Source organism: Orcinus orca, chromosome 11 (assembly GCF_937001465.1).
Source record: "Orcinus orca chromosome 11, mOrcOrc1.1, whole genome shotgun sequence".
In the NCBI taxonomy this organism is placed as follows: Eukaryota; Metazoa; Chordata; class Mammalia; order Artiodactyla; family Delphinidae; genus Orcinus; species Orcinus orca.
This window is the reverse complement of record NC_064569.1, coordinates 52,169,593-52,379,546: the sequence shown is the minus strand read 5'-3', so window position 1 is coordinate 52,379,546 and position 209,954 is coordinate 52,169,593. Positions and strand designations below refer to the sequence as shown.

The 209,954-nt window shown below is 40.9% G+C and overlaps 1 long non-coding RNA gene across 3 annotated transcripts; it reads left to right on the top strand.

The window, feature by feature from the left end:
• The first annotated feature begins 74,639 nt into the window (after positions 1 to 74,639).
• On the top strand, positions 74,640 to 207,624 carry LOC117203956 (uncharacterized). 3 transcript variants are annotated; one of them, XR_007469984.1, is made up of 6 exons: positions 74,640 to 74,756; positions 167,893 to 167,985; positions 176,058 to 176,210; positions 183,491 to 183,730; positions 185,757 to 185,864; positions 206,609 to 207,624. It is a non-coding gene; the product is annotated as an uncharacterized LOC117203956 (long non-coding RNA). The 3 variants fall into 3 exon arrangements; XR_007469985.1 differs by lacking the exon at positions 206,609 to 207,624 and adding an exon at positions 189,872 to 191,355 and having other exon boundaries at positions 183,494 to 183,730; XR_004486936.2 differs by lacking the exon at positions 206,609 to 207,624 and adding an exon at positions 189,872 to 191,355.
• Positions 207,625 to 209,954: the final 2,330 nt, after the last annotated feature.

Below are 209,954 nucleotides of genomic sequence, written 5' to 3'. Positions count from 1 at the left end.
AGACGGCTGCAGAGCCAGGAAAACACTGGCCTGGTGGGATGGCTGAAAGCTTTCCTGTTTCTTCACGGGAGAGAGCATGTCCTTTCTCTTTAAGAGAATTCACTTATTTTTCAGTTCTGCTCAGCCACTCAGAACAGCCCCTCTCTTCCCCACCCTGATTAAAACTGGCCAGTTTTAGCAAAAACTCATTTTTCAAAATAAAACTATGGTACACATTCAAAAAATGAGCTTCTTCGACAGTTGTTTCTCATTAAAATTCTTACCTTAAGGATTCAAAACATGATTTCACAGCCCAGCCTCTCCCCCACCGATCTCAAAATCCACTAAAGGCTCGGATGCCTGACATCATTTTACATAAAGACAAATACGCTGTGTTTTCCACAAGCAGTGAAAGTGAGAAGTACGCCTGTGGTGAGAAGGTGGAGGTTAGGCTCTTCCATAAAGAAAAGGCTGTGCGTGCAGAGTAGGAGAGAAGAGCGGCCATTGCTCCAGTCTGTCTCTGGGAACCTGGCTATTAGGCAGATTCAAGCAGTTACGAAAAGCATGAAGAATTCAGAAGTAAGCAAAACTTTTCATATCGAAATCACAGGGACTGCAACACTGCCCCCCGCCCCCCAAAAGCCGTTTAGATGTCCAGGAGCATCATGTTTTGCAGCAAAACAGAAGTTCCATGCGCACCAGCTTTTAAAGGGAGGCACAATATTGACGTCTCAGATGTTAGTTAGATGGACTGCTGAAGGTTGTTCTGTTTCTCAGTGACGATGCCCGGATGTATCCCTCTCACCCGTGTTGGGTTCTTTGGCACTGATGACTGAAAGAGTGATACCAGGATTCCTGGGACAGCACTGCTGAGGGAGGCTTCTGTATGAACACTACAGAGAATGTAAGATTGCCAGGTTTCCTAAGTGCTAAGAGAAAGTAGGGGAAGGGAGAGACTTGGGAAATGGTACAGTGCCAAGACCAACCTTGCTCTTTTCAGTGGTGCTCTCCAGAGGATGTGATCTCAAAGGCATCATTTAGGCTTTGGGGACCAACCAATCCCAAAGGATGCCTTAGGATTAGAGGAGAACAGTTTTCAAAGCCATGTTTGCCAAGGCATCAACAAACTTAAGTCCTATGACTTAAGGTTTCAGAAAATTTCAGCCTACAATCCAAGAGGAGAATATGTTCAACTCTTTTTTAAAAAATTGAAGTATAGTTGATTCACAATGTTTCAGGTGTACAGCAAAGTGATTCAGTTATAACACATATATATACATTCTTTCTCGGATTCTTTTCCCTTATAGGTTATTACAAGATATTGAACATAGCTCCCTGTGCTATGCCGTAGGTCCTTGTTCATTATTTTATGTATAGTAGTGTGTATCTGTTAATCCCCAATTCCTATTTTTCCCTCCCCCTCATTTCCCCTTTGGTAACCATAAGTTAGTTTTCTATGTCTGCGAGTCTATGTCTGTTTTGTAAATAAGTTCATTTGTATCATTTTTTTTGGATTCAATATGTAAGTGATATCATATATTTGTCTCTCTCTGTTCGGCTCTTGATAATGTGGAATTTTCTGGTAGTGCTTTTCACCAGAATCTTCTTAGTTTTTTTTTTTCTTTTTTCTAGTTCATGTGGATGCTTTTTGGTCAGAATCATTCAGTCTCTGCAGCTTCAGGGCTAACAAAAGCTCATGAAAATAGCCCCCACCAAGGTCCTTGCATCTATTGCAAGACCATACTTGTCGGTCGCTTTCTCTCTCCTGTTTCTGATAAAAATTTCACATTGCCACATGGTTCTGGTGGAAGAGGCCTGAGAGGCAATGGTAATAGGCTTCCCTTAGACTGGACTAGCTGTTTTATTTGCACAATGCACCTTGTCTGTCTTCAAAGTCTTGTGGAAATTAACGATTTGATTTTGGTTTTGACTAGTATATTTACTCCTTTTGTCTCCAAACATTTCCACAACTGAGCTGAATTTATGATTCAGTATGAAACTGACCACTTGCTTACCTGGGTCTTAGACATAAGATCAGTTCTCAAAGCCTTGGAATGACTTAAATGCCCATTCAGCTAATAGGATGAGAGTTAAACCTTTAGACCCATGATTTTATATTCACTCCAGACTCCATGGAGTCCCAGAACCTCACACTTTAATTTACCTTTCATCTTAAGTCAATTCTGGCACTTCCAGAAACTACCACAAGTTCTGATATCTCCCAACTGGTAATTCCTATACAGAATGAAATATGTTAGGGCTTCCCTGGTGGCACAGTGGTTAAGAATCCGCCTGCCAATGCAGGGGACATGGGTTTGAGCCCTGGTCCGGGAAGATCCCACATGCCGCAGAGCAACTAAGCCCATGTGCCACAACTACTGAGCCTGCGCTCTAGAGCCCGCGAGCCACAACTACTGAGCCCGTGTGCCACAACTGCTGAAGCCTGTGTGCCTAGAGCCCATGCTCTGCAAGAAGAGAAGCCACCACAATGAGAAGCCTGCACATCGCAACGAAGAGTAGTTGCTCGCTGCAACTAGAGAAAGCCCACACGAAGCAACGAAGACCCGATGCAGCCAAAAATAAATTAAATTTATTAAAAAAAAAAAAGAAATATGTTAGAAAAATAGGTAAAATCTCTTATAGCTAGACGGATATCAGTTGGCTGGACGTATGGCAGCTCAAAAGTACAAGCTAATCCTTCTATAATGTGGTGGTAACCTGAGAAGTAAGCCCTCTCTCCTGGTTCAAATTTTCATTTGGATGGTGGACTCACTTTAAAGTTTTTATTTGTGAAGGCCTTAAGACTTTACTTCCTTACTTGGAGGGGACTTGGCAGGCGATAAATCTAGGTTTATATAGGTTTTCTTCAAGTGATGTTTAAAAATTATATGACTTGACTCGAGTCAAGTTTAAGGTCTCCTGTCTTTAAAGATTTTCCCTCCGGAGATCAATGTCTTCAGCCTCTCCACCACTGAGATGCCGTTGCTTTGTGTTGCCTTATTTGCACACCCGAAGGCAACTGGTGACTTAACAGGTGACAAGACCATCTCAGATGCAGCTTCCGTTTTTGTGGTTGACTTTTTATAGTTCTTATATCCCAGCTGACTTAAATGTATTTTTGCTTCAGTTAATACCACCAATTCCTCTAGCAAATATATATTGGGAACCCAATTTAGTAAGAACAGCAAACATTACTGAGCATTTACTATATTCCAGGCACTGCTGTAAGAGCTTTACAGATATTTTTTTGCGTTCAATCCTTTTGACATCCCTGTGATATAGTTTTATTATTCATTTATAAGTGAATACATGAAAAAACCCAAGAGGTTAAGTAACTTGCCTCTGCAGGTTGTTAATAAGTGTCAGAGAGATGTGAACCCAGGCAGTCTGACTTCAGAGCCTCGACATTTAATCCCTACCCTATAATACTTGCAGCCATACAGACAATCAATAAAGGTATGAAAGAAAATAAAGCATGATCATTCCTGTACTTTTCACTCCCTCCTCCCTGCCCACTACCATCTAGGTCAGATTCCTGAGGGCAGTGCACCCACTCCTAACATCTGTGCTCAAACACTGGTCCTGTATGCTGAGTGCCATCTGTATCCAAATCTGACTGCATTCTTCAAGCAGTTTTATCTCTCCTCCCACCCGCCCCTCCCTGCCTTCCGAAGCCATGCTAGCTCACTTCTGTCTCCTCTTTCTTTGACCTTATTACAACTAATCAGACACTACCAGCAACATTGTTAGCTCCTTGAGGGTAGGGTTTCACGCGTGTTACTTCCTTTATATTCTCTAGGTTAGATAGAGCAGCCAAGCTGCTTCTACAAAGCACCTTCAAATCCACCTCCAGCACCTAGCAGTTTCTTCTGTTTGGCTACCCTACTGTTTTTCTTTTCTTCCTCTTCCTCATTTGTCTCCTCCTCCCCCCTCAACATTATAAAAGTAATATCCATATACTCATTGTATCTCTTCATTGTTTCTGATGAGAGGTCAGCCTTCATTTGTCTCATCATTCCTCTGAATATGATTTGTTTTCTTTATTTCTCTGGCTGTTTTTTGCTTTGTTTTGGGTTTTCAGCAGTTTGACTATGATGTGCTGAAATGTGGTTTTCCTTGTACTTATTGGCGTTTGCAGAGCTTCTTGGATTTGGAGGTCAATTTTTTTGTTTGTTTATATGGCTTTTTAAAACCAAATTTGGGGAATTTGGGGCTATTACTTCCTCAAATATTTTTTCTACTGCATTTTTCTTTATTGGAGTATAGTTGCTTTACAATGTTGTGTTAGTTTCTGCTGTACAGCAAATTGAATCAGCCACACACATACATATATCCCCTCTTCCTTGGATTTCTTTCCCACTTAGGTCACCACAGAGCATTGAGTAGAGGTCCCAGTGCTATACAGTCAGTTCTCATTAGTTATCTATTTTACACATAGTAGTGTATACATGTCAGTCGCAATCTCCCAGTCCATCCCATCACCTCCCCCCTTGGTATCCATATGTTTGTTCTCTACATCTGTGTCTCTATTTCTGCTTTGCAAATAAGTTCATCTATACCATTTTTCTAGATTCCACATATATGTGTTAACATATGATATTTGTTTTTCTCTTTCTGACTCACTTCACTCTGTATGACAGTCTTTAGCCCACATCTCTGCATATGGCACAATTTCGTTCCTTTTCACGGCTGAGTAATATTCCACTGTATATATGTACCACATCGTCTTTATCCATTCTTCTGCTGATGGACACTTAGGTAGTCTCCATGTCCTGGCTATTGTAAATAGTGCTGTAATGAACATTGGGGTGCATGTATCAGTTTGAATTATGGATTTCTCTGGGTACATGCCCACGAGTGGAATTGTTGACCCTGAATAGCCAAAGCAATCTTGAGAAAGAAAAACGGAGCTGGAGGAATCAGCCTCCCTGACTTCAGACTATACTACAAAGCTACAGTAATCAAGACAGTATGGTACTGGCCCAAAAACAGAAATATAGATCAGTGGTATAGGATAGAAAGCCCAGAGATAAACCCATGCACCTATGGCCACCTAATGTACAGTAAAGGAGGCAAAAATATATAATGAAGAAAAGACATCCTCTTCAATAAGTGGTGTTGGGAAAACGGGACAGCTACATATAAAAGAATGAAATTAGAACACTCCCTCACACCATATACAAAAATAAACTCAAAATGGATTAAAGAGCTAAATGTAAGGCTAGACACTATCAAACTCTTAGAGGAAAACATAGGAAGAACACTGTTTGACGTGAATCACAGCAAGATCTTTTTTGACCCACCTCCTAGAGTAATGAAAATAAAAACAAAAGTAAACAAATGGGACCTAATGAAAGTTAAAAGCTTTTGCACAGCAAAGGAACCATAAACACGATGAAAAGACAACCCTCAGAATGGGAGGAAATATTTGCAAATGAAGCAACTGACAAGTGGTTAATCTCCAAAATATACAAACAGCTCATGCAGCTCAATATAAAAACAAACAACCCAATCAAAAAATGGGTGGAAGACCTAATTAGACATTTCTCCAAAGAAGACATAAAGATGGCCAACGAGCGCATGAAAGGATGCTCAACATCACTAATTATTAGAGAAACGCAAATCAAAACTGCAATGAGGTATCACCTCACACCGGTCAGAATGGCCATCATTACAAAATCTACAAACAATAAATGCTGGAGAGGGTGTGGAGCAAAGGGAACCCTCTTACACTGTTGGTGGGAATGTAAATTGATACAGCCACTATGGAGAACAGTATGGAGGTTCCTTTAAAAATCTGCTCCATTCTTTCTCTCCTCTTTCTGAGACTCCAACACATACATTAGGCTGCTTGAAATTTTGCTACCACTCACTTTTTAAAAACTGTTTTTCTCTTTGTTCTATGGATTAAATAATTTCTATTGATCTGTACTTAGGTTTACTGGCCTTTGTTCTACAGACTCCAGTGTCCTGTTAAACCAATTCAACGAGTTTTCCATTATAGATATTATAATTTTCAGTTCTAGAATTTCCATTTATTTCTTTGTTACCAGCTATCTCCTGATAATTCCCATCTATTCTGTCATTATGTCTATCATTTCCTAAGTTCTTAGACATATTAATTATCACTGCTTTATAAAGTCCTTGTCACCTAATTCGTCATCTGAGGAATCTCAGTATCTATTTCTATTGACTGCTTCTTTTCTTTGACTATGAGTCACATTTTCCAACTTCTTTGCACACTTTGCTCAGTAGATTTTTATTATAATCTGGACAACTTAGATGATCAGTCATAGGGAGACTAGAATAGGTTGTCTTCCTTTAAAAGACATCTATATACTTTTTTTAAAAAGCACGTATTTATTATTTATTTATTTTGGCTGCATTGGGTCTTTGTTGCTGCACACGGGCATTCTCTAGTTGCGGTGAGTGGGGGCTACTCTTCATTGCAGTGCACAGGCTTCTCATTGCGGTGGCTTCTCTTGTTGTGAAGCACAGGGTCTAGGTGTGCAGGCTTCAGTAGTTGTGGCACGTGGGCTCAGTAGTTGTGGCTCGCGGGCTCTAGAGAGCAGGCTCAGTAGTTGCGGTGCACAGGCTCAGTTGCTCCGCAGCATGTGGGATCTCCCCGACCAGGGATCGAACCCATGTCCCCTGCATTGGCAGGTGGATTTGTATTCACTGCACCACCAGGGAAATCCCAATATACTTATTTAAAAATGCATTTGAAAGTACAGGGGAAAAGAAATTATCAATTTGTTCATAGGCCAATGTAAACATTTTAAAAATAACTATTCATCTAGCAGACAGTGTCTTCCATCATTCTACCATAAGTCACTCTCAAGAGCTGGTTTCTTTATGTTGCTGGAAACATACTCAAATGGAACTGACTCCACGTTGCTTGTTAAAAAGATAAATGAACAAATGAATTGTAGTTGTAAATTCCAGGGAAAGACTTGAAGAAAGGTTAGAATTTGGAAAAGGTTATGCTAGGCACATGGGGCATAAATGCGTATACTCAACAATAAGTTCCATATCTTCTTGACACTATCAAGAAATAGTGTTCTTATTTCATCCTTTTCCACTACCCTGTTGACAGCATTCAGAAAAGATATAATATGTTCATAGATCTCCCTTTCATGGGTTTCTTGCCACTTTACTTAGTCTTCTAAACTGCCGTCAACTATTGCCTTATTCCAGGATCTGACCCAAATCCTTTGCTTTCAGGGATCGGGGGCACAGCACTTGAAATAAAGATAGAAAGGTGGTTTACTATGACAGCTACCCTTCAGCTTAATTCCTGTGTTCTTCCTGCCCTGCTTCAGCGCTGCTGTCACCCTCCTTGACTTGAGTGGACTGTCTGATGTCTTAAAAAAGTAAATTTCTGCATTTCTAGTTCTGTGAGCAGTGGGTCACCGTGGGAACAGCCTAAAATGGCAGCCCTAGTTTACCGGCAACTTCTTAACTGAGTCCAGTTTTTAAATTCTTCTTCTCCACTAAGCCCATTTTCAGTCCCACCACCCTACCCCATTCCTTGCCCCTGTTTTTCCTTCCTTTTAAGAGCAAACAGAGCCTGCCAGTCAAAAGTCCTGAAGTCCTATACATCTTGGACCCTTCTAAGCCTTCAGGCCTCTATGCCTTCTGGGAGGTGAAATGGGAATAGCTAGAACATGAGATTAGACCAGACATTTGGTTTTAATATTTAAATGCTGGGATCATGTTTTATGGAAGATGCTTAGTTAAGTATCCACTACCCCCCTTTCTTCCTTGCTAACAGAACTCTATTTGCCTTGTGTTGGCAGTGTGTTCAGTCCCAGGCTTTGGCTCATAATTGTGATGGTAATGCTCACCTCCTTTGCAGCTAGTTGTGGTCATTTTCCCAATTCTGACCAGTGAGATGATAGGAAATCTGTTATAGTGGGATGTTGTGGGAAAATGTTTGCTTTTCTCAAAAGAATAGTCATGTGGGCATTGACCCTTCCTTCTTCTACCCTGCATTGAATATGAATGTGCCGGGAGAACGAGCAGCTCTGTGACACTGAGGAAAAGCCAGGGATGAGCAGAGATGCCATAGAATCTGTCCCAGCAGGTATCTCCCTCAAGCTTCTTATAACTTGGAAAAAAATATTTGTTTGAGTCACTGGTCATCAGGTTTTATTTGTTGTTTTATTTTTTATTTATTTATTTTTGCAGTACGCGGGCCTCTCACTGCTGTAGCCTCTCCTGTTGCGGAGCACGGGCTCCGGATGCGCAGGCTCAGCGGCCATGGCTCACGGGCCCAGCCGCTCCGTGGCATGTGGGATCTTCCTGGACTGGGGCACGAACCTGCGGACCCTGAATCGGCAGGCGGACTCTCAACCACTGCGCCACCAGGGAAGCCCTGTTGTTTTATTTTTGTTTCTTTGTTTTTTGTAGCTGAAGCATTCCAAATTGATAGGTTTGGGGGATTTTTTTCTTTCTTATTCTAATAGGAAAAAACACAACTCCATAGCGGAAATGAAAAGAACAGTGGAAGAAAATACAGATCAGTGTAAGAAGTGCCTGTTTCAAAACACCTAAAGCCTGTGGTTGATAGAGGGCGCTATGATCTGAATGTTTGCGTCCCCTTAAAATTCATATACTGAAGCCTAATGCCCAGTGTGACAGTATTGGGAGGTGGGAAATTTGAATGATGATTAGGTCATGAAGGTGGAGTCCTAATGAGTTGGATTGGTGCCCTTATAAAAGAAGCTCTAGGCAGCTCTCATGCCCTTTCCACCACATGAGGACACAGCAAAAAGGTACCATCTATGAAGAAATGAGCTCTCACCAGACACCGAATCTGCCAGTGACTTGATCTTGGACTTCCCAGGTTCCAGAACAGGGAGAAATAAATGTTTGTTGTTTATAAACCAGCCAGTTATAGTGTTTTGTTATAGCAGCCCCAAAGGACTAAGACAGAGAATATTGTTTTAAAGTTACAATACTGTATTTTAGATTTTTCCCCTTCAGGCTATTTTTTTTCTGGAACACTTCATTCATTCATTCGTTCATTCATGCATTCAGCAAACATTTACTGAGCCCCGCTATTTGGCTTTCACTAGGATAGGTACTGGGGGTACAAAAATTAGATGAACAACAAAACCTCTTCTGTCCTCACGGAGCTCAGACTAGTAGGGGAGACACAAAAGTAAAGCAGCGTGATTAGTAGGGGAGGGAAGAACAAACATAACAAGCTGAGAGAACTGTACGTACAGAGGTTCAGAGATAAACTGGCCTATGGAATATTAGTGATGAGTGAGAAGTTCTGTGTAGAACTTGCAGGATTGAGCGACTGGAAATAAAGTTGACATACTGAGCAGGGCTAGGTGCAAAACCCTTGATTGCCAAACTTTATAATTTGGTGAAGCCTACGGGCAATAAACTGTAGGTAATCTAAACCTTTTTTAGATTTTGTCATATTTTAAAGTTGTTGGGTTGACATGGTCAGATTTCCTTTGTAGGAAAATTGATGGGAGTTTAGAAGACTAACTAAAGTGAAAAGAAATCTGTGAAAGGGAGTGCCACCATCTGTGTGCTACCATCACAGAAAGTTCTGTTCAACGATGCTGGTTAAATGTTTTAAAAGACTTGAATGAGGAATCAGGGAAATATAAATTTAAATGACAGTCCATTTCATATCTGTGAGATTAGGGAAAAAATGGAAAAAGCCTGATAATACCAAGTGTTGCTGGGGATGTGGGAAAGGGGGGCGTCTGACACGCTGTTAATAATCAAGTACACGGTTATAAGCACTTTGAAGAACAATTTGACCCCATCTAGTAAAGATGAAGCTATGTAACCCTACAACCCAGCAATTTAATTTTTAGGGACAAAAGTAAGAGAAACATTCTCAAGCAAACAAGGAGCCCAACCAGTACAAGGACATCGCTACAACAGTCTTTCTAACAGGAAAAAAAAATATCCTCTAAATACCCAAATTGGAGGATAAGTAAGTAAATTCTGGACTCTTCATTTAATGGAAAACTATGCAGCGGTTAAAATAAAGAGCTCCATGTCTCAAAATGAATATATCTCAGAAGTTTATTGTTGGACTTCCCTGGTGGCGCAGTGGTTAAGAATCCGCCTGCCAATGCAGGGGACACGGGTTCGAGCCCTGGTCCGGGAAGATCCCACATGTTGCGGAGCAACTAAGCAGGTGCGCCACAACTACTGAGCCTGTGCTCTAGAGACGGTGAGCCACAACTAGTGAGCCCATGTGCCGCAACTGCTGAAGCCTGCGCGCCTAGAGCCCGTCCTCCGAAATAAGAGAAGCCACCCCAATGAGAAGCCCGTGCACCTCAAGGAAGAGTAGCACCTGCTCGCCACAACTAGAGAAAGCCCGCGCGCAGCAACGAAGACCCAACACAGCCAAGAACAAACAAACAAATAAATAAATTTATTTAAAAAAAGAACTTTAGGGCTTCCCTGGTGGCGCAGTGGTTGAAAGTCCGCCTGCCGATGCAGGGGACACGGGTTCGTGACCCGGTCCGGGAAGATCCCACATGCCGCGGAGCAGCTAGGCCCATGAGCCATGGCTGCTGAGTCTGCGCGTGCGGAGCCTGTGCTCCGCAACCGGAGAGACCACAACAGTGAGAGGCCCACGTACTGCAAAAAAGAAAAAAAAAAAAGAACTTTAAAAATAATTTTTAAAAAAGTCTATTGTTGAATGAAAAATTTTGTCTATATTGTAAACAATATGCAGGGGGGTATACTGTGTTTGTTAATTCCCTGGCATAGGGTTATTCTGCACACTGCCTCCATGCTGCCACCAATTTCTCTAAAAAGCTAATCTGGTTATGTGAACCCTTGCACTTTCTTTAAATGGTTAAAAGTTCTCTCACTGAAAAAAATATACGTTGTCATTTTCCACATTTGAACAATCTCTGTCCAGTTAAGTCTTGTGTTCTCAGCTCAGCATTTATGTAGTTTGAAGGTGGGTCAGAAAAGTAATAAAGACAATGCAAAGTTGGAGAATGTTACATAATAAGGAATGTTGGCATTGTTATCCTGGAAAACAATATGAACTTAAGGTGTACAATGATGGTTTGAGGGCTTCTGTGTTTTCACTTAGATGTGCAGGATCTGTCTGGTTTAGCCTTGAAGATTTAAGTCTAAACTGTTTCTTTCAGTGGATCTGAAATGATTCTGGGATTCCCTCCCCCACCCTCCTTTTCTTTCTCTCCTTCTCTTTTCTCTTCTTGGAAAGCTTTATATAACAATGTTAGGAAAGCTTCAGGTGAAAAGCTGATTCAGTTGAATTCAACATGATTAAAGGCACAGCTACTATTTATTTACCAAGCCCTGTACTAGGGTCTGGAGACATCGAACTGAGTATCACAAACCTACCCTCAAAAATCTCAGAGTCTAGTTGAATAAAGATCAATATAAACTAGTCATTGTACCCCTGCAAGATTAATGCCAAAATAGACTACTTCAGCGTCTTTATTCTATGCAAAATAGCCTTTATAGAGTCAAGGAGAAGAATGGCTGTAAAGGAATCTCGGTCACTGCGACCACCCAGGTGGTGCCAGAGCTGGAAGTAGCCCTCCTCCCCCAGCACCCGCCAGCAATGCGGCTCAGGACGAATCAGCTTTTCAGGAGCGCAGAGAGCAACGGAAAAGGCGGCCAAATCTTCCAGGCAGAAGCAATTCCGATCCGAGGATTAGAGCCTATCAGTGAGGGGTGACCGAACTGGAGGGAGGATAGAAGGAAGGAAATAGGGCTTAAGCTCCGAGGGAGACTCTCTCAGGAGACAGGGTCAGGCACCAAGCCGCCGCCTTCGTCGGAAAGCTTCCACCCGCGCGGGGCTCTCGCGGCTGGGCTGCGGCCTGGCTGGGACCCCGCGCCCGCCCGGCTCCAGCCCGCGCCCCGACAGCCCGCGATTTGAGTCGCCCAGAGGAGGAACTCCAGCGGCCAGGCCTCCTTTGAAGTCTCGGCAGCCGAAGGGAAGGGAGATGGATGACACGGGGGACAGGGCCGGGGCGGAGGGGCCCTGCCCGGTTCCCACGATCGATCGGCCAGCTCGAGGGGCCGATGCAGGGTGCGGGCTGGTCCTAGCGTAGGACGTGGAGTGGGTGTGCACACGTGTGCGGAGCTGCGCGGGGAGAGGAGCCGGCCGAGCGCACGTGAGAGAGGAGGCCTGGTGGACTCTGGCTAGGGGCTCGGGGTCAGCTACCAGGAGTGTGGGCGGGACCGAAGGCTGGCGGGGAGGCGGCCGAGGAGCCGCGAACACTACGCCCCTCTTTCAGGGTGGCAGGCGGAATCCCTGCCCCTTCCCGGGCGGCCTGGGGCACGTCGGTGGAAGGAGACTCGGCAGGAATGAGGTTCCGTTTAACCTAGCAGCGCAGGAAGAGCTATTAACTTGTCACTGGCATCTGCTCATTCTTAAAAGAAAAAACCCCGCGAGCCAGGGGACCCCCAGGAGGGAGCGCTGGGGGCGTGGCCGTCGCCCCCTCTGCTCTCAGGGGTTGTTTCCAAAGCTCGCCCGGCCCCGCCCATCAGCTCGACCCCGCCCGCTCAGACTGCGCGGCGTCGGCCAGCGAGCCAATGGGAAGCTCTCAACCTCCAGCCCTGGCTGCAAATCACCGCAGGAAGTGTTAGGCTCGCCTCAGCCCCAGACAAAATCGATTACTTTTCTCCCCTCCTTGGTCCGACTGGGAACCCGAGAAGAACTCGGGTGGATACCTGTCGGTCTGCACTCGGGCCAGGAGAACTAGAGCTGATGGCTCCGGGGGCTCGGGAGGTCTGCTACTTACCTCTTCCTCCAGCCTTGCCGACACGAATAATAACGCGCCCAGTTTGAGGCTCGGAGAGAGGCTCATTAACTAGACACAATAAAGGCTCTCCTGGAGAGGAAGGCGGTCTTCTCAGATCCCGACCCCAGATTATTTCCGATGGGGGTCATCGGATAAATCCACAGGTCACATCTGTTCAAAGGGACCTATTAAAATATTTGTTGACCTAGAGTGAGAGTTACATCTGAGAGGGCGTGTGTGTGTGTAAAATTGGAGGATGCACCCCACCCACCTGCTAAAATGCACACAATGAGAGGATATGAAGGGGTCTTAAATAACTACCAGTTCAAATTCCCCTTCTCCCCCAGTCTTTATGTTTGAATAGTCTCCGCGTGCAAGGTAGAACTTTGGGTTGCAAGGTAGTTGGGAATTCCTAAGATTTAGTGGTTAAGAAAAGCTTTGAAATGGGGGAAATATTACACTGAAAAAATTTGAGCAGCGAAACCAAAAGATGGGAGGGAGGGAGATAACAAAATAGATAATAGAAGACGCTTTAAAAAATATCATCTGTATTCTTCAAGCTCAATAGGCATTCCTAGAGACCTCGGCTTTCTGTGGCTGATTCAGAGCTCAAATCTTTGTCCTTAGGGAGCTGCAGATAAGGGTGTTTTTCTTAGCACTTACATTATATATTTATGTGCTCTTTTGGCTTATTATCTGTTTTCCTTGGTACAACATAAACTCCCCAAAGGCAGGCGGCAATTTTGTTTGTTCGGTCATTGCTGAATCCTCAGTGCCTCTGTGTGTGGACATAGTAGGCACTCAGTAAATGTTTTTCGAATGACAGTTCTCCTAACTTGTCTCTCTGACATCTGTCACCCTCCTTCATTCATCCTTTGAGCTGCCATCAGGGTGATTTGCAAATCCAAATCTTCTCTCCTTGCAGAGGCACATCATGAGGTCCAATCTCCTTAGCATGTATTGCATAACTGTTGCCCAAAGGCCACCCAGCCACCAAGTGGCAGAGCTGAAATTCAAATCTGGCTCTGACTGACTTCAAGCATCCAAACTCTTCAAAAGTGTATTTTTCTTCTTCTTTTTTCCAGAAACATGGGGACTCTTTGGGCTTCCAACACAATGGGCTGTTTCACACTTCTGTGCTTTGACATATGCTGTTCCATCTGCCAGCAATGTTCTTCCACTTCTTCTTTATTCACCTTGTAGCTCCTACTCATCTTTCAAGACCCAACCCAAATGTCACTACCTTTGAACCTTCACTGATCCATCGACCTGAATGAATCGCTCTGTTAGCTGTCCAACCAAAATACTTTACACTGTTTCTGTTTTTGCATTATCGCTCAATGTTGTAATTATTTATTTACTTTTTTTTTATTTACTTTTTTCATCCACACAGTGAGTATTCAATCAATGACTATTGAATATTTTAGATACTTAAGAGTCCAGTTTTGATTAACTATACTTGAGATGGATGGATAGGACGTTAAAAATTAGTTTCTTTACCAGCCTAATCTTCAGCTTAGCTGCTCCTAAGTCTCTCTAGACTCATAACTTAATTGCCTAGTTAGAGAATTTAGAAAGTGTAGCATTTAGGAGTTACCTTCAGCTGCTAATGACCGAGGCCAGAAATAACATTTGCCAAAACATGACAGAAATTTTTTTTCTCTTGCAGAGACAGTCCAGGGCTAGTATGGTGGCTTCACAGCCATCAGTGACTCTTTTTACATTTTTGTTCAGTGGTGTGAACACACTGATTTGCTTCTGCAACTTTAGTAGAAGGATGATGACAAACTTAGCATTTGTTCAGTTGTTTTCAAAACCCTATGAATCTGTACTCTTTGATCCAAAAGTAATACCAACACTCTGGGCTCTTGCCAGAGAGAAGAATCTTAATTTTAAGTTATTTGGCTCAGCTGAGAGAAGTGATATATGGGGAAGGCTGCCCAGTGGATATGTTATTTAGTGTTTAAAGTGAACCCTCAAATACTGAATTATATTAGCTTAGTCTGCAAAGACTCCCCTTCACTCAAGTCTTGATTTTTATGGAAGGTTATTACAAGAAGATTTTTACAAGCCACCACCATTCATAGTAGGTTGCTTCCATTCCCCAGATTGTTTCATGGTCCATGACGGACACTGGAGCTGTAGCCATCACATCTTTTTTTTAAAGACAGGAAGAAGGAGAAAGGGACATTAGAATCACAGAACAGCTATATAAAGTTCTGTAGATCCTTGGTGCCTCTTGGACTAGATTCTACAAGCTTCTCCTACCACAACACAGCTGGTTAACACTGACTATAATTGGATTAAAGCATTTTGCTACCTGTAGTGGTTATTTTAAAGATTGCTGCAAATCCTTTGCTACTCTTCCCATTGGGTGGTAAAGTGCATGTCCACTTCATGCAAATCTGGGTAACCTTGTTTTGACTAATTAAGTATGGCAGAAGTGATGCTCTGTGACTTTCAAAATTAGATCATAAGAGGCCGTGGAGCATCCCTCTGGCTCTCCCGAGAGGTTTGCTCTAGGTTAAGCCAGTTGCTATAGAAGAAGTCTGAATATCCTGAGACTGCTATGCTGGAGAGGCCACGTGTAGTCACCATTGGTAGCCCCAGCTGAGCTCTCAACTGAGAAGCAACACCATTGGCCTACCTGTGTTGGATGTCCCAACTGACATGTCAGTGTGACCACAGGAGAAACTCCAGGGCAGAACCGCCCAGCTGAGCCATGCCCAAATTCCTGACCGACAGAATTGTGAGCAAACTAAAATGGCAGTGCTAAGCTGTTGGGTTTGGGGGTTATTTGTTCACAATAACAGATAGCTGAAACACGACCGGACTGTTCCGATTGAGGTGTGCCAGTCTTTACCAAAGTATTTCAAACAACCCCTCTGGTAGGATCCTGTTCACACTCCTAATGATGTATCAGCAGCTCTTTGTATCTCACCGATTATAAATCCAACCATATTTTTGCATAGTTCCTCCAAAACTTTTTCCAGTTTTCTGTATTTCTGAGGCTCTCAGCCTGACAGTTTACCTAAGGAACAAGTAGGTTACGGATGCAACTGCCCTTCCTTAATGTTCAATGATATATTACCTATCTCCTTCGGGAGAAAGTTGCCTAGAACCATGTAAGATGGTTTACAGGTTTCACTGACTCTTCATTTTGTGGATAAGAACTGGTTATGAGTCACATGGCATGATTTCAACATAGATTATTAGTTAGTCATGATCTTTTTAAAAAGTTCTCCTTAAAGTCACTATGCTACATAAGTCAGTCACAAAAGTACACATACTGTGTGATTCCATTTATATGAGGAGGTACAATAGTCAAATTCATAGAGACAGAAAGTAAAGTGGTGGTTACCAGGGACTGGGGAAGAGAGAAATGGGAAGTTAGTGTTTAATGAAACAATTTCATGTGGAGAAGATGGAAAACTTCTGGCAAATGATGGTGGTGATGGTTGCACAACACTAAACTGTACACTGAAAAATGGTTAAATGATAAATTTTATATTATATACATTTTGCCACAATAAAAAAAATTCAAAATAATTCTCCATTCCAACACCCCCTATAAAAATCAAGACAAGCAGTAACAGTCTCCTGACAGATCAGATAACAATCCTTTGAGGGGTATAAAACAGGATGATCTCCCTTGTCCTTTAAAAGACTCCCTGCCATGGTAAATAGGAAGAGAAACCTTTTCCTCTGGTCTGATGGCATTGTTTTATTATCAAGAACCAAAAGTGGCCGCAAAAAAAAAAGGTGGTTGCAGTATCTAACACCTGTCAAAAATAACAGCCTAACCAACTATAATAAAATTAAAGTCCTCGTTTGTGGGAGCTATTCTCAACTCATTCAATTTCATTTTGCAATGAACTTATTCTGGAGTCTCGTCAGAAAGCCTCGTCATTCAGTCAGAGGTACTCTGGGAGTCCTACTGATGTTTTCCTCCAGCCACTGTGGGTGATTAGGAAACACCAGCTTTGAAATTTTTTCCATGCCAAAACAGTATGGAGCTCCAGGGACGCAATTAAACATTTGTTCAAGTGCTGGAGCATGTTCAAAGCAACTTCCTAAGGAAAATTTTGGCTCACCCTTGAGGTGCCACTGCAGCCTACCTCTGAGGAAACCTGGGGTGGTCTTCATCAGTGTGAACACACTGATTTGCTTCTGCAACTTTAGTAGAAGGATGATGACAAACTTAGCATTTGTTCAGTTGTTTTCCAAACCCTATGGATCTGTACTCTATGATCCCAAAGTAATACCAACACCCTGGGCTCTTGCCAGAGAGAAGAATCTTAATTTTAAGTTATTTGGCTCAGCTGAGAGAAGTGATATATGGGGAAGGCTGCCCAGTGGGTATGTTATTTAGTGTTTAAAGTGAACCCCCAGGGCTTCGCTGGTGACGCAGTGGTTAAGAATCCGCCTGCCAATGCAGGGGACACGGGTTCGAGTCCTGGTCCAGGAAGATCCCACATGCTGCGGAGCAACTAAGCCCATGCACCACAACTACTGAGCCTGTGCTCTAGAGGCCCTGTGCCACAACTACTGAAGCCCGCATGCCTAGAGCCCATGCTTCGCCACAACAGAAGCCACCGCAATGAGAAGCCCGCGCACTGCAACGAAGAGTAGCCCCCGCTCTCTGCAGCTAGAGAAAAGCCCACGCAGCAACGAAGACCCAACGCAGCCAAAAATAAATAAATTAATTAAAAAAATAAAGTGAACCCCCAAATTCTGAGTTATATTAGCTTAGTCTGCAAAGACTCCCCTTCACTCAAGTCTTGATTTTTATGGAAGGCTATTACAAGAAAGAGGGCTGTGATAGCCTCTTTTCTTTTCTATAAAAGTACTGTTAGGACACTTCCTGTTACGTCCCTTGGTGCCCTTTATGATACTCCACATAGGAAATTTCTTTTAAAATTTAATTTCATTTGAAAATAGTCATTCTTTGCACTTTTCAACAGCAAGATCGGTATCAGGGTTTTTCTCTCTTTACCTTGGCTGCTGAGAAGCTCAGAACCAAATCTGAAGCTTGATTTTAATAATCATGTTCACTCTTAGGGTTGCCTTATTTCAAGTTTCCATTTTTTTCCCTGGTTTTCTATTTTGATTTTACCAATTTATTTGAAATGGGGGTGTTTTCAGTTGTAGACCACCCAGATTCTTTTTGGAAAGAAATAATAAGTAAAACGTACTTAGCTCATAACTCTTAACTCCCTTTGATTGTGTCACCTCAGCTCAGCCTCAATTTACAGGGATTAACCCTCAAAACGAGTGCTTAAGAAACTTAAGGGAAGAAGGTGACGACTTAAGGCTGGTAGGAGGAAACATACCGAAGGTTCTAGAAGAGGCGATCTGTATGCTAAATCCACATCAGAGACTTTCTTAGAGGGAAATGACCTTCAGTGAATTCCTTCACTTACTTGGAGCCCAAGACAGAACTGAAGTTTGGCCAGACTCAGTTTAATAAAGGACTATCCCTCAGCTGGGAGTAATCCTGCCTCCACTGAATTCCCTAGTACTTTATTTGGAGCCTATCTTGAGGCATTTACACTTTCTACCCCTTGTTACTGTCTAAACTTTCTTCCTGTCACTAGACTGGATGATCCATGTGGGTAGGAGCCCTGCATTTATTCATATTTTATCACTTTCCCAATTCTTTCTGAACCCTCCTACCAGAAGAGGTTTGTCCAAATATTCCTTGAATGAAAAATCACTCACTCACTCATGAAGTGATGTTCTTTCAAAAGTTGCTCTGTGTGTGTTATTCACTCTTGGGAATCTGCTGCACAGGTTTGTCCCTTTATCTGTAGTGTCAAACACTGGCTCTTTGCCCAGACAGGATACCAAGATCTAAGAAGCATGTGACATTCCTGGCATTGCTTTGCTCTCCAATGATGGTCGGCCATAAGGTTTCTGATAAGTAAATGGATGTCTCAGTCGGTCCTTTCTATTCCTTCCCCAAATTATCCTGATCATTAATTACACTTTCCAAAATTACTAGGCTTATTTGTCTCGAATGATGGCAATTAGACTTTGGAATACATTCCTAGAAGAAGATGCAATTGAAAAACGAATTTGTATGAGTATGCCATTTGTGATTTTCTTACCAGGGATGAGTTTTTAAAAAATACTAAATAGAAATCTGCTCTAAAGAGATGTTAGCCAACTTCTAATCCGAAGTGCAAAAAAAAAAAAAAAAAATCTAGTGGCTGAATTCTTGCCAGGGAAGGAGGGCAGCGGGATGAATTAATAAAGGAAAGTCTGACAAGCCAACCTGTAAGAAAGCACATAGGCATAATGTTATGTTTGTGGGCGGAGGCTGCCGTTCATTACTATTCCTTAGGTATCCTGAATGACCCACGGCTCGGCTTTTGTACTTAGAATAGCTTTTGGGGGACGTCCTCCCCCTCCCGCAGAATCGCAGTTAGCAGCAGCTCGCCGCTGCCCGCTCCCCGCCCCACCGGGTCGCGGGCCAGGCTGCGGCGCCGGTAAAGCCGAGCCCGCGCTCCCCGGGACCGCCCGGCCGCTCGACCGCCCCGACCCCCAGCCGCGCGCGCTCGCGGTCTCCGGCGATCGGGACGCGCCGCCGGAGCCCCTCCGCCAGCTGCCGGCTTCCGGGGGTCTTCCGCCCCGCGGAAGTCGCGCCCGGGAGCAACCAACGTTTCCATCCCGAGGGCAGTGTTGGGAACCCGCGGACACCATTTCCGGCCTCAGAGGGACCGGCGTCGAGCACGGGGGCGGTTGCTCCCCGAAGATGCGCCCCGGGCGCCCACCTAGGGTGTCCTCGCGGTGACGTCGGCTCCCAGGTCTGCGGCGCGCAAGTGCCCACGACCCGGGCGGAGCGAGGGGTGTTCAATTTCTCCCTCCTCGCGGGCGTCCAGGTCCCGGGGTTCCTCTCAGCCACGCGCCGATGCAGGGCGCTTTGACTTTCACCAATTAGGGGCACGTTTAGAGCCGGCATGAGCGTTTAAAATAATAACAATGATAATAACTATTATATTAATTAATTAGTATAATTAATATATTAATATTAATAATAATTATTTTAAGCGTTTCGAAGAGGGAGGGGCCGGAGTGAAAGTGGAGGGTAGGAGGGGAGAAGTGTTAAAATCTCTACCAGACCACGAGAACTCTTAACTGGTTACGAGTTTGTGACAGTTTATTGGCTTTCCCCAAATATCCTCAGATTAGCCTGACAGCTCCTTCCCTAAAAATACCGAGTAAAAGCCCCCGACTCGGGAGCAGTTAAACGGTGTCACTGAATCCAATCTCAGAGCGATTACAGAGTTAATTCACATAATAAGCAAATCATAGAGTTGACAGATTATTATATGAACACGGACAAATTGTTACATAAAATATTTTAATACTGATTGTTTTATTAGTAATGTTAAGCCTCTTCATGGCTGTTTCTGTTTCTCAGGACTGACATGTTAAACAATGCTCCCTGCTAAATAAATAAATCAAAACGGTGTGAACTGTCTCCGTCATTTAACTGTACACTTTCATTAACATTATTAACAAGATTATTGATAATTCTACTGGATATTTAACCCGTATAAGGTTTTTCAGTAGCAAATGTTACCCACAGAGGAAAAAAAAATGCCAGCTTAAAGTGGACTTGAATAACATCCAGGTGTGAAACAGATCTTTTTGATGTTTAAAGATAACATTAAGGGTTCTTGTATCCTTAGACTATTATGATTTTCCAGTGCACATGCTCCAGCTCTTAAAATCAATTTCAATTATTAATGACAACAACAACAAAAAAGCACAAGGGGTGTAATCATAAGTCAAAACTTAGAAAAATGTTTTGCCTAGCAAAGAAAGGGGAAATGTAATTTATATTTCATTTTATCAAAGAAAGCTCTGTGCAGTTTACTTAGTGCTGTATAATTATGATTTCTAGTTTTAATAGAGACACGTGCATATAAAATCAAAATGATTAATAGGTATTTTGCTGATAAAAAGAAACACAGCAACTCAATCTTTTACATTTCAAGTAAAGCTTCATTGACAAGGAACATTTTAGCTAATGAAAAGTCTTTAAGAACTTAAGTGGGGTGTTATATATCACAGAAGTAAGTGAAAAGTCAAATTTTAAATTCAGCTGGGGTTATCACTTTCTCTCAGAAACTGGAATCTTACCTATAAAATGAAGTGAACTTGGGGAAGGGGTGAAGAAATTGGAAAGAAGAAGAAGGAAACTAAAGAAATTTTAGCTTATGAACATCATAAATACATCAGTAAATCATATACATCTTTTTCTTGTAAAGAATAAACAAAAGGACAACAGTAAAACTTGTTAAAATTTCGTGCAACACAAAGGAAGTGTTCAAGCAACACCATCTATACTGTCCTATCATTCTCTTTCTGGGCACTAATTTAACCAAAAATATGTTTCCTAGTAAAAGGAGCAAGAAATCCAGAGAGACATCACTGAAAAGTGTTGTTTCTTAGGGGGCAGCTTTGCACATTGCAGTATTAGTAGCCTTGAAGGTACTAACTATGGCATGAGGTGGTCATTAGACCAAAAGTCAAATTTGCCTGTATGTTTTAGACAATGGGAACTGGAAGTATTTCAGAGAAGAGCACCACCAGGACTAGAAATTTAAGTTACATCAATTGGAAATATTAAAGGAGTTAAGTTTAAATCCCTGGTAAGGGAAGATTTAGGATGACCAATAATCATATTCAGTTATCTAAGTGTTATCCTAAGGGCACTGGAGTTGGGACATACTAAAAATTTTAGTGAGAAGAAATGAGACTTCAGTGGCAATGGGAGAAATGGGTATTAGTATCTGAAGACTTTCCTAATCTTAAAGTTACTGAACAGTAACAAGTCACTAAGCAATGCATTCCTACGGAGCTATAGCTCAACTACCTGTTTAATGTACCTTAACGTTTAGAATCTTCTAGACTAGCTGGTTAAGAAAGCTGAACTTGGGAGGTCCTTCTGGTCGTTCATTGTGAAGTTCTACATAAAAATAAAACTTGTGCCAAAATATTTCATTAAAATATTATTTTTTTATTGGAGTATATTTGCTTTACAATGTTAGTTTCTACTGTACAGCAAAGTGAATCAGCTATACGTATACATATATTCCCTCTTTTTTGGATTTCCTTCCCAGTTAGGTCACGACAGAACACTGACTAGAGGTCCCTGTGCTATACAGTAGGTTCTCATTAGTAATCTATTTTATACATAGTATTAATAGTGTATATATGTCAATTCCCATCTCCCAATCCATCCCACCCCCCTCTTCCCCCTTGGTATCCATATGTTTGTTCTCTACGCCTGTGTCTCTATTTCTGCTTTGCAAATAAGATCATCTATACCATCTTTCTAGATTCCACATATATGCGTTATTTTATGATATATTTTTTTCTCTTTCTGACTTACTTCACTCTGTATGACAGTCTCTAGGTCCATCCACGTCTCTACAAATGACCCAATTTCGTTCCTAAGTAATATTCCATTGTATATATGTACCACACCTTCTTTTTCCATTCCTCTGTTGATGGACATTTAGGTTGCTTCCATGTCCTGGCTATTGTAAATAGTGTTGCAATGAACATTGGGGTGCATGTGTCTTTTTTTTTTTTTTTTTTGAGGTACGCGGGCCTCTCACTGTTGTGGCCTCTCCAGTTGCGGAGCACAGGCTCCGGACGCGCAGGCTCAGCGGCCATGGCTCACGGGGCCAGCCGCCCCGCGGCATGTGGGATCTTCCCGGACCGGGGCACGAACCCTTGTCCCCTGCATCGGCAGGCGGACTCTCAACCATTGCGCCACCAGGGAAGCCCACATGTGCCTTTCTGAATTATGGTTTTCTCTGGGTATATGCCCAGTAGTGGGATTGCTGGGTCATATGGAATTCTATTTTTAGTTTTTTAAGGAACCTCCATACTGTTCTCCATAGTGGTTGTATAAATTTACATTCCCACCAACAGTGCAAGAGGATTCCCTTTTCTCCACACCCTCTCCAGCATTTATTGTTTATAGATTTTGAAATGATGGCCATTCTTACTGGTGTGAGGTGATACCTCATTGTAGTTTTGGTTTGCATTTCTCTAATAATTAGTGATGTTGTGCATCTTTTCATGTGTTTGTTGGTCATCTGTATGTCTTCTTTGGAGAAATGTCTATTTAGGTCTTCCTCCCATTTTTTGATTGGGTTGTTTGTTTTTTGACATTGAGCTGTATGAGCTGCTTGTATATTTTGGAGATTAATCCTTTGTCAGTTGCTTCATTTGCAAATATTTTCTCCCATTCTGAAGGCTGTCTTTTCACCTTGTTTATGGGTTCCTTTGTTGTGCAAAAGCTTTTAAGTTTCATTAGGTCCCATTTGTTTATTTTTGTTTTTATTTTCATTACTCTAGGAGGTGGGTCAAAAAGATCTTGCTGTGATTTATGTCAAAGAGTGTTCTGCCTATGTTTTCCTCTAAGAGTTTGATAGTGTCTGGCCTTACATTTAGGTCTTTAATCCATTTCGTGTTTATTTTTGTGTATGGTATTAGGGAGTGTTCTAATTTCATTCTTTTACATGTAGCTGTCCAGTTTTCCCAGCACCACTTATTGAAGAGGCTGTCTTTTCTTCATTGTATATTCTTGCCTCCTTTGTCATAGATTAGTTGACCATAGCTTCATATTATTTTTGATGATAGGTTCCTCCTTTGTCATTTTTCCCCCTGTATTCCTACAATTTATTTGAATTTTTATAAGAATAATTATCTACTAGCTTGGACTGACTGCATAAACTCACTGAGTCTCATTTTCTTCCACTATGGTAATAATTCCTATCTCACAAGTTGTCTTGATGATCAAATATGATAATGAAGTAAATTCATGTTTAAAAAGGGTAATTAATATTAAAAGAAACTCCCTACATATTTATATTATGGGTGATGACTTTCTATATTTTTTTCTTGCTGTATTTGGTTGCCTTTTTCCCAAGTGGTTAAAAGATCAAGAGCACAGTTGTCTTTCCTTGTTAGTTGTTTTAGCTGTAATTACAATTTTTTTTTTTTCTTTTGAGAAGTTAAATGAATACCCTAGTGGAGACCTACCTTTATTTAGCATGCCTTAAGGAACAAATTCACCATTAACGGTGAATATCAGAATTCCCTATCGTGGGTCCCAGTGACCTACCCCTGATACAGTGAGTCATGAAGTCCAAGGGTGGGATACAGAAATCCTAGTTTGAAAATGCTCCAAGAAACAAGATGCATGCCCCCAAATCTGAGAACCCCTGTCCCAAGAGTTAAATTCATTGCCTTCTGTCTATAGCCAGATATGCCAGTCATGTTTGTATATTGAGACCACAGAATGATTCTAGCTTATGGCTGTCATCTTCACTCCCTAGCCTTCAGGGAGACTGCAGAGAGCTGATGTCCTCTGTCACTTGTGAGCTAATCTGGCTCACACTCCTTCAAATTCAAAAGGGCTCATAAATGATTGGGTCTCCTAGAGACCTCAGAGCCTAAACTTTAGGATGGGCTTAGAATTTGCATCCATCTCTTTTGACAGTGATCGATGTGTTCTTAATTCTCATGGAATAACAGGTGTCAATTGTGTCTGCCCTGAGCAAACATGGATATAGGGTCAGCCTACCAAACTTAGACCAGACTTTCCGGAATCAGCCTGGAAGCATCAGAAAAATCTCAGCAAACCCTCCGTAACCAAGGGGCATATCCAATCTCCTTCCTTCCCCCACCCCCAGATCCTGACTCAGAGCTGAAAAACAGGACTTAGGATGCTTTGGGGGGATCGAGAGTGGCCCTGGAATCCAGTCTGGTAGTCCTAAAAAGAGGAATATCTTCCCTGGGGACTCCCCTTTCATCATTCTGTTGGTTGCCAGACAACCGAGAAATGTCATGAGGGTAAGTGTGTCCTGGGGCTCCTGAGCTTCTAAGTCCATGGCCGGCCGTTGTGCACAGCTCCTCCCAGGCAGAGCTCCTCCTGTCGCTGCTGGTGAAATGCAACTTCTCTCTCCATTTGCTGATCACTTCCTCATTTCCCAGTTTTCCCTGAAAAGCTCAAATGTTTTACAGGCCTAATACAATTAACCTTCCCAGATTCTTTCTCTTTCTCTAGGACTTTGTAGTTATGGAATTGCATTAATCTTTTGTTTCCATTCTTTCCTATCTGTTGACGTTTTCTTCTCTTTACTTTCCTCTTTTCTATATTATTCTTTCTATCTGGATGCTATGACAGGAAGCCTGACTAGAGGAAGGCCAAAATTAACATATGAGGACCAGATTGAATGACTAAGAGACAAGGAGATGGTTGAAAACCTTGATGGAGTTTAAAAGATCCTTTAGGAATAGGTATTCAGGTTAAAAAAGCAGAGGAAGAACATTGGAATCTCAGTGTTACTTTTGAAAATGTAAGGATTTGTGGTGTGTGTATGTGTGTCACCACAGAATTTATCTTTCCTGAATTCTGAGAGCAGCCAGGAGACTGTAAATAAGCAACATCAATCCCAGCACTTATTTTTGATCATTCAGTGTCAGCAGCAGAGGCGAGAAAATACAAAGTCTGTTGTGTTTTGTAATTTTATTTAAGGACCAAATAACAAGAGGGAGAACGTTCAGTGGTCTCTCATTTAATCTTTATGAAATTTGTTGCTGAAGCTCTTTTCTTAGAACTATTTTAACCTTTTCATATGTATATATTTTCAGTTCCCTGCTGCGCTGCTTCTCTATGTCTTATAAGGTAATCCATGAATTTCTCCTCCATTTCTACAGATGAGAAAACTGAACCACCTTTATTTGTAATCCATTTCTGAATTCTCACTAAAGCATGAACCCCTGGACATTATCACAACACTAAACTCCTTGCAAATTACTTCTACCCTTTGACTGAAAAAAGAATGAAAGGAGTCTTAGAAAAATAAGGTTAGCATTTCTAGAAGAACGGCATGAACATTTCATGTAATACAATGTGAAGGCAGGAAAGACCACACCACTGTGGACATCACCGCCATACACAAAACACTTGCCGTTTTTATCAAGCTATTCCACAAATTTGGCTTAGTTGGGGGCAAATTCTTGCCCTTTTCAAGGTGAAAGGGAACGATCAAGTTAAAACCATAAAAAATTCCATAGTTTCAGCTTTTGTTTTTAGGATTATTGGAGCTTGAAATAATGAGTTCCAAAATCAAGGGTGCAAATTCTAAGAAAACCAAAACCAAACTAAAAATAATGGAAACAAAGAAGAGGTTCATCGAACACTACAGCAAGCCACTTCTCCAGTTTTGCAGTTTCACTCCCCTGGAACTTTAAGATTTTACATAGTTATATATCTAGTAAAGGTAAAATCATTCATCTAAGAAAGAATTGTATAATATTAAGAAATGTACAAGAAAACAGTTGACTATCTTACTGAACCAAATGTGAATGTTCAAAGTTTGATCAGATCTCTTACTAAAATTCATTACATTTTTAGAACTATACATCTATGAAAGCTTTTCCAGGAGAGAAGTTTATATTGTAAAACATTTCATAAAAACAAAGAAACAAACACAACTCTGACCTTTGAAATTACCATGGAAAAGAAATCCAAAATATTGACATAAACTGAGAAACATACTTGGGAATTTAAAAGTTGTTCCTTCTTTGCTTATCGGCTCGCTCCACTTAAATTAACAATGAATGAAATACACTCTGCCTTTTTCCTCAATTAACTTTCCATTCATTTACAAATACAGTGGGCCTGGGCCCTGGAATTAGATCTTGCATTCTTCTTCTTTTTTTTTTTTTTTTCTCTTAAAGCAAAATCATGTAAATTTTATTTGCCAAATAATATGAGTAAAAGTTTTCTAAACAGATATTAGATCTTTCATTCTTAAGTCTGTGAAAGTTGTTAAACTAATCAAAGAAACAAAACAAGATGTGAAATAGCTCCAAGGAATTAAGGCTGTTCCCTTAAGGTAGAGATGATGTCTCATCACCTACAGTCCTACAAATCCTTGGCATTCTCCAAAAAGTGAAGATTCCCAAATTTAATTTCCCTCTTAACTGACAGTTAACAAATCCCATAAAAAAAGTTAACTGGTAACCACAGGAGGGAGAGAAGGGATGGAGGGAGGGGGGTGTGCATCGGAGCATCAGATTTGGAAGGAGTTAGAGAGCTTTGTGTCCCCATCTATTTCTTCTGTTTGTAAGGAAGGAACGGTTGTTAATGAAGATCAGACAACGTTAGAAACCAAAATCTCTGTTTGTAGGGTCAAACAACTCGTGGGCCTTTTAAATATTTAAAAAACAAAACAAGTTGCACAATCAATGTTATGCTTTAAATAACCTACTTAAATAATCTGAGATGTTTCAGATTTCATTCCACGAAGTAAAATGAAATCCAGAGACATAAGTTTTCATCAAACAATTTGATATGTTTGTAACATATATATACACTCACAAACAATAAGCACATACACAGACGTCTGACTTTCAAGGTTTTAAGATTACATGCACCTGAGTCATTAAATTAGAGGAAGTGCTACAGGTCTGTTTTAATAGAACATGAAATAAAATCTTTATATACTTCAAGGGGTTAGGATTACTAGCATAGAAATGGGTAAATAAAAGCTTAAATCTCCTCTGATCACACTATGTCATCATTCTAAAGGCTCTACGCGTTTTCCCTGGAGAGTTAGTAGAGTAGACCATAAGCCCTTCCTGGAACCATGGGTGTCCCAGTATAATAAAGACAGAGCGGCCTGAGGGGAAACCATGCTTGGCTATTGTAACCACGCTATTTATCACAATAATGAAACTCTGTCGAAAGCAGTGGTCAGGATGATGCATTGCATGGCCGAATCATAAAGCATGGTTACCACCAGTACTGAAAAATCTCAAGACTTTGGCCACCTCACAGATGGGCTTGATGTTTGTCCTCTGTGATAGAACCTCTGCACTCCATCAACTGTGTTTATGATATTGCAATTCTCCCTTGTTGTAGATGTCAGGTCAATATACTTGCAATTTTAGGCAATAATTTTTTTTTTTTTTGCGGTACGCGGGGCTCTCACTGTTGTGGCCTCTCCCGTTGCGGAGCACAGGCTCCGGGCGCGCAGACTCAGCGGCCATGGCTCACGGACCCAGCAGCCCCGCGGCATGTGGGATCCTCCCGGACCGGGACACGAACCCGTGTCCCCTGCATCGGCAGGCTGACTCTCAACCACTGCGCCACCAGGGAAGCCCTAGACAATAATTTTAACTTATGCAGTTGACATCTTTGCTCAGTTTAGATTTGTGGGCTGGACCATAGGACTTTCCAGGTGACTGAGTGCCCTCCCTGTCGCTGACCATAGATGGATTTTAATCATAGATTTCAAATACAGCCAGCGGAATACAGAGGGTGTGAGGCCCAGGACCAGATGCACCTCCTGACTCCATAATACCTGCTACAGTCCTTCCCCTTTGCCTCTCTAAATTATTCTTTAGGTCTAGCTTTGCTGTCCCAGAGCTGTGATTTTAAAGATGCTATAGTGTCTTTTCAACTTCCTCCTTTACCTTGTGCCTATCACCTCCACCTTTTTGCCAAGGATTGACATAGGACAGCTTCCTACACTGAAAGAGGGTTTAATGTACAAATAGCTTTCAGTGAGTTAGCATTTAATTGTAATTCACACTATAATGTAAATGACCTGCACAGAATCCTTTCAGTGTCTGAAAAAGAGAAACAGCATAATGTTAATAGGTGCAGGCATTGTCACGAGCATTTCACAAGTCCTTCATTTACAAGGCCATCCCCATTAAACCACAGCTATCCTCATTTTACAGCTGAAGACAGTGAGGTTTAGAGAAGTGTGAGGAAATTGTTTAAGGGTTACTATAGGACAGAGCCAGGCTTCACCCACATCCACCTGATAGAAAATTTTAAGCATTCAGCTCTACTACCTGAAGGAATTTAGCAGTTTGGCCTAGGCCTTTGTTCTCAGCCTCATCGCAGATTGACCCACAGGCATATCACCATTATGCCAATCCTTTATTTCACCAATATCTCTTTTATTGTTTCCCTAAATGCCACCACCTCCCTTCTCATCCTCTGTCTTGTCTGTGAGAACCACCTGTAAGCTCCATTTAGAATCTCTTTACCCAGACTTGTGGACTTTATTCCAGAAGATTGATTTCTTCCCTTTAATTCAAGGTTCTTTTGTTTTAATTGAAGTAGAGTTGATTTACAATGTTTCAGGTGTATAGCAAAGTGATTCAATTACACATATACATTTTTTTTCAGATTCTTTTCCATTACAGGTTATTACAAGATATTGAATATAGTTCCCTGTGCTATATGGTAGGTCCTTGCTGTTTACCTATTTTATATACAGTAGTGTGTACCTGTTAATTCCAAATTCCTAATTTAGCCCTCCCCTTCTCTTTCCCCTTTGGTAACCATAAGTTTGTTTGCTATGTCTGTGAGTCTATTTCTGTTTTATAAATAAGCTCATCTGTGTCATTTTTTTAGATTCCACATACAAGTGATACCATATGATATTTGTCTTTCTCTGCCTGACTTACTTCACTTAGTATGATAATCTCTAGGTCCATCCATGTTGCCACAAATGGCATTATTTCATTCTTTTTAATGGCTGAGTAATATTCCATTGTGTGTGTATATATATATATATACTACATCTTCTTTATCCATTCATCTGTCGTTGGACATTTAGGTTGTGTCCATGAATTGGCTATTGTGAATAGTGCTGCTTTGTATTTCAGGGTTCTTAACCTAGGATCTAAGAAAAAAACTTCTGGGGGTAAGGGGCATTAGGATAGGCAAAAGCCTTGAAATTGTAATTTTTCATGTATATAAACAAGTACATTTTTTCAGGAGAAGGAGGGTTCATGGTTTTCATCAGGTTCTCAAGGAATCTGTGACCACAAAATATGAAAACCATGGCTTGATTCAATTTCCAGTGTATAGAGGTGAGAGAGAATGAATTTGCCTAGAAAGTGGAGTTTGGGTGACATCAGAGTAGCGCAAGAAGAATTTACTTTGAACTTCACAAATATGCCTGATATGTTCTATATGCTCTGTTGTAAAAGTTTTACCCACTGCCCGCTATTTGTTATGGAACTTAGCTCACCGCTCAAAAATCAGTCCTCAAGAGAGGCAAATGTTGGTAGAAAGGAAAGTTGCTTTTAATCAGAATGCCAGCAATCTGGGGAGATGGTGGACTCAGTGTCCCCCAGAAACCACCTCTGAAGATTCTGCTCGGCCATGAAAGTTTTTAAAGGCGAAAAGGGAAGTAATCTCAGTTAGCCATTGAGATGGGGGTCAGAGTCATTGCCATCTGCCACTGTATGCAGGCTTGTCAACTTCTTGGGATTTTCCTTTAGATGCTATCTTGTTCACACAATTTGTTCCTGAGATTACTGAAGGGGAAGATAGGGAAGAGATCTGCTCAGCTGTTAATTACTTATTTTTCATTTCTAATTCTTTGGTCTATGGAAAGAACCAACAGGTTAGGCAAGGTATTGTGTGACCAAGAGATTTGAATGGTGCGCTAAGTCCGCAGATGAGTAGAGCATGGGGGTGCCTGGTTTAAGGTTAGTGACAAGACAAAGGGATGCCTCCTGTAGAGAGCTCTTTCCTGCCGGAAGCTGCTTACATATTTAGTTCTGCACGTCTTATATGTGGAGCATGCAGTAGGCATTCTTGATGCACCACATTCCCAGCTGGTCCTTGGTGGAAGGGGTTCTTGGTTTCAGACTTGACTGCTAGAGCGACAGTGCCCCTGAGCTTCTGGGATGCTCAATAAACATTTGAGGAAAGTGGGAGAGATGGTGACAAGAGTGGTAAAGTGTGTCTGGTAACTATGAACTATGAAACTCCTTGGGTTCCTGGAGACTCTTCAATAGCCTCGCATTTTATGGTGTGGTTTACTGGGTCATGCAAGGTGAAATTATAAACTGCTGTGTGATGAGACCCAATGCTTTTGATCATGATTAAAGTGTTAGGAGAGTTGAACATAAGTGAGATTTAATGCAATTTAAGGAAGGTATTTAGCGGTGAGTGGATAAATAGAAAAAGTTTAAGAGGAAAAGTGTACTTTTCAAAAGAGAACATACTCAAATGCAAGGAAAGGAAAGGCTAATGACGAATGATGACAATCCTAATTACTAATAGTTCTAATTACTATTTGGGTGTTAGTAGTTAAAAGGTTGTAACCACCCAATAACTATGTTTTCTCATTGATGGAGAACACAATGAAATCTTTAAGGAAAATAATTTCCTTCTGAAAAATCATGGTTGTAGATCTGGAGGTGTGGCGGGGAGATGGAGAGAGGAGAGAATCAGAAATGGTAGTAGCCTTGTTCTTTTTTACTAAAAGTAAATGAACAGGTCCAACGTGGTTTAACACATGCAAGTAAAGCCTCTAGGAGCTGCACTGAAGATGTCAAGGAGCATTGTGACATCTTGCTGGGGAGGCTTTGGGAAGCAGCTGGGCTGGGTCCAAGCAGACGGTCCCAAGCAGACGAAGGAGAGTCAAATTGGGAGGGACGAGGATGCACCATTAAAAGTCCTAAAAAGGAAAGACAGAGAGGATGCCAGGAGACCACGTGTGGGGCATCTTCTGTGACCCCCTCGGGAGCAGGCAGCACAGAGAAGAAAGCTGGACTCGGAGGTGGGTCTTGATCACAAATAAACTGGAAAGAATCTTCAGGATTAAGTTAAAAGAAGACATTCAGCACATGGGAGAGACTAAATGGTTCTTTTAAACCCTGGCTAAGGCCACAAGACAACAGGAAACTGTAGTATTAGTCCTTAGTTATATATGGTTTGCATTACCAAATTCTCTGGACACACAAAAGTCATACAAACTCCTTGTAAAATACATTTCACAGTGTGTACAAAACTATACAGAATTATATAAATTCCGGATACAAACTATAGCATAAAAGTCTTTCCTGATCCCATTACTTTTTCCAGAGGCAACCAGTGTTAATAGTTCTATATGCATCAAACACTCACATACACATATGCACACAATTTTTTTGTATATATGCCTGTGTATTCTGTGATTTACTAAACAGTGTACTACAATCTTCTCACCATTTTAACTCATAAAGATCTGCCTCATGCTATTAATGGTTACAGATGATTTTGAAGTATCAAATATTGTAATTTATTTAGCCATGTCCCCTTGCCAATCCCGTCTTTAGCAGAAATCTCTCAAATGCCCTTTCATTCATTTATTCATTCATTCGTTGGATTCTGAACATCCGCAATCAGTATGGCTTCACGTCAAACATATGGTTAGTACAAAGATGTAAAATCCATGCTTTTTACACTCAATACTTAAAATCAAGTGGAGGAGATAAGAACCTAGTTGTATTAATCTAGCCGTAAAATATAAGACAGTTTAAAGCCACATTAAATCCTTTCTGCTCTAGGCAAAGTATTAGTAGGAAGGGAGTCAACGTAAACAAACAAATAACCAATTTGCAGCACTGTATTCATGCTGCACGGGGAGTATAAACTAAGAGCGTCGGGAGTTCAGAAGAGGGAGAGATGGCTTCCAGCAGGGCTTTCCTGCTCCCGTCCCCTCCACGCAGCCCCGCCAGATCAGTCTTCCCGCAGCAGCACTTCGATCATGCCACTGCTCTTCTCATAAACCTCCCGTGACCCTCCATGGCCTGGCCTTTCTTCCCATTTGCTGCAGAAATTACTTCATCCATGTCGCTGTACCATTAGAATGGAGGTCATTGTCATAGGGTTGAAAGCAACCCAGAGTTGTTCCAAGACCTGAGTGTGAAACCTGCTTCTGTCACTTCTCAGCTAGGTGACCTTGGGTAATCCATGCAACTTCCCCAGATTCAGCTTCTTCCTTTGTCGACTGTTGATATGGCCCATCTCATGGGTTTGGTATAAGAATTAAATGAGATAAGGTGGGTGAAATTTCTTTGTTAACCATCGAGTGTGAGTACAAGATATATACGCATATGTGATATACAGATTTGCAAAAAAAAATCATGTATTTATAAATATGGCTAGTACTTCTGTATGATATGTCTAAAGGAAGCTTTGATATTTGGTTTAGACTCTGAAGGATTGATGGGATTTTGAGAGGAGAATGGGGGAATGGCATGAGAGTATGTAAAGAGGTTGGAAGGCCCACAGTGTGTTCGGGGAACAGCAAGTCATGACCGGCTCAAGTGTGAGGTTTACCCAGAAGAGAGCAGGAACTCACGTTGGAAAGAACTGGGATCAGCTCTTGTGGAGGTTCCCAAGGGCTGGGCCACGAGAGGTTTCTGAGCAGAGGAGCGATGTGATCAGTGTTCTGCGGGATGGATCGACAGGAGGGTGGTTAGAGGGAGAGAGGATTGCTGAAAGACTATGGTTAGGCCAGGTGGCCAAAAATAAGCTACTGAGCCAGGATTCTGGCAGAGGAAATGGAGAGGAAGAGATAAGTTAGTGAGATTGCTGTGAAATCATTGGCTGGATTCTTCTTGGTCATTGATTGTACTCTGGGGCGGAGGGAGAAAGATGGATGAAGGAGGTTTTAAGCTTGATGGTGATCTGGGGTTGGGAAATGGGGCCGCTGAACAACAGAGAAAATAGAAAATGTAGCCAGCAGTGATAACTGACCTAGCCAGGGAGGCAGCCGCCTAGGGGCTAGGTAATGCCCCCCAGTTTCTCCCAAACCTCACTGATTCAGAAACCCGATTGAAGCATACATTTGCATTCTCTGTGAACACAAAGTGTACCCAGATAATTAATAGTGAAAACTAGACTTGGGGAGACTCTTAAATCTTAAAGGAACAAACAGTTTTCTAGAACCCACTTATTAGAAACAATTGACTTGATGATTATAATTTATTCTCAACTGTCTCTTCTATTCATGAAAGAGTTTCCTTCAAAGGATTTGGCTTAGAAACTTTATTAATCATGTTTCAATGACGGTATATCCTTAAAAGGAATCCAGATGCATTTCTCTACAAATAGTCTTCAATTCAGACATTTTACCAGTTCAAACCCACTTTGATTTCTAATATGTTTGAATAAATAAGGCTATGCTGCAAAGCTAATCTATTTCCTGAGGATTTGAGAAATAACTTGGAAATCAATTGTGAAGCACTATTTTCTGGGAAAACCCAATACTCTGTAGCCAGATGTCTCCTAAAACACTATAACCAAGAAATATCCTTCATCTGCATTATTCACCAAAGGAAACAGGAATTTCTCCCCATTGTCAAAACTAATAGAAATTTCTCTATTTTATGTGGGTTTACTCCATTTCGTCTTGTGATCTACTATTATCTATACTGAAAGCAGCAATGAAATATAGTTCACCATAAAAATAAGTCACTGAAGTATAAATGAGACCTTGTCATGCAAATAGATTTTCACGTTGGGACAGTAACCAACACAGGGAAAATCAATGGTATAATTCCCAGACGTTAAAAAATGCACAACTTCATATTGTCTCATTTATTCCAAAGACCTATATATTTTGAATTTTATTTATTTATTTATTTTTGGCTGCGTTGAGTGTTCATTGCTTCGTGCGGGCTTTCTCTAGCTGCAGCGAGCAGGGGCTACTCCTCATTGTGGTGCGCGGGCTTCTCATTGCGCTGGCTTCTCTTGTTGCAGAGCACGGGCTCTAGGCGCGCGGGCTTCAGTGGTTGTGACTCACTGGCTTAGTTGCTCCGCGGCATGTGGGATCTTCCCAGACCAGGACTCAAACCCATGAACCCCTGCATTGGCAGGCGGACTCTCAACCACTGCGTCACCAGGGAAGCCCTAGAGACCTATATATTTTAAAGAACTGACTAGAATTTTTGGTGATTTTTATACTTGAAATTATATAATGGACCTTCTTGAAAAGTTACCAACAGGGAATTCCCTGGTGGTCCAGTGGTTAGGACTCTGTGCTTTCACTGTCGAGGGCCGGGTTCGATTCCTGGTCTGGGAACTAAGATCCCACAAGCTGCGCAGCACAGCCAAAAAAAAAAAAAAAAAACCCAAAGAAAAAACAACTTACCGGGCTTCCCTGGTGGCGCAGTGGTTGAGAGTCCGCCTGCCGATGCAGGGGACACGGGTTCGTGCCCCGGTCCGGGAAGATCCCACATGCTGCGGAGCGGAGCAGCTGGGCCCGTGAGCCATGGCCGCTGAGCCTGTGTGTCCGGAGCCTGTGCTCTGCAACGGGAGAGACCACAACAGTGAGAGGCCCGCGTAGCGCAAAAAAAAAAAAACCAACTTACCAACATAATTAGAAATAATACTTTCAGATCTTAAAACACTATATAGTGGGAGGTGGTTATTGGATTCAAAAGTACTTCTGCTGAGGGAAGTAAAAGAAAACACTTTGGAAACAATTGTTCAATGCATGTAATGGAGTGTCAAGAAATTGATAGGTTTTTTGATCAGTTCATTTCTAGCAGCCACTGATGCTAATATCTAGTGTCTTTTTTTTTTTTTTTTTGTGGTACGCGGGCCTCTCACTGCTGTGGCCTCTCCCGTTGCGGAGCACAGGCTCCGGACGCGCAGGCTCAGCGGCCATGGCTCACGGGCCTAGCCGCTCCGCGGCATGTGGGATCTTCCCGGACCGGGGCACGAACCCATGTCCCCTGCATCGGCAGGCGGACTCTCAACCACTGCGCCACCAGGGAAGCCCTTTTTTCTTTTTTTTTTTTGAGAAAAAGTATTCACTGTAGAAGTCTAGTGAAGGCGGCAGAGGACATAGAAACATTGGAATGAATGTGTGGCCAGTAAGTAAGAGCCATAGAGGTCTCTATCTTTACTCCATATGGTCTGAAGTGAGTCTGATGGGATTTCAGATCATGGCCCGAGATAGCCCAGGATTGTGCAAAGCTGCTGAATGAAAACTCCAAACTTCTGAATCAAAACCTCAGATTCAGGCCAAGCTGGCTGAGAGGTTTGCTGCCTCCAGTCCTAAACTAGATAGGTGCACATTTCAAATGAACCTGAGATGAATTCTGGTTTCAGGTGGAAATCAAGTGAAACTCAGTTTCAGCTGTGCTTCTCTGTAAACTTAGGGTGAGAATCCACATAAGCCAGAAATATGTGCTCTTTCCCAATGTCTTGTGAACCTCACACAACAGAAAACACGAAACCTCCAGCCACTCAAGTTAAAGACGTTTTTGTAAAAGGCATGCTTTTGTCTTGTACAAAAGTATAACCCACAGCCATGTTACTTCAATGGGTTGGGGGCTTCGGGATTCCTGAAACAAAGGATGAAAGTATTAATGTTCTGGACATGTTTCATATGGATACCTGGCATAGATCCCCAACTCATCCTGAAATAATACTTTATGCTGGTAGCTTTGAACCAAAACTAAGTATGCTGGGTAGACAGTCTTCATAATCCTCTGGCTGGCAGGATACATAGTCTCCCATTTCATGGACAGAGAAGTCAAGAGGGCCAAAATTCTGGATTACTGATTTTCAGGCCCAGGATTACATAACCACAAGTCATTTAACACAGAAAATGAAGATGTGCTACCTATTACTTGGCCCTTTCCATACCTGTCCCATCCACACCATCTCTTTAAAAGATGAAGATAGAATGAAATAGAAATGAAGAAAACAATAGCAAAGATCAATAAAACTAAAAGCTGGTTCTTTGAGAAGATAAACAAAATCTATAAACCTTTAGCCAGACTCATCAAGAAAAAAAGGGAGCGGATGCAAATCAGCAAAATTAGAAATGAAAAAGGAGAACTTACAGCTGATACCATAGAAATACAAAGGACCATAAGAGACTACTACAAGCAACTCTATGCCAATAAAATGGACAACCGGGATGAAATGGTCAAATTCTTAGAAAAGTACAACCTTTCAAGACTGAACCAAGAAGAAATAGAAAATATGAACAGACCAATCACAAGTAATGCAATTGAAACTGTTATTAAAAATCTTCCAACAAACAAAAGTCCAGGACCAGATGGTTTCACAGGTGAATTCTATCAAACATTTAGAGAAGAGCTAACACCTATCCTTCTCAAACTCTTCCAAAAAATTGCAGAGGGTGGAACACTCCCAAACTCATTCTACGAGGCTACTATTACCCTGATACCAAAACCAGACAAAGATATCACAAAAAAAGAAAATTACAGACCAATATCACTGATGAATATAGATGCAAAAATCCCCAACAAAATACTAGCAAACAGAATCCAACAACACATTAAAAGGATCATACACCATGATCAAGTGGGATTTATCACAGGGATGCAAGGATTCTTCATAAACGCAAATCAATCAGTGTGATACACCATATTAACAAATTGAAGAATAAAAACCGTATGATCATCGCAATAGATGCAAGTAAAGTTTTTGACAAAATTCAACACCCATTTATGATAAAAACTCTCCAGAAAATGGGTGAAGAGGGAAACTACGTCAACATAATAAAGGCCATATATGACAAACTCACAGCAAACATTATTCTCAATGGTGAAAAACTGAAAGCATTTCCTCTAAGATCAGGAACAAGACAAGGATGTCCACTCCTGCCACTATTATTCAACATAGTTTTGGACGTCCTAGCCACAGCAATCAGGGAAGAAAAAGAAATAAAAGGAATACAAATCGGAAAAGAAGAAGTAAAACTGTCACTGTTTGCAGATGACACGATTCTATACATAGAAGATCCTAAAGATGTCACCAGAGAACTACTAGAGCTAATCAATGAATTTGGTAAATTTGCAGGATACAAAATTAATACACAGAAATCTCTTGCATTCCTATACACTAACAACAAAAGGGCAGAAACAGAAATTAAGGAAACCATCCCATTTACCACTGCAACGAAAAGAATAAAATACTTAGGAATAAACCTACCTAAGAAGGCAAAATACCTGTACGCAGAAAACTATAAGACACGCTTGAAAGAAAACAAAGATGACACAAACAGATGGAGAGATATACCATGTTCTTGGATTGGAAGAATCAATATTGTGAAAATGATGATACTACCCAAAGCAATCTACAGATTCAGTGCAATCCCTATCAAATTACTAATGGCATTTTTTACAGAACTAGAACAAAAAATTTTACAATTTGTATGGAAACACAAAAGACCCTGAATGTCAAACCAATCTTGAGAAAGAGAAAAGGAGCTGGAGGAATCAGGCTCCCTGACTTCAGACTATACTACAAAGTTACAGCAATCAAGACAGTATGGTCCTGGCACAAAAACAGAAATATAGATCAGTGGAGCAAGATAGAAAGCCCAGAGATAAACCCACGCACCTATGGTCAACTAATCTATGATAAAAGGAGGCAAAAATTTACAGGGGAAAAAAGACAGCCTCTTCAATAAGTGGTGCTGGGAAAACTGGACAGCTACATGTAAAAGAATGAAACTAGAACCCTCCCTAACACCATACACAAAAATAAACTCAAAATGGATTAAAGACCTAAATGTAAGGCCAGACACTATCAAACTCTTAGAGGAAAACATAGGCAGAACACTCTTTGACATAAATCGCAGCAAGATCTTTTTTGACCCACCTCCTACAGTAATGAAAATAAAAACAAAAGTAAACAAATGGGACCTAATGAAACTTAAAAACTGTTGCACAACAAAGGAACCCATAGACAAGGTGAAAAGACAACCTTCAGAATGGGAGAAAATATTTGCAAATGAAGCAACTGATGAAGGTTTAATCTCCAAAATATACAAGCAGCTCATATAGCTCAATGTCAAAAAAACAAACAACCCAATCAAAAGTGGGAGGAAGACCTAGACAGAAATAGACATTTCTCCAAAGAAGACATACAGATGGCCAAGAGGCACATGAAAAGATGCTCAGCATCACTAATTATTAGAGAAATGCAAATCAAAACTACAGTGAGGTATCACCTCACACCAGTCTGAATGGCCATCATCAAAAAAATCTACAAACAATAAATGCTGGAGAGGGTGTGGAGAAAAGGGAACCCTCTTGCACTGTTGGTGGGAATGTAAATTGATACAGCCACTATGGAGAACAGTATGGAGGTTCCTTAAAAAACTAAAAGTAGAGCTACCATATGATCATGCAATCCCACTCCTGAGCATACACCCTAAGAAAACCATAATTCAAAGAGACACATGCACCCCAATGTTCATTGCAACACTATTTACAATAGCCAGGTCATGGAAGCAACCAAAACTTCCATCAACAGAGGAATGGATAAAGAAGATGTGGTACATATATACAGTGGAATATTACTCAGCCATAAAAAAATGAAACTGGGTCATTTACAGAGACGTGGATGGACCTAGAGACTGTCATATAGAGTGCAGTAAGTCAGAAAGGGAAAAACATATATCATACATTAATGCATGTATGTGGAATCTAGAAAAATGGTATAGATGATCTTATTTGCAAAGCAGAAATAGAGACACAGATGTAGAGAACAGATGTATAAATATCAAGGGGAAAGGAGTGGGGTGGGAGGAACTGGGAGATGGGGATTGACACATATACATATTGATACTATGTATAAAATAGACAACTGATGGGAACATACTGTATAGCACAGGGAACTCTACCTAATGCACTGTGGTAACCTAAATGGGAGGGAAGTCCAACAGGGAGGGGATATCTGTATGTGTATGGCTGATTCATTTTGTTGTATAGTGGAGGTTAACACAACATTGTAAAGCAACCATATTCCAATAAAAATTAATTTTAAAAATTAAAATAAAAAAGATGAAGATAATATGAGTTTGTAACTTCTAATAACGTTGTGAGTTCCCACCACTCAAGAAGGAGAGACTGAATTGGGGGAAGTAACTGGGAAAATGGCTGTTGGAAACAGAATTTCCCCTGGGGAGGCAAGAGAGGTCTGCTGTGACACAGAATGGGGAGACAGGCAGAGAAGGGGACAGCCCTCTGGGGCAGGGGAACTTCATTAACGTGAAGTTCAAAAACTTCATCAACAGCACCCTGGATGTCGGCTCAGAATGGCTTACTGAACATCAGCTACTGCATGTGTGTGTGTGTGTGTGTGTGTGTACATGCGTTCACGTGTGTATAAAAAAGTTAAAGAGAGGAAAGCAATCACATTGCTGTGACAGAGATGGGAAGAGAATAAACTATAGCAGCTACAATAATTGGATCCTAAGGATAATTCAGGAGTCACTTGAGATGTTGGTGTGGATGGAGAGCAAGTGGGAAAAAGCTGGGGTTCCAACAAAGTTACAAGTGCTGGTCCCAATCAAACAGCAGTTGTCCCAACCTTTAGTTTGTTGCCATTATGATTCATATCCTTTGCTTTTTACCCTCTCAGGCTAAGTGGCCTGGCCAACACCATAGCATGACGTGTATCACTCTCCCCGACCTATCCCACTAGTGTGTCCTTCATTGAAACAGGTTTTGTGAGAATTTGAACAAAGGCAGAGCTAGAGATAAGCTTGTATCATTTAAGAATTGGTGTATAATAAAACTATAGGGAAAAAGCATAAATGTGAGGGAAGTTTTAAGTATTCCAAAAATGCAGACAAATAGCTGACAATGCCATTAAATTCTTTCATATCTATTTGCAACTGTCCGAAGAGTCTTTTTTTTCTAATGATTCATCAGAAAATGCAAAGTTGGACTGAAAATTACCAGCAACAATAATATTATATGAAATGACTACGAAAAAGATAATATGAAATATGAAAATATCGTTTGGTGTTTAAGCAGATAATTTCTTAGAACCAAAGGACAAGATGAAGACCATGTCTCCTACTTGTTTTTCTGGATGACAAAAACATATTCAGAGGTTTTGAACTTGAAATTTTAAATGCAAAACTAAAAATATTTTGGTCGCATTTAAAAATGTTCAATTCTCATTAATAAGATGTATGCAAAGTCTTAATACAAAGTGAAGTTGAGGTAAACAAATAACCAGTGGCTACATTTAATATCTCTTTGGACATCTGTTTGGACCACTTTTGTGCATTTTCCATATTTTTTAGCCAAAAACTTAATGAATTCAGGAAACAAATTATCTACAGATTATTTACAGAAAAATGTAAAGATATGCTCTGAACATGAAGAGGCTAACATTTTTGTTGTTTTTGTTCCTAACATGGGGCTCATCAAGTTGTATTTCAGCTTCCGGGCTTTGGTCAGATTCTCATTCTTGAACTTGGAAATTTTACATAATAAAATTAAACAACAATCGACCAAAATAGGATGTCACATACTTTTGGAAAAAAATTCATTCCAATCTATGGAGAAGACCAGAGTGATATAGTTTTAACATAATGTAGTTTATTCCTAAAAACTAAGGGTCTTGGACTTCCCTGGTGGCACAGTGGTTAAGAGGCTGCCTGCCAATGCGCGGGACATGGGTTCGAGCCCTGGTCTGGGAAGATCCTACATGCCGCAGAGCAACTAAAGCCCATGAGCCACAACTGCTGAGCCTGCGTGCCACAGCTACTGAAGCCCACGCACCTAGAACCCATGCTCCGCAAAAAGAGAAGCCACCACAATGAGAAGTCCGCACACCGCAACAAAGAGTAGCCCCCCATCGCCGCAACTAGAGAAAGCCCACGCGCAGCAGCGAAGACCCAATGCAGCCAAAAATAAATAAATAAATTTATTTTAAAAAAAAAAGAAAGACTAAGGGTCTTTTTTGAATAAAACAGACTTGAGCCAATTCCTAATATTGTGTGTGCTTGAAAGTCATGAACATAACATGTCTATTGTTCAAACATTTACCTCTTTGGTGATAACTTTTCACTTTCCAATCTCCTCTTCCCTCCTCATCTTATTGCCCTTCCTTTACCTCTGTCCCACACAAATCTATCCAAATGGGGGAGTGGTTTTTTTTTTTTTTTTAACCATAAAACACTTTGCCTACTACCATCTATTGACTTTTGGTTTTCATTCCACACTCCTGTATGAATAATCAACTAAACAATGCCTCCAATGTAACCTCGATGAAATCGACATACGGATTGGCCTCGCTTCATTTTAAAGGTAGAGGCAGTTTCCCACATATCTATTTTCAGGTAAATGGCTCAGATTCCCTCCTAGGGTTCACAGAAAACTCTTAGTAACATCTGATGTGTTTGAACTTTACAGTGGCGAGGCAAACAAAGAAACTTGATTCTTCTTAAGGTGGATCTATTTCTATAAAAAGTAACCATTATAAATTAGAAATGTTGGAAATAAAATGAAAACTACATGCTGATTTAATCCTAGGCTCTTGGTAACTGGTCAGCTCCTGAACATCTTCAAACAGTTCCCTTAAACATGTTGGGGTCAGCCTACAAACACTGAGCCCTTTATGGGACACCAAAACTCAGACTTGGAGTAAATAATGATCAGAAAACAACTCTCCAACCCTAACCTCTAGCCCTATATCCCTCCCTGCACTGTCCTCCCTATGCAGTGGAAATTGAATACAAAATTTATATCATCAACTCAAGATGAAATCATCCCCTTACCACTTTACTAACTTACTTACATTTTAACCTCTTTGACATCTTACAATCAATGGTCTCATAATCAGTGTTGGCCAGGTAGAAGTTCTGACATAACCGTCATTGCTTTTGTTCCCATAACCTTGAATTTGGTTGACATTTTGGAAACATGACTGGATAACTGCAACCCTTCAATATTTAAGTCAACAAACTCTTAAAAGATAATTTGAGGAAGAAACATGAATTCTGGCTGTTGTCTGAAAACCTTCCTTTGATCTGGTGAGATCAAGCAATAACCAGCCTTTGCAGAAATGGGTGTCTATGACTTGAAGGAAAATCCCATAGAGAATAGTGGAGCACTCTTGTGCAGCAAACACAACATTTTGATAGCACAGAGAGCAACGCTGTGTGTGGAGAAAAATTCTGAATCAAAAAATGATGGAAGGGCTTCCCTGGTGGCGCAGTGGTTGAGAGTCCGCCTGCCGATGCGGGGGACACGGGTTCGTGCCCCGGTCCGGGAGGATCCCACATGCCGCGGAGCGGCTGGGCCCGTGAGCCATGGCCGCTGAGCCTGCGCGTCCGGAGCCTGTGCTCCGCAGCGGGAGAGGCCACAACAGTGAGAGGCCCGCGTACCACAAAAAAAAAAACCAAAACAAAACAAAACAAAAAAAATTATACCTGAAATGTTGGTTAGTCTTATAATCAGTGTTATCTCAGATTTGATGAAATAGAAACACATTCTATTCTTTGTGGAGGGAAAAGAAAAGAGGGAGGGAGTGGATATAGAGGAAAAGGAGAGATTTCTCGTGACTAGGAGGACTCTTCTATTGCTTCTTGCTATGTAGAGGTACAAAGCTGAAACTAGCCACTGGTTCAGTCTAAAGATAGCAGACTAGAACTTTGCACAGGATTAAAACAAGTGTGCCAAACACCTTCAAAGTAAGAAAATATAAGGAGGAGGCAAACCAGTGTTATTTATTTTATGACCTTTCTGTTGACCATCAACACTTGGTATTCCTGCAACGTGTTTCTTGGCAATTTGCAGCTATAGGCTGATGAACCTTTGATCCTGTGAGGCTGGTAGTTTGTTTTTACTTCCACTTTCCATTTCTACAAAAAATGAAGCCAACCAGTGCCTCCTGTAAGAATTGAGTCAAGCTATCGACTGTTGAGAAAGAACTGTAGTCCTCTGCTTCTGCCACTAGACAGTGTACTCTCTCTATATTCAAGGCACTGACAATGCTGTATTTCCTTAACCCTGAGAAACTGGCTATCTAATAGAAAAGGTAGCCTTATAAATAACTAAACACTAAGTGTAGATGGACTAGCTAATATTTACTACAGATCATATCTGGGATGTACTCAGTGTCTTAAGTGCTTGTCTCCTCTGGATTTATTCCAAGAGTAAGAGAGAGAAGATTCCCAGGAGGAACATTGCATTCTTTTGGCTCACTATTTTTTCTTGGGAAATGAATGATCTAAATTGCAGATGAATTCATTGACTCTCCAAGCTGTAGGCACTAGCTCCCTCACTCACACCACAGGAATCCAAAAGCAGAACTCCCTTGTCTTCTGGAATGTTGGAAAAATAGAAAGAGATATGGAGCTCCTTATAGTTATTTTTGAAGTAAACAATTGACACATATTTATAAATAGAACTACTGAGGTATAATGGAAAGAATAAGGTTTTGATGCCAGATCTGGGTTAGCACCAAAACTGTGTGATCTCGGGCAGATTACCAAACCCCTCTGAGCCTGATTTCATAATCTGCATCATGGGAAGCTTACAGGAGATAAATTAATCACTGGCTTGTAGTAGAAGCTCAATAAATGTTCATTTCTGTGAAAGAGAATGACTACTGGTATCATTACTTTATAAATCACCTCTTCTTAGCATGTGTGTTATTGTAAATAATGCTACAATGAACATTTTTGTGCACAAATCTTTGTCTAATTCTCCAATTTTTTTCTTAAAATATGTTTTGATCAGTGAAATCATGAGATCAAGGGTATAAACATTTTTAAAACAAATTATATCCATGCCTTTTCAGAAAGTTTATGTCTTTTTATTTTTATTTTATTTATTTTTGGCCGTGTTGGGTCTTCGTTGCTGCCTGCAGACTTTCTCTAGTTGCGGCGAGCAGGGGCTACTCTTTGTTGCGGTGCATGGGCTTCTCATTGTGGTGGCTTCTCTAGTTGCGGATCAACTTCTCTAGGCACGTGGGCTTCAGTAGTTGTGGCTTGCGGGCTCTAGAGCACAGGATCAGTAGTTGTGGTGCATGGGCTTATTGCTCTGAGGCATGTGGGATCTTTCCAGACCAGGGCTCGAACCTGTGTCCCCTGCATTGGCAGGCAGATTCTTATCAACTGCGTCACTAGGGCAGCCCAGAAAAGTTATATTTTTTTTACTGAGTAGGAGAATGCCTTTCTCACCTATACCTCATGGGCATTACATTTAATTTTTCTTGTTTAATGGTATCTTTTACCTTACCTTTGTTTTAGTTAGCATTTTTTGATTACTTATGAAATTGAACTTTATTATTTATTAATTATTTGTATCAATAACACTTTTTCATGAAATACTGATTTGTGATGATTCATTTCTCATATAAGTTTTCATGCATACTAGAGTCTGATTCTGAATCAGCTATGTCTTCCAGTGCTATGTCTTTCCTATCTTGTAACAATGTCACACTGTTTCAATTATCATAGCTTTACTCCAAATTTGAATATGTTTTGAAAAGCCTTAAGACCACTGAGCTCAAAAATAGCAAGGCATGGTAAGATGCTGGGGAAAAAGCAAAAAGAGAAAAAAGAGACCTAGGCAGAGATAAAATGTTGGGAAGCCTCAACAAACTTCCCAAAGACTTGCATAAGGCTTGAAATAAGATTTGGAAAGTCCCTTAAATCCATTAAGGATCATGATAGAGATGAAAAAGATGGGTAGGGGGGTAGCTTTTCTCTGTACCCTGATCACAGCCTCAATGACCAGATGATAGGTGAAGAGTGGATCCCTTTGTGTATGCATTCAGTTTTCCAAATTGATATTTTATTCACCTGCAAATGAGATCACATCACTTTTTTGTTTGGAAATTTCCAATCACCTAACCGTCACGTAAGAGTGAAAACTACACTTCCAAGGCATTGAATGGCCTGGTCCTTGCTGTTCTATGCAGCCCTATCTCCCTCAAAGCCTTCCCCCTTCTGATGGCAGGAGAGGATCTGAATTCCCTGGGTAACCATCCCCCTTCCTTCTGTTCTCCTGATTTTTTTCCTCTGACAAATCCCCATAGTCCTTTACATTTCAGTTCAAATAGAATCTCCTTAATCAACTCTTTCCAGCCTCTTTCAGCTGCTCTCTTTTGTACTTTCTTCATCTTTCCATCACAGCAATGACTTTATTTTAAGGATATACACTCCTTGGGGGCAATGACCATGTTGTTTTCATCTTTGAATCCCTGGCATCTAGCATGGTTCCTGGCACAGAATGAGTGACTAATAAAAAGTTCTCAAATACATGAGACCAGATTGGATCTCGGATGCCATGTAAGAGATACAGCCCCCTTTTTCCCCTCCTGAGAAATACTCCAGAGTTAGAAATGAAACACAACTCTGTACAAATTTTTTCAATATTAGTCTTTTGAATTTGTTTATTTGCTATTGCCAGAAGGGCATACTTGAAGATTTTTCTCCATCCACCTTATTGAGGGATGTGTAATGATTGTAAAGCTCTTTTTGTAGAGAGGAAGCACGTGGCTGGGATAAATGTGGCTAATCTGAAGAAGAGGAGCGATATCTCTGAAAAAGCACCCCCATCATCCAAAGAAGGGAACTCGCAAATCCGCCCACTCACTCATCAAAAACCAAGTAGGACAAAAACTATCAGCACCTTCTAACCACAAGACTAAATTATAAACTTCCAGCTGCCAAGCCTCGCTTCAGATAATGCTCTTATTTCTGGCTTTTCCAGAATTTTCCAGCTCTGACACACATCTCAATTTTAGTGCTAAACAATAAAGCACATCTTAAGGCCACAACTGAACAAAAACCCCTGCTGGCCTCAAAGTCCAGTGCTTCTGGGGACAATCCCTGGGAAGTGGGCTAGACAGGAAGCAAAGCTACCTCTCACTTTCACAAGTTGTAACAGCCTTCCAGATCGTGTCTGTGGTCAATGACTGGCCAGAACTGGCCAGCCTCCAACAGGCTTGTTTAGACTACTTGATGAGTTGACACAAGCAACGACTCTTTCCAGTGCTATTAGTGTCTGAACATTAACGAGCAAGTGTTCAGTGAGACTATTAAAGAGAAAGGGCATTTTAATCTTTGTTTTGGAAGTGAGCCCTCCAAGTAAACCCGTGGTGAGGGAACCCTTCTGAGCCAGTGACTGGATGGCAGCAGCGGTTGACAGGAGATGGGCTGAGTCATCGCTGCCCAAGGATCCTCCGCTCAGGGACCGGGAAGAAGGGAGGGGACCGCCCCAGCCCACCACCCTGAGAGAAAGAAAATGCTAAATACACCATATGATGAATTGTCAGCACTCTGTCAGCAATACTATACGTTTAAATTCCAAGCCAATGGTTCACAAAGGAGTCCCTTATCTTTCCTAACTGCAAAATAAACAAACCTCCAGGAGAGAGGGTTTCTCACCTTACAAAGGAACCCTTGCAATTTAGAGACTGCTAGGATGGTATTTAAAATTATGGTTCTGGGAACTGGTGTGGTTCCCAGGTGTGTTACCCTGTCAATGACAATCTCAACTGAAAGTGTAGAGATGGTGGCAAGAATGTGACACACGAGGCTGTATCTGTCTCTAAGAGTGGGCATTCCAAGCCAAAACAAAGGCAAATGTTTCACGCGCGAAGGAGAAACATGTGCTGATCTTTGCTTCTTTTTTTCTTGTTCTTTTGTCAGCAAACACAAAAGCAGAGAATCATAAAACTTAGAGTTTAAAGGGAACTTAGAGGTTTTCTGATCTAAGATCAGTCTGTTTTGCATATTATTAAGCTGGAGAGTTCAGCTAATGAGGGCTCTAATCATACTTTTCATCAAATAGTAATAACCATTTAAATTTCTCCCTCGGGACTTATAAAACTAGAAAGAGAAAAGTTGAATATCTCTGCATCCATAAGTATGAATCAAGAATCATTGGTAGGGGATTCCCTGGTGGCGCAGTGGTTGAGAATCTGCCTGCCGATGCAGGGGACACGGGTTCGAGCCCTGGTCTGGGAAGATCCCACATGCCGCGGAGCAACTAGGCCCGTGAGCCACAACTACTGAGCCTGCGCGTCTGAAGCCTGTGCTCCGCAACAAGAGAGGCCGCGATAGTGAGAGGCACGCGCACCGCGATGAAGAGTAGCCCCCGCTTGCCACAACTAGAGAAAGCCCTCGCACAGAAATGAAGACCCAACACAGCAAAAATAAATAAATAAATAAATAAATAAATAAACTCCTACCCCTAACATCTTCAAAGAAAAAAAAAAAAGAATCATTGGTAGGATCTATGACACTTCTACTGAGTACGCTTCGGTGTTTATTTTTAATCATTCTTATGCAGAATTTCCAAGCAGCAAGAAATTACTGACTGTTCCACAAAATCTCTTTTCTTCTAACCATTCGGTTAACTGAGTCCATCATCAATTTGGTTTGTATAACAGGGGCTGAAATGAAAAACAGAGAGTTTTAACTTCAGACTCTCTCATGTTTAATAAAAGTGTTTGAAAATGGGAGAGAGTGAGAAATAAAACCATCACATAATATTCAAGCTGAAGAGGATGAGAAATCGGACCTGTGTATCCTTTAATCCTCCCCCTCCATCACTGAGGAAACTATAAACACTGGATTGTGAGAGCCCACTCAAATAGTAATCTTGGAGAACAGCAAAAGAAAAGAATGGTTACAGCCTGAATTATGTTAGTGATTACAATCAGCACCTGCAAGCCTGCTGCAACTATTTCTATGTCGACAATGTTAGAAATGATGGAAGATTGGTGCCCATTTTCAGGATGAGGTATATATGCTGGTGATGACTTAAGGTTGTCATAGAAAGTAACCACAGCTGTCTTTTGCTTCATTTATCTGTTTCTTTCATGCAAACTATATATTTTAGAAAGTAATTGCCTCTGTCTTATTCCAAATTTGGAAGTAGAACTTTAAACCACCGGCCTCCTATTCAAATATATGTTTTTCACTTTGGTAGGCTGAATAATGCCCCCCCCAAAATACCCAGGTCCTGATTCCTAGAAACTGTGAGAGGTACCTTGTACGATAAAAGGGACTTTGCAGATCTAAGTTCAGGTTCTTGAGATGGGGAGGTGATCTGGGATTATCTTGGTGGGTTCTAAATACAATCACAAGTATACTTATAAGGGGGAGACTTGATTATAAAGAAGAAGGAAAAGGTAATGTGACCACTGAAACAAAAGTCCAGACTGTTGACTTTGAAGATGGAGGAAGGGGTCGTGAGCCAAGGAAAGCAGAGTGCAATTCCAGAAACTGGAAAAAGCAAGGAAACAGATTCTTCCTTAGAGCCTTCAGAGGGCATGAACCCTGCTGACACCTTGGTTTCCACCCAGAAAAACCATTTTGGGCTTCCCAGCTTCCAGAACTGAAAGAGAATAAATTTCTCTTATTTTAGGTCACTGAGTTTGTGGTAATTTGTTACAGCAGCCATAGGAAACTAATACAGTCACCTTTCCTTATTAAACAGGCTTTGTGGGAGTTCTCTGGTGGCACAGTGGTTAAGAATCCACCTGTCAATGCAGGGGACACAGGTTCGAGCCCTGGTCGGTGATCCCACATGCCGCTGAGCAACAAAGACCGTGTGCCACAACTACTGAGCCTGTGTTCTTGAGCCCCCAAGCCACAACTACTGAGCCCGCGAGCCACAGCTACTGAAGCCCGCGTGCCTAGAGCCCGTGCTCCGCAACAAGAGAAGCCACCGCAATGAGAAGCCCCGTGCACCGCAACGAAGAGTAGCCCCCGCTCGCTGCAACTAGAGAAAGCCCGCGCACAGCCACAAAGACCCAATGCAGCCAAAAATTTAAAAACGAGACAAAATAAAACAGGCTTTGTAAATCACTCACAAAATCAACATTTTTTTTTCCCTTAGAATTATAGCTGATGTATATGGAAAACCTGGGCTGTTGAAGAAGTTGCACAATGCAATACTCTGCCCCTTTAAAATTGGTCATCTTTGGAAAGACACTTTTGCTCAACTATTTTTTGGCTTGCAACTTATAGCTTGTATAACTCCAAATAAATATTATATATTTCTAAAATTAGAATATTTTTGACATAATTTTATTTAACCCTTCGTTTCTATTACTCAATATTTAAAATTTCCAGTTTGGGCCTATTGTTCCTTTTAAAGCAATTTGCCTTTACAAAACACAGTATTTTCCCCCCCTTCTGAGAAATTAAATGAGAAATGGTGGCAGTCTATGTTGAAACATTTGTCCTTTAAATTATTTAAAAATCTCCGGAATAATCACATTTTAAACATCTGAAATGGCATAGGACCATTAAGGGTATGACTAGTAAGGAAGTGATTCTGGAGAGAGGAATTGTAGAGAGATGACACTGATGATCTACATACTTCATTGTCAAGCCTGTTTTTGAGTATGGACCCTCTCCCTCCTGGCACACTAATATTTAGCTATGACACCTTTATGAAAATACTTTCACTGCTTGTCATACTTTTATCTTATGTGATCTCATTAATTCAATCAACACTTGTTGATTAGTACCAGGCAATGTGCATGATAACAGGGAGATAGTGTTAAAAGAAGACCCAGGTCCTTGCCCTCATGGAGCTTATATTCTCATCTCAAATCAAGTTTAAATTCTTTATCACCAATCTTTAGCAAATCTCCAATGCTATGAATTTCTCTTTCCTTTCTATCCAAGGACATACCAGCTTCTCAATAAATTGGTAAAAGAAGTAATGCTCTCTACATATGAAAGGTTACAGAATTTATGGAGTTTGGAATCTCATATAGAGAGCATACTCTTTTCCTTCCTTATTGGATTTACAGTTATTCTCTTAGCCTCTATACCCCACCTGTCTACCAATTCATCCTCAAATAATCCTTCACCTGAGTGCACTTTGAAACCCAAGGAGGAGTCAAAAGAAAAAAAGAAAAGGAAAGAAAAAACAAAAGGGGGAAAAAAAAGAAAGAAAACATTTGGGAAAAACAAACAAACAAAAAAACAACCCAAAGAGTCAACTCTTGGGAGTGTGAGTGAATGTGTTGGCCAGGAGTTTATGAGGACAAGGCTATGAGATTTCAAGGCAAGGGAGACCAGAAACGGGAGAACCGCACATCTTCTGTCCTATGGTTTGCTACAGAATGCTATGTCATCAGTCAGTGGTAACAAGAGACATTAACTGAACACCTACTTTGCTGTAGGTACTCTGCTCAGCACTGGAGTTGAGGTGAAGATTTCCCATCTTCAAGGAGCTCACAGACCATGAATTTAATGAGTACCTGCACGATAGTATTGTTTCCTCTTAATTACCATAACTCAAGAGGATGATAAAAGAGAAGGTCACATGAATGTGTGAAACGGTAAGAAACTCTTTATGTCTCTTTATGCTTGGTGGATTGTAATAAGGCCCACATTAGCAGGGTCCAAATGTTATCAGCTGGTTATTAATCCCATTGTTATATCATTTGTTGTTTCTTGTCTTGGTGAAAAGTACTGCTCAGAACCAACCATCACCTGTGCTTTTCTGCTATGTGCATTGTGTAGTAATTTTATAAGTGAACATGAAAGGGTGATGGTGGATGGGGAAGCATGGGTATTGGGAGTTGAAGTATCTATGTTACAATCCCAGTTCTGCTATTTGCTAACTCTGTGACTTTATACAGATTTCTTAATTTCTCCCTATCTTCATCTGTAAAGGTAGAGATAATATCTCTTCATAGTGATTTTAAAAAAGGATCAAATTAGATAACAGATAAGGAATATATCGAACCAAACCCAGGCACCATTGCCCTAGGAGGAGAGACAGGACATAATAGTGCCATGTTGGAATTGGGTCACAACCACGAGCTGGGATTTTTTTAGAGGGCTGACATTCAGCTGATGGGCACTGGTTCTGCTAGAGTTGTCGCTTATAGCTGGGGTCCATTTTGATTTGTTGGTGTTTGTACTAGACTGGCTATAAAATATTCTGAATTTCACTTTTGCCTTGCAGGAAGCTCTTTCAAGGATAAAACTACTTGTTAGTCTGTTGACTCTAGAGCAGTTGAAAACAACCTTACAGAGGTCAGAGCTCCCTTTTTATAATAATTCCCTTTATTATTCTAAAATAATTTTTTTTTATTATTCTGTACAAGAAATATAGAAAAATTAAGGAGGAAAAGTACAAATGGATACTCGAATAAACCTAGTGTTAGGGTGAGTAATAACAGTATATGTGTTTACATATAATAATAAAAAGAAAACTAATCTTAATTTAAGTAAGGGGAAATGTCAAGAAGATATACAGAGTCGAAGTGCAGAAAATGAAGTCCAATACTCTTACAAATGAGCTGGGTTCTGTTTATAAGTATAATGTCAAAATGATTCCCAATTTATGACATGGATTAGGATAATAACACTATCTTACTAGACATGTATTCAGTCTCTAGGATTTTAAAAATCCTTGGAGGCTGTGTTTTGTTTTTTCTTTTTTTTTTTTTTTTCCCGGTACGTGGGCCTCTCACTGCTGTGGCCTCTCCCGCTGCGGAGCACAGGCTCCAGACGCGCAGGCTCAGCGGCCATGGCCCACGGGCCCAGCCGTTCCACGGCATGTGGGATCCTCCCGGACCGGGGCACGAACCCACGTCCCCTGCATCGGCAGGCGGACTCTCAACCACTGCGCCACCAGGGAAGCCCCGAGGCTGTATTTTTTGATGGATGGTGCAGAATAGAAGGTTTGGGAAAGGGAACTATAGTTCAAGAGGTTGTTGAGAAGTTGTGTGGTGGTACAACTCTGGGGACAAGGTCAGAGTCAGACTGAAAAACATCAAACACCCCCCGCCCAAATTAGCAAGTACTTCCAAAACATAATTTTCACAACATAGATTTCTTATTATATTGCCTCCAAATTTTTGAATATGAAATATTATAAACCAGCCCTTTTTTTAATGGACCTCAATCTGATCTCTATGTTTTGCGTGTCTCTGCTCATATAATGTTTGAATGTTAAATTCATTAAAAATACATCTCAGATATCTTTTATTACAATTTTTGGTGACATCTACAGATGTAGACTGAAACAGGTTTGTTGTATGGGCTGTTGAAGACCTTGAACAGCATTGTGATTGGTGACACGACTTCTCAAAACGACAAACAACACTTACTAACCTTCTGAACCAAACAAAGGACCTTCTTCCTTTGATTTAGATGGTCTGTTGCTTTGCTGGAAAGTCAGTGTCTATTAAAACTGTTCAAAAATTCTCTATATAAAGTAGCATTAGGTTCCAGGCTGAGATAATTATAAACAAATTACTCACTTATTTGACTATTTGCTGGGATATTTAAAAGCTGTACAAAGCTCAGCTTCTTCATTGAGCAGACTGTCCCCTGCCCTGGGAGACCTCTAGCATGCCTGCTTCATCAACTGCTAGAAGTATACCCTAATCATTGTGAAAACAAAAAATACCTCCACAGATTTCCAAAATGCCCTCTAGGGGGAGGTACCACCTCTGTTGAGAATCAATGATCCAGATCTGTGAACTTGCAAGTATGAGGATGGCCGTTCTCACGTAGCCTCTGAACACATACTTTCCCCTTTGTTTCTGTGTTGCATTATCCAGGCAATCCTATGTGATATTTCCAATTTTAATGACAAATGAACTATAGAATAATTAAAATATTTCTTAAGGTAACACTTGGCTAGAAGTCCAATTTGGTTGGACCCTGTTTTTAGTCTTTCTGTATAACACACAGGATGTGGTCCAGTGAGGGAGGTGCTTCACAAGTTATAGATCAGAACATGAGCATTAGTAGAGACGGGTGAGGGCTGTAGACCTCTTGATGCTGGGATTTGGCTTTTTCATCTCTTCATCAACTAGGACAATGCCTGGCCTGTGATAGCTGCCACTGTTCCTTTCCGTTGGGTCCGTGTTGAACGCGGTATGCTGCCACACCTGTTGCAATGCAAGGTAGAGGAAATAGGGACAGTGTCAGAGCTTGGCATCACACTCATCCGTTAGGAAGGATGGTCATTTGTGGGAACTGGTACCTGAGGGGCACACCAGGCTCAGTCTTAATCCTGGAGCTTGTGAGCCCAGGGGATGTGTGAGGTGGGTGGGAAGGGAGAGGAGTGAGAAAGCACAGTTCAAGATGAGGTTCTAAAGGCTGTGGTGTGGGGCAGAGTAACCAAGAGTCTTGGGACAACACCTAGGCAAGCAGGAAAGCTACACTGCTGGTTCACATCCCCAATAGCTGGGCTGAGACCCTGGGGTGAGACTCTTGGTCCTCCTGAGAGGGCCTTCAGGAACACAGTACAGCACAGGGGCTCTGGCACCAGCTTGGAGTTTAGGATCATGTCCCAGGTCTCAGGGAAGTAAGCAGGGCAACCGGCTGGATATTTCAAAACAGAGTCAAAGGAAGAGTCCCAGTTCGATAGCCTGAAGGGGAGCGTGAGATGGCCTGAAGAATTGGGGTGGGATGAGTTGTGCTGGGGGATGTTGTGGACGACCAGGGGCCACGGTCTCAAGTCTCGGGTATGATTGATGGCAAACGTGAGTTTAGGAGCAATGTGGTGGGACAGAGTCTGCCACCGGGCCCTGTGAGTGGAGCAAGGCATGTTGAGATACTTTCCAATGAAAGAGAACCTGAGGGTGTCCTGGAAAGTAGGGTCAGGCTGGTCTCAGCTTGGAAAGACTGGATGAGGCAGAAGGAAGGGAAACTAACTGGGTGGGTGGTAGAAGTGAGGTGAGGTAGGCAGCATCATTTTTCAAGTGTACATTTGAATGAGGTGATGTATTTTGACGTATAATGTACTGTGAGGTGCGTGAATTATGGTTAGTTTTAACTATATAAGTAAATCACAGGAACTTACTAAGAAAGGCTTAATTCTTAGTGCCCCAACCAGAGGGCAAGCAGACCAAAATTTCCAGGTTAATTTTCAGTCACTAAATGTTGGGGAAAGGTCTAAAGTCTTCCAGATGGAATGTAACTTGAAGTGGGAAGCAGGAAGGAGGGAGAAGTGTGTGCCATTTCTCACCTTGACTTTACATCTGTTATTAGTTTCTTATTTCCCTGAGATACTAGCCTTGCCTCCACAAAAAACGATCCCTTCTCCCTTCCCGTAGCAAAAAGAAGGCAGTAATATAAATGTGAGGCTTTTTTGTTTCTAAACCTATCAATAGGATTGATTTTATTTGAGCATCAGTTATCTTAAGTTTCAAGATTGTCTTATCCTGAGCCAAACAGCGACTGCTTATGTAGAAACAAAGATCACATCACCGCTTAATGATGACATTGAACGGGGTGCGATGACAACACATTTCACTCTAAACAGGAATCTCAGCGTTAATAGTTTTCATGTTATTGAAACCTCAAAACTTTTTAGCCACACGGCCTTGTATTATGGATCCTTGGTCCACATTACTCCTGAGCTGGATCCAGTGGGAACGACAAGTAGTTATTTCAACCTAACATTTTGTGTAGATCAAAACAAAGAATCAAAGAGAATCGTTTAAAACAACAGACAGCAAATAAAGTAGAAGAAATTTGAGACAAGATATCTGTCTCAGGGTCTAGTAAGCTGTGCTGATTCAAGAAAAATATCTTCACACCTTTGTTGGTCCATTCGTGGGTCAGATTTAGAAGCAGTAAATTTAAGTTCTGGGGTGTTTACAAAGCAAAGATGAGATTTCTCACCGTCATCCTTCAGAGTCATCAAATAGCTATGGACAAGGATCTATGACAAGATGCTGGGAACCTAATAAAATAGCTGCTAAGGGCCAGATCACGCACCTGGATGATAACTAGTGAAACATTGTTGCCACCCTGTAAGTATCAGTCCTTGCTGTTTCCCAAGTCCTTTTTTCGTAATTTTAAAGTTAGGTTAACCTACAGGAGCAAGTAAGCCTTCCCCGCTTAATAAGAACCATGATTGGCCCTACGGTGAAAAGATCCTGACCATGTTGGATAAATTAAGCCTATCATTGCTATTTTGCAAGTAGACGGCATTGTCTTCTCCTTACCTAGAACACCGTCTTCACACCCTCCACTGATCTAAACAGCATGCCTCAGGCCTAGTGAAAGTCATTCATCATCCTAGAGCCTGACACTCACTGAAGCTCCCTACAGTCCTGAGAGTCTCAGCTACATAATTCAACCTGTGTTTCTTTGGGGTTTTCTTTCTTTCTTTCTTTTTCTTGATGCATGGTATTGCTTCCAGTGTTAATCCTGCCTCTTCCACCAGAGCACTTCACTTATTCCCTTAAGGCGAGTTTCATGTGGTAAGCATCTTTTGCCTTCAACTGGTACAGAAATGAGTTACTATTTTTGGCAAAACGAGTTTAAGACTTACAAAGCACTTTCCTGTATATTTTTCTTTAATCCTCATGATAATTCAGTGAGATGATACTATCATTATCATCATTTTATAGACGAGGAAACAGACTCACACAGGGCAAATTACTGGCCTGGGATCACACCCTTAGGGAATGGTGAGACTAGAATTGAACTCAGTACTCTGGATTCTAAATCGTTGGCAATTTCCACTCTGTAGATGGCCCCTTCCTAACAGGGTGCTCAGTGGACCTAGAATGTTCTTATAGAATAATTCTGTTATACAAGGGTGGGCAGGGGCATGCTTATGATTCTTGTGGTTTACAAGATGGAATTTAGTTTGTGAATATTCAAACATTTTAAAGGTTCATGCTTGTAAGAACTTTAAATGCATCGATACTGTGGGAGGAGATTGATGTGAATTTCACTTCCATAACTGCCTGGAGCCATGTAGCTTTATACCTATATGTAGATATGTACTGTATATGTTCAGTTCTTCTTCTTCTTTTTTTTTTTTTACTAATTAAATAACTTAATTTTGAAATTAAAAATTTCATATGGTTGATCACCTTCACTCATTTAACCCATCCCCAAACCCCCTTATCCTCTGGTAACCTCCAATATGTTCTCTGTATCTATGAGTTTGTTTTTGTTTTATTTATTTTTTGTTTTGTTTTTTAGATTCCACATATGAGTGAAATCACGTGGTATTTTTTTCTGTCTCCACCTGACTTAGTTCACTTAGCATAATACCTTCAAGGTTCATCCATGTTGTCACAAACGGCAGGATTTCATTCTTTTTTTATGGCTGACAGCATTCCATTGAATATCTTTATCCATTCATCCATCGATGGACACACAGGTTGTTTCCATATCTTGGCTACTATAAATATGCCACAGTGAACATAGGAGTGCACATATCTTTTTGAATTAAGTATTAAGTGTTTTTGTGTTCTTCGGATAGATACTAAGAAGTGTAATAGCTGGGTCATATGGTAGTTCTAGTCTTAAATTTTTGAGGAATCATCATACTGTTTTTCCATAGTGACTAAACAAATTTATGGTCCCACCAACAGAGTACAAGGGCTCCCTTTTCTCCACATCCGCCCCAACATTTGTTATTCCTTGTCTTTTCATAATAACCATTCTAACAATTGTCAGGGGATATGTCTTTTGTTTTGCATTTCCCTAATAATTAGTGATGTTGAGCATATTTTCTTGTGCCTATTGACCATCTGTATGTCTTCTTTGGAAAATTATCTATTTAGATCCTCTGCCCATTTTTAAATCGGGTTGTTTTATTGTTGTTGAGTTGTATGAGCTCTTGGTATATTTTGGGTATTAACACTTTATCAGATATATGATTTGTAAATATCTTTTCCCATTCAGTAGGTTGCCTTTTTGTTTTGATGATGGTTTGTTTCACCGTGTAGAAGTTTTTAGTTTAAGTCCTATTTGTTTATTTTTGCTTTTGTTTCCCTTTGGAGTCAGATCCTCAAAACTATCACTAACACCAATGTCAATGAGATTACCACCTCTGTGTTCTTCTAGGAATTTTATGGTTTCAGGTCTTACAGTCAAGTCTTTAATCCATTTTGAGTTAATTTTTGTGTATGATGTAAGATAGTAGTCTAGTTTCATTCTTCTGCATGTGGCTGTCCAGTTTCCCCAGTGCTATTTATTGAAGAGATTATCCTTTCTCCATTGTGTATTTGTTGCCCCTTTATTGTAAATTAATTGTCCATATGTTTGTGGGTTTATTTCAGGGCTCTCAATTCTGCTCCATTGATCTGTGGGTCTGTTTTTGTGCTAATAGCATACCGTTTGGATTACTGTAGCTTTGTGTAGTATAGTTTGAAATCGGGGAGCATGAGACCTCCAGCTTTGTTTTCCTTTTTCAAGATTGTTTTGGCTATTCAAGATCTTTTGTGGTTCTATACAAATTTTAGAATTATTTTTTCTAGTTCTTTGAAATATGCCATTCAAATTTTGACAGGGTTTGCATTAAGTCTGTAGATTGTTTTGGGCAATATAAACATTTTAACAATATTAATTATTCCAAACCAGGAACAAGGAATAGCTTTCCATTTATTTGTGTCTTTTTCAATTTCAAGTTTAGTTCTTTATTCCACATTAAATTTCTTTTTTAAGTATGGTGTGAGGCAGGGATTCAGTTTATTTTTCCATTTGGAAGGCCAGTTGTTCCAACACTATTTGATGAGTAATCCATCACTTTCATTGATCATCAGTACCATTTCTACACTCATCAAGTTTCCATGTAGGTTTTTGATTATGGACTTCTTATTTTGATCCATTAGTTTGTCTATCCCTGTGCTAATGACTTTATAGCTCCTTAATATTTTAGGGAAAATTCCTTAGTCTTAAAAATCATTGTGACTCTTCTTGGCTTTTTGTTCTTCTAGGCCCTTAACCAGTTTGTTAAGTTTCACAAAAAATCCTTTTGGATGTTGATTATAATCACATTGAATTTATATATGTACTATACCCATATTAGAGAAAATTCAAAAGCAGAAAGAACAAAGTCTCACAATATTAGCACCCTAACACCATCACTCATGGATACATATATATTCATGCATGTGCTTCTTGTGTATTTCCCACTAGAATGTTTCCTCCCTGAGAACCAGGACTTTGCATGGCTTGTATTGCAGCAATACTGTTGCCTGGAAAAGTGCCCAGCACATAGTAGATACTCACTCATTTGTAGAATAAATAAATAAATAAATAAATAAATAAATGTAGGTGCATTTTCTTATCATCTTTTTTTTCATTACTGCGTCTTTAAGTAGTTTTAAAACCTTTAACAGAGGAATTCGATTTTTTTTTCCATGTAGATTTGTGAAGAATAAGACATTATTCTAAGAAGACATATTTCCCATAATGTGTTGCACAGACATTAGACCAGCAGGATGCTGTGGGAAAAGAGAGCTCAGTGGGCAAACATGTTTGAGAAATGCCTCGTGCAATACTTGTCTCTTAGAGTCACCATGACATAGCCAGATACAGATACAGATACACATGGTATAGATACACAGTTATATATTCTACTTCTGAGGAGTTTCTCAGGAAGACAGTTTGCTTCTTTCAGAAATAAGTTAATCAGCTGTGAGGCCTTAGTAGTAAAATAATTAGGTCACATAGCCAGGAGCACATTGATAGATGATAGATAGGTAGATAGATAGATGCAGGTATGGGTATAACCAGAGTATATAGCATATTTCAAATGTAAATAGAGATATAGATGATACAAATATAGGTATATGCAAATAGAGACATAGACACAAATATAAGTTATATAGCTTATTCTTTCCTATTTGAATGAATGTAATTTAACGAATGCACATTAATAACAGCAAATCCTTACTTTCATCTTGATTTATTTTTCCAAAATATATTTTGGCTGTTATATAAATGAAACTGAAGGAATGGCTAAGATTCACATTAAGATTACAGACTTCTTCCCTTACATGCTAATTTGAGTTGTAAGTTTAGAGAATAACTGATTTGGAAGACTACTCAACGGCTTGTGCCCTGCTGGCTCCCCAGCCTGGAGTGTTCTTGCCACAAATTTCCAAGGCACAATGTTAGTCTCATCTACTCAGAGAGGCCTTCTTGAGCACTCTGACCAGGAGAGTGGACCAACCCCGAACTCTCTCTAATACTCTGCTTTGTTTTATTCTCTTACATTTGTCATTCCTCCTCCCTTCCTTCCTTCCTTCTTTCCTTCCCTCCTTCCTTCCCTCTTTCTTCTTTTTCCACTGTCTTTGTCTCCAAGGGGCTGGAACTTCATTTACATTATAGTGTTTTCAGTGCCTAGAATATTGCCTGGCACAGAGTAGGTATTCAAAATATCTTTGTTACAAGGGTAAATGGATAAATGAATTAAAGTTCACCCAGTTTAACTCACCAGGTAATGAGAATTTTGTGATCCTCCAATATGAAGAGGAAACCACAGTTTTTTGAACTCCAACCATATTGCAGGCACTGTGCTGGGAACTGCTGGAATATCATTCAACAAAATCATACGTGTGAAATGGAACTGTTCTCATGTTTCTTTAACTGAATTTAATTTCTATCTGGGGCCCTTATTTTGTTGGGCAGCAGGAACTTTATCTTCATCTATTTGGAATTCCATGCCCCTTTCTTTGGGGTTGTGCCTACATTTCCAAGATTGACATGTGTGAGTGTGGAAACCAGGTTCTGGTGTTATCAGTTCTCCGTGCTGGGATCTGACGAAGCATCCTATTTTCTGTGTGGTCCTTGTCTTTTGTCCAGTCAGGTCCATTCAGGTGTGACCCTCTCAGCTAATTCCTGACAATCTGAGCACGTGGCCAGGCTGAGATGTGGGAAACTCTGCTTCCTTGCTTCTTTCAGCTACCTGAGACCACTGTCCTTCATCTGAGAAGAGAAGGACGATGCAGATGGCACTCAAGGGAACGTTTAGGAAACAAGCAGAGGAAAAGGTGCTCCATTAGATCCTTAGAAATGATCAAGAGATATGAGGACAGAATGGCATCATGGGAACCAAAGAAAGAGAGGATTTTTGTAAAAGTGAAAGTGGTCAACAGCATCAGACACCAAGAAAAATCAGTTGAAACGGTGAAAAAGAGGCCCTAGGATCATGTCTATGCGGTGCCCAAACAATGATTGAAAAAAAGAGAGAGAGTGAAAAGAAACATTAGCTAATATATGGTAAAACACGGACAAAACATTTGTTTGGACTCTTTTTCCTTATGGAAAAGTTTTGCCGTTATTCTATACAAATACAATGAATGAACACTGGTCAAAGGTGACTTTCCAGTCGTAAGATCGCTGACTATGGGGATGTTCACTGGCTCTGTCTCCTCAGCCTTTAATTTAACTAACTTGGCATACTTGAAAAATATTTTGTATTCCATCCTTAGATTGTCAGTGACCTTTTGATATGGTCAGTTGCTCATTTTCTTTCCGCCCGCCCCCCAAAGAGAAAGGTTTTGTAGAGGCATTATACAGAACAGCTGCTTGAAACATGCATAGGCCAGTTTACATTAGGCTGTTTTTTCTAGAGAAAGTCATAGTTTAAACAAATGGTTGTGTCTATTTTAATCATTTTTGCCCTCTTTTGAAGTGTTTTTTCAAGCATAAGTTTTTTTTTTTAGAATAGAGTTTTGCATTATAAATTAGTCTGCTCTGTCATGTCCCTTTTAAACACAGCTGTTACTACAATATAAACAGAGTTTTTAAAATGTAGATAAACAGTTATAAGAGGAAGAGTTTCAGGTGTTTTTAACACATGGTCAGTTTTTGCTTACTTGAATTCTGTGGTTTGAAAGTTGAATTCAAAATACACTTTTGATTTCACAGATGTCAGGCTATTCAATACAGCTGTTCACGGATGCCCTAAAAGGCATCTTAATTTCACAGTCATTACAATTTGATAGTATCATATTTTTGAAGTCATACTGGTAGTAAACGTAAGATGAATATGGAAATTTTATAATGGTACACTACATAGTACCCTTTTGAGGCATAAAAGTGGAATGGAAAAAATATCTAGTGGCCCAAAGCTAAAATATGAAAGGATTTTGTGTGACCAACCCAACAATGTGAAATATATAGTAAATTTTAGTATCTTGGAAGGAATGATAGTCTTAGTAAAAGAGTCCTTATTCTTCAGTGGAATGATCTTATACCTATAGTCTAAGAATTTTTGCCTAAGCCTACACCTTGAAATGTGAAAAATTAGGCACTGTTTGAACATAAAGCTGATCTAAGTTTATTATTTAACAAATTTCAAAAAACGGGACCTGGGTACAGCAATGAGTCTAATATTTCCCGAACACCAAACTAGGTCTTCTAGGTACACAAGAAACACAAGCATTTGAAACTGAGAGAGTATTAGAACTAGAACATTTCAATGATTTTTGGCGGTATGGTGACAATATATTTGAAATCAATACTTCCATGAAATATCTGGAAATCTACTATCAAAATATTCTAATGGATGTTTATGGATATCATTGTATAAATTATTATCCCAAACTCCTCGATTCATTGTTTATCTGTAATAACATGACATATTACTTGAGTGATAAATTTAGGGACCACAATATTTTAGATGATTATTTGGAAAATGTTCTCCCAGGCAATGTCACATAAAGTAAAAATTAGAGTAAATTAATTTATATCTAAAATGTAGTCTAGTTAGAAAGTGGCATTCATTTGAACATCCAAGAAAAACATACACAATTTCTACCCATATTGTTCCCAAACCACCATGTCTGAGTTATGGATCTTAGGGAGGAAGCCATGTTACTAAACCTAATTACTCTGTGTTTGCTTGGAAAAATAGTTAAGTGATTATTTCGCTATATCACACAACCCAACATGACCTCATTTTCAACCAAAAAACATCTGATTTGATCCACAGCCTTCTGCAGTACTGCATAATTAGACACCTTATCCATCAAGGTGCAAGGAAACCTTGGTAAAGAGTAAAACAAGAATTTTCATGTGTTAAGTTATACAGTAGAGGGAGTCCCGTGAATATAATACATACATGCTGATATTGCCAAAGAAAAGTCAATTAAAAATTGTATGCACTCTAAGAGTTACAAAACTCGAAACGTGCTGTGTAATTCAGGTCAAATAGCCCTTGAGTACAGGTATTCATGAAAATTAGGCTTCATTTATTAGAGTTTTCATCTTTAAGAGCTTTTAAGACTTTTCCTAAGTGAATTTTGGAACTGATCTAAAAAGTATAAACAACATTTTTTCTTCATCAGAATGTTCAGAACATGTTTGTATGTATGAACACACATATTGTGTATTTATAAGTAGTGCCATGTTTGGAATCTTAAATTTTCCCCTAAAATTTGATCAAATACCTGATCCTTTAATGTTTTTACCTCCAGTGTACATAATTATGTTTCAAGGTAAATTGAATTGACTCCCTTAAAATAAGAGAGAACTTGGATTTCTTCCAAAACGCCACCTCTTATTTTTATTCTCTGTGATGGCTGTCCCTTATACCTCCCTAGTCATATAAGTGAAGGTTAAGACCAAGATGTTTTGCCAAATCTTTTCCCTTTATTTCTCTGTTTTGTTCAGCCTCACACTGTACAATTGACATGGAGAATCTTGCCAAATACAAGTAACAGTAACTCTATAGACTACATTAATTATGGGCCCTAAAGAACTTTGAATAGTGCTTAGAAACTTGTGATCAAGGAAAGCTGTTAATATCTTCATAGGTTCTTCATTTACTTGTTTATATTTTAAAAAACATGCTCCTCTGGGGTTTATTTTGCCTATTACTATAGCCCATTGATAGAATTAGTATAAAATATGTAGTCAAATGTTATTTTATAAACATAATACAAAAGGACCCACCCAACATATAAGTCACTTCTTTACTAGTTAAGAAGAAAGAACTAGTGAGATGTTGAAAAATTTAGGCAAGGTGTTAAATCGCTGCTGAAAATGTAGACTCTTCTGAGTGGATAGTTAACTATTCTACTGGAGAAGCTATCTTACTGGTGGACTTTCCTGTTTCTTTTAAATATTCTTAATATGACCCTGGAAAGGGCTCTCCTTAGGTCAAACGTTGAAATGTAAAGTGATGAAGAGATGATTGAGTTGACTATTATGAAACCTTCACTCTTCATTACTTTAGCATAACACAGCCTAATGCCAATATAATCTTTCCTACCAGATATGAAGGGTACGTACGGAATGATGAAAAGAAAATGATTTCGTTTACTATCTTAATCATATTTTCTGTTTTGATTTCTTTATTGTTAATTTCCTTTATTCCAACAACAACAAAAAAAGTCTGTACGAAGTAGAGAGGAGTAATTTATAAGTATGGTGCTAGCCATTGCCCCTTTTGTAAAGGAAGCCCAAGGAACTCTAGGGAATGTAATCCGGTAAGTGTTTTATACCTTATCACTTCCCTACATTTTTGACCAGCTTCCTCTTGCCCTGGTCCCTTTCCTAAATGCCCCATGGTCCTCCCTTTTCACTTTCTCCAGTAGCTTTGTCCAAGATTACCTAGTGACCTTGCTAGCCTTTCCTCTAATTCTTTTTTGCTCCTCAGTCAATACATTTCTTGGAGATTTATCAGATAGTCCTATCCCCTTGAGGGAAAATGCTGGGTTCCCACTGGAGGCTTTGTGGCACTGAATAAATTCCTTGACAGTGGCAGTGTCCTGGTCAAAGGATGAAATAATTTACACGCTCACCAAATAAAGCACAAATGTCCCTTGGGTACAACCCCAGCTCAAAAAGTTTTCCTGCCCCATGCACCACACCATTTCCATTGAGCAGCCAAGTATTTAAAATTATATATATATATATATATGTTTTATTAAAGTTTCTAACCATCAGTTGTGGTTTTAAGTGACAGAAAAATCAAATTCAATCTTGCATGCACGATAAGAGAAATTTATTGGTTCAGGTAATTGAAAAGCCTGGGAGTAGGTCTGGCTTCAAGTGCGACCTGATTTAGTGACTGAAATGATGTCATTGGGATCTTTGAGTCTTAGTTTTGCCTTTTCTCTGTTAGCTTCAGGCTCCAGAGCTTCAAGCTCCATATTCACTGATACAAATTGAGAGGAAAACTCAGTACTTCCTTGCGGTTCCCACTGAAATCCCAGAATTCATTGTTATTAGATCAATTTGAGACAAATCTGTGAACCCATAGCTGTAGTTAGGGAGAAGCAGTTCCATTGATAGACAATGCCTGGGTCACAAGTTCCAGTCCTGGGGTGGGGAATAGAGACCATCCAATCACGTCGTCTGAGAGTAGAAGACAGGTGGTTCCCCAAAGCAAGTTCTGGTACTGTTTCCAAGAAAGAGAGATGAAAAAAAAAAAAAAAAGAAAAGAAAAGAAAGGGAGATGAACACTGGGCAGTATTATCTTCTCAACTCTAGGCAAAGACACAGACTGTCCTAACCTGTTCTCAAGGTGGGCTTTCATTTGGCTCCAGGAAAAATGAGGCCATGTTCAAGGAACATAAAAATCAGGTGTGAACATCCAAATGGACACTAAAATATCTAATTCAATAGCAGGTTATTTTAAATATTTAAGCAATATTTGTGTCCTAGATCAGTTCCTTCTCTTTAATTTCCCATTTTTGTAAGGAAAACCACCTCCTCTTAGTGTTCCAGGCCCAAATGGTCCAGGGCTGGGACCAGGGTGGGTGAAGAGAGTGAAGGGAGGCACTTGCCCGAGATGCCAAATTTAAAGAGTCCTAGGGGGCTTCCCTGGTGGCGCAGTGGTTAAGAATCCACCTGTCAATGCGGGGGACACGGGTTCGAGCCCTGGTCCAGGAAGATCCCACATGCTGCGGAGCATCTAAGCCCATGCGCCACAACTACTGAACCTGCGCTCTAGGGCCCGTGTGCCCCAACTACTGAGCCCACGCACTGCAACTACTCAAGCCTGCACGCCTAGAGCCCATGCTCCACAACAAGAGAAGGCACCACAATGAGAAAACGCACAGACCCCAACGAAGAGTAGCCCCCGCTCCCCACAACTAGAGAAAGCTAGTGTGCAGAACGAAGACCCAACGCAGCCAAAAATAAATAAATTAGTAAACAGATGTAAGAAAACTCAGTGTAGTAGGCTAAAAATTAGCCCCCCTGCCCTGCCCCCACCAAATCCACATCTAATCTCTGGAACCTATGAATGGCAAAGACTTTGCAGATATGATTAAGTTAAGGATCATGAGATGGGGATATTATCTGGGGTTATCTGGGTGAGCCCTAAATGTAATTAATTATAGATGTCCTTACAAGAGAGAGGCAGAGGGAGATTTTACACAGGAAGAAGAAGTGAGGGTAGTGTGACTACATGGTAGAGATGGAAGTGATGCAGCCACAAACCAAGGAATGCTCACAGCCACCAGAAGCTGGAAGAGGCAAGGAATGGATTATCCCCTAGAGCCTCCGGAGGGACTGTGGTCCTGCAGACACCTTGATTTCAGACTTCCGGCCTCCACAATTGTGATAGAATAAATGTCTGTTGTTTTAAGCCACTAAATGTATAGTATTTTGTTACAGCAGCCACAAGAAAATAATGCACTCTGTGATCGAGATAAATATTTTAATGAAATATTTCTTTTTAAACATCAAAATTAATGCAAAAAAATCCATGGTAAACAAAATATGAAAACTTTAAACAAATATGGGCTATCTTTGGAGTAATCCTTACTTCTTTTGCTCCCTTACTCCCTACAGCCAATCATTTGATTACTCCTGTGGTCTGTGCCACTGTAATTTCTCTTGACTTGCTGTTTTGCTCATCTTTCCATGGAGGCCACTTTTCCGGCTCAAATGCCCATGATATCTCACTGTCATGATGTCAACAAACAGTAATCTGCTTTGCCTGTCTCTGCTTTCTCCTCCTTTCTAATCCATCTCATTCCAGATAGATTTTTCCTAAAACATATATTTGGTCATGTCCTTCTATTTTTTAAAAAATCTTTAATGGGTTATCAAAGCCCTTGGAAACCAGCTTTCCAGTCTCATCTAACACGTTTCCTTTCCACATAGCCTTAGTTACCCAAATACACCCTGCTCTTTTCTAGCCGGCTATCTTTGTTCATGCACTTTCCTTATATTTCTCATCTATTTATGTTTTATAGACACTGTGGCGTAAGCCTTAAAATTAAGGTCCAATATTATGTGCTGTCTTGACATTTGGCAAAATTGGAAGGACTTCAAATGGTCCAACTGCAAATTCCCTTTCCCACCCTGCTTCTGCAGCTAAGGTCTCATAGGCGAACAACCCTCCTCATTAGGGGGATCACGTATAGCTCCTGTTTATCCCCAAGTAGCAGTTTTCAGATCCCTACCAGCCTGCAGGATTATTCAAACAAGCCAATTGTATTCTCCTGTGGAATAGGGGATACCCCACCCTCTTGATACTACAAAGATTGCTTCCCACAGGCTCTGCTTTTCTCTGTTTCTAAATGCAACCCCTGGCATGCAGTGTCCCCCTCCCCCAGGTGGTGAGTAGCTGTGATTAATGAACTGCTATCCATGTCATCTGTCCAGTGTTGGGTGTTGTGTGTTCAGCCATCCCCATAACCCTAGGGCAGGAATCCCTCCCTCACCAATGAGGTGAATTGGAGGTGATTAAAACAGAGATTCCTGTACAGATCCCAATATACCATTTACTATCTTTGTGACTTAAGGAAAATGAAAAGAACGGGAGAATCATTTTAAAATTTAACAAATTATGAGCATTACTACCTCATTTTAAAATTTAACAAATTATGAGCATTACTACCTCATTTTAAAGTTTAAAAAAAGGCTGCCAAGGACCAGCTTCAAGGTTCAAAGTACTGGGACTTTGTCACCCCATAGTGGGTGACATAACGGTCAGAAGTTCAGGCTCTGGAGTCAATTTTCCTGGGTTCAAATTGTGGCTCTACCTCTTACTAGCTGTGCAATCCTGGTCAGGTTTCTTAATCTTCCTAAGCTCTAGTTTCCTCAAGAATCGGGACAATGATTATATCTACTTTCAGTGTTGTTGTATTGTCCGCATAAAGGAGATAATCTATGGAAAAGCCCTGTCACAGTCCCTAGCACATAAGTGCTTAGTAGATATTAGTTTTTATTATTATTCATATTATAGCATGAGCCAGGGCAATAGATGTACGTTTGGCTCTGCTACTGAGATCATAATTTAGTTTCAAACAATGAAGCCTCAAGAGGCTCCTGGAGTCCTTGATCCTACAGTTTCATGTCTGCCATTTTATATATGTTGTCTTTGGAACAAAAGTGACTTTTCTAAGAATTCTATCACACAGACTGCAGGGTTCACGTTGCCCTGGATAGAATGCCACCCTATTGATTGAGCCCTCACCTTTCACGCTTTTTGATGCTATTGGAAGAGACTATCCTCAAATTAATCCTAAGGATTATCCAGGTGATCATTCCAGCCCTTTTATCGGGGCTCCCTGCTTGACACCTTGCAAATGTATTTGGGCAAGTGATGTGCAGGGGTGAGAGGCGGGGAACAGTTTACATTCACACAGCAGCATATGTCTTTCTCCCACATGATTTTCTCCCATACAGGGACTAGAATAGAGACATCTTTACATACTAGTCAGATTTCTGTGTGTTGTATTTTGCCAAGTGCCAGACACTCTAGGTAAATGAGATTATATTCCGTGTTTTGCAAAGTCATTTCGAATTAAACAACTTTGATTCGGATTTCTCAGACTGCATCCCAGAACACTGTCTGGTTAAACATGTTTTTGTTTCCTTTTAGTCTCTGGGTGTCATTCCATAAATATTGCTTTTTAACTAATCTTTCTTCAGGATTCCATTACTGTCCCCAACAGCACTGGGGTTTACAACAGCCTTGGAGTTCATCTCACCTTATAGCCTAGGGTAAATAAAACTTCTGAAAAAACAAGTAGGAAGATGGTTGATATCATCCATTCATCATGAAGGAGGGAACATTGCCTGAGAGCTTCCATCTCCCAGATTTAGTTTCAGATCCTGGTGTTGCTAGCGATCTGTTTGGTTTTGGTTCTTTTGAACTTTTGTTGTTGTTGTTGTTTTGTTTTGTTTTGTTTTGTTTGCGGTACGCGGGTCTCTCCCTGCTGTGGCCTCTCCCGTCGTGGAGCACAGGCTCCGGACGCGCAGGCTCAGCGGCCATGGCTCATGGGCCCAGCCGCTCCGCGGCATGTGGGATCTTCCCGGACTGGGGCACGAACCCATGTCCCCTGCATCGGCAGGCGGACTCTCAACCACTGCGCCACCAGGGAAGCCCTCTTTTGAACTTTTAATTTCTGCTTTGGCAAACCCTCCATGGCACTTCTGGCTTCCTCTCTTTTTCTTTCCTCCATTAAAAAAAAAAATCCCAAAGAAACAGACTTGGATGGTGGGTGACCCAGGTATTGTATGGATGGTTGTTAGTTGTGGTGGGGCAAGGAAGGGGCAGAAAGGGAAGAAAAGTGTTGTCAGGAATAAGGAAAATATAATGGGTGTAATTGTTCCCTTCCTATTTCACTTCTGTGTAATCTTTTGAATTTTTATTTTTAAATTTAAAACAATTTTAATTTAAAAAATTTAAAAATTTCAATTAAATAATTTTAATTAAAAATTTCTAATTAAATTTATTTATTGAAGTATATTTGATTTACAATGTTGTGTTAGTATACAGCAGAGTGATACGGTTATATGCAGTATATATACATATATATTTTTTCATATTTTTTCACTGTGATTTATTACATGATATTGAATATAGTTCCCTGTGCTATACAGTAGGACCTTGTTGTCTATCAATTTTATATATAGTAGTTTGTATCTGCTAATCCCAAATCCTTTTTTCTGAAATTAATTAATTAATTTATTTATTTATTTTTGGCTGCATTTGGTCTTTGTAGCTGTGTGCCGGCTTTCTCTAGTTGCAGCGAGTGGAGGCTACTCTTTGCTGTGGTGCGCGGGCTTCTCATTGCAGTGGCTTCTCTTGTTGCGGACCACAGGCTCTAGGCATGTGGGCTTCAGTAGTTGTGGCCCGTGGGCTTTAAAGCACAGGCTCAGCAGTTGTGGCGCATGGGGTTAGTTGCTCCACGGCATGTGGGATCTTCCTGGACCAGGGCTCGAACCCGTGTCCCCTGCATGGCAGGCGGATTCTTAACCACTGTGCCACCAGGGAAGCCCCAAACCCTTTTTTTAAGTTAATTATTCTTTATACAGCAGGTTCTTATTACTTATCTATTTTATACATATTAGTGTATATATGTCCAACCCCATCTCCCAATACATCCCACCACCATCACCCCCCGCCCCCCTGCTTTCCCTCTTTGGTGTCCATATATCTGTTCTCTACACCTGTGTCTCTATTTCTGCCTTGCAAACGGGTTCATCTGTACCATTTTTCTAGATTCCATATATATGCGTTAATATACGATATTTGTTTTTCTCTTTCTGACTTACTTCACTCTGTATGACAGTCTCTTGGTCCATTCACATCGCTACAAATGACCCAATTTTGTTCCTTTTTATGGCTGAGTAATATTCCATTGTATATATGTACCACATCTTCTTTATCCATTTGTCTGTCGATGGGCATTTAGGTTGCTTCCAGGACATGGCTATTGTAAATGGTGCTGCAATGAACGTTGAGGTGATTGTGTCTTTTTGAATTATGGTTTTCTGTGGGTATATGCCCAGTAGTGGGATTGCTGGGTCATATGGCAATTCTATTTTTAGTTTTTCAAGGAACCTCCATACTGTTCTCCATAATGGCTGTATCAATTTACATTCTCACCAACAGGGCAAGAGGGTTCCCTTTTCTCCACACCCTCTCCAGCATTTATTGTTTGCAGATTTTCTGATGATGCCCATTCTAACTGGTGTGAGGTGATACACACTTTGCAGTTTTGATTTGCGTTTCTGTAATGATTAGTGATGTTGAGCATCTTTTCATGTGCCTCTTGGCCATCTGTATGTCTTCTTTAGAGAAATGTCAATTTAGGTCTTCTGCCCAATTTTGAATTGGATTGTTTGTTTTTTTAATATTGAGCTGCATGAGCTGTTTATATATTTTGAAGATTAATCCTTTGTCTGTTGATTTGCTTGCAAATATTTTCTCCCATTCTGAGGGTTGTCTTTTTGCCTTGTTTATCATTTCCTTTGCTGTGCAAAAGCTTTGAAGTATCATTAAGTCCCATTTGTTTATTTTTCTTTTTATTTCCACTATGCTAGGTGGTGGGTCAAAAAAAGATCTTGCTGTGATTTATGTCAAAGAGTGTTCTTCCTATGTTTTCCACTAAGATTTTATAGTGTCCAGTCTTACATTTAGGTCTTTAATCCATTTTGAGTTTATTTTTGTGTATGGTCTTAGGGAGTGTTCTAATTTCATTCCTTTATGTGTAGCGGTCCAGTTTTCCCAGCACCACTTATTGAAGAGACTGTATTTTCTCCATTGTATACCTTGCCTCCATTGTCATAGATTAGTTGACCATAGGTGCGTGGGTTTATCTCTGGGCTTTCTATCCTGTTCCATTGATCTATATTTCTGTTTTTGTGCCAGTACCATATTGTCTTGTTTACTGTAGCTTTGTAGTATAGTCTGAAGTCAGGGAGCCTGATTCCTACAGCTCCATTTTTTTCCCTCAAGATTGCTTTGGCTATTCTGGGTCTTTTGTGTCTCCATACAAATTTTAAGATTTTTGTGTTCTAGTTCTGTAAAAAATGCCACTAGTGATTTGATAGGGATTGCATTGAATCTGTAGATTGCTTTGGGTAGTATAGTCATTTTCACAATATTGATCCTACCAAGCCAAGAACATGGTATACCTCTCCATCTGTTTGTGCCATCTTTGATTTCTTTCATCAGTATCTTATAGTTTTCTGAGTACAGGTCTTTTACCTCCTTAGGTAGGTTTATTCCTAGGTATTTTATTCTTTTTGTTGCACTGGTGAATGAGATTGTTTCCTTAATTTCTCTTTCAGATTTTTCATCGTTAGTGTATAGCAATGCAAGGGATTTCTGTGCATTAGTTTTGTATCCTGCAACTTTACCAAATTCATTGATAGCTCTAGTAGTTTTCTGGTGGCATTCTTAGGATTATCTCTGTATAGTATCATGTCATCTGCAAACAGTGACAGTTTTACTTCTTCTTTTCCAAATTGTATTCCTTTTAATTCTTTTAGAATTCTTTCTAGGACTTCCAAAACTATGTTGAATAATAGTGGCAAGAAAGGACATCCTTGTCTTGTTCCTGATCTTAGAGGAAATGCTTTCAGTTTTTCACCATTGAGAATGATGTTTGCTGTGGGTTGGTCGTATATGGCCTTTATATTTCATTGAGGTAGGTTCCCTCTATGCCCACTTTCTGGAGAGTTTTTATCATAAATCGGTGTTGAATGTTGTCAAAAGTTTTTTCTGTGTCTATTGCGATGATCATATGGTTTTTATTCTTCAATTTGTTAATATGGTGTATCATATTGATTGATTTATGTATATTGAAGAATCTTTGCATCCCTGTGATAAAACCCACTTGATCATGATGTATGATCCTTTTAATGTGTTGTTGGATTCTGTTTGCTAGTATTTTGTTGAGGATTTTTTGTATCTATATTCATCAGTGATATTGGTCTGTAATTTACTTCTTTTTTTGGTAGTATCTTAGTCTGGTTTTGGTATCAGGGTGATGGTGACCTTGTAGAATGAGCGTGGGAGTGTTCATTCCACTGCAATTTTTTGGAAGAGTTTGAGAGGGTTGTGTGTTAGCTCTTCTCTAAATGTTTGATAGAATTCACCTGTGAAGCCATCGGGTCCCAAACTTTTGTTTGTTGGAAGATTTTTAATAACAGATTCAATTGCATTACTTGTGATTGGTCTGTTCATATTTTCTTTTTCATCCTGGTTCAGTCTTGGAAGGTTATACCTTTCTAAGAATTTGTCCATTTCTTCCAGGTTGTCCATTTTATTGGCATAGAGTTGCTTGTAGTAGTCTCTTATGATGCTTTGTATCTCTGTGGTGTCCGTTGTAACCTCTTCTTTTTCATTTCTAATTTTATTGATTTGAGTGTTCTCCCTTTTTTTCTTCATGAGTCTGGCTAATGGTTTGTCAATTTTGTTTATCTTCTCAAAGAATCAACTTGTAGTTTTATTGATTTTTCTATTGTTTTCTTTGTTTCTTTCATTTATTTCTGCTCTGATCTTTATGACTTCTTTCCTTCTACTAACTTTGGGTTTTGTTTGTTCTTTTTGCTCTAGTTCCTTTAGGTGTAAGGTTAGATTGTTTGTTTACGGTTTTTCTTGTTTCTTGAGGTAGGATTGTATTGGTATAAACTTCCCTCTGAGAACTGCTTTTGCTGCATCCCATAGGTTTTGGATCATCGTGTTTTCATTGCCATTTGTCTCTAGGTATTTTTTGATTTCCTCTTTGATTTCTTCAGTTATCTCTTGGTTATTTAGTAACGTATTGTGTGGCCTCCATGTGTTTGTGTTTTTTAAGTTTTTTCACCTGTAATTGCTTTCTAACCTCATAGCATTGTGGTCAGAAAAATGCTTGATATGATTTCAATTTTATTAAATTTACTGAGGCTTGATTTGTGACCCAAGTTGTGATCTCTCCTTGAGAACATCCTGTGTGCACTTGAGAAGAAAGTGTAATCTGCTGTTTTTGGATGGAATGTCCTATAAATATCAATTAAATCTATGTGGTCTATTGTGTCACTTAAAGCTTGTGTTTCCTTATTAATTTTCTGTCTGAATGATCTTTCCATTGGTGTAAGTGAGGTGTTAAAGTCCCCCACTATTATTGTGTTACTGTCAATTTCCTCTCTTATAGCTGTTAGCATTTGCCTTATGTATTGAGGCACTCCTATGTTGGGTGCGTATATATTTATAATTGTTATATCTTCTTCTTGGATTGATCCCTTGATCATTATGTAGTGTCCTTCCTTGTCTCTTGTAACAGTCTTTATTTTAAAGTCTATTTTATCTGATATGAGTATTGCTACTCCAGCTTTCTTTTGATTTCCATTTGCATGTAATACCTTTTTCCATCCCCTCACTTTCAGTCTGTATGTGTCCCAGGTCTGAAGTGGGTCTCTTGTAGACAGCATATATATGGGTCTTGTTTTTGTATCCATTCGGCGAATCTGCGTCTTTTGGCTGGACCATTTAACACATTCACTTTTAAGGTAATTATTGATGTGTGTGTTCCTATTACCATTTTCTTAATTGTTTTGGGTTTGTGTTTGTAGGTCCTTTTCTACTCTTGTGTTTCCCACTTAGAGAAGTTCCTTTCGCTTTGTTGTAGAGCTGATTTGGTGGTGCTGAATTCTCTTAGCTGTTGCTTGTCTGTAAGGCTTTTGATTTCTCCATTGAATCTGAATGAGATCCTTGCTGGGTAGAGTAATCTTGGTTGTAGGTTCTTCCCTTTCATCACTTTAAATATATCATTCCACTCCCTCTGGCTTGTAGAGTTTCTGCTGAGAAATCAGCTGTTAACCTATGGGAGTTCCCTTGTATGTTATTTGTTGTTTTTCCCTTGCTGCTTTTAGTAACTTTTCTTCGGCTTTAATTTTTGTCAATTTGATTACTATGTGTCTTGGCATGTTTCTCCTTGGGTTTTTCCTGCCTGGGACTCTCTGTGCTTCCTGGATTTGGGTGGCTATTTCCTTTCCCATGTTAGGGTCGTTTTCAACTGTAATCTCTTCAAATATTTTCTCAGGTCCTTTCTCTCTCTCTTCTCCTTCTGGGACCCCTATTATGCGAATGCTGGTGCATTTTATGTTGTCCCAGAGGTCTCTTAGGCTGTCTTCCTTCTTTTCATTCTTTTCTTTTTATTCTATCCTGCAGCAGGGAATTCCTCCATTCTGTCTTCCAGGTCACTTAGCCATTCTTCTGCCTCAGTTATTCTGCTGTTGTTTCCGTCTAGTGTATTTTTTATTTCAGTTATTGTATTGTTTGTCTCTGATTATTTGTTCTTTAATTCTTCTAGGTGTTTGTTCTTTATTTTTCTAGTTCTTTGTTAAACATTTATTGCATCTTCTCTATCTTTGCCTCCATTCTTTTTTCCGAGGTTCTGGATCATCTTCCCTATCATATTAAGAATTCTTTTTCTGGAAAGTTGCCTATCTCCATTTCATTTAGTTGTTTTGCTGGGGTCTTATCTTGTTCCTTCATCTGGTACATAGTCCTCTGCCTTTTCATGTTGTCTGTTTCTGTGAATGTGGTCTTTGTTCCACAGGCTGCAGGACTGTATTTCTTCTTGCTTCTGCTGTCTGCCCTCTGGTGGATGAGGCTATCTAAGCAGCTTGTGCAAGATTCCTGATGGGAGGGACTGGTCGTGGGTAGAGCTGGGTGTTGCTCTGGTAGGCAGAGCTCATAAAACTTAATCCACTTGTTTACTTATAGGTGGGTCTGAGTTCCCTCCCTGTTTGTTGTTTGGCCTGAGCAACCCAGCACAGGAGCCCACAGGCTCCTTGGTGGGGCTAATGACGGACTCTGGGAGGACTCATGCCAAGTACTTCCCAGAACTTCTGCTGCCAGTGTCCTCATCCCTGCAGTGAGCCACAGCCACCTTCGCCTCTGCAGGAGACCCACCAAAACTAGCAGGTAGGTCTGGTTCAGTCTCCTATGGGGTCACTGCTTCTTGTCCCTGGGTCCTCATGCACACACTACTTTGTGTGTACCCTCCAAGAGTGGAGTCCCTCTTTCCCTCAGTCTTATCAAAGTCCTGCAATCAAATCCCGCTAGCCTTCAAAGTCTGATTCTCTGGGAATTCCTCCTCCTGTTTCTGGACCTCCAGGTTGGGAAGCCTGACGTGGGGCTCAGAACATTCACTCCAGTGGGTGGACTTCTGTGGTATAATTGTTCTCCAATTTGTGAGTCACCCACCCTGTGGTTATGAGATTTGATTTCATTGTGATTGTGTCCCTCATACCATCTCATTGTGGCTTCTCCTTTGTCTTTGGATGTCGGGTATCTTTTTTGGTGAGTTCCAGTGTTCTCCTGCCGATGATTGTTCAGCAGTTAGTTGTGATTCTGGTGTCCTCACAAGAGGGAGTGATCACACGTCCCTATACTCCACTGTCTTGAACCAATCTCCCAAACTCTTAATTTATCTCTCCCCACCCCCTTAACCCTTTGGTAACCATAAGTATATTTTCTATGTCTGTGAGTCTGTTTCTGTTTTTTAAATAAGTTCATTTGTATCATATTTTAGATTCCATATATAAGTGATATCATATGGTATTTGTCTTTCTGTCTGACTTACTTCACTTAGCATTATCTTCTCTAGGTCCATCCGTGTTGCTACAAATGGCATTATTTCATTCTTTTCTGATGGCTGAATAGTATTCCATTGTATATATATATCACATCTTCTTTATTCATTCATCTGTTGATGGATATTTAGGTTGCTACCATGTCTTGGCTATTGTGAATAGTGCTGCTATGAATATTGGGGTACATGTATCTTTTTGAATTAGCATTTTCTGCCCAGGTGTGGGATTGCTGGATTATATGGCAGCTCTATTTTTAGTTTTTAAAGGAACCTCCATACTGTTTTCTATAGTGGCTGTACCAATTTACATTCCCATCAACAGTGTAGGAGGGTTCCCTTTTCTCCACACCCTCCCCACCATTTGTTATTTGTAGACATTTTAATGATGGTCATTCTGCCTGGTATTAGGTGATACCTCAATGTAGTTTTGATTTGCATTTCTCTAATAATTAGTGATGTTGAGCATCTGTTCTTGTGCCTATTTTCCATCTGTATGTCTTCTTTGGAGAAAATGTCTATTTAGGTCTTCTGCCCAATTTTTGATTGGGTTGTTTGTTTTTTGTTATTGGGTTGTGTGAGCTGTTTGCATATTTTGGAAATTATGCCCTTGTTGGTCGCAAAGGTTTGCAAACATTTTCTCCCAGTCTTTAGGTTGTCTTTTTACTTTGTTGATGGCTTCCTTTGCTGTGCAAACTCATATAAGTTTGATTAGGTCCCATTTGTTGATTTTTGCCTTTATTTCTATTGCCTTGGGAAACTGACCTAAGAAAACGTTGCTATGATTTATGTCAGAGAATGTTTTGCCTATGTTCTCTTCTAGGAGTTTTATGGTGTCTTGTCTTATATTCAAGTCTTTAAGCCATTTTGTGTTTATTTTTGTGTATGGTGTGAGAGAGTTTTCTATCTTCATTGATTTACATGTGGGTATACAGCTTTCCCAACACCACTTGCTGAAGAGACTGTCTTTTCTCCATTGTATATTCTTGCCTCCTTTATTAAAAATGCACCTGAAACTAACACAACATTGTAAATCAACTATCTCCAATAAAAAAATTTAAAAAAAAGATTAATTGACCGTAGGTGTGTGTGTTTAATTCTGGGCTCTCTATTCTGTTCCATTGATCCATATTCTGCTTTTATGCAAATACCATGCTGTTTTGATTACTGTAGCTTTATAGTATTGTCTGAAGTCTGGGAGGATTATGCCTCCAGCTTTGTTATTTTTCCTCAGGCCTGTTTTGGCAATTCTGTCTTTTATTGTTCCATATAAATTTTAGGATTATTTGTTCTAGTTCTGTGAAAAATGTCATGGGTAATTTGATAGGGATCACATTAAATCTGTAGACTGCTTTGAGTATTGTGGCCATTTTAACAACATTAATTCTTCCAATCCAAGAGCATGGGATATATTTCCATTTCTTTGAATCATCTTCAATTTCCTTTTAACAATGTTTTATAGTTCTCAGCATATAAGTCTTTCACCTCCTTGGTCAGGTTTATTCCTAAGTATTTTATTTTTTTGGATGTGGTTTTAAAAGGGATTTTTTTTTTTTTTTTACTCTTCAGTGTAATCTTAATTCCAGGCTAGGGATCAATATGTATTTGGTTTATTCCTAAGTATTTTATTTTTTTGGATGTGGTTTTAAAAGGGATTTTTTTTTTTACTCTTCAGTGTAATCTTAATTCCTGGCTAGGGATCAATATGTATTTGGTGAGTTAATGCTTATACTTATTGTGGTCTCCTTAATGTAGCTGTGGGGCATTGTTAAGAAGCAGAAAATGTGGAAAATGTACATACCTTCTTCTCAACAGCTGAGAATATGTATGAAAAGATATATGAGGGTATATTTCTCAGACCTACTTCATTTGTAGAGAGAGAGAACACAAAATTCCACACTCTTAGCAACCTGACCCCTGGGCAAACAGGAACAAACACAAGATAATGTGTAATAAGTGAGGGTTACAGTGCCGGCTGGCAGCCTTCACACCACAGAAGGCCCTACTGTCTGCCTTCTGGGCTTTAGTGGGAAAATTCTCATGCAGGGAAATTTGCACAATGCACCAGCAAGAAAGACATCACTAAATAATTTCAAGAAACATAGAATTTTATCCACCTGAGGACTGGTCTTGTCATGAGGCCAATGTTTTGGCATCAACAGTTCCTACCAGCTGTGCAGGATGATGTACCATGGACATCTGTTGTTTTTGCCTGCAGAGAATCTAGCTCCTCTTCTTCTGGTACAAGCACCTCCATTTCCATTTGGGAAATCATCCAACGACTCTCACATGCAGGATAGGCAAGACCAGTACTTGATCTGCCAAGGAGTGGGAACAAGAGCCAAACTAGGACTCTCCTATTTTTCCTCCTAGGAATGTGACTATTGAATGGAGTGATGCAATAAAGGGAAAAGATCAGAGTGTTAGTTCATCCTGACTTAGTGCCCTGACTGTCCATTGACACTTGTTACCTGAATATTCAGAGCCACTCTAGTGTGTGTCCTTTCTAAAGCCAGGGGTAGCAGATTTCCGCTTAATTCTAGGAGCAACCAACCTCAAACACTTTTAATAATCCCTTTATTACTTAAATTTTCCAGAGTCAGTGTCCTTGCAACTGAAGAACCTGAGGGAGTCCTCACAGGACAAAAGGAGGGGCAAGGGACTGGGAGTCAGACTTGGCTCTGTCCTAAAATAGTCTATTAACCCAGAGGGGTCCCTTAGTCTTTCTTCATCATAAGCCCCAGTCTCTTCATCATTAGATTAAATCATTAGGTTAGATGATTCTAAGGTCCATTTATCTAAAATGTTCCTGAATTCTAGGTTATTTTAAAAAAAAACAACAACAGTCTTTACAGAGTTGTATTCATTTGTAAACATAATTTATTGAGCTCCTGTTGTGCTAGTCATTGGGGATACAGGAATGACCTTGGGATAGAGAGGTAATATTCTAGTGCAGGAGATAAACTATAACACAGTAAGCAAGTAAAATCATTACAGACTGTGAGAAGTTCTTTGCCAGCAACAAACAAGTTGATGAGACAGAGAATCAGTGGGGAAAGCCAGTTGGGAGAGCACGGCCAGGGAAGCCTCTCTGAGGAGGTGAACTGGAATGGAAACTAAAAGATGTGAAGAGGTGGGGAAAAGCACATTCTAGGTAGAGAGAAAAACAAGTGCTCAAGCCTGGGGTTAGGAAAGGGGACTTGTTCCTAGAGGACAGTGAGGAGTAGGAGAATGGTAGGAAAGAGATTGCAGAGGGAGGGGGACCGAGACCAGGCAGGACCTCGTGGGCCAAGGAAAAGAATTTGCATTTTACCTTAAAAAGTCCAGTGTCTGGGCTTCCCTGGTGGCGCAGTGATTGAGAATCTGCCTGCCAATGCAGGGGACACAGGTTCGAGCCCTGGTCTGGGAAGATCCCACATGCCGCGGAGCAACTGGGCCTGTGAGCCACAACTACTGAGCCTGCGCGTCTGGAGCCTGTGCTCCGCAACAAGAGAGGCCAAGATAGTGAGAGGCCTGCGCACTGTGATGAAGAGTGGCCCCCGCTTGCCGCAACTAGAGAAAGCCCTGGCACAGAAACGAAGACCCAACACAGCCAAAAATAAATAAATAAATAATTTTATTTTTTTAAAAAAAACCAAACAAACTAGATAAGATTACAGAAAGCAAAAATTAAAAAAAAAATCCAATGTCTATATCAAGGGGATCTCTTTGGATGCTCTGTGGGGTTTTGAATGCCACAGGAGAGGAGCAAGATGAGTTAGGAAGTTATTGCAGTTGTCTAGGTGGGCAAGGATTGTGGCTTAGACTAAAAAGGTGTGAAGATGGAGAAATGGGTGGATTTGAGATAATTTTAGAAAAAACACCCAGAGGACTTGGTGGTGAGGAGGTTGAGGAAAAGAGAAGACTCTAAAAAGACTCTTAAACGTCTGGCTGGACCATGTGGGTGGAGATGTTACCCTTTATCAAAATAGAAGAACCAGGGAAGCAAGCATTATGGTGTATATAGTGGTGGGGGGTTCACTTTGCACATATGAGAAGTTTGATATCCTTATTAGATACCTGGTGGAGCTGTCACACAGGAAGTTGACTATAAGTATCTGGAGCTCAAGGGAGGTTGGAGATAAATATTTGAATATCAGCCACATAAAGATTGTGTTCATAGATGCAATTCCTTAGAGGAGAACTATCAATAGGGAAGAGGGCTGAAGACCAAAACCTGAGACTCTCCAACATTAGAGATCAAGTAACAAATGAGATTGTAGCCAAGAAGAGTGAGAACAAGTGACCAGTGCGGGTGGAGGAGAGGGATGAAACCCAAGAGAGTGTGGTGTGATAGAAGCTGAGAGTAGAGAGTGTTTCATGAAGGAGAGAGAATGGTCAACTGTGTTCAGTGCTTGTGAATGTCTTAGGAGCATGGACTTAGCAACATGGAAGCCATTGGTGACAGTGACTGGGACAGTTTTAGTAAAGTGGTAGGAATGGAAGATAGACTGGAATGCATTGAATACTGAATGAATGGGAGGTGACTAAAGTGCTGACAGCTTGTTTAGAAGTCTTTTGAGAAAGTTTGCTCTGAAAGGAAACAGAGAAATGGGGCAACGGTTGAATAGTTGAATGGAGGGTTGTTAGAGGATGATGCTAACATAGCCCAATGAAAACGATTCAGTAAAGAGAAAGAGATTGCTGGTGCACAAAAGCTGTAATAGCTGGCCAAGAAATGTCCCTAGGAAGGGGAGAGGAGATGGTATGGTATCTGAGCACAAATGAAGGGACTTCTTACTTTTTTTAGGTATAGAGATGATTCTTCTATAAAAGCAGGGGAAATACTTAAAAGGCAGATATGTGTGTAAATACCTAAGCCACCCATCAGAATGCTAAGGAGTTTCTTTTCTCAGTAAAGTATGAGATACCAATGCTTGGGTGGTAGAAATAAGGGGAGGTTTGAGGCAACTGGAGAAAGTATTAAATTTTAACTCAAAGAGTAAGAAAGCGGGCTTCCCTGGTGGCGCAGTGGTTGAGAGTCCGCCTGCCGATGCAGGGGACATGGGTTCATGCCCCGGTCCGGGAGGATCCCACATGCCGCGGAGCAGCTAGGCCCGTGAGCCATGGCCGCTGAGCCTGCGCGTCCGGAGCCTGTGCTCCGCAACTGGAGAGGCCACAACAGTGAGAGGCCCGCGTACCACCAAAAAAAAAAAAAAAAAGAGCAAGAAAGCAAGTTACAGAGCAAATAAATTAGAACTATTGGGCAGTGGCTTGGGGATTTGGGATGTGCGGTCATGATTTTAAAATAGGTCCTGTTGGTGGGATCTCATCTGGCAACATGGCAACATGGGTTCATTCACAGAGATGGAAGAGAGTTAGGTTTAAGTAAGGTTATTTTTGGTTTTTTCTGTGTTTTGCTTTGCTTTGCTTTATTTTATTTCTTTCTTTCTTTTGCGGTACGTGGGCCTCTCACTGTTGTGGCCTCTCCCGTTGCGGAGCACAGGCTCTGGACGCGCAGGCTCAGCAGCCATGGCTCACGGGCCCAGCCGCTCCACGGCATGTGGGATCTTCCCGGACCGGGACACGAACCCGTGTCCCCTGCATCGGCAGGCGGACTCTCAACCACTGCGCCACCAGGGAAGCCTGCTTTATTTTAATCAGAAGAGTATGATGAAGGTGAAAGAAGGGAGTTGAGGGTGTTTTTAAGTGATACACAGTGGAATCTAAATTGAATAAAGGAGGGAAGTGAAGATATGAAGGACTGTGAATAGTGCACCAGTTGTAGGATAAATGAACAGTAAAAAAGAGGTGGGATCACTGAAGTAGAAAATTGTTGCAGGGGGAGGCGTCAGAGTAAGTGAGCTGGAAGGGTAGGAGGTAGGGACTCAGGGAATGGGTTTTTTAAAATCCAGGTTTTGGAGGAGGCATGTTGGGTTACAGGACTTGCAGTGAGGGTGGGGTGGAGCACACAGGCAATGAGCAAAGTGCTCTTGTATACCTTGTGCTACTTGATTTTTAGTTGGGTTCACCTGGTGAGATTTAGGCCTACTTTCTAAACCCTAAAGCGATCAGCCCAAATTCCAAACCTAACATTGTTTTGAGAGTGTCAGATTAAGCTGGGGCTGGGTGTGTTCAGACAGGGATGTATTTTGCTGCCAATAGTAGGAAACTCAACCAACAGTGGCTTAAACAACTAGATAATTATCTTCCTAAGAGCCTAAGAGCTTTGTAGAGAGGTGACTACTAGCCTTGGTTTAGGGCCTCTGCAATGTAAAAGCCAGGGTTTGTGATTCTTTGGGCCTTTTCCTCTTGGATACAAGGTGGCTGCTGCATCTTCACGTATCACAATTTCTGGGTCCATTCTCTGCTGAGACCAGGTGGAACCATTTCAGATTCCAGGAAGAGGATGGAAGAAGAGTCATTCTGGACAGTCACCAGGGTCTATAGATTATTATTATTATTATTGTTATTATTATTATTTGGAACTGTTATATGAGTGCAAATGAGTATGAAACTAAAAATATTTTTAATCTGTCATCAGATGTTTCCCTTCTCCCACTCCTACCCGTCTCCCCAAAAGATTTGTATATAGACACGCACACTAGATTTATCAGAAATCTATAATTTGGCTCTCTTTGGGCAAAGAAACTACTCTACGCTTATTGCTGAGATTCTAGATATAAATGTAGAACTACAGACAAAGAAATATGGGTTTCACCTACAAGGATTTTCCAGCCATTTCTGCAACCCCACCTTAGGCAACCTCCTCCCACCACCCATAACTCTTGAAGAATATCAAGTTTCTTATTGGAAGCAGATGGGATGTCTTCAGGAGTTGACACCTCTATGTCAATGACTTAAAGTTTAAGTGCTTGGGCATCTGTGGAATTCTGAACTGAATGAATGGAAATGGCTAATGAATGGAAAGTAATTAAAATTCCCTACATAAAACAGTAACCACCCAACTTCAGAGGGGTTACTTAGCCATTTTCAGTTCTTCTAATCTTGCTTATCTAAATAAAAATCACGGCTAGCTATTCTATATTCTAAGTTGTTTGATCTTTGGCATTTATTGTTTTAGACATATTTGATTTTTTTGTTATTTAGAAATATTTTATGTCTTAATTCTTTCCTGCGTTAGGACTTCATGAACATCCATTATGAGAATATCTTACCGGTGAAATTAGCACTCAAATTACTAAGGTGTGTGCCTTCAGTTGAAAGGATGGCATCCATGTACCTACATGCCTTCTGTTAGTAATTGCTACATATGAAATCTACTCTGTGCAGAATTTTAAAAGAAAAGCATAAATGACCCTGAAAATCAAATCCCCAGAAGGGTCAGAATAGCAAGAGTCCCTACCAGCACTGGGGTTTAAAAAACTGTTAATTTACGGTTTCACTGAAGTGAATTTCAGTGGCTCTACACTTTTGTGTCTGATGCTCTCCTGATCTGGCCATCTTGTAATTGTTACTCTGAAAAGTGCTCTTAAACTGCTGCTTTCCTAACTTAACTATGTCCCCACTTTCTATTTTAGAAAAAAAAAAAAAAAAAAAGGAAAGAAAGAAACAAGAAGAGCCATAAAAACAATGGGCAAGTTAAAGATACATTTACTTTTGACCTTGATGTTGACCAGCAAAGATTCTAATTATTTTCTTGTACCTAAAGGGGAAGGGAGGCCTCTCTGATTTATAGTACACTTAACTTAGTAACACTGCTATCTCAAAGTACTATAGATCAGGTCACCATCAGTATTGTCATTCTCATAAATAATGACAAAGTCTTCTGAAATTGCTGAAATATATGCCCATAATTTCACTTTGATCTCTTTTTCTTTAAGACATGCATGACAACATCTACTTTATGCACCATCATTCAAAGGGAAAATAAAAGACTTCAAGGAGTTTATAATGGAGTGACCCACCACGTGGGCAGGATTTATAAGCTAATATGGAAATTCTCCATGAGCATCCAGACTCATATTCCCATTCATTGGTGTGTGTCCAGTCTAACGATGTTGGAATGTGTTTAAGTTTCCCTCACATCCAAAGGTGCAATGGACGATTTCCATGCTGGCTGAGATGCCATCGACTTCGCCCTTTCCCATAGTTACCTTAATTTTTAACTATAGGGACTGATTGAGTGGCTCAGGACTTTAATTTAGAAAGATGGGGGGATTGAGCTTTTGGGGTAGAACAGGGATATGGATGGTGGTTCAGAAATCTAGAAACTGGATGTTAATATACAACTGAGTAAAATTTACTGATCACCTAGTTTAGGCTAGGTGCTATTCTAAACACCACACAAGACAAACTCTTCTTGCATTCTTATGGCTCCTCATCTCTTGGAGACTTTCCCAAGGCTTGAAAGAACTAAGAAGGTGCAGGAAGGAAGAGAAAAGACTAGTACCTAATGAAAGAAAAGATTCTTGATGTTGCTTTTCTTATCCTTTGACTAAAGGAATTGCAAAGGTTATCACACTAGTAGGTCAACAGCAAAACCACACTTTTAAACTACTAATTGCTCTATACAAGATGCAGGTGTCTCTAACAAAGTTTTTAGACTACTAGAAACAGTTATCACCCTAGAAGACTAATAGGTCCAGCTTTGTTGACAAGCCATTGGAACTATTACCAGGTGTTTAGTGCTGTCTTTGAGTTGAGCAGCTCAAAACCTAGCACACGCAGGAAAGTGTTAATAACTCTTCCACGCTTGGTTCGCATGCCAGATTGGGAGGTGAAAGACTCTGATCCTTTCCATTCATATTAATTCAATTCAGTAATGTCCAATTCATTTAAAATGAATTAAGACATGACTTTGCTTTAGGTGTTTGGAAACTACTTCATACCCAGTCTATCCACTAAATCCAGGTCTAGCTGACTTCCTACTGGGTTTTTCCACATGACTATCTCACAGGCACCTAAAACTCAACATCTTCAGATTTTGTTCTCCGAAACGCTCCTTGTTCTATGTTCCCTGTTGCAGGGAGTAGAGCATTGTCATCTCAAATTGCCAAACCTGAAAAACGGGCATCTCCCTGTCCTTCAACCCTTCATCCAATCAATGCATTCACTCACTGTGAACATGTACAAAGAGGTCGTATCCCAGCCACGGGGATGCAGCAGTGCATAAAACAGATAAAATTCCCTACCCGCAAGGAGCTTAAATTCTAGTTGGGGGCAGACAATAAATATAATAAATCTAAGAAGGTGGTAAGATTGATGGAGAAAATAAAGTGAGGTGAGTGGGGAGTACTGGCTCTAAATTTTTCTAAATATTTGGTCAGGTGACTTTGAGAAAAGATCTGAGGGTGGTGAGGAAAAAAAGCAAGTGAGTATCTGGGATGGGAGGATTACAAGGAGAGAGCATGGTGGAGCAAAAGACCTTGAGGCAGGAACACACATGCTGGAGGAATAGTCAAGAGACCAGATGGCTGGATCTGTGAGCAGAGGGAGACGAGTCCACAGGAGAACTGGGGACTAGATCATGCAGGGCCTCAGAGGTAAAAACTTTGTCTTTTACTCTTGAGCGACGTGGGACGTCATCAGTGTGGTTTGAGTTGAGGAGTAGAACATGATCTGATACACATTTTTAATGAATCTTTCTGTGTAACTGATTGTAACACATTGAATGAAAACGAATCTGTGAGTCCATTGTGAAAGTCAAAAGAAGAAAGAGGAAGGAGAAGGGGGGGAAGAGGAAGAGGAGAGGAAGAAGGGCAAGAGGATGAATCAGGGAGGAAGAAAAAGGAAAAAATAAGGAAGGCAATGTTTTAACTAAAATGTCTGCTAAAAAATGAGTGGGAGTATTTTGAAATCACCATTTCCCAACTTCCACTATAATAAATAATCTAGGAAGGGTTATCCATAGATCCTAAAATCAGTGGGTAAAATGTTGTGGATAAGGTATTTGGAAGGTGCCAGAATAGCACCCCACAACTTTTGACTAATTACAGAAAGGAAAATGTACTTTCCTAATGGAGAGCTCTGGCAGGTCACCACGTTAACCAAGTGATCAAACTGCATCGCTAATATTAGGACAACCTGACATTATCTGCCTCTTGATATGATGCAATATGAAGTACATGACATCATCTATGAGGAAACTGACAAATTCAGAATGTGTGAGACATTCTTGATGGAAAAATGAATGTCATTTTTAAAAAAGCAGGAGGACGGTTCTAGATTAAGAGAGATTAAAAAGATAAATGAATATGTGAAACTGATTGGATCCTGGATCAGAAAAAAAAAAAAGAACTGTAAAAGACATTTTATATTCTATTTTTTCAACTTTTCTATATGCTTGAAAAGTTTCAAATAAGAAGTTGACAGGATAAAGTCTTATCGTTCTGGCTGCTCTGTAGAGAATAGACTGCAGGGGGCAGGGGAAGAAGCAGGGAGACAGGTTAGGAAGTTGTTTTTTGTTTGTTTTTGCGGTACGCGGGCCTCTCACTGCTGTGGCCTCTCTCGTTGCGGAGCACAGGCTCCAGACGCGCAGGCTCAGCGGCCATGGCTCACGGGCCCAGCTGCTCCGCAGCATGTGGGATCTTCCCGGACTGGGGCACGAACCCGTGTCCCCTGCCCCGGAAGGCGGACTCTCAACCACTGCGCCACCAGGGGAGCCCATAGGAAGTTATTATACTAATCCAGGAGAAAAAGATGACGCCTTAGATCAGGGTGGTAGCAGTGGAGGTGCTGGGAAGTGGTCAGATTCTTCATAAATTTTGAAGGTAAAGCTACGTGGATGTGCCGATGGAATGAATGTGAAATAAATACACATAGTCAAGAATTACGTCGAAGCTTTAGATCCAAGAAACCAAAAATGAAACTGAGGTTACCAAAAACGGAGAGGGCTGCAGGTAAAAGAGGTTTCAGGGGAGGGCTCACGTTCAGATTGGAGTGTGTGAAGTTTGCTGTCTGCACTGGACATCCAAGCGGAGATGCTACATAGACCATTGAATATTCAAGTCTAGAGTTCAGAGAAGTGTGAGCTGACGTTATGAATTTGGGTATCATCACAGGTTGGTTGAGATTGCCAAGGGAGTGAATGTATCCAGAAAAAAAAAAAAGAGGACCAAGGATTGTGCCCTTGGGGTTGGGCAGGGAATCGGGCTCCAACTTCGAGAGTCTGAGCACCAGGACCCTAAATCACAGCCCAGAGTCCATCAGCAGGTCCTATCTCCTGTTTCCTTCACCTACTCTCCATTCCCACTGAGCTTACTTTCATTTGGGCTTAATGCCATTTTCCCTTTGGCTTATCAAGATAGGCTCCTGACTAATCGGCTTACCTACAAGCTTACTTTGCCCTCATCTAATCTCTCCTTAACACCTCTGCAAGTCGTGTCCTGTCACCCCTCTGCTGAAAGCTTTCAGGGCTCCTCCTGGATACCAGGAGAAAGTTATCAGGCTCCTTAAGACCTAGCTCCTGCCTTCCCTCCCTGACCTCATCCCTTACATGTTCCCTAGGCTCCTTAAGACCTAGCTCCTGCCTTCCCTCCCTGACCTCATCCCTTACATGTTCCCTAGGCTCCTTAAGACCTAGCTCCTGCCTTCCCTCCCTGACCTCATCCCTTACATGTTCCCTAGGCTCCTTAAGACCTAGCTCCTGCCTTCCCTCCCTGACCTCATCCCTTACATGTTCCCTAGTAGTGTTCACAATCTGTGCTTCAGCCATGCTGAACTGATCTTTTAAGAGCCATCTTCTCTCCTGATGTCTTGCCTTTAGACATGCCTTCTCATAGGTTTTGTCATTTACTCACTTTGTGTGTTTCCCCCACCACCTCTAAGCTTCTTGAGGTCAGAGGCCTCACCTTAATTCCTCTCTCCCTATCTCAGTAAGTGGGACACACTTATTTATCCAACAAATATTCATTGAATAAATGAATAAATAAAGATTTGCCTTTAGGAACGCTGAAGTTGAAGTTGGTGGCATGTCCGTAGTCTGGAAAAAAGAACTCAAATGTTTATTGTATACCGACTGCTATGGTCTGAATATTTGTGTCCCCCAAATTAATATGTTGACATCTAATCCCAATGTATGGATGGTATTTGGAGGTGGGGCCCTTGGGAGGTGATTAGGTCGTGAGTGTGGAACCCTCATAAATAGCATTAGTGTCCTTCTAAAAAAAGAGCCCCAAGAGAGCTCTCTCACCCTGCCGTGTGGTATTATAGCAAGAAGGTGGCTGTCTATGAACCAGGAAGCAGGTTATCCCCAGATACTGAATCTGCTGGTGCCTTCATCTTGGACTTGCCAGGCTCCAGAACTGTGAGAAATAAATGTCCTTTGTTTATAGGCTACGTGGTCTATGGTGTTTTGTTATAGCAGCCTCAATGGACTAAGACATCTACTTTACTTAGACCAAAAAGAGGGCATTGCAAGTCTTTTAAAATAAGAATTACAAACGAGTCTAGACCAGTTTAATTATAATCTTGTCAAAGGTTGGGAAGAGACGATCTCAGTAAAGTCCATTTCAAAGCCCTGATTGCATGTTTCCGGTGTTTCTCCCTCCATAATAAAACTCTGAGCAGCTGGGTGCCACATTACTGAATTTGAAAAGCTACACTATGTTGATCCATAGCAAAAGAGTCTGAGTCAGGTGATGATCCAACCATCAGTCATAGGAAACATGAGGCACTGAAAATTTAGTATAAAACCCCAAACCCACAAAAACTAGCCACAGTTTCCTATCACAGGGGATGTGACTCATATCTCAGCAGGGGTACACGTACCTTATTACAGTCACAAAAGAAAATGTTTCTCAAACAAACTTTATCCCCCCCAAAATCATTTGCACAGAGCAGTAATTTGGTGAAAATCTTTTGAAACTTACAAAGTAATTTATTTCTTTGTGGTTGGCGCATATTGCTAGGCTTGGTTCTTACCACAATGACTCTTAATTTAGGGAACAAGATGATGGGCAATTAATCCTTTAACCATATTCAGCTGAATCTAGAGTCCAATGGAGGATGGATGGAAAGAAAAAGCCCTTGGCTAACCTAACCTCTGGACCTCCCAGGAAGTACTCCCACACTCTAGGGATGCCCCCACCAATGCCCATAGCCAAGAGTTCCTAAACTAGCCATCTCAGTCCCAAGTGGACTCTTATAAGTGCACTGCTTTTCTTGGTTGTGGACAAGGGAGAGATGCAAGGGAGGGAAGTGTCGCTGAGAGAAAGAAAGAGAGAGAGAGATCACAAAAGTACATCTGAATTTATAGCAAAGAACTTTTTCTTAATACGTCTTTAAAGTTGCAGTACAGAGTTGATGATTTTGTTCGTAAATAAAGAATAAGAGGAATGAATGAGTGGGTAGCATGGAGACCTCAATTATGCAACCACTCAATTATTCAGCATTAATTCATTACATGTCTATCATATGCCAGAGATTTAATAACAAAAGAACTAAAACATGAGCCATACCCTAGAGAGAGCCAGGATGCAGTGCGTTAGAATATGAAACAGAGAAAGGAATTCCAGGCAGAGGGAACAATATATGCAAAAGCCAAGAGGTAAAAACAGCATTGTTTGACTCCCACTGAGGGGTCACAGCAAGTTATATTCTCACTGCTTTGACCCTGAGGATGTTTTGAGGCTGAAGTTATACCAAAAATAAAGAAAAGAAAAAAAAAAAAGCCTTTAAATGGAAATGGTAACAACATTAATGCATTTTTGTCAAAAAAGCATTTTCTGCAGTAATTTTCCTTAATCAGTTAAACCATTTCCAGTTACTTTTTTCCATTTTAAATTTTATTTACATTTTCTTGGAGATCAATTCTTTCTTCTTTGGACCGATATTTACAAAACTCGATTAATCAATCAGCACTTTGATCATAATAAGTCTATGGATTCCAGTTTTTGCTAGGAAAAGAGAGAGAGAGAGAGAATTACTTCAATAAGGACAACATCCCTGGAGCAAGTTTTGTAAATCTAAATTTTACTGAGTATCTTTCTATTTGTTGTTTTATTTTTTTTTTTAAGATTTGTTTTTGATGTGGACCATTTTTAAAGTCCTTATTGAATATGTTACAATATTGCTTCTGTTTTATGTTTTGGTTCTTTGGCTGTGAGACATGTGGGATCTTAGCTCCCTGACCAGGGATCAGACCTGCACCACGGGCATTGGAAGGTGAAGTCTTAACCATTGGATTGCCAGGGAAGTTCCTGTTGTTTTAATTTGTGTCAGTTATTTCTATTAATAATATTATTCAGAAATGGAATAAAATACATATCCAGACATTGCTGGTTAATCAACCAGAAAAACGGAGAGAAATTCCTTTAAATAGTCTGGAGTCGCACTATTACATTGGTCTTCGAATTTTTTGATAAACCTATCTTCATTAACAGTCTGTGCTACTTTAGGTCCAAACAACGAATGATAAATGTTGGAGACAAAATGTCCTGCTTCAGATAGAGCCCATCTGTGACGTGTCATATCCCTGCTTCTTCTACCTCCAGATTAACCCATGGACCAACAATGGAATGCCAGATTGCCATTTGGGAAACTTATAATCCCCTAGAACATAATCACCCAATTAAACAGCATAGACTGCTGTCAAAAGGATTCTTGAAGACCACATCAGTCACCATTCAGTCTTAAACTAGGCATTCCGTTTTTCCTTGGTTCTCTGGATTTGATCTCTAAACTCCAGGTGCCATTTAAGTCAGTACCTTCCTGTGTTAAAACTTTCTGTGTCAAATTCAGCCCTTCCTTAGCATATACTCTGTTCAAGCTGTTTTAGTTAATTTATTTCCCAGGTAACAGCTGTACTATTTATTTTATTTTATTTTATTTTTAACATCTTTATTGGAGTATAATTGCTTTACAAGTGTGTGTTAGCTTCTGCTTTATAACAAAGTGAATCAGCTATACATATACATATACCTCCATATCTCCTCCCTCTTGCATCTCCCTCCCACCCTCCGTATCCCACCCCTCTAGGTGGTCACAAAGCACCGAGCTGATCACCCTGTGCTATGCAGCTGCTTCCCACTAGCTATCTATTTTACATTTGGTAGTGTATATATGTCCATGCCACTCTCTCACTTTGTCCCAGTTTACCCTTCCCCCTCGCTGTGTCCTCAAGTCTATTCTCTACGTCTGCGTCTTTATTCCTGTCTTGCCCCTAGGATCTTCAGAACTTTTTTTTTTTTTGATTCCATATATATGTGTTAGAATATGGTATTTATTTTTCTCTTTCTGACTAACTTCACTCTGTATGACAGTCTCTAAGTCCATCCACCTCACTACAAATAACGCAATTTCATTTCTTTTTATGGCTGAGTAATATTCCATCATATATATGTGCCACATCTTCTTTATCCATTCATCTGTCCATGGACACTTAGGTTGCTTCCATGTCCTGGCTATTGTAAATAGAACTGCAATGAACATTGTGATACCTGACTCTTTTTGAATTATGGTTTACTCAGGGTATATGCCCAGTAGGGGGATTGCTGGGTCATATGGTAGTCCTATTTTTAGTTTTTTAAGGAACCTCCATACTATTCTCCATAGTGGCTGTATCAGTTTACATTCCCACCAACAGTGCAGGAGAGTTCCATTTTCTCCACACCCTCTCCAGCATTTATTGTTTGTAGATTTTTTGATGATGGCCATTCTGACCAGTGTGAGGTGATACGTCATTGTAGTTTTGATTTACATTTCTCTAATGATTAGTGATGTTGAGCATCCTTTCATGTGTTTGTTGGTAATCTGTATATCTTCTTTGGAAAAATGTCTATTTAGGTCTTCTGCCCATTTTTGGATTGGTTTATTTGTTTCTTTGATATTGAGCTGCATGAGCTGCTTGTATATTTTGGAGATGAATCCTTTGTCAGTTGCTCCATTTGCAAATATTTTCTCCCATTCTGAGGGTTGTCTTTTCGTCTTGTTTATGGTTTACTTTGCTGTGCAAAAGCTTTTAAGTTTCATTAGGTCCCATTTTTTAATTTTAGTTTTTATTTCCATTTCTCTAGGAGGTGGGTCGAAAAGGATCTTACTGTGATGTATGTCATAGAGTGTTCTGCCTATGTTGTCCTCTAAGAGTTTTATAGTGTCTGGCCTTACATTTAGGTCTTTAATCCATTTTGAGTTTATTTTTGTGTATGGTCTTAGGGAGTGTTCTAGTTTCATTCTTTTACTTGTAGCTGTCCAGTTTTCCAGGCACCACTTATTGAAGAGGCTGTCTTTTCTTCATTGTATATTCTTGCCTCCTTTATCAAAAATAAGGTGACCATAGGTGCCTGGGTTTATCTCTGGGCTTTCTATCCTGTTCCATTGATCTATAGTTCTGTTTTTGTGCCAGTACCATACTGTCTTGATTACTGTAGATTTGTAGTATAGTCTCAAGTCAGGGAGCCTGATTCCTCCAGCTTTGTTTTCCTTTCTCAAGATTGCTTTGGCTATTTGGGGTCTTTTGTGTTTCCATACAAATTGTGAAATTTTTTGTTCTAGTACTGTGAAAATTCCCATTGGTAGTTTGATAGGGACTGCATTGAATCTGTAGATTGCTTTGGGTAGTATAGTCATTTTCACAATGTTGATTCTTCCAATCCAAGAACATGGTATATCTCTCCATCTGTTTGTATCATCTTTAATTTCTTTCAATAGTGTCTTATAGTTTTCTGTATACAGGTATTGTGTCTCCTCGGGTAGGTTTATTCCTAGGTGTTTTATTCTTTTTGTTGCAGTGACAAATGGGAGTGTTTCCTTAATTTCTCTTTCAGATTTTTCATCATAAGTGTATAGGAATGCAAGAGATTTCTGTGCATTAATTTTGTATCCTGCTACTTTACCAAATTCATTGATTAGCTCTAGTAGTTTTCTGGTAGCATCTTTAGGATTCTCTATGTTTAGTGTCATGTCATCTGCAAAGTGACAGCTTTACTTCTTTTCTGATTTGGATTCCTTTTATTTCTTTTTCTTCTCTGATTGCTGTGGCTAAAACTTCCAAAACAACGTTGAATAATAGTGGTGAGAGTGGACAACCTTGGCTTGTTCCTGATCTTAGAGGAAATGGTTTCAGTTTTTCATCATTGAGAAAAATGTTGGCTGTGGGTTAGTCATATATGGCCTTTATTATGTTAAGGTAAGTTCCCTGTATGCCTACTTTCTGGAGGGTTTTTATCATAAATGGGTGTTGAATTTTGTCAAAAGTTTTTCTGCATCTCTTGAGATGATCATATGGTTTTTCTCCATCAATTTATTTATATGTTGTATCACATTGAATGATTTGTGCATATTGAAGAATCCTTGCATTCCTGGATTCTTCCCACTTGATCATGGTGTTTGATCCTTTTAATGTGCTGTTGGATTCTGTTTGTTAGTATTTTGTTGAGGATTTTTGCATCTATGTTTATCAGTGATATTGGGATGTAGTTTTCTTTCTTAGTGACATCTTTGTCTGGTTTTGGTATGATGGCCTCGTAGAATGAGTTTGGGGGTGTTCCTCCCTCTGCTATATTTTGGAAGAGCTTGAGAAGGATAGGTGTTAGCTCTTCTCTAAATGTTTGATAGAATTTGCCAGTGAAGCCATTTGGTCCTGGGCTTTTGTTTATTGGAAGATTTTTAATCACAGTCTCAATTTCAGTGCTTGTGATTGGTCTATTTTCTATTTCTTACTGGTTCAGTCTCGGGAGGTGGTGCTTTTCTAAGATTTTGTCCATTTTTACCAGCTTGTGCATTTTATTGACATATAGGTGCTTATAGTAATTTCTCAGGATCCTTTGTATTTCTGCTGTGTCAATTGTTACTTTTCCTTTTTCATTTCTAATTCTATTGATTTGAGTCTTCTCCCTTTTTTTTCTTGATGAGTCTGGCTAATGGTCTGTCAATTTTGTTTATCTTCTCAAAGAACTAGCTTTTAGTTTTATTGATCTTTGCTATCATTTCCTTCATTTCTTTTTCATTTATATCTGATTTGATCTTTATAATTTGTTTCCTTATGCTAACTTTGGGGTTTTTTGTTCTTCTTTCTCTAATTTATTTAGGTGTAAGCTTAGGTTGTTTATTTGAGATGTATCTTATTTCTTAAGGTAGGATTGTATTGCTATAAACTTCCCTCTTAGAACTGCTTTTGCTGCATCCCACAGGTTTTGGGTCATCATGTTTTCATTGCCATTTGTTTCTAGGTATTTTTGGATTTCCTCTTTGATTTCCTCAGTGATCACTTGGTTATTAAATAGTGAATTGTTTAGCCTCCATGTGTTTGTATTTTTTACAGACTTTTTCCTGTAATTGATATCTAGTCTCATAGCATTATGGTCAGAAAAGATACTTGATACGATTTTAATTTTCATACATTTACCAAGGGTTGATTTGTGACCCAAGATATGACCTATCTTGGAGAATGTTCCAAGAGCACTTGAGAAGAAATGTATTCTGTTGTTTTTGGATGGAATGTCCTATAAATATCAATTAAGTCCATCTTGTTTAATGTATCATTTAAAGCTTGTGTTTCCTTATTTATTTTCATTTTGGATGATCTGTCCATTGGTGAAAGTGGGGTGTTAAATTCCCCTACTCTGATTGTATTGCTATCAATTTCCCCTTTTGTGGCTGTTAGCATTTGCCTTATGTATTGAGGTGCTCCTATGTTGGGTGCATAAATATTTACAGTTGTTATATCTTCTTCTTGGATTGATCCCTTGATCATTATGTAGTGTCCTTCTTTGTCTCTTGTAATAGTCTTTATTTTAAAGTCTATTTTTTCTGATATGAGAATTGCTATTCCAGCTTTCTTTTGATTTCCATTTGAATGGGATATCTTTTTCCATCCCCTCACTTTCAGTCTGTATGTGTCCCTAGGTGTGAAGTGGGTCTCTTGGAGATAGCATATATATGGGTCTTGTTTTTGTATCCATTCAGGCAGTCTGTCTTTTGGTTGGAGCATTTAATCCATTTACATTTAAGGTATTTATCAATATGTATGTTCCTATTACCATTTTCTTAATTGTTTGGGGTTTGTTATTGTACATCTTTTCCTTCTCTTGTGTTTTCTGCCTAGAGAAGTTCCTTTTGCATTTGTTGTAGAGCTGTTTTGGTGGTGCTGAATTCTCTTGGCTTTTGCTTGTCTGTAAAGGTTTTAATTTCTCTGTCAAATCTGAATGAGATCCTTGCTGGGCAGAGTAATCTTCATTGTAGGTTTTTCCCTTTCATCAGTTTAAATATGTCCTGCTACTCGCTTCTGGCTTGCAGAGTTTCTGCTGAAAGATCAGCTGTTAAACTTATGGGAATTCCCTTGTCTGCTCTTTGTTGCTTTTCCCTTGCTGCTTTTAATATTTTTTCTTTGTATTTAATTTTTGATAGTTTGATTCATATGTGTCTTGGCATGTTTCTCCTTGGATTTATCCTGTATGGGCCTCTCTGCGCTTCCTGGATTTGATTGACTACTTCCTTTCCCATACTAGAAAAGTTTTCAACTATAATCTCTTCAAATATTTTCTCAGTTCATTTCGCTTTCTCTTCTTCTTCTGGGACCCCTACAATTTGAATGTTGGTGCATTTAATATTGTCCCAGAGGTCTCTAAGACTGCCCTCAATTGTTCTCATTCTTTTTTCTTTATTCTGCTCTGCAGTAGTTATTTCCACTATTTTATCTTCCATGTCACTTATCCGTTCTTTTGCCTCAGTTATTCTGCTATTGATTCCTTCTAGAGAATTTTAAATTTCATTTATTTGTTTTTCATCACTGTTTCTTTGCTCTTTAGTTTTTCTCGGTCCTTGTTAAATGTTTCTTGTATTTTCTCCATTCTATTTCCAAGATTTTGGATCATCTTTACTATAATTACTCTGAATTTTTTTCAGGTAGACTGCCTATTTCCTCTTCATTTATTTGGTCTGGTGGGTTTTTACCTTGCTCCTTCATCTGCTGTGTCTTTCTCTGTCTTCTCATGTTGCTTAACTTACTTTGTTTGGGGTCTCCTTTTCACAGGCTGCAGGTTCGTAGTTCCCGTTGTTTTTGGTGTCTGTCCCCAGTGGCTAAGGTTGGTTCAGTGGGTTGTGTAGGCTTCCTGGTGGAGGGGCCTACTGCCTGTGTTCTGGTGGATGAGGTTGGATCTTGTCTTTCTGGTGGGCAGAACCATGTCCGGTGGTGTGTTTTGGGGTGTCTGCGACCTTATTATGATTTTAGGCAGCCTCTCTGCTAATGGGTGGGGTTGTGCTTCTGTCTTGCTAGTTGTTTGGCATAGGGTGTCCACCACTGTAGTTTGCTTTTTTTTGAGTGGAGCTGGGTCTTAGTGTTGAGATGGAGAACTCTGGGAGAGCTTTCACCATTTCATATTATGTGGAGCCAGGAGGCCCTTGGTGGACCAATGTCCTGAACTCGGCTGTCCCACCTCAGAGGCACAGGCCTGACACCCGGCTGGAGTACCGAGAGAGAGAGAGAGAGAGGGAGAGAGAGACAGACAGACAGAAAGAAAGAAAGAAAGAAAGAAAGAGAGAGAGAGAGAGAGAGAGAGAAAGAAAGAAAGAAAGAAAGAAAGAAAGGAAGGAAGGAAGGAAGAAAGAAGGCAAGAAGGAAGGAAGGAAAGAAGAAAGAAAAATAAATAAATAGAAATAAAGTTATTAAAATTAAAAAGTAATAAAAAAAAAGAAAGAAGAGAGCAACCAAACCAAAGAACAAATCCACCGATGATAAAAAAGTGCAAAAACTATACTAGAAAAACAAAAACAAAACGGACAGGCAGAACCCAGGACAAGTGGTAAAAGCAAAGCTATACAGACAAAATCACACAAAGAAGCATACACATACACACTCACAAAAAGAGGAAAAGAAAAAAAAAACTCTCTCTATATTTTTTTATAAAAAGGAAGACAGCAACCAATTCAATAAACAAATCTACCAGTGATAATAAACTCTAAATACTAAACTAAGATAAACATAAAACCAGAAACCAGTCAGTCATATAAAACAAACCCCAAAGTCCACTGCCTCAGTTTTGGAATGACTCATTGTCTGTTCAGGTATTCCACAGGTGCAGGGTACATCAAGTTGATTGTGGAGATTTAATCCGCTGCTCCTGAGGCTGCTGGGAGAAATTTCCCTTTCTCTTCTTTGTTCTCACAGCTCATGGGGTTCAGCTTTGGATTGGCCCCACCTCCACGTGTAGGTCGCCTGAAGGCGTCTGTTCCCACTCAGGACGGGGTTAAAGGAGCAGCTGATTAGGGGGCTCTGGGTCACTGAGGCCTGGGGGAGAGGGGTATTGAATGTGGTGTGAGCCTGTGGCCCGCATGAAGTTGCACCAGCCTGAGGTGTGCCATGGTTCTCCCAGGGAAGTTGTTCCTGGATCATGGGACCCTGGCAGTGGTGGGCTGCACAGACTCCTGGGAGGGGAGGTGTGGATAGTGACCTGTGCTTGCACACAGGCTTCTTTGTGGCTGCAGCAGTAGCCTTAGCCTTTCATGACAGTCTCTGGTGTCTGCACTGATAGCCACGGCTCGCGCCCATCTCTGGAGCTCGTTTAGGCAGTGCTCTGAATCCCCTCTCCTCACACCCCAAAACAATGGTCTCTTGCCTGTTAGGCAGTTCCAGACTTTTTCCCGGACTCCCTCCCGGCTAGCTGTGGTGCACTAGCCCCCTTCAGGCTGTGTTCACTCAGCCAACCCCAGTCCTCTCCCTGAGATCTGACCTTCGAAGCCCACGTCTCAGCTCCCAGCCCCCACCCACCCCGGCGGGTGAGCAGACAAGCCTCTCAGGCTGGTGAGTGCTGGTTGGCAACGATCCTCTGTGCGGGAATCTCTCTGCTTTGCCCTCTGCACCCCTGTTGCTGCGCTTTCCTTCGTGGCTCCAAAGTTTCCCCCCTGCCCCCCGCCACCCCCCGTCTCTGCCAGTGAAGGGGCTTCCTAGTGTGTGGAAACTTTTCCTCCTTCACAGCTCCCTCCCAGTGGTGCAGGTCCCGTCCCTATTCTTTGTCTCTGTTTTTCCTTTTCTTCTTTTGCCCTACCCAGGTACGTGGGGAGTTTCTAGCCTTTTGGCAAGTCTGAGGTCTTCTGCCAGCGTTCAGTAGGTGTTCTGTAGGAGTTGCTCCACGTGTAGATGTATTTCTGATGTGTTTGTGGGGAGGAAGGTGATCTCTGTGTCCTACTCCTCAGCCATCTTGAAGGTCTCCTCCAGCTGTACTATTTTAAAAATAGAATTGACACTCTTCAGAAGCTTTATATAATTTATGATTTTTTTAAATAGGAGAGATCTTTTTTGCTTTCATCATTTCAAGGATTATCACCTTCATATAAGATTAAATTTTCATAGACCAGATCTCCTAACAGTTAGCACTCTGATTAGTTATTAGTCATTAAGAAAGACTTTCAATGAAGTGAAGTACCCTTGCCTAATGTGAATCTGTAGCTCATAAAATGGTGGTTCGATATGTCAGGATTTTATTTTATATATATTTTATAATATATTTGTATTTGCTCTTACTAGATAATCAGTCTAGTGTTAGAAGTCCAATTGATTATATTTTCACATAGAATTCTTGACATAAGGACAGTCTCATGCCTCCATGTTGGTGTCATATGAGGAGGAAAACATCTTCAGAATTCATTAGAGTTTTTCTCCTAATTGCATTTAAAGATACATTTCAGGCATCTCTTGCTCTCTTAGACATTGCTGCTTTCTTGCACACGCCACACCATGTACCAAATGCCTTGAGATTGGTGGCCTCTGATGCAGAAAGGGCTAAGGGCTTACGGTTAATTAGTCTAACAAAAATACTTCATATAACTTCCTTTTGTTAATAGTCTCCATTTAAACAAACAAAAAAAATCAAACTTTCATCTTCCAAGTTTTGTTAGAATTTATCTAAATGGACTTGAAACCCCTAGGAAGTTGATGCCTCAGGAACTGGAGCAACAGTGAGGATGCCCATGTGGCAGTGGCTTCTTGCTGGGCAGTGGTGAGGTCTTGGGAGGCAAAGGCCCAAAACCTGAAACCTGAGCAGAGGTCCCTTGTGATTCCAAATAAAAAGCCATTACTGGGCCCAAATAGCCAAAACAATTTCGAAAAAGAAGAGCAAAGTTAGAGGACTCACACTTCCTGATTTCAAAACATATTTAAAAGAGACAGTAAGAAGTTCTGGGAGGTGCTCCTTGGTGTGAGCCTTCCCATAGTCCACCTTTAGCCCCACCAAAGGACCTGTAGGCTTCAGTGCTTGGTTGCCTCAGGCCAAACAACCAAAAGGGAGGGAATTCAGCCCCACCCATAAGCAGACAAGCAGATAAAAGTTTTACTGAGCTCTGCCCACCAAAGCAACACCCAGCTCTACCCACCACCAGTCCCTCCCATCAGGAAGCTTGCACAAGCCTCTTAGATAGCCTCATTCATCAGAGAGCAGACAGCAGAAGCAAGAGTAACTACAATTCTGCAGCCTGTGGAACGAAAACCACATTCACAGAAAGATAGACAAAATGAAAAGGCAGAGGACTGTGTACCAGATGAAGGAACAGGATAAAACCCCAGAAAAACAACTAAATGAAGTGGAGATAGGCAACCTTCCAGAAAGAGAATTCAGAATAATGATAGTGAAGATGTTCCAGGACCTCGGAAAAAGAATGGAGGTAAAGATCAAGAAGATGCAAGAAATGTTTAACAAAGACCTAGAAGAATTAAGGAACAAATAATCAGAGATGAACAATACAATAACTGAAATGAAAAGTACACTACAAGGAAGCAATAGCAGAATAACTGAGTCAGAAGAATGGATAAGTGACCTGGAAGACAGAATGGTGGAATTCACTGCTGTGGAACAGAATAAAGAAAAAAGAATGAAAAGAAATGAAGACAGCATAAGAGACCTCTGGGACAACATTAAATGCACCAACATTTGCATTATAGGGATCCCAGAAGAAGAGAGAAAGGACCCGAGAAAATATTTGTAGAGATTATAGTCGAAAACTTCCCTAACATGGGAAAGGAAATAGCCACCCGAGTCCAGGAAGCACAGAGAGTCCCCGGAAGGATGAACCCAAGGAAAAACATGCCAAGCACATAGTAATCAAATAGACAAAAATTAAAGAGAAAAAAAAAAAAATTATTGAAAGCAACAAGGGGTTAAATGACAAATAACATACAAGGAAACTCCCATAAGGTTAACAGCTGATTTCTCAGCAGAAACTCTACAAGCCAGAAGGGAGTGGCACAATATATTTAAACTGGTGAAAGGGGAGAACCTACAACCAAGATTACCCAGCAAGGATCTCATTCAGATTCGATGGAGAAATCAAAAGCTTTACAGACAAGCAAAAGCTAAGAGAATTCAGCACCACCCAACCAGCTCTACAACAAATGCACAAGGAACTTTTCTAAGTAGGAAACATAGGGCTTACCTGGTGGCGCAGTGGTTGAGAGTCCACCTGCCGATGCAGGGGACACGGGTTCATGCCCCGGTCTGGGAAGATCCCACATGCCTCGGAGCTGGGCCTGTGAGCCATGGCCGCTGGGCCTGCACATTCAGAGCCTGTGCTCCACAACGGGGAGGCCACAACAGTGAGAGTCCTGCGTACCGCAACAACAACAACAACAAAAATCTGTGTTCAGAAAACTATAAGACACTGATGAAAGTAATCAAAGATGACACAAACAGTTGGAGAGATATACCATGTTCTTGGATTGCAAGAATAAATATTGTGAAAATGACTGTACTATCCAAAGCAATCTACAGATTCAATGCAGTCCCTATCAAATTACCAATGGCAGTTTTTACACACCTAGAGCAAAAAATCTTAAAATTTGTATGGGGACATTAAAGACCCTGAAAAGCCAAGCAATCTTGAGGGAAAAAAATGGAGCTAGAGGAATCAGGCTCCTTGACTTCAGACTATACTACAAAGCTACAGTAATCAAGACAATATGGTACTGGCAGAAAAACAGAAATATAGATCAATGGAACAGGATAGAAAGCCCAGAGATAAACCCATGCACCCATGGTCAACTAATCTATGACAAAGGAGGCAAGGATATACAATGGAGAAAAGACAGTCTCTTCAATAGGTGGGGCTGGGAAAACTGGACAGCTACATGTAAAAGGATGAAATTAGACACTCCCTAACACTATACACAAAAATAAACTCAAAATAGATTAGAGACCTAAATGTAAGACCGGACACTATAAAACTCTTAGAGGAAAACATAGGAAGAACATTCTTTGACATAAATCACAGCAAGAACTTTTTTGACCCACCTCTTAGAGTAATGGAAATAAAAACAAGAATAAACAAATGGGACCTAATGAAACTTCAAAGCTTTTGCACAGCAAAGGAAATGATAAATAAGACAAAACGACAACCCTCAGAAAGGGAGAAATTATTTGCAAACGAATCAACGGACAAAGGATTAATCTCTAAAATATGTAGACAGCTCATGCAGCTCAATATTAGAAAAACAAACAACCCAATGAAAAAATGGGCAGAAGACCTAAATAGACATTTCTCCAAAGAAGACATACAGATGGCCAAGAGGCAGGTGGAAAGCTGGTCAACATCACTAAGTATTAGAGAAATGCAAATCAAAACTACAATGAGGTATCACTTCACACTAGTTAGAATGGGCATCACCAGAAAATCTGCAAACAACAAACGCTGGAGTAGGTGTGGAGAAAAAGGAACCTTCTTGCACTGTTGGTGGGAATGTAAATTGATACAGCCATTATGGAGAACAGTATGGACATTCCCTAAAAAACTAAAAATAGAATTGCCATATGACGCAGCAAACCCACTACTGGGCATATACCCAGAGAAAGCCATAATTCAAAAAGACACATGCATCCCAATGTTCATTGCAACACTATTTACAATAGCCAAGTCCTGGAAACGACCTAAATGCTCATTGACAGACAAATGGATAAAGATGTGGTACATATATACAATGGAATATTAGCCATAAAAAGGAACGAAATTGGGTCATTTGTAGCGACATGGATGGACCTAGAGACTGTCATACAAAGTGAAGTAAGTGAGAAAGAGAATAACAAATATCGTATATTAACGCATATATGTGGAATCTAGAAAAATGGTACAGATGAACCGGTGTGCAAGGCGGAAATACAGACACAGATGTAGAGCACAAACATATGCACACCAAGGGGGGAATGCAAGGGAGGGGAGTGGTGGTTGGATGAATTGGGAGATTGGCATGGACATATATACACTGTGTATAATATACATAACTAATAAGAACCTGCTGTATAAAAAATAAATAATTAAAAAAAAAGAAACCCTTAGGAAGTAAAAGGGGGCAGAGAAATGAGTTGATAATTCTCCGCATCACACAGCATGGCTGTACCTGCACTTTAAAGGCATTTCATATTTACAGAGCTAAAGGATAGGTTGCTATCTGTATCTTAATTAGAAATTTGAGCAGTGACATCTTTCAAAATATACTATCTTACAGTTTGTATCGACACTAGGAATTTCAATGTTGTATGTTCCCTTTTTGCTACAGAAGGAGGTTTTCACTGATGATTCTTCTGGGAGCAAAAATTGCAGAGTTTTTGCAGAGGTGACTTTGGCATTATATAGACAATTGTGTGTGTGTGTGTGTGTGTGTGTGAGTGTTGGGAGACAGAGTGTAGGGTCGTGGTGAGGAAATGGAGGATGGTTCTTATTTCTTCTCCTTTTGTGCTGTGCTGGCCCAGGCAGTAACCTGACTGTCTACAAGTCATCTTTTATGTGCAAGGCTCTGAAGGGCAACAAGAGTATTTGCAGTTCATGCGCATGTGAGTTGGAAAGGAGCAGCAGGCAGTCAACACAGCATTAGAAGTTGTAGCACTCTATAAGCTATTGTAGCAAACACTATGAAATAGCATTTTGATAATAGCTCATTTTCATTGGCTGCAGCAAAGGTTCAATGAGTAAATGGCTCTAGAGAAACAGGAAATTCTTCAACCTAAAATCAATTTAGTCAAGATGTCTGCATGGGCACAGGCTCCCCACAAGTTAATAGCAGCTACTTCTGAACAAAAATATTTTTCAAAAGGGAGAAGGAGCGAGCTCTGCTTTATTTCAGGCTCAAGCAAATGCCAGGTTTTTTTTTTTAATAAATAAACTTTTAATTTTAGAATAATTTTAGATTTACAGAAAAGTTTCAAAGCTAGTCTAGAGAGTTCCCTTGTACTCTATGCCTGGTTTCCCCTATTCTTAACATTTTACATTAGTAATGGTACATTTGTCCTAATCAATTAACCAATAATCATGCATTATTATTAATTAAAGTCTGTACTTTATTCAGTATTCCTTAGTTTATACCCAATGTCCTTTCTCTGTTCCAGGGTCTCACCTGGTATACTATATTAAATGTACTTGTCACATCTCCTTAGGCATCTCTTGTCTGTGACCGTCTCTCAGACTTTCCCTATGTTTGATGACCTTGACAGTTTTGAGGAGTACTGGTCATGTATTTTATAGAATGTCCTCAATTGGGATTTGTCTAATATTTTCCTCATGAAACCTGGAGTTACCAGGTTTGAGGAGGAAGACCATTCAAGGTAGAGTATCACTTCCATTCCATCACATCAAAAGTCTGAACATGTACCTTATCACTGTTGATGTTTTACCTTGATCACCTGGCTAAGGTAGAGTTTGTCAGGTTTCTCCACTATAAATTTACCCTGTTCCCCACTTTCCCATACACTAGCCTTTAGGAGGAATTCACTATGTGCAGCCCACACTTCAAGAGTGGGGACTTAGGCTTCACAAAGGCCAGTTTTTGTTTTTTCTTTGTTTTTTTGAATTTTATTTATTTTATTTATTGTTTGTTTTTTTTTTGTTTGTTTGTTTTTGCGGTACTTGGGCCTCTCACTGTTGTGGCCTCTCCCGTTGCGGAGCACAGGCTCCGGACGCGCAGGCTCAGCGGCCATGGCTCACGGGCCCAGCCGCTCCGCGGCGTGTGGGATCCTCCCGGACCGGGGCACGAACCCGTGTCCCCTGCGTCGGCAGGCGGACTCTCAACCACTGCGCCACCAGAGAAGCCCTATTTATTTATTTTTTATACAGCGGGTTCTTATTAGTTATCTATTTTATACATATTAGTGTATATATGCCAATCCCAATCTCCCAATTCATCACACCACCACCACCCCACAAGGCCAGTTTTTACACGGGCAGATTATGGAAGAAGTTGATACTTATCTTCAAAGCTTTTTCTCCACAAGTGTGTGCTTGTACATTCTGTAGGTTAGTTATCCTATAGTTACTCACATCCCCTGATTTGGTCCAGGTATTAGGTGGCCACGGGCAGAGACTATGTGGTACCCTTTCCTCCCAGGCACACAGCTAAGCTACATCTCCCAGGCATCCCTATTTCTGACCGGTAGAACGTGACCAGAGGGGATGTGTACCCACAGAAGCCTCCCAGTCAGCTCAGCTTCTCCCCGCACCGGGCTCTCCTCCAGGTAAAGAATTCATGATACTATTTTCTAATACTTCTAAGATGTATAGTTTAAAAAATTCAACTTTGCTGACATCAGTGGCACCTTACATTTTTCAAGATGTAGTAGCTTAAGCCAAAGTGATGATTCTGTTTTTCCCATCAATGCTTGTTTCCGGCCAATGGAGTGGAAGGGGAAGCTCTCTGGGGCCCCGATAGATGTTTTCTCGCTCTTAAAAAGGGGCTCAAGAAAGATATTTTCCCCCTTCTGGCTTAAGGACTTATGTGAATTGCTATCATTATCTTGTGATAATAAGGAAATTACCCTGGGAACCTGAGTTGACATGCTGAGCATGGCAGAGTGGAAATATGGGAAGAATCTGTGGTTTTAATGATGCTGTTGATCTCTGGACTCACCAACAGTGGAATCCACCTCTCTCTGGACTTCTTGATATGTGTACATTAAATCCCTTAATTTAAAAATCACTTGAGCTACTTGCAGCCAAAACCATCCTAATATTTATAAAGATAACAGTGAAATAAACACACCTTCAGAAGCCCATCAAGTGGTGTTAGGGAGAGGGCACTGGGACAGGAGTTAGGGCAGGTGGGTGTCAGCCTGCACAGCTGCCAGCAGGTGCTTGATATCGATCAAGTGACTAACTCCTTGGGCTACGGTTTTCTCATTTCTAAAATAAAGGATCTCCAAGGCCTCTACCCGTTCTAAAATACTTGTTTCTTGAGTGTATCTAGACCAAACTCTTCTGTTATATTTAAGTCATAGGGGGAGTTCAGAGGTTTAAATACCTGGCCTAAGGTTTCTTCTCTAGTTAGTGAAGAAACCTTACCGCTGACTTTGTGACTACCAGTCCAGTGTACTCTTTTATTTATGCCTTCCCAAGGAGGCGTTTATTAGAACATATAGGATTCACACAAAGGTTCACAAACTCAACTCACAATAGTTCAAGCCAATTTATTGGTGTGTATGACTGGTAGTCCTGGGATTAATTTGGCTTCATACATGGCTGGTTCTGAGAGTTCAAACAATGCTTCTCTCCCTCTCTCTTTCTCTCTCTTCCTTCCACTTTCTTTTTTTCTTAAGCCCACTGCATTCTTAATTAAGATCCCTCCACATAGTGGGAGAGATGGGCACTCACAGTTGCAGGTGATATTGTCCTCACAGGTCATGATCTTAGCGGAATCACCTTCCTTGTAGGGGACATATGTTGATTGTTCGACAAACTTTCGGAAGAAGAATCACACTTCTTCGAATTCATATGATGGGAATGGGGGGCAACTCCCTCTCTCACCTAGGGAGGGTGAGATGCACTCCAAGCTGGCCCGTCAGGCTGTTACATTCCCCCAGCCGTGAAGATTGTCTTCACAAGGAAGGTAGGGATTTGAAATGAAATGACTATCAATACTTTGAAAAGAGGCTGGTAGTAATAAAAATACCAATTTGCCTCCCTCTAGATAAACAATGTAAATCAATCCATTAGAAAGTACTTGTGAGATAGGCTTTGACATTTCTGCTTTGATAATTTTGAAATTTCTCAGAATAATTTTCCATTCGATTGAGGTTTTTCTCTACTTCAGAACTCAAGTCACAGCTAATGACCCTAAAGACTTTGAATAGTTCCAGAGGTGGTTTAAAAGCAGGGGCTGTCAAACTTAAGCTTGGGTCAGAATCACCAGGAGAGTCTGTTAAAACAGACTGCTGAGCCCCTCCTCCAGGGTTTCCAGGTCAGTAGGTCTGGGGTGTAGCCTGAGAATCTGCATTTCTAATAAGTTCCCAGGGACCTTGCTGCTGGTCCAGGGACTCCACTTTGAGAACCACTGCCCTAGAACATTCATGGAGGCTCCTACATGTACATTATTTAGACATACACGTCATTATGACAAAAGAGGAATCTTATCAATACAAGGTATTATATTCATCATTACAAGGAAAGAATCTTATTTCTTCTTGTAGGCATAGCATAAAAGTTAAACTAGATGTAATTTTGGAACTGGGATTTTTGAGAGAGACTTTTCAGTTTGAACTTACCAAATCCTTCCATGGGCACAGAATCACCCGAGGATCTTTTTAAAACAGAGATTCTCAATCAGGGTCTCTGGGACGAGGCCTGAGAGTTTGTGTTTCTGGCAGGCTGCCTGTAGCAAAGCTAGCCCACGTAAACAAGGCTAGCCCGTATAAATTCCTGGGAAACAAAGGGTTTTCTGCGTCTCAAGTCCCAGCCCTGAAATGTATGCCTGTTGGTGAAAAGATGACTTTCTCAGAGTGAATTAATGGATGATTTGGAAGTGGCCCGTCGCTTTCTTGCACTGTACTCTCCTTGAGGGCTGGCCTCAAGAAACACATTTCAGCCTCTTTTTTTTTTTTTTTTGGTCAGTTTAGTCCAGATTCCCCAACTTATAGTTTAGGTAGAATCTTGCTGTGACACTTTTTTTTTTTTTTTTTTTTTTTTTTTTGCCGTACGCGGGCCTCTCACTGTTGTGGCCTCTCCCATTGCGGAGCACAGGCTCCGGACGCGCAGGCTCAGCGGCCACGGCTCACGGACCCAGCCGCTCCGCGGCATGTGGGATCTTCCCGGACCGGGGCACGAACCCGTGTCCCCTGCATCGGCAGGCAGACTCTCAACCACTGCGCCACCAGGGAAGCCCAACACTTTTATAATTTAGGTTGAAATTCTAACCTTCCAAACACTTTGTGATTAAAGGGCCTAGATGCTGTGGATAATACATTCAAGTTCTCTGGTGACCGTTTGCCTTTTACACATGTCCAAATGGCCTTATTTTTTCATCAGCTCAGTTCAAGTTGTACATAAAGCCCTCTTTGGCCTCCAGTGGCCGTGCCCACTACAGCTCTGGCAACTACTTCTTTCTCCCTCATTCCCACTCTGTTCTTTTAATTTCACTCTTGTATTTCAAGAACTTCTGTTTTTGGTTACTGTCTCCAATGGGTAAAGTAACCGGATTTCTTTAAGCAGTGTTTATACAATTTGTGAGAAGACCTGACTTTTCAATCAAATCCTTCCTTCCTCACTCAGTGACCCACTGTGACTTCCTAGTGCTGCCACATCAAATCTGTACTCCTCTGTCTGCCTTTAAAAGCAGGAATTTCTGGTGACCTGACATCTAGCAGGCTATGGATTTTTACAAGCAGTACCTACAGTATCAAACTAGTAATAATGCAGCCAGTGGCCAGCCTAGGTCAGTGTTCTTCCTGAGCTAAAAGCTGCATAATTTAAAACAAGGGCTCAGTGGGAGTTCTGTATCACAGAGCCATAGCTGGCCATCCTTTCTTGAAAATTTTTTGATTACGTTATATTAATAAGAAACAGGCCAAATTCTTTAATCAGTCTCCTTGAGTGAGTGAAAATATTCCACTTCAATACGACCAGGCTGCATCTCTTAGCTTGTAATTAATGATTGGGAGTTGCACAAGGGCAAGTGAAACTCTAGTACATCCGATCTTGTGATGGTTAACATCTATGGATATTCTGTTCAATGCTGAATTCAATTTAATGTTGAATCACTTCAGGAAATCCAAAGGATTCTCATTACACATGGGTGAGTGTTTCCTCACAGAGGTACAGTACTTGGCATCTCCTAGATGAGTGTGAATCACCACTTCGTCTGGCTGCTATACAAGCACACATTGTTTTATTGAACAGAGGGTAAAAAGTCACATAAAACACTGCATACTACAAATGGCTGGGGAATAATTTGACTTGCCTTGGTGCAACTTAATTTACACATTGGACTTCTAGAAAATAAAAAAGAACAACTCTGCCATAAATATAGCTTAGTCTGGGCACATAAACCATGAATGGCTTTGATTATTATTTTTTTAGTTAAATTCCTCTTACCCTTTTTTTGGATTGTAATATTTTTAAGATAAAACTACTTGAAGGTAGGGAGAAAATTAAAGAGAATGAAAAGAGGGTAAGAAAGCCTTGCTGTAGGCAAAATAGAAGAGGAAGACAAAGAGCATAAATTTTTCTCAGATTTCTAACACATAATCATTTATTCCCAACTCTGTGGAATATAGCATATTTTCTTCTTTGCAGGACTGAAATGTTTTTCCCCTGAACTTCTGATTTTTAGCCACATTTAAGGTTTGGCATATTGTCTCCAGAAAGAAACAATAATGAACTTGTATTTCAAGCTCAGACAACACCCAGGGGATATTGCTTTAAATAGGATATTCTTGATGACTTTGTAAATTATGCTTGTTCTATAGGATGTCACCATCTCTGGAATTTTGTATACATGAAGATATTTGGATAAATACTGTATGCAGAGATCCTGATTTGAGCATTTGTGTTAGTAAAGGGAAAAATTAGACTATAACTAGAATGTTAACTTGACATTTCCAAACATCCCATGTATTTGTCCTGAAATATCCAGTTAAGTGATACTAAAATGTCTTCTGAGGGGAGATCTGAGTTACTTAGAACATTTACAAGTGAATAATGCGTATGGATATACATGGATCCAGTCTGAATTGGTTTCCACACTGAATCAGAATTAAGGAAAAGGGAGAGACAGGCACAAAAATGTGCTCTAGGGCTGTTCTTGACTCCTTACCCCCTGAGGCTATAGAAAGCCTTGCTGTCACCCAGGATTCCACTGTCGAGCAGAGTTGTAGGTAGGAAATTCAGTCCTTTCTCTTATTTCTCATACATTTTAAACTTTGTTTTCAGTATTGCAGTGCACATTTTTATTTCTACACATCAATTCATTAAAACCTGTAGCTCTCTTTCTGGAAGGTAATTTAATAGCAGACTGGGGCTTTGCTGTGGTTTCAGGTAGTGCTAATTTTTCTGAAATATCCTTTGGGCTGTTGATTATTCCAGCTCGCCTGGTCCCATCTGATGGGTCTGCCTACGCCACACTGAGGGCAGAGCAATCTTTGGTGAACACCAGGCCTTGGATTCAGGCCTGTGTCACCTCATGGCCATTTTTCTCTCATCTCCTCCCATGATCTCCAGGTGGTAAGAACCCATCTTCCTCCCCCCGACTCTAAAATGCCTTCCTAGTCTGGCTGAAATCTCTCTCTCTTCAGACTCTCTCCTCTGGCATGGGCTGAGGCTTAGAAAAGAAACCCAAGAAGTCCTGTTTCAGACCTCCCATAGGCAAGGGAGCCCAGCCCAGAGTCCACTACCTGCTTGAATGCAGAAGAGAAAATGAAAAATATCTCAAAATATTAAACTGCCACACATGTTTTCTTGTTTCTGGATCCTTCAGTTCCTGGATCTGGACCGTAATATCTGATTTTCACAACGTGACTTGGATATGAAGGGCTTGTGGGAGGCCAGCTTGCCATAACTTTGGTTAAGAAAGATGGACGTCATGTACGTGGACTTAGAGCCAAAGATTAGAGTTTGAATCCTCCCTCTTGCTACTACTCAACTGTCATGATGGATAACTTTCTTAACATTTCTCCTCCTCATTCCTTTTCCCCCATCGGACCTCCATTGTCTTTCACCTGGACCACTATAAAAATCTCCTAACTAGTCCCTTGTCTCCAATATTACCCTCTCCAGTCTATCATCTATCTTAATCATATATACACATATGGTCACCTCAGGTCCTTCATCCAAAACCCTCCAATGACTCCCTGTTGGCCAGAGGGCAAAGTTCAAAATTCATAGCAATTTGTGATGGGCTTTTTCATGCTACTCAGGGGCAGATACTCCCAGTTGTCTTCCAAATTCCATTCTCTCTTTTTTCGATACTAATATTATCACAAATTTTAAACTGAGCACATTGGTCCCCATAGCAGAAGCTATTAGAAGTCTTTAGCAGTAGACGTGGCCATGTGACTAGTTCTGATGAATGAATTATAAGCAGAAGCGTCCCGTGGCAGCTTCTAAGAATCTCCCTTAAAAGAAAGCTGGTTTATGCCTTTGTTCCTTTTTTCTTTTCTTTCCCTTCTTTCTGCTGCTCAAAATGTGGATGGGATGGCTGAATCAGGAGTAGCCATCTTGGACCACAGGGAGGCCATGCATGTTGAAAAAAGATCAAATGAATCTGATTTCCTGAAGACTTCTTTTCACCAACCCACCGTACCAACCCAGAAACTTCTTGTTTCTCACTGGAAACAAGTGAAAACACTTGCTCTCACTTGTTTAGCTCTAGGAAAGCTAGAAAACGCTCTCCAATCTCATTTTCCTCCTTCCTGTCCTCATAAGCATGCTGAACTGTTTGCTGTTCTTGAATTCATCACACAGTTCCTTGCTTCTGTGTCTTGCCACTTGCTGCTTCTCTGCTTTACATTTTATCTTTTCTGGTAAATTTCTTGTTAAGACTCACTTCAAGAATCTCCTCCTTTGGAGAGACTATTCACTCACAGCCAGGCAAATATGGTATTTTTTTTTTTTTTCCATCATTGTATCTCGTGCATCTGACTAACACAGACTCATCACATCCCACTATCAATGTTTTATTTACCTATTTGTTCTACATAATAGACAGTGAACTTCATCAGGTTGTGACTAAGTTTTTGTCATCTTTGTATTTCCAGTGACTAGCACACATTTGGGTCCAAAATTAAAATTATTGAATGGATGAATGATTGAATGAAATTTTCTTAACTTCCATTCCATCATCTGTAAAATGACAGTAATATTAATTCCCATCCTATAGATTTTATTTTTTGAGAATTACATGAGATGAGAAATGAGAAGGTTCTTTGTAACTATAACGTGTTATCCAAAAAGTAAAGATATTGTGTATTTATGCAGATTTCTACTATGTGGTCAGTCATCTTGCACAAATATAATGTGTATAGAATCCAGGGCTATTGACCTACATTAAACCTACAGGAAATGGAAGCAAAGGATGAATCAGAAAGAGGGCATACTTCTGATACTAGCAATGTAAAAATTAGAAATATAACCAAGAGTTCTTATGGTCAATTTATTTATTTATTTATTTATTTAAGATTATTTATTTATTTATTTATTTGGTTGTGTTGGGTCTTAGCTGTGGCATGCGGGACCTTTGTTGAGGCATGCAGGATCTTTCATTGCAGCACACGGGCTCTTCGTTGTGGTGAGTGGGCTTCTCTCTAGTTGTGGTGTGTGGGTTTTCTCTAGTTGTGGTGCGCAGGCTCCAGGGCACGTGAGTTCTGTAGTTATGGTGCATGGGTTGCAGAGTGTGTGGGCTCTATAGTTTGTGGCATGTGGGCTCTTTCGTTGAGGCACATGGGCTCAGTAGTTGTGGTGCGCAGGCTTAGTTGCCCCGTGGCATGTGGGATCTTAGCTCCCTGACCAGGGATCGAACCCGCATCCCCTGCATTGTAAGGGAGATTCTCTACTACTGGACCACCAGGGAAGTCCCCTTATGGTCAATTTAATATCTGTTGCTTGATAGTTAAGTATATTTGATCGCACCTATCCTACAAATGCTTAGCTTTAAGTAACCTCTTTAGCCACTGGGCAAACATAGCTCCATGCAAAATAATTCTGCTTAAAACAAAAATAAGACATGTCAAGCAGCTTCCACTTGCTGAGATCGCCTCTAGAACATAGAATAGGTGTAGGAGCCAAGAGCTCAGCTGCTCTAAGAGAACATGGGACAGTCAAAGTCGGAGCTGCAGCCCGAGATAGGATGCACTTTTGTTTCTGCCATATTAACCTAAGCAGCCAGGGAACTTCAGACATCCTTGGAAGAAAAGGGATCCTATGGGGCGGTGGGCCTGCTCAGCTCATGCTCACTTCTCTCTTGGGACTTGTATTCTAAGCTCTGCAGCCTCATGAAGTCATTACCAGAGCCACTGTGTGATGTTGATTCCGCTATGGTTCTTCAACCATCTGCTATCCCTGGACCCTTGCTTTGGTCCCTAAAACTTCCCAGCACCAGGATCTCATGTCTGAGATTCTAAAAGCCCCTTTTTATAGGAGTGAATTTGCTCTCACTACTTCCATGGAATCCAGCCTTGTTTTTGCCTGTAGGTTCCTGTCTGTGGGCGTGGGGGGCAGTGAGGGGGCATAGATTTAATGTCACCTCTTATATTATGAATCAAGGACATAGGCTTTTAAAGCCAAAGTACTTGTAACATCTCCTTTTAAAAAATAGAAGATTTAACTACCTTCACTCTCCCATTTAAACTGATTTCAGAAGGAAACGTAGGGTTCAAAGCGAAGTTCAGGCTCTTCTCTTCTGTATATTTGCAAATGCACAAAGCTGGGTCTGTTATGTCCTGTCTGAAAGGCTATCTATTTGTACAGCTTTATGCATCTCTTCAAAGAACACCCATGAAGTTACAGCTCATATTTCTACTTTAAATATTCGATCTTTTGGCTTTAAACACCCATAAGGGTTATTTGTCAAAACGGGTCTTAAACCTCGCCCCACAGCTCTGCAACAGATCTTTAAAGTAATGCTGTAGGGGTGGGAAGGAAAGGGTGGGGAGACGGGAAGAGTCAGCCATTCAGCAAGCATTTATTGAGTGCCAAGTACGTGCAGAGCATATGGTATCTAGTAATAGGTGCTGTGAGGGGGATAAAAAAGAAATGGAATACGCGTTCTGGCCCTCAAGATGAAGGGGACAGAAACATAAGCACTGTCAGTTCAATCCTAGATCGAGACATTTTAACCTTATTTTCCAAAGATGTTTGAATGAAGAGCAGGGACCAGCAACCTGGGGCATGTAAGAACACTTTAGCAGCAGAAGTGTTCTTACAGAAGGGGAGGGGGGAGGGGGAGGGGGAGGGGGAGAGGAGGGAAGGGGGAAAGGGGAGAAGAGGGAAGGGGGAGGGGGGAGAGGAGGGAAGGGGGAGGGGGAGAGGAGGGAAGGAGGAAGGGGAGGGAGGGAGAAAAAGGAGGAGGAGGAAGAAGAGAAAGGGTTTGTGGGTACAGGGATGGGATTGAGGGTGAAGGAAGAGTCACGCCTTGTATGCAAGGTCCTTTCTTGTTGTGTTTTCTCAGTGATCTTCTGAGCCAAGATGCCTTTTGCTAGTTTTCTGAGATGCCAGCGGCAAGCTCCTATGTTCTCTTTTTACAATGCGTGTGTTCCTGATCCTTGGGACCCAGGCTTTCTCTTCTTCCGAATTTGTGTTTGTTTTGGTCTTATATGAAGATCAGCTTGCCTTGTTCCTCCTGATGGTTCATTTCTACCATCAGCCTCTGTGGTTCTGAACTGTGTTGTGGCCAGACTCCTGGAGGGACACCTGCGTGAACCTAGGAGGGTGGTCTCCATGTGCTCAACCACAGGTGGCCTCCTTATCCTGCCCACAGGAGGCCTGGCCACTCTAGTCCTTGTGCTGGGAGTGGAGACTTGCAAACCACTATGAGGTACTGCTGAGCCCTTAGAAAAGTGTGCAGGGTAGTGAAGAGTCAGGCAGGCTTGGACTGGAATCCTGCTTCTACTATTAACTACCTGATAAAACCACGTTGAGCCTCAGTCGCTCCATCTGTCATATGGAAATTCTCTTCACGTTATTGTGATAGGCAAATGATTAATGCGTATAAAGTGCTTAGCATATAGTAAGCACTCAATAAAAATTTTGGCTAGTATGATAACATTAATACAGTTTTCATGACTGGTTATGCATTTGCCTTGAGACTTTTCTTTGCGACCTAACATAACATTTGTTCTGTCCTACAGAGTACATGACTAAGAGGGAAACAGGAAATGTGACTTACTCTATCCATTAAACAAGCTTTTTTAAGTGCTGACTGCATTGCCAAGTACTGTATCAGATCCCTTCCTCCTAGCTCCCTTCCTTCATCCTTCCACAAACATTTGCTGTGTGTCTGTGAGGTGCATTGCATTAGATTCTAGTAAAATAGCAATGAGACAGACAGATAGGTTTTCTTCCACCAGAGAGCTTATGATTCAGGGAGGAAAGAAATATATTACACAAGTACACCCAGGTATAGAACCAGGTGTAGTTTCTAGGTGCTACAGTGGTTCTCGTGGAATATGGGGGATGTACTAGGATCTGCAAGATCAGCAATTGTCATGTTATAAGTTTCCATTTCTGAGGCCTGCTCTCAAAAGAGTAAGTGACTTGGCTTCCAATAGGTCAGTGATGTTTTCATTATGCTTCTCTAGACAAGGCTGGCATTTTCTAATGAGATATCTCTCAATCAAATCCATGAATTTCCAACTCCATATTTTAAGTGACAAAATGGCTCTTCACTGGAAGATTTGAACATGGTACCTATTGAAAAAGGGACACATAAAGAATCAAGATTTAAAATAAGAACTTCATAGGTACAACCTGGTGTGTGCTTTACTAATGCTTAGTGCAATGTGTTTTGTCTTAACAGTTCTATTCAGAACTTAGTCACCCAGTTCAGACTTTACTAGAATATTTCTTTGTAAATCATCCTCCACTGATTAAGGCAAAAGCTAGATTATGAATACGGTTCTAAAACTTCTCAAGTCATACCTGTATCTTTCTTCTGCAGCTAATAGCTTCCATGCCATTACAGCAAGGACAAAGGGATGGGGAACGTATGTCTACTGATGATCAGTTGTGTGAGTGCCAAATGTAGTCTCATGTAATTCTCACAGGAACCTTGTAAAAGAGGTCTTATTTCCATCTCTTTTCACATATTGTGAAATTGAGGTTCTCTCTCTTAACCTCTCTAGGTTAAGAAATTTGTCCAAATTTGCAGGGCCTTATTCAAAGCCAAGACTACCTGATTCTCAAGGGTAGTCTCAGTTTGGCCATTCACAGAAAGTCACATAAAGGGGCTTATTTCCACCCGTGCACAGTCTATTTTAATTTATATAACCACTGCAAGGCTGAACAATCATGCAATTATCACAGTTTAACTTACAAAAATCTAGTTATAATTTTTGTATCACAAATTGTGTACAATTTATCCTAGGCCCTAGGAACTCCCTTCCCTTTTTGCCCTAAATCTGTATTTCTTTGAAATTCTTTTCATATACTATAGTTTAAATTCACAGGGTGCTTAAGCCCTTTCAATATGCCATAAAAAGACAATACTATATATACCACTCTTTCTGAGATGATAATTTTACTTTCCCATATTCATGAAAAGTTCTCTTTTCAGCAGAGCAAACAAAATATTTGTCCTCATTCGGTGTGCCTGAAATGAAGCCCATCATCCTCCATCAGGACTGGATTGATCTTCCCTCTTTCCTGTTGCTTTCCAGGGAGCCGTCTGCTTTCCGGCACCTGGGGTCAGGTCCTTGCAGCCATCTTTGACTGCTCACACCTTCTCACTCTCCCACATCCAGGTGTTGTTTATAATAAGAACAGCTTCTGTATCAAATGGCAATAAACCTTCACTCTGTCGTTTGCCTTCATAGCAGCCCCCTAAGGCAACTGTTATCAATTCCCTTTGACCAATAAGGCACCTGAGCTTCAGAGGACTCAGAAGTTGATAATTAGTGGAGATTTGAACCCAGATCTTTATGGACGACAAAATACCGTCTATGCTTCCTTCATCATTGATCTTGTGCTCAGCTATTTCCTTTTATTTCCCATGAACTCACCTTGAGTCGGACTTGCATTTCTTTATGTTCAAATTAGTGCCACAGTTTCCTAACCATTCTCCTTCCTCAACTTCAGTCAAAATTCTATGCCCCAAACCAGATGTATCTTCCCAACCACTCCTCTTTTTCCATTGTCTAATACAGTAGTTCTGAAGCTACTAAAAATCACATAATAATGGTGTTTCACTTGTTTACAGAAAAGGAAATGTTTACTTCTTAAAATAAGTATCTAAAATTTAATATTTTAAATTTCTCTCGCTGAAGTTTTATTCTTAAACTTTTTTTTTTTTTTTTTTGCCTGCACCGCACAGCCTTCGGGATCTTAGTTACCCAACCAGGGATCGAACCTATGCCCCCTGCATTGGAAACGCAGAGTCTTATCCACTGGATCGCCAGGGAGGTCCCCTTTTCTAAAAAACTTTTATCTTGATCATCGGCTAATACATAGTTATTTCATATCGCCTGAAAATACTGCGGTTTCTAGGGACCCTGTCATTTGTCAAATTGAGATTCATAGCTTTAGACTGTAAGTGCTAAAAGGATGGTCAAGACCCTCTAAACTCTGCCCACAGGTCACATTTCGACTACTCTTTAATCCAGCATCCTTCCTTTGTATGCACTGGGTTGAAGTTCCGAGCCTAATGCGGGGCACACACGAGTGGATTCAGTCCTGGTTCGCTGCCGTCAATCCACTCATTACTCAGAGAATGCGCTCTGCTGCGGGACATTCCTGGCTTTGCTCATGCAAGGCACTTGCTCCCAACTTCTTTCTTTCCTCTCCTTTTTATCATGTTGTAAAAGATAACGGTTAATATTTATTGAATGCTTCTGTTGCTCCAGACACTTCCCATTTAAGCTTCACAATACCCTCTATGGTGGGTATTAGCAAGACCACTTTCTGGGCTTCAGTTTCTGATTTTGTAAAATAAAGATTAAAATAATACTTGCCTCATAGGATTGTTGTGAAGGTTAAGTGAGTTAGCACATGAATTGCCTAGGACATGGTACTTAGTAAATATTATTATTTTTTTATGCCACCTTCCAATTGTGGAAATTAAAGCTTACGTTGATTAACGATTTGCTAGTCACCAGTAAAGCCAAGATTTGGACTCAGCCATGTCTCCGGAGTCCGAACTCTCAAACACTGGGCTTCTTCCTTACGCTTTTTCCTACTTACTCAAATATCCCACCCACTCCAGGAAGTCTTAGTCACTCATTTGTGTTCCTAATACCTCCTTTGAACACATCATGATAGGGAGCATAGTACTCACTCATATAAGACCTTAAGTATATGAAATACTTTCCATCTTTGTTTCCGTGGTATTAACAGTTAGAGACAGACCTATGCAAATGACATACTTTTTCCATTTCCTATTTGTGCTAGGGCCCCCCAGGACCTCTCTCAGGTTCAGTGATTTGCTAGGAAAACTCAGAGGACTCAGCATAGAGTCATAGTCATAAATAAGATTTATTATAGCAAAAGGGTACAAAGCAAAATCAGCAAAGGGAAAATGTACACAAGGCAAACTCTGGAGGAAACCAGGCACAAGCTTCCAAGAGTCCTCTCCCCGTGGAGTCACACAGGATGTGCTTCCTTCCTCCGGTGACGAGTTCTGACAACACACGAGAATCGTCTACCAGGGATGCTCGTTAGAGTCTTGGTGCCCAGGGTTTTACTGGTGTCCAGTCATGTAGGCACTCTGCCAAGCACATAATAAAATTCTAGACTGGGAATGCCTTTTTTAATCCTTCATGGGAATAATGAAAGCGGCTGTTCAGCACGAACCACGTTACTCATACAAACAGTTTAGTCACAGTGAGTCACTCTTGTCAGTTCTGGGGATGATGGGAACCCTCCCATGTTGGTTCATTTTATATGTCAACTTGGAGGGTGCTTTTGGATGAGATTAACATTTAAACGAGTAAATTCTGAGTAAGCAGATTGCCTTCCATGATATGGGTGGGCCTCGTCCAATCAGTTGAAGGCCTAAATAGAACAAAGAGATTGGCCTCCCCAGCAAAAGGGAATTCTCAAGCAGACGGCCTTTGGACTTCAGGTCAACTCTCGTGGGTTACCAGCCTGCTGGCACACACTGCAGATTTCAGACTTGCCAGCCTCCATAATCACATGAACCCATTTCTTATAAGAAATCTTTTTCTCTCTATTATACACACACATATCCTTTTGGTTGTGTATCTCTGAAGAAACCCGACTAATCCAAGTTCCCAGACCCAGTCAAGGGTCAACCTTGAAAGCAGGCCTTCCTAAGGAAAGCAGTCTCAGGCCGGCTATGTCAGCTTTATTCTGCACATTGCTAACTTTTATACCAGCAGAAGCCACGGGTGGTAATACCATGGAGCAGCAGAGCCCATGGAAGATAAGAAACTATAGGGTGGAAAGAAAGGGAGTAGAGAGAAATTGGCTGGCAGTGGCAGAGAAGTGGAAGCAACAGACAGAGTGCTGGGGTGGAGGATTCATGTAATAGTGCAACATTCAAACAGGAAACAGGAGGTGTCTGTAGCGGGGGCAGCAGGATGAGCAGGTAACAAGATACTCCTTTACTCCACAAGACCTGATTACATAATTGTGGTGGGTTGAAGACAGCCAGAGATTCTTTGCCACTCCTTACATGAAGGTGTTTTCCTTCTCCTTGATTCCGGGCTGGAATGTGACTTGCTTTAACCAGTAGAACACCACAGAGTTGGCACTGTGGCTGTTCTAGGCATGAGCCTTAAGAAGGCCTTGCAGCTTCTGCTTTTGTGATGTGGGGAGCCATGAGTCACCATGCCATAAAGTTCATCTACTGTGCTTGGAGAAACTTGGAGAGAAAGGAAGAGAGAGAAGGATGCCTAGCCAGCCCCCCCGCGCTGTTCCAGCTATCCCAGCTGAGGTTCATGCATGTCAGTGATGTCATTCTGGATGTTCCAGCCCAGTTTGAGATTCCAGATGACAGCACCTGCCTACGTGACCCCAGGCCGGACCAGCAGAAGAATCACCCTGCTGAGCCCCACTCAAATGACAGAATCAAGAGCAAATAATAAAATGTTGTGACCCTAAACTACAAACTGTTTATTTCATAGCAATAGATACGTGATGTGGTGAAACAGCTGAAGCAGTCTGAGCACAGTGGCTTCCTTGCAATGCTGGGGCACCGGAGGAGAAAGCAAGAGATGTCTGTGGATGGGGCAGCGGGATGACTCCGTGAGACTTGACGCGAGGCACTCTTTTCCAGTTTTCACTGTTTCACAACAGTGACATGTGTCACTTCACAAAGAAAACAGTCTGTACCCTTCTGAATTAAGCTTTACCCGAGAATCTTTTCCAGACTTCCCCAACCCTCAAACCAAAGTTTGTGAACAGTTGATTGAGATCCCATGCGTGATGAGTCATGTTTGCCTTCAGAATGCCTATTGCCTTAGTGGAGATCTTAGATCATCAGAAGTCCCATGCCCTGGAGCTCGTTTCTTCCTTTGGGAAGCCAACGTACGATGTATAACTTCATCTCTGGCAAAGATTCTCAACATGTGCCTGAACATGTATGCGCAGGATGCCAAATCAGTGAGTCCAAAAATGTAATAGTTACCTGCCAAAACCAGTCTGACTGATTTTATTGACAGAATGAATGGGTCATTTAGTTGTAGCAGAAACTGGGCCTATGACCAATTGTTGCAAATATTTTCATCTCTCTTTTATGGATGAGGATACCAAGAGGGAGAGACAAAGAGAGAGAGAGAGAGATCCCATGAATTACCAGAGCCACTCAACAAGTCAAAATTGAAGGCAGGGACAAAATCCAGAGCTCCCCAATCTCTCTTCAGGGCTTTCTCCACTATTGGCAGTGTTAGTTTTCATGGTTAGTTGATAGTTAGTTGATATGCTTGTATATTTCTCTGCTGGAGAGGGCATAGGTGCAGCCCAGCATTTTTTATTACCTTAAGCAAAACGTATTTCTTCTTTGTGATATCACTGTTTTACCCTGAACACTTGATTAGTTTCTTATGGGCAGTCTCAGCTATCTCTTGGAGAAAAAAAAAGATCCAGTAAGAAATAAACTCCCCAAGGACCATGTGTGGAGAAAGAATGTAGAAGCCCAGCCAGCGGGGTGAGTGTGGAGAGGCTCTCCCTGCTGATAAACTTGGGAGAAAGAATTGCCTGACTTAGAAATATGACATTTTTCTAGGCCACCTCATTTCATCTGATAAAAAAAATAACCACTTTCCAATATGTTCCTATTAAAGAAAATGAATGAAAACGTAGCTAGGAGGTAACCTAGAATGGTAAATCAGAATGAGTAAAATCTACATGTCCATATCTAGTCAGTAGATACTCTGTTTTCCTTATAGCGTACAGAGAATTCACTCACTCACCCATCCATCCACCCATCCATCCATCCATCCATCCATTCACCAAATGTTGATTCACCTGCCACGAGCAAAGCCCTATGGAGACACAATAGGTACAGACCATACCTCCCGCTCTACAGAGACTGCGTTTACAGTCTCATAAAGGAGATGAGACAAGACGTGAACACAAAGAACTATGATCAAGGTAATAAATGAGTAAGTACCACAGGAGAGAAAAATAAGGTGAGATGAAAGTTCAGAAAAGGGAGACATCACTTCTGGCCAAAGGAAATATAGAGTAGAATGATTTTTTAAAAGTATAATCTATCACCTTCCAACTCCTGGTTTAAAAGCCTCACACAGTTATTAGCTATATGACCTTGGGCAAATCATAAATTTTCTCTGTCTTAGTTTGCTTATCTTTTAAAAGGAAGGGTTGGAGTACATGATCTTGAGGGTCCTGTCCGCTCTAAAGTACTAGGGTACGTAATTTTTCATGAGATGGCCTAGCTAAATATGTGACAATCTATTATACAACCAGAGTAACTCTTTAAACCTAAATAAGATCATGTTACCCATGGCTTAAAACCCCTTCGTGGCTGCATTTCAAAGAAAACCCGAGCTCCTTTTGATGGCGTGCGAGGTCTTGCAACATCTGGCCCTGCTCCTTCTCTAACCCCATCTCCCAGATCTCCTCCTCTCGCCCTTGCCCTCCCAACAGAGGGACCTCTTCTCTGGTCCCTAATGCACCAACCAGGACCTTCACACATGCTGTTCCCTCTGCCAGGAATGCCTTTCCTCTCCTCTTAAAAAAATGTATATGTACGTGTGCCTGTAATTTTTATGAAAAGGATAAATGTACACAATTTAAAACAAATGATGCTATAGGGTTATAACCCAAAGCCAGAGACTTAGGAGGCTGGGAGGAGTAGAAATCATGTTCGGATATATAGATTTGTGCTTAAATCCTTGTTTCCATGCATCTCTCCCCTACTTCCTCTGGGCATGGCATCCTGGGTATGAAGCCACTCAAATTTTCCATGGAATAAAAATCCTCTGTCATCCTGGCAGAATGAGGGAGGGACAGTTGCCTGAATAGGTGGGATGGAGGAGAGAATCTGGGGGCCTAAGTGTTCTTTATACTGACTTTCAAGACATTTTTCTGATTTCCTCCCTATACTTTCTACCCCTACATGACCCACGTCAGGTGCCTTCAATTCCTGAGACTTTTCTGGGGAGTTCAGTGCTGTGACTTGACGCCTTTAACAATGGCATCGCCTTTGCAAGCACTTGGTATTTTGCATTTTTAGTTTTGCTAACTCTTCCTTCCACTTTTTATCTTCCGAAACTGTGATCACTCTTTGCAACCACAATGCTCTCTCTCTTCACCCATTCTCTTTGTCCTTCTGAGTTTCTTTCTCATTAATTCTTTTAATACTCAATTTGAGTAGGGATTGTTGAAGGGGTCAGGATGAATGTCTTATACCTTCCATGTTTAACTGGAGTGCCTCTTCCCTTTTCTCAGTTTTAGACTTTACGTCCTTTAGATATCAGGTTCAAAGTCAGCGTGAACTTCCCCGACGACATGTCTAAGTGCATCCTCTTGGGTTTGTCTATTAGAGCACCGTGTTTGCTTCTTTCGTAACAATGAATGCCACTTCAAGCTGAATCCTTATTTACTGACTTACTAATTTTAAAAAATGTATGTTTCTGACTTTCTTTAAGGTCTGGTGCTCCCACTAGAGTGCAGACTCAGGGAAGACAGGAACCATGTCTGTTTTCTTCAACCAATTTATACCAAGTGCTCAGCACAGTACCTCACCCTAGCAGGTACTCAAGAATTCTTATCGGGCTTCCCTGGTGGCGCGGTGGTTGGGAGTCTGCCTGCCGATGCAGGGGGCGCGGGTTCGTGCCCCGGTCCGGGAGGATCCCGTGTGCCGCAGAGCAGCTGTGCCCGTGGCCCGTGGCCGCTGGGCCTGCGCGTCCAGAGCCTGTGCTCCACGGCAGGAGAGACCACAACAGTGAGAGGCCCGCGTACCGCAAAAAAAAAAAAAAAAAAAAAGGATTCTTATCTATGAATGTTGACAAACATGAGGATCAAATCTTAGACTCCACGGACAGCACTACCAACACAAGGACAGCCTAGAAAGAAGAAAGACAAAGATGTAGCATATTGCTTAAGAGGATGAACTCTGGAGCCAGACTTTCTGTGTTCAAATCTTAGAATGACCACTCACTTAGCTGTGCAGATAAATTACATTAACAAGGAGATAATAATAGTACACTTACCTCATGAGACTATTGTAAAGATTAAAGCGAGTCAGCATAGCTAGAACTCTTAGAACAATGGCTAGCATGTAGTCAGTGCTTTATTAGTGTTGACTGTTACTATCAGAGTACTTGGCTTGGGGAGACCTTGGCTGGGTGAGGACCAAAGTCTGAAGTTTCACTTTGAAAAAAAGTCTAAACTTCCATAGACTATAAAACACGTTGACCTTGTATGTCCAGAATGTTTAGAATCCAATTTTGAATACTGGGTTCCACTTCTTAGGTTTTCATTATGTCCCCACTTATGTCCAGTAATGTATAAAGCAAGTCCCCTTAGGGTAGCCCCACACAGAAGACTCCTCCTTGGGGACAAGTTATGGTGGGTAGGGTGGGGCAATGGATTAAAGGAAGGAGGTAACTTGATAGGCTTAAAAGAATAGAAGGCCTAGAAGAGTGGCATGTGAGGGTGAAGAAAGGGGTTTGGGGCACTAGGAAGGCTTTGGTTGAAATGCCAGCTCTACCTGTACCAGCTGTATGACCTTGAACAATCTGCTAGGCCTCTTGGTGCTGCAGTTTCCTTGGTATATATATATAATCTGAGATGATGATGTACATATAAAACTTAGGTGAGTACCTGATATAGAGAAAAATACTCCAGTATTTAAATTATTATCACTATGATTAAGATTAGTCAGGAGACCTGGGTTTTAATACCATCTCTGAATCTGACTGGCCTTGTGGCCTTAGAGAATTCATTTTCCTTTTCTATGTCCACGAGGTTCATCTATGAAACTAAGTCACTCTATTTCTTTGCAGCTTATGAGTCAGAATCCTGCCAGTAGCTACTTCTGGAGACCCTGCTATACACACACACACACACACACACACACACACACACACACACACACACATTCCTGGGATCCTGGGCCTTTTCCATCTCTTGCCAGGACAGTGTTTCCAAATTCTGGTCTGCAGGTGACAAAATTAACCTACATTACAGCGTGAAGAGTCAGGGGAAGCCAGCCTCCAAGAGGGTCCTCTTGAGCCCCACCTCCTGGTGGTCATACCCTGTGCAGTCCCCTCCCATAGTGAATAGAGCTGACCAGTGTAACCAGGAGGGATTTTTAGAAATGTCGAGTGTGACTCTGAGACTAGGTCATGAAAGACATTGAGGCTTTCCCTTTTGTTCTTGGCTCCCTCACTCTGGAGGAAGCCAGCTGCCATGTCAGAAGGACACTCAAGAGGCCCTGTGGGGCTTCCCTGGTGGCGCAGTGGTTGAGAGTCCACCTGCCGATGCAGGGGACGCAGGTTCGTGCCCTGGTCTGGGAGGACCCCACATGCCGCGGAGCGGCTGGTCCCGTGAGCCATGGCCGCTGAGCCTGCGTGTCTGGAGCCTGTGCTCCGCAACGGGAGAGGCCACAACAGTGAGAGGCCCGCGTGCCGCAGAAAAAAAAAAAAAGAGGCCCTGTGGAGAGGTGCATGTGGTCAGAACTGATGCCTCTTGTCAACAACTAGCACAAACTTGTCAGGCATGAGAATGACATGATCCTCCAACCTCAACGAAGCCTTCAAGTGACCAGTCCCAGCCAATGTCATGACTGAAACCTCACGGGAGACCCTGAGTCAGAACCTCCCAGCTAAACACTCCCAAATACCCAACACTTAGAAACTGTGTGTGATCATTTATGCTTATTTTTGTTTCAAGCCTCTGCATATTGGAGTAATTTGTTATGCAGCAACAGATAGGTAATACAGCGTTCCCTGGGAACATGTTATGTACAGTTGAGTCAGAGAGTCTTACAAGCACAGACTCTCCACCTAATCTTCACACTGGCTGAAACTTTATGAACCTTTCTAAAATCTCATTTATTTCTCCTCCCCTTTAGGTAGTTAACACTGGATTACAGTTCCTTTTTTTCTAGGTTTTTTTGGTTCTTTGTTTGTTTTGCGTATGGAGGCATTGTTCAGAGGTTTCTGGAATACCCAGGCCCTCTCCAGGGTCTGGCAAAGTTCAAAGTCCGTCACTTGCACAGTTATTTTTCAAGGCCCTGAGAGGGGCCTGTGCAACGTGTTCACATGGTCATATGGACAGTAAAATTTGTGGAAGAACAACAGTTGATGACAATTGGTTAGCACCACTCTATTTCTATTTCTCCTTCCACTCTGTCATGCTTCCCCTCACGTTCAGTGGCATTTGAGTGGCCATGGGCATTCTGTCATTCAACTAAGCGAGAGTTGAGTTTAATTTGAATGTAGTGGGATATGTTTTGTGGTTCACAGGCACTTCTATGTGGAGTTAAGGAATTTCTGGCCTTTTCAGTGTTGGAATGGCTTCCAGCAATATTCCTGGAAATACTGCTGTACTTACACAAAGGGACATGACCAGAAGCCCTATCACGGTAATACACCCTATGCCATGTCCTATGGGCATCAGAAGCCTGTGGATTGGGGAGGAGAAATAAGGTTAGAAATATACAGAGCCAGAGGCTAGTTTGTGAAAACTTCTTCCCATCTTCAGATGTACAAGACTGTAAGCCAAAGATTGACCAGGTCAATGTCTAGTTAAAAATACCAAAAATTTAAAAATTAATCATTTGATAGACAAAAGACTGAATTATTTTTCTGTTCACTCTGTAGAGAATTATGCTACAAAGTCATTTTCATAGGAAGAAATGAATGACCAAAAAGAAAATACAGCCAATAAATAAAAATTAGGAAAACCAATATAGATGTGTGTCCATGAGTACAACTATTATCTTTTTCTGGATTTTGCAAAGTCTGAGGTAATTGTCACATTTAAAGATGTGTAATGCATTGTGATTTCTCTTTCCAAATAAGTATTCGCTTTCAAACCTGAGTCGCTATTTACAGTTTTGTGTTCTTCTTAGAGTCCTCGAAATTGAATGCTGCTTCAGGCTCCATAAACCTGGCCCTCTGCCTGGTCCTTCCCACCTGGCTCCAGATTTTTGCAGAAAGCGCTCCTCCTCTTCTGCAGCACAGCCTCCCACTTTGGTTTTGATCTGAGCTGCTCTCCATTCCCTCACTTGTTGTTCTCAGTAGTTCTCATGAGGATCCTGTGGCTCTTCCTTTTGGTTCAGGTCCCTTCGTTTTCTGAGTGCCTTCTCATATCTCCACTGGCAAGTGTTGAATTCTTTCTTCATGAAACTCAGTTTCCTTTGGGAGCCCTCGTGTGCTTTTTCTTTGATGGGAGCCCATGGCAGCCTCAACTCTCCCCCACCCCCCAACAAGAAACGCTCTGCCAGGTCTCTGTTATTTCTACCTGCCTCACGGCCGCCATTACCTATCACCTCTGTGAGGGCAGGAAACACATCAGAATCATTCACGTGTGCTGAGTGCAAGTGCAGGCACAGTAAAGGTTTGTGGAAGAAATAAATGGGCACATAAATTATACTGTATATCTGTTGGCATAAACATGAATCCTCATTTATGTGATCAGTCTTCAGTTATGATCAAAATCTTTTAGCACCTAGTAGGCAAATTACCCTAAAGTCCATTAGCTTGGGGGGAAAGAAGATGTTTTCACCACAGGGGTTTCCTCTTTGCTTTTCCACTGTTGAGGCTTTATCCCTAAGTTTTCTTCTCCTTCCCTCTTTCTAGCCTTTTCCCCTCACCTGTCACTTTCACCTAACACGTGCATGTGCACGCACGCGCACACACACGAATACTTATATACACTGGAGGAATTGATTGTGAATAACCTGAGGCTGTGATCAGAGTCATTTATTTAACACTTAAATTTGTTGCCCAAGTTGCTTGAAATCTAGAGAGGGCAAGAACAGAGGAAATCCTGTGGTTAGGAATCAGCAGTGCCCTGTTCCAGCTGAGAGTTTGCAGAAGATGAGGGATACCTTTCTTAAAATGGGCCTCAGGAGAGAAAACACATGTCTAGGACTAAATCTGTGTTAGCTTCTCATAGTTAACAGGAAGGATACCTTATTTTCCCAGCAATAATACATTTCCTTCATTAAGATAAGTGACCTGTAGCTTTATTTCCTTGCAAACTAGATTATAACCCTCTAAAATGAAACACCTCACCCTATGATATTTTCATGGAATGGAGTGGACAGCTGTCGCATTTGCCTGTCCAGCCCAGTATCCATTACCTGTGATTCTGATAATAGTCCACTGGGTTTAGGATGATGGGGGTTCATTGCATGCCGGGATCCAGGAATAAGAATGTATCAGACATTCTTACCCCAGAAATTAAAACTTGAATAAGCTGTCAAAAAATGAAAATCGTAGCAATTCTTTTATCTCAACCTCAGTGGCCTGAAGAAAGTGTCCATGTATTGCTGGCCCCAGATCCTCGAAGCTGTTTGAGTTAACACTTAGTTTTTTTTCTAAAAATTGAAGTACAGTTGATTTACAATGTTTCAGGTGTGCGGTAAAGTGATTCAGTTATATATCCATTCTTTTTCAGATTCTTTTCCATTATAGGTTATTACAAGACACTGAATATAGTTCCCTGCGCTATACAATAGGTCCTTGTTGTTTATCTGTTTTATATATAATAGGGTGTATCTGATAATCCCAAATTCCTAATTTATCCCTCCTGCCTCCCTTTCCCCTTTGGTAACCATAAATTTGTTTTCTATGTCTGTGAGTCTATTTCTGTTTTGTAAATAAGACCTAGTTCTTTTATTTTTACTTCCAAGCTACTTCTTAACCTTGATTCTTTTCATTCTTTTTTTTTTCCTTAAGTGTTCCAGTGTGGGTTTCTGTAGTCTGCAATCAAAGAACCTAGCAGATACAGATAACTGAAGTGGATTTAAGCTGTCAAGAAGACCAAAATCTGGGACCAGACCCAGTTATAATTCTGAGGGTTGCATTTTCGTCTTTTCTGTAGTTTCCTTTGCTTTGCAAAAGATTTTAACTTTCATTAGGTCCCATTTGTTTATTTTTGATTTTAGTTCCATTACTCTAGGAGGTGGGTCAAAAAAGATCTTGCTGTGATTTATGTCAAAGAGTGTTCTGCCTATGTTTTCCTCTAAAAGTTTTATAGTGTCCAGTCTTACATTTAGGTCTCTAATCCATTTTAAGTTTATTTTTGTGTATGGTGTTAGGCAGTGTTCTAATTTCATTCTTTAACATGTAGCTGTCCAGTTTTTCCAGCACCTCTTATTGAAGAGACTGTCTTTTCTCCATTGTATATCCTTGCCTCCTTTGTCACAGATTAGTTGACCATAGGTGCATGGGTTTACCTCTGGGCTTTCTATCCTGTTCCATTGATCTATACTTCTTCTGTTTTTGTGCCAGTACCATATTGTCTTGATTACTGTAGCTTTGTAGTATAGTCTGAAGGCAGGGAGTCTGATTCCTCCAGCTCTGTTTTTTCCCCACAAGACCGCTTTGGCTATTCAGGGTCTTTTGTGTCTCCATACAAATTTTAAGATTTTTTGTTCTAGTTCTGTAGAAAATGCCACTGGTAATTTGATAGGGATTGCATTGAATCTGTAGATTGCTTTGGGTAGTATAGTCATCTTCACAATATTGATTCTTCCAATCCAAGAACATGGCATGTCTCTCCATCTGTTTGTGTCATCTTTGATTTCTTTCATCAGTGTCTTATAGTTTTCTGAGTACAGGTCTTTTACCTCCTTAGGTAGGTTTATTCCTAAGTATTTTATTCTTTTTGTTGCAACAGTGAATAGGATTGTTTTCTTAATTTCTCTTTCTGATCTTTCGTTGTTAGTGTATAGGAATGCAAGAGATTTCTGTGCATTAATTTTGTATCCTGCAACTTAACCAAATTCAGTGACTAGCTCTAGTAGTTTTCTGGTGGCATCTTTACTATTCTCTATGTATAGTATCATGTCATCTGCAAACAGTGACAGTTTTACTTCTTCTTTTCTGATTTGGATTCCTTTTTCTTCTCTGATTGCCGTGGCTAGGACTTCCAAAACTATGCTGAATAATAGTGGCAAGAGTGGACCTCCTTATTTTGTTCCTCCTGATCTTAGAGGAAATGCTTTCAGTTTTTCACCATTCAGAATGATGTTTGCTGTGGGTTTGTCATATGTGGCCTTTATTATGTTGAGGTAGGTTCCCTCTATGCCCACATTCTGGAGAGTTTTTATCATAAATGGGTGCTGAATTTTGTCAAAAACTTTACTTGCATCTATTGAGATGATCATAAGGTTTTTATTCTTCAATTTGTTAATATGGTGTACCACACTGATTGATTTGTGTATATTGAAGAATCCTTGCATCCCTGTGATAAATCCCACTTGATCATGGTATATGATCCTTTTAATGTGTTGTTGGGTCCTGTTTGCTAGTATTTTGTTGAGGATTTTTGCATCTATATTCATCAGTGATATTGGTCTGTAATTTTCTTTTTTTGTAGTATCTTTGTCTGGTTTGGGTATGAGGGTGGTGGTGGCCTCATAGAATGAGTTTGGGAGTGTTCCTTCCATTGCAAATTTTTGGAAGAGTTTGAGAAGGATGGATGTTAGCTCTTCTCTTAATGTTTGATAGAGTTCACCTGTGAAGACATCTGGTCCCAAACTTTTGTTTGTTGGAATATTTTTAATAACAGTTTCAATTTCATTACTTGTGATTGGTCTGTTCATATTTTCTATTTCTTCCTGGTTCAGTCTTGGAAGGTTATACCTTTCTAAGTATCTGTCCGTTTCTTCCAGGTTGTCCATTTTATTGGCATAGAGTTTCTTGTAGTAGTCTCTTATGATGCTTTGTATTTCTGTGATGTCCATTGTAACTTCTCCTTTTTCATTTCTAATTTTATTGATTTGAGTCCTCTCCCTCTTTTTCTTGATGAGTCTGGTTAAAGGTTTATTAATTTTGTTTATCTTCTCAAAGAACCAGCTTTTAGTTTTATTGACCATTGCTATTGTTTCCTTTGTTTCTATTTCATTTATTTCTGCTCTGATTTTAAGATATCTTTCCTTCTACTAACTTTGGGTTTTGTTTGCTCTTCTTTCTCTACTTCCCTTAGGTGTAAGTTTAGATTGTTTATTTGAGACTTTTTTCTTGTTTCTTGAGGTAGGATTGTATTGCTATAAACCTTCCTCTTAGAAGGGCTTTTGCTGCATCCCATAGGTTTTGGATCATCATGTTTTTGTTGTCATTTGTCTCTAGGTTTTCTTTTATTTCCTCTTTGATTTCTTCAGTGATCTCTTGGTTGTTAAGTAGTGTATTGTTTAGCCTCCATGTGTTTGTGCTTTTTACGTTTTTTTCCCTGTAATTTATTTCTAATCTCATAGCATTGTGGTTGGAAAAGATGCTTGATATGATTTCAATTTTCTTAAATTTACCAAGTCTTGATTTGTGACCCAAGGTATGATCTATCCTGGAGAATGTTCCATGTGTACGTGAGAAGAAAGTGTAATCTGCTGTTTTTGGATGGAATGTCCTATAAATATCAATTAAATCTATCTCGTCTATGGTGTCATTTAAAGCTTGTGTTTCCTTATTAATTTTCTGTCTGGATGATCTGTTAATTGGTGTAAGTGAGGTGTTAAAACTCCCCCACTATTATTGTGTTACTGTCGATCTCCTCTTTTATAGCTCTTAGCATTTGCCTTATGTATTGTGGTGCCCCTATGTTGGGTGCATATATATTTATAATTGTTATATCTTCTTCTTGGATTGATCCCTTGATCATTATGTAGTGTCCTTCCTTGTCTCTTGTAACATTCTTTATTTTAAAGTCTATTTTATCTGATATGAGTATTGCTACTCCAGCTTTCTTTTGACTTCCATTTGCATGGAATATGTTTTTCCATCCCCTTACTTTCAGTGTGTATGTGTCCCTAGGTCTGAAGTGGGTCTCCTGTAGACAGCATATAGACGGGTCTTGTTTTTGTATCCATTCAGTGAGCCTTTGTCTTTTGGTTGGATCATTTAATCCATTCACGTTTAAGGTAATTATCGATATATATGTTCCTATTACCATTTTCTTAATTGTTATGGGTTTGTTTTTGTAGGTTCTTTTCTTCTCTTGTGTTTCCCACTTAGAGAAGTTCCTTGTGCGTTTGTTGTAGAGCTTGTTTGGTGGTGCTGAATTCTTTTAGCTTTTGCTTGCTGGTAAAGCTTTTGATTTCTCCACAAATCTGAATGAGATCCTTGCTGGGTAATCTTGGTTGTAGGTTCTTCCCTTTCATCACTTTAAATATATCATGCCACTCCCTCTGGCATGTAGAGTTTCTGCTGAGAAATCAGCTGTTAACCTTATGGGAGTTCCCTTGTATGTTATTTGTCATTTTTCCCCTGTTGCTTTTAATAATTTTTCTTTGTCTTTAATTTTTTGTCAATTTGATTACTATGTGTCTCAGCATGTTTCTCCTTGGGTTTATCCTGCCTGGGACTCTCTGTGCTTCCTGGACTTGGGTGGCTATTTCCTTTCCCATGTTAGGGAAGTTTTCGACTATAATCACTTCAAATATTTTCTCGGAGTTTTTCTCTCTCTCTTCTCCTTCTGGGACCCCTATAATGCAAATGTTGGTGTGTTTAATGTTGTCTCAGAGGTCTCTTAGGCTGTCTTCATTTCTTTTCATTCTTTTTTCTTTCTTCTGTTCCGCAGCAGTGAATTCCACCATCCTGTCTTCCAGGTCACTTGTCCGTTCTTCTGCCTCAGTTATTCTGCTATTGATTCCTTCTAGTGTATTTTTCGTTTCAGTTATTGTATTGTTCATCTCTGTTTGTTTGTTCTTTAGTTCTTCTAGGTGTTTGTTCTTTAATTCTTCTAGGTCTTTGTTAAACATTTCTTGCATCTTCTCTATCTTGGCCTCCATCCTTTCTCTGAGGTCCTGGATCACCTTCACTATCATTATTGGGAATTTTTTTTCTGGAAGGTTGCCTATCTCCACTTCATTTATTTGTTTTTCCAGCGTTTTATCTTGTTCCGTCATCTGGTACATAGTCCTCTGCCTTTTCATTTTGTCTATCTTTCTGTGAATGTGGTTTTCCTTCCACAGGCTGCAGAATTGTAGTTCTTCTTGCTTTTGCTGTCTGCCCTCTGGTGGATGAGGCTATCTAAGAGACCCGTGCAAGTTTCCTGATGGGAGGGACTGGTGGTGGGTAGAGCTGGGTGTTGCTCTGGTAGGCAGAGCTCCGTAAAACCTTAATCCATTTGTCTGCTGATTGGTGGGGCTGGGTTCCCTCCCTGTTTGTTGTTTGGCCTTAGGAGACCCAGCACTGGAGCCTACCTGGCTCTTTGGTGGGGCTAATGGCAGACTCTGGGAGGGCTCACACCAAGGAGTACTTCCCAGAACTTGTGCTGCCAGTGTCCTTGTTCCCACCGTTAGCCACAGCCACCCACCGCCTCTGCAGGAGGCCGTCCAACACTAGCAGGTAGGTCTGGTTCAGTCTCCTATGGTGTCACTGCTCCTTCCCCTGGGTCCCAATGTGCACAGTACTTTGTGTGTGCCCTCCAAGAGTGGAGTCTCTGTTGTCCCCAGTCCTGTCGAAGTCCTGCAATCAAATCCCACTAGCCTTCAAAGTCTGATTCTCTGGGAATTCCTCCTCCCATTGTCGGACCCCCAGGTTGGGAAGCCTGACGTGGGGCTCAGAGTCTTCCCTTCAGTGGGTGGACTTCTGTGGTATAAGTGTTCTCCAGTTTGTGAATCACCCACCCAGCATTTATGGGGTTTGATTTTATTGTGATTGCGCCCCTCCTACCGTCTCATTGCGGCTTCTCCTTTGTCTTTGGATGTGGGGTATCTTTTCTGGTGAGTTCCAGTGTCTTCCTGTCGATGACTGTTCAGCAGTTAGTTGTGATTCCAGTGCTCCTGCAAGAGGGAGTGAGCGCACATCCTTCTACTCCGCCATCTTGAACCAATCTCAGCATTCATTATTTTTTTAATGGCAGGATATTCCTCCAAAGCAATCTTATAGCTCAATCTAAATCTAAAATTGGAAGTGCTCTGGTTGTTTCTGCGTGGAGATGGGGGCTAGTCCACCCCCAAAGTCCTGCACTCTCAGTTTTCCCTCAGACACTCTCCCCCCCAACACTTACACTGAAAATGATATCTGAGGGCTCACTATGGAACTCAATGGGTACATGGAGAACAGAATAAAAAGTCCCTGACCTCCTTCAAGTCTATGATCAAATGTCACCTCTTTGATAAGAGACTATAGAAAAATTGCAGATTGCAATTGCAGATTGTCCCCCTACCTACCCTTAGTCCTTCTGATACTTTTAGCCTACTCTTTGTTTAAATCACATATAAAATACTAACATACTATATGCTTTACTTATTATTTTTGTTTTATTTTGAATTGTCTCTCCTTGCTAGAACATAAGCTCCACAAAGACAGTCATTTTTTTTTTCTCTGTACTGATGTTTCCTACATACTTATAAATAATGCCTGGCACATGGTAGTACTCAATCAATAATTCTGGAATGACTGAATGAATGGATGAACTAATGTTACAAAAGAAGCAATTCCTTAGTGAGCACAGTATTTTTTTTAATTCCTCAAATATTTATTGAATATCCAGTTAATCTACTCTGTGCCAGATAATACAGGAAAATTAAAAGCATTTAGAAAATTAGTTTTCAAATAAGGATTTGTCTTATTCTAGGCAACTTGGAGAACTCGGTAGTGTAATTTCTGATTCTAGAGAAAAGTAATATTTCCTTTCTGTTTTTAGTGGTAGATTGGAATGCTGGTCTCAGTTTTCCACTCCCACCCTAGAAAAGCATTCTGATTCCATACCGCTTGCCATATAACTTTGCAGTGCCTTTTAGTAGAGGAGGTGGGACAGTCATCTCTGACTTGGGCTTTGCGGTATTACTTGCTTTGGCCAATGGAAAGTGATCAGATGTGTTTTGAGCTGAAGCTTTCATTATGCTTGCATGGTCGGGCTTGTCCTGGGCTTTTGCCATCTGCCAGGAGATGAGCTAGTCCCAGTCAGCCACTGTTCCCAGAATGAGAGACCAGGAGAGCAAATCTGAATCCAATGCAAAGCCTAAAACCAAGCCACCTGCCTACCCACAGACCTATGAGCAAAAAGTTAATATCTGTTGCTTTTATTATAAACCACTGAGATTTGGGGTTGTTTGTTGCCCAGAAGTAGCACATTAAAAATCTGACCAATATAGTCACAAATAAATATAATGAACTTAATAATAGTGGCTCTCCTTGTTGGAATTCAAATGAAAAACAAAATCCACCTTCTATTAAAATTGAAATTAGAAGGCACTTCCTGGTTTTTCTTAAAGCACTAGTAAGCCAAAATCGAGGCATATTTCCTAAGGGAAACATGGTTTAAGGTGTGATTCTAATGAAGGCTAAATGATTTTGCAGTAAAAGAACAGAAAGGTGAGTCCTAGCAGACTATGCCCCTCTTCCCCTGAGTGAGCCATGGGAAGTCTAGTAATTCCTGGATGGTCCTGCGTGCAGAAAATGAGGGTAGCCAAGTGGATGGTTGCTAAGGTAGCTTTCTGCTCTAACATCAGACTAACCATCCTTATGTAGAAGCAGAGGAAAAGTTATTATGTAGCAATAGAAATAAAGTACTCTACTGATGAATGGAAAAAATTAAGAATTTTTGAAAGAATAAAAAGAATTCCATGCAATTGATTTATTCTGCTGTTGTAAATAGAATTTTGTTTAATTAATTCATTTATTTATTTTTGGTGCGTTGGGTCACCAGGTAAGAAGCCACCAGGTAAGTCCTTGCTTCTGTTTTATGTCTTGGTTTTTTGGCCGCAAGGCATTTGGGATCTTAGCTCCCCGACCAGGGATCGAACCCACACCCCCTGAACTGGAAGGCGAAGTCTTAACCAGTGGACTGCCAGGGAAGTCCCGAGACTGAATTTATTTTAATATGCAATACAAACAAATTACGAGGCTAATTGGTTTTCTGCCTTAGCGTTTTTTGCATCACTTAATGCATTTATAAGCGATCCAACAATTTTACGAATTCACTACATAAAAAGCATTTTGCTTTAGAAAATAAAACAATGGGTAAGACATGCTTTGTGCTTCACTCATTTTCTACCCTCACACTTCATGGAATAATTTTAAGTGCCTACTGTGTGCAAAGCATTTTACTGGATGCTGCAAATAATGGAAAGAAGAAACAAAACTTATTTCTGCCCTCTAGAAGCTCAAAGTGACATGGGAAAGACATATGCATAAAATAATGTTAATATAAGATAGACTCAGGTAAGTAAGTGCTAAAATAATAAAGATACAAAGTGATTGGGAGGTATAAGGAAGGGAGGGAGTAAGTCCGGTGGGGAGGGGATCAAGAAAGGCTTCTTGGAGGAGGAAGGATTTGAGCTTGGCCTTGAGAGATGGCTGGGCATTTAACAAGAGGCTGGGGGATGGGGAGTCAGAGGAAGAGAGAGGGGGTTTGTGTAGTCTGGGTTGCTGGGTTGCTCTATAGGGAGGTTTTCATTTCTCTGGACAATTTTCAACTGTCACATGGAAGAGTCATGTCACACGGAAAATACACAGACCAACTGAAAACCGGTCTGCAAATACAGCTATGTGACTTCAGAGAGGGAAACCATTTCAGGCTGGGGTGTGGGCTACAAAAGTGACAGGTATAATTAGACATTGAGCAGATCAGCATTTTTTGATTAATAAGCTCATTCTTCCTATACATTGACTCCCGGGCCTAAAAGGAAGCTCAGGAAGTTATTTAGGTCACCCTTGACTGGGATGTTTTTCTGTGTTGTTCCCTTAGCCTTGGCCCTATAACATGAGCTCTTCCAATGCTGAGATGTTTAGGTTCCACACGAGGACCAGTACAATAAAATATAGACGCGGCATCAGTAGAAACAGCCTTGTAATACCCGTTTCGTAGCTATGTTAGTAACATTGGGTGTGCATTGAGGCAAGGATCTGTGGGTCTCTCAGGGCTGTCTTTTCAGTCTGTTCCCATCATGGGGGCACCTCCTGCTTGAGATGAAAGCTGATCATTGAAGTGATTCATGCTGGTTTCCCATGGCCTTGCCTTAAGAAAGTTCATCCCTAGCAAGCTACCGATTAGAAGTCTAAAATGATAGAATGTTAGAGCTGGAGGAGCTATTAGGAATAATACAGCCCAGCCCCTTCAAGGTCTCCACTTTACAGTAGTGGAAAGAGAATATTGGGGAGAAATGATTCTAAAGTCACACAATGGCTTAACTGAACTAGAACTAGAATGCAAGGCTCTAGGCTTCCCTTCTCTCAGATCAGTTTCTTTCCCCTGCACCATACTGGCTTCTTTATTTGCATCACTGAATGAGTGAGAGAGAGAGAGAGAGAGAGAGAGAGAGTGTGTGTGTGTGTGTGTGTGTGTGTGTGAACATTTCCAACATTTCAGCTTAAAGCCTTCAGTAGAATCACAAAGAATAATGTATGCTAAGCAAAAGAGGTAAAATGCATTGGCTCCTAACCCTCCCCCTTGGAAAAACATTAGAATCCTGGGAATTTCTTGAGACGCAAGAAAGCTCGGCCCCCAGGACTTGCAGTGTAAACACTGTGGCTAATTTGTTGAAGTGAGATGCCATTGATGATTCTCTCTGCCTTGAGAGATGACAGGGCTCCTGATGGAACAAAGCAGATTGCTGTAGCAGATTGCTGGGTGCAGGCAGACTGCAAAAAGTGATCAGGAAAAGACAAGACATTTTACTGAGACAGATCATCTTTCTTAAAGAATAGTTGCGGGGGCAGGGAGACAACTAAAAAGGAATTCCTCCCATAAAGTTTGCCTAGAGGAAAACCTGCCTCTGCCCCAGAACGTTGGACAATAACGTGGAGTGAGGCTCATCAAAGCTAGTACGTTTGTTCTACATAAGCAGTTTTAAGAACACTGAATTTGCTTCTCTACTTATTTTCTTATCAAAGAAAAATGTCCACAAGCTTTTCTGTAGAATAACCTTTCTTACAGACAGGAGTTGTATCCTTTTGATGTGATTCGATTTGGGGCGGTCTGGGAAGATCCCACATGCCGCGGAGCAACTAAGCCCGTGTGCCACAACTACTGAGCCTGTGCTCTAGAGCCCACGAGCCACAACTACTGAGCCCGCGTGCCACAACTACTGAAGCCCCCCCGCCTAGAGCCCGTGCTCTGCAACAAGAGGAGCCATCGCAATGAGAAGCCCGCCCACCCCAACGAAGAGTAGCCCCCGCTCGCCGCAACTAGAGAAAGCCCGCGCAGAGCAACAAGGACCCAACACAGCCCAAAATAGATAAATATATTTTAAAAAAAACAGAAGCAATATTGTAACAAATTCAATAACGACTTTAAAAATGTTCCACATAAAAAAATCTTAAAAAAAAATACAGTCTGTTTAATCGATGTCAAGAATGAAATTTGCCAGTAATATTCATTTAGAAGTAAATGCTCCTTTCATTCATCCAATGAATTTATTTATAACGAGTCTCCACACACTTTAATTTGGAAGGAATGCATACTTTTAATGAAACACTCAGCGTATTTAATTAATCATTTACAACAAGCCGTAAAAGACATGAAAAACCATCTTTCCATTTAAATGACTATTTCCTAATATAACAAACTTTTCCACTTCTACTCAAGGCAAGTACAGTAATTTCTGTTACAGCATTTTACATTTGTCAATTTTGCCATCTCCTCATTCTTTTTCTCCTTTATTTTTTTTTGCACTCAATCAGTTAAACTAAATCAAAGGCTGTTAAAGTGATCTTGGTCTATCTCAGCCTCTTTCTGCTCCTCCCTCCACTTCACCTAATGTCATAACATCCTTCACATACACTTCTTAAAATTCTCAGAAATATTCTCTGAATTTTGAGCTTTATAGACTTGTAAAAAGAAATGCAGTATCTTGCCTAATTGCCATTTTCCACACCTCTTTTCCATACAGAGTTCTGTGCGGTTCACTAAAATCCAACTGTCTTTGGATAACCTGTGTTCCTTGGGCAAAGTTAAGCAAGAAATGTACTCATTGTCTGTGACAATTGTGCTTTGTCCCTTCCCACAATAATGCTATTATAAAATGGTGAAGTTAGTTTGATATAACCAATGCTTAATCTGCTAGTATAGAACAGTTCCATTGGAGGGGAGGTTCCATTTTGTTTTAAACAAAAGACAGAAAAATATACTTCACATTTTTCACAATAACCATTCATTCAACAAGCAGTTGTTCACTGTTTACTGAGCATCTGTTATGAGATACATGTTGTTCTAAAAAGGTTTTAGTCTTGTCAGACAGATAGATTATCATTCAACTTTCCAACTCAGTGCAGTCAGTCCTATAATAAAGTACATGCTAGAGTTTCCCACAGGGAAACAGAGACAAAAGTTAAGATGATCAACGGAATGTGAGCAAGGAACTATACAAGGTTTTACGGAGAATCAATACAAAGATAAATTGGACCTTAAAAAGTGTAGCGTACAATATGAGAATTAGAGCTTGTGCTTACATAGCAATGACATGGTAGAGAGCTTATTAGTATCAGAGGAAAGATACAGTCATGCTATAGAGAGGCTGCTTTCAGATTGAGCCATGAGAGCAGTCTTCAGGGAGGAGATGGCACTTGAGATTAGCCTGGAAAGGTGAATAGAATATAGATGCATAAGGATGGGGAAGGGAAAGGAGAAAGTGGGAATATGAGTCTTGGTAAGACTAGGACAGCACATGACATAGTTCTTCTCTTCACCTTTCTAAGCAAACACCAGATAGGGTAATGTTGCCTTTTGCTTTTAAAATGTTGCTGTGCTACCAACTACCCATGGTCTAACCAGTCCTTGGTCTCTCCCCTTTGACCTTCTCATCTGCTACTAATTGTGAGAAAACTTTCATTGGAGAGTTTTATTGTAATCCTCCTTAATAGCCAGGGAATAAATGGGGAATGGTACCACCTGAGTGATTTGCTTATTTTCTCCCATAAAGGTACATCTCACATTGCTCATCATAATTGAAAAGCAAATGCAAGCGAAAGCAAAGAATCTCTATGTTCCTGGCTTTCACTCTTTGAAAAAAGAAAAGAAAACCATAGCACAATGGTACAGAGCTTGGACTTTAGCTGCTATGCCAATGATGGTAGCCACTAGCCACATGTGGCTACTTAAACGTCAACTAGGTTAAAGTCAAATAAAATTAAAAGTGCAGTTTCTCAGTCACCCTAGCCACATTTCAAGTGTTCAGTAGCTACATGGGGCCAGTGGCTATCCTGTTGGGCGATGCAAATATAGAATGCTTCTGGCATCACAGAAAGTTCTATTGGACAGTGTTGCTCTAGAGCCTTACGACTTGGTGACCTTGGGCAAATTCCTCTATGCCTCGGTTTCCTCATCTGTAAATGGAATAAATAGTGCCCATTTCACAAGATTCCTATGAGGATTAAATGAGTTAGTATTTGTAAAGAGCTTAGAACAATGCATGGCACATGGTAAGCCCTATGTAAGTGTATCTTAAACCAATACAAACACACAATTTACAAATCTGAAATATGGCGGCCACTTCCGAATAATATCCAGCGTGAATAAAAGTCGGTGGGTGAAGAATCAATTCCTATTGTTTCCCACCAGCTGAGGTTCTCTTCCCACCTCTTCCCTTGGCCTCTACTCATGTTTGTTTTGTTCAGCTGGGAAGACCACCAAGCAGGAGCTCTTTTCTATTACACAGTGAGTGCTTCATAAATATTTATACTAGAAATAATAATGATGTATATGGAAAAGAATCATTCCATCATCTTGGAATTGTAGCCACTGCCAAAAATTAGATGACTTCAAGCCCCTCGGCTGTGCTCCATAGCAGATTAGGAGAGGAAGTGAAAAACTCAACTTGTTTGGGGATTTATGATGAGAAATAGTTCTGTTAACCGAAGTCTCTTGGATCCAACCCAGGCTGGTAATCCCACTTGAATATATATTTGGGTGTTTTATCATAAATACAAAAAAAAAAAAGTCTCTTTGCCTGAGACACTCAAAGTGTGTGTTGTTGAATGAAATTCTTCCTCACTCCCCACTTTATGGGGATGATGGACAGATTGTAAAGAGAGAAACTGATGTCATTAGGATATGTACCCAAACTACAGACATCAATTTCTCCTGGCCTGGAAAATTTTTGTACCTGTGCACGATATAATACGTGCCAATGACAGGCACAGCCTTCATTATCAAACAACAATTTGCCTTCTCTCGTGCCACCCTTGTACCAGCTTTGCCCTCTCTCCCACCTCTTACTATCCGAATTCTCTTCATCCTCTAGGTCCTTATGAAATATCCTCCCTCTAGATGGCCTTCTCTGATCACCCCAGCTGGGCATGCTCATGTCCTCTTCTGAAATTTTTGTGTCACTAACAAGTTGCTGCCATATGTGACATCTATGTGCTTACATGTTTATTTCCCCTGTTGATCTAATGTCTTTGCATCCTCTGCATCTAGCTGTATTTTCAACATAGCAACTGTTGCTCAGTGTCTCAGACTGCTAGCTGCCTTCTCCAACATCCTGTCCCCCCTTTTTATGTAGAAAAAGAGTCCTGATTTTTAGCCAAGCCTCTCTCTCTATTTTTTTTTTAATTCAATATAAATTAAATAGCTAAAAATTTGCCAGACTCCTTGAGGGGTAAGTGTGGCCATTTGTCTACGTGCCTGACCAATGAGATTGAAGCAGAAGTATAATATAAAACTTCCAGCAAGTCTCCATTAAAGGGAGGAAGCAGGCCTTATTCTCTGGTTTCTCACTCTCTGCTTCTTGGAAGGCAGATGTAATGGCTGGAGATCTGGCAACCATATCAGGCCATGGGATACTAGTTACGTGCTGGTGCGAGAGCCTCAGCAAAGCCAGAAGCCTTGGTCTACAAAGTCTTTATGGTGTCACCACTCTGGCCCAGGACTGCCAACTTCTTATTTTACATGAGATAGAAATATTCTTTTTTCTAAGATTTTGTTGTTTTTCTCTGTCAGGTATAATCCTAAAGCATGCATTCAACAATGATTTTCATTCATTTATAAATGATTAATATGTAATTACTCCCACTTTCTACTGTATAATAATTTATTTAGGTTTTCAAATTCATTTATTTTTAATTAATAGACTTTAGTTTTGAAACAATTTTTGTGCACAGCAAAATTGAGCAGAAGGTACAGAGTTCCCACAGAACCCCTCGCCCCACACCCAGCCTCCCTGACCATCAACATCCCACACTCTGTTTCGTTACAGTCCTTGAAGCAACATTGACACATCATTATCAACCAAAGTTCACGTTTATTGTGGATGACTCTTTGGTTATACATTGGTTACATTCTGCGGATTTTGACAAATGTATAAGGACATGTATTCATCCTTACAGTGTCATACAGAGTAGTTTCACTACCTTAAAAATCCCCTGTGCTCCACCTATTAATCTCTCCTTCCCTCCTCCCAAGCCCCTGACACCCACTGATCTTTTTACTCCCTCCATAATATTGCCTTTTCCTGAATGTCATATAGTTGGAATTACACAGTATGTAGCCTTTTCAGATTGGCTTCTTTCACTTAATACTATGCCCTTAAGTTCCCTCCATGTCTTCTCCTGGCTTGATAGCTCCTTTCTTTAGCATTGGATAATATCCCATTGTATGGATAATACCACAGTTTATTTATCCATTCACCTACTGAGGGACGTCTTGATTGGTTACAAGTTTTGACAATTATGAATAAAGCTGCTATAAACATCCATGAGCAGGTTTTGTGTGCACATAAGTTTTTAACTCCTTTGGGTAAATATCAGGGGGCACAATGGCTGGATGGTATGGTAAGAATATGTTTAACTTTGTAAGACATGATCAAACTGTCTTCCAAAGTGGTGGTACCATTTTGTATTTCCACCAGAAGTGAATGAGAGTTCCTGGTATTTTGTTGTTTTCATGTGCAATTCCCTCATGACAATTGATGTTGAGCATATTTTTATAATTATTTTAAATAACCATTCCTTCCGACAACATTGTGAGGAAAGGTTACATTGTTACCAACTGTACCTAGCAGCAGAGGAGACAGACCCAGAAAACTTCCTGGTTGTCTGTGTAATCTTTACAGGTAAGGAATGGGAAATTATAGTGAGAGTTCTAAGCCATCCAGCTAACGGAGGCTTCGTTGTTGAATCTCCAAGGATTGCTCCCTCTGCTTAATGGGAACCAAGAAGCTGTCTCAACACTTTGAGCAATGGCTGTGTCTGGCCATGCCTGTGTAATACAGAAGAAGGGCAATGTTTGGTAAATCAACACCTGTAAAGAAACAGCAGTCATTGACCAGAACACAGTTGGCTGCCAAGAGCATATCAGGCTGGGCAAAACCGTGCTTGCTTATTTTCAGGCAAACCCCTCTTTCTTTCATCTGAGAAACAAAAGCAAAAAAGCCTTCAGACAAAACAAAACAAAAAACAACCAAGGAAACCAAAAACACATACACAAATCCTACTGAGTCCCTCACACATGAAGCACCTTTTAGAGTACCCAATAGACCCTCATAGCATTTGCAAACACCGCTTTTCTGTCGGGCTTTGATTTTTCTCTTAAACATTTCAGATGTGAATGCTAAGTTTCTGAACGCCACAAAAACTGAATTTCCTATGCACTACTTTCAGCACTGAAATTTGAATGCCTAATCAGCTCTGTCTGTACTCTGAGCTCAGGATGGTATTAGGATTAATCAAAAATCCAATAGATGTAAAAGAAAAAAGTGTAGATCTTCAAGTTAACTAAAAATATGGACACAGCATAATTCCCTGCTCATGTATAATGAAATTCAGACTCTTCAAGAATAGAAATAAGGACAGGAACTTCTGAAACAAACACATTTTTTAAATGGATATGTTCCCTAGAGCAGAATATCCCCTAGGCCATTGGGTTGTACCATTTTCAGTAACAGTAGTTTAGATTTTAGTTTATGATATGCAGAGTGAAAGACATGCCAGTCTGGCAAGTTACTAGGACTAGAGGATGTAAAAGTTGGGCAGTGGCGGCAGTGAGGAGGGGGAGAAGAGTTGGATCACTCTGGAGATTAACTAAATTTCTGCTTATTCAGTAGAGCATATTCTAACATTCCATATATACATTTTTGGCACCGCTCCAAATCAATCAGCCAGCTTTCTTTTTATTGCTTTACCATATTGAAAAAGTAAGTAACCTCAGAGCTGACAAAACAGGAAAGGAAAAGAAGTTCTCTGAAGTCAAAGTAAGAAACAAAGGAAAGGTAAGATTGTGGAAAATGAGAAAAAGGAGGTAAAGAAACATGGTGTGAAATATGGAGTAAAATCCTCCTTTCCTTTCTCATACTGAATCGTAACATCAATAATTCCTGTTTCCTAGAAATAAACAGAGTGTTCATGGCCTTAGGCTCTGCCAAGATTAGCCAACGAATTCTCAGATCACAGTCAAACAAATACTGGTTTTCTACTTTTGCCAAGAAGAATATGCCAGACTACAGCCATGAATACCAGAGATTCGAGATGACCAGAGGCTACAGCCCACATGATTTTTTTCAGGGTTATGTGCTCTATTGGAACATACGGCCACCTTTTCACTGGATGTATTTAATTAGAAGGCTTTGGACTGTAATGGAATACCCATCTGAAAGTGGCTTCAACAAGAAATCAAGAGGTACCTGGTCCCAGGATTAAAACAGTGGCTCAATGATATAATCACAACATCAGGAAGTTTCTGCCCTTTCATCTTGTCCATCCTACTGAGATATCTTTGATCCTCAGGCTTGTCATCTCAGGATCACAAAACGGCAACCACAATTCCAAGCATCATATTCTTTCACAGTTACATCAAAGAGAAGAAGAAGGGGTGGCAGGAAAATAAAAACACACACACAAAAAAAACACACAAAAAAACCTCTCCTCCCATACCTCTCTCCTTTTATCAAAAAGGAAAACATTTCCTAGAATCCCCCAAGCCAGAAATGGCCAGAACTGAGTCACATGACCAAACTTAGGTACAAGATATAGCTGGAACACTGGATGCCTATCTGGAATTTCAAGTTTTTATCATGGGAAGTGGGCTTTGCTAAGAAAGAAGGCATAGGAGAGTGGAGTTGTATAGACAACAGTGTCTGCTATTGCCATAAGTTCAGAAAGATTGATGGGTATCCAGAGGAAAAAATCCCTCCTGACACAAAAGATAGATAGAGTTCTTACTGGGACACAGGACTGTCACACAACCAAATAATTCAGACTTGGAGAAAAGGTCCTACAGTGAAAATCTACCATTCCTGATCTGATCAGATTGATTATGTATTCTAGCTTTAACAGAGAAAATCATAACACTGAGGGATTGACTGGTTATAAGCTGAAAGATGAACCTTTTGTACCATGAGGCTGGTTTTGCTATTCTTGTTTCTTAATTCTTCTGGTCCCAGATGGGATTCACTCTATAAAACTTAGCTTTCATTGATTCCCTGGGGCCCAAATGTTTTTCATTGAACCACTGGAGTTGAATATTTTCACAAAATTTCCCATAGAGAGATGGTGGGTGAAAACCCACCCAGCCCAATAAAATCTGCCATCTCCTCCTCCAGGACCTTTAATCATGACCAAGCTTCAAATACTTCAGCTCAAAAACACATTTTATTTTTCTGCTTAAGATGAAGGGAGTATTTTGAAATAGCCAGTACTTCAAGAATGTGTTTCTCCCTGCTCAGGAGTCTCAACTAATTAAGATGATGATCTTACCTTACCTTTCAGAAACTTTACCATTCTTTTTTTTTTTTAACATTTAAAAATTCTGTGATTATTATTTTTTAATTGGGGTATAGTTGTTTTACAATGTTGTGTTAGTTTCTACTGTACAGTGAGGTGAGGCAGAGTTCCCTGTGCTATACAGCAGGTTCTCATTATTTATCTATTTTAGACATATTAGTGTATATATGTTAGTCCCAGTCTCCCAATTCATCCCACCTCCCCTTTCCCCACTTGGTGTCCATACGTTAGTTCTCTACATCTGTGTCTCTATTTCTGCTTTGCAAACCGGTTCATCTGTACCATTTTTCTAGATCCCACAAATATGCGTTAATATACGATATTTCTTTTTCTCTTGCTGACTTACTTCACTCTGTATGACTGTCTCTAGGTTGCCATTCTTTTTATTTGCTTGAACAAAATGCTGGTTGGGAATTTAAAATTCTTCCCATGGTAGGAATGCAAATATTTTTAGCTCTCATAAAATGATCTTCTCTTAATAAAAGAACAGAGAGATCACCCATAAAACAAAATACTTAGTCTGGGTTCAACTTGAAGAATTGAAAATATTTGTGTTATCTTGGTTTTCAATAAGAGTTGCCCTGTGGGATCAAATCGCTATTTGTCAGGGCTAACATCCCCACCTCCTGTTTAGCCTGAATCAGTTGTACTAGAGAAAAGGAAAAGGAAAATAAAGAGGGAAAGTCAAGCTTATTGCACCTGGCCCATTGTGTAATATCCCACACTGGACTGCGAGGTGGGAATTCCTTCCCACCCTCCACATGTGATCAATTTACATCCTGGAACTTGAGACTTCATTTCCTTGTATCTTTTTTGTTCTAGTTCACAGAGCTTTAAATGCTAGTCACACTCATAAAATTATCTAATCCTTCCTCAGATCCTGCTCTCCCCTGCCTCAGCAGCCCCCAGTGGTAGTAAATGCCACAGGTTGACTATGCTGGTGGGGTTGAAAAGAAGTTGGTTGATTTGCATCTCTTTCTCCTGTCTGTTTGGATTTTCTATCTTCCAGTTGCAATGAATGTGCCCTGTTCTTATTTGAAAGAAGCTTTAAAAATGCATATTCACTTTGTTATACAGCAGAAACGAACACAACATCGTAAAGCAATTATACTCCAATAAAGTTGTTAAAAATAAATAAATAAAAAATTTTAAAAATGCATTAAAAAATCCCCTGGGAGTTTCCTTTGATCTTGGTTAAATGGGCTTATTTGAGATTTTGTTGTCCCGACACTGGCTAAGAAATATACTCTGGGAAAAAGTGAACAAATGAAAGTGGAAGCAGGTGCAATGGAGAACTGAGGAAGTTATCTACAACAGCTTTTCTCAGGGGATATTTGGGCGCACTCTACTCCTGGTGACTGCTTCACCGTGAGTGTTCCATAGCCAGACGTAAGGAACACATGGCATACAACCTCCACGCAAGCTTCCAAGGCATAAGTTAAGGGCTCTGAGAGCTTGGCAGCAAATAGAAGACTCTTGGTCACATTTATTTAACCCAGTGTTTCCCAAACTCATTTGTCCTTGGTACTCTATTCTTTGGGATACATATTAATTTCTTATAGAACCAATGTTTGAGAAATACTGCCTAAGCAATTTAGGCAAAACATCTTTTGTACAAGTAACAATCATTAGTCACTGCTCTGAACTCTAGTAGTATTTGCCCAGAGGCAAAGAGCCGTATGCAATAGAGGAAAGGGCACAATATTTGGAGTCAGAAAATCTTGGTTTTAGCTTACATCAAAGGATGGAGTTCAGCTTCTTATATCATGACATAAGGATAGATATATTACCACTCACCAATATTTCTAAAAGGACTGGGTAAAGCAATGAAGTAAAGGGTCTTGTGGAAAAGCATTAATTTTTTAAAAAATTATATTCTATTTGTTTGACACCTAGAATATATTATCTTGAGTTATTTACTATTTATATAATTTTCTGTTATAAGTTGGTATAGAGTTGTTGCCAGAACAAATCATCTTCAAATCTCAATGCCATTATATAATAAAAATCTTACCTCTCTCCCTGATACGGTTCATTTCAGATGTTACTGTTCTGGTAATTCTCTTGGGTATTTCACTTCTAAGCAGAAACTCAGGGCCTTTCCATCTTGTGGTTCTGCCATATTGTGGCTTCAAGGTCACCCTGGCACTATCCAGACAGCAGACAGCAGGGGAAGTAGGATTTCATAAAGAAATACACAACGTTATTTAGGGCCCAGAAGTATCATATACCACTTCTCCTCCCGTTCTATTGGTCAGAACTAGTCATGTCACCCCCTCTTCAATGCAAGTGGCCTTGGGAATGTGTTATTTCTGTGCTTTGGGAGGAAATGAGATATCTGCATAAATATATAGCATTGTTTCAGACACAAGGCCTGATTCCCAACTGTCTCTAAGTCCCTCCATTCTTAATACTTGAGCCTGAGCTCCCAATAAGTGTTAGTGCTAATAATGAAGCAACTTAAACAGTTTGTTTTTCTCCTTGAATTATTTACAACGACCTCAATTACTTGACATTTGGGACAAAGAGCTTCCAAATCACTGTGCACAATTATAGAGAAAACATAGGGAAAATACTCTGGTGGAAATGCCGTCTGATGAGGGAGAGAGAACCCACGTAAATATATCCAAACACCAACTACAGACCCTGCCAAATATTCAAAACCAACTGCATCTGTGCGGAGGACACATAAATCTGTAGACAGTGAGAAAGGCAGTAAAGGAAGAGTTTGAGCTGGATGTCTGAATGACTTAGAACAAGGAGGAGAGCATTGGAGAAGGCTATGGTCAAAATTTATACAGTACTTTTCAATAGCATATAATTTTCCTAATTTAAAAGGGACACAATTTGGAAAACACAGAAAAGTACAAAACATTTTAAAAAATCACCCATTATCCCAATACCCATGCACCCTCCATACACATCATCTCTGGGGAGAATATTATAATTTACTTTTCCATATAGGTTCTTCCAATCTTTTTTCTAAGCATACACTCCCCACCCCAATATCATATTCTACAGGTTTTGTGATTAATTTTTTAAAAACTCACTAATATAGCCTGAATAGATCCCAATATTCAGAACATGACTTTTAACTGTCTGCATACTCAACTACAGTTGGGCAAAAATTGTTTTAAATTTTTCACTCATAAAAAATGGTGGGTTCGGGCTTCCCTGGTGGTGCAGTGGTTGAGAGTCCGCCTGCCGATGCGGGGGACGTAGGTTCGTGCCCTGGTCCGGGAGGATCCCACATGCCACGGAGCGGCTGGGCCCGTGAGCCATGGCCGCTAAGTCTGCGTGTCCGGAGCCTGTGCTCCGCAACGGGAGAGGCCACAACAGTGAGAGGCCCGCGTACTGCAAAACAACAACAAAATGGTGGGTTCAACGTCTCTTAGTATCCATCTTTGTACACATCTCCTGTTATTTTGCCCTTCAGAAGAGTTGTCATAAATGGGAACTTACATTCCTTGAATTTTATGATGTGTTTACCCAGAATTAAGTTCCTTATAGGCAATAACTCATTTAATCCTCAGAACAACTGTTATGCCAGTACGAGAAGTATCCTATTCATTTTACAGGTGAGGAAACAGTGAATTAGAGAGGCTAAGTCACTTGCCCAACATGGCACAGCTGGTATATGGCAGAACTGGGACTTGAACATACATTGGCTGATTCAGAGCCCAAGCTCCATCCACTGTGAGCATACCCTGCCCCAGAAGTCCACTTAAAGTCTCACTAGCAGATTAACCTCCATAGAAAGTTGACAGAGTAATGGATATGGCTTGAGAAGAGGCTTGTATAATCAGGAAGAATGGTTTATGTGATGGCTTAGAGAAGAGAGAGAGGGTAAAGTTTTATGAGGGATAATAACTTTTGCCAGGTTGAAGTAAAAAAAATATGAGCTAGTATGTCTAGGGAGGTAAATTGATTTCAAAGGAGGGTTTCCATGCCAAAGTTCAGGAGTGTTGAAAAATTATTTAAAGAGACAATGGCAGTGCCTGTCAGCGGAGTCCCTGACAGGGGAGTGATGTCAAAGGAGAGTGATGTCAAAGCAATACTTGATAAAGATGTCCTTGGTTTCATTCTTTGATTTAGGAAACTAACTTTCAGCTTGTGGAATGAGATAAAATCCAAGATTCAGAAGTCCTTTTGGAGACCTTTTGTCATAATTTTCTTCAAGTCTGACATGTTCTCTGTGGGAATGAAACTTTCTTCACAGTAGCTGTAGAATTTTAAGGGAGCCTGAAAGTCATGACCTTGGATGCCTCTTCCATTTCCAGCCTTTATACACAGCCACTTCTCTGAGCACGTTCCAAATTCTAGATGGAATCAGGGCAGGAGCCATTTTCGCTGAGAGACAAGAATGTTGACCAGAGGAACATCAGGGCAGAGGATAACATGATTGTCATGAGTATTAGCTCCATCTTCCGACTACCTGGATTCAAACATTACTTACTAAACATACGACCTTGGGCTATTTACTTATCTTCTCTGTGTCTGTGTCTTTAAGTGTAAAATAGGGTGATAACAATACCTGCTCTTTAGGGTCATTGTGAAGATTACATGAGTAAAAACAAATCATAAATGTTAGCTACTATTAGCTCCACAAGGTAAAAGATACAATCATTTCTGCAGTTGGCTCTCTGTCCCCAGTTCTTGGAACACTCAGGTCCTCGGTAGATGTGTATGGATTTGACCTGGGAGGCCAATTCTTCCTATGTCAGATAATTCTTGCCCCTGAGGAACAAACATCTGTTTGCCAAATATCCTAAGCATCAGTGTGTACAATCACAAACAAACTACCCCTAACACTTTCTTTTTCCCTCCTGAACGTTCTGGACAATCACACAGAGGCCCCGGGCCGGCACTACCACTTTATGAACAACACAGAGAGCTCTCAGACCAATATTCCCTTCCCCTCCCATCTCTTGTGTGTGTCTTACTTCCCAAAGTCTCTCGTCTCTCCTTGTTCACTGCCCAGGTACTCTCTGTGCACCTAATTTTAACCTCTGTACTCCTTTCCTTCTTTCCCATTTCTTGTCCTGTCACCTTTCTGGTGGTGGAAGTTGAATGGGGACCAGGGACCTTTCTGTTTCCCCTTTTCGTCATAAGCGATCAGATGGGATTAGACAACTAGAGGTCTAATAGCATCATCTGTCTTTAGAGTTTTGAAAGTATCCCAAAGCCTTCTACAGAAATGACTCAAAAGTCTCCAACTCTTATCTCAAAAATCTAGAATTGAAACTAATCTTCCTGGATGTTAGCATTTAATTTATGTGTAAATCAATCAATTACTGTTGTGCCAATTAATTAAGAATATTAAACTTAAAATGTTCATTTAAAAATCTACAACAGTCTGCTACACTATGGGTTAAAAAGCACTTAGAGGGTAGTCTGGGAACTAACTCCTATGGGTGACATTGTTTCTATGGGAAAATGCACTCTGAATTCCAGACAACCCATTTACCCACTAACTTTTGGGATACGACCCTTGAGTAAGTTGGAGACTGACTAAAAATACCAAATATTTTTATGTATTTTTTATCAATGTATTAAAAACACATTCTTTGGCTTTATCTTAATAGATTGAAGCAAATTCTAGACTCTTCCATAAGAGTTGCTTTCTTGACCTCTGAAGTACAATGAAAAGAGGGCTTATGGATTTTCTGCGAAGAAAGGACCTGGCTGTTTTAATTAGCTAATTAAAATGTATGTAAGATCAATTATTTTGAGACAGTAGACAAACAAAATCATTCATATCGTTGGCAGATTTGCACAAATGATTTCACAAGGGTAAATCACTTTCAGGTTACAAAGGACAGATGCACTCAGTCTACGTGAGAACGTTTGGGAAATATTTTTCGACTCCTTTTTTCAAAGGCACACGCTATGTGTGGAATTAACTGGAATCTGCTTCTTTAATTATTTCTTTATGACCCACACAATAATGATGGTTCCTACTCACAGGGTGATGTGACATGTCTGTGCTATCGAGTTTCCTGTCCTTTTGACCATTTTCTAAAGGAGACAATGTTTTTCCTTTGCCATTGGAAGGTGGGTCCCCTGTGAGGTTTCACACAGGAGAATGAGTTGAGGAAATACATGTATGTATGGTGGGTGGTCTGTTTGAAACTTATTTTAACTGAAGCAAAAACTGCAGCCTGTGGAGTGCCCAGAACTGTCAGAAGCCCTGAGATTTGGCCCTGACTCCTGAACTGAGCGGCTTTAAGCAAGTCCCTCACCTCAGAGCCTCATTATCTTGACCTGCACAGTGAGGGGTTTGCATCTAGGACCTGAAGTTCCTCTCCAGCCCTGTGTTCTGTTTCCATGGTGGGTGATGATGTTAAGGACACAGGGCTTCCCTGGTGGCACAGTGGTTGAGAGTCCGCCTGCCGATGCAGGGGACACGGGTTCGTGCCCCGGTCCGGGAAGATCCCATGTGCCGCAGAGTGACTGGGCCCTTGAGCCATGGCCACTGAGCCTACGCGTCGAGCCTGTGATCCGCAACGAGAGAGGCCAGAACAGTGAGAGGCCCGCGTACCGCAAAAAAAAAAAAAAAGATGCAGGGCACAAATTCTTCCAAAAGCTTGTCTCTCCACTCACATCGCTTCAGTGGGGAGCAGAGAGGAACAACTGATATCACAATAAGTATTTTTCAGTTTACATTAACTTTAAAGTGTGTTTTAACAAATAGCAAGTTAGGTGTCTGTAAATAACAATCAATAGTCTCCAAAATTTGACTTCTTTCTTTCCTTCTTTTTCTGCCTTTCTCCCTCCCTCCCTCTCCCTTCCTTCCTTCCTTCCTTCCTTCCTCCCTCCCTCCCTCTCCCTTCCTTCCTTCCTTCCTCCCTCCCTCCCTCTCCCTTCTTTCCTTCCTTCCTTCCTCCCTCCCTCCCTCCCTCTCCCTTCCTTCCTTCCTTCCTTCCTTCCTTCTTTCTCTTTGCCTTTAAGAGGCAGACACAACAGTCTTGGCTTGGGAACACAGCTCTGCAGGTCAAGATCTAACAAAGGGAAATCCCCATGCGCTGGAGCCTTGCAACTCCAGAAATGGGCCATTTATGAAAGCTGAAGTACCGCTGGGGTGAGCCAAGAAGCCACTTATGATTCCAGCCAATTGTCCCCAGTCCAGACCATTCAGAGGGAAGGGCTGTGCCGATCTCCTGCCAGCAGCTGTCCAAATCCAGGAGGTGCAGCATCTGCTCAGGAAAGCCACCGCTCCAGGGAAAATGACTGCTGGGGAGGGCATACTTTCTCTTCTGTGTTGGCAAGGCTGCCTTTTTGCTTAACTTTAAATATTCTTTCCCTGGAAGGTCTCACTATTTGAAGATAGCTTTCAATATATTTAGTTTAATGCTTGTTAACTTTTAAAACTCATGATGAATGGGAGGGAGGGAGGGTGGGGTCTGGCAAGGGGCCGGGTAGAAGACTGGGAGTGGTGGAATTGGGGTGGGGGTGGGGGTATAGAAGATAAGGGCAGGCTGGTGTGGGAAGGGGAAGGGTGGAGATAAAGGAATGAATAAATAAAAGACCTAATGAAAGAACAAGCAAAAAGCAGCAGGCAAATATGCCAACAAAATGAAATATATTTTGAGTGTCTGTAATCTGCTAGGTGTTGAGTTGGGTACCAAGCATACAGCAGTGAACAATGCAGCCAGGTCCTCCTGCTAAATGGAATTTATAGTCCAAGGAGGGAAGATATTAAACAAATAAATAGTTTTACAGTTACAACTGTGATACCATTGCAATGAAGATATAGGAACCTCCACCTAATCCAGGAGGTAAGGAGGGTGGTGTTGAACAAAAGTTGGATATTTTCATACTATCTTCCAAATTGAAATCTAGAAGTAAATTTTTTTTTTTAAGCAAGAAGGTCAATTTTATTTTTATTTAATTTCTTAAACTTTTTTGGGCACACAGCATGTGGGATCTTAGCCCTCCTACCAGGGATCAAACCTGTGCCCCCTGTATTGGAAATGCAGAGTCTTAACCACTGGACCACCAGGGAAGTCCCTAGAAGTAAATTATATTGCAAGATGGTGTACGTTTTTCCCCAAACGAAACCCTAGCACAGGTCCTGCTCTGCCCTACTCTACAGCCCCACACGGGAAGCTCCCTCCCGTGTCTCAGGATCAGCCTGGATGTTCTGTGGTTCTTTTTCCAGTCTGAGAGCTCCTTCCTTCCCCTCCCAGGCTCACTGTGGGGCGCCTCCTAGAGTCTGACTGAGGCATTCCCATAGCCATAGAGTACAATGATGTTTAAAAACCTAGGATATTTGCTATTAAAAAAAAAATTGAGGGCTTCCCTGGTGGCGCAGTGGTTGAGAGTCCGCCTGCCATGGGTTCGTGCCCTGGTCCGGGAAGATCCCACATGCCGCGGAGCAGCTAGGCCTGTGAGCCATGGCCGCTGAGCCTGCGCGTCCGGAGCCTGTGCTCCGCAACGGGAGAGGCCACAGCAGTGAGAGGCCGGCGTACCTCAAAAAAAAAAAAAAAATTGAATAAATAAATAAATAATCAAATAAAAAATTAAAGAATGAGCGAATGAGAAAAGCAGCAGGAAAATACACAAACAAGACAAAAACTTTCATTCACTGTCCTTGGCATCCAGACTGAATTAAAAGGACTTCCAAGTTTTCTAGGAAGAATGGCTTTCTCTAGGCGCTTTCCAAGATTTGTTTTGCAAAGCTGCCAGGGAGAATTATAGACAATCAATTGTAAGTAGCAAGTCTCATGGTGACATCCAAAGTGTTTTAAATCCAAACCTCAGAGCTAGAAGGTTCCAAGAAGATGCCTACAGTTAAATCAAATTTGCCTTGTTCTTACTAATAACTACCTGATAACGTACTGAACAGTCTATATTACAGAAATACCTATGGCATTAAGACAGAACCAACTGTTGTGATTTATGGGGTGGGTTAATATTACAGCCATTAAGGAAAAGAAAAAATGCATGAGGTTTGTCATTTTTAAATCACCTTAAGGCAAGATATCCAGTTCTGTTACCACATTCCAATTAGCCTGATAAGAACAACCAAACACATTTCAAAAGTGTTATCTCATATATAAAGAAGATAAAGGTGGACCTTATCTTTCTGCCTTGCACTAGGCATATCCTTTCTCCCTCAAAAACTTGACCCAAAGGGAAAAAAAAATCCAGATAAGGAAAACTCACTTTCATGCCTCCATTTACTCATTTTATTTAAACATTTATTGAGCACCTCCAGTGGTAATGTAGAGATGAAGGAAGATTCTGTCCCAGGGTACTTACAATCTAGTTGGAGTAAGTCGACAGAAGATGCCAAGAAAGTAGCTATGACCAGAGTGGGCTATTTCTAAATACTACCTAGAAACAAGGAGAAGCACAGGGTGTTGAGAGCACTGCCAAGGGGCTCCTGACCAGTTTTGAGAGGACAGAGAAGGTTTCTCCTCAGTAAGAGTGCTGTGTCTTTAAAGTACCAGCTTCTTAGAAGGCTAAGTTCAACACACACATGTTTACAAATGCAGAAAGGTGAAGGTCTCATATTTACTGAAATCCCTGCTAACAGAATCCCTGCTATACAGAGTAAAAAAAAAAAAAAGATCAGTAATTGTATATTTCAGTCACCCACAGTTTATTGCAAGTTGGTTTATTGGCATGCTTTCTTAAAAGATTTCACTGGCTTTCTATTTTCTACTTTACCAAATTTCAATGCGTCTACCTATCTTTTTTCTACTTCACTAAATTTCAGTGCTTCTACCTATTTTTAACATGCCCATCTCAACTCAGTTCCTCCTGTGTCTCCAAATTTGTTTCCTCCTACTCTCTCATGTGAACTGCCTTTGCCAAACAGGTTGGTTTCTTTACAGTTCCAGTACCACAAACTGCATTCCCACTGGCAAACCTTCACTGTTTTGGGTTCCCTCCTCTGGATTCACTCTTCTCTCCTCTTCCTCTCCAATCCACGCCTCCCCCAGATCTATGGAAATTCTTACTATTCTTCAAGAACCATTTTGCCATCACCATGCTTTCCCTGACTAATCCATTCCCTTTCTCTCTCCGTCTTTCTCTTGCATGTACACTCGCAATTTCAAGCTCATATAAACTCTACAGTCTATGTCACATCAATGACTCAATTATATAACCGCCTAACATCTTTCACTTTTATGGATGTTAGTCTTATCTTCTCAACTAGACTTTAAACTCTAAACAGTTATGGTTCATGCTTCGTTCTTCATCTGCATAAAATACCCACTTGGCTGGGACAGAGATTCTGAATAAGGCAGTGGTGGAAAATAGAGTGTAAGGAAAACTATGTCCAAATCATGGAAAACCTTGAAAGCCAAGTTAAAAGATTGACTTTAGGGCTTCCCTGGTGGCACAGTGGTTGAGAGTCCGCCTGCCGATGCAGGGGACACGGGTTCGTGCCCCGGTCCGCGAGGATCCCACATGCCGCGGAGCGGCTGGGCCCGTGAGCCATGGCCGCTGAGCCTGCGCGTCCGGAGCCTGTGCTCCGCAGCAGAAGAGGCCACGGCAGTGAGAGGCCTGCGTACCGCAAAAAAAAAAAAAGATAGACTTTAGCCTTTAGGCAGTAGTAACAAAATGTTCCACCATGTCAGTCAAAGGAAAGGCAAGCATCCTCTTCTCCACAGATACTTCACCATTATTAGCCAAGTGCTTACCAATCATTCATTATAAAGAAAAATCCTGGAAAAGGAAAAACATAGAAAATACCTTCTCTGATTTTCAACATCTTGATTTCTGTGTTCCACAGTTCCCGGAAAGTTAGGTGAGTGGTTAACTAAATATGCTGCACTTAATTCCTCCTCTCTCTTTTATTGGAAAAGATTGAGTCTGGTGGTCTCCATGAGATTTCTGAGCAGCTGTGTTCCACCCAAGATTTGGACAGGGCTGAAATGGCTGATGATATTACTCGTGACTGAACTGAAAAAGCAGCTATCCAGAAGCATTTGGAAGAAATTGACAAAAGAATAAAAAATCAAGTATTGCACTTATAGAATCTTACGTTTAATGAGCTCTTCTCTTGATAGGCAAAAATTTCATTAAGAACTTAATTAAAAAGAAATTTTAGCAACTTTGAAAGTAAATGTCTTTGGAAAACTCCTCTTCTACATGGAACAATGCAATAAACCAAGAGTTGCATCTTTGGACTCAGAGAACTTAAATAAGCAAAAACTAAAAGAATGTATTTAGCAAGTATTTTGTTCTTTTCATTCAAACATTTAGACTGAAAGAGCAACGTTTCATTTTTCTGCTGAAATGTAGGATTTCTTTGCCTGGACTAGCTTAATAACTACATCAGGAAGGAGTCAATCCACATTATTCATGGATTTTGTAATTACAGGTTTGCCAACTTGCTACAATTTATTTGTAACCCTAAAACCAATACTCAGAGCACTTTTGCAGTTATTCACCAACGTTATGGCGAAAAATTTGAGTTGCTCCATATACACATTCCCAGCTGAGGTTAAACAAGATGATACCCTGCACCTTCTGTTTCAGCTCCGGTACAATAAAAAAATTGTCCTTTTTGTGGTATAGTTAGTGTCATGTTTTTGCATATTTGTGCTTTTCGTTGGAAATTTTGCTTTTTAAAATGCCCCTCCCCCAAATGTAATGCTGTCTAACGTTCCTAAGTACAAGAAGGCTGTGAAGTGTCTTACGGAGAAAACATGTATGTTAGATAAGCTTTGTTCAGGAATAAGTTATACTGCTTCTAGGCCTGGAGTTCAATGTTAATGAATCAATAACATATAATAAGTAAGGTATCTTTAAACAGAAACACATAAAAAAACAAGACTACATATTGATTGGTTGACAGAAAGCCTGTGATCAGAGACTCACAGGAACCTAACCCTAAATTTCCTCTGGAAGCAGTGATTCAGGATTTGCTAATTCAGTGTTTGTGGTGACTTTATAGCACATGACTATGGTGAATAACAAGAATTAACTGCACATGGATTAAAAAGCTCCATAATTCTTGATTCCCCACAATGAGGACTAAGCGTTTGACAAGCCATTAGTCCACACGAGAGATAATGCAGCAGCTGCTTTGATGTCAGATGGATTTGGGCTTGAAACTCTGTCTACCCATTAACTTGGTGACGATGCAAATCGCTTTACCTTTTTAAGGCTACATTTCAAGGTTGTTAAGAGAATCCAATGGGATGTTTTGCACAGAGCCCAGCAGAGTTAGCATACGGTAAGCCCCTCATACATTGTTACTGTCAATTGTTCCACTTTCTCTCGCAAGTAATTCAATCACCATTTTAATGGCTTATGAAATTATAAAGATGAAAATGACCTTCTGTGGACAGTATTCTTCACCCTGCAGAGGGGCTCATACCCTCCTACTTACATAGAATTGCAAGTTAAGAGCCAGATACGAGGCTGGAAAACCAAGTTCCAAATGATCTGCTTATGGTTTTGACGTATTTCCGGGCAATTTTCTGTCCAAAATGTGGCCTTATAGTTACCATGTGCCAGGCACTGTCTTAAACTCTACATACCTTCAGCTCATTTAAATATAGGCAGCAACAAAATGGTCCCGCAGTCAACACACAATCACAAGCTGAGAGTCCTGAAAATTGTTCAATCTGTCCTTCAGTTCAAATCTAAACATTATCTCCCCAATCCATCCAGAGTTCACAGTGTTGGAGACTTAGGAGGGATTCTTCCGGATTATTCAGCTCACCTGTGTGCTCACTCCTTTAAGCGGGGAGCATTAGTCCTCGGCTCTAGGGAAACACCATCTAGCTGTGTCTTTGAATATTAGAAAGGAATCCTCTCTGAGACCTGGTCTCTCAGATGGCCTCAGGCATGACCACGGACAGTCACACTCAGACAAGTCCAAATCCACTGTTGGGTGGAGAGGTAGAAATGGACTTCAGTTCTGCTGAGGAAGGGGAGAAGGGGCAGAAACACTTATGTGTATTGGCCTTAAAGGGAAGCATCTACAAATTAATCACACCTTTTTCACTGAGAAAATTAGTCTCCAGTTAGCATTTCTCCTTTCCCTCTTTATTCTAAAAGAATGGATGAGTCCTTCGCAGCCTTGAGTGATATTTCCGAAGTGCTTCCTCTCTCATCTTACCTTCAGTGTGAGGAGTTGCCAGGAAAGGGTAGGAAAACCCATTCCACCTTACTTGCTTTTCAGAAAGTTGCCATATCTTCATTTTTAAAAACCTTGCTTTCTTCTCCCTTGCCTGTTATTACAATGAAGTCTTGCCTCTTATTTGAAGAGAAAAGAGAGAGATTAAGTAGACCCTGAAAACAAGGAGAAATAGCACTTACAATCCCAGAATCTCTACTGATTGAACACTGCTGGGGCTATTAATCATGAGGGCTTATTTTCCAAAAAAACATCAGAGCACATCTGGAAATTAAATAAAAATAATAAGAGGGTTCAAATCAACTGACATTTTCCAGAGATTTCCTCAAGACAATAAGATGCTGCCCACAGAGGCACACAGAAACTTTGATTCTGCTCTGCCTGAACAAGGCTTTAAAAAAAAAAGTATCAAAATTCACCCCCAATAGTTTGGTTTTCATTAACTGCCCTCTCTTGAGGGGCTCCACGTAGAGAACTGGAATCTGCCGTCTTTGTATTTGTTTCATTTGATTTGTTTTTGTCCAAACTGAGTGAATGGGTGGCTGTTTCTAAGTGGTCTTTTTGACGCTGCATAATTCGGACAGCACGAGTTACTCTGAGCCCTGAAGGAGGCTATTTGCTGTGGGAGGCAAGGCTGTGGGGAACACATCTCTCCTGAGAAATACTCTGATTAGGTGACTCTCTCCAAAGAGCCAAGGTCAAAATTAACTCTGGATTAGGCTTCCCCATGACAAGAGGGAGGCATTCATTTGGAGAAGATCTTCTTTGTTAGCAAGATGGTCCGTTAGACAGTGCAAAGGAAGAGAAGGGAAGTGACTTCAACCTTTTCCTTATCTATGAAATTCAATGATTACTCCCTGTGGTTTGGTACAGCCAGCTTGTCAGGAATCATGGAGTTGGGCCAATTGGAGGCAAGTGTAGGGAAAGAGCCAGATCTGGTCTTTGCAGCCCCCTCCCCTCCCCTCCTCTTCCTGGCTGTCCCTCTCCATTCTCCTGTCCCTTCAGGTACCCCGGAACCTCTAGCAAGTTGCCAAATGCTCTGGGTCCCCCAACTCGCTTTGAGTACTCTAATCTGAGTGTTATGAATTGAATGGTGTCCCCCCCCCCACCAAATTCATGCGATGAAATCTAACCAGTACCTCAGAATATGACCATATTTTGGAGACAGGGTCTTTATAGAGGTAATCAAGTTAAAATGAGGTCATTAGGGTGACCAAATCCAATATGACTAGTGTCCTTATAAAAAGGGGAAATTTGAAGACAGATCTGTATAGAGAGAGAACATCACGTAAACATGAAGACAGTTGTCAACAAGCCAAGGAGAGAAGCCTAGAACACATCTCTGCCTCACATCCCTCAGAAGGAACCAATCCTGCTGACACCTTGGTTCAAACTTCCAGCCTCTGGAACTGTAAGACAATGCATTTCTGTTGTTTGAGCCACTCAATTTGTAGTACTTTGTTATGGCAGCCCTGGCAAGCTAATATACTGGACTGCACAGTTCCACTTGCTGTAGTACATTTGGTTCCCAAAGTGTGAGCCTTGTCAGAAGCTCTAAGATTTATACAGTCATTTTGTTCTTAATTTAAAGCCAAGGAAATATGCTGTGTGAATTACCCATGTAGATTGCCCAGTGACTGTCCTTTGCATTCCTTTCTAGATTTAACTCATCACTTTCTCTCTCTCCTCACTCTATTCTAGCTGGACTGATCTGGACTGATCTCCTGGAGAGAAACCTGTTCTCTCACCTCAGAACCTTTGCACACGCTGTTCTCTTTTCCGTAAAGTACCCCACGTATGCCAAGTTCTGGCCACCTGCCACTAATACATTAGTCTTGCCTGAGTTGCCACCTCTTTGGGGAAGTCTTCCCCGACCTTTGTGACCCTGTAGCACCACATGCTCACATCTCTTCCATCAGTAAACAGAGTCTTTGGTGATCACCTCTTGACTTGGTCACCTAGCCCACGAGACTGTGGGAGGGGCTACTTCATGTTCGATTTCATATTCACAGCCTCAGACTCAGTGGGTATCACAAAACTCATTTTTATATATTATAATCATGCATCAAAATGTTTTGTTTTTGTGAATTTTCTTAATAGATATGAAACTATAATATTGGGAAAACTCACTTTTCTTTTACATTGAAAAGTGCTCCTCATTCTCAGTTTGGAAACTATTGCTCTAATCCAGACATCCCACAACTGCAGCCCTAGGGCCTAATCCAGCCATCAGACGGGATGGTTTGGCCAGCCCAGTGCTCCAAATGTCTCTGGATGTGGACACCCTTCCTTGGTGCTGTGCTTTCTGCAAGCACCACAAACACCCCGTTTCCACTCTCTGGCATTCACTGCTTTCCTCGTTAATGTTACTTCTCTGCCCCCTGAGGCACTGGTTCCTAGAAAACACTGCCCCCAGATTCTTCATCAAAATTTACTCTTCTGATATCCCCCTTCCTCAAATGTATTATCTAAGCCAAAACAAAGATCTAATAGGTTGTCTCCCTCTGGGAAAACCTATTTATCCAGAACCAGTGAGGGAGATTATTTGGGGCAAATGTGGGCAGGGGATTTTTTTTTTTTTTGGGAGCAGAGAAAGGTTTATTGCAGGACAAGGCAAGGAGAACAGGCGGCTCATGTTCCAACCCTGAACTCCCCAAAGGGTTTCCGCAAAGTATTTAAAAATTTTTTAAATCTTAAATTGGAGTATAGTTGATTAACAATGTGTTATTTTCAGGTGTACAGCAAAGTGATTCAGTTATACATATACACGTATCTATTCTGTTTCAAATTCTTTTCCCATTTAGGTGATTACAGAATACTGAGCAGAGTTCCCTGTGCTATACAGTAGGTCCTTGTTGGTTATCTATTTTAAATAGTAGTGTGTACATGTCAATCCCAAACTCCCAATCTATCCCCCCACCCCAGCAAAGCATTTCTTTTTTTAACATCTTTATTGGAGTATAATTGCTTTACAATGGTGTGTTAGTTTCTGCTTTATAACAAAGTGAATCAGCTATACATATACATATATCCCCTTATCTCCTCCCTCTTGCATCTCCCTCCCACTCTCCCTATCCCACCCCTCTAGGTGGTCACAAAGCATGGAGCTGATCTCCCTGTGCTATGCAGCTGCTTCCCACTAGCTATCTATTTTACATTTGGTAGTGTATATATGTCAGTGCTAATCTCTTACTTCGTCCCAGCTTACCCTTCCACCTCCCTGTGTCCTCAAGTCCATTCTCTACGTGGGCAGGGGATTTTCTTCCCATAATCCTGCAAAACAAAACACTCAAAGGAAGGTTAACGACTATTCCCCGAGAGTTTCACCTTGTCTTGTAGAAAGTATACAAGGCCTAGAAACAAATTAATTTTGATCAACCTTGGTTTTCCTTTCTGGACTCTGCCAAAGACACTAATGAGCAGAGAAACAGCCACATCAGGGGAAAGTTTGGAGGTGGATGGAGTGGAAAGGGCCACATAATCCCTAGTCAGAATTGTGGCTCTGTAGGAAACAGAATATTAAATCACTGAAAGTGAGGTATAAAATGTTGTTTTATGAATTCTCATATCTCTTTAAACAACTTCAGAAAGGGGAAAAGGTAGTTTCATCTTAGAATATATCTAGATTGCTCTGGGTTCATGCTATGGTAGGTTTTAAATCAAAGAGAATTGCTTAGTATATTTGTTTTGGAGACTCTCCAAAAAAAAAAAGAAGAAGAAGAAAGAAAGAAATGTGCTATGTAGCTCAGGCTGACAACCAGGACATGATAATGCAGAGTCCTTCCAACTGGAGGTAAAGTCCCCACAAAAAAGAGTCTGTCTGCTTGTGGCCCAGTTCTTCCAAGAGTTCCCACCCACCACCCCAACTCCCTTTTATATAAACTTCCCAGAGGGACACCTTTGGTGTCCTGGGAAAGCCCCATTCGTCTGCCAAATGCAGCTTCTCCTCTGATCCCTCTTATGATACTGTGTTCAAGGCTGACACATTTCTGTTCATAGTTACCATTTCTTTCCTCCCCTTTTGCCAGTTTTTAGTCCAATATGCCAATTGTCCTGCATTTGTATGACTTCAGACCTTAAACATTTTCACCAACAGTGGAGAATTCTGTAGAGCACTTTCTGAAAAACTCAGTCTATAATCTCCTCCCTTCCCCCAGCCAGCTCACTGGGGCAGTGATTTCCTCAAAGAATTCCAACAAATTAGTTCAGCACGACTCCCCTTCCTGAAATGATGTTAGCTGTCTTTAATCAAGCTTGCTATTCCAACTGTTCCTGATTTGATACCTTCAAGTAGTTACAGAGTCCTTCCCTCTAACTGAAGTTAAACTGACAGGCTTATCTTCTTATTCCCAGCATACCCACAAATACTGATAATATTTCAGGGAGCGGGTGTGGGTGATGAAGAGGAAAAAGGATTCATTAAATCTTTTAACTTATCCTACTTTTTTCATAGACAGACTTTTTTTTTTTTTTTTTTTGGTTAAGTCCCAAAATAAGTGTTTAAAATCAGAATCCCAGAGAGAGGCATCTCAAAATCAGTCCTGGTGCTTTAAAAATGCTAGTACTCCCTTTACACGTTCGAACAAATGTTTAAAGTAAGGCCACCTTAATTATCTGGTGCCAATGGAATGAATTTCCTACACTAATCATGGCTGGTATTTACTTGGTGTTTGTAGTGCCAAATCTCAACTTCTGAAGTCAAGAGGTTAAGTTATAAATACCCGCTATTAGATAGCTGTAAAATATTTGCCTGAAGCCTTTGATAGCTTAAAGCTTTCCATTATAGGTATATACAGACATGTATATTCTTGTAGCTATGTATATTTTAAGATACGTATGTATCTCCACAACACCTCATGTGTGGTCATGAAATCCATCACATAAACTTCTGCATTTTCCAAACCCTGGGATACAATTTCAAGCCATATATAAACTGACTTTATACTGCCCATATGCACTGCACTGGGCCCTACCACGCAGATGGCATCATCATTTCCACAGTCTGATTCACAGTCCAAACCCAGGAGACGGTCTCAAGGAAAAGACGTTTTAGGACCAGGTTTCCAACTTGAAACTCTCCATGGGAATTTCCAGAATAACTCTGATACATCAAGGGGGAAAAAAAAAGTGAAGAAGGACTGAAAACCAGAACCAAAACCAAACAAAAGCATTAAAAAGTTATGTGATGAAGTGGGATGCTATAAAGTTTTTATTATGACTTGTTTGGAAAGAGCTTGCTTAACAAAAGCAGTCATCCTCTATTCAAATGCAAAGCAATAAAACATTTTATAGTCCACTATTATACGCCGTAATGCGTATGGAATGGTTAAGCCCAATCAGATCTTAGAAAAGTACATTTTGTTTGCTCTTCTAGGAAAGTTTGCCCTTTAAAAGAGAGGGAAAAAAAAAAAGTGAAGGAAGAAAGAAACTACTACAGTGTTATGGGGATGGAGAATTATCTGGAAATTATACAACTGAGGAATGGATGCAGAAAGGGGAGCTATCTCTTTACCTGGAAAAGAGAAAATTAGTGGGGGAAATGAGAGCTGTCTTCACATATTTTCAGGGCAATTTTGTAGAAGAGTTATTAATTTTAGAGTTATGATGTGAAGTTACACAGGACAAAACTAGATCCAATTGGTAAACATTGGGGTGAAGGAGGGGGGTAGATTTGACTCAATACAGAATCTTCTGACATGATAGCTTCTCACAAAGGGATGATCTGCCTTGGGAACCATTGAGTTCTCCATGTATAGAAGCAGAGGCTCATTTAGCATCTAATAGGGACGATCAGCTCGGTGCTTTGTGACCGCCTGGAGGGGTGGGATAGGGAAGGTGGGAGGGAGGGAGACGCAGGAGGGAAGAGATATGGGAACATATGTATATGTATAACTGATTCACTTTGTTATAAAGCAGAAACTAACACACCATTGTAAAGCAATTATACCCCAATAAAGATGTTAAAAAAAAAACAGGGATGTTATACAGGTAGGAGGCTGTCCTGCGGCAGGTGGACTCCAGATGAGTTGACTTACATGGTACCTCCCATATCTAGATGTCTATGATTCTAAGATTTGCATAAAATTCCAAATTGGCATTTGGAGACATTTCATATCCCCCGTAAATCTGAGCATGCATCTGAAAGGGGTTTTCATGAGAAAAATTTAGAAAGTATAAATTTGTTCTCATTGGTTAGTGCTCCCTATGAAAAAAGGGGTTTCTTTTTTAAAGTAGGAAATGTCAGAAATAAAGTCTTTTTTGATCTCAGGTTTGGAGCACAGAGTTTTTCCATTGTTCATTCATAACCCTTTTGTCAAATGTCTTCAAGTTGGGAACCACAATATGTTGAAAGGCTGTAGGGAAATTCCAAAAGGTTTAAAGAAATCAGAGCTGTCAAATTCTGAACAGAAATTTGTGGTAAAGTATATTAGTTCTTTTCCTTCCACATTATCACCCGATTCCTGTTTTTTTTTTTCCAAATCACACATCTGCCAAAGGCCCCCTTTCCTTTTGACTCCCCCTCCCTCATTTTCACCTCCTGTGTCCTCTTAGGTCCTGTTCTTGCCTCTCATAGCATATTTTCTTTCTGAGGTAAAACAAAGGAAACCTATTCCTATAGCTCTCTCCTTAACAGGAGAAACCAGACGGGCTCTCTGAAGGGGTAGGAAATAAGAGAGTTGGAGAACTGCTGAGCTAGTCTCATTACCTCACTCCTTGTTTATCCTCAAACTTGCCAAAAATTGCCCAGGAACAGACTTCCTGCTCCATCATTTAAAATGACTCTCTCTCTCTCTCCTACTTTCTTGCCAAACTTACTTCATGATACAAGAGACTCTGAGACGGAAGAGGGCAAGGTAATAATAAGCCCAGGATGAATTCTATCCTTGTTAAGTACCTTTCATTCCTCAGAATCCCCAAAGGCCTGACAATCTATATTTCATGCCCTTCTACCTCACCACAGAAAGTTGGACTCTATGCTGTGAAGGGAATACACAATAAAAGCAGAGGTAAACTCTCTTCAAGTCCGATCATTACTTCCATTATGCATTAGCATTTCTATGACACCCTATATTGGTCATTGTTATATTACTCAGTCTAGACAGGAGGGTAAGGGGTCTTCCTGTAAATGGTATTTCCACACATTTTCCTTCTCTTTACTTGCCTTCCTTCTCGGGTTCCCTTTCTGGGTACTATATTTTCCCTCTCACATGGAATTCTTCTATTTAAATCCATCAGAATTCATTTCAGGAAGTTTATGAGGAAAGCATCTACCTCGCAAAGCACAAAGCAAGAGGCACAGAGTGAAAGTTTTCTTTTTAAGTTTTTCATTAAATAGAAACATGTTATGAAATAGAATATTAAATGTGAATAGCACATGACACTACCTTAAAGGAAAAGATATCTATGTCATTCACCAAGCAGGGGAAAAAGGGCTGTCTTAACCACACTAGTCTACCACTAGCCATGAAAACATTAAAATAGCTGATCCATAAAGTGTGTGCTTAGTAGGTATCACCTGTTTTATATTTACGATCTCATTTATCTCCCACAACAACCTTATGAGATGACACGATACTATTTTCATCGTGAAAGAGAAAAATGAAGCTTAGAGAGATTAAGCAAGACACGTGCAAGGTCATGCCGACTCTTTAAGGAATTCGGACCCACATATTCCTGACTTCAACATCTTTCCTCTGAACCACCATTTTCCATCCTGCCTCGGGCGTTTCTTCCTGGACAAACGTGAAGATAGAGACCATTTTCATTTTGACTGGATCTTCCTAACTGCTTCCATCTTGACTTAGGGTACATGCAGTCTTTATTTCGTTGTGACGTTGGGGTGAACCCTCAAGCACTTGCAGTTCTCCATTACTGAGTAACTCCTGGCCGGTGGAATCTTCATTCAGATGTTCTTCCATTTTCACTGTTCTTTCCCGTTCATCCCTGTCTCACGAATCTATGCTTGAACTTGGGGGGCGGGGTGGGCAGAGTGCAGTGCAAGCCTCTGCTTCTCACTGAAAAGGCAGCTGTCCACTGAGTTCACACAGTAACTTGAGTAGGTGTGTTACTTAATACGCCACAAGAAAATGCCCACCCCTAGAGTCTACAATTGTGGATTTAACAGGCCTCCTGCTGCTGCTCGGCTGCCTTCCAGAGGCCGGCCGAATTGCTTCCTCTGCAAGCAGGACCTTCTGCCAGAGACTCTGGGGGACTGCGGTTGTTGATCTGTGGTGAGAGGTGACAGGTGGTCACTCTGCAATCGTGGGATGTTAAAATTGATATTAAAATATTTTTTCCAAAGGGTGAACGGAGACTGGGTAAAGAAAGAAAGGCTGTTTGATACTGCACCCTAATGTTTCTGTGCCTTCGGAGAAGGTGTGCTGGCTCCCAACCAGCTTTCCACACTCAGAGACCTAAATCCTCAGAAGACTCCTTCCGGGAAGATCTTGGCATGAGGATACAGCGGGTATGCCCGAGCCGGGCCTTCACAGAGGTTTGTTTAACTGAAACCCCTCACCCAAACATAGCTCCTCACCAGCGTCAACGAGGGGGCTCCATGTAGAGCATAACTACTACTTTATAGAGGCTGTTATCCCCCCCTCCTTTTTTTTCTCAAGAATACTGAGGAACTACTACAGATGGTCTAAGAATGACAATTCCAGAGGCAACAGGCCTTCTTATTTGACCTATGGCATAGCAAACTTCATGGAAGGACCAGGAGCTTTCTACAACTCACCGAATGAATTTGTCACCGTAGTGGAACAGCGGAAGGCAGGAAGTGCTCGTTTCGTGAACCTGAAGAAACCGAATTGCCTTTGGATAAAAGTCATCTCCTTCTGGAGACAGTAGATGGGTCATTTCTAAAACATTGTTTTTTGGAAAAAAAGTGAGAGATGTTTTGATAGTTCAGCTGAAACGTATCATATGTTTTATATCAATGGTTCTGCTTTTGTTCTTTATTCGGGTTTCTGTTGTTTAAACCTTCATGGAAATAGCTGCTTCTTAGGCATGTGCTGTATTGCTTTCTTCCTGTTGTGATATATCAGGGTATTCCTGGGAGACTGCAACTCTTCCTGAGACCAGGAATTCAGTGCGTAGATTCCTTTCTCAAAGAGTTTTTTCGGGAAGGAAGCCAGGCTCGACCCTCTGAATTTGGAGTTGGCAGTTGTTAGCACTACTCTGTCACAGTGGACATTTGTCATTCTTTTTTGGTTGCCCAGAAAGTATCTGAACTCCTTACCCATATTTGCAAACTTCTCTGCCTTGGGATTCTTGGTGGAAGGCCAGGTTATTAAGCAGCAGAGAAGCTGAAAATGCTGTATATTCATTGTTTTCCAAATTTCTCTACAGTGAGGGCCCAAACATGTGACCCAGGCTCCCACAATCAGATGCATCCATCACAGACTTAGAATCTGGAATTTGTGATACAAGGAGCTTGGATGGTGAGGAAGACTCTGGCCGTGGTGGTAGCTACAGGGTAATCAAGGTCCTGGGCCAGCGGAGCTGGTAATGCCAGAGGCAGTGTCCAGTTCTCAGAGCTGGCAGCCCAAGACGTGCCAGCTGCAGGGCCTCGGGGTCACTGTGACATCCTCCCCAGAGCAGTTCCACAGTTGGATTCTGGGCACTGTTCCTGGTAGTGGAGCTGAGAATCAGGCTAAGTTATCTGACAAATCCGTGAGCTACTCAAAAGCCTTTTAATAAATTCTCCTCCTAGAATGGCTTTCTGTCTGCTGCTTACAACTAAAACTCCTGACTTAAAACAGTAGAAATAAATTTAGAATAGCTAAAAGTTCCAATTTCTTAAAATAACAGAAAAATCATCTCAAAGCATAAAACTGTACACCAGTGCAGTTCAGAACCCATTGAACTCTATAAGGGGTGCGTTATGAATATAAATACACATATTTACATATCTGTACAGAGACATAAGCATGTATATGTGTGTATGCACGTGTGCGTGTGCGTGTGTGTGTGCGTCTGTGTGTATACATCCAAGACACACAGTTCAATATGTCCCATTTAGGACTGGAAGCCAGTGGCATCCAATGCCAAACTTTAAATTCCCTTCTGAAGTTGTAAGACCACCCTCCTGCTCCCCAGTCGATTGCTTGCTTTCTGTTCACTTCCTCTATTGAAAGAATGTATTTTATTTTTATCAAGCAGAACAGCATTCTCCTCCTTTTCCAACCAATTTCAGCTGTGTTAATCACTAACACAAAATGAACTAAGACCAGCCAACACCAGCTGCAGGGTGGCATTCATTTTGAAGCAGAAACGCTGAGCTTAAGTGAAATGCAAAGTTGTTAAAAGGGGAGTGTGTACCGTATACCCTCGGGGACGTATGCTGTGCTTCTTAAGGAAGTCTGGGGCTCCGAAATCCTGGTTCACAAAGCACACACTTTTTTTTTTTTTTTTTTTGCAACAAGAAATCCAATAATGCAGAGGAAACTGAAGCAAACTTCCCTGGAATCTCCACTGAACTAGCATTTTCCAAAGCTCCTAGCCAGAACATGGAAATGTTTACAAAGCTTGTTCCCCTCTGTAGGTTATATCATTGAATCCTTGCAGTGCCTGTGGGGACTAAACCAAGGCGGGTACATCTCTGTCTTACAGACACGAAACCAAGGGCCAGGGTCACCCAGATTGTTAATGGCGGAGCCAGTACTAGAATCATGAACTTCTGGCCCCTAGTTCATTTTTCTCTATCATGACATTTCTTAACGTTTCAGGGTTGGTTTTCTGGTTTCCTGCTTTTGGATAGAGATACACACATGCACACACACACATACACACGCATGCATGTGTGTATGCACATATATCTCTATTCATCTATATATTTGTATATACATTTATTTTAGTATGTATTTTTATATATTTGTTAAACTATTTAAATATACAAAATATATTAAATACTATATAATAAAATTACTTCCAGTCAAGGGAAAATATCAGGAAATTGCTTACGTGTCCTCTTCCAAAAATAGTGAGTGACTAACCTTTTTATGAGCCAGCCATGAGCTGGGGGCTCATCTTTGACATCTGCTTTCCTCCATAATGACTGTTCTTGCTCCTTTTCCCCAAGGTAACTCCTATCCACCCTCCACTGTCCAGCATAAATAGCCCTTCTTCTGGGAAGCCTCATCAATTAGGTCGAGGTCCTTTTATTATGTGCGCTCCCAGTCTTGTATTCCTTTCTCACATCATTGTCATTCATTACATATGAGTTAATGTGTCTACTTCTTTAATACCTATTTTTGTGTACTATTCTATCCCCAGGACCTAGCCCAGTGCCTGGCACGGAGTGGACACTCAATCATCTTTCCAGAAGGATGACATGAGAGCAGAGCGCGAGGCATTAATCAACAGCAGGTGGGTCTCCTCATTCCGGACAGTGTGGTAGATAAGACGGGGTCTGCAGTCACAACACTTGTGTTTGAAGCCTGGCTCTGCAACCTCCCAGTTGTGTGACTAAACAAGTTGCTGGGACTCTGCCCTTGAGTGGCCTCACCAACATTTTGTTGACCATACAGTTGCCTATCTCACAGAGCTGCTTGAGAATTAATTGAGTTTATATCAGGAAAGTATTCAAGACACTGCCTGGTACATAATTGCTTAATAAATATTGGCAGTGCTTATTTTTTATAACAAGGTGAGAAGAATGAGTGTGAATAAAAACAGGTTTACAGGTTCAGTGGTGGGAAATTTAAGAAGATCCTGTATGAAGACTTCTATTTTCTGGGCAAGTGAGAAAATGAGAAAAAGAGGAAGTTTGAGTGTCAGAGATCAGAGGAAAGTGCTACAAACTAAACTGCACAGAAACCCTGCCTGCATCCGTCCCATCATGGAGCCTGCCTCTCCCCACTCTCCCAGGTCTTCTATGTGGGCAGGCAAAGCCAGCTTGCCTCCCCACAGGGCGAGCAATCAGAGTCATTTTGCTAATTCTACTTCAGGAATGGAAAACTCAAAAGTCCAACACATCAAGGACCCCAGAGCGCCCACCCAGTCAGCAATACCAAGGCCTGAGAGTTTCATGTGAATGTGGAATGCACCAAATATACAATTAGCAAATAGCTTTTGCGTTCTGGAAGAATCTGGCCCCTTTGCAGTAGTCCTTAGTTGCTTGAAGTTCTGAGATTTTATTGTATCCTTAGGGTGATCAACTCTGTTTCCTTAATGTGTGCAATTGCAGACATCCGTTCATTGGGGCAGACGAGCTAACCTGTCACTGCGTGATGGATGTTTTCCTATTGCTCTGCTGAAGAGCATTAAGTTAAGCCTTCACTCCAGCTCCACAGATAGTTGAGACAACAGATGGCCTTTTTTTTGCAATTCTAAGGAACTGCTGCCACAGGAGGTTCAGAAGAGTGGCTTCTATATGTTGATGGCTTAAAATAGACTTGGCAAATAAAGAACTGTTATCATTACGTATGCCAGTGAGTACAGTGGCCGATGAAGGTGGGGTTGGCGGTAAGGAGGGAAAACTTGGTCTAATTGTCTTCCTGACCTTGCAGGATGCAGTAAATTTAGGCTACAGGGTGGATGGAGGGAGCCAGAGGAGTTTTGAAGAAGTCAAGTTCTACCTGTAATACTTGCAGATGTTGAATATCTTTTCTGAGGACACAAATGTCATCTTAAGCACAACTAGAAGACCGACAATGCAAATCCATTTTCAAGAATGATTGGTAATGCTTCAATGAATATTAATTCCATTCATTAAAAATACTTATAATCAAACCCTGGAACTGGTGAATTTTTTTTAAATGACAGTTTGGAGGCATATGAACAAGCTTGATATCATTTCTCCTGTTTTCTGGGATTTCTATGACAAAGGGAGGCATTTAAACTCTCTTGAAGCAAACAAAATTAGTGCCCCTTCAATATATGTGTACTGCATTTCTGACCATTTATGGGACTCCAGCAATTTATCACAGTAAGAAGTATTCTGCTTCACATAAGACTAGACTATTTGATGAGCTCATGGGATTATTAGCAGTGCACTGACTACCTGAAAATCATCATTGTTCAGAGCTATCAACTTCACCAAAAAGGAATCAAAAGCCTGGTTGGCAGGCTGCTATTTATATTCATGGTAGAAAGCTTGTTGCCATCTGAACACTGCACTTTAGGGGCTTCTTGGAGGGAATGCCACATTTGGCCTGAAGCAAAATGCACCTACTGATTGAATGGGATTTCATATTTGTAATGGTCTCACAAAAGACAGTGAAACTACATTGTTACATGTATTAGACATTAAAGAGACCACTTCTACTAGAAATGCTCTCTTTCACATACAGGTAGAGCATTTGCTAATTCTATGGGCAAGAAATGCAGATTCTATAATACCTGCAGAGCGTCCAGACACACCACCCCTACTCAGGTGGCAGAGGATTATTCTACAGTCTGCTCGCAGATCAAGGATGCAAAGTGTAAATGCTTTCAGCAGATGCTTTGAATCTTGAAGGCATATGTTGTTCATGCTTCTTTAAAAGAAATTGCCAAAACTGCTGTACTAGTTCAAATCATCTGGCATTTGGGAACCTCGGTTATTATTTTCATATGAAAGTAAAACCAAGAGTTGGGTCATAAAACGACAGTCCAGTGCAAGGTCGTTGGCAGTCCATGCAATAGAACTTTAATTTACTTAACAAGAATGCAAGGTAAGGATAATGATTTGTGGGTGATATGGAGGAACAAAACCTCCCTGTAATTGGCAAAATAACTTCCGAGTATTTTCCAATGAAGAATTTAGCCTTCAAATTGTGGCACCCTCACAGCAGTGATGCTGCTGGAAGGATATGGTGAGTGTGCTCTTTGACTTTATGCCTAGAATGTGGTAGGCACACTGATAGGCACTGGGGATACACAAAACCTCATAGTCAGAACCCCCTCCCCCCAAATTATTCCCATTAATACAGCCTGGGTGTACGGAATTGCAGTATATCTCCCCCACCACCACCTGTTTCCTCTTGAGTTTCATAAGAGGAAACGATGGTCATTTTATCTAGATTTAGTTATTGTATTCATTCAACTGAAATCTAAAGATACACCTTTTGCTCTAACCAGGGAAATGGAAAGATTTGAATATCTAATTTAACAAGACATTATCAGTTAAGGGTTTTTGGTTGCAATCAACAGAAAGAGGTTCTGAGCAAAGAAAGGAACTTAACGGAAAGATTTGGGGATGTTCAATGGATTGAAGAAACATGTAAACCAGGACTCAGAAAGGACATGAACCAGGGCAGCTTCAGGGACCCAAACAGCAGGAAGGAATGGAGCACATGGGCAGGACACCTTCCATAGGATGGATTTTTTTTGTCCAACACTTTAATACTTACTTGTAAAGCTAAGTAAACAGCACAAGTCTTTAATGTTGAAGGTTTTGCTGAATCATCACTACCTTTTTTTTCTTTTATAGATCATGTATGTAATGTATCTACCTAAAATATCTTTGTCTATGTTTTTTTTGTTTTTTTTTTTTTGGTGTTTTTTTTTGCGGTATGCGGGCCTCTCACCGTTGTGGCCTCTCCCGCTGCCGAGCACAGCCTCCAGACACGCAGGCCCAGCGGCCATGGCTCACAGGCCCAGCCGCTCCGCGGCACGCAGGATCCTCCCAGACCGGGGCACGAACCCGTGTCCCCTGCATCGGCAGGTGGACTCCAAACCACTGCGCCACCAGGGAAGCCCTGTCTATGTTTTTATACTTTTATAGTTTTAGGTTTACATTTAAATCTATGATCTATTTTGAGTTAATGAATTTAAGTCATGTTTTAATATGGCTTTAGGTGTGGATCCAAGTTTTGTTTTCGTGGGTTTATTTTAATGTTTTCCAGCATCATTTGTTGAAAAGACTATTTTTCCTCCACTGAATTGCCTTTGCACCTATGTTGAATATTACTTGTCCACATGTGTTTTGTCCATAATCCATCAGTTGTTATATGTGGATCTATTTCTGCATTCTCTGATCTGTTTCACTGACCTATTTGTCTATATGTGAACCAATGCCACAGTGCCCTCATTACTTTAACTTTATAGTAAGTCTATATAGACTTTACAGTAAGTCTTTATAATAAGGTCGTATAAGACATCTAACATTCTTTTTCTTTTTCAAAGATGTTTTGGGTTTTCTATGTTCTTTGCATTTCTATATGAATTTTAGCATCATTTTTCCAATTTCTATCAAAAGAAAAGAGCTTGCTAAGATTTTTATTGGTGTTGCATTGAATCTACAATTTAGGGAGAATTATCATCTTAATAATATTGAACCGTAAGTCCCATTAATAAGGTATATCTCTCCAATTATTTAAGTCATAGTTCATTTCCCTTAGACATATTTTATAGGTTTTAGTGTACAAGGCTTACCATATTTTTCAGATTTATCCCTAGGTATTTTATATTTTTAATGCTATTCCAAATAGTATTTTTTAATTTTAGTTTCCAGTTGTTAATATAGAAATTCAGAAATACAAATGATTTTGGTACTGGTCTTTTATCCTTCAAACTTGCTAAACTTACTTGTTAGTTCTAAGAGTGTTTTTGTAGATTTTTATCAGATTTTCTACATGGACAATCATGCATTCTGAATTAAAAACAATTTTCCTTTTTCCCTTCCAAAATAAATGCATTTTTTCTTGCCTTATTGCTCTGACCAGACCTCTAGTACAGTGTTGAATTGGAGTACGAGAAGGCACATCTTTTTATTCTTCCTGAATGTAGTGGGAAAGCATTCAGTCTTTCATCATTAAGTATTGTGCTGGCTGTAGGTTTTCTTTGATGTCTTTTATCAGAGTAAGCAGAAATTCTCTCTATTACTGGTTTGCTTAGAGTTTTCATCAGGAATGGATGCTGGATTTTGTCAAATGCTATTTCTGCATATATTCAGATGATGATATGGTTTTTCTTTTTTTGTGTTAATATGATGAATTACACTGATTGATTTTTAACGTTAAGCCAAATTTGCATTCTTGGAATAAACCTCACTTGGTCATGATGTACTACGCCTTTCATATATGCTTGGATTTGATTTTCTAAAATTTAGTTCCAAATTTTTTATCTATGTTCATGAGGAATCTTGATCTGTAGTTTTCTTATTCTGTAATGTCTTTGGTTGGTTTTGGTAGTGGGCTCACAGAATAAGATAGGAAGTATTTCCTTCTCTTCAGTTTTCTGGAAGAGTTTATGTAGAATTAGTATTATTTATTCCCTAAATATTTGGTAGTGATGCCACTTAAACTTGGAATTTCTTTATGAGAAGGTTTTTAACTACAAATTCAATTTTTAAAATACATATAATGCTAAGGAGGTTATATATTTCTTCTTTTGTGAACTTTGGTAGTTTGTGTCTTTCAAGGAATTTATCTATTTCATCTACATTGTTGAAGTTATTGACATAGAATTGTTCAACATATTCCCATATTATCCATTTATATAGTATGCTTCCATTTCTCCCTTCCTAGCCTTCATGATATTGCTTTTATCCATTTTACTTATACATATGCCCCATAGCACATAGCTGTAATTTTTGTTTAAATAATCAAATATTTTAAAGGAGTTTAAATAATAATAAAATAATCTATTTCCCCAGAGTTTCCATGTATGGTTCTCCTCATTCTTTTGAGTAAATCCAAATTTTCATCTGGTAACATTTTCCTTCTGCTTGAAGGACTTCCTTTAACATTTCTTATACTGAGATGCTGCTGGTGATAAATTCTTTCAGCTCTTAGGTGATTGAAAAAGTCTTTTTTCCTCTCCTCCTCCCCCACCACCCCCCTTGGCAATTACAAATCTGTTCTCTATATTTGTGAGTCTGTTTTTGTTTTGTAGATACACTCATTTGTGTCATATTTTAGATTCCACATATAAGTGGTATCATATGGTATTTGTCTTTCTCTTCTGACTTACTTTGCTCAGTATGATAATCTCTAGGTCCATCCATGTTCCTGCAAATGGCATTGTTTCATTCTTTTTCATGACTGAGTAGTATTCCACTGTATATATATACCACATCTTCTTTATCCATTCATCTGTTGATGGACATTTAGGTTGTTTCCATGTCTTGACTATTGTAAATAGTGCTGGTATGAACATAGAGGTGCATGTATCTTTTTGAATGATAGCTTTGTCTGGATATATGCCTAGGAGTGGGATTGCTGTATCATATGGCAACTCTATTTTTAGTTTTTTGAGGAACCACCCTACTGTTTTCCATAATGGTTGCACCAATTTACATTCCCATCAACAGTGTAAGAGGGTTCCCTTTGAAAAAGTCTTTATTTCACTGGGTATAAACTTCTAGGTTGATAGTTATTTTTCCTTCAGTATTTTAAAGGTGTTTCTCCACTGTCATCTTGCTGGTATTGTGTCAGATGAGGAGTTTGTGATGTTCCCTATCTTTGTTCTTCTGTATGTGATGTAGTTTTTCTAGAGCTGTTTTTTAAGATTTTCTATTTATCACTACTTTTGAGAAATTTGATTGCCATATGTCTTGGTGTAGTTTTCTTTATGTTTCTTGTGCTGAAGTTCATTAGGATTCTCAGATATGTAGTTTTTAGATGCCATCAAATTTGGAACTTTCCAGTCATTTCTTCAACTATTTTTTTTTTCTCTCTCACCAACCTCTCATTTGGGGACTCTGATTAGAGGTATATTCGGATGTTAAAAGTTGTCTCAAAGCTACTGAAGCTCATCATCTTCATTTTGCATTTCATCTTGGATTGCTTCTATTGCTATGTTTTCAAATTCACTAATTTTTTCTTCTGTAATGTCTAATTTGCTATTAATTCCATCCAGTGTATTTTTTTTAAATCTCAGACATTGTAGTTTTTAGCTCTAGTTGTTCAATTTTTTGTATTTGTTTTTCATATGTTCTGTATCTCTATTTGGGGGGCTTTCAGAATATAGTTATAATAACTTAATGTCTGTGCCTGCTAATTCTAACATCTGTGTCAGTTCTGTGTAGGTTTTAATTGATATTATTCTCCTCATTATAGGTCACATTTTTCTGCTTCTTAGAATGCCTATTACTCTTTTGTTGGATACCAGACATTGTGAATTTTACCTTGTTGGCTCCTAAATATTTTTGTATACCCATAAATAGTCTTAAGCTTTGTTGTGGTATACAGTTAAGTTTCTTGGAAACATTTTGATCATTTTGTGTCTTGCTTTTTAAGACTTGTTAGCCTGGACCAGAGCAGCATTTAATCTTGGTAATGTGTCCCTTAGTACTGAGGCAAGACCCTTCTAACTACTCTACCCAATATCCCATGAATTATGAGGTTTTTCAGTCTGGCTGGTGGGAACAGACACTGTAACTGGTCCTTTATGAGCGTTGAATACATTTTTGTTAATGTTTTCTCCAATCTTGGACAGTTTTCTCATATACATAAGCTGATCAGTACCCTGCTAAATGCTCAAAGGTTAGGGTTAGGGTTAGGGTTAGGGTCTCTGCAGATCTCCAGAGTTCGCTATGCAGCTCTCTCCTCTGACCCAGGTACTCTATCTTACAAATTCAAGTTGCCTTGGCAGTTGTTTGAGGCAAGAAGGTAAATTTGATCCCTGTCATTCTATCTCAGCCACAAGAGGAAGCCAATAATTTATTCTGAAATTATTTCAAAAATACAGAAAAATTTTAAGACATGTGCAGAGAACTCCCATATTCTCTTTACCCAGATTTCTCAATTATTAACATTTTACCATATTTGTTCTACCTCTCTCTCTCCATGTATATATATATATATAGATAGATAGATAGACACACATATATATTATCATTATTCTTTTTTAAACCATTTAAGCAGTAACTGCAGGCCCAATGATTCATCACTCTCACTTCCTCCAGTGTCTATCTTTCCAAAACAAAGACAGTCTCCTACACAACCACAGTACAACCAAAATCAGAAAACAATATCAATACAACTCTACCATCCAGTTCACAGAACACTCTCAAGTTTTTCCAACTATCCCAACAATGTCTCTTTTTTTCTGGTCCAGTAGCCAATCCAAGATCATGCATTGCATTTAATTGCAATGTATTTCCAATATCACTCAATCTGGAATCATTTTTTAGTCTTTCCACCTTTTCAGTCTGTAGATATTCCTTTACCTGAGTTTGTCTCATGTCCAGAATCAGGCCATATTTTCTTTGCAGCAAAAGGCTATGATATGCTTTTGTAGGGATATCACATCGAGACACACAAGGTTAATCTGTCCCACAACAAGTGAGGTTATTGTTCACTGGATCAAGTTGATATCCACCAAGTTTCTCCACTATAAAGTCACCATTTTTCCTCTTGTGACTGATAAGCATTTTGTGGGAAGATATTTTGAGACAGCACCAATGTTTAGCTCCTAATCGAACCTCCACCCACCAGCCTGATATCTATGGATGACTCACGCTGAATCCATAGAACGCGGTCTTAACATGTAGTTTATTTTGTTTTCCAAAGGCATCAGCTACCCTGACAGAAGATCAGCTGTTCCAGCAGCAACAGTTCTAACCTCTGTTGAAGACCAATATCAAAAGAGAAACCATACCTTAGAGAAGCAGTTCTTTTCATTTAACAATCCATCTATCAATCCATCTATCATCCATTCACTGAGTAAGTATTGAAAGTACTTTTACATGGTGCCAGGCTGTGGAGATTAAAAAAAAAAAAAAAAAGACATAAGACACAGTGCTTATATCTAATACGCTCCTGCTTTTTATAGGGAAAATAATGTCAACAAGTAATTACAATTCAAGGTGATTATAATACAACAATGTATTATAATGCAGGTAAGTATTAAATATGTGGAGTATCAAAGAAACATAAACTTTATTTGCATATAAGAGAAGGTTTCCTAGAGAGGTAATATTGGAGCTAGGTCCTTTAAGGTGAATGGGAGCTTGGGAGATATTTGACGAGAGTGGGGATAAGTAGAATGTTCCAGTTAGAAGAAACAGCATGTGATAATGTAGGTATAAAAGCATAAAGTACAAAGGACACAGAAGTAGTTCACTGTCCGGAAGAAGGGAGGGTGCAGGAGGGAAGGGGGATTGGTGGCAAGGCAGGAAAAATTGAGGCAGGACCAGCGTGGTACGGGACCAAACATGCTAAGGAGCCTGGATTTTTTATTCACTAGGGGTTCCCACTAATAGTGCAGTTTCCCGGACCCCATCACAATGTTATTTAAATTAGAATCTCTGAGGAAAATCTGGGAGTCTGTATTTTAACAAACACCTCAAGTTTGGAGATCACTGCTATAAGTCAGAGGGTGCTACTGAATACTTTAAAACAGAGTGAAATAATCAGATTTGTGTTTCAGAAAGATCACTTTGGGATTCGCAGAGGATGTCTTGAAAAGGGGGGCAGGTAGACACAAACACCTGTGGCAGTAGTCATAGCACTCTCCCAGTTCTTTCCAACACACAGATTGCCAAGATCATCTCTTTTCTGGAGATGATCTTAGCTGAAGTTAAGGAATCTGTGGAGGGGACTTGATCCAAGCTGCCAGCATTGCCTCATGCCTCTGAATTGGTCGGGCTAAAAGGGTAATCCAGACACAAAGACGCTCCAGAGTGGATTGTTAGATTACACTGGCCAGCAAGACTTGCCAAGTGTCTCATTATTGAACACATTTATTACATCCATGTTCAACAGTTAGGAGTGTGGTGGTTATGGTTGATTGGCACTTAGCATCTATTCCACTCCCCTTCCAGTGTAGCGGCTTTCAAACTTTTTTTAAAAGAAAAACATATTACATTGCAGTGCAGTACATGCGTTATGTGTGTGTTGCACAAAACATAACTTACCCTTACTACGCTGATGCCCTCTGAAATTTTTATTCTATTTTATTTCTTTCAGTGCTTTCATGATTCACTAATGATGAGTCCTGATCCTCAGAGTGAAAGCCATTGCCGTAATGTGCTTTCCTGTATAACAGAGGCTAGAAAGCTAAAGACTGCATTTTCCACCCACTTCAGCTAACGTTCCAGGTGTTTTTGGCTCTGCAAACCCAATGCCCTTGTATTGCTTTTGCTATTTCTGCTGGCAAGCGTGTCATGGAAGTGTTTGGTCTTTCTTGGCAATGACAACAGAGTTTTAGTCATTAGCATAGGTGCTTTTCACAGGTATCAAGAAGAAAAGCAAGGGGTGTCCATTTTTGCTGGTGAAGTTTGTATCAGTCATAGAATGGTCTGGAATCTGCAGCATTCGTGGCTTTGTAAGCATGGTACCTTCTTACTCATGTAAGCTTCTGATTGCAGTGGCTTCAAGGTCAAGGCGGTGACCAAGTTCTGAGTGGTAGGAGATGTGTGGGTGCCCAGTACTGTGGTGGGACTGGGGAGAGGGGAGGAAGGTTACCAAAAGGTCCCCCTAGAGACTGTCTGCCCTTCCAGCGATCTACATGCCACTTAAAAACCTGCAGTAAATCTCTATCTAGAGAGGATTCTGTTCTCTGCAACAGAACCCTGGACACAAGTAACCAGTCCCGCTGAAGTACTAAGTCACGGGGGCTCAGGACTTGCCTAAGCCTTCACCTGTCAAACTTAATCTGAATCCAGCCACAAAAATGAATGAAGGACAACTATATCTAACAGCATGGGCCAATCAGAAACAGAAAACTGAATAAAAATAGCAAAATACACAAGTATTTAGTTCTGCTTATATAAAGTTTAGAAAACAAACAAATTAAACCATATTGCTTAGAGATCCATATTTAAGGAAAAGATCTATTAAAAAAAAGAGGGGTTTACCATAAAAGTCAGAATGGTGGGCATGTGATCATTAAGGGTCATGGAGAGACTTCTGAGGTGCTGGCTATGTTCTGTTTTTTACCTAAATGGTGATTTTGCAGGGGTTTGATTTATGTACTTTTCTATATGTGCATTATATTTTACATTCTCTCCCATACACAAAGGATGAAAAATTGCAACAATAAACAAAAATTTTAATTGGAATTCATACAACTTACGATCATCCAGTCTATCTACTCATCTGATGCTTGAATCTCCCCACAACATTTTCTGTCCTCTGCTTGACCCCTTCTGAAGAGCTGGAGTTGCGTAGTTGTCGCTCACGAGAGCAGTAACACACCCAGGCAAATAACAGTTGAGTCTCCAAGCATTATTGTCATGTACCTGTGACTGTCCACCCTCTTCCCTCAATTCCCAACTGCCAGGTCACTGAAGACCATATTTAAAGCCCTCAAAAGGATCCTCAAACCTAACATCAAAACTTAGCACCCTCAGGACATAACTTCCTTCCCTCTGACCCTTGGGTAACATAGCTTCTTTTATTCAGCAGGGAGATATCTATTTGTTATTTGTTGTTATTATTATAAGAGCCAAGACAGCAGTGATCAGTACCAAAGCAGAAAAAGAGATACATAACATATGGGTTACCTTGGAGTATGAGTTGCTTTCTTTTTCAAATGGTCTGCTGAGTTTGGGAAGGGGAATTGGGAGAGCGGAAATGAGAGGTGAGACGGAAAGAAAACTCTACCTTCCCTGTAGCCTTATTTCATATTTTCTGACGTTACAGGATGACCTGGTGAGTTGAGTAGGTCAGAGACAAGTGTCCTGGATCTAAATGATCATCCAGTGAAGGAAAAGTCACAATATAAAGGTTTCCACTTCTCCAGTCTTCAAGGAGAGATACAGTGTATCTGGGGTGTGGGGACTAAAGTCATGATTAAATGTTAATACCTGAAATCTTTTCAAGCAAAAGGTGCCAAGTCAGCTTCAAAGTATACATGCGCCTTAAGAGGTGAATTTTTTGTTTTTAAAAAAACATAGCCTCTGCAGGAAAACTTTTCCAAAATTTTTTCACCTTTTCCTGGTGCTTCATAATCCTTAAGAGATTTTTCAGCTGGTAGGAGATTTCTGAAACAATGGGCATGATACATAAGGATAGTATGTCTTTTGTTTGTCCAGTAAATATTTGCTGAATGAATCACAATGAACAAATAAAAAAAATTATAAAAGCATAAATCACTATTATAAATTAGGTGGCTCTTTTTGATATATACAAAAGTTACCCATTTTCATGAGAATGACTTCTGAGAATTACAGGTAATAATTCTATTACAACAAAAGACAAAAAAGTAGCGTTGCCTTTCTACTCCATGCAGGCAAAAGAAAGTTGAAAAGTAAAGCCATTATCTGGATAATTCAGACAAAAAACCAACTATTGAGGGAAAGGAGGACCTTTTTTTCCTGGCCCAAATTCATTTGAGCCATCCAATAACTTGACCCACTCGAGTGGAATTTGGCATTCAAGAGGCTTGTCTTGGCTCATTTCCAGCGGGTTTTAGTTACTGAATTCTTTAAAGGACATTGTTCAAACATGGTCTCCCATGTAACTGGGTTCTAAGGCATGAGCTGCAAGAACCTTGACATCACCACGTGACGCCAGAGTATTCTTCCATTGGATCAAATTATGCAGAAAATCACTCTCATTCCAGTTTACGTTTCTGGGTTAGACAAAAGCAAAGTGGACTGCCCAAGATTTGCTCCGCAATAATTACATGCGAATACTTGAAAGCTCTGCCTGAAAAGTGTGTTAATAAATACGATCCCCGTTCCTAGATGGTGTAGATAGAAGCAAATGGGCCAAAGGTGACAGTTATTTGGCAGTTCCTCACTCAACACCCCTGCCTGCCACATTCTTGGTTCCTCTGAACGCACCTTTGATTACTGAAAGAATTGTGTTGATTTCATGAATGGTAGAAATCACGACACTTGAACTGCCCGCCATTCCAACCTTCTTTCATGACTCTAATGTGCTCCCTGAACGTTTATTTAACAACTGGGAAAAAAAAAAAAAAAAAAACCACCACAAGGATGTCTTGCAGAGAGTAACCATGTTGCAGAAATAGCAACGGTGGCCTTTTGCTTGCTTTCCTTTGCTGGCCATGCCTGAGCAAGGTTTTTTGTAAGATGACCTGGAGTTGGGCATTCTGCCCACGTGCACACCTGGCAGCTCGAATCTTCCTATCCTTGGGAACTCGGATACATGCTGAGTTCCCATTTTCTTTGACTGCAAAAGAGACAAGGACCAGCTGGTTAGTGCTGACACGGCTCGCACTACTGGCGGGAACACTACTTAAGTGTTCTGCGTTTGCTCATTATTTATCAATGGGGAGATATTTCTCCGGAGAAAAGCATGTCCTTTGTCTCCTGATGGAAAGTCCGTTCTTCCAATGGGGGATTGTCCTAGAAAGCAAAAAAATTGGTAATTCATTTCCCATGTGTGAGTCCCAAGTGTAATTCTCCATGTGTAAGTTTTCATTTTAAAGGTTCGAATTCAAATATAGGAAATGAATTGTGGCCCTAGAAATATCAGATACTTAACTTTTTCCCATAGCAATATGATTTTTAATAGCTGAATATGCCATCTCTCCTTGAACAGGCTGCTTTTATCACCAGTTTGAAGCATAGATTATTGTTGTAAGTACTATTAATTATTTGAAGATAACTTCACACTGGAAATAATTTTTAACATCCCCTGCCTCAAGGCATCAAATAATGCAATGCTGGGTTTAGTGTGTTCATGTAGGCAAAGCGCTTTCCTATGTGGCTACGTGGACCTCACATGAACCTGCAGGCTCTGGGAGATAGAAAAGTGGAAAATCAGACACTAATGAAGTGTAGCAAAGGCTCTTCTGATTTTCCAACCTTATGTGGGATAACATAAAAAATGTAATAAAGGAATTTTTTATCCCTTTACCTGAAGTTAAAAGCTCCCAAGCTCTCCTTCTTTTCCTCCTCTTCTTTTTCTTCTCTCCCTTCCCTTCTCTGTCTCCTTCTCTTCTCTTTTCTTATTCTTTTTGGTCTTGTTAGATCGAATATCAGGGTCTCTTTGCTCTTTGAATTATTCATGCTACTCCGATTAACGCTGGATTCATATTCATCCAAAGAAACTTATTTTTCCTTAAGTTTTCCAACCATGAAACTAATAGAGCATGATGGAAATGTAACTGATACTTAGCTATTGTCCTGGAAATAGATCCCATTACAATTATATGTAAGAGATATTTTAAAATAACTGTAAAACAGGAGGGATATTTATGCTCTTCTGAAGATGAATAGACTTATTTATAGGTAGAGAGACATTCCAGAAGATAAGCTAAAATTAATCATATTGCTGAAGTTTTCAAAGAGGTCAGAGTCCAAATTAAATATAGAAGGGCAAACCAGTTTCTTCCTCTTGTGTATTTTAATGAAGACTAGAGAGGCTAGAGAAATATTTATATTCTTTTATTCATATTTTCAGGATTGCCTCATGTCTCGATTTTTTTCCCAAATCTCTCATTTAAGTGAGGGTACTTCAAAGTGAATATGGGTATTCTCAACTCCTCATATCTTAAAAAAGAAAAAAAGGAAGAATTAATAGGGACTGGAAATTTGAAAACAACAGATGTACTAAAAGTGTGATTACTGCCATGAGTAAGACATACGGGGGAGTGCCACCACTTTATGTAGCCTTGGTTGAGGGCTGATTGTATCGTAGGGAAACTGGAGCCCCAGAGCCATGCTAAGACCATCTCTAGGAAATGACTGCTGATTTGCCTTGGAGTGAAAGAGATAAGCCGTTTCTCTCTAAACATAGCCCTCTAACTGCTTTGTGGTTAACAAGATGCCCTGCTAAGAACTCTGGGTAATTCATTTAAGGCTGAATATTGAACTGTGATGTGTGATGAGGGAGGAAACTGTGCTCCCAAACACTGGCTACATTACTCTGAAGGAACTGAAACGTAGAGAGGGACCAGCTCTTTGCATCCTCCACAAAGGGGCGGACACACGTGAGCTGAACTCCAGAATCCAAGGTCAGAAAGAGACTCCCAACAGTACCACATGGGGTGAAGTGACATCGCTTCCATTCTGGACCCAGAATTTTTTTTTTTTTTTTCCTTCACAGAGCTACATACTTCAGTTGTGATGCCTTAAGCAAGAAAGCAATGTCTTCAGACAGTGGCTGAGATAAGAAAGACTAGGTGAAGCTGAGTCCCAGGCACAATGGTGTGCATGTTGATATCACTGAGTTATGAACTATTTCCTTTTAATCCAGTTTCAAAAGATGACTTCCTCCATATGCAGTTAATTCCACATATAACTACAAGGAACTGCATATTTTCGAACAGTTGTGTCATCAGTATGAATGTTTAAACAATCTCTGTGGTCTTTTTCCCACAAACTGATTTAACATGTATATAAAAAGGCTTTTGGAATGAGCACTTTACATTTGCTTCTCAAACTTCAGCGTCTGTTTTTAGTAAATATTGAAGATGAAACTTCCCCCATTCATGCCTGGAGCACTGGCCAATTGCAACTGAGGAATGCAGCTCTTGGGCTTTTCATGAATAAAATTCTCTGGTTGTGAACCTAGTCTTTCTCAGGCCATGTCAACAGGACCACAACTGAATGGATGTGAGATAAAGCACTCATGGCAGTTGGTTGAACTGGCTACAGATTATTCTAATTAATATCAAAAGACAGTGGGCTCCACACAGACTTGTTCAAATCCTGACTCTGTACAGGGGGGACCATGTATCCCTGTGTGTCCATAGTGGCCCCAGTTCACTCTTAATGCTCCTGTGTAACCATTAATAGTGTCCCTTTCAAAAATGTCCCAGTTTAAGCTAGAATGTATATGATCGCTCTACTAATAGCGAAACCCATTTTAGATCTCTGTGCCCTTGCTTTTTATGGGTGCAGCAATATGTGTTGGGGCTCTGGTCCTAGAGACCCATTTTATAGGCCAAAATCATCAAAACTGATCATGAAAATAACTTAGGGTTAACTAAAACACAACTATACATGTGACATAATAAGTTATTGACAAATAAGGTATTGTTTTTCTTCCCACATACTTGTTTTGTCTTCTTTTCTCATTTCAAGTAGGAACCAGTCCTTTGTGTGCTTCCTTGCCTCAGGGATTTTTGCAGGACGGAAGGCAGACGCCCCTGAAAAGTCTGTAGTTCTTCTTGTGTTGTTGCAAAGGCCTATGGCCACTGAAGAAATAACAAGTGCTCCAGACTCTAAGGAAGAGGGATGAGGCTTTGGAGGACAGAGAGTCAGAGAGAGAAGCTCTTCATCTTAAGGAGGTAGAGGAACAAGACTGCAGGCTCTGCAGAGGAGGTGAGCAGAGGCGGCGGTGACTTAAACCTGGAGCTGGATCAGCTATGCAATTTGGGGGACTCAGTGCAAAATGAAACCATGGTGGCCCTTGTTCAAATTTCAAGATGGCCACAGCAGAGCACTAGAACAAATTCAGGGCTCTGCTGAGCATGGAGCCCTGTGAAACTACACAGTCACATGGCCATGCAGCTACCCCTGCCCAGAGGAGATGGCTTCTTGATGTGCCTAGAGGGGGGCACCCTCTGCAAAGTCCCCTAACCCCAAATGGCGCCGCCAAAATCCAGGGCCCCACTGTGGGCTCCACAGAGCAACAACAATGGTACCTTAAAAGACTGGAGAGTAGAGGCCCTTCCTCAATTGTCTTCATTCCAAGTAACCCTTCTGGGTTCTGGTGTGAGTCTCGGAAGGAGAGGGGTTCCCAACAAGGAGGACATAGCAATTCTTGCCATCTCAGAGGAAGGATGGTGCCTGAGAGTCAGAAAACTAAGCTGATTTAAAGAAAGAAAGAAATTGATATGTTTTGCACACTTCAGTTTGTGGACTAAAATTTATTCCACATATGCTTTTACAAATATTTAAGTTTATAAAACCAAATGTTTAATATAAGATCCACATTGTAAATATTCCTCTGAGAGTATTTTTCTGCATGGACTGGAATGGCTGAGCTTCTTAAAATGTAAGTCCATAAAGTGGAGGGGAAGATGCCTGCTTTCTTGGTAAACCTCCCTGAAATACCCACAGGCTTTCTTCACCACTGCAAGGATTTTTGGTCTGCATTTAAAATTCAGATTGTTTGTCTCAAACATTTTCCTTATCCATTTCATGTGCAAAAATGCTCTGAGAGTCACTGAACGGTAGGTTCTGTGGGATGAGAAGTTCCATGGTTTGGGTTCACTGATAGTATATGTGAACATCTTATTTATGACAGTAAATGTTTTTTAAAAAAGTTGTTATTCTAATAGTGTGTGATATTTGAGCAAGTTACTTAACCTGCTCTTCTTATCTGTAAAATGAGTATCATACCTACCTCTTGGGGTGCTATCAGGACTCAATCAGATGACAGAGAGAGTACCCAGCGTATATGAAATGCTAAATGGTTGCTGAGTCTTGGACATGACTCTGCCATGTTAATCACACAATGGTGACCCAGTTTTTAGTTCATGGGTTACCTCAAGCTTTTTTCCCCCTGGTTGTAAATGGGGGAACTTCTACCCATCATGAAGTTCCGGGAATTTTTTTGTTTTAACAGTAAGATAATTGTCTTCTCCCCCAAAACACAAGTTAGCACCAAACTCCTCAGATGCCCGTGGACCACAGAACAGATTTCATGCTGCTGCCAGCTACTTCTGGCCTTGGGCAGATATTGGATCATTGAGGATTAGAATCAAAAAGGACCAGAGATCATAGTCTTCAGTAGTGACTTAGAAACTCCTGGGGGCGCCCAAGGGGCTCCCCATAACATGTGGTCCCAGACACCTCCTCCCCACTTGCCAGAGCAAACTCCAACTGTATCTGTTTTACACATTGTCCATCTAAGTAAAAGGGCACAGCTAAAAAAATAAATAAATAAAAAGACCCTTTGAAAATCATGGATCTGCTCCAACCCCTGCATTTTTAGAGTTGATGAAATTTAGAACTAGAAGATTGTTTTAACCAATATCAGCCAGCTAGTTTGTGGCAGAGCCAGGACTACACTGAGGTCAGCTCCCAGTCCATGCAGTTTTCATTCTAGCAGGCTGCTTCCTGAAGAAAGATGGAGATGACACCGCAAATGTTGTAGGGTCAAGATTTACATCTTACAGATCAGATGTACCAAAACAGTAGCTTATGTATTTGTTTTCTATAACTGATTTAATCTCACTCTGAAGCTCTCATTCCTACAGATGGCAGAAATAAATTTGCTAAACAGCCTCTTTCAGGGTGAAAAAAAGGGGGGGGGCCGTATTCATGCAGTTCAACCATTGAAGTTCCCTATCAGAGACAATTCTCTACCTTCTGAGGCTCTCCCTTCTCCCTTCTTCTCAAGGTGGCATCTGGATGATGGAGAAGTTTATGGATCCTCATGGAGCAGGGGGAGGAACGTGTAACTCGCAGGTTGTCTTCCTCTGCAGGCTCCTGCTGTTCTGCAGCTGAGGTGTGAGTCCTCTCAGTCTCTGGGCATCAGATTCTCTGGGCATGTATCCTCCCTACATGTGCTATGTAAGTGTTTGCAGCTGGTGTAATTTGCGGTCTGCTCTCTCCGCATGGGCAATCTATGGTGATAGCTCTCAGGGAGCTAGGCCATCTCTCCCTGGGAAAATTCTAACCAGGGTACCAGTGCCATGGGAAGGCCATCTTCAGAAAGGAACTGACTGCAGTTCAGGGAAGCTCCTCTTTATCAGCCACCTAAACAACTGAAAATTAACTGGAGTTTTGAATACCTTCTTCTCATAACGTTTTTTTGAAGTAAAAAAAATTAAAAGCAGACACATAATTACTTTAAAACCTTGGTCTTCTTGTTAAAGACAGCAGAGTAAAAACACTTATGCCATTCCTCTTCCTAAAAGTCCAATGAAAACAATACATGGAACAAAAATAGAAGGAAAAAATCTCCGTATCACGAATGAAGCAAGGAAACAGCTACAATCCCAAACCACAAACTATGAAGAACACCTGCTAAATACTGGGGGCATAGGTGGAGCTAAGGGAGGCCCTTAATGCTGACAAATGCCTCCTTGGATCTCAAACAGGATCTATATTTCTCTAAAATTAAGTGAGGGAGCCCTAAAAAGTCAAGCCAATGATCCTTTGCTTAGAGAGGGGAGGTTGAAAGATATGAATGAGACGTGGGAGAAATGGGGACTGTCCTTAAGAGATACTGAGTTTTAGAGGCTACAAATTTTTCACTTATTTGTACTTTTCTGAGTTTTTGGACAAATTTTTATGAGTACTATTTACCAAAACAATAGCCATTCTAACAATAAGTAAAAGCTAAAATCAAAACAACAACAACCCTTTTAACTGTGTGTAAGAGGGTTAAAGGATAATTAACAGCTACCTCAGAATTCTTCTTAGGGAGGAATAGTCTTTATTATAATTTCTTAATAGGTTATTGAGTGTAAAAAGATAAATCAGACCCAGAGTCTGGAAGAAGAGGGGAGAATAGAGTGAAGGCTGAATTGTTCTGCGTTCCAATATGGGCACAATTAGTAGGGTGAGATGATTACTCTTGAGAGGTAGGCAGGAAGAGAAGGATCGAGGGACCGAAGAAACAATAGGAGGGGAGGGGGGAAGGTAGTGTTAGAACCTGAGTTAGCAGAAATGGCCAAGTCTCTCTAGCCTTGAGAATTCTGAGGTTTTTAAGTTATTTGCATTACTTTGAAAAAGACCTTGGCTTCCCTCTGCCTTCTGCTACACCCACAAAGATCTTGGTTTTGACTGATTGATCGATTGATTTGATTGATTTGGTTGGTTGGTTGGTTGAGTAGGTATTAAGGGAACCAAAGGGATGAGACAGCACTTCTGGGTTGGAGATGATCGGCAGAAGTATGAGCTCTGATTCGGAGCTCATTAGGGAAGCCACAACCTCCTCTCACCTCCACCTCCAGCCCATCCACTGCCTAATCCAAACTCCTTCCCCACACCTGCAAAGGGGTTTGAGCCACTTTCATTTGCACCTTAACTGTCCTCTGGATTAACTATGCCGTAGATTTGGGTTGAGAAGGAGAAGGATGGGGCCACTTTGATAGAGCCAAAGTAGGAGGGCATGATAAGGAGCAGTGAAGAGGGGCAAACAGAACAGAGAGATCAACATGGTTTCTGTTCACAGGTGACCATTCCCCATCTTGAATGGCCACCTGTATCCTATCTACACACCCACCCTAATTCTCTCTAGACCACTTCCCTTCTCCCAGTTCATCAACCACATGTTCAAAAAGAAAAACATCCAACAGATGAGAAAGAGGATAACACAATGATTCTTACTAGTATCTGGAGCCCCTTTAAGACCTCAGTCCTTGCTAATATAGCTGAATAATATTTTGAGTCCAGAACACGTTTCTTCTCATTCTAGGGTCTTCCTTCTTCAGAATAATCTTCTGTTTTAAATAGTAAGGACTTTAGAAAACACTTAGTTTTTAAACTGTTATTTACTGAAAGCCCAAACCTCAAAGATGAGTCATTTCCCAACACACTCATTATACAGCAGTGGAGAAGAGACAGGATAACCAAGATTTATAAACTTTCAGGTTAAAAAGTAGAAGACTAAGAAACACTCAGCAGTCATTAAGCAATAGCAAATAACAAATCCAGCTGAATAGAGACAGCAATGACTCCCAGTCCACTTACTTGGTTGGTGATTCTAGAAACTGCCCTCTGGGGTAATCTCCTTGTAAATTATCCCATATGAATTCATCCTGGGTAAGTAATAAAGAACATAGCTTTAGCGGGGGATATACAGATTTCATAGACTTCTTCCTGCTGGTGTGCACCTAGAGGCCTGAGACTTTTTTTCAGGATAAAATCATAGGTGTTCACCAGGCAGACTTGAGGCATCTTTGACAATGTGGTTTCCTAAAAATCTCAGTTGGCTTCTCTTCTCCTTGCTTCCTGTCAACGGCAAGTTCATGTAGACAATGGCCAAAGATCCTGTGTGAACAGCCTTTAAACCCGAAGATTTCCTCCTGTTCCTTCTGACATTAGTTATCTGTCCTTTCCTAGTCCTTCCTCAATGCCCACTTCTTCGAAACAATTTGAAGTCATAGCTTCTTATGGTGAGACATCCACTGAACTTGAAGTTTTCCAGTGGGTCTGAACAAGATGTCTTACAAAGAGCTGTTAATTAATGGGAGAAAAGCATGGGGTCTCACTAGCTAAGGTGACTACTTTGAAGTCATGGTTTCTAACTACTTCTTTGGGGGACAAAGAAGCAGTTGTCTTTGTCAGCCTTTCAAAGCTCCACACCATGGGGCTTCCCTCTAGCTTAGGTTGTGGCCACAGTTAGAGGGTCCCTACAGAATTGGCTACTTTTAGTACTTGGTGCATAACAAAAGACACCTTGCCTCCTTTGCTGAACTGCGCCCCCCATCCCCAAGCCCAATTCCACATTTTCGAGTCTGATAGATCCTAGATTTACCCTGCTTTCATGGACCAATTTTTAAAATTAGTTTCTTTTCTCTTCCTTTATTTCCTTCTTTTTTCAGTTGCAAACTAGAGAATCCATCCACACTGGTTTAGGCGGCATTTATTAAGAGTTATTCATAGCGCCGTGACTCAGCGGGAGGTCTGGAGAAAAAGAAGCGCAAGGCTAGGCTCCTAGGCACACAGAAATGACCCGATGTGGACGCTGCTGCCACCACTGCTCTTTGCCACCACGTTCGCCTGCAACGTGGAGCGCAGTGGTCAGAACCCAGTCTGTTTCCTCGGGTCGCCGACATCCAAACCAGAGTTTCACGTGGATGTGCTTGATTGGTGGACCTTAGGTCACATGCCTGCTCCCTAGCTGCGTGAGATGCTGGGAATTTCCTCCCTGGGAAAGTAAGACTAACAATGTGGGAAACTATGAACATGTAGAGCAGGGGGTTAATAGAATGACAGGTACCTGCTAAAGAAGATTTTTTTCTAATGAGCAATTTGCTCCTAAGAGCCCCTGAAAGATTCAGGCCTTAGAGACATGACATACTATAGAAAGTGAGGGTGGAGCAGGGAGCTAAAACATGATTTGGTTGAAGACCTGTGGAAGGTAGACCTCTAGGTTCCCTCATCCACACCCATGCAGCCAGGCATTTATACTTCTGCTTGTCCCTTCCTCCCTCCTCTCCCCTTAGAGGACTAGAAGTTTCTTCTCTGTTGAAGTTCCAGACTGGGGATACCAGGCCTAGAGGAGCTCAGGGGCAAGGTGCTGGCCTGAAAACAAGAGATTAAGTTAAATTCTCTTTGCTAAGTGTGGGAATAACCTACTTTCAAAACCCCAAGTGATGCTTTCAACCATCTCCAACTATACCCCAGCAGCAGGCATTCTAGGAAACTCCACTCTGGTCCCAGGCATCTTTGTTGGGCTGGGAAAGGAGAATGGAGGGGGTTGTGATGAACATCTGCTTCCAGGCTCAGAACATGTTTGGGAAGATGTTCTCGTTCTCTTCTTTTCTCTTTTCTTCTCCCCAGAATCTATTGTTTGCTACTCCTGCTATTTCATTCCTCAGCATCTTATCAGGCTCCCAAGAATGTCCTGGACAAGTCAAGGAACAGGGCGAGCCTTATTCATTTCTAGTTTAAGAAATGACTGAGATGGTGTCTGAGTTATATCTGGTTCTGTTTCTACCACGGGTGAACTGGACATCGTAGAAAGACACAGCTAGATGATCAAGCACAGTATCTTTTTTTAAAATTAATTTTTATTGGAGTATGGTTGCTTTACAATGTTGTGTTAGTTTCTACTGTACAGCAAAATGAATCAGCCATATATGTACACATATCTCCTCCCCTTTGGACTTCCCATTCAGGTCACTACAGTACATTGAGTAGAGTTCTCATTCGTTATCTATTTTATACACAGTATCAGTAATGTATATGCAAGCACACTATCTAATAGCTAAAACAATCACATTTTTATTCGTAACTAAAATTTAGAATCTTATGGTGGAGAAAAGATGGCTTTCCCAGGTTCAAGTGCCCAGGAGCCTGACGCCACATGCCATCTGCTGGTGTTAAGCTGTATCGCTCGGCAGTGACTCCAGAGGGAACAAAGGGAACTCTGCTCTCCTTGGGAGGGGGAGGCTCCCACGGGCCCTCTGCTACAGGTTTTAGACCTGAACAAGTCCAGACCACGACCTTGAGAGGAATGAGGAAAATAAGGACTATTTTATTTTGGCATGTATCTCAAAATTGTCATCATTCACATAAAGTTCATAACCACAAAGACATTCCTACTTATTTTCTCAGGTGTTATGAAGCTTTGACATGGGAAGAAAATATCACTTCTAGAGGCATAAATTAGGCTGATTCAGAGTGCCCTGATGTATACAACAATCCTCCTCTCAAAGAACATGGCATCTTCTTAAGGAACCCTGTCTCAGACCCTGTACCAGCCCAAGTGTACGCAATCTTGTGTCCTACCCGATGATTTTCCCTGGGCTCCAATCCTTGTTCACTGCCGGGGCGGGGGAGTTCAACAGCTGCCAGATAGCAGATAACACAACTCACACCCTTTTCCATAGAAAATATCACTAAATAGCCTTAATTAATGGGTGCCAATTTTACTTTCTTCCCTCTTCCTTGTATTAAATTGCCTTTGTTCAAGGTTAGTTTATTTGAGCAACAAGGACTTGGCCATCTCACGGTGTGCATGGTATGGAGGCCCCTGGAATGACCTTGTATGGTGACAGGTTTACTCTCAGGGTTTACTCCCCACCTTTTATGAACCAAAACACACACACACACACACACACACACGTTTCCCTCACAGGGCACACATTCTTTTTTTTTTTTTTTTTTCGGTACGCGGGCCTCTCGCTGTTGTGGGCTCTCCCGTTGCGGAGCACAGGCTCCACGGCCACGGCTCACGGGCCCAGCCGCTCCGCGGCATGTGGGATCTTCCCAGACCGGGGCACGAACCTGTGTCCCCTGCATCGGCAGGCGGACTCTCAACCACTGCGCCACCAGGGAAGCCCACACATTCATATCTGAGGCAACAATCCAGTCAAATGAGTGGCAGAAAAATAACACCGTTATCCTTACATATTAAAAATATTCTTAAGTCCAACCATGGTTTGCAAGTTGTAGCACCAAATATTCTATAGATGCAAAAAAAAAAAAGTAAATATAGTATTGTCATAGACCCTGTGATTCCAGATGCCAAGCCCATCAGCCTAGAAGTGGAAGAGATTTCTGAGTCGTGCTCAGCCAGGGCACTTTGACAGCACACATTCACCGGCGGGTATCAAACTAAAATATCCAATGGATCCTTTCCCTTACATTTTGCACAGTGAATACAATGAGCTGTTAATTGATGAAGCAGTTGGCTTGGCACCTGCCCTGACTGTTTCCTGCAAGGATAGACAGGTCTAGAAAACACGACCAGGAGGATTGGGAGTTAGCGGAGAGGGCGGTGGGGGGCAGGTGGTAATATAGGGGTCTTTTCTAATCCCCCACAAGTCATTGGGGGAAACTTCGACTGGCCAGCATCTTTGTTCCGCTCTGAATCTATGGTCACCCTAATGGCCAAGGTGCAGATTCCAAATTCTTGGGTCAGGTTTTACATTTTGGCCTCCAGGTACAGACAGAAATTGGTAGGTGGGGTGGAGAGGTATTGGAACAAGTCTGGATATCCTGAAAGCTGAGTTCTAGACCCGGGGTTGCCTGCAGTTAGCTGAGACCTTCACAAGTCGATTTATCTTCCCAAGCTTCCATTTTCTCATATTCCAATTCCTACTCTTACTTTCTTGTCGCTCCCCCCGCCCACCCGTTTCCCCTTTACGAACTGGGGAAGGGGATGGAGAGCAGTAGCAGTTCTGCGAGCCCCCTCCTCAGGGTGCTAGAGGAGTGAGCTCAAGTTCCATGCGGCAACTTTGGAATACACAAGCCTGGTCCTCCCCACCCCTGCATTCTGGCCGGCCCTTCATTTGTCCTCTCCTTTCTCACTCTTTTCCTTTTTCCCTCCCTTGTTTTCTTGCCTGTCCCTCTCTGTCCCCATTGGTAACCTCCTTTTCCTGGTATCTAATCAATCCTCCAATTCTGTTGCACTTCACTGGCCTAAGAGGCTATGTTCCCCTGGCTGTGTGTTATTTCTTTTCTTTTTTTTTGGCCGTGCCACACAGCTTGTGGAATCTTAGTTCCCCGACCAGGGATTGAACCCGGGCTCTCGGCAATGAAAGCACAGAGTCTTAACCACTGGACCGCCAAGGAATTCCATATGTGTTACTTCTTTTAAAAAATATTGTATGTATGGGTAGCTGGACTCACTGCAGAAATTTTGTAAGATGTAGAAAAGCACATAATCATAATAACGATGATGATGAGGAGAAGGACAGCTAAGGTTCATGAGAGCTTGCTGATTGCCGGGCACTGTTGAAAGCACTTCACGGGTATTCATTCATTCAACACCCCAAGAACCCTACGAGATAGGTACCGTTATTGTCCCCTTTTGGCAGGAAAGGAAACCGAGGCACAGAGAAGTTAATTAACATAAAAGAGAATGCTAAAAATTACCCATAAGATCGTGCTGAGAATAACTATGGATAACCAATACGGAATCCTTATATCTGAATGAATGGAAGGCCACTTGCCTCATGCATGCATTTATTCTTTCAAAAACCATTTTGCCACAACTGTCCTGGAGCCAGTTGTGGATTGAAGGACCTCTTCTGATAACTGATTTTGAAGCGTGGCCTTTTGTCATGGAGTGCAGAGGGAACTTCTGGCCAGTGGAAGAAGTAGGCTGAAATCCACTGCCATCCTATATCCCTATTCCCAGATCCAGTCGTACCAGAGACAAAAATCCAAGCAAGAACCCAGGGTCTTGCCAAGAGCCAGCTTTGGAATTGAGGGTATTAAAAATTATAACCCCAAAGCAGCCACTACTGCTTGGAAGCCGTCATTTCAATGACTGACATATGTACTAGAGGAACAAGTGTCATCTTACTAACAGGCTCTCATTAGTGATGGCAGCAACTATAAAACACATACACACCATGCACTTTTAATGACATGGGAAAGTGCTCATGATGTGTCAGAGGAGAAAAGAAAACCACAAAACAGAATGTGTGTGTGTGGTATGATGGCAAACATTCTTCAAAAAAAGGGGGGGGCCATATGCATTGAAAAAATACTGGAAATTTTTTTGAAAAACAAACAACTTAGTTATCCCGCCTAAAGAAAGGTTATATGGGATTTTCTTTTCTTTTAGTTCCCCAAATTTCCACAAAGAGTGTGTATTATTTATATGCTCAGAAAAAAAGTGAAAATATATTTTTAAGGCTGTACAAGTTGATTAACAGTTGAAAGTCAACATATTATATTCAGATGAAATTCGGAGTTCCTAATTATCTTTCAAAAGGGAAAAAAACTAATATTTACTTGCTAATCATTTTGTCCTACATTGCCTGACGCAAGCTTCATAAGGCTTTGTAAGGTCAGTAGTCTATCGCTGCAGAGGCATTAAGTGATGTGAGCAATATCACTTGATTGTTATAGGGCGGAATGCCCCATTCCAGCTGACTCCCAAACTCACATTGTTCTCCTGGCCAATGGAGTTCCACCATTTTATTTTCTAACACAAGCCTAATAACCTACTTTCGTCTGTAGCTCTTTGAAGCAATGATGGAGAGTAAGAATGGGAAGGGAGGCAGGGGGTACATCTCAGAATCTGCTGAAGGCTGCCAGGTGATCCAGATCTGCTCTTACTCTATCCTCTGTCCCCCAAGGGTGCAAGGGTGCGGTATTATGGGGGGGGACACTGAGTCAGCAGCATGATTTCCAGGACAGTGAGAAGGCCCATCACATCAGCAGACTACCTCTCTAGAGACATCCTTTGGCTTAAGATTCTTTGTGCCTTTAGCTAAAATGCAAACGTCTTTGAGCGTAAGATTGCCTTAAACGGTATCACTCCTGAGTATAAATAAGTTTGTCAGCTTGACTCCCAAGTCGTCGAGAGGCTGATTATGAACACCCAGAGAAAGACAGATACACAGAAGACAAGAAGGGCATCGAAAAACCACGAGAATCTCCATGCCCTTCTGCATAGCCCTGCCTGCCAATGGCTGGCCTTGATTATAATATTTAGGTTTCTGTGTTTATATCCTGTCAAGGGAAAGCAGAATATCACATTCTATCAAGTCACTTGAAAAGAACCACTGATTTACAACTCCAAGGCACTAACAGAGTGTTTGATTTAAAGGAGTGTATCTTTGTAACTGTAATAAACACACCACACTCCAGAAAGTCTGCAGATAGCTTCTCTGTGAGTAAATGGCGAAGAAGAACTAGGACTTGTTTATATTTCTTCCCTTTCCTAAGGGTTATCAGGGCCATTTTCATCACCTTGGAGGGAAAACAAATGATCAAAAGATGGATGACCCCTCGTCCCTTCCATATCTCCTTCCTGGTATGTCAAAAAGCTTTCCAGCAAGTCAGGGCAAGCTAATTATTTTCTTCTAATCAATCAGCTATTTTAATGATGTATGACACTCCCAATCTATCAGTACCATTAAGATAACGTCTGCTGTGTTGGTCTGCAGCTAGTTTACAGACACTTCACTAGCCAACGTGGACCCTCCAAAAATCCAAACTCATGTTTGTCTGGGCCTCAAGAAGGAAAAAAACTCAGACCTGGAATCAGTGCCTAGGTGGAACTGATGTGAGGAATTATTGAAATGCAAGGCTGCCCGCCAAAGCCTACCACAGAACCTGAAATTTCCACTTGTTCCTCTGAGTTTTTTCTTGGTCTTCAGAAGTCACTGTTAAAATTAAAAAAACAAAAAAACCTTCCCTGAACATAGCTAGGTGCTGCCATCAGAAATCTTTGTCAGAACAGCTGCCTTTAGCAGAGAACAAAGACGCAGAAAGAAAGATCCAGAATAGAGTCTAAGTGTCCCAGCTCTACCATCAAAGGGAGGCATGAATAGAAGGGAGAACGTGAGGGTCCTTGGGAAAGGCATGGAAGAGACAGCATTCGGAATTAGGAAATCCTGACGGGGCATGGACCTGAGTTAATGAGAACAAAATCAGTTTTGCTGCCTAGGTGGCGTCTAGCCGGCCCTTCAGCCCCTCGGGTCCTAAGCAGAGGCTCTCATCCTTCTCAAGGGCCTGAGTTCACAGCTGTGGGAAGCAGAAGTCTCCTGGTGGCCAGCAGGGAAAGCAAGCGTGGGAAGAAGGAGGCTGGCCTCAGCCTTCCTAACGGCCTCACCCCAGGACTGGCCTCTCCTTCTCCTCACTTGCTCTGTGGTTCAGAGGCACCTCCAACAATCTCAAGAAATCAGACTGGGAAGTCGCTGGGCTCGGTCTCCCCAGCTGACAGCGGCCCTGGCCAGATGTTGCACCGGAAGCCTTCACACACCTCTCCCATTAGGCGGTAATGGCACCCGGGCTGCAGGGGGAGGGGCACCAGGCTGCTGGGCCCCAGATGGCAAGCAGCTTTTGTTCTGGATGACTTCAGCTTGAAAATCTGCCTTAATAATGGTCTCCTCTCAAAGGAAAGGAAAACCCTAGTGAGGCATGGACACAGGCTGCTTTCACTCCTGAATGGGGCCTGCAGGGAGGGGAGGGGGCCATCCCATCCTCTCTGTTCATAGACAGCTCTTTGTTCAACAGGAGAAACAGATTTTGGACACCACCACCAGCCCTGCCACTTGGCAGGAGCCACCGGGACTGGCCGGCTTTCCCCGCACTCTGTCTTTTTCTGTGGAATGTATAAAAATCTGTAGGCTCCTCGCAAATGTGTATCATGTGACTATGGCATTCCAGACGCTGGCGCTGGAGATGCAAAGAGGAATAAGTCGTGCTTCCTGTCCTTAGACAGTTCACTATGGGGGGAGAGGGGTCCACAAATATAAACATGCAATCACAATATGGTGTCGTAAACACTAATAAAGATCTATATGGGTAGTGAGAAGACACAAAAGAGAGACAAGAAACAGCTTCACAGAAGAAGAAAGGGTGGTGCTGGGTCTTGAAGCAGAATGCGCAGTGAGTTTAAAGATCAGGCAAAGGGGAAAAATACAGTCCTGATAGAAGGACCTGCATGTGCAAAGGCAAGAAGGCACTGGGAAATTGTGCCCCATATCATTGCCTGTGTTCTCGGTAAGAATTAAGAGGAAAGACGGGACTTCCCTGGTGGTCCAGTGGTTAAGAATCTGCCTTCCAATGCAAGGGACATGGGTTCGATCCCTGGTCAGGGAACTAAGATCCCACACACTGCAGGGCAACTAAACCCAGGTGCCGCAACTTCTGAGCCTGTGTGCTCTGGAGCCCGTGGGCCACAACTAGAGAGTCCACGTGCTGCAACTACTGAACCCATGCACTCTGTTGCCCACGCACTGCAACTAGAGAGCCCATGTGCCACAACTAGAGAGAAGCCCACACACCACAACGAAAGATCCGGCTTGCCGCAATGAAGATCCTGCATGCCGCAACTAAGACCTGATGCAGCCAAATAAATAAATATTTTTCTTAAAAAAAGAATTAAGGGGAAAGAAATTCAAACATTTATTTATCCCTTCGATAGATATTTGTCGGATGCCATCATATGTTTCAAGCACTAGGGTATGGTGAGTAAACATAAGTGGATTTGGCTCTCCTGGAGCTTATAGTTTAGTCATGGAGATAGCAAATAAGCAAGCACGTAAATTACAAACGAGAGCAGCTCTTTGAAGGAAGCAACCAGAGTTCTATAGTAGAGAAAAAGAAAGGTGGGTAGGTTTGCTTTAAATGGGGTGCCAGGGAGGAGTCTTGGAGTTGTGAGGGAGAATCATCTAGAGAAGAGCCTTCGAGGTTGAGGACACAGCCTATGCAAAGGTCCTGAGGCAGGAAGAAGCTTGAAAATTTGGGGAAGTCAACAAGGCCAGTGTGAATGGAAGGTAGGGACAGAAGGGAAGGGTAGGAGATAACTGTTAAGATCTGAGGGGCCAGATCATGCAGGGTCTTTTAGGTCAAAGCAAAGGGTTTGAGGTTTCTTCCAGGTACAAGAAGACACAGAATAGTTTTAAACAGGAAAGAGAGACATAATCTGAATTTAGCTGGAAAAAAAAAACAAAGTCAAAAATAAAATTTAGGGGGTCAGTAAGGGAGCCTTTGTCCATGGCCCCATAAGATGGCAGCTCTGTCAGTGGTGGTAGCAGTGCATATGGAAGGAATGATGGATTTATGATATTAATTTGTCATTCCAGTTCCCTTTCCTGTCTCACAATACTTTCTCTTTTTTTGGAAGTCATAGTTTAAGCCCTCTGAGAATAGTATACCACTTGCCTTTACCCTTCCACTGTAACAAGTACTTGACACATGTCATCCTTGATCTAGAAAAGAAGCAAGACTCCAGTCCAATGGCCTTTCATCCCACGAGGCTCTGGGAGCTTCTCTGGCCTTCTTTGTTTATCTTCTCTGCCAACCCTGTCCAGAGCACCCACCTCAGGCTGGTTTTAGAGAACTGGGCATAGAGAAGAGAAGCTGAGGCCAATCTCCCTCCTCCCAAACACAAAGTATCCATTAAAACCTGTTCTTCCATAGTGTTTTCTTGCTTCCTAGGGTCTGGGGAGAAGATGCTCACAAGACCAGCCTGCGGCAAGTATTTCTGCAGGTGGCACCCTTGGCACCTTTCTGACCTGTGTTACATTGTCTTGTCTCCATCCGTGACTTTGAGGTCTGTCAGTTCATCCACCTACTGCCGCTCCAGGAGTCGAAGAGCATGCACACGGAAGAAGATAAAAAATGCTCAGATTGGTTTGTAATTTATAACCTGCCTCTTTCCAAAAATTCTTGAGAGAAGCCTCAGTCATACTCAGTGTCCTAATCAGCTTTAAGAAAGTCTCTGCACAGCCTCCCCTTTTTAGAAATATGAAGATTTATGTCATAATCTCTTTTACCAAACTTCATCAGGCCTTCACTATGCTTTGCAGGGACTGGAAGATGATTGTGCCGTAAGTGTGTGTGTGTGTGTGTGTGTGTGTGTGTGTGTGTGTGTGTGTGTGTGTGTGTGTGTGTGTGTGTAATCTCCAATGTGAAACAGTAGAATTTATAAAGCACTTTGCCATATATTTCTCCTTTAGTACTTACTACAACCCCATTTTACAGGTGAAAAAAATGAGTCTCGGAGAGGTAAAGTTATTTGGTGATGGGCATCCAACTTATAAGCTCCAAGAAAGTAGAGTCTATGTCTGCATTATTCTCCATTAAATCTCCACAGCCTAGCACAGTGCCTGACACAGACTAGATTTCTGATAAGTATCTTTTGAATTAATTGACAAGTGAGTTAATTGTAACTTAATGAAATTGAGATTAAAATTCTGAATTCCAACCTTTCTATCCACTATAAATTGATTCCCTCTGATAGCACAGTGCATTTATCTACAGAAATCTGAACAAATGAAAGCACTTACTCAACTCAGTCTTGTAGCTTAGAAACATTTTTGTGTAACACATATCAAAGTCGTGCCCCATATGAATGAGTCTATCCATTTGGTGTATTGTGGGCAGAATAAGGCTGTGCGGCAAGGAATTCTTAGATTAGGGTTTCTCACTGTGCTTTGACTCTACGACCCTTTGTGGTGCTACACACCCCTCCCCCCACCCCAGCCCCCAAAATATACATACACATTTTCCACACCATTTCATGGAGTGCACAAACTCCCTACTCAAGTTCAAGACTATCTTTGGGGGCTTCTTTGCCAAAATGGATGTTTAATGTATAGTAAGTTCCTCTGATAAGCTGTATGCCCCCACAGGGTACATGGCTACTGCTGGGCTTCCAAGGGTAAGAAAGGAAGGAAGGAGAAACAGAAGGTCACGAAAAGTGGTGCTCTTTATTGCATCTGCAGCAGAACAGCAAGCAGCTCACTAGAATTTCTAACTGGCTTGGAATGCGAAAGGATAGGAATAGGAAAGGTTGGTCAAATAATTCTTTCAGATGCTTCTACTCAAGAAATCTCAGAGCAGTCTGCTGGTTAGTTGACTAGTTTTTCATTTATTTCTGAGGAATGAGAGAAGGTTGATTGTACATCTGAATCCTTGCTGACCTGTGGCTGGGAGCTGTCTGACACGTTGCATCAAGTCTTGGCTATTTGTATATATATGACTGAATAAATGACTGATTTATCCTCAGAGAATTCTGAGTCCCAGGCCATCTTTTTGCTCCTTTCCCCCACTAATATTCTTGGTAAATACAAATAGAGTGGTTTTATAAACACTCTTTTAATAAACCCCAGAAATTGAGCCAAGACTAGCATCTACAATTCCGCTTTCAGGAACAGGTTCCCTTGCCTCAGATCATTATTCTTTGTGAAAATACCACATTCAGTTAAACAGACTTGCTGGTGTGGTCAAATAAAATGGTAAAATGCAAGATAAAAGACCTTTTGTAGGGGCTTCCCTGGTGGTACAGTGGTTGAGAGCCCACCTGCCGAGGCAGGGGACGTGGGTTCGTGCCCCAGTCCGGGAAGATCCCACATGCCGCTGAGCGGCTGGGCCCGTGAGCCATGGCCACTGAGCCTGTGCGTCCGGAGTCTGTGCTCCGCAACGGGAGAGGCTACAACAGTGAGAGGCGCGCGTACCGCAAAAAAAAAAAAAAAAAAAAAAAAAACCTTTTGTAGGGAGGAATGAATGAAGTAAAATAATTCTTCTGCCAGCTCAAATACATCTAAATATCTCTAGAGTTCCATGACCTTCAAAATAAAGATGAATTTGTGAAGATTAGCAGTGACAGCCATGGGAAATAGAGAAAGATAGCAGAGCCCAGCCGAGCTTTCAATGAGGAAAAAAGAATTCAACCATTGAGAATTCAGTTGCTATATACAGGCCCCAAATCCTGTATATAGCAACTGAGCATAATGTAAGCTTCCCATATCCTGCTTGCTACCACTGTGCCCTCACTTTAGAAAGGCAAGTTTCTCCAACAGAATGAAAATCATATGCTATCTATGTACAATATATTTTTTTAATTATGAAAGAAAATGTATAAAACAAATACACATGTAACAAACCAAAATATACTTAACAAGATAATATATAATAAAAATGTGTTAATATATACCTATATGTATAATGCATTAATAGTTAAGCAAGCTTGAAAGCAAGAAATAATGATGGTAAATGTGCATTTAATGCTTACCATGTGCCAGGCACTGTTCTCAGGATTTCATATATATTAACTCATTTGACCTTCACGGCAACTCCATGAGGATACAATTATAATCCCCATTTCACAGTTGAGGAAACTGAGGCACAAAGAAGTTAAGTAACTTGCCCAGAGTCATACAGCTAGTAAATGGCAGAGCTATTTTAATTCTAAGTTGTCAGAATCTAGACTATTCTAAAAAAAAAGAACTCAATGTAGAAGTTGAAGGTGGAATTTCCCATGGGCATGTTGGAGCTGAAATACACTGGGGCCGGGGTAGTATCAGCTCTGAAGGGCAAGTGTTGAAATCACATACCCCTGTGTGCTGTAAAACTGAACCCCAAGTCATGCCTAAAGCCAAACACTGGGACATTCTGTCTTGATGTAGCACTAGGAAAACTCTGCCTGCTGGTTGGGGATGTGGCTCTGAAGAGGGGGAAAGTCACTTGAAAGAAACAGAGATCCCAGGACCACTCTGTCCAGGAGTGGGTTCTGAATTCACACTCCCTTCATGAAATGGGAATGAGAAGTTAACATAAAAACTGGTCTGCAAGCAAACTTTGGGCCTCCCCCAAAAGATGTCTCCCATGAGAAACAACTCTCCCTGAACACGAACTCAGAAGCACATAGGAAACAAACTCCCATGAAAGACTGTGAGCAGATATACAAGAACAGAGACAACTGAGCAATCTGAAAGAGGTTTTCAACTAGAATTTTTTTCTAAAAAATTCAAGAGAACAAGAAAGAAACATGCAAAAAGAAATATTTTGGATAAATAATAAGAGAATTTCTAAAAAGAGGCAAATTTATACTCTAGTTATGAAAAACAAAGTGCTTTAAAAACCTTAATACCCGAGTAAAACAGCAAAGTAAAGCTGAGGAGAAAATTAATAAATTACAGATAGATGTGAGGAAATCACTCAGAACACAGTTCAAAGAGATAAAGAGATGGGGCTCATAAAAGAGAAAATAAAAGATATGGAGATAGAATGAGAAGCCCAACATGTGGAAGAGAGGTATTACTTGAGGAGATGATGGCAATATGTTTTTATACATAAAGAAAATTATGAATCCTCATATTGAAAAAGAACATGGAATCCAAAGATGATAATTAAATAAAAATCCATACTTAAACATATTACTGAAATGACTTCACATAAAAATAGTCTCCTGAGGAAAAGGCATATTACCTTAAAAGAAATGATCATCAGTTTAACTGCTGACTTCTCGTCATCAATGATGGATTCCAGAAGACAATGGATTAATATCTTCTAAGTACTGATGGGACACAACCATTAGCTTTTTACAACCAGTTAAGGTAACACTCTTAAATGACAGCAAAATAAATACCTTTTTAGACTTCCACGAACTAAGGGTTTACTACTAAGACTTCACTGAAAGAATTACCAAAGGACATACCTCAGTAGGAACAAAATTTAAGAGTAAGATTCAAGAAGCATTGGTGAACAAAGAAACAAACAAAACATATAAGGAAATTTAAATAAGTATTGTCAGTGGGAATACATTGCTCTGGTCAGCAATAATACAGAGAAAGAGGGTCACTTTGGAATTAGGGAGTTCTGAGGTCTAATTCAGGAGAAAAATTGACATTGATAACCTTCACACTTTGAAAAATACATCATAAATGTAACAGTATAAAGTATGCTAATTGAGTAAGATGGTATTTTCTAGTCTGTTAACTAGTCATTATTAAAGCCCTTGAGATGTTTTCTAAAAGTACAGATTCTCAAGCCCCATTGTTTATTTCTGCACAGCACATCTGGAGGGGACCTTTGCTTCTGTATTTTTTCAAAGTCCCAGCTAATTTTGCTGGGAAATCATAGTTGGTACTAACTAGCTCAGTAGGACACATCCTCTAGGTTCTTGCCCCTTGGATCTCCGAGATGGAGTGACAAGCTATGAGCCAGATCCCACTGGAAAAACTGATGCACCATAAGAAGAAGCACTTGAAAAGTGTCCTGGAATTATAATGGGAAAAGTCTCTTTATCCTCCCTGGCATGTAATGTTTTTCCAGGTGATTGGTTTAAGGAGGTAATTTAGTAGATCCTGATAATTGGAAACAAATTATTTTGAAGTGATTTAAATTGTTATATTGGCAGGAATTGACTATTTAGGCATAATGAGTTTAATTGAGTGTCAGGAAGTGTTTTTTACAATGATGTAATAACTGTTCACATTCTGTTTGAAATAGCAGGGAGCTTTAAATGTTTGAAGTGACTGAACAGTGCTGCTTGTGAGAAAGTGCTTTTTAAAAATATGTAAACATTATTAGCACCTTCTTTAGCCTGGTGACTTCTTACCATGACTAAAATAGGATATCACTTACCAAAATCCTTGATTTGAGGTCCCATGATCTATTTCTGAAGAATATTTATCAGTGGGGCCCAATTCCCCAAACTTAGCAATAGATGCTCTACATATGAAAAGCCAAAGTCTAGGGAAGTATAAATTTACTTCTTTTTCTAACACTTGCTATACTGAATTTGGGGGATTAAAAAAAGGTGTGTAGTGTGTTATATTAAAGCCCTCTCCCTTTGTCTGAAGTCCTTGGGGTATGGGAATGGTGGAATTTAGAAATCATGACCTTCACCTATAGAGTTAAGCATATCCAAGGTTGAGTTACGGGAGAATTATCCCTCAGTTTTTCCCATTTACAGCAACCCCAAAAGAGCATGATTCTGTCCGCAGTCATAGTGGATTGCTACTACTCCTCCGAGCCTCTTCCCTCTGTTAGCCTGTGAATGCCTCAAGAGCAGGGTCTTGTTAATCAGGCAGTCTCCAGGTCTAGACTTGTGCTTGGCACAAAATGGGTACCCAGTATATTTTTGTTTCTGATTGACTGAGTGAATAAATGAAGTCCCTGAGGTCAATGCACTTACCATCATCTCAGAAAAACATTTCATTCCCTTTACATGAACCTCTGCCCCATGTAACCTGGGCTAGTTCAGGATTTGGTTCACATAGGTCTGTACTTTCCAATATGGTAGCCACATGTGGCTATTTACATTTACACTGATTTAAATTAGATTAGATTTCAGTTCCTCAGTCACACTAGCCACAGATTAAGTGTTCAATAGCTTCATATGGCTAAAGGCTACTGTCTTGGACAGCACAGCTATAGTGCTGTCTGTCACTGTAGAAAGTTCAGTTGGATAGGGTTGCTATAGATAGACCCTTAGCTGGGACTCCTGGAGCTCTATACCCATCTCAGATTTAACCAGTTAACAGTGTGACTGGGCAAATCATTCATGTTCACACGAGCATGCTATTCCCTTTGCCCGAAGCATTTTTCCGTCATGGGGTAGTCTAGTTAATTGCTTCTCATCTTCCAGGTCTAATAGCCCCAGCTAGGTCAAGGCCTCTCATGCAACCTTGTGCAATTTCTTACCAAGGTTAATGTTTTACATATATATATTTTTTTCTAATTTTTAATTCTTTTTTTACCATTTTTAAAGTTGAAGACACTTTCTACATTTTTATGATTACTCGATTAATATCTCTCACAACAAGCTGTCAGCTCTAGGACAGGAACAAGTCTGGATGTGTTCAGCATTGTACCCCCAGCAACCAGCAAAGTGAGTGACACACAGTAAGCACACAGTGCTCTTTGAACAAATCAATGAATGAACCATCGGTTTCAGTGTCTCTGCCACTGCAAGTGGTCGGTGCTCTGCTGGGCTGATATTCAGCTAAGAAACACAGACATGGCCATATCTGTTGTTCACAGCCATCATCCCTTTGATCGCTAAGGATGTGCATTCTGCTTCATTGTTGTCTGGGGTAAATATTTTCAACATCACCCCTGGTGATTCACCAGCACAATTTAGACCTTTGAGGTAAATAGCCTGACTGTGCCAGTTGAATATCCACAAGCAGGAGAACGTAACATTTCATCTAGGATTTGAGGCCGGCACTGTTAACCTTCCTTATAGAGGAGCCACGCATCCCAACTCTCCATCAAGTCAAAAACCTGACACTGAACCCCTGGACTGTTTTCTGGACAGTAGCTCTTCTCTAAAACCCACCACCTCCGGGGTTTAACATCCAGCCCAACTCTCAAGATTACATATAGGAAGTTAGAAGACATACAGGTCAATGCTCCAAAATTCTAGCCACATTTCTCCCAAGTGCCCCTGAGGTTTGCAACTGTCCAGGCTCTCCTGAGCATCATCCCAGAACTCTTGTTTCCGTGGAAACTTGAGGCAGTGGGGGCAGTTCCAGCCGAGTCTCCTGAGGTGGTTCAGATCTGCACATATCACAACCATCGAGTACAGGCAGACCAAAACAGCAACAAAAAGAGCTGCCCACTCGGGCTCCTGCGAGCCTTCAAGGCTGAGTTCATGTGGCTCTCACTCAGAAACGGAAGTGGAAAACCAAATAAAGTCAACTCCATGGAGGTCCTGGGGACTTAACACTGAGCAGCCACACAAATACCAGAGTGATGCATCATGATTCATGTTCTTACAATAAATGCCTAAGAAAGTCATAAGGATTTGGCACTTAGTATAAAGCATTGGCAAGACGGCTCAGAGTTTTCTGCCAGTTGTAAAGTGTGGCCTGGGACATTTTCTCCCATTGAGCAATATGCATTAGCAATGTTATCTATAGTAGGAAAGGAGTTACTCATAAAACTTTATTAAGTGACGTCAAGACTTTTTTTTTTTTCATGTTCTTTTCTGTTCTGGGAGAGGCTTTAGAAAAGACACTAAGTTGTTGTTTTTCCCAGTAAGTCCATACAAGCCCAATATTAGAAGATGAAACACATACCTAGAGGATTAGCAATCCAGGAATCATTGACTTAATACTGTTTATACTTACAGAATAGACTCTGCAGAAGAAGCAAGTTAAAGCAAAGAGCGTTCCTATAGAGAAAATTCCTCTATTACCATTTAGGGAATCATGAAAAGGAAGGAAGGAAGAAAGGAAGGAAGGAAGGAAGGAAGGAAGGAAGAAAGAAAGAAAGAAAAAAAAAGACCAAATGGTTCTCTGGGCCCTCACAAGTATGGGAAAGGGTATGATGCCTCACCAGGAGAGGGGCTTTTCCATTTAGAAAAACAAAATTCACAAAATTGCATCCCCATGGTGGCTCAGAAGGCTAGTGGCCCAGCCAACACATCCATTCTGGCCAACTTTAAAGTGGACACATCCTTGCTGGCAAACCAATTAAGTGATGATCTGTGTGGCTCCCTGAGGCAGCTAAAATAGATAGGGAAGGTGCAGGCCACTTATCTTGTACACTGAATGGATACCTCGCTGGCCGATGGCCTGATAGTGTGAATTCTTGGTTTAGGATAGAAGAGTTGGAAGAGACCTTGGGAAGAATTACTCTTCTCTGCCCTCCTGTTTGATATGAGGGGTGCCTGGACAGCATCTCCAATAATTTTCTATATCGACAGTCTCAAGCAACATGAGTCAGAGAGGAGATCCAGGGGATGAGGGGCACATTTGCAGGGCAACATCTGTCCACGGCCGTGGAAGGCCTTGCAGCATCTCTCCTCAGGCCCCCCTACTTCCTTGTGGTCTCTCTTGCATCTAGGTCTTTGCACATGTGGTTCCTTCTGCTTGGGACCCTTTCCACTCCCCACTCGTCATCAACCTGCCTGGCTAACTCTCCCTTATCCTTGCAGGCCTTCCTTCTGACAAGAAGCCTTCCCTGACTTGGGAAGTTTAGGTTTGGTGCTGCTTCTCTGGCTTGTCCCACTAGGGTGAACAACCATCCTGGTTTTCCTGGGACTGAGGGACTTCCTGGGATGTGAGGATTTTAGCGCTGAAATCAGGAGAGTCACCCTGTCTCCCAGGCTCCTTGTGCTTACCTTCCCCAGACTTGGGGTCTTCTACTGTAACTGCCTGCTTACTTGTAGCCCTAGAACAGCCAGTTCTCTGAAAGCAGGGATAGGGTCATTCATCTCTGGAATCCTGCTGCATGCCTAGCACAGCTGTGGCACATGGCAAATAAGCAAAAACCAAAACTGGAATAGGTACTTAGTGCTGAATGAATGAATGAATGAATGTAAAATTGACATTCTTTTTCATATGGGTCTCTCATTCCTGTCTCCTGCAGCCTCTCCCGCCATTCCTTGAATCCGGGTGTGGATCCTGAGACTTGCTCCCAGCACCCAGAGCAACTAACACATGGCTGGCAGAGGCTCCTGCATACAGATCACTGCACTCTTCCTTCCCACTCTGGGTCACCATTTACCGGCATAAAGAACCTAAGGCCTAGGAAATATATTTTTGTTATTGTTGATTTCTTTGGCTACCATTCATTGAGTGTTTACATGTCAAGCACTACGCTACGCCCTTTCATTCATTTTCAGATTTAATACTCAAAATAGCCCTACAAGTTTGTAGCCCTACAAGCCCTACAGTTGCCACCATTTCCCAAATGAGGACCCTGAGGCTCAGAGGAGTTAAGTAAATTGCCTGAAGTCCCACAGTTGGTTACAGATGACTTGAAGCTAGAACCCAAGTCAGAAGTTTTTTGCTTTTAACCACTACCCTCTAGTGCCAGAAGCCGTCTGTGGTGTTGGACGGAGGCAAGCTGAGGGACTTTGCTGTCAAGTTCATAGCACAGTAAACTGGGGCCAGAGACACACAGGGCTGTTTTGTCCCTTACCCATCACCCACCCTGAGCCTGGCCACCTCTTGGGGGAAGGAAGCGCGGTTCAGAAGCACGTGTCCCTGAATTTCAGGGAAGACTGACCCAGTGGTTTTATGAGAGAGCTGAAAATAGCTGATAAAACAGGAAGGCTCTCAAACCCTTTATGTAATAAATGAGAAGCCAAGATCAAGAGGGGTAGAACTTTTATTCAAGGTAACACGGCCAGACAGTGGCAACACCAGGCCCGAAACTCTAATTTCTGACTTCCTGTCCATGTCAGCTCCCCACTTTCTTCCCCCATTCTATGACTATTAAAAACACACAAAGCTCTCTTTACCACATTCCTTGGGTTTTAAAGCCACTGCTCCTGCTGTCGTCCCTGCCCAATCCTAATATTTTTTTCTTTCTTTTTAACATTTGAGGAAGAAAGTGTTATTTTTTTGAATTCCACAATGTCACTGTAACATGTAATAAATACTTTTTATTATTTATTACCAAATGCTTAGGGGCCATGAAAGACTGAAAGCTCTTCTATTCCTTCTGATGCAGCTCTAACAAGTTTGCTCCAGTCACTGGTTGGGGTGGGGGTGGTGTGGCTAGACTTGGTGATTTAATCTTCTCAATGCCATTTGCTGTATCTGTAAGATTATGCTAGAATTGTAGGTGACTGGAAGATTTATTTTAGCTCAATCACTGTGGCCCTGAGAATGGTACGTTCTCAGAAACATCTATCCAGCCACCCAAGAACACCTGAATGAGCTAATGGGGAAACCAGTCCAAGAGGCTGGGTCACACCAGAGTCCACAGTAGTCAGAAAGTTCTGTCCCAGGGTAAGGGCTGAAGAAAGCACTGCACATTCAAAGCCAGTTGGGCAAACTAACTTTGGGGATATTTTTGGTACTTTTAAAAACAGTGTCCAAAAAACCAAGATGGTGGAGGAGTGGGAGGATGCAGAGTTCATCTCTCTCCACAAATGCATCAAGAATACATCTACAGGGGCTTCCCTGGTGGTGCAGTGGTTGAGAATCCGCCTGCTGATGCAGGGGACGCGGGTTCGTGCCCTGGTCCGGGAAGATCCCACATGCCGTGGAGCGGCTGTGCCCGTGAGCCATGTCCGCTGAGCCTGCGCGTCCAGAGCCTGTGCTCCACAACGGGAGAGGCCACAACAGTAAGAGGCCCGCGTACCTCAAAAAAAAAAAAAAAAAAAAAAACACATCTCCAGACGGAACAATTCTCACAGAACACCAGCTGAACACTAGCAGAAGACCTTGGACACCGGAAAGGACAAGAAAGATCCCCACATAACTAGGTAGGACGAAAGAAGGAAGGGAAAAAGAAGCTCCCTGGTGGGGAGCTGAAGGAGAGGAGAGGTTCCTGCATCCGGGGAAGCCCCATCACCAAAGGGGAAATCAGTTCGGACACAAAGGGAGCATCTGAGGCTGTCAAAGGACTGTGAAACGGCTGGTCTGTGGCAGACAGGACAGAGTGAGACCTACACAGATGGTCCGTGCCACAGCCCTGCATGCCCCAGACTGGACGTGTGTCCACCAGTCCACACGGAGGCTGAGAGCTGGAACGTGGGGATTGGAGAGTAAAACCGGGGGGAGGACTGCTGTTGGCTGTGAGGAGACAGCCTGAGGGGACGAGAGGGAGGAAATCCACAACCAGGAATGCTTGTGGAGGAAACCCAGACTGCCATAGAAGCAAAGTGCCACAGTTGAGTGGCACGCAGTGGGTGGAGCTGCCATTGCAGCCTCTCTCTCCCCACACACTGGCTCCCTGCCCTGCCAGGCACTAGGAAAAGCCCCCTCCAGGGCTGACCTTCTCACACCAGCCACCAGGTGCTAGGAAAGGCTCCCACTGGGGTTGGATCTCTCGTGCCTGTGGCTGCCAGCTTTCCCGGACACCTGTGGCCATCAGGGCCCCTTCGACCCAGGCAGTCATGCCACCTCCACGCCCTGTCCTCACCGGGGCAGACCCAAGTGCTCCAGGGCATCCTTGGAAGCAGACTCCTGTGGGTGGCTGAATGACAGAGGTGGGGCTAAAACCACAGCTGAGCCCTAGGGGCAGGGAGACTAAGGAAGAGGAACAAAAATCTTTCCATGCAGCTGCACAAACCACAGATTAAATCCGTGCAATCGGCTTGGTAAACCCTGCATCTATGGAGTATCTGAATGGACAGCGAGTGTTCCCAAAACTGAAGACGGTCTAGCTCTAGCAGCTGTGGACTTTGGGGACTATTTTATGTGGGAGTTGGGCTAGGTCAGACTCTGAACTGCCTGCACAGTGCCCACAGAGGGACCAGAGAGCTTCCTAGAGGTTTTACAGGGCCTCCTGGGGAGGCAGGGGTTGGCTATGACTCACTGTGGGGGCAAGGACACTGACAGCTGAGACCCCAGGAAAACATACTTATTACTATTTTTTTAATGTTTTATTTTGTTCTGTTTTTATTATTGTTTTTATTTTTATTTTTTAAATATATTTTTTATTTTTTTATATTTCTATTTCTGTGTTACTGTTTTGTTTTTTCCTTTTTTTCTTTCCTTTGTTCTATTTGTTCTTATCTTTTTTCTTCTTTTTCAATTGTTTTTGTGGGTTTGGTTTGTTTTCTTTGCTTTTTCCTTCAGTTTGCATTCTGCTTTTGTTTTCTTTTTTTCCTTTTTGTTTTGTTTTTAATTGTTTGATTTCATTTTCGGATTCTTTTGTTTGGTTGTTCTCTTGCTTTTTGTTTTCTCTGTTTTTTGTTTCTTATTTTGCATGTGTGTGGTTTCTTTGGGTTGTTTTTTTTTTTGGTTTGTTTTTGTTT